The sequence below is a fragment of the Scyliorhinus torazame genome, chromosome 1 (genome assembly GCF_047496885.1).
Source record: "Scyliorhinus torazame isolate Kashiwa2021f chromosome 1, sScyTor2.1, whole genome shotgun sequence".
NCBI lineage: Eukaryota > Metazoa > Chordata > Chondrichthyes > Carcharhiniformes > Scyliorhinidae > Scyliorhinus > Scyliorhinus torazame.
Window position 1 is genome coordinate 197,888,281 of NC_092707.1, and position 288,358 is coordinate 198,176,638.

Here is a 288,358-nt window from a genome sequence, read left to right on the forward strand (position 1 = left end):
AACTGACTGCAATGTGTCTGTGTAACTGACTGCAATGGGGCTGTGTAACTGACTGCAATGTGTCTGTGTAACTGGCTGCAATGGGGCTGTGTAACTGACTGCAATGGGACTGTGTAACTGCAATGTGCCTGTGTGACTGACTGTAATGGAGCTGTGACTGACTACAATGGGGCTGTGTAACTGACTGCAATGGGGATGTGTAACTGCAATGGGGCTGTGTAACTGACTGCAACGGGGCTGTGTAACTGACTGCAATGGGCTGTGTAACTGACTGCAATGGGGTTGTGCAACTGTAATGGGGCTGTGTAACTGACTGTAATAGAGTTGTGTAACTGACTGCAATGGGGCTGAGTAAGTGACTGCAATGAGGCTGTGTAACTGACTGCAATGGGGTTGTGTAACTTGTCCGCTGAGGTCAAATGGGGCCTCTGTTTCTTTGTAAATTAAGTGAAAGATAGAAACTCACTTTGTGCACCAGGCAATCCTTCAATTCCATACTCAGATGGTTAATGACAGTATGCCTTGCAAAATTGCTTGCCTGCTTGCCATGTCTCAGATGGCTGGAAAGAGTTTAGATGAATTATATATTGAACTGAACATCATCCAATGTTCCTCCTGTAAGAGTCTTTCCTGTCTATTTCATTTGTTCCCATTTTTGTTTTGTTTCATTATTTTGGCCCATGGACCCATAATCGGGATGTGCCTTTAAGCAGAAGACTCAAAGTTGAAAAAGATTGCTTGCCAGGACATTGTGGGCGCGATTCTCCGAGCCCCGCGCCGGGCTGGAGAATCGCCGCAACCGCGCCACGACGCCCCGATGCTGGCGCACGATTCTCCGAGGTGCAGAGAATCACCGCCATTTGCGCCAGCGCGTTTGACGCGGCGCTGGCCGCGGGCCACTGGATTCGGCGGGGTCGTCGATTCTTCGGCCCGAATGGGCCGAACGGCCGCGCGGATACGACAGAGTCCCACCGGCGCCGTTCACCCCTGGTCACTGCCGGCGGGAGCTCTGCGCGAGCGGTCGGGGAGGGGGTGGCCTGTGGGGCGGGGAAAAGCGCTCTTTCACCGGGGGGGGGGGGTGGGGGGGGCCTCCGATGGGGTCTGGCCCGTGATCGGGGCCAACGATTGTCGGGCCGGCCTCCCCCCCCCGGGCCTATTTTATTACGCAGCCGGCCCCTGAACCTGGACGCCATGTTGAGTCGGGGACGGCGCGCTGAAGATGTCCCCTGCGCATGAGCAGATTGGCGCGACCCAACTGCGCATGCGCAGGTTGGCGCGGCGCCCATTTGGTGCCGGGAAGGGAGGCTGGAGCGGCATGAACTGCTCCAGCGCCATGCTGGCCCCCTGTGGGGGACAGAATCGGTCGTCCCTGTACCCGTTTCGCGCCATCGTGAAAAGCAACGGCGTTCACGATGGCACGAACACTGAGTCTCCATTTTGGAGAATCGCCCCCTGTGTTCCCAGGTTTTGTATTTTGCAAACGAGAAGCCGTACTCATCGGCACTGAGTGGATCTTCGGAACCAGGTTTTGAGGGAGTCAGTTCGATTGGTTAACTAGCAACCTGTGGGTTGGCTAGGGACAGTGTTCTACCTGATGGTCAGTGATTGGTTCCTGCATGATACTTTCTGAGAGAACTGGGCAAAATTGTTTAGACATGATACTGAATCTGCAGAGAAGGTAGACAACCTTGCATGAGAAAACCATTTCAAGCCTAAATGGAAGAAGTGCCAAATGAAAGCCTGAACTTCAGAAAGACACTGGGCTGGATTCTCCATTTCAGCCGACACTTCTCGGGCGTTTTATGATGCCAAAATCGGCATCGAACACTCAACAATTTCCGGATCGGTGAGGAGCTAGCAGTAGCACCGGGTAAAATTCCCGGCTCTCACGCCACAAATGGCTGGAGAATAACCAGGTCCATGGCCGTGCATCCGCACGCCGATGGCCTGCAGCGATTACGCCGTACAACATGATGTCAGCCATGCGTGGATCCAACCTGCCAAATAGGCCCCACAGGCCACCTACTGGTCACCCACTGGCTACCCCCACCAGATCCCCAACCCTCACAGAAGAACCCCTCCACCGGCCAGTGGCACGACTTCCGGCTGACTGTGGCGGCGCTGGACGCAGTCTTCGGCCATCACGCCGGGTTCTCGACCGCTCAGGGAAACTCAGCCCATCGGGGGTGGAGCATCAGGGGAGGGCCTTCTGATGACGCGCCAATACCGTTCTAATGGAATGCGGCACACGGCGTATGCCATTTCAGAAGGGGTGCAGACTCGAAAACCGGCATCAAACCTGCGGCACCCCCAATTTGGACGCCGGAAGGGATTCTCCGCCCAATCGCCAATTATGATATTGGCGTCGGCAATGGAGAATCCCGCCAATTGTGTGGGAGACATCCTGGTGCATAAGAGGTCCTTATCCTCTAATTTCTATTTACATTTTCTTTCCCTTTCCCCTCTGTGTTGTTTGTCTGTATGCATGTGCAGTGAGTGGCGAGTTAGGAAGGGGGGTTGAAAAAGGGGTAATTGGCATTTACAATTTTGATCCGTTTAATTATAATACTGTACATAATTGTTATAAAGTTACAAACCTGGTGACTGTAGTTTATTGAGGCTCAACCAAGGACCTTGGGTATTTTAAATAAAATCTAATTTTACCCGTGTTGCCACTCCGGCTCAGGTGGTGCTGGAATTGACTGCGCACTAGCCCAGGGTGTCGGGACACTCCATTTTCTAACTGCCACACTCTCTCCATCACAAGGGCCATCTGCTTCTGCCTTCATAACAAGTCCTGTTCCAGCCCTGCCTCAGCTAGCGAAATTTTTATCCATGCTTTTGTTTATGCTATACTTGGTCATTCCATGCTCCAGAAACTTTGGCTCAGGCAGAACTCTGCCAAACATTTGTCTGCAGTCATTTAAGTAGAGTAACTAAGGTAAATTAAAAAAATTATGGGAATATCGCACATGTTACACCCAAATCCATCAGATGCCAGATACCCAAACAAGGAGAACTTTATCACAAAGGATTGTAAAAGCCACTGAACTGATATGGTATCTAGAAACTAGACAATTCACATTACATGTCCCTGGATAAAATCGTAGAAGATGAACACTGTTGTTTAGACCTGACTGCCAATTCATTTCAGATTTCAAAGGCTATTACCTTTCATCTTTAATTAGACTTGGTACCAAACAAAGATTACAGCCCCAGAAGACAGTGACAGAAGCTATTTAAATTAAGAAATTGCGGTAGGACAGGGGAGATGAGCCTCTGCTGTTCCAATATACTGTGTATTAAAGGGAAGAAAAGTTCTAGTGAAAATGGAAGGCTTATTTCCCACTAAATGTGACCTTGTGGCCTGTATGTCTGAGGAACTAAATTCAGAGCAGCTGTTGATTGATGGAATCTCTGGAGTCCTTGTTCGTCAATGTCAGCTCTACACTATCTCTTGACTACCAATGAAGGTTGAGGTAATGAATACTGCAGTCGGTGTCACACAGGGGCACGTATATATATATTTTTTAAATCGGTGTTTAAAGGGGCAGGAGATAGCTTTATTTCTGTCAGTTAAAACTTTTTGCATTTTGCTTTGTCCGACAGATAGGAGGTCATTTTAACCTTACCCACGATGTGAGAAGCCCGGACGTTGGGGTGTTAAACAAAAACAACGTATATTTATAGCGAACCTTTAACACAATAAAACATCTGAAGGCAGTTCACAGGGTTTAAAGCAGAATTAGCTCATGGCAGGGTGGCGCAGTGGTTAGCACTGCGGCCTCATGGTGCTGAGGACCCGGGTGCGATCCCGGTTCCGGTTCACTGTTCGTGTGGAGTTTGCACATTCTCCCCGTGTTTTCGTGGGACTCACCCCACAAGCCAAAGATGTGCAGGGTAAGTGAATTGGCCACGCTAAGTTACCCCTTAATTGGAAAAAAGAAAGATATGGGTACTCTAAATTTATTTTTTAAAAATGAAGCAGAGTTAGACACTGAGGCAGGATTTTCCACACCCTATGGCGAGGGGGTCACTGGCAACAGGACAGGTCGTTCTCGCCAGTGGGAACAGCAGAACAATGTTGACTTGCGATGTTAGAACAGGTGGCACAGATGATTGGTTAAGGAGATAGGTTTACAGAGTGTCTGAAAGGAGGAAAGAGAAATGGAAAGTTGGAGAGCTTTTCGGGAGGGAGTCCAAGTTTAAGTCCTATGCCACAGAACCTTGGCCTCCCCAATGGTGCAGAATTTAAATCATGGATGAACAAGCGGATCAGAGGGTTCAGATATCTCGGCGGATAATGGCCCTGGAGAAAATGACAAAGTTAGGGAGGCCAGGGATGGATTTGTAAGCAAGGAGGAGAGTTTTAAGATAAAGATGTTTCTTGATCGGGTGCCAATACTGATCAGCAAGCTCAGGGATAAGTGTGAATAGGACTTGGTGTGAGTTAAGAGGCAACAGCAGAATTTGGAAAATCTGTAATTTAAGAGGGTAGAATGTACAAGGCTAGCCAGCAGTGCATTGGAATAGTCCAGTCTGGAGGTAACAAAGGCACAAATTAAATTGTAGAAGCAAATGAGCTGACAGAGAGTGAAGTCGGTCTATGGTCTGGATTCTCCGGTCCCCCAGCCACATGTTTCTCAATGGCGCGCCGATCGCTGGCGGCAGGAATCCATCTTCCCGCCGCTTGTCAATGGGATTTCCCATTGAAACCACCTCACGTGCCTAGAAACCCACGTGCGGGGTAGCAATGCCAGTGAGAAAGGAAAATCCCAACGGCTGGGGAATTCCGGCCTACATCACAGAGGTGCAAATATGTGATCAGAAGCTCATCAAAACTAGAGTTGCATCTGTCCCCAAAGGATGGATGAAGTTAAAATTGCTTCCAAATAATTCGTTCACCACAATATTGAGCAGGATTTTCCCTCCCTCCTCAACGTGTTTGCCCATTGGCCGCCAGTGGCATCTTCCAGCCCCGCCAATGTCGACAGTGTCTTGGGTGGTTCACTGGTCCCACCACTGAGGAACCCACCGCAGCACGTCGCCTTCAACGGGACTGGAAAATCCTGTCAGCGGGAAGGACTGGAAAACCCCGCCCATTTTCTTTCGTAATCCCACAATGCTTCTATGTCTGAGGAACTTGACTAGATAACAGTCACTGACACATTCAAAATATTAAACCATAATTCAAACATTAAGATCTTTTTGGTGTCAACCAAAACAAGTTAGTTTACAGATATGCAGGCTAAGAATCAATTATTCCCCAATTCTTAATATAAAAAGTCAGTTATCACTTAGAAATGTAATACATTTATTGCCAGTATTATTTTAAAAAATTACATTTGACAATTTAGCACTTTATAACTAATGAACCTTCCTATACCGCCTAACACTGATTGTGATTGTGCTTAATTATTAGGCAGACACTCATATTTAACGTGCAATACACATACACATTCATTGACAAATACGACTGCAAAACTCCACCAGTCCTGGACTTCAAGTAGTTTGAGCACCTGGATCTTGTAAAGATACCCAATCTGACTTGTATTCCACACAGCCCAAACCAGCTACAAACCCACCCATCACTTTAGGTGGGATTTTCCTTCGGCCTATGCTGGAATCGGGAAATGTGATATTGGTGGAAATCGCACATCAGCTGAAAATCGTGGCCAGTGCCGGGCACCGACTAAATGCCATGCTACAGTGCCTCCACAGCGGCGACTTTGCGTTCTACTCCGCAAGTACAGTAAACGGCATTGGCATACCATTAACGGGCCCGACCCAGTATTCTCCGGGGCTTCCGCAATGCTCCACTTCCGCCAGGAGGAATTACCGATGGCGAGGGTCAATTGTGCTTTTAAAAATCGGGAAACAGGCGCCATGGCTGCTGAGGAAGAGAGGAGGTAGGACATGTTCCCAGAGAAGTGACGGTAGGCTGCCTGTCCTGCCGCTGGCAGGGTTGATGGGGGGACGTCTGCCAAGGCCAAGGGAGAGTAGTGGGGTGCGTCCAGGGGATGGTTGTGGAGTTGGGGTCACGCCCTTGGGAATGGAGTGTCTAGGCACTGATCGCCATTGCCTTGACCTGCGAAGCAGCCATCTTGCTCCGCACCCCATTGACAACCCAATGTGGCCCGTGGTTACACAGAGTGACCATCGGCCATTTGGATGCCCCCACCCCAACCCCCACCCACACTCCATCACCCCCTCCACGCTACCAACTCCCCTAATCCTTCCCTGCCCCACAACTGGGTGCCACCCACTGGTGGGACATCATGCAGCCCACCCAAGTGGGACACCGGATGGGGACTGCAGAGCGTATCACTGGCATGGGGTACTGGAGCCAGAGCACCCCGCTGTGCTGAGCAGCGATGGAGCCAGGGGTGCGATGCGGAGGACACAGGGCCAGTGGAACAACAACACAGTGGGGCAGGGGGAGGGATATATGCAGGTGCAGGGTCTGCAGTGTAGGCTGGGGCCACCGTGTAGCCCGTTGGATCAGGTTGGACACAAGGTTATGCACCATGCTAACATGTCTGCCTTTCACCCACTGCAGATAATGGCCTTAGAATCCAACGAGGAATGGTGACTTTCATCCTAGTGTTCCCAGTCCTGGGGGGCGCACACTGTACGAGTAGAAACTGTTCAGGAAGGACCCTATAGCAGCAGAGTTTGCCCCAGAGAACAGGAGCCAGCCGATGAGGACGGAGAACCAGCCATGCAACAGGCTGAGTAGGAGGTAGGAAGGAGGTGCGGCATCAAGGCTTATGCGTACCGGCAGCCCTTATCATTCAAGCACCTGCCGGACCGGACATGCAGTTGAAGACTCCGGCTGAGCAGAGGGACCTTACGACATATCTGCAGGATTGTGGTGTACCTGGCACCGCGGACGTATGGGGAAGGACATCCTCTCCCGGTGGCCATCAAGGTGACAGTTGCCCTGAGCTTTTACGCCATGGGCTCCTTCCAGATGCTGAGTGGGGCCTTGCCCAGGATCCCACAGACCTCGGTGCACAGGTGCATCCGTACCGTCACGGAGGCCCTGTATGGCTGCTCACCACAATGCATCAAATTCAATGTGGACTGAGCCCACCAGGATGCCCAGGCAGCGGGGATTGCTACCATCGCCGGGATGTCCCAGGTCCAGGAGGGTGATCAATGGGATGCACCTATCAGCACCCGACCATGACGGGCCGGTCTTCACAAACCGAAAGGGGATCAACTCGATGAACGTGCAGCTGGTGTGTGACCATCAGCTGCACATCATGCACGTCGGCACCCAATACTCAGGCAATGTGCACGCCTTCATCCTGGCACGCTCGACGGTTCTTGAAACCTTGAGGTGCACCCCCAGGTGAGGGACTGGCTTTGGGGCGACAGGGGTTATCCACTACCATCGTGGCTGATGACGGCTCTCCAGAGGAGATCCGCTGCAACGACACCCATGCAGCAAACAGGGGCTTGAATGAGCGGTGCATCGGCGTCTTGAAGGTGAGGTTCAGGTGACTGGAGCGCTCCGGAAGGGCCCCCCAGTATAGCACTAGGAGAGTCTCCCACATCGTGGTGGCCTGCTACGTCTTCCACAACATCGCGCAGCAGAGGGGCAATGTGCTGGAGGATGGGTTTGAACGCCATCCCTCATCCGACACGAAGGATGCGGAGGAGAGTCAGGATGGGCATGACATGGGGCCCAAACAGACACAAGAGGCCGCACAACTCCACACAAACACTCACCCAAGGCCGGACTTGAACCCTGGTCCCTGGAGCTGTGAGACAGCAGCGCTAACCATGGTACCACCGTGCAGCCCTTCCTCTAGATTCTCTGGTTTCCTCCCACAGTCCAAAGGTGTGCAGGTTAGGTGATTGGCCATGCTAAATGACACCTTCCAAAGTCTAGTTTGGGTTACGGGGATAGGGCGTGGATATAGGCCGGGGTGTTGGCCTTGGTAGGGTGTTTTTTTGGATTGTCGGCACAGACTCGATGGGCCGAATGTCCTCCTTCTGCACTGTTGGGATTATATGGATATCACATTGCCGTTTATGGGATCTTACTGTGCTCAAAATGCCTCATGCATTTCCCACATTACAGAAGGGACTACAAATGAAAAAAATTTCAATGGATGCAAAGTGCTTTGGGACATCCTGAAGTCATGAAAGACAGCGTGAACAGAAGTCTTTTTTAACAATCACAGGTGGAATTAGACACCTCTGCATACTGGGTTTTGAACACAATCTAACACTCTTCAACCTCCTCTTCATATCGAAATTAAACAGAAATAAAGTTCATTATGTCGTTCCACCCCACCCCCCACTCTCCCAAGGATGACAGACAATCAGACACATTAAAACTTCTCCTAAGATTGGAGTATATACTTTGTTACACCTGTCCAGATGATTTTGTATGTTAGTGTCAATAACCATAAGTTTGAAAATTTGTTCCTGAGAAGCATTCGTATCTGATGAACTCATGCTCTTCTCAATTTTTCCAGTTTCAACATTTTGACCAGTGCCAGGCCTGATAAGTAAAATACTTGCCGAGAAATTAACCAAATATTAAGCGGCACGGTAGCAAAGTGGTTATCACTGTTGCTGCACAGCTTCAGGATCCCAGGTTCGATTCCCCGCTTGGGTCAATTTCTGTGCGGAGTCTGCACGTTCTCCCCGTGTCTGCGTTGGTTTCCTCCAGGTGATCCGGTTTCCTCCCACAGTCCAAAGATGTGCAGGTTAGGTGGATTGGCTGTGCTAAATTGCCCGTTGTGTCTAAAACGGTTAGCTGGGGTTACTGGGTTACGGCGATGACTTGGAGTTGTGGGCTTAGGTCGGGTGCTCTTTCCAAGAGCCGGTGCAGATTCGATGGGCCGAATGGCCTCCTTCTGCACTGTAAATTCTATGAGGTTGGCGTTTACATTTTTTCCACAGGACTGCTGCAAATTGTATATTAGCGTTAATTCCTCACCACCCAACATTCCAAAAGGTTGAAGTACATTTTAATTAGAGGCACATTGAAGGAGACAAAAGGATATGGGGGCGAAAAACAGGATTAGGCTACCGAGTTGGATGATCAGCCATGATCATAATGAATGATAGAGCAGGCTCAAATGGCCTCCTCCTCCTCCTGCTCCTATTTTCTATGTTTCAATGTTCTTGCTGTCAATAGCTCCGACAAACATCTTCCTTCAACCTCTCCGTGCTACCTCCAGTTGTTCGTTCTTGCAGCAGATTCTGTCAGACCAGAGATTCCAGTGAGTTCTTGCCTATTATCTTATAACCCATGTGGCAGCTGTTGGCAGGGCAAGAAGGAGGATATAAATATGTTCCAGTGACTCTCTTACCAACAGAACATCTTGCAACCTGACCAGAAAGCTGCCAATCACACCTTCTGTGAGGTGGAATGATAAACTTGCCATGCATAGTCTCATGGCTGCCAATCTCCTTCACAGCCAGCTACAGATCTAATTATCAGCAAAGCATTTCATGTCTTCAAGTCTCAACCCTTAGTTGCCTCAATGATACCTCAGTCTAAATATGAGTGTGCAAGCATCATAAACCAGTGCATGAGACTAACAATGCAACAAGGAACAGACGACAAACAACCCTGTTCTTCCACTCACTCAACCGGCCTGGCAGCTTCTGTGAAGAAAGAAACAGAGTTAACGGCCAGGATTATCTGGTTCTTTGCTGGCGGCCGGGTTCTCTGGTCCCACCAGCTGCATAATCCCGCTTACGGGTTTCCCGATGGCGTGCTGTGGCTTCAATGGGAAATCCCATTGACAGCGGCGGGAACAGAGAATCCCGCCACCAGTGAATGGCGCGCTGCCTCCCAAAGTCGAGCAACATACGGATGGGAGGTCGGAGAATCCCGCCCAACACTTCATGTCCAATGTGACTCTGGTTGGGAACAATTACTTCAAAAAATCTGGATGCCATCTTGTGAAGGTTTAATATAAGTCTGGAAACTAAAAGCAGTTACCAGACAGGTTTTTAAAAATGTTTTCCAGGCACATTAGTAGTGAAAACATGCATAGATTTCCAGGGGTGGATAGGTGTATTAGAAGGCTTAAGGCTCACCCACCAGTGTGGTCTAAGATACAAGAAACAAAATAAGATTTCAGATAATGCGGTTAGAAAGAGCACAAAAATTGTTACATGGTGGTTGGTCCTAACTCTCGGGTTGGCAAATTGGGTGGCTTTTGTTTCTTGCATCAGAATTCCATTGCATCACATTAAACATTCTGAGCCTGATTCTTCGTTTGGGAAGCTCTGGCCGGAAGTCTCTGGCTGTTGCAATTCTCTTTTCCAACCGCCGGTGCACCACCGCCCGTGAGTTTCCCGACGGTGTGGGTTAGCTTCAATTGGAAATCCCATTGACAAGCGGTGTACCAGAGAATTCCACCACCAGCGAATGGCACACTTCAGAGTAACATGCGGATTGGGGAATTCCGCCCTGTGTTCTGCCGCCTGAACTGAATCATCTCTGATTTGCGCTCACATGGGGAGCAGCGTCCAGAGGCAATTCGTTGTCCCTCGCCATGCAAATTGATGCATGGCGGGGGTTGCAAGGGATTCCATCGCATATCCTACTATAGGGCCGCCATTTTCAGTGGGTGGCCCGGTAACGAGCGTCCGGCGGATGGCCTCCCCCAGCAACACAGTTCTGCCCCTGCCCACCACGGGAATTGCTGGGTCACCCTCCACGACCATTTAAATGCCGGTGATGCATTTATTTTCTTTCTATCAAGTTACAGCTGCTTTCTCTGCTTGAGGCGGCAGCTGTAAGGGGAAGGTAAGTTTTAAAGCAATGATTTTTTCACTGTTTCTGTCTGGACTGCTCCTTAGCTTCCAGACAGGGGTGATTGATGGTGGTTGGGGGTGAGAGATCTCTGTTATGGGGGGGTTCTCTGAGGGGGTCTCTGTTGGGGGTCTCTGATTGGGGTCTCTGGTGGGATGTCTGGCGGAGGTCTCTAGTGGGGGATGTTGGGTGGTGGGATAGGAAGGATTTGCATTTTTCGGGGAGGGGGTCCTCCGATGGACTTGTGAGGCACCTACCTGAAATACTTACCCCCTTGGCCCACCGCGAGGTCCACCGCATCTGGGCCACACTGAGAAATACTTGTATCAATCTACGCCCGCGTAGAAAAGGTCCAGAGGGCCAGAGAATCATGAAAGTGGAGAATCCGATGCTCAGCCCATTAATAGGCTGCGAATGGGTCATTTTGCCCTATTTGCATCCTCCCGCTGGCGGGGGGCACGAATCTCAGCCATGGACCTCACAGTGTGCTCCAAGCATTGGACATCGTGACCCAGGCCTTCCACTGCAGACACCACCCATTCAGTGTTGGTTTGGGTTGCACGCATTATCGGCGCCATCTCCTGCACCTGAAGGTGGATGGACTCCTTTAGCTGTATCTGCAAGTCCTGGAACTTTGCTGATACTCTCTCCTGTAAATCCTGGCTCTGTGTCATTTTGTCCTATTTGCATCATTCTGCTGGCACAGGGAGCGAATCTTGATGCCGATGCTAGTGGGGGACCAGAGCATCGGAAACGGATTGGATATTTCCCCGATGCTGGATTATCCGCCGCATCGGGAACTCCGCTACTGGTGGTGGGCAGCGGAGAATCCAGCCCTCTTTCCTACATTACAACTGGCAGTGCACTTCAAGAGTACTAACTGGATGCAAAATACTTTGGGCATCCCACGCTCGTGAAAGATGCAAGTCTTTCTTTTTCTCTTTTCAGTTGCAACATTTCTGACTTAACTGAGAATAAAACTTTCAAAAAAGCTTGAAACATGCAAAGCCCAACCCTTTCATAGACTTCATTAGAAAAACAAAAGGTATTTGTTCATAAGTTAAAAGTATTTATTAATAAGTAAAGGTATTTGTTAGTAAGTTAAAGGTATTTGTTAGTAAGTTAAAGGTATTTGTTAATAAGTTAAAGATAGTTGTTAATTAGTTAATAAGCCACAGGGCTGCCCTTAGGTCTCTACATGTCTTTTACCTAAGAGAGGACTCCACCCCCTGGGGTGTTACTCAATCTGCCTCCCAATTGCCCCCCCCCCCCCACCCCCACCCCCACTCCCCCACCAAGCCAGATGACCCTTACTCTGCTGTGTTGTACTTAAAGGGACAATCACCACAAATCACCACACAAAGGCACTAAACTAAATATTGCATTTACGCACTCATATTAACATGAAAACTAGGAACAGGAGTCGGCAATTCAGCCCCTGGAGCCCACTCTGCCATTCAATACAATCATGCCTAATCTCTTTTCAGCCTCAACTCCACTTTCCTGCCCATTGTCAGTAACCCTTCAACCTATTCCTAATTAGAAATCTATCCATCTCCTCCTTAAATTGTCCTGGCATCCACCACACTCTGGGGTAGTCAATTCCACAGATTCACAACCCTTTCAGAGAAGTAATTTCTCCTCATCTGTGTTTTAAATCTGCTACACCTTATGCTAAAACTATGACCTCTCGTTCTAGATTGGCCCACAAGAGGAACCTCCTCTCTACGTCTACTTTATGAAGACCTTTTGTCATCTGCCGACATAACATTGAAAACGGGAAATATCAGGGTTCAGTTGGAAACCAGGCAAATTCAACCCGCTGGAAATTCATAGAAGTGAAATATTGAATGGTTACAGCTTCCTGTTAGGTTTCTGAATATTTGCTTGTGCATCAAAGATAAATTGCTGGCAAATGATATCGTAAATTGAAATAATATGGAAGTGTAAGGGTAGTTTGCTGCTAAATAGGCTAAAACCAATTCATTAACTGGGTAAACATATTTGAGCAGGTTAATGTTTCAGTATAAAATAACCAATTATAATCTGGCTGTGAAAGACATTTATAAAAGCCGCAACAGTCAGTCACAATGGAAAGAATGTCGAGGCGTTCAGCATGATGGCATTGGAAAGCAAGAGAGGGATCCTGTGCAATTTTATATCAGAAAAACAACAGGCAGTATATTGATTCACATTTGCAGGCAGTTCCTAAGGGGAGAAAAAATCATGAAACATTTTGGGAAAGGTTTCTCAGATCATGGGCGTCATTCTCCGACCCCCCGCCGGGTCGGAGAATGGCCGTTGGCCGCCGTGAATCCCGCCCCCGCCCCCGCCGAAGTCTCCGCTCCCGGAGATTGGGCGGGGGCGGGAATCCAGCCGCGCCGGTTGGCGGGACCCCCCGCTGGATTCTCCGGCCCGGATGGGCCGAAGTCCCGCCCAGGAATTGCCTGTCCCGCCGACGTAAATCAAACCTGGTATTTACCGGCGGGACCAGGCGGCGTGGGCGGGCTCCGGGGTCCTGGGGGGGGGCGCGGGGCGATCTGACCCCGGGGGGTGCCCCCACGGTGGCCTGGCCCGCGATCGGGGCCCACCGATCCGCGGGCGGGCCTGTGCCGTGGGGGCACTCTTTCCCTTCCGCCTCCGCTACGGCCTCCACCATGGCGGAGGCGGAAGAGACTCTCCCCACTGCGCATGCGCGGGAAACTTTCGGCGGCCGCTGACGCTCCCGCGCATGCGCGGGGAAACTGACAGCGGCCGCTGACGCTCCCGCGCATGCGCCGCATTTCCGCGCCAGCTGGCGGGGCAACAAACGCCATTTCCGCCAGCTGGCGGGGCGGAAATCCCTCCGGCGTCGGCCTAGCCCCTCAATGTTGGGGCTAGGCCGCCAAAGATGCGGAGACTTCCGCACCTTTTTGCCGGCGCGATGCCCGTCTGATTTGCGCCGGCTTTGGCGCCAGTCGGCGGGCATCCCGCCGTTGGGGGAGAATTTCGCCCCATATCGTTCAATTTAGTGAAATCTCTCACAAAAAGTGTGAATTGAACACACAAAATCTTTTTCATTGAATGAAAATTAATAATGAACACATGGGACCAGATTGTGTTGAAAAACAATGGCTCTTAAATGACTTGTGTGCTATAAATTGTTGGGCTGGATTCTCCGCTTCACAACGCCAGACAGAAGTGAGAGTCACGATCGGGTGGAGAACCACCCAAAATTGAAAAAATTTGGTTTGCGCCCAGCGCCAATTCTGCCGTCATGCTCCAGTCCCTTGCTGGTGGCGAAAATGATGTCCATGCAAAACCGTCATTTGCATGGATTTTAATATCGTTAGCACGTTTGACACTTCATGCTCCACCTCTCCACAATGCTCCGCCATTCTTAGGAGAAAGTCATGTGGGCGCGAATGGGTGCATGGATTTACAAGTGGGGCATGTGACCCATGGCTGTTGAGGTGGAGCAAAAAGGTAATAAAACTCTGAAACACTCTCCAAAGTTCTCGGGCTTGCTAGGGGATTGCTGCCTGGGCTGAGGGGAATAGCCGGGAATGACTTGCTGCCAGGTCCGTGGACTCGGGGTGTCCCCCTTGGGATCGGAGTGGCCTGGCTCAGACCGGCATTGCTGCCATATGTGTTTTCACTGCACCCCTTTTGTGCTACGTACAGGCCCCTGGTCGTCCACTCTGCTGACTACTCATCTGTAAATGTTCACAGAGCCTCTGGTCATTTGGGAGCCCACCCAAGCCACCCCTCTAGAAACCCTCAGACCCCAGCTAACCCATCATCGGGATGGGAGTGGGCAGCACTGTAGCACAATAGTTAGCACAGTCGCTTCACAGCGCCAGGGTCCCAGATTTGATTTGATTCCCGGCTGGGTCACTGTCTGTGCGGAGTCTGCACGTTCTCCCCGTGTCTGCGTGGGTTTCCTCCGAGTGCTCCGGTTTTCTCCCACAAGTCCCGAAACACATGCTGTTAGGTGAATTGGACATTCTGAATTCTGAAACTCAATCAGTGGCACACCTGGTGCTACCACTCCACACTGCACTCATCAGAAGCGCAGTCCCACTGCAGGGGAAGCAGGCAAATGCAGACCTTACCCCAATCAAAGAATACATGCACAGTGGCATTTGGTATCCTCCCTGGCACACAGCCGCTCTCAGAGCACGGGCCTCACAAGTGACACTATCCGCTAGCCCACCCCTTAGGACCACAAGCTGTTTCTCAGCCCTGCCTGTCCACCACGCTCCTGCTTCCATCTGCAAAGGCTTGAGACAATTCACACCTCTTTAACCTGTGATTATTCCTCTCTCCACTCGCACCGCCTGGACCTCTAAAGACTTAATTACCTGCAAAGACTTGCATTCAAAGTATCATCCTGCATCATTGACTTTGTCTATATGTGCTGTTTTTGTGTAATCTACCTCTTCACTCACCTGATGAAGGAGCTACGCTCTGAAAGCTTGTGATTCCAGATAAACCTGTTGAACTTTAACCAGATGATGTCAGATTTCTTACTGTCCTCTTTTACTGTGCTACCACCTTCTTCCTCATTTATCTGATCAGGTAAGCCACTTTTCAAGCCACTCTCCCAAGTCATGTGGATCCGATTGCTGCTCTTTCGGAGGCTGATATTCCACCGGGAGATCTAGTTGCTCATGCCTAAAGTCTCACCTCGCAAAATACCCACTCGTTCCAGAATGACATCGCTTTCAGTGTCATTGAGACTTAGGAAAGGGATTGTTACAGGCCCAGTTCCAGCCCCTGTGCATGTGCCCCTACTTCGTCCAGTTGACTGGGCCATGCCATTTCCGTACAAATTGATGACGGGCTTGGTCATGGAATTTACAAATTGCACCACTCCATTGTTAGTTTAGCAAAAGTGACATCTTGCACTCAACTTTCATGTGGTTTTCATGTTGTGGCTACATTTGTACATTAATTGTCCATTAAACTCGCCACTAGAAATGTAGTAATTAACAGTATAAATACCCTTCTAGCAACATGATGATCGTTAATTTCTGCCAGTCAGGCCTTTCTTGCCCAGAAGTTTTTTAAAGTTAAATTTAGAGTGCCCAATTTTTTTTTTCCAATTAAGGGGCAATTTAGCGTGGTCAATCCACCTACCCTGCACATCTTTGGCTTGTGGGCATGAGACCCACGCAGACACGAGGAGAATGTGCAAACTCCACATGGACAGTGACCCGGAGCCGGGATTGAACCCGGGTCCTCAGTGCTAACCACTACTCCACCATGCCGCCATTCTTGCCCAGAAGTTAAACGATTACAAGTGTGGAGTCTCATTCCTTCAGGTTTTGAACTGTTGCTGAAAGTTTTTAAAATGTCAGATTTGAAATTGTTTACATTTTTTTCCATGTCTTCTGTCTCGCTTTTAATGTATTATTTGCCTCCCTCTCTACTGCTCCTTTTTGTATCTGATTTGACATTAAATTCACTCCTTTAATTCACCCTCCTTGCTCTGTTTATTTCTCATTAATTTCATCTCATTGAGGAACACTGTTCAGTTGTTCATTCCAGTCAGAGATGCCTTGTTACCCTCTATCAAGTTTATGCTCCTGTTCTTCTGCAGATAGTGCGATGGAATCTTTTGAATCCACGTGCGAGGTCAGACGGACAGGGTCTTGTTTAACATTTGATCTCCCTGAGATTGCTGCCTCCTTATTTCCTGGATGTGCTGCTTTTAGAAATTTGCTGTTGTCCTTATCCTGCAATTGTTACCTAGTGCACAGGGTGAGAAGACTAGTAGACTGTTTTGTGAGCTTGGCAAAGTCTACCATCCACAGGCTCAGGGAATGTGGGAGCACAAGCCCTCTTTGCTTGCCTCTGTTTCGAGTTTTGCTTTTAGTTCAATCCTAGATGACTGCAAGGAGGGTGTTAGCAGTGGTTGTGTGGATAGGTTTGTCTTATTACCCTCCATTTTATGATCTTGTAGGGACAGCACGGTGCTGCAGTGGTTAGCACTGCTGCCATAAGATGCCAAGGGCCGAGGTTCGATGCCGGCCCCGGGTCACTGTCCGTGTGGAGTTTGCACATTCTTCCCGTGTCTGCGTGGGTCTCAGAAGGAAGAAAATAATTGGGTACTCTAAATTTATTTATTTTAAATTTGTGACCTTGTTTCAATTTCTGTTATTTTTTTAGTTATATCAAGGCAAAGCCTTATTTATAATAATAATAATCTTTATTAGTGTCATGAGTAGGCTTACATTAACACTGCAATGAAGTAACTGTGAAAATCCCCGAGTCGCCACATTCCGGCACCTGTTCGGGTACACGGAGGGAGAATTCAGAATATCCAATTCACCTAACAGCACGTCTTTCGGGACTTGTGGTAGGAAACTGGAGCACCTGGAGGAAACCCACGCAGACACGGGGAGAACGTACAGACTCCACACAGACGGTAACCCAAGCCGGGAATCAAACATGGGACTCTGGAGCTGTGAAGCAACTATGCTAACCACTGTGCTACTGTGCCGCCCATATTGGCACGCTGAGCCTTTCTGGTGACCATGAGAAGTGCTTTATAAATGCAGATCTTTCTTTTCTACTTTCATTTTAATCCAAATGGGATAACTGAAACTGTTTGTGATGCTTTTCATTATACTGTTTAATCTAAAGCAACGGTAAAATCATCCATAATATTACAAGAAGCAAGCTTGGATCTAAATTTAATGCGATTCTGTTGGATAAAGCTTTCTTTATGCATTTATCACAAGATATGGAATTGGAAAACACGGAGTGCTTGTAGAATGGTCACTTTGGCTGATAATGGAATAATTAGGTGAGCACAGGATTGTGACACATCTCCTGCTCAATGGCTTACCAAGAACTCAATGTTTAAACTCCTTGAGATGGATAGAAAACTGGTAGCAGACAGGAATCAAAAAGTAGGAATAAATGAGTCTTTTTCCAGATGGCAGGCAGTGAAGAGTGGCGTCCTGCAGAGATCCGAGCTAGGACCCCAGCCGGTCACGTTATATATTAATGATTTGGGCGTTGGGTGGGAGGGTGAACTGTAAGGAGGATGCAGAGATGCTTCAGTGGGATTTGGACAGGCTGAGTGAATGGGCATATATATGGCAGATGCAGTATAATGTAGATAAATGTGAGGTTTTCCACTTTGGTAGCAAAAATGGGAAGACAGATTATTATTTGAATGGATGTAAATTGAGAGAGGTGGATACTCAGTGAGACCTTGGTGTCCTCGTGCATCAGTCACTGAAAGTAAGTGTGCAGATACAGCAGGCAGTAAAGAAGGTAAATGGTATGTTGGCCTTCGTAGCGAGAGGATTTAAGTATAGGAATAAGGATGTTTTAGTGCAATTGGAAACGGCATTGGTGTGGCCACACTTGGAGTATTCTGTGCAGTTTTGACGTCCTTATCTGAGGAAGGATGTTCTTGCTATGGAGGGAGTGCAGTGAGGGTTTACCAGGCTGATTCCTGGGATGGCGGGACTGTTATGAGGAGAGATTAAATCGGTTATATTTATTGGAATTTAGAAGAGTGAGGGGGGATCTCATTGAAATTTATCAAATTCTAACAGGATTAGACAGGGTGTATTCAGAAAGAATGTTCCCGATGGTGGGTTTTGTGAGGGCCACGAAGAATCCAGCACGAGTTACAAGGATACAAAGAAATAACATTTATTTACAATAACATATATTTTCACACAACAGCAGCAACCTCAGTTGCTGCTTACTCCTTCCTGCTGGTTCCAAACTGGCCAGCTTTATTTATACAGAGAGTCTGCTAATGATTTCTCCGCCCCCCTCATTTGGGAAGCTCATACTCCCACAGGATTGTGGGATTGTCATTAGTCCCCAGTCAATGGCAAGCAGGCAGGTTATAACATCCCTCCCCCCCCCCAAAGTCCAAGGAATCCACCGAAGACCCTGGCGAAGGAGGGCGTCGGACTCGTTTTGCCGCAGGCCGGACACCATTTGCATGAGGCGCTGGATCGGGCGGCGTGTAGCGAGACGGAGACTGGCGCTTCCGTGATGAATGGCGTAACGGTTGTACATCCACGGCCCGTGGGCCAGAGGGGAATCCTCTGATGCCTCCTGTGACTCCATCTCGGAGTCATAGTCTGATGCCTCTGTCATCACGGCGTCTCTATCTCCGCGCGGTTCTGTAACGACCAGAGCAGGCTTTGAGTGAGGCACCAGAAGAAGATTGTGAGGACTACTTTCCATTGTCTCTGGTCTCTGCGGCTGTAGAAATGAGCTCCGGGGGCGGGGAATCTTTGGAAGGGATAGTCTTCTGGATCGAACGTGGTCTACATGTTTGCGCTGGAGACGACCCTGGGCTTGCACCTGGTATGATATAGGGCCCGTTTGGCGAAAGATTACGCCAGGGACCCACTGGGCACCAGCAGCAAAATTGCGAACAAACACTGGGTCACCGGGCGCAAACTGCCGAATCGGCCGATGCCGAGAAAAACCCTGTCCCTGCCGTTCTTGTGTGTGGCGTACTTTTGCGCCAATGTCCGGGAAAACCATACGAAGACGGGTGCGAAGTCTCCGGCCCATTAGGAGTTCTGCGAGAGCTACCCCAGTCACCGCATGGGGGGTGGTCCTATACAAAAACAAAAAGCGAGCCAGTCGTGTGTCCATTGACCCGGAAGACAGCTTCTTTAGGCCTCGTTTGGATGTCTGCACTGCGCGCTCCGCCAACCCATTTGAAGCCGGGTGGTAAGAGGCAGTGCGGATATGGCGTATGCCGTTCATCTTCATGAACCTCGCACACTCCTCACTGGTGAATGGAGTGCCGTTATCCGTGACCAGCACCTCGGGGAGGCCATGTGTACTAAAAGACAAACGCATCTTCTCAATTGTTGCGCAGGACGTTGTGCCGAGCATCTTATGCACCTCTAGCCATTTAGACTGGGCGTCGATTAATAAAAGGAACATGGATCCTTGAAAAGGGCCGGTCGAAATCCGCATGCAAAAGTGCCCAAGGCCGCCCTGGCCATTCCCAGTGATGTAGGGGCATGGCCGGCGGAAGCTTCTGATGCTCCTGACAAATGGAGCAGTTTTGGGCCACCTTCTCAATGTCGGCGCCGAGGCCTGGCCACCAAACATAACTCCGGGCCACCATTTTCATTTTGGACACACCTGGATGCCCATTGTGCAAGTCTCCTAGTATCAGCTCCTGTCCTTTTTCCGGGACAATCACACGCGTCCCCCACAAGAGGATGCCGTCTTCCACGCTGAATTCTGACAGCTTGGAGGAAAATGCCCACAGATGGATCTGTGATGCCGTGACAGGCAAGGTGTCCATAAAATTTAGGGTTGCAACCACCTCACCGGTCGTGGGGGTCGACATGGGGCCGGTCGATAAAGGCAATCGGCTCAGTGCGTCGGCATTCGCTATCTGCGTTCCTGGTTTGTGCTTCAGAGAATACTCGTATGCAGCGAGCAACAAAGCCCAGCGCTGGATCCGTGCAGAAGCAATGGGCGGTATTGGCTTATCCTCTCTGAAAAGTTCCAGCAGAGGCTTATGATCAGTCACAATAGTCAAGTGGCGGCCATACACTTACTGGTGGAAACGTTTCACCGCAAAGACCACTGCCAGGCCCTCCTTCTCAATCTGCGTGTACTTATTTTCCGCTGCAGTCAATGTGCGGGAGGCGAAAGCTATCGGCTGCTCGGCCCCGTCTCCATCTTGTGGGACAGGACGGCCCCAATACCATACGGGGATGCATCACATGTGATGAGCAAAGGCTTTCCAAGCTCATAGTGGGTTAGTAACCCAGACGACGACAATTGTTGTTTTACCCGCCGGAAAGCGGTTCCTTGCGGCTGACCCCAAACCCAGGTGTGATCTTTCTTTAGCAGAAGATGCAACAGGGCCAGCGTAGTTGCCAGATTGGGGAGGAACTTCCCGTAATAGTTTACGAGGCCGAGAAAAGAACGAAGATGCGAAGTGTCAGTCGGGGCGGGGGCCTGTTGAATCGCGCGCACCTTCTCTGCGATGGGGTGCAAACCTTCGCGGTCATCCCGTTAACCCAGGTAGACTACTTCCTTCGCCTGAAAGACGCACTTTGTGCGACGTAAATGGACTCCAGTCTCCGAAAAGCATCTAAGGACAGCCTCCAGATTTTCCAAATGTTCCTGCTCCGACATCCCTGTGATCAAAACGTCATCTAAGTAGACAGCGACACGCTGTAAACTTCTCAAAATGCCCTCCATAACGCGTTGAAAAATAGCGCAGGCAGAGGATACTCCAAAGGGCAAACGTGTATATTCATACTGGCCACGGTGTGTATTAATCGTTACATATGGTCGGGAGGCAGGGTCCAGCTCCAACGTAGGTAGGCGTGACTCATATCTAATTTTGTGAATGAGAGTCCACCTGCAAGCTTTGCGTAGAGACCCTCTATGCGAGGCATTGGATATCGGTCAAGTCGTGAAGCCGTATTCCCTGTAGGTTTAGTCGCCGCACAAGCGAACTGTGGCATCTGGCTTCATTACAGGTACAATTGGTGCTGCCCAGTCAGCAAAACGGACGGGCCTGATAATACCCAAACTCTCCAAACGAGTGAGCTCCCCTTCGACCTTCTCGAGCAAGGCGTAAGGCACCGGGCGCACCCGGAAATAGCGCGGCGTGGCTCCTGGTTCAACTTGGATACGGGCTACGGCACCTTTTATTTTCCCCAAATCGGGCTGGAATACATCTGGATATCGTCCTAGCACCTCAGTCAATCCTCCAGAAACTGTTTGGAGGATGTGCTGCCACTGCAAGCGCAAATGGCGCAACCAGTCCCAACCCAACAGGCTGGGCCCATGGCGGCGCACCACGATAAGTGGGAAACGCCCCTCCTGGCGTCCATAAACAACAGGGGTCATCGTAGTTCCTGCAATGTCCAATGGTTCCCCCGTGTAGGTGGCCAACCTGGCCTGTGTGTCGGTTAATGTAAGGGTCCGTATACCCTGCTTGATGCGGTCAAATGTCCTCTGGGCGATCACGGAGACCACTGCGCCAGTGTCCAACTCCATCTCAAGCGGGTGACCATTGACCCGTACTGTCACCTTAATGGGGGCCACACGGGGAGCTGCCACACAATGCAGCTGCTGGCAGTCGTCCTCCGTCTCCACGTCCTCAGGAGTAGTCGCCGCAGGTTCATCCACATGGAAGGTACGGCCCCAGGGCAGGTCCCAGTTTCGGTCGGAACGATGGCACCTCTGGCGCCCCCAGGACCGGCGTCCACGACGGGGTCAGCGCCTACAAGTCTGACACGGACATGGCTCCTCATCCATTGGTTTGGGAGAAGGCTCCCTTTGGGGAGGAATGTCCGACGGCCACTGGCGTCGATCCGGACGTCGTCTCGCCCAAGGTACCGCAGGAGTGCGGGAGGACGCTTTCGGACGGAAGGGGTTGCACCCCAAGGCATTCACTTCCATTCCCTGTATCTCCTGCACTCCTTATTTTGCGCTCTCTCGGGACAATACTATTTGAATGGCCTGTTGAAAAGTCAATGTTGGCTGAGCTAACAACTTTCTCTGGGTGGCCGCATTGTGAATACCGCAAACCAAACGGTCGCGTAACATTTCTGACAAGGTCTCACCATAGTCACAGTACTCCGCAATCCTGCGTAGCCTGGATGGAAAGTCAGCAAGGGATTCTCCTGGGGTCCTCTCAGCGGTATTAAACCGGTAATGTTGGACTATCGTGGATGGGGTTGGGTTCAAATGCTGCCCCACTAAATTCACCAGTTCATCAAACGTTTTGGTGTCCGGCGCAGCTGGGTACGTAAGGCTCCTAATCACCCCAAACGTATGCGGGCCGCAGGCGGTGAGCAATATGACCACCTGCCGCTCGTTTTCGGTGATATTGTTTGCCCGGAAATAGTAACACATCCGTTGTGCGTACTGGTTCCAGCTTTTCAGCGCAGCATCAAAAACATCCAAACGTCCGTACAGAGGCATGGTGTATAGAAAACAACTTCCAACCTGTATCCAACAAAAATCCAGGGAGGTGGCTTCAGCAGTGTAGACAGCTATTCACTTTAACCCTCGTCGCCAGTTTTGTGAGGGCCACGAAGAATCCAGCACGAGTTTCAAGGATACAAAGAAATAACATTTATTTACAATAACATCTATATACACAACAGCAGCAACCTCACTTGCTGCTTACTCCTTCCTGCTGGTTCCAAACTGGCCAGCGTTATTTATACAGAGAGTCTGCTAATGATTTCTCCGCCCCCCTCATTGGGGAAGCTCATACTGGCACAGGATTGTGGGATTGTCATTAGTCCCCTGCCAATGGTAAGCAGGCAGGTTATAACAGTGGAGGAGTCCAGAACTAGGGGTTATAGTTTGAGGATAAGGGGTAAACATTTTAGGACTGAGGTGAGGAGTAATGTCTTCACCCAGAGAGTGGTGAATCTGTGAAATTCACTACCATAGAAAGTAGTTGAGGCAAAATATTCGATAATTTCAAGAAGGAATTAGGTATAGCTCTTCGGGCTAAAAGAATCAAGGGATATGGTGGAAGGTGGGATCAGGGTATTGAACTTGATGATCAGCCATGAGCATAATGAATGGTTGAGCAGGCTCGAAGGGCCGAATGGCCTCCTCCTGCTTCTATTTTCTATGTATGTATGATTATTCAGTATTTCTATTCTTTTTTAAGTTTTATTCAAATTTTCAATATTTTAACTTTTTTACAACGAATAAACACAAACCCAACACAAACCCCGGCCCACTACTGCAACCCCCTCCCCCACCGCTTGAAGGCAACCAGATACCCAAAGTGTAAGATAAACAAAGCCCATCCCTTGTGGAACCCCACATCTGCCCCTCTCAGTGCAAATTTCACCCTCTCCAAGATAGGGGGAAGTCCATTAGATCCCCCAGCCACACCGAGGCACAGGGGGAAGAAGCTGACCCCTACCTCAACAGGACCAACCTGCGAGCGATCAATGAGGCGAAGGCTAAGACACCTCCGCCCCTGCACCCATCTGTAACTCCGGTAGGTCTGACACCCCGAACATGGCCTCCAGGGGACCAAATCTATGTGAAGGACCTCTGACATAGTGCTAAAAAAACGACCACCAAAATTTCTCCAACTTCGGGCAGGGCCAAAACATATGAACATGATTTGCTGGGCTCCTCCCGGACCGTTCTCAGCTATCCTCCACCCTCTAAAACAGCAAGCTCATCCTCGCCTTCGTTAAGTGCGACCTGTGAACCATTTTTATTGAAATCAACCCCAGTCTCGCATATGAGGCATTAACCCTCTGCAGCACCTCGCACCATAATCCCTCCTCCAACACCAACCCCAGCTCCTCCTCCTACTAAACCCTTCCAGGGACACCTCATCCTCCTCCATAATCGTACCGTTAAATGACCTCACCCTCCAGCCCCATCACCCACAGCACCTCCGCCAGCAATGAAGAGGACTGTGCCACCGGAACGTTCGCGAAGCCATTTCTTATGAAGTTCCGCACATGCATGTATCTGAAGCCCTCCTCATGCTGGAGACCAAACCACCCCAACCCCTCCAAGCTTGCGAACCGCCCCACCAAAAACAATTCCTTCATCTCCCTCACCCCTCTCTCTTTCCATCCCCGGAACCTCACATCCATATTCCCTGGCTCAAGCCCATACTTCCCTCTTATTCGGCAACGCCCTGGAGCCTGCCCTCAACTTAAATGGCTGCCAGAATTGCATTCGAATCTTCGGCACGGCTACCGCCACAGGACTTCCGAATATTTTCCTGGGGCAAACGGTAGCGGCGTCATTGGCAGCGCCCGCTACCCCCGACCCCTTACAGGAACCCGCTTCCATCCACACCCATAGGGCCTCCAGCTCCCTACTCCAGCCCCAAACCTGCCCTGCATTTGTCAACCAGTAATAATATAGCAAGTTCAGAAGGACAATCCCCCACCCCCCGCCGACTTTTGCCCTCTTTGGAGCACCGTTTCCTTATCCTAGCCACCCTTCTTGCTCACACAAATGACAAGACCAGCCCCTTAAAAAAGTTAAAAAGACCGGCAGACAGTGAAACAGAAACAAAAAAAGTGGCAGAACGTCCATCTTCACTGCCTGCACCTGGCCTGCCAACAACAAAGGGAGACAATTCCACAGCAACAAGTCCTCCTTCAGCTTCCCAACCAACCTCGTGAAATTGAGCTTACGAAGCCCAATCCCGCGCCACCTGAACCCCCAGATATTTAAAATGAGATGTTGCCACCTGGAATGGCAACCCTCCCACTCCTGCCCTGCGTCTGGAGAACACACCACAAAATACTCGCTTTCCCAAAATTCAATTTGTACCCTGAAAATTCCCCGAATCTCCTTAGCAACCCCATTATATCCCTCACCAGCAAGCTCAGGTCCGAGATGAACAATAGCAGATCGTCTGAGTACAGAGATACCCGATGCTCCACCCCCCAACTATCCCCTTCCATAAGCCTGAACCCCTCAGCACAAACCCCAAGGGCTCTATCATTAGCGCAAACAGAAAGGGGGACATGGGGCATCCCTGCCTAGTTCCTTAAAATAGCAGAAAGTACCAAAATTCATATCGTTCATTCGTACACACGCTGTCGGATCCTTGTACAGTAATTTCACCCATGCCACAAACGTAAGCCCAATCCCAAATTTCTCCAATGCTGCAAACAGATAGCTCCACTCCACCCTGTCAGACACCTTCTCCGCATCTAATGCCACCACCACCTCCAACACCCTTCCTTCTGCCGGAGAAAGCACCACATTCATCAGCCGCCGCACATTTGCCGAAAGGTTCTTGTTCCCACCACCTTCGGGAAGCACACCTCCAACCTCAATACCACCACCTTCACCAAATATCTTAGCATCAACATTCTGTAGAGAAATGAGAGTAGAGTAAGACCCACACTCCACCAGATCCTTATCCTTTTTAAGTAATAGTGACATGGATGCCTTCCCCATCATATCTGGCAATACTCCCCGAAACATCACATCCTCAAACATTTCTACCATCAGCGGTGCCAACGTATCCTTGCATTTTCTTCTAAAATTCCACCATGAACCCATCGGGCCCAGCGCATCTGCCCTATCGCTGCCTGCACTTCTTCCATCTCCATTGGTTCCGCCAATCCTGCCTTCTCCTCCTCCCCACCTCTGGACACTCCAGTTCAGTGATTTTTAAACTTTTTTTCTGGGGACCCATTTTTATCAACCGGCCAACCTTCGGGACCCAACCCGTCCGACCTTTGTGACCCACGCCAGCCGACCTGCACGACCCATGCCGGCCGACCTTTGCAACCCACGCCGGCTGAACTTCGTGACCCATGCCGGTCGACCTTCACGTCCCACCATTTTATCTTACCTTTAATGCGAGAGGTGAACCTGCTTGGTCCTCATGATCTCACTCCAATCAGGTTCACAGGAGGAGAGGGTGGATTTCTTACCTCAGTTTGTAGCTCCCCTGTTGATTGATCATAACAGTAACTCTTCAAACGAATGAAGTCCACCGTCATTGGGATTGACTGGTCACTGCTTCTATTCAATGCTTTAATGTAGTCTAAAAGGTCAGCAAAAAACCTATAGCTACCCTTCAGTACACAGAGGGCGACGATATGATGATTTCCCATGGCTTTCATTATATCCTTTGCCAAACATTCAATTCTGTCCATGATTAAACCATGAGGAATATATACTCTCTGCAGATCATTACAGTAATATTTAGGGATGCAAAACAGATCAAGATCATTACCTTGTTCATCATCAATGATCACCACGCAGTCAGCCGCCATGCCGCGATCGCACTTTGACCCCAGGTTCAGGTCCCAACACTCCTGGGCCGCACTGATGGGCGGACACACATGCACAGTGCGCCCGCATTATTTTAGCCTTTCAACACACCCATTAGTATCACATACCTGCCTCCCTGGTCCGCCGCTTCGTTGGCCCACCAGTATCCCCACCCCCGGGCCCTGCTGTTGAAGCCCGAATGAAACACCTGGCTCACCCAGCCCTTCCTCAGCCTCACCTGGTCCTTCACCCCCAGATGGGTCTCCTGTAAATAGCACCCCGCCTGCTTTCAGGCCCTTCAGTGCGAGAAAACTCATGCTCTCTTCACCCCCCCCCCCCCACCCCCCCAACCCTTGCACGTTCCACATCATCATTTTGACTGGGGGTCTCTCACCCACCACCCCCACCACGCTTCCTATCCATCATGACCAACTCCCCAGGCCCCGCATAGCTGGCGAGACCCAGCCCTAGCCCTAGTCACCGTGACGCACCTAAACCAACCCAACTTCAGTACTTCTATCCTGACACACAGGCAGTGCATTCTGGTGAGGAAGGGTGAAAATAGACAGGAAAATTAGCAAGTTTCCCCCCCCCTCCCCAAAACAAATCAAAGCGAATGATCTAGAAGGCTAGAGACCCAACTCAAAACTTGCAGCTCTGACTCCGGAGAAGAGAGTGGGTCAATAAGATATCTTCTTTTATTCAGTTCAGTGATGCAGCCTATTGGAAAAGCAGGGCTGGAACAACAAGGTTGGGTATCGGCCAAAGTTCCTTGCGATCACAAGCCTGCAAGATGCAGTGGGCCATCAGATAGGTTGGTGGATTGATGAACATGAATCAACAACATGGGAGATAGTTTGCATTTATCTTTACATCAGCTGTGGTTCCGTTTGCAGTCCTCTCACCACTATGTCGGGAGGCTGAGAGCTGATGTCCCACTCCAGAGACTCGAGACAAATCGACCAAAATCCTAATGAATCTCTTGAGAGCGGGCTGCAGTTTTGGAGATGCTGGCGTGAATTCCCCGTCAGCGGGATTCTCCGTTCCGCCGGCAGTGCACTCCCACCCATGGATTTTCCAATGGCGTGCGGTGGCTACGATAGCCAGCCGCTGGAAAGGTGAATCCCGCTGCCAGCGACGGCATGCTGCCGAGAAACCCAAGGCTGGGGAGGCAGAGAATTCACCCCGTTGTCTCTGAGCAGAAGTGCGGAAAACTGTCTGCTGTTGGAAAAAGAAAGGAAAGATGGTCATTCCCCATCACTTAAAACAGAATAGAACAGAATCCCGAAAGTGCAGAAAGAGTATATTCAGCTCATCGAGTCTGCACCTACCCTCCAAAAGAGTACCATGCCCAGGCCCACTCATCTGCCCTGTCCCCGTAATTCCGTAACCCCACCTAACTTTGGACATTAAGGGGCAATTGATCATGGCCAATCCACCTAACCTGCACGTCTTTGGACTGTGGGAGGAAACCCACGCAGACACGGGAGAAAAGTGCAAACTCCACACAGACAGTCAACCCGTGTCCCTGGCGCTGCGACGCAGCAGTGCTAACAATTGAGTTGCCCATTTATCTTGTCGCACTTTATGGGCTTTGTGCCCAATCTGACTTGCAGGTTTACAACACTGAAACCATTTCATTATTTTTAAGGCACTTTGCAATATCCTGGGGCCATTAAATGTGCTGTACAAATGCAAATTTTTTCTTTTGCCCACAAGGGCATTTGCCATTGTGACAAAGGCCTCTTGAGCAAAGACTTGCAGCAGACCATCACCATCCCGTTCAATGGCTCAGAAGCACCCAATTATGACGTAGGCAGTCAAGTCCTGGTTGATGGTCAGAAATGATCTTGTGATTTATAGGAGCATCTTCTGCCCACTTTTCAAGCCCATGGATTTTTTGATCAAGTATGCAATCATCTCTCCATCAATGTCATTACCTGTACTGATAACTAGTGTCACTGGCTACAGATAGGTTGGAGTCTATGGTCACAGCTATACTAACTGGTTGATAATTTTAAGGTTAAAGAAAGAGAATTAACTTTGCATTATTCTGGCCCAGTAATTAAAAAATCAAGAGTTTTTTTTCAAGCAAATTTAAAATCAAAGGAAACTATAAGACAATGTTCCTTTAAACTGCCTTCAGTGATGGTATCCTTATTCATGAAACAAGTGGGATTTTGTACAGTACCTATAATTCTGATTAAGATGACCAATTTTAGTCAAATGCCAAGCCTGGGTAGGGGCAGTACCATTTCCTGCCTTCTGATTTGTTGGGGCTGAAAATGTATTCCATAGAATTATAACTGGGTCTGCAACACAGAAAGAGGCCATTCACCCCAAATGCTCTATCTGAGCCTCCCCTCGCCATCTAACGCCTCCAGCATAAGCTTCTAATCCTTTCACCCACTGGGGTCTACTGGCATCTACCCAGCAATGTGGAAAATTGCCCAGATGTTTCCTGTAAACAAAAAACAGAACAAATCCAACCCAGCCAATAACCGCCCTATCAGTCTACTTCCCATCATCAGCAAAGTGATAGAAGGAGTCATTAACAGTGCTATCAAGCGGCACTTACTCAGCAATAACCTGCTCACTGATGCTCAGTTTGGGTTCCACCAGGTTCACTCAGCTCTCGACCTCATTACAGCCTTGGTTCAAACATGGTCAAAAGAGCTGAACACTAGAGGTGAGGGGAGAGTGACTGCCCTTGACATCGAGGCAGCATTTTACTGAGTATGGCATCAAGGAGACTTAGCTAAACTGGAGTCAATGGGAAAAACTCTCCGCTGATTGGAGTCAAAGCTGGCACAAAGGAAGATGGTTGTGGTGGTTGGACGCCAATCATCTCAGCTCCAGGACATCACTGCAGGAGTTCCTCAGGGTAGTGCCCTAGGCCCAACAACTCTCAGCTGCTTCATAAATGAACTTCCTTCCATCATAAGGTCAGATGTGGGGATGTCCACTGATGACAGCAAATGATTCAGCACTATTTGCGCCTCCTCAGATAATGAAGCAGTTCGTGTCCAAATGCAACAAGATCTGGACAATATCCAGGCTTAGGCTAACAAGTGGCAAGCTGCATTCGTGCCACACAAGGATCTAACCATCACCCCTTGACATTCAATGGCATTACCATTTCTGAAGCCACACAATCAACATCCTGACGATTATCATTGATCAGAAACTGAACTAGACTAGCCATATTAATACTGTGGTTACCAGAACAAGTCAAAGGCTAGGAATCCTATGGTGAGTAACTCACCTCCTGACACCCCCACCGCCTCACCACAATGCCTGTCCACTATCCAAAAGACACAGGTCAGGAATATAATGGAATACTCTCCACTTGCCTGGATGAGTGCATCTTAAACAACACTCAAGAAGCTCAACACCATCCAGGACAAAGCAGCCCACTTGATTGCTACCCCTTCTACAAACATTTGATCTCTCCTCCACTGATGAACACTGCTGCCATGTGTACCATCTACAAGATGTACTGCAGGAACTCATCAAGGTTCCTTAGCAACACCTTCCAAACCCATGACCACTACCACCTAGAAGGACAAGATCAGCAGATACATAGGAACACCACAAACTGAAGGTTCTCCTCCAAGACACCCACTATCCTGACTTGGAAATATATCATCATTCATTCACTGTCGCTGGGTCAACATCCTGGAACTCTCTCCCTTACTGCACAGTGAGTGAACCTACACTTCAGGGACTGCAGCAGTTCAAGAGGGCAACTCACCACCACCTTTGAAGGGCAAATAGGGGTGGGCAATAAATGCTGGCCTAACCAGCAACACCCACATCCCGTAAATGAATTAAAACAAATCCCTCATGTGCTTATCTAGATACACCCTATAAGCATCTGTTCTATTTGTTCTAAGATGTTGTGCATAGTTCGGTTTGTCTCTTGAAGAGGTTTTGAATCTTGTACAGTTTAACAGTTAGTATTGATTAATTACTTGTAAATATGGACATATACACAGTCAGGCCTAAGCTAGGAGTTGACTCCAGGCTTCTCACTTTAGAAATTTGCAGACTCCTGAATCAGAGGATAATTTGCTGAAACGAAAAGTGGACAGTTGGCAACTCTGTGGCAACTGCTGATGGGATTGACCTCTGTCTTCTACCTTATTTCATAACAGATTAGTGAGCTGACTTACAACACAAACATAGGTGGTGCAGTGGTTAGCACTGCTGCCTGACAGCGCCGAGGACCCGGTTCGATCCCAGCCCCGAGTCACTGTCCATGTGGAGTTTGCACATTCTCCCTGTGTCTGGGAGTCTCACCCCCACAACCCAAAGCCACGCTAAATTGCCCTTAGTTGGAATAAATTTTTAAAAAATATATATATATAGAGCACAAAATTCAATGTTCCACTTCTAGTGCTATGCAGAATAACAGATAATCTCACCTTGTGACGGGGAAAGGGGAAGCAGGAATAAGAAGCTGTGACTTGCATTTAGAGTTATACTGGGGTGGTGGAAGGTACAGAGAGGTGGTTGTCATCTGTGTAGCTGTACTTGCAGCACGAGGCAGTGTCGTCAAGGAAGCATAGGGTGTCACTGGTTTGAAAAACAAAGGGCGGGATTCTCCAGCCTCCTAGTCGCGAGTTTTTCCACTGGTGGCGGAATTCTCTGCTCCGACCACTGCCAATGGGAATTCCCATTGACACCACCGCACACCACTGGGAAACCATTGCTTGCATGACCATAGAATCCCGCCGGCAGCGAATGGCCAGAGAATTCCAGTCAAAATGTGTTAACATTACTAAAATTTCCCGACATAAAAACACAATGGGCGGGATTCTCTGAAAATGGGACTACGTCCCCACGCCAGCGGGAAAACCGGCACCAACAACTCCGGCGTCAACGGCCCCCCATGGTGAGTAAATGAGGAATTCTCACCTTTCTAGGGGGCTAGAGTCGTCCCCGCTGCTCCAGCCGGCGCCGAGTTTGCGCATATGCGGAACAGCCGGCGTGATCTCGCACACTCGCGGACCAGCCGGCATATTTCCGCGCATGCGCGGGGGTTCTCTTCTCCGCGCCGGCTCTCCGGGCAGTATGGAGGAGCCCTACGGGGACCCGGCGTGGAGGAAAGAAGGCACCCACGGAAAAGCCCCCCCCCCGTCACTGCCCCCCAGGACCGTCCCCGCACGCTTACCTGCCAAGTCCCGCCGTGCTTGAGGTGAGTTCACGCCGGCGGGACTGGACAAAACAGGACGGCCACTCGGCCCATCGGGACCCAGAGAATTACCAGGGGGGCCGCTGTCAACGACACCCAACTGGCGAGGCGGGAATCCCGCCGGCCCCCGAGAAACGGCGCTGGAGAATAGGGCAGCAGACAGCGGGGTGCGGGACGGGATTCGGGCCTCCCCCCAGGGGATTCTCCGACCCGGCACAGGGTCGGAGAATCCCGGCCAATGAACCTCATACAATCTGTTATTCTTCGAACCAGAGAATGGTGACTGCAGTCTGTACCATCTCTGCGAGTTACACTGTGCCAACTTGTTATGGTCTCTTCAAAGTATTTTCGAAGCTGGCAACCTCCACAATCTGAAAGGACAATGGCATCAAGTACATGGGCGGCACGGTAGCACTGTGGTTAGCACAGTTGCTTCACAGTTCAAAGGTCCAGGTACGATTCCCGGCTTGGGTTACTGTCTGTGCGGAGTCTGCACGTTCTCCCCGTGTCTGCGTGGGTTTCCTCCGGGTGCTCCGGTTTCCTCCCACAGTCCAAAGATGTGCAGGTTAGGTGGATTGATCATGATAAATTTAGAAGCTTTGGGTTGGGTTACTGGGTTACAGGGATAGGGTGGACCTATGGGCTTAGGTCGGGTGCTCTTTCCAATAGCCAGTGCAGACTTGATGGATGAATGGCTTCCTTCTGCACTGTAAATTCGATGATTCTCTGACTCTAAGTACATGGTACATTGCCTCCAATTTCTCCTGCAAGTCACAAGCCAAACCGACATGCACATATATTCCTTTGTCATTGCTGGGTCAAATCTTGGAACTCCCTCCCTGACAGCGCTGTTGGGTGTCTCTTCGCAATAAAGACTGTTTGAGAAGTGGGCTCATCATCACCTTGTCAAGGGCAAGTAGGGATTAGGAAATAAATGCTGACCATGCTAGCATGTCTACATCTTTGTACATCTCAGATCTATGCCCCGGTGACACTAGTTTCTATGTGGGTATCAGGTTTCATTCACAGTACTTTTAAATATCCATTCCATGATTCAGCTTTAGCTTCCAGTTCTTTCTACAGCTTTGTTTACTTTTCTTTGATTCCACACACAGGGTTAACTAATCAAGCGCAGTGAGCACAGATCAGTCAATGGATAGACATAATCAAACACAGAACAATTGAACACTACATACTGCTTGACAAATCATAATGAAGAAAAAACGCCTGTGACTCTGTGCCCCAAAACTCCACTTTTTAAAATTCTTTCATGGGGTGTGTACATCGCTGTCAAGGCCAGCCTTTGATGCCCACCCCAAAGTCCCCTTATGAAGGTGATGATGAGTCACCCTCTTGAACATCTGCAGTCCATCTGATATCGGTACACTTACAGTGAAGGAACAAAGGCAGAATTCCAAGCCTGGATTGTGTGTGACTCAACAAAGAACAAAGAACAAAGAAATGTACAGCACAGGAACAGGCCCTTCGGCCCTCCAAGCCCGTGCCGACCATACTGCCCGACTAAACTACAATCTTCTACACTTCCTGGGTCCGTATCCTTCTATTCCCATCCTATTCATATATTTGTCAAGATGCCCCTTAAATGTCCCTATCGTCCCTGCTTCCACTACCTCCTCCGGTAGTGAGTTCCAGGCACCCACTACCCTCTGCGTAAAAAACTTGCCTCGTACATCTACTCTAAACCTTGCCCCTCTCACCTTAAACCTATGCCAATATGTAGACTCGGAGGGGAACTTGAAGATGTTGATAATGTCAAGATGATACTGGTCCAACCATCCAACCCTAAAATGCTGATCTTGATTTGCTGCTTGTGAAATGAATGAAAGTCACCATAGTCCCAGAGGACCATAGGCTGTCTTCCCCTTTGAGAGAGAGCTGACTGGTGGTGATTTAACCTGAAGGTCTTCATACCTCAGGTGAAGGACAAAGTTGAGAAGGTTGGAATCCTCCGACGGTACGGAAATTGCTCCGCATCATGAACCAGCCGTCCAGTCAACTGAGCTAACCAACCTCCCTAATGTTACATCATAGCCAAAAACATGTATCACAAAATTGTGCAGACAGACAGTCCAATTTTCCATTCCATTGGAAGGAAAACTATGGGGGCGATTCTCCGAGCCCCACGCCAGGCCGGAGAATCGCCGCAACCGCGCCACGACTTCCCAACGCCGGCGCGTGATTCTCTGAGGTGCGGAGAATTGGCGTCATTTGCGCCGCCGCGTTTGGCGCGGCTGATTCTCCGGCCCGGATGGGCCGAGCGGCCGCGCCGGTACAACAGAGTCCTTCCGTCGCTGTGCACCCCTGGTTGCTGCCGATGGGAACTCTGCGGGAACGGTCGGGGTGCGGCCTGTGGGGGGGGGGGTTCCTTCACCGGGCAGGGGGGGCTCTGATGGGGTCTGGCCCGCGATCGGGGAATAACGATTGGTGGGACGGCCTCTCCCGCCCCCGGGCCTACTTTCTGGCGCGGCCGGCCCCTGAACACCGACTTCATGATGAGTCGGGGCCAGCGCACTAAAGAAGTCCCCCGCGCATGCGCAGGTTGGCGCGGCCCAACTGCGCATGCGCGGGTTGGCGCGGCACCCATTTGGCGCTGCGAAAGGAGGCTGGAGCGGCATGAACTGCTCCAGCGCCATGCTGGCCCCCTGTGGGGCCAGAATCAGTCGTACCTGGGACTGGTTCGCGCCGTCGTGAAACGCGACGGCATTCATGACGGCGCGAACACTTGGGCTGAATATTGGAGAATCGCCCCCTATGCGTTGTGTCCCTTATTTCTTGACATGCTGCTTTTGGATGAATTGCTGCATTAAGAGTGATTCAGCAGAAGACTAGCACCATGCGTGGCTCAATGGGGTAGATTATTTACTTTTCACAACCGTGTAATATGGATGATACTTATTTGGCAGACTGTTTTACCCCCCCTGATTTTTTATCGACTTCAAAAGGAAGTATCTGGAGTATATCATCTGTGCTTTCTAGGCAGTACCCACCAATGTAGCATGTAAATGTATTCAGATTCCAACTTTCACAATCGTATAAATAGGAGTTTCACAGCAATATGTTAATGTGAACATTATCAATTCATATGTGGCCCACAGTGCAGGTTGGGAGGGTTGGTATTGGTGTGGGATACAAATCACATTGAGCACTTGATGAGATTTTTCTAAAGCAATGTCAGAGCTGATCATGGGGAATAATGGCGGAATTGTTACTCGACAGGGCAGAGAGTCAGAAAATAAAGCATAAAAAACCTGTACTTTCAGTCCCAGCATCCCAGGCGATTTAAAAAAATTCTTTCCTGTGTGCAATGATATGTCGAATATCATTTGTGTATAATTTAATCACCAAACTGTAAGTAAAGATAGGTGCCGTATGCACAGACTGAGATTCTAGCATTCGACCACAGGTGGCGTGGCGACAGGGGTAGGTCACTGGAAGACAGGCCACATGGAGACAGGATGTAGTCTCCTGGACAGCACAGAGAGACAGAATCTGGACAGGAAGCACAGAGTATAGTCGCACAGAGAGTAGCTCCTGAGTCAACAGTAATTAATAAGAGTTAATCATAGTTATTTGTATTAAGCCATTGTATCCAACTGTAATCTTACATCATAGAAACCTTTTGGTGTTTTAGTTAATTAATAAACAGTTTTGCTCATTTACAAAGCCGAATGTTCTCTGATCACTTCAACTACAAAGACCTCGGCATCCCGTGCATACAGAGAACATGTGATGTGGGTGTCGCTAGCTGGGCCAGCATTTATTGCCCTACCCTCATTTGACTTTGAGGGAGAATTTAAGAGTCAACCACGTTGCAGTGGATCTGGAGTCACATGTAGGCCAGACTAGGTAAGGATGGCAGATTTCCTTCCATTAGTGAAACAGATGGGTTTTTACAATTATCGATAATGGTTTCATGGTCCTACAAAGAACAAAGAAAAGTACAGTACAGGAACAGGCCCTTCGGCCCTCCAAGCCTACGCCAACCATGTTGCCTGTCTAAACTAAAATCTTCTACACTTCCGGGGTCCATATCCCTTTATTCCCATCCTATTCATGTAGTCAAGATGCTCCTTAAACGTCACTATCGGCCCTGCTTCCACCATCTCCTCTGGCTGTGAGTTCCAGGCACCCACTACCCTCTGTGTAAAAAACTTGCCTCGTACATCTCCTCTAAACCTTGTCCCTCGCACCTTAAACCTATGCCCCCTACTAATTGACCCCTATACCCTGGGAAAAAGTATCTGACTATCCACTCTGTCCATGCCCCTCATAATTTTGCAGACCTCTATCACGTCGCCCCTCAACCTCCTTCGTTCCAGTGAGAACAAACCAAGTTTATTCAACCTCTCCTCATAGCTAATGCCTTCCATACCAGGCAACATCCTGGTAAATCTCTTCTGCACCCTCTCTAAAGCCTCCTCATCCTTCTGGTAGTGTGGCGACTAGACTTGAACACTTTCCTCCAAGTGTGGCCTAACTAAGGTTCTATACAGCTGCAACATGACTTGCCAATTGTTATACTTAATGCCCCAGCCATTGAAGGCAAGCATACCGTATGCCTTCTTGACCACCTTCTCCACCTGTGTTGCCCCTTTCAGTGACCTGTGGACCTGTACACCTAGATCTCCCTGACTGTCAATACTCTTGAGGGTTCTACCATTCACTGTATATTCCCTACCTCTATTAGACGTTCCAAAATGCATTACCTCATATTTGTCCGGATTAAACTCCATCTGCCATCTCTCCGCCCAAGTCTCTAAATGATCTAAATCCTGCCGTATCCTCTGACAGTCCTCATCGCTATCCGCAATTCCATCAACTTTTGTGTAGTCTGCAAACTTACTAATCAGACCAGTTACATTTTCCTCCAAATCATTTATAAATACTACGACCAGCAAGGGTCCCAGCACTGAACCCTGCGGAACACCACTAGTCACAGCCCTTCAATCAGAAAAGCACCCTTCCGTTGCTACTCTCTGCCTTCTATGACCTAGCCAGTTCTGTATCCATCTTGCCAGCTCACCTCTGATCCCGTGTAACTTCACAGTTTGTACCAGTCTGCCATGAGGGACCTTGCCAAAGACCTTACTGAAGTCCATATAAACTTCATTAGATATAGTCATCATTAGATCTTTAATTCCAGATTTTTATTCAATTCAAATTTCACCATCTGCCGTGATGGGATTTGAAGCTGGGTCCGCTCTCTGGAGCATTACTCTGGATTACTTGTCCAGTGGGAATACGATTACACCACTGTCCCCCCTCCCCCACCCCAAGCCAGGTTGTGTAACAGGGTTGGCAGGAGCGTTTACTCAGTCCTCACAGACACTATTTCAGGAAATGGCTGGTGGTGGGGTGAGGTGGGGGTGGTGGTATGGGGGTGTGGGGGTGGTGGGGGTGGGGGGTGTGGGGGTGGTGGGGGTGGGGGGTGTGGGTGTGTGTGTGGGGGGGGGGATGGGTGGGTGTGGGGGGGTGGGGTGGGGTGGGGGGGTGGTTCAATCCAGACTCTGGGTCACCTCCACAACCCAAAGATGTGAAGGGTAGGTGGATTGGCCACACTAAATTGTCCCTTAATTGGAAAAAGTGAATTGGGTACTCTAAAATAAAAAAAATAGTGCTTTTAGAGCAAGGTGGAGTGTGTTGCACACCTGCAGAAAAATCATTTTAGAAAGAAATAAAAGTGAGCATCATGCCAAGCCACAGGTTTGTAAACAGAGCGTTCTGCACCTGAATGGTTGAGCAATAAAATCCGTTCTCCACCATGCTCATTCCTCATTTTAATGAGCATACATAACAAGAATAAAATAAAATCAACTGTAAAGAAAGCAGTAAAATGAGCGTCAGTAGAACCACTTGCTGCCAATAAATAAAGACTACCCAGGGTACAATTTGGATTACCAGCGGGAGCATTTAAATTGAGAACAATTACCATGTCCTGGGGAAATACTGCTGTAAATAAATATGTTCTCGTGAAAGTCACTGTGGAGCCTTACTGTGCACAATCACAATGTAATGGCCCACTCTCGGCCTAGCTAGATAAATTACCGACAAAATAAAAAGGGCATCAAGTGCGTAGGTAGACCAGGGTGACTGATGCTAAATACCGGCCTTAATTACTGATTGTGTTGGAGGGGAAGGTTTCTGAGTAATCATTCGCTCCTTTTAAATGCTACTTCTCTCCACAGACAGTTGTCCATTTGTCACTCTCTATCTAGGTTGCTATTATATTAGGCTTCTTTACTAATCAAAATAACATCACAAACAAATAAAATTTACAGGAAGAGAGCAGTCGGAGCTGTCCTGTAATTAAGATTTGTTTTTCATTTACAATTTTTTGTCTAGAATCTATTCAAATGCTATGCTGGTGTACAGATAATCTCAGATGACAGATTATCTGTGGTGCCTCTCATGGATAGAATTCTAAAATTATTCTCCTCCATCACTATTCCTGGGTGAGTCCTGTCCCACCAGCAGGACAGATCCACCGGAGGTGCTGGCACAGTCATGTACAGTCGAGAGGGAGTTGCCCTGGTAGACTTTGACATGTGCTCTGTACCCCAAGAGGTTTCATGGCATCAGGTCAAACAGAGCCAAGGGAATTTCCCACTGATTACCACCTACCCCGTCGCTCTTCAAACTGAAGAATCAGTACTCCTTCACGCTGAACACTAATAGGAAGAAGCATTGAGGGTGACAATGATGCAGAATGTAGCTGGATGTGGGAACTTCAATGTCCATCAACAAGAGTAACTTAGTAGCACCATTACTGACCAAGCTGGTCGAGTCCTGAAGGACATATCTGACAGACTGGGTCTTCAGCCTATTATGAAGGAACCAACAAGAGGAGCAAACCTTCTTGACTTCCCCCTCACTAATTTACCTTTCACAGATGCGTCTGTCTTTGAGGGTATTGGTAAGAGTGACCACCACACAGTCTTTGTAGAGACAAAGTCCTGTCTTCACACTCGGTATATAATCCACTGTAATGTGTGGCACAACCACCGTGCCGAAAGGGACAGATTCAGAACAGGTTTAGCAATTCAAAACTGGGCATCCCATGAGGCCAGTGGGCCACCAGCCGTAGCAGAATTATATTCAGCCACAATTTTATATAGAATTGTTATAACACAAAAGGTGTCTTTTTGGCTTGCACGTCCATGCTGATCTCTATCAGAGCAACTCAGTTAGTTCCGCCTGTTCCACATGGCCCCACAAACATTTTGAACCAATCACAGAATTGTTACAGTGTCGACGGAGGCCATTCAACCTGTCAGGTTTGCACCTTCTTTCCCTGTTAGCATTTAACATATTGCCATTTCCCCCACCTTCGCCCCATAATTCTGCACATTTTGCCTTTTCAAGTAAGAGTCTGAATGATCCGATTGAATCCACCTCCATCACACTTTCAGGCAGAGCATTTCAGATCCTCACCGCTTGCTGTTTCTGATATCGCTTTTGCTCCTTTTGCCAATTACTTTAAGCCTGCCCCTCTCATTCTCCATCCTTTCACAAGTCAGAACAGCTACCCCCATCTAATCTGTCCAGGCCTCTCAATGATTTGAATATCGCCATCAAATCTCCTCTCAGTTTTCTCTTCTCCAAGGTAAACCGACCGAATGTCTCCAATCTATCCCATAGCTACAGTTGTTTATCGCTGGAATCATTCTTGTGAATCTCCTCTGCACTCTTTCCGATGCAACTGATTACTCTTTCCTCAAGTGTGGCACTCAGAATTGGACACAATAATAGAGCTGAGGCTGAACTGGTGTCTTTTACATGTCCAACATAACCTCCTTGCTCTTGCACTCCATGCCCCTATTATTAAGGCCGAGTATACTGTATGCTTTATTAACTGTGCTCTCAACCTGAACCACCACGTTCAATGACTTATGCAAGGATACATTCAGGTTCTTCTGTTCCTTCACTCCTTCTAGAGTAAAGAGTTTTACCTTTATTTTATATTTTTTCTCCAAGTTCTTCCGACACAAATGAATCACCCTATATTTCTCTGCATTGAACTTCATCTGTCACTTGTCCAACCATTCCACAAACTTGTCCATGTCCTTTTCAAATTTTCAAACACTCTGCTGCTCAATTTTGAGATAGTGCTCTGTACTCCAAGGTTAAGGTCATTAATATATATCAGGAAAAGCAAGGATTCCAACACTGACCCCAAGGCAACTCCAATACAAGCCGTCCTCCAACCTAAAAAACATACATTAACCACTACTTTCTGTTTCCTGTCACTCAGCCAGTCCCTTTTGAGCTGTAACTTTGTTTACAAGTCTTTTGTGTGGCATTGTATTGACTGTCTTTGGTAAGTCCAGACACTTCAGCAGCAATGCCCTCATCAACCCTCTCTGTTGCCTCTTCAAAAGAAGTTACTTTTCCCTCAACAAATCTGTGTTGGCTCTCCTTAATTAACTCACATTTGTCCATGTCGCTATTAATCTTAATTTGAAGTATGTCCTTTTCTCCTTTCACAGCAATGTAGCAGTGAATCCACAGACCAAGTCACATGACTCTCAGCGGCCATCTTTTGAGCATCTTATTGTCCATTTTTAAAAGACGTCAGTTCTAGAGAATTTAATTCTGGGTACAGTTTGTTTTTTACAAGATAGAGATATGATATGCCACTGCTGGGCATGACAACTACACTGGAATGTCATTTTGATTTATGTGCTCAAGGCCTTGAGTGGGTTTGGATCTGGAACCTTGTGACAGAGGCAAGAGCACTACTCAATGAGCTGTAGCTGACACTGTGCAGTGTGTGTCTATTATTAGGTTCTCACGTTGATGCAATTCAATTTTTAGCCCAATGAGGTTAATCTCTGCCTTTATTGAAACATTGTAAGACAAACCATGTTCCTCGAAATTGCTCCATGAGATCTTCCTCGGGTTTGGCGATGTTGCGAAAAGGGAGTGCTGTCACTATTGAGCTCCCTGGAGTCGAAGTACACGGTAGGGTAGCCGGTTTCAACAGAATATCTTGGGCAGGATCGTTGGTGGGATCCTCCTCTTTGCCGGCAGCGCACTCATACCTGCGGATTTCGTGATGGCGTGGGGGTGCCCACAATGGGAAATCTCATTGACCGGCTGCCGGAATGGAGGATGCTGCTGCCAGCGGGGGTGCGGCGCACCAGAAAATGGGTGGGGCGAGACAGAGGATCCCACCCCCTGGCTCCTGGGATCAACATCTTGGTAACTCACAAGCAGCATAAATCCAAAGGATTAAATGGAATGCTGCTCTTTACCTCAAAGAGCTTGGAAGGTAAAGGAGAGAAAGTGTTGCTTAAGTGGAAACAATCTACAAAAACCAGTGCCAGGGCTAAAGAACTTCAGTTATATGGATAGATTGGAGAAGTTGCTGTTGTTCTGCCTGGAGAACACAAGGTTGAGAGGAGATTTCATAGAGGTATTCAAAATCATATGGGTCAGTACAGAGTAGAAAGGGAGAAACTGTTTACATTGGCAGAAGGGTCAAAAGCCAGAGTGTACAGATTTGAAATGATTGCAAAAGAATCAATGGCAACATGAGGAAAAGCTTTTTTCACACAGCAACAGGTTAGGATCTGGAATGCACTGCCTGAGAGATTCAAACATCTCATTCAGAAAGGAATTGGATACCCATCTGAAGGATGGTGATCCGCAGGGCTACAGGGAGAGGGGCTGTCTTAAATGCTCTTGCGAGGAGTCAGGACAGGCTCAATGATCCAAAAAGCCTTCTCTCTACTGTGAACATTCTATGATTTGATAAATTGTACAGAGACTTGTTCAGACCTCACGTGGAGCACTGAGTTCAGTTTTGGCAATCATACCTCAGGAAGATGCCAGGAGGGTGTAATAAAGATTTAACACAATGATACAAGGGCTTAGAAGATTAAACCACCTGGAATAAACTTGGATCATAACAATTTGATTATGGGTGGTTGGAGCTGGGTGATCGATTTGACGGAGGTGTTTAAAATGTTCAAAAAACGATTTGACAGATTTTATATGGACAACTGATCTTCTGACAATGGAGTTAAGAATCAGGGAGCATAAATCCTCAATTTAAAGCTCGGCCCTTCAGGAGAGAATCCTGGAAGCACTTTCTCACACAAAAGTTGGTAGAAATTAGGTATTCTCTCCCGGAACGGTGGCACAGTGGTTCGCACTCCTGCCGCACTGCGCCAGGAACCTGGCCTCGATTCTGGCCTTGGGTGACGGTCTGTGTGGAGTTTGCACGTTCTCCCCGTGCCTGCATGGATTTCCTTTGGGTGCTCTGGTTTCCTCCCACAGTCCAAAGATGTGCAGGTTAGGTGGATTGGCCATGCTAAATTGCTCCTTAGAGTCCAAAGATGTGTAGGTTAGGTGGCTAGGCCATGATAAATTGCCCCTTAGAGTCCAAAGATGTGTAGGTTAGGCAGATTGGCCATGCTAAATTGCCCCTTAGAGTCCAAAGATGTGCAGGTTAAGTGGATTGGCTATGCTAAATTGCCCCTTAGAGTCCAAAGATGTGTAGGTTAGGTTACAGGGTTGCAGGAATAGGCGGGGAATGGGCGTAAGTAGGGTGCTCTTTCGGAGGGTTGGTGCAGACCCGATGGGCTGAATGGCCTCCTTTTGCTCTGTAGGTGTTCTATGATTAAAGGCAGCAGATTCTGGAGGAAAAGAACTTCCAACACTGGAATTGATCATGTTTTTTACTTAAGTAATGGTATTAACAGATAGCGAGTAAAGGTTGGAAATTGGAGTTGAGATGGAGATCAGCAATGACATAATTAAATGGTGGAGCAGGCCTGAGGGGCTGAATGGTCTCTTTAAAACTCATTCATGTGGGCTTCGCTGGCTTGGACAGCATTTATTGCCCATCCCTAATTTCCCTTGAGAAGGTGGTGGAGAGCTGGCTTTTTGAATCACTGCAGTTCCATGTGGTGTAGGTACATCCACAGTGCTGTTAGGGAGGGATTTCCAGGATTTTAACCCAGAGACAGTAAAGGAACGGCGACATATTTCCATGTCAGTATGGTAAGTGGTTTGGAAGGGAACTTGCAGGTCCTTCTAGATGACAGCTATCGTGGGTTTGGAGAGAACAGCCTACTGCTGCTCCTATGTACCTAGAACTGAGATAGCAGGTGTCATAATATGCACCCATGCACATCATGAGGTAAAAGCAGGCAGTGACAGACACCCAGGTGAGCCAATCAACATACAGGACAGAACACGACCAATCACCAGACAGCACGGTAGCATTGTGGATAGCACAATTGCTTCACAGCTCCAGGGTCCCAGGTTCGATTCCGGCTTGGGTCACTGTCTGTGCGGAGTCTGCACATCCTCCCCATGTGTGCTCCGGTTTCCTCCACAGTCCAAAGATGTGCAGGTTTGGTGGATTGGCCATGATAAATTGCCCTTAGTATCCAAAATTGCCTTTAGCATTGGGTGGGGTTACTGGGTTATGGGGATAGGGTGGAGGTGTTGACCTTGGGTAGGGTGCTCTTTCCAAGAGCTGGTGCAGATTCGATGGGCCGAATGGCCTCCTTCTGCACTGTAAATTCTATGATAATCTATGAGAACACCAGAGGGGGGCTTCCAACTATAAAACACACGAGGCATCAGCACTCTGCCTCTTTCCACTGGTGACATCTGTAGTGATAGTCCGGGTGTACAAATCATTCAACACCTTCTACAGGTGGATCAGAGCTAGCCTGGTCTAGATAGTTAATGTTAGTTTACTTAGAGTAGTAGAGAGTCAACCCACAGGCAGCTGTGTGCTTCGTTACTGAAGTTCAATAAATCTTATTGAACCAACGCCTACATTTGGTGTATGCTTGATCATTTCACTGCATCGTGTTGCAGTCCGTGTTACCCCAGGGTGAATAACACAACAGCAGGTTGGGACACGCTCAGTGAACCAGCTGCTATTTCCTAATCTTTCTGTATTGTTTGTTTGTGACAATTGCCTTTCGCAATGTGTGGGATTCTGTGTTAATTTTACGGGTACACTTTAAAAATCAACTACAGTTGATTCTGTCGTCAGAGTTTTTGCAGCAACTTAGTTGACTTCAAACAACCTCAGGTCCTTCCTCACATTTGCAGTTCCCTTCAGCATTTATCAATAATGAGTTGGCTTGGTGTGTAAATAGGGACCCATCTTTCTCCTCCGTCTGGAGTTAATTTAATGTGTGTCTGCCACCTCCCATTGGAGTGAAGATTTATCTAGTCAGTATATAGAGGATCTGTGAGGGTTTCTCCACTATTTCTTGTGAAACTATGAACAGTTTCTAAAACAATCTTGACACCAATGTTCTTTGTTAAATCTGCTCCTTTGCAATAGTCTTTTATTGAGATTTCGATGAATTCTTTGATAAGACCGATAAAGACATATATTGGGCGTCATTCTCCGACCCCCGCCGGGTTGGAGAATCGCTGGGGGCTGCCATGAATCCCGCCCCGCCGGTTGCCGAAATCTCCGGTACCGGATATTCGGCGGGGGCGGGAATCAGGCCGCGCCGGTTGGCGGGCCCCCCCGCTCGATTCTCCGGCCCGGATGGGCCGAAGTCCCGCCGATAAATTGCCTGTCCTGCTGGCGTAAATTAGAGTACCTATTTACCGGCGGGACAAGGCGGCGTGGGCAGGCTCTGGGGTCCTGGGGGGGGGCGCGGGGCGATCTGACCCCAGGGGGTGCCCCCACGGTGGCCTGGCCCGCGATTGGGGCCCACCGATCCGCGGGCGGGCCTGTGCCGTGGGGGCACTCTTTCCCTTCCACCTCCGCCACGGTCTCCACCATGGCGGAGGCGGAAGAGACTCTCTCCACTGCGCATGCGCGGGAAACTGTCAGCAGCCGCTGACGCTCCCGCGCATGCGCCGCCCCGACATGTCATTTCCGCACCAGCTGGCGGGGCAACAAAGGCCGTTTCCGCCAGCTGGCGGGGTGGAAATCCCTCCGGCGCCGGCCTAGCCCCTCAATGTTGGGGAGAATTTCGCCCAATATCAGCAAAGAACAAGTTTTATATAATTCTTTTATCATGACGCTGAAATCACGAAACGTGATTGGGCAGAGAATGGCCTCCGACGCCAAAATCGTGTTAGGTGCCGGTTTGACGCCAAATTGAGATCCTCCACCACCTCGAAAATGCCGTAAACGGGTCACCCTCCCTCCGCACGGCGTTTAAGTACTGTTGGCATATCATTAGGGGGCCTGACCCTCTATCCTCCAGGGCCTCCATGATTCACCGGTGCCTATGGGCCGAGTTCCCGATAGCGTTGTTCACTTGTGATCTCAGCAGTCAGGAACCCAGTGTGGCAGCTGCGGACTGTGTCCAGCACTGCCACAGTCGGCTGGGAGCTCTGCTGCTGGTCGTGGGGCTTCTGCGAGGGCTGGGGGGGACTGGTGGGGGGTGGCCAGGATGGCAGTATTTGACAGGTGGGCTTCATGCACAGCCGGCGCCATGTTTTGCAGCGCGAATTCTGCAGGTCGCGGCCACAGACCCGGCAATTCTCCATGCGTTTATATCGTGGGAGCCAGGTGTTTTACTCGGCTTGACTGCTTGCCCCTCACCGGTCGCAGGATTGGTGAGGGATCTTCGCCAATTTTCCTGTCGTAAAACGCCGCAGTTCCCACGCCGGCATCGGCACTTGGCCTCCAAAACGGTGATTCTTTCATGTGTTATCAGTCTCCAGGGAAGCAGGTTTCTGTGCCTGGTAATGATATTGACACCTCACTCTGAATTCTACTGAGCTTCAGCTTACATGCTGACCTCACAATACTTTTACAAGCAGGTTGAGATTTTGAATGGTCGATAAAAACATATCCAGGAGAAATAGAACATGTTAAGTGCACATTGAGACATTTGTGATGTGAACGTGAACGACTAGGTCAGCATTCATTGCCCACTCTTAATTGCCCTTGGGAAGGTTGTGGTGATGTCGTCTTTTAAAATCTTTCCTACTTCAAGACTGTGAAGAAAACAACTTTACAACTCTGTTTCGAAATAAATAACTTTGTCTTTATTGACCAAAGTCTGCATGCAGATGGCTACAGGTTAGAGAGAGAGAGAGCTGTTAAGGTAAACCTGCTCATTCTTTCTCAAGCTCGCAAAGACATGGAGAAAACGTTCAATATTTATACACAAGCTGTATCATTTTACAAAAACCGACCTTGTTCAAAAATGTCAATACAGTCATAACTTCTGATCAAACATGTTGTCATGGAAAGACCCTGACTCGGCTTATTTGCAGTAGTTTGTTTTTAGAAGAAATAAGACGTGGTCCTATTTTGTTTTTCACCTCTGCCCTCATGATGCCTTGACGCAGATGGACCTAGGTCATGAGGAAGTTGTGTTATTAGGACATTCCTAGATCGTGGCTTTGTTATCAGGTTTTAACAAGGTCAGGCACTATCTTCCCTCTTCTGGCCTTGTATGGTACAATTATGTGGATTCTTAGCTTTGTCTAGTTTGTCAGGGTCTGATCTTGGCACTAGCTGACACAGCTGTCCTACACTTGGTTACATAAGTTGGCTATTTTTCCCATCATGCTATTGCTGAGTTTGTACACTTTCACAGTGAGCTGCCTTCTTGAACCGCTGCAGGCCATTAGTGGAGGCACACCCACAGTGCTGTTATGGGGGGAGTTCCAGCGACAATAAAAAAATGGCGACATATTTCCAAGTCAGGATGGTGAGTGTCTTGGAAGGGAATTTCCAGGTAGTGGTGTTTTCATGGGCGAAATTCTCCCCCAACGGCGCGATGTCCGCCGACTGGCGCCCAAATCGGCGCCAATCAGACGGGCATCGCGCCGCCCCAAAGGTGCGGAATGCTCCGCATCTTTGGGGGCCGAGCCCCAATATTGAAGGGCTAGGCCGACGCCGGAGGGATTTCCGCCCCGCCAGCTGGCGGAAATGGCGTTTGTTGCCCCGCCAGCTGGCGCGGAAATGCGGCGCATGCGCGGGAGCGTCAGCGGCCGCCGACAGTTTCCCGCGCGTGCGCAGTGGGGAGAGTCACTTCCGCCTCCGCCATGGTGGAGGCCGTGGCGGAGGCAGAAGGGAAAGAGTGCCCCCACGGCACAGGCCCGCCCGCGGATCGGTGGGCCCCGATCGCGGGCCAGGCCATCTTGGGGGCACCCCCGGGGCCAGATCGCCCCGCGCCCCCCCAGGACCCCGGAGCCCGCCCACGCCGCCTGGTCCCACCGGTAAATACCAGGTTTAATTTACGCCGGCGGGACAGGCAATTTCTGGGCGGGACTTCGGCCCATCCGGGCCGCAGAATTGAGCGGGGGGGGTCCCGCCAACCGGCGCGGCCCGATTCCCGCCCCCGCCCAATCTCAGGTAACGGAGACTTCGGCGGGGGCGGGATTCACGGCGGCCAACGGCCATTCTCCGACCCGGCGGGGGGTCGGCGAATGACGCCCCATGTGTCTGCTGCCCTTGTCCTTCTAGATACTAGTGATTGTGGGTTTGCCTTATGAAGACTGTGGGCTTCACGTTCAATATGAAGATGGGTCTTTAGGAAATCCAATGAAGTCGGTCATTTTGAATGGATTCTGAATACAGTCCAACATTGCCAGCTGTCTGGGAGCATTCCACCAGTAATCATCAATTTGTGAAAACTGTGCTGTACAAGAACCAGCTCCACAGCTGTTTATCACTCAGATTGATGTTTAAATCAGGTCTTTTATGATTAGTTTTTTTTGATCACTCAGGAAAGTTTCTGTCTGGTTAATTATTTTTTCAGCTACGTTTGGCTGGGCTGGTGTGAGAATAGCCATCTATTATTGGATGGATGTCTCTTCTTTAAGGAGCAATCTACATTTAAATTCTGCCAAGCCTAAGTAAATCTGAATCAATGAAATTTGGATTGTTTCAGAAAAGTATGATATGATGAGCATAAGAATATATTATATGAATTTGTTGCAGTAATATTTTAAATGCATGAGTTAGGGTGTGTCTGTTTCTGCTGCAGTGATTTTTTTTAAAATCCTGGTTTAAATGACAGACAGGCTTTGTGGCTGCAAAAGGTACAATTAAAATGTTGTAAAAGTGAGATAATCTTTTTTTAAAGCCATATTTATGTTCACAAGGAGAGGACTAATGGGATTTTGTTATGATTTCTGGGGATCCCCTGGGAGGTAGATCCCAAGATCTACTTAGGGCAGCACGGTAGCATTGTGGATAGCACAATTGCTTCACAGCTCCAGGGTCCCAGGTTCGATCCCGGCTTGGGTCACTGTCTGTGCGGAGTCTGCACATCCTCCCCATGTGTGCGTGGGTTTCCTCCGGGTGCTCCGGTTTCCTCCCACAGTCCAAAGATGTGCAGGTTAGGTGGATTGGCCATGATAAATTGCCCTTAGTGTTGGGTGGGGTTACTGGGTTATGGGGATAGGGTGGAGCTGTTGACCTTGGGTAGGGTGCTCTTTCCAAGAGCCGGTTCAGGCTCGATGGGCCGAATGGCCTCCTTGTGCACCGTAAATTCTATGATAAGAGGCATTGTGCTGAGACTTGAGTAAGATGTTCATGGGATTTGAGTGGAATAAAGATGATGTAATCAATGGGTGGAGCCAGGGCTGTAGCAGGCAAAGTTTTGGTTTCGTTTCTGGAAGCTGTGACCTGAACTAAAGCTTTCGTAGAACTCTGTCAGATTCAGCATTAATCTGACAGACCGGGATCTGCAGGCTGTTCACTGGGAGGACCTCTTTCTCTCTTCAAGCAGTCTTTCAAAGAACTCTATCCAGAGAATAATAAGTATTCCTACGTTTGTTAACTTTATTTAAAAATGATTTTTGACCCGTAATGGGTTTTGCTTGATTGGAGATCGAAAAAGTATCAGCTAGAAGCAAAAGTGTTTCCGTTTATCGTTAAGCATTGTTTAACTGGTAACTGTAAGCTATAGTTCTGTGATGTTAAGGTAGTTTAATACTGTGTTAATAATAAGGTTTGTTTTAATACACCATTTCCCTGTTTGTGCGGAGAATCACTCCTGGGGTGAAGTATTATTTCCTCACAGTTTTACAAATTAAGAAAAGGTGATTCGGATTACTGTCCGGTATCTTAGCAAATGTTGGGTCCTGATCTGGGATTGTAATTAATAAGGTATTTCGCCCATCATTTGTTTTCACCTTCAGTGCCACAAAATTTTACTTATGTCATGTGTTTGTTGCATTGTAAAGCAAAGTGTAATCTTCATGATTTTAAAATGACCAGAGTATAACTGCAACAGGAATTTCAGCATTCTTTTCATACATTCATGGGTTGTGATTGTCACTGGAAAGGCCAGCATTTGTTGCCCTTCCCACATTTGCCCTTGAGAAGGAGGTGGTGAGCCATCTTCTTGTATCACTGCAGTCTGCTTGGTGTAGGTGTTTTATGGAGGGAGTTCCTAGCGATGATGAAGGATTGGTAACGTATTTCCAAATCTAGCTGGTGTATGACTTGGAGGGAAACTCGAAGTTGGGGGTATTCCTATTTGCATGGCCAAGCCACGCTCGCTAAAGTAGGTTTTAAACCTACTTAACCAAGCTCACCCAGTATCTACCAGCCTCCCGGGAATCTATCAGCCTTCAAGGGAGGCCTCAGCTGGGCGCATTCAATACTGGTCCACACAAACATGGCCCAGACAGAATGGTACGCGGCTTGGTCTCCCAGGCCATCGGAGACCCCTGGGTGGTCAGTGACAGTGCAGGGCATCCCCTTGGACCTCCCCCTGAAATGTGGGCACCTTGGCAATGCCAAAATGACACCTTGACATTGCCACCCTGGCACTGCCAAGATGCCCAGGTGGCACTGTGAAGCCGGCAGGAGCATTGCCAGGGTGGCAGTGCCAGGGTGCTCAGGTGCCAGGGTGGCACTGCCAAGGGGCAGGGCCTGAGGGGACCATGCCAATGAAGAGGAGGATGGACGGGTGTATTATGGGGTGGGGGGGTAGGACAGGTCAGAAGGGGCCTCTGGGAGGTGGGCGGGTTGAAGGAGGATCCTGGAAGGAGGAAGGAGGGACTTGTTTGGGATGGGATGGCCTGAAGGAGGTGAGCCCCAGAGACCCCATGATGGGTGCCATCACTTTTGGGGTCTGGGGTAATGTCTATATATGTGGCACCTTTGTATTGCCCATGGGTGGGCTGTGTGGGGGACCCACAAGCTGACTTAGAGATCGGGGCACTCTCAGGTAATGAAGCAGTTCATGTCCAAATGCAGCAAGACATGGAAAATATCCAGGCTTTGGCTGAAAAGTGGCAAGTTACATTCGCGCCACACAATTCTCAGGCAATGACCATCTCTTACAAGAGAGGATTTAACCACCGCCACTTTTCATTCAATGGCATTACCATCACTGAATCCTCCACAATCAATATCTGGGGGTTACCATTGATCAGAAACTGAACTGAACGAGCCACATTAATACTGTGGCTACCAGGGCATGTCAAAGGCTAGGAATCCTACGGCAAGTAACTCACCTCCTGGCCCCCCAAATCCTGTCCACCATTTACAAGGCACAAGTCAGGAGTATAATGGAATGCTCTCCACTTGACTGGATGGGTGCAGCTCCAACAACACTCAAGAAGCTCGACACTATCCAGGACAAAGCATCCTGCTTGATTGCTCCTCCTTCCACATTCAAACCCTTCACCACCGACGAACAGTGGCAGCCTTGTGTACCACGTACAAGATGCACTGCAGTAACTCACCAACGTACCTTAGATAGCACCTGCCAAACCCACGACCACTACCATCTAGAAGGACAAGAGCAGCAGATACGTAGGAACCCTACCACCTAGAGGTTGCCCTCCAAGTCACTCACCACCCTGATTTGGAAATATAATGCCATTCCTTCAACGTCGCTGGGACAAAATCCTCCCTAACAGTACAGTGGGTGTACCTACACCTGAAGGATTGCAGCGGTTCAAGTAGGCAATTTGCCACCACCTTCTGAAGGGCAACTAGGGATGGGCAATAAATGCTGGCCTAACCAGTGACGCCCACATCCCATAAATGAATTTTTAAAAAGATGGCATTCAATGCCAAGAAATGGTACGTGATGTGCATCACCAACAAAATAGATCTAGCAACTGATAACTTTCAGTCCTTTGATCAATTTTTCCAACAGGTAGCTCACAACCATACCTGGGGGTTAATCTTTTGGGGGTTTCACATTCAGCGGGTAACATTTATTAACAAACAGGCTTCTTAGATTCCTGAGGAAGATTCTTCTATATTGCAACAAAAATGTTTTTTTTTCTTTATTCGTTCATGGGATGTGAGCATTGCTAGCTCGACCAACATTTGTTGTTCATCTCTGAGTGCATTTAAGAGTCAACCAAGGGTCTGTAATCACATGTAGGCCAGACTAGGTAAGGGTGACAGATTTACTTCCCGAAAGGATATTTGGGAACCAGATGGGTTTTTACAATTATTTCATATAATTTTTATAACTTATTATATAACTTTTAATTCCAGATTTTTATTGAATTCAAATTCCACCATATGCCTTGGTGGGATTTGAACACATGTTCCCAGAGCATGACTCTGGGTCTCTGGATTACTAGTCCAGTGACGATACCACTGCGCCACTGCCTCCCCTATCAGAGTTGTTGCTTACCAAACATTTGTTTGTTCAGTCCTGGAGTGCACACGTTTTATGTTGAATCTTTATGTGGCGAGAGATATGAATATGATTGAAGCAATCCAACGATTATTTGGCATGAATAAGTATGGAAAAAGTACCAGTGTCACATCTTTGATCAAACGATTTGAAATGGAAATCACTGCAGCAAAGGAGGGAGAAAGATAGACTGAGCATGTTTTGTAAAGTATGGAATAGATTGGTGGGAATTGACAGAAGCAAGTATCTGGTGCCCTCTGGCAATGACAAACATGAGGGAGCCATCCACACAAACTACAAAACACCATTTGTTACCAAGACAGTGCATCAACAATCTTTCTTCTCAAGGCCAATCACACAGTTGAACAAGCTGCCAAAGGAAACAATCAGAGCCCCATCAATGGAAATTGTCAAGACCCATCTTTAGATTAGTTCCATTTAACAGTGTTCATCATCAGGACAACCATCTCAACAGGTCAGGCTGATTTTATCCAATGCTACCCGTATAAATGTTGGCGGAATACCGATATTAATCTGTGATGCCCATACAACTGAAGCAGAAGAGGTTCACAGATGCATAATGGCAATTGGGTCTGTGACCCATGATCAGCACCTTTGAGAAAGACAAAGGATGAACATTTTCGGCCTGTTCGCGATGGGGCTGGGGTTGTAAAATATGACGAGCCATTTGGAAGTCTATTGACTTCGATGGGCCTGGAAATTCCTGCCAGTGGGACAGGCCCTAAAATTCCACTCCATGAAAGAGAGGAAAAGTAAAAAATGATCCATTTCTTGGAATTAAATAGTAGAGCATAGCACTTTATATTAAATATGAAATGGTTCAAAGTTTAAGTTAAATTACGAATGTCAATCTTTTACTGTCTGAGTCAACCGTCTGTCGAATTTGGATGCTTTATCCTTCATTACATGCTGCTTCAGACAGAGTTATAGGTTTTGTCAAATTCCTAGTCGCAATACAGGTTAAATGGAAGGTGAAGAATGTAAATGTTCACTGAGAAGATAATTCAACAGGAAATCAGGTAGAAATGATCAGAGGAATCGAAGATCTTTTACATATGAGAAACAGGGTGGAAGAACATCCAAATAGCAAAGAATCATTCAGCCAAATACAAATAAACCAGCGAGGAGGAGGGTGCAATTTCATAAAAGTAAAGTAGAAATGACGAGCCTTTGAAAAAAACAACACTGTTAAGAGATTGAGATCAGTTATCTTGACCTGGGAGGTCTAGGTCCACTGAAGGAGAAAATAACATTGGAGAGATGAAGCATGAGGGAATAATCAAGTGAAACACTAGACAGGAAATGTAAATTGGTCCATCAATACAATTCATTGCAAGACCGTCATTTTTTTAACCACTTTTCTTTTGTGGCTTTGCCGTGTTAAGATATTCAGTTCATCTCAGATTCACTAACAGGAAAATATACTGCAGACACAGATAAGCATTAAACTTTTGCATGGTGCTAAACGAACAAGACACTCTTAAAAATGCCATAAACCTTTAATAACTGATGAACATGTATGTGCTTTTTGCTCCTGTAAATATAGCAACAACTAGGCAGCAACTATTGAATATATTCAGTTTAAAACAAACCAACCAAAGTCTTGTTTCAGAATCAGACTTTAAACCACCGTCACTGCTTTTGATGTTACTTTTATAAATCTAAATTTCTACATAAAATCTGAGTGTAAGACATGTTTTTTAATCAATTTCTGGGAACCGGGCATCACTAGCAAGGCCGACATTTCCTCCCCATCCCAATATAAGTGAGTGCCATTTCAGAGGGCAGTTAAGTCACATATAAACCAGACTAGGGTCTCAATGACATCACTTCCACTCTGCTAACACACACACACACACACACACACACACACGCACACGCACGCACGCACGCACACGCACACACACACACACACACACACACACTCCTAGTTGAGTTCTATTATCTCATCAAGACTTAAACCCATTAATAGAAATAAACAGGGTACTCCTGTTTAACCAAGGAGATTTAATTAGGATCCATTGTCCTCTGAAACAGTCTTGGCTGACCAGCTATTAGCCAATTATGGAGTACGATGGCTTCTATGTTTATCATTCATCCTGCCTCAAAATTGACCACTACCAGGGCAGCACGGTGGCGCAGTGGTAGCACTGGAGTCTCACGATGCCGAGGTCCCAGGTTCGATCCCGGCTCTGGGTCACTGTCCGTGTGGAGTTTGCACATTCTCCCCGTGTTTGCATGGGTTTTGCCCCCACAACCCAAAGATGTTCAGGGTAGGTCGATTGAACATGCTAAATTTCCCCTTAATTGAAAAAAATGAATTGGGTACACTACATTTTTTTTATTTTTTAAATTGACCACTACTGTCTCAGTATTCATGTGTAACCATGATAACTATAGTAAGTGGATAATCGTGAAGTTCCATGTAGCAATAATGAGTTTCTGTGTTGACTTGAGTGCTCTGCCATATGGCCAATGAAATTAAAAAAGCCAGGGCATTATTTTTTGTTCCTGTTTTTGGCCTGTATGTCTGATCCTTTCTGTCGAGTCTGCCCCCAGTACAGTCACAAGTACCACATTCCCCTCTTTGATCCCATAAGTGTAAACGCATGGGATCACTAGTTTGGGCAACCCTATTTCCCAAAGCGAGTCTGAGATACATAATTTTTTTACTGTATTCAAAGCTTAAGCGAGTCTGAGATACATAATTTTTTTACTGTATTCAAAGCTTACTCAGTTACATATTTGGATTCAAAACTCATTCAATTGCATATTCAGTAAATGTTTTTTCAAAGCTTTTTGAATTGTATATTCACATGGTCAGCAATGGATCCCTACGTCTAATTACCAATTCCACATTTAATCCATTTCTTTTTTTCATCTTTTAAACATAATCATTGTAAAGTTTGACATATTATGACAAGAAAAATTTCAATAACAAAATGATGCGATGCAATTCCTATCTGAGGGCTTATTTCTATGTTAGAGCCCCAATCCCAAGTATCATCCCACCACGTGGTTTCCTTCATCTGCTTGATATTATTAATTTCAATAATAATAATAATCTTTATTATCACAAGTAGGATTTAATTAACACTGCAATGAAGTTACTGTGAATTGCCCCGAGTCGCCACATTCTGGCGCCTGTTTGGGTACACGGGACATTCTGAGAATTCAGAATGTCCAAATTAGCAAACAAACACGTCTTTCGGGACTTGTGGGAGGAAAGCGGAGCACCCGTAGGAAACCCACGCAGACATGGGGAGAACGTGCAGACTCTGCACAGACAGTGATCCAAGCCGGGAATCGAACCTGGGACCATGGAGTTGTGAAGCAACAATACTAACCACTGTGCGACCGTGCTGCCCTCTATCTGAACAAATGTTTTGCGAACCCTTTTTAACTTCTCTCTAATTTCCTCAATTGCTCAGCCAACATGATTACTATAAGAAAACTCAATTATAGTCTTGTTGTTTCCCTTTAATCTTTCAGTGATGGTCAACTATGTGGGTAGCACTGTTGCTTCACAGCTCCAGGGTCCCAGGTTCGATTCCCGGCTTGGGTCACTGTCTGTGTGGAGTCTGCTCGTTCTCCCTGTGTCTGCGTGGGTTTCCTCCGGGTGCTCCGGTTTCCTCCCACAAGTCCCGAAATACGTGCTGTTAGGTGAATTGGACATTCTGAATTCTCCCTCTGTGTCTCCGAACAGGTGCTGTAATGTGGTGACTAGGGGCCTTTCACATTAACTTCATTGCAGTGTTAATGTAAGTCTACTTGTGACAATAAAGATTATTATTAACTTGACTTTTGCCCTTCTATGTAAGCTTATTAACTCGACTGTTCTAATTTGAGCTGCAACTCCAGGTGAGAAACAAAATGATAGTCTTTCGACAGGACAACACAAAATTTGCCATTTCCCAAATGTCCTGCTCTTTAACATGTTTTATTTGTTTATTTAACCTCTTTGTTACAGTTACCATGTGTTAGCGGGAAAGAATCCGAAAGAATCACTCGACACTCGGGTCTGCTTCAATCGTCAAACAGTTTATTGAAGTTATGCCAGCGGGGAGTGAGTCTCTGGGCGATCCAGATACTTCTCAACCGAACAAAGAATGTCATTGATCTTTGTACCATTTCAATCAGTTACTCAGATCCGGCTGGACACAATCCAATCATAGTGATTATAGATTACATTTTTTGACCTTTAGAACCGATGAAATTGGTTACTGGGCAGCATGGGACTGCATGATCATCTCAAGGTCAATTAGGGGGGTTACTCATGGCTTTATGACATCTTTCAGACCCCTTATCAACCGTCGTTGGGCCTTCATAAATACATAGTTCCCTTAACTTAGTCTTGTTACATACTGGTACCATTGTCAGCATCCCACAAGAGCCTCTGCCCGAGGGCTCCTGATTAGGAACATTCTTGCTGAGGGTGCTTGTTGTGGCTGCTTTTGGTGAAACAGCTCAGATAAGGAATGTAGTCAAGTTAGTTAGCTAAGTTCCCTGATGCCTTGCAAACATCTCATAGTTAGTTGTGAATATATAATAATAATAATAATCTTTATTTTCACAAGTAGGCTTAATTAACACTGCAATGAAGTTACCGTGAAAAGCCCCTAGTCATCACATTCCGCCGCCTGTTCGGGTACACAGAGGGAGAATTCAGAATGTTCAAATTACCTAACAGCACATTTTTCGGGACTTGTGGGAGGAAACCAGAGCACCCAGAGGAAACCCACGCAGACATGGGGAGAACATGCAGACTCCACACGGACAGTGAACCAAACTGGGAATCGAACCGGGGACCCTGGTGCTATTAAGCAACAGTTCTAACCACTGTGCTACTGTTATTTATGTAGACACACATGTGGGTTACATAATATTTATTGCGGGTGCCTTTGCCTGAGGAAACTTACTTCAACAATTGTAAACATAAATTCTTAATAGTCATAGCTCAAACCTTTTGGCTCCACTAGCGTACACAAACTATGGCCACGATTCAATCAAAAAAATTTGATGTACGGTTTCAGGAGATGATTTAGTGGGGTGTTCCGCGGCACTTCAGCACTGAGAAAGGCCCTGCTATTCATCGTCACTTTGCCATTTATTTTGGCTTCGGCGGGAAATCCGCATTGAGGTTACACTTTAGTCAAGAGTACTCACAGATCGGGGCGCCATTTTTAAAGGCAGCCCCGATCGTTTGAGCCTCCTCAGTGGTATGGGTCCGGGTTTAGAGAACCCCAAAGTGTTTAATGGAGTTCAACCGACCCACAACTTTTAATAGATTGTGGTCTGGGAAGCACACGGTGTACTCACCAGGTGTGATACAGCAGAAATGGACAAATGGTTTTTAAAACAAAACAATGTTTATTCTATGAACTCGTTAACCTTTTAAAAACAAGCATTGAATATCTGAACACCCATTACTTCAAAGATAACCCCAAAAGACTACAACACTAAATAATCCTTTAAACTGTTCCTTTAAACATACAAAAGACATCAAACCTTCAAAAATAAGAACACATTAGGTTACATTCAATATATTTATAGTCTTTGGATTGCAGCCATCAACAGACCAGCTCTGTGTTTCTTCCTGCAGCTCTCAGCAAAACACACAGACACTCCCAGCTGCCTTCTCAAACTCAAACTCAAAAAAACAAAGTGAGCTCAGCTCCCCCCACCCTCTGACATCACTTCAGTAATATGATCAGCTCCATTTCTTAAAGGTACATTGCTTAAATATCCATTTCTTAAAGGTAGTCTCACATGACATCAGTGACCTCACCACTTTACTCAAGTTACCTTTTCCGGGGTCCTCAAGCCTGCCTCACCCCAGCTCTTATGGGCAAAGCACCCCCGGGCCCATCGCCTGGCTTGGGTAACCTGGCATCTGGGTATATTGGCACTGCCAGCCTGGCATCCTGGAAGTGCCTCTTCCAGTATTAACTGGGCAGCCTGAAAGTGCTTGGGTGGCACTCCCAGGGCTCTGATAACCGGCCAAAGATGGTAGGCTGGCAGTGCCAAGGTGCCAGCTGGAGTACAAGGGTGCCATCCTGCACAATGCCCAACCACCCAGGGATCTCCACTGGCCTGAGAGAGCCCCCAAGGCGCTAATAGGTCTGGCCCACAATTGTGTGAGCCAGTACTACATGGCGACCTGCCGAAGTCTCCCAGGCATGACGATGAACCTTCAATGTCAGGTGAATCCACGAGCTCATATTTATATGGGCCTAATGGCTCAATTAAATATCCATATTTGGATCTCACCCAGCGAGAATGAGATTCAGATTGCGATGTCTCGTGAGATTCCATTGAACTGTGCGAGCCGTTTCAAGCATGATGAATCTCGCGAGAGACCTTACACGAGAGTCAATGACATCATCCCGACACTAAGTCAGGCGCGACGAGGCCACTGAATCGTGCCCTATGGCCCCTTAATGTTTAAATAACTTAATATAGGTAGAAAGTAACTGATGAATTTTATGCCCCTTAACAAATTGTAGAGGAAACTCTTCCATTATCAAATTGGTGTTCTTGACCATTCTTTCTTAGTTCCTGAACAGAGTGATCTGCACAAATTTGGCATTTTACTATTCTTCTAAGGTTTTATCTTCCATTGTATAACCCCAGATAACTAAATGATAGAAGGAATCCCATCATCTGTTGCAGCTTCATTGACACACCCCAGGCTGGATTCTCCGATTCTGGGGCTATGTCCCCACGCCGGAGTGGGAACGGTGGCATTTTACACCCAGGAAAATGGCTCAAAACGGCCACCGATTCCTTGTTTTGCTGGGGCTAGCAGGACAGCAGCATATAGTACCCAGCTCTAGCTGCCAATACGTCCCAGAGAATTGCCCGGTCTGTGGCCGTGCATGCGGTCCCCCCCTTCGGCAGCCTCGCATGCCCTGGACCGCACCCCACAGTGCCCCCAGCCCCGAATAATGTCCCTTCCTGCCCGCGGATTGGCCCTCCCACGACTGTAGTGCCACTGGACTGAGTCGGCAGCCGCTATGCCGAGTTCCTGACGGGTGAGACCACATGCGTTCCAAGCTGTCGTGAACTCAGCCGGTCGGGGGCGGAGCACCGGTGGGCGGGCCTCAGGCAATGTCCTGAGGTTGTCCACTCGTGGCGCGGTGTACTCTCCGAGTATGCTGCTTTGGAGAGGGCGGAGCATCGCTTGCCGCCCCCAATTTGGTTGGGAACTCGGATTCTCAGGCCATTTGCCAAACTCGATTTCGGTGTCGTCGACCGGAGAACCCCGCCCCCCATATTTAAGATTATTCCCCCACCTACAGATCAATTCACTCATAAACACAAAACAACCTTTATCCTTTTACAGAAAATCATTCATTTCTACCCTATTAGCATTCAGGTACATGGAATTAAAACAACAGATTTTATATGTTCACGTATGCATTACCTGATTTAGCATTTACTCAGTGTGGATGACACACACAAAACAAATATTACTTTTATTAAAATATCCCAGTTTCAAATCGTGACATCATAATCTGAGATTATGTTTAATTTATCTCTTTTCAAACAGCAAGAAGGGTTTGAAACTCAATACCCCATACAGACTGACTCCTATTACCCTTTATTTGGCAAAAATTAAAAATGTGTTATTATTCCCTTAAACTGGTAACTTCCCCTTTTATGAGTTGCTACTTTCGATACACTTAATTTATTTGATCAAGTAAATATCAAGGGCAATTGTATCCAGGCATGCTAGTTTTAAGAGAAGAGTCAAATTATCAGACCTACAATTGGTGTAGACATGTTTTCAAATAAATTTAGAGTACCCAATTATCTTTTTCCAATTGAGGGGCAATTGAGCGTGACCAAACCACCTACCCTGCACATCCTTTTGTGTTGTGGGGGTGAAACCCACACAGACACAGGGATAGTGTGCAAACTCCACACGGACAATGACCTAGGGCCAGATTCAAACCAGGGTTCTGCACAGCGCCAATTGGTGCAGCGGTTAAGTGTAACTATTCAAAAACACTTTAATTCAAAGGGCAACAGCTAAGTCTGAACATGTTAATCTTTTACTCGAAAGGCAAAGCTGTTAGGTCCCCAATTATCACCAAGCTGTGATTAACAATCATGAAGACTTGAGGCTGCTAGACCTGTTTGTGATTCATGATCCATCCATTTATTTTAAAAACAAAAGCACAGAAATACATTTGGCTGAGTTAATTTGGTCTGAATGTACCCGTCAATTTAAAAGAAAATTAAAATTCATAATCTCCGCTATATAAAGAATCTCAATCAGCAAATTGTGGGTGGAAGTTACCGGCTGTTCATGTCGGCGACATCTTCCAGTCCCACCGACGGCACACGGGTTTCCTGGCAATGAGGGGTGAAGTTAACGAGAAATCCCATTGACAAGGCCGGCACCAGAAAATCCCGCTGACGGGCCGCTGAAAAACACGCGGTGGGTTGGTCAGTAAATCCTACCCTAGATGTGTAATGAATTTGAACGCAAAATAAGGAAATCTCGACCAGCTGGAGAAAACAGCGCAAACGTTTTCAAATGTACCATTGCCCCTTAACAAAGAGGGAATACGTGGCCTCCTTAAACGAAGAACATTCTTCAAATTAGATCCCCTTTTTTCACAATTTGAGCGAAGAATACGCAGGATTAAATAAACTAAATATTTGCAAATTCCCATTTATATAGTTCGATATTTAATAATTTCCCGTTTACTTTCTGAGAATGGAGTTCCAAGTAACTTCAAATTGCACATTAAATTCAGCTCACAACTCCCACTTAATTTTAAACTCAGGATTGAAACTGTGGTGATATGCATCACTGTGGGTACACGGGGGGTTAATGTAAATACATGTAGGCTAGCTAGACACTAGAGGGAGCATCAGAGATCAGAGACATCACACACACACACTCAACCAATAGATCAGTTAGATAGAACACGACCAATGGACATTCACGATACACACAGAGGTGACATGACCTAAGGAGGGCATTACACCAATCCATATATAAAGGACACCACACACATGATCTGCCTCTTTCCAGTGGAGACAGTAAGTGAGTACAGACACAGGGTTGATTCAATATCACTCCCACCACGTGGATTGCAGCAACTGGTTAGTCAGTCTGGGTAGCTATAGTAGGATTAGCAGTAGTGTCGAACTCGAGTAATAGAAGTGTAAATAGTTTAATAAACGTGTTGAAGTTATCTCCACATCTGAACCTTCCTTTGTCAAGTGCACCATAAGGAAGCCGCTTATGCTACACCTTGAGCATAACAAATCAGAAACTAGTATTGTAAACTCATAATTTTGGGCAAAACAACACAAGAAATTAAAGCTATCAACACAACAGAGAAAGATCCATACAAATTCTTCACTTAGACACACACACACACATTCATGCATGGAAGCTTCCCATTCACACATCATTTCCCTTGCATTTACCTTTGCTTTCATTCACTCTGAATAATTTGAAACTGAAATTACAATAGAAAATTCATAGAAAACAGGGAAATAAGTTAAGACAGTCGTCTCCATCTTCTTTCTTCAAAATTCTAAAGAAAACGGAAAGAAAAAAGTCATTTCTCAAGAACTATATTTTAAAAATGTAACTGTATCACTTTTCCGCAGCCATAGAGGATTTTTGAACCAAAATGTAATAATAATAATCTTTATTATTGTCATATGTCGGCTTACATTAATACTGCAATTAAGTTATTGTGAAAATCCCCTAGTCGTCACACTCTGGCGCCTGTTTGGGTACACTGGGGGAATTCAGAATGTCCAATTTACTTAGCAAGGACGGGCGGGATTCTCCGACCCTCGCCTGGTCGGAGAATCGCCGGGGGGGCGGCGTGAATTCTACCCCTGCCTGTTGCCGAATTCTCTGGCGCCGGGGATTTGGCGGGGGCGGGAATCGCGCCGCGCCGGTCGGCGGCCGCTGGTAGCGGCCCCCCTGGCGATTCTCCGGCCCGCAATGGGCCGAGTGGCTGCCCGTTTTCGGCCGGCCCGCCGGCGTAAATTAGAGTAGGTACTTACCAACGGGACATGGCTGCGCAGGTGGCCTCCGGGATCCTCGGGGCGGGGGGATCTGGCCCCCTGGAGGTGCCGCCATGGAGGCCTGGCCCGCGATTGGGACCCACCCATCTGCGGGCGGGCCTGTGCCATGGGAGCACTCTATTCCTCCACGTCGGCTGCTGTGGTCCTCCGCGATGGCCAATGCGGAGATGATCCCCTCCTGCGCATGCACTGGGATACCGCCAGCACACACTGATGCTCCCGCGCATGCGCCAACTCGCGCTGGCCGACAGAGGCCCTTCTGCACCGGTTGGCGTGGTGCCAAGCCCTTTCGGCGCCGGAGTTGCCCGCCCCGCTGGTTCACGAAGAATCCCGCCCCACGTCTTTCGGGACTCGTGGGATGAAATCGGACTGCCCGGAGGAAACCCAAACACTGGGAGAATGTGCAGACTCGACACAGACAGTGACCAAAATCAGGAAATGAACCCAAGTCCTTGGCACTGTGAGGCAACAGTGCTAACCACTGTGCTCCATGCTGCCCATATAAAATATCATTCCATTGCCCCAGAATCACCACTTTCCTGCCAGAATAAAGCAAATGCTTTATCAACTCTTCCGTTATTTTATCACAGGTTATTCCTCTCCTCACCCAACCTAATTTAAATACAATTACATATGCACATTAAACAAGCAACTTTAAAACAAACAGAACCAGACCAGAGAAGATTAACCCTACAGACACTATACATAAACTCACGGACAAGGGAAAATCACACAGACACTGTAACACACAGACTGCATTTATTGAAGCACAAGTTTGCCTGTTCAACTCAGCTGCCAGCTGCTCTGTATGGGTTAATTAGAGTCTGCAAAATACCTTTCAACCTTGCAGGTGATTTAATCAAGATCCATTGTCCTCTGAAACACTCTTGTCTGACCAGCTATTAGGCAATTATGGAGTCTGATGGCCTCTATGTTTATCGGTCATCCTGCTGCAAAGTTGATCACTACTGTCTCGAAGTTATTTACATATTCATAGCATGATCCTTTGTCCCTTTTCTGTAAACATGATAATTACTGTACGTTGGTGATCATAAAGTTCTATACAGCAATAACGAGTTTCTGTGTTGACTTGAGTGCTTGACTTGGATTTGTTTATTGCCAAGTATACCGAGGTTCTGCTTAGAGTCCAGTCAGATCATTCCATGCATGAAAAAACATAGGGCAAACATAAGTACACAATGTAAATACATAGACACAGGCATCGGGTGAAGCCAACAGATGGCCAATATCGATTTCAGCCAGGGCCTTATTTGGTTGTTCCTGTTTTTGGCCGATATGTCTTTTCCCTTCTGTACCCAATATTGTTCCTAGTACCACAACACTTGAGACATGCTCCAGGGGCAGCACAGTGGAGAAGTGGTTAGCACTGCTGCCTCACGGCACCGAGGTCCCAGGTTCGATCCTGGCTCTGGGTCACTGTCCGTGTGGAGTTTTCACATTCTCCCCGCGTTTATGTGGGTTTCGCCCCCACAACCCAAAGATGTGCAGGCTAGGTGGATTGGCCATGCTAAATTGCGCCTTAATTGGAAAAAGTGAATTGGGCACATGCTCCAACCCCAAATCGTGGGTCAGTACTCTGCCACAGCCCATGGGTCAGTTTTACACTGCAGCCATGTTAATATGAACGAATGTAAGGTGGAGAGTTGAATGGGCTGCTGATATACCATTGCCCTTTTTGAAGAAATTTTCACCTCCAATATTCCCTAATAATTATCTATATCCGTATCAACCTGTAGTATGCATTCCAGGCATCAAACATCACTCGAAACAAGAAGTGTCGGAATACACACTGTCATTCAAAAGATATTCTTCTCATAGAATTCAACTTCAGCGGGGACACAAAATGGGTGGTAATGGCTCAGCAATGCAGTGTCAACACTGCTAGTTTTCGTTTGCATTGACTTACATTAAAGCAACACTTCCACCTGCATTAGGAATGTAACCTGCCTCAGTTTTAAACGTGCATGGACAATTCAAGAACACAACAGGACGTCTCATGAAGACTCTCTTGACCTTGATAAATGCTCCTGAGTGCCATTGTGGCCTATTTTGCAGCTACAATGGGTCTTGTGCATATTCTGGAATGTGATTTAGGCTGCGCCAAATCCGAATATTACCCTCCAGTACACTGGAATTGATGTCAATGTACAAGTGCGTCACACATCTGTATGAAATTCCTCTCCATTTAAAACAATTCATGCTTCTGTTAAGAAAGGGAGATAGTTAATGTTGCATCCATTTTAAATCTTTGTGCAATAGTATCGCTCACTATTAACTCCTGGCTCGTATTTTCATTATGTAGAATCGGTTATATATGTGGGTTATTTTAGTTATGTGCAAGTCTCGTTAAGAATGGAGTCACGTGACATCTGCTGCTTCGCAGGCTTTTGGACAGTCTAGTACCAAACCTTGCACAGTGAAGAGCTCTTAAATAAACCCATGTTGCTTTTGCGTAAAAACTCGCATGCTTGGGCAATCCATTTCCTTTTGTACTGTTAGTCTAAAGATACAATACAACCAGGTAAGGCAATGTGGAGATTTCTGTGCTCACCCTTTGGGCAATGATCTAATTAGTTGCCTCCCTTTATAAAACGTTCCTAATTTTTGTTCCATTGATGATAATTGGCAAGCAATCTGCTTCTTCAGAGTACTGCCCAAATTGTGGAGATGAAACCTAATGCTTCATAATGGAGGGCATCATTGAGGTTTAAAATGGGAAGTGAAGTTGAGTCCTGTGGGGGGTCACCTTGGCCACACTACCCATTCTCCCATCACCACCTCCCCAGCCCTGGCAGTGCCCCTCCACCCCAGACAGCCCGGCCGGTGTCCAGCCCAGGAGCCAATGTTCGCGCCTCTCCATGTCCTACCTCCTCTCTCTCCGTCATCGGCCACAATGACGGTTTCACGATTTTTAAAGCTTAAGTGAACATCGCCATTGGGAATTCGGTCCATCGGAGGCAGAGAATAGCGGAGGCCCCAGAGACTGCCGGGTAGGGCTGGCTAACCATATGCGAACGTGCAACAAGATGGCCACCTTGCAGGCCGCAGTATTGGCAGTCCATGCAACATCTTGTTGCGCGCACCACTGAGCACCCATCTTGGCCCCTGGTTCTGCAGACTGGCACCAGCCATATGGGTGCCCACACCCACCCACCCATGCACCCCACCCTCTGCCATACCCCCACCACCTAGCATTGCTGCCTCATGCCGCTGAGGACCCGGGTTCGACCCCAGCCCCGACAACTGTCCATGGGGAGTTTGAACATTCTCTCCGTATCTGCGTGAGTCTCACTCCCACAATCCCCAAAAGATGTCAGGGTAGGTGAATTGGCCGCGCTAAAATTGCCCCTTAATTGAAAAAAAAAGAATTGGTTCCTCTAAATTAAAAAAAAGACTTTTGTATTTATCGGCAAGAGTTCATGTCATCTCGAAAATAGCCTGCAGAATCATAGACCACTTCATCAGCAGATGTAGGAAAATGGGTACGTACTGTGATTTTTCAAATGCAGAGCCAGCAGACAGAGTTCAAAATTGTTTCCACACCTGTGGAAGCATTCCAGAAAGATCTGCTGGACAAACCCAAAGCATAAAGCATCAAAATGTTACTCAAGTAAGAATGTGACGTGCTGGGCCACACCTTTAAAAAGGGGTTTCTGGTTTCACTTGGATTTTGTTATTTAATTGGAACTGTTAAGGGGGAATTCATTAAGGGTTATACATAGATTACTGTAGCTGTGTGGGGTATTTATGTTTGTAGTTGATAAAAAATTCTTGCTGTGTGTGTTTATACAAATATTAACTCAATTCTTAGAATAAAGCTTGTATTTTTGATTAAAAGCGCCGAAGAAATCTGTTGACTAACACCTGAAAGGCAGGCTCTTGTGCTCGTCCTAGCCAAATTCAACGAAAAGTTATAGGTAAGGTGAACTTCATAATATGCTTTGGAGTTTTTTAAACGCTGGCCCATAACATGAGAGGGAGCAAAGAGATGGATTAAGGGCTTGCCCTGTCCACTCTACGCATTGGCTTTGTAACTCTGAGAAAGGAGTACATTTTAAAAAATACTGTGCAAATTGACAAGAATGCTTGAATGGGGGAACATTTGGGACAATTGAATCGCAGAAGGGTAAATATTCCAGTCTTAAACACAATCATCCTTCATCTAAGCAGCAAAAGTTTCTCATAATGACCAACTGGCAGGGGTGCAACAAGACTTGGTTAATGTCTGAAATTATAGTCACGTAATGATTTCCTTCAATGTTAATTTTGCAGATCACGTTCCAACTGTCAGGCAAGATGTGCTTCACAGTATTCTGCTGTTGGTTTCCCAGTTGTCAGCACTTCTGTACAAATCATTTATCATCACATCCAAAACTGTCCCTCTCCCAAGTTCAACTGAATTAGTTATCAGACTATCAAAATGCCAAAGTAAAGCTGGCTGCTGCTGGAGTTGAATCTCCACATTTTGTTAAGTGCCGCTACAGCAAAAATTAATGCCACAAAGACACAAATTCAAAATGCTTTGGATTCCAGTGGTGAAGAATAGATAAAAGCCAGGAAACCATGGGGGCGATTCTCCATGTCGGAGAATCACTGCAACCGCGCCATGACCCCCGACGCCGGTGGGCGATTCTCCGAGGTGCGGCGAATCGGCGCGTTTGGCGCGGCGCCGGCTAGGCCGATACAACAGAGTCCCACCGGCGCTGTTCACCCCTGGTCGCTGCCGGCGGGAACTCTGCAGGAACGGTCGGGGGGGGGGGGTGGGGGGCGGCCTGTGGGGGGGGGGGGCTCCTTCACCGGGTGGGCGGGCCTCCGATGGGGTCTGGCCCGCGATCGGGGCCCACCGATTGGAGGGCCGGCCTCTCCTCCCCTGGGCCTACTTTATGGCGTGGTCGGCCCCTGAACACTGACACCATGTTGGTCGGGTCCGGCGCGCAGAAGAAATCCCCCGCGTGTGTGCAGGTTGGCGCGGCCCAACTGCACATGCGCGGTTTGGCGCGGCGCCCATTTGGAACCGCTCCAGCACCTGTGGGGGCCAGAATCAGTCGCACCAGGGCCCGGTTCGCGCCATCGTGAAACGCGACAGCGTTCATGACGGCGCGAACACTTGGGCTCCATATCGGAGAATCAGCCCCCAGATATTTCTTCTGCTAACAAACATAAGACCATAAGACTTAGGAGCAGAATTAGGCCACTCGGCCCATCGAATCTGCTCCGCCATTCAATCACGGTTGATATTTTTCTCACCCCATTCTCCTGCCTTCTCCCCATAACCCCTGATCCCCTTATTGATCAATAACCTATCTATCTCTGTCTTAAAGACACTCAGTGATTTGGCCTCCACATTCTTCTGCGGCAAAGGATTCCATAGATTCACCTCCCTCTGGCTGAAGAAATCCTCCTCGTCTCTGTTTTAAAGGATCGTCCCTTTAGTCTGAGATTATGTCCTCTGCTTCTAGTTTTTCCTATTAGTAGAAACATCCTCCCCGTGCCCACTTTATCCAGGCCTCCTAGTATCCTGTAGGTTTCAATAAGATCCCCCCTCATCCTTTTAAACTCCAACAAGTACAGACCCAGAGTCCTCAACTGATCCTCATACCAAGCTCTTCATTCCAGGGATCATTCTTGTGAACCTCCTCTGAGCCCCTTCCAAGGCCAGCACATCTTTCCTTAGATAAGGGGCCCAAAACTGCTCACAATACTCCAAATGGGGTCTGACCAGAGCCTTGGGATGAATTTCTGTTGTGCCTCCCGAATAACCGCCAAAAACTCCTGCCATTGCTGTTCTACTGTCTTCCCTGCTAGGCTCCTTTTCCAATCAACTCTGGCCAGCTCCTCCTTCATGTCTTTGTAGCTTCCCTTATTTAATTGTAATTCCGTTACATCTGATTGCAGCGCCTCCGTCTCAAACTGCAGGGTAAATTCTATCATATTGTGGGCACTGCTCCCTAAGGGTTCCTTCACCTTAAGTTCCCTAATCAAGTCTGCCTCATTACACATCACCAAATTGCCTGTTCCCGAGTAGGCTCTGTCACAAGGTGCTCCAAAAAACCGTCTCTTAGACATGCCACAAATTCCTTTTCTTAGGATCCACTACCAACCTGATTTTCCCAGACCACCTGCATAGTGAAGACCCCCATGATTATTGTAATATTGCCTTTTTTACATGCCTTTTCTATCTCCTGATTTATTTCCTGCCCCACATCCTGACTGCTGCTAGGGTGCCTGTACATAACTCCCATCAGGGTATTTTTACCTTTGCGATTCCTCAACTCTACCAACAGAGATTCGCTGCCTTCTAATCCTATATCGTCCTTGCTATCCATTTAACTTCATTCCTTACTAACAATGCAACCCGCTCCCTTTGCCCATCTGCCTGTCCTTTCGATAGGACACATATCCTTGGATATTTAGATCCCAGCCCTGATCCCCTTGCAGCCACGTCTCTGTGATGCCCACAACATCGTACCGGCCAATTTCATTGTGAGCAACAAGCTCATTTTCCTTGTTCCCTATACTGCGTGCACTAAGGTACAACACCCTCACTCCTGCATTGACCACCTCCCTTCTCACACTTGTCACCTTTTTTGCTCTGCTGGAGGGTGATGTTGTTCTCTTATTTTGGTTCTCTATTTCCCCTTCAGTTATTACACCTTCTAAGCTCACATTCTGATTCCCCAGCCCCCTTCCATACTCATTTAAATCCTCCCGAGTGAATCAAACAAACCTCCCAGCCAGGATATGGGTGTCCTTCCAGTTTAGATGCAACCCATCCTTCTTGTACAGGACCCACATCCCCAAAAGTGATCCCAACGGTCCAGAAATCTGAAACCCTGCCTCCTACACCACCAGTATAGCCATGTGTCTAGCTGCACTATCCTATTTCTAGCCTCATTGGCACGTGGCACAGGGAGTAATCCTGAGATTACAACCCCAGAGGTCCTGCTTTTTAGCTTGCTGCCTGGCTCCCTGAACTCCTTCTGCAGGACCTCATCGCTCTTCCTGCCTATGTCGTTAGTACCTATGTGTACTACGACCCCTGGCTGTTCACCCTCCCCCTTCAGGATATCCTGTGATCATTCAGAGACACCCTTGACCTGATGAAAAGTAGAAAGTTAAATCATGCACTCACTCACATATACATACTCTAGGGTAGGATGCAGTAAAAGGTGTCTGATAGGCAACCCATATTTGATCTCTAGCCACCAATAACAATCTTGTGTTCCCATATTCTATCCATATTACTATAGTATTGCCTCTCTGAATTTCCTGCCTTGCTCCTTTTAAACTCCGAGCAAGTACTCGCCCTCCCCTTTTTTGGCACCATTGTTAAGTCTGAGCAGACCATCACTCACTAGAACGTATTGTTTCCCAGGGCACAAAACTACAGATTTCCTTGCCTTCTTTGTTTTGCCTTTCCACCTTGAACTATAATTTTGTTTTTTCCCAACTAAGGGGCAATTTAGCGAGGCCAATCCACCTAACCTGCACATCTTTGGGTTGTGGGGGTGAAATCCACGCAAACACGGGGTGAATGTGCAAACTCCACATGGACAGTGACCCCCGGTCGGGATCGAACCGGGGTCCCTCAGTGCCGTGAGGCAGCAGTGCTAACCACTGCGCCACCGTGCCACCCTTTGAACTATAAGTTTTCAGTACCCAGGTTTGACATTACTCTTTCAGAATTTGTCTGTTCTTCTCTCATGTTACGGTACCCGGATCAGACCTAAGTCTATCTTAGGAAACCGGATGAGAAACCCCAACAATTTTTATTTGTAAACTGTGAGTAAATTCTAATTATATCGCGGCCTCGGTCTTTAATTGCTCTCTGTGTGTTGGAGGCATCTAATTAGAATAGATACACTGGGATCTTTACTTGAAGTCGGTGGACTGCGCTTGTTAATTGAAGTGGGTGGGCAAATGGTTGCTGCTTCAGGAGTGATTTCACTGACAACCAAGGATTTTTTTATATTGAAACAAACTTTATTATTAACTCAGGATTAACCCCATGAACATCCGAGAAAAAAGAGCTTTCCAATTAACAGTAAAGCAGTTCTTACCAAAAAATAAAAAAAGGTCTTTGAGTTTACTTTCCACGCTGGCTTTGAAAGCAGACCAAGGCAGGCCAGCAGCACAGTTCAATTCCCGTACCAGCCTCCCCGAACAGGCGCCGAAATGTGGCAACTAGGGGCTTTTCACAGTAACTTCATTTGAAGCCTACTCGTGACAATAAGCGATTTTCATTTCATTCCATTTCATCTACTTCTCAACTTTCAATTAGGCAAAATCCATCCACATAGGTCAAATGCCGCTTATGAATGAAGTTAACCTTAGTGGCTTACAGAGTTATCCACAAACTCCTTGGGAGAGAAGCTTTCAGAAGTCAGTCTGAGAAACACAACTCTTTTCCTCAGAACCCAGAGCAGAACTCTAAAAGTGAAACTGAAAACAGCAAACAGGGAGCAAGGTCGAAAAACAAAAGGAAAACAGAGCCAGCCCTTCCCATGAGTGACATCACAACCTGCCTTAATCATACTTTTAGAAGGCACATAATCTCGATATCTTAAACTAAATTCTTTTTAATGACATTACAGCAACAGACACTTAAGACAATATATATAAACATGTTCTGCATTCATCACACTCAGCTTTCAGCTTTGGTATAGTTCTCGACAAATGAAGGAAAAGAAGTTACAATACACAAGACTGATTTCAATACAATGATCTCAACTGTGGAGCTGGTTGGTAATTGTTAATCACTTTTGCAGTTTATCGCATCATTCAAATCTTTAGATTACAGCTTGTGATCACTTCCAGGCATTCCATTATTTCACATGGAAACCATCTGAAAGTCTATTAGATCACAGCCTGCAAATTACTTCCAGACAAAGATTTATGCTGACTATAATTTCTACTTATATAGGCTCTCAGGAACATCATTGCACATATTAAAAGACAGTTGAAATGTTTCTGGAAGTGAGGTTTTTTTCCTCCACAAACCATAACAATAATTAATTCGAGATTTATTTTGTTCTCAAGGCGATGTATTGTTGAGCCCTGCACTTTAATTGGTTCCAATCTACATTGCATTGAAGCCTTTTTGATTTAGATCTTCCTCTTAGTCGTGAAGCTTGTTCCATTTGTGAATGATTTCATTGCTGATAACAGTGGTGACCAGACCCAAATTCTAACTGGTGCACTGCAAGAGCCAAAGTAGAGCATGCATCAATCTGTTATATCGAAGAATGCAATCCCCACTATTGTCCTGCCCCATAGAGTTATTCAGGAGTGGTGTGACATAATTCTGGGGAGACTGATGAGGTCACAGGCGTGTGGTCCGCTATTCTCCACACAGTGAGTTCCTGATTTCAGTCATGAAATGATGGGAAGCTGTCAAGCTGAAACCAAGCAACCTCTTCCCCACCCCCACCCCCAACAGGGAGAAGGAAGTAAACACTGTGGTGGTAATGGTGTGTTATCGATCATTCAAGGAAGCCAGGATGCAGTGGCAAAATGCACTTTTACATGAATGTGGTGGCCTGGAGCTATGCACAGTGATTGTAGAGACTCCAATTTATTCTACATAACATTTATGACCAGGAATCCCTCCCACATTTGCCACCTACCATTGGCATGCATTGGAAAAGTTTGCACATCCATAATTAATCTATTTGGTCACATCATGGATTTGTTCCTTGGCCATCTGATCCTGGGGTGGGAGATGAACCCTTCCCTCGATCCAATTCCGTCATTCAATAAATTCAGTGGATTATCTGCGCCGTCTCTGCATCTATCCACTTTGATCCTGTAACTCCTTGTCTCACAAAACGTAATCTCAGTTTTGACATTTTCGTAACGTAGCCAGTTCAGCTTTTTGGGGTGACAGTTTCAGATCTCCAATAGCTTTTGTGCTTTCTGACATCACTGCTGAACCTTCAGTTTTAAGGTTATGTTCTTTATTTTGTACTCTCATCCAGATGAAGTTGTTCCTCTCTATCTACCCTATCAAAACCAAAATCATATTAAACATCTTGGGTGGGATTCTCCGCTCCCGGCAGTGAATAGGAGATTTGACTAAGAACCAAAATCTCCGTCCTCACCAGCAGGGATAATGGGTTGGACTCGCCACGGAGAATCCCGGCCCTTAATTAAGTCGGCGGTCAATCTAAATTTAAAGATTTAAATCCCAGTCCAATCTGACCTCATAAGTGGCACAATGGTTAGTACTGCTGCATCACAGTGCCAGAGATCCGGGTTCAATTCCGACCTTGGGTCACTGTCTGTGCGGAGTCTGTGTGGTAGTATGTATTGGGGGTCATGTGGGACTGGAAGCCCTAATGTCATTGGCTGACAGATCCCGGGTCCTGGTTGGCCGTTGACCTCATACTCCGCCCTGAAGGCGAAGTATAAGAAGCCGGTGCCTTCCCCCGCATGCCAGTTTACTATCGGGCTGCTGGGGAACAGACACGCTTAATAAAACCTCATCGACTTCACTCTATTTGTCTCACGGAGTCTTTGTGCGCCACAATTTATTAAGCGTGCCTAAAAAGGACTATGGAGCTCAGGATCATTCCAGAATGCCTGAGGATCAGCCCCCACGCAGTGAATGCGGCAGCAGCCTTCAAACACTGGCAGACTTGCTTTGAGGCCTACATCACATCGACCACAGGCCGAGTCTCAGATGAACAAAAACTGCAGGTCCTGCACTCGAGGGTGAGCACGGAGATTTTTACCCTCATTGAAGACACCCGCGATTTCCAGACGGCCTTCACAGCACTGAGAAGTCTCTACGTTCGCCCAGTTAACCAAATCTACGCTCGCTACCAGCTCGCGACGAGACGGCAAGCTCCCGGAGAATCGATGGACGAGTTCTACGCCGCGCTGCTGATTTTGGGACGAGCCTGCAGGTGCCCGTCGGTGAACGCAAACGAACACACGGACATGTTAATGCGCGATGCTTTTGTTGCAGGTATACAATCCTCCCAAATCCGCCAAAGACTTCTAGAAAAAGAGTCACTAGGACTCTCAGAGGCACGGGCCCTGGCAGCCTCGCTGGACGTAGCCGCGCGTAATACCCGCGCCTACGGCCCCGACCGCGCGGCAGGCCAATGGGCCCCGTACGTACCCGCCGCGGCAAACCCCCTACCACCCCTCCCCCCCGGACACCCCACAGGCTTGCACAGTCCAAACGCCGAGTCGCACCGGGGGCGCCCGCTGTTATTTCTGCGGCCAGGCGAAGCACCCCCGACAACGCTGTCCGGCCCGCGCAGCCATCTGCAAAAGCTGCGGGAAAAAGGGCCACTATGCGGTGGTGTGCCGGTCCCGCGTGGTCGCCGCCGTCCCGGGAGAACAGGGAGCCCTACAGGCAGTCTATGCCTCCCAACCCCCCCAGCACGCCATGTGCGACCCCCAGGCGCCGCCATTTTGGGTCCCGACCACCGCGGCCCCGGGAGAACTGGGAGCCCTGCACGCCGCCTACGCCCCCCAACCCCCCTCCCCGCAGCCCATGTACGACCCGCCGCCGGCGCTCCCAATTTGGGTGCCGGCCAACACTCTCCACGGAGAGGAAGGGGTTTTTCGCATCCCGAACGCCACCCTCACCCCCGTCCCGCGCCCCACGCCTGACCCGCCGGCGCCACCTACCTTGACCCCGACCACCGCTGTCCCCGGCGAGGGAGCTGCGCGCGGTGCCAGCGCTCGCGGCCCCACGACTGACCCGCCGGAGCCGCCGACCTGGGCCCTCACCCCCGTCCCGCGCCCCACGCCTGACCCGCCAGCGCCGCCGACCTGGGCCCTCGCCCCCGTCCCGCGCCCCACGCCTGACCCGCCGACCTGGGCCCTCGCACCCGTCCCGCGCCCCACGCCTGACCCGCCGACCTGGGCCCTCGCCCCCGTCCCGCGCCCCACGCCTGACCCGCCGGAGCCGCCGACCTGGGCCCTCGCCCCCGTCCCGCGCCCCACGCCTGACCCGCCAGCGCCGCCGACCTGGGCCCTCACCCCCGTCCCGCGCCCCACGCCTGACCCGCCGGCAATACAGCTTACCTGGACCCCGATCTCCGTCCCCGGCGAGGGACCTCCTCACGGTCCCAGCGCTCGCAGTACTGACCCGCCGGCCTTGGCCCCGAACACCGCGGTCCCCAGCGAGGGAGCTCCGCGCGGTCCTAACGCCCGCGGCCCTGGCGCTCGCAGCCAAGGAACTCCGCGCGGTCCTAGCGCCCGCGGCCCGGGCGCTCGCAATGCAGGAACTCCGCGCGGTCCTAGTGCCCCCCAGACCCCCCAGCACTCAATGTGCGACCCGCAGACGCCGCCATTTTGGGTCCCGACCACCACGAGGGGAGGAGGGGCCCCGCCATCTTGGACCGCCCCCGACCTGTACGACGCTTGGGGGCGGCCATTTTGTCCACCCCCGACGCCATCTTGTGACCCCTCAGCTACGGGCGAGGTATGGGGGTGGCCATTTTATCCATCCCCGACGCCATCTTGGACGGCAACAACGGACCCCACCCCACTACTACAACCACGGCTCGCTTCGGTTACACTCGATCAGGCTCGGCCCCGGACTCTCCAGACGACGACGACAACGGTCCTAATTAACGGCCACGAGACGCCATGCCTAGTCGACTCCGGGAGCACGGAAAGTTTTATACATCCCGACACGGTAAGACGCTGTTCCTTAACTACCTACCCCAGCGCACAAAAGATTTGCCTAGCTGCAGGATCCCACTCCGTACAGATCCAGGGATTCTGCATAGTTACCCTAACGGTACAGGGGAGGGAATTCAAAAACTACAAACTTAACGTCCTTCCCCAACTCTGTGCCCCCACCTTGCTGGGCTTAGATTTTCAATGTAACCTACAGAGCCTTACGTTTAAATTCGGCGGCCCCATACCCCCACTCACTATCTGCGGCCTCGCCACCCTCAAGGTGCAACCCCCGTCCTTGTTTGCGAACCTCACCCCGGATTGCAAACCCGTCGCCACTAGGAGCAGACGGTACAGCGCCCAGGACCGGACCTTCATTCGCTCCGAAGTCCAGCGGCTACTAAAGGAGGGCATAATCCAGGCCAGCAATAGTCCCTGGAGAGCGCAGGTGGTAGTAGTGAAGACAGGGGAGAAACAAAGGATGGTCATTGACTATAGCCAGACCATCAACAGGTACACACAACTAGACGCGTACCCTCTCCCCCGCATATCCGACATGGTCAATCGGATTGCCCAGTATAAAGTCTTCTCCACCGTGGACCTCAAGTCCGCCTACCATCAGCTCCCCATCCGCCCAAGTGACCGCAAGTACACAGCCTTCGAGGCAGACGGGCGATTATACCACTTCCTAAGGGTCCCTTTTGGCGTCACAAACGGCGTCTCGGTCTTCCAACGGGAAATGGACCGAATGGTTGATCAACATGGGTTACGGGCCACGTTCCCGTACCTCGACAATGTAACCATCTGCGGCCACGATCAGCAGGACCACGACGCCAACCTCCAAAAATTCCTCCAGACTGCCAAAGCCTTGAACCTCACGTACAACGAGGACAAGTGCGTTTTTAGCACCGATCGGCTAGCCATTCTGGGCTACATAGTGCGCAATGGGATAATAGGCCCCGACCCCGAACGTATGCGCGCACTCATGGAATTTCCCCTCCCGCACTGCCCAAAAGCCCTGAAACGCTGCCTGGGGTTCTTTTCATACTACGCCCAGTGGGTCCCCCAGTACGCAGACAAGGCCCGCCCCCTAATACAGACCACGACTTTCCCGCTGTCGACAGAGGCTTGCCAGGCTTTCAGCCGCATCAAAGCGGACATTGCAAAGGCCACGATGCGCGCCATCGACGAGTCCCTCCCCTTACAGGTCGAGAGCGACGCCTCTGACGTAGCTCTAGCGGCTACCCTTAACCAAGCGGGCAGACCCGTGGCCTTCTTCTCCCGAACCCTCCACACCTCAGAAATCCGCCACTCCTCAGTGGAAAAGGAAGCCCAAGCCATAGTGGAAGCTGTGCGACATTGGAGGCATTACCTGGCCGGCAGGAGATTCACTCTCCTCACTGACCAACGGTCGGTAGCCTTCATGTTCGATAATGCACAGTGGGGCAAGATCAAGAACGACAAGATCTTGCGGTGGAGGATCGAACTCTCCACCTTCAACTATGAGATCTTGTACCGGCCCGGAAAGCTGAACAAGCCGTCTGATGCCCTATCCCGCGGGACATGTGCCAACGCACAAATTGACCGCCTCCAAGCCCTCCACGAGGACCTCTGCCACCCGGGGGTCACTCGGTTTTACCACTTCATCAAGTCCCGCAATCTCCCATACTCCTTAGAGGAGGTCCGTACAGTCACAAGAGACTGCCACATCTGCGCAGAATGCAAACCGCATTTTTTCAGGCCAGATGGAGCGCACCTGATTAAGGCTTCCCGTCCCTTTGAACGCCTCAGTCTCGATTTCAAAGGGCCCCTCCCCTCCACCGACCGCAACGCGTATTTCCTTAATGTAGTGGACGAATACTCCCGCTTCCCTTTTGCCATTCCCTGCTCCGACATGACCGCGGCCACAGTCATTAAAGCCCTGAACAGCATATTCACACTGTTCGGTTACCCCGCATACGTCCACAGTGACAGGGGGTCCTCTTTCATGAGTGACGAGCTGCGCCAGTTCCTGCTCAGCAAGGGTATAGCTTCAAGCAGGACGACCAGCTACAACCCCCGGGGGAACGGGCAAGTAGAAAGGGAGAACGGCACGGTCTGGAAGGCCGTCCTACTGGCCCTACGGTCCAGGGATCTCCCAGTTTCACGGTGGCAGGAGGTCCTCCCGGACGCTCTCCATTCCATCCGGTCATTATTATGTACGAGCACTAATCAAACGCCTCACGAGCGTCTCCTTGTCTTCCCTAGGAGGTCCTCCTCTGGAACGTCGCTGCCGACCTGGCTGGCGGCCCCAGGACCCATCCTGCTCCGAAAGCACGTGCGGGCACATAAGGCGGACCCGTTGGTCGAAAGGGTTCACCTCCTCCATGCAAACCCCCAGTACGCCTACGTGGAGTACCCCGACGGCCAACAGGACACGGTCTCCCTGCGGGATCTGGCGCCCGCCGGCACCACGCACACCCCCCCGGCACCATCAACCCAACCGCCCCCCTTCCTGCCACCGCCGCACCCCGCGACCGCCCCCTTCCCAGGAGGATCAGTCCCCCTCCCCTTTGCACCGACAGCTGAAACCGTGCGGCTCCCGGCGGCGACAACGCTGGTACAAGCACTACCACCACCGCCGGGGCCGAGGCGATCGACACGGACGACCAGACCGCCCGACCGACTCGTGGCGTCGATGTAAAACAAAGATGGACTGTCCAATGAACATTTTGTTTTTCCTATATCCTCTGTAAATAGTTGTAACAGGACGATACTGTCCAATACGGTACTACCATGTAACTGTTCTCTCCTCCCAGGACCAGTACTGTAAACCCTTACCACCATACGAAGCATCACCCCACCGGGTTCATTTTTGACAAGGGGTGAATGTGGTAGTATGTATTGGGGGTCATGTGGGACTGGAAGCCCTAATGTCATTGGCTGACAGATCCCGGGTCCTGGTTGGCCGTTGACCTCATACTCCGCCCTGAAGGCGAAGTATAAGAAGCCGGTGCCTTCCCCCGCATGCCAGTTTACTATCGGGCTGCTGGGGAACAGACACGCTTAATAAAGCCTCATTGACTTCACTCTATTTGTCTCACGGAGTCTTTGTGCGCCACAGTCTGCACATTCTCCAAGTGTCTGTGTGGATTTCCTCCGGGTGCTCCGGTTTCCTCTCACAGTCCAAAGAAATGCAGGTTAGGTGAATTGGCCTTGATAAATTGTTGTTTTGTGTCCAACGATGTGTAGAGTTGGTGGGGTTATGGGGTTACGGGGATAAGGTGGGGGAGTGGGCCTAAGTAGGGTGCTCTTTCAGAGGGTCAGTGCAGACTCAATGGGCCGAATGGCTCCCTTCTGCACAACAGGAATTATATGGTTCTAATTGCACCCTTTTCACCTGAGTATTGTGCTGGTGAATTTGAGTTGCAGTCTTTCCAACGCCAACATATCCTCCAGTATAGTGACCAGACTAAGCTCTAAATGAAGCCTAATGTAAGCTCTGTAAAGCTGTAAAATAACTTCTACCCCTTTGCATTCCAGACCATTTGACATAAACCCCAAATTTCATTTACTTTTTCGATTAATTTTTACATTTGTCTGCTAGTTTTTAGCAATCTGTATAGTTGGATCATTAAAGTGAAGGACTCCACATTTGCCCACATTGATCTCCAACTTCCACAGTTTTGCTCATTTATTTAATCTATCAGTGTTGCTTCGTAATTTGCTCTTCCCATCAATAGCGTTTAATATGCCACCTAACCTAAGCCCGAATGTTTCGTGGAGTGACAATCTGAGTTGGGTTGCCACTTTGCTCCTACTCAATTACTGTGGAAATGAACCCACTCCTTCCTGACTTGAACTTCCAACATGCAGCAGATTCCAGAGGCCCTATGTCGAGGGCAGGAGAGTCGGAGTTAAGGAAGAGATGCCGCCCCCCTTTTTCTATGGCACTAACTGCCGTAAAGCAGGTAAGTTTAAAGATCCAGCCACTTTGAGAAGCCAAGGAGAAGGTAGGTTTATAAGGTAAGTAGGATAGGCTTGGGGTATGGGGGATGTGGGGGGGGAGTGGTCTAGGGTGGTGGGTGTCGAGTGGACATTGGTTGGGTCTGGTGGTGAGCGGGGAGGGGTTGGAAGGTCAGTAGAAGGGTAGCCATTGAGTGATTGGTGGCAGGTGTCAAGGCCGTCAGTAGGGACGGTTGGGAGGTGAGGGGGTGATCAGCGGAGGTGTGGTGGTCATGTGGCTAGTGAAGGGGTCAGATAGTGAGGTGGGTTGTCAGTGTGGAAGTGGGGGGGGCAGTGGGGAGTCAGGTGGTCGGGGATGGTCAGAGGGGGGATGGGGACAATATTTAGGGGGACAATGTGCAGTCAGGGGGTCCAGGGATCATGAGATTGGGAGGACTCCCATGGAGGGAGGACTTAGGGGTTAGTGAGGGGTCATGGGAGTGGGGGAAGTCTCATGTGGTGACCAAGGGGTAGTCAGGGGGCTGGAATGTTAGCGGGGTTGTGGGGGTAGTTAGGATGTTTGTGGGGTGTCAGGGGTGGGGGAGTCCGGTGGGTTGAGCCAGCATATAGTTACCCAGTGCGGACGGTGGGGGAGGGGTGGTGGTTGGCAGTGCATCTTTGGGGTACTCACCACCAGTTCCAACACCCTGGAGCTCGAACGTTATGGGCCAGTATCTTCACGTTTCATAGCCTTCCTTGGTGTTTGATCTAACTTCCTGTTTTGGTGAAGTCAGTAAGTTTTGCATCTGTGCTGCAAGGTCCAAATTACCTTCATAAAATAACTATAAGAATTGACCCAACAACAATGACAACACAGAATCGGGCGAGAGATTAGCAGAGGCGACTGGAGGATTGGTTCAAAAAGGTGGGTTTTGGGAAGTTTTGAAAAAAAGTCAGAAGTAAAACAGTGAGGTGGGTTTAAGGAAAGTTTTCCACAGCTTATGATGGAGGTGTCTAAAGGCTGTGCTATGAGGGATGCAGTAGGTGCTCAAGTTAGGGTCAGAATGATGTCGCGGTTGAAGAAATGGTCCAGGTCTTGGCACCAGTTGAAGGGAATTAATGGTGAGGATCAAAAAAATAAGTTACATCGTCTGAGTGTTCGGCTAAAGATTGGCAGAAATATATAAACAAGAGCCAGCCATTCTGCCCCTTGAGCCTGTACCGCCAATCAGTGAAATCAAAGTTGATCTGTATCCTAATTCTACTTAACAGCCTTTACTCCATATCCTATAATCTCCTTGGACAGGAAAAGACCTATTGATCTCAGATTTAAAATGATCAATTGTGCTAGCATCTACTGCTTTCATGGGAGATAGTTCCACAGGTCTAACAAACCTTATTATGAAGGCTTTTTTCCCCCTAACTTCTTGCCTGAAGGACCTGACTCTGACGTTTTCTGTATTTTCCCGGTTCCACTTGCCTTTCCTAAATGATGGAGTTACATTTGCAATTTTTCAATTTACCCAGACAAATCTCAAATTGAGAATGGTTTGAAAGGTTGTGGCTCAAGTATCTGTTACCCATATCCTTAAAATAGCGGTGAAAACTATCTCATAGATTTGTTATCATTTAGTACCAATTATTTTTTCCAACAATGTTTGCTTGCTAATGTTATCTTTCGTGAATTCCAGTCCTTGGACCATTATTACTTTCATCGGAATGTCAGGCACATCTTTCACTACCTCTATTGAGAAGACTGATACACAGTGATGGTTTAACAAGTCTTCCATTTCCTTTTTTGCTTTTGTAGGGCGATTATGACTAACATTTTCCTTCTAATATAATTATATCTTTCTTGTCTCGATTTTCTGTTCTCTCTCCCTCTCTATCTCCTCTGGATCAAGATTTCTTTCTTTTCCCCCTTTTGTACGCTATGGCTTTTAACTTTATGCTATTCCTTACCTCTTCTGTCAACTGTGACTGTTTAACTTGGTAAGTTGAGCTTTAGATGCATAGATACATAGAAGATAGGAGCAGGAGGAGGCCTTTTGGCCCTTCGAGCCTGGCTCCGACATTTATCACGATCATGGCTGATCATCCAACTCAATAGCCTAATCCTGCTTTCTCCCCATAGCCTTTGATCCCATTCATCCCAAGTGCTATACCTAGCCGCCTCTTGAGCATATTCTCCTTAGAAATATAGACCGATCCTGTCATAAGCTAAGTCATTTCTTGAATACCATCTAATGTTGTAAGGTTTGGTACTGGCATATCCTACCGAAAAGGAGGGTTGAAGTCATAAGTAATTTTAAAGCAGTTTCCTCAGTTAATTTGGAAATGATCCATCAACTCAATCGGCAGAGAAGGCAAACAACCCATTACAACTGTGAATGGTTTACTGTTCCAGGATTAGATGTACAGATGGGGGAAGTGGGTGAAGTCAGGGGGAGATGCTGATATTCCTGTTTGTAGTGGCAATCTCCTCAGAATAGTTTAGTAGTCTTGGATTGGACAACCAGACAGATGAAGCTGATCTGTGCAGCTGGAAGTGGCAAACTCTTCTGCTCTCAGTCTTCTTGAGCAGGACAGTGTTAGGCCAAAGCCAATACATTGAAAAAGGCTGTCTGGTCCAAACTGATTTTTTTTTACCTGTCAAAAGCCCGTTTGCATACCTTATTTCTCCTGTTTTATTTTTAATGTAGACAGTGACCTGGGGCCAGGATCGAAACCAGGTCCTCAGCGCTGTGAGGTAGCAGTGCTAACCACTGCACCACCATCCTGCCGCTTATTTATCCTGTTTAACCTGTACTCAGGCTGTTGATTTACAAATGGGTTATGAGATCGGGCTTGATCGGGCTTTAGGAGTGCGTTAATTCAGAGCACATGCTGCAATCATGTCCTTGGCAGAGATAACAGGCCTACGTTATTGCATGTTTTCCCAGCTGGAAGCTTTCTTCATGAAGGACACAGAGAGAGCAATTTATATAATATTCACTAAATTTCTGAAGATTTTATAAAGTTATTATACAGCGATTTCAAACAATATTCAAATTCATCTGTAGTTTCCTGTGATAACAGTTTGAACAATTTTCCTGTCAGCAGTCTTTGGCCCATCAAGTTAACATCAGCCTTACCAAAATCTAGAATCTTTGTAACTGCTTTAAGTTTCTCCTTTTCAAATCCAGCATTGCAGTTGATCACTATTAAATAAATATTCTCTGACTGCTAGTTTGCTTACTAAGTCTGCCTCATTTCTCATTAGTTAATTTCGGAGGGTCTGCCCCATGATACAGTCGAGAATACATTCCTTCAGAAATCTATCTTGAATGCACACAAGAAATTCCCAATCTTTCTAACTTGAACTGTTCTGCTTTCCCCAGCCTGCATGAAAATTAAAATCTCCCATGAAGGCAACTCTAATTTTTCTAACCTCTGAACGAATACATGATGTCAGCTCTCATTACAGCTTAAAGCCTCGATTCAGCCTCAGTTCCATCCATGGAATCTCTGCTGATTGCTTCCTGTCTACATCTCCTATTACTAATGTTGTAATATAGGAAGCAAATTTATCAAGGTTTTCATGCAATGAATAATAATGGCGATCTGGATCGCACAGCCTGAAAGAGTGATGGAAACAGAATCATTAGTAGCTTCCAAAAGGCTTGTAAAGGAGAAATTTGCAGGGCTACATGGGGAACGAGCAGCGATGCAGGACCAATTAGCTAGATTTTTCTTTTCTTAAAAATATATTTTATTCCAAACATATTCAACATAATAACACAAACTTTACATCCAACAGAGTATACATTTTCTACATTTTTTCTCCATTTACTCCCTGTCATGATATTTAGATCAGCATATCATGGTGCAATCAAACACACACTGATGGACATGCAGTCGGACCAACCAACACACACACAACATCGCAGCCAATCACCAGTGAGAGCACACGCACTATAAAAACAGGGACTCTACAGTTCCCATTCATTCCAGCAGCAGCCAGCTCAGAGCACAGAGCTCAGAGCCTGCCACTCAGTCATTCACCATGTGCTGAGTGCCTCACCCAGATAGTAATGGGACAGGGTCCACAGATTAGCTGGTAATGCATGTACCCAAGTTAGCAATGTGCTGTTGTCGTTAAGTAGTAAATAAAATTGAGTTACACCATCTCCAGCCGTGTTGGATCATTTGTACACCAGAACACCCAACACGACACTCCCCTCCCGTGACAAACAGCTCCTCAATTTCGCCATGAACGGCCTCCACCGTACCTCAAAGCCCTCCTCCGATCCCTTTAGGACAAATTTGATTTTCTCCAATCTAAGAAACTCGTATAAGTTTCCCAAGCATGCCGCAGCCCCTGGTGGCGTGGCTGACCTCCAATTTAAATGTGTCCGGCCGGGAAATCAGAAAGGTGAAGGCTACGACATCGGCCTCCTTCTCTTCCAGCAGTGCCGGCACCTCCGACACCCCAAAGATCGCCATCATGGGGTTAAACTTAATCTCAACCCCTGCAATCCTCGATAAGTCCCTGAACACCATCTCCCAAAAGTTCTCCAACTCCTCACACCCCCAGAACATATGGGCATAGGGCGACATGGTGGTGCAGTGGTTAGCACTGCTGCCTCACGGTGCTAGATTTGAGCCTGGCCACAGGTCACTGTCCATATGGAGTTTGCTCATTCTTCCTGTGTCTGCATGGGTCTTACAATGTGCAGGGTAGGTAGACTGGCCATGCTAAATTGCCCCTAATTGGAAAAAAAGTTAATTGGGTATTCTAAATTAAATAATTTAAAACAATTTTAAAAAGTAAAAGAACATATAGGCATGGTTTACCAGCCCCCTCCCACACCTCGCACCCGTTCACCACCTCTGGAAAAAAACCATTCATCTGGGCCCGAGTCATGTGGACCCTGTGTACCACCTTAAATTTTATAAGACTCATCCTTGCACCAAGGTTGAGTTGAGTTCACTCGCCGCATTACTTTGCACCAAAGTCCCCATCCTATCTCCCTTCCCAAGCCTTCCTCCCAGTTCCGCTTGACTTTTTTCACTAAGGCCGTGCCCTGCTCCCCCAACCACCCATACATATCCCCAATCTTATGAACCCCCCTCATCCGGGAGCAATATTTTCTCCAAAAGCGAGGGGATGGATGGGATGTATAAGAGATGGAGGGAGGAAGATTTAGAGCTGGTCAGGGACATGGTTGCAGGGGGGAAGTTTGCTGGGCTAGAGGAGCTGTGGGAGACATTCGAGCTACCAAGGCGAGTGAGTTTAGATAATGGCACCTGAGGGTGCAAAGTCCCGCACCTGCCATTATCCAAACTCATTCCCCCATGTCCATCTCATCTATACCCCGGATTGCTTCTTTCCAGACCTCCTCCCCAGCCCTCCCGCCCCCCCCCCCAAGCCAACATGAGAAACATCACACCAAAATGGCCCCCATACAGAGCATTCTTAAGCCACCCCACCGCCCCCAACCCACATCAACCCCTCATGCAGTGCACAGAGCATAACCAACAGAGTGCAATACAATTAGACACTATACCCCCAACACAGAAGGCCCTCCCTCCGATAAAAGCAGCAACTTAACTTCAATACAAAAATAAAATAAAAAAATGCACAAAAAATACAAAACAGGGGATGCAACCATCCCCATAACAACCTTTCCCATTCGGCAAACTGAAGCATAACAAAATTCAACAGAGACTGAACTTCCACCCATGCTCCCCCTTCAGCCCCCCCCCCCCTCCCCTCCCCCCCCCGTGGCTTATGTTCATTAATAAAGTCATTCGCCTCCGCCGGTGTCCCAAAATAATATTCCCGGCCTTCGAAAGTGACCCATAGTCTGGCCATGTACAGCACCCCAACCGAATCTGCCGCCAGCACAACACTGCTTTGGCCTTGTTGAACCCGCCCATCTCTTGGCCAGCTCCGCAACAATGCCCTGATAAATCCGGATTCAGTTTCCTTCCCAATCGCAATCCTGCTGCACCCTGGCCCACCTCAGAATCTTTTCCTTGTCCTGGAATTTGTGCATATGCACAGTCACTGCCCACGGTGACTCCCCCACTCATGGCCTCTGCCTCAATGGCCAATGGACCCGATCCACCTCCGGGGCCTTATCCATCACCTTCTCTTCCACTAACCTCGGCAGCATCCTCTCAACATAGCCCGTTCCTCTCGTTCCCATCACTCCCTCCGAAAAGACCACGATTTCTGCCGCCTGGACCTATTTTCCTGGTCCTCCACCTTTGTTCGCAATGTCTCATACATGGCCAGAGGATCGCCACTCCACCTCCACTCCAACGACGTAATCCGATTGCTCTGATCTGACACCACCTTCCCTACCTCCTGGATTGTTGTCCCCTGCACCTCTTCGCTCTTCTCCACCCATTCCAAGGTCCCGCGAAGGGGCGCCACTGCCCCCTCAATCACCTTAGACCAGTCGTTCTGCATTTCCTCACGCTGCTGCCAAAATTCATCCTCAATGAAGCTCACCAAATGCTCCACTTGCAGCTTTCCAGTCGACAATGACACTTCTCCCTTTGTTATTTTTAAATTGATGTTGCGCCACGAGTCTCCTCCTACTCTTTAGCCAGGGTTCTCGTTGTCTTCTGTCGTGTTTGGTAACGGCAGGCATGCCCATCTGGAGGAGAACTAATCCCCCTCCACTTTCCGTACTTCGTTTCTGCTGAAATTCCCCATAGTTTGGTTAAAAGGGGCCAAAACCAGTAACTCAGGCAGGAGCTGCTCTGTGTGCGACCACTCCCTCCATGACTGCTACCGGAAGCCAGCCAGTTTTTTCAAAAACCTGACACACAAATGATGTGCTGTATTTTCTGTATTGTTCTATTCTTACACTGCTGCAGACCATGTGGTGTCAGTTGACCCGCAGTGCTCTGAGGGACGGAGTGCCAAGAATTTGACCCAGCGACAGTGAAAGAACGGCAATATGTTTCCAAGTCAGGATGGTGGTGGCCTGGAGGTGAACGTCCAGGTGGTGGTGTTCCCAGGTATCTGCAGCCCTGGTCCTTCTAGATGGCAGTGGTCGTGGGTTTGGAAGGTGCTGCCTAAGAAGCCTTGGTGAGTTGCTGCAGTGCATTGAGTAGATGGTATACACTGCTACCACTATGCATAGGTGGTGGAGGGAGTTAATTTTTGTACATGGGTTGTACATGGGCTGCTTTGTCTTGGATGGTGTCAAGCTTCTTGAGTTTTGATAGAGCTGCAATCATTCAGTCAAGTGGAGAGTATTCCATGACACTCCTGAACTTGTGTCATATAGGCAGTGGACAGGATTTGGGGAGTCAGGAGGTGAGTTACTCGCCGCAGGATTCCTAGTCCCTGTCCTGTTCTTTTGCTGCAGTATTTATATGACTAGTCCAGTTCAATTTCTAGTTAATGGTAACCCCCAGGATCTTGATAGTAGGGGATTCAGCAATGGTAATGCCACTGAATATCAAGAGGTGATGGTTAGCTTCTCTCTTGTTGGAGATAGTCATTTCCTGGCATTTGTGTGGCGTAAATGCTATTTGCCACATGTCAGCCCAAAACTGGCTATTGCTGCTTTTGGGCTTGGACTGTTTCAGTGTCCGAGGGGTCACAAATGGTGCTGAACATTATGCAATCATCAGCAAACATCCCCATTTCTGATGTTATGATAGAAGAAAGATCGTTGATGAAGATGGTTGGTCTGAGGACAGTATCCTGAGGAACGCCTGCAATAATGTCCTGGGACTGAAATAATTGATCCACAAGAGCTACAACAATTTTCCTGCCGGTTGTGGGGCAGGGGCGGTCGGGGTCATCTCGGGGTCTGGCCTGCAAAACGGGGCCCACCAATTGGCGGGCCGGCCTCTTCCCCCCCGGGCCCACTTTGTTGCGCGGCCGACCCCTGAACCTCTATGCCATATTGCTTATCGCACTGAAGAAGTCCCCCACGCATGCGCAGGTTGGCGCGGCCCAACTGCGCATGCATGGTTTGGCGTGGCGCCCATTTGGCACCGGGAAGGAAGGCTGGAGCGGCGTGAACCGCTCCAGCGCCGTGCTGGCCCCCTGTGGGGAACAGAATCGGTTGTCCCCGTGCTCATTTCGCACCGTCATGAAACGTGACGGCGTTCACGATGGTGCGAACACTTAGTCTCCATTTTGGAGAATCGCCCCCCACACGTCACCTGCACGGTTGGGAACTCAGCCTATCGGGAGTGGAGCATCGGGGGAGGAACTTCAGGTGATGCGCTCACGCTGTTCCAACGGCGTGCGCCGCGTGACGCAATGACACCATTTCGGAAGATACAAAACTGGCGTCAAACCGGCGCCGCCCCCGATTTCGGCGTCGGAAGGGATTCTCCTCCCGATCGCCGATTACGAAATCTGTGTCGGGGAACGGTGAATCCCGCCCATAGTCTCCCAAATGGAGAATCCAGTCCAAAGTGTTCAATCAGTAGGTCAGGCTGCATTAAGTCAGAATGAAAGCCTTGGACCTTAGAAGATTAAGGGATGATCTAATTGACATGTTTAAAATGATGAAGAGATTCCACAGGGCAGATGCAAAAAAAACAATTTCTTCGGATGTGGAATTTCAGTACAGAGGGACGGGGGGTTAAAATAAGAAGCCGCCTTTCACACTAAGAGTAGGGGGAAATCAGAAACTCACTTCCCACATTCCTGCCTCGGCAAGATCATTGAACTTGTAACCCATTTACAGTGTTGACTATTCCAGTCATGACTTTGTGGGGGAAGGAGAAATAGTGGGGCTAAGGACAATTGTTATTTTCTCCTTCAGTCCAGGAATCCTGCAGACAATCGTTGCACTTCCATGGTTCTCTGTACTGAGATATTCTTGTTCAGCACAGTCCAGGATTCTGGGAAGGTCAGCTAAATGGAATCACAACTACAGATGTACACAGACAGATGTGCAGTCTGCACTGGATGACTTCACAAGCCATAGACTGCAATGAATGCACTAATGAAAGTGGATCTGCACAGTAAATTGCACAAAATTTACATCTAAATGGGCCTGATTTCAACATTAGGCTGCTCGATTAAATTCCAATCAATTCTCAGCTTTTTTTTTTCAGAGAAAGAGCTTTGCTTCTCTGATGAGCTTTTCTGTTATAATTTGTGTATCCGGTTCCCTTTTCCCTGGAACCAATTGAGCATTTTTTCAAATGTATGGCAAAGTTTCACCATTTCCACCATCTGAATTCCTCTGACAAATGGTGGTTCCAACCACACAGAAATCCATTAACCTTTGGATCAAAGTGTGGACGCTTTAAAAATGAGCACGGCTATTGCGCCCCCAGTTTTCAGGAGGCAGATCAGCTGAGCGCCCCTAGCAAACCCATCACACCGCCCCCACCTCCACCCCTAACTCCCGCCCTGCTCCCCACAATTCATCCCGAGCTCCAAGCTCCCAAGGGGGACACAGAGGCCAAATATACCATCCAGTGCCTTGTGCCAACCACCCCACAATATGTCGTGCCAGCAGGAAACACATAAAGGACGGCATGGTAGCAAGTGGTTAGTACTGTTGCTTCAAAGCGCCAGGGACCCGGGTTTGATTCCTGTCTGTGTGGAGTCTGCGCGTTCTCACCATGTCTGCGAGGGTTTCCTCCAGGCACTACGGTTTCCTCCCACAAGTCCCGAAAGACATGCTATTAGGTAATTTGGACATTCTAAATTCTCCCTCCGTGTACCCGAACAGGTGCCGGAATGTGGCGACTAGGGGACTTTCACAGTAACCTCATTGCAGTGTTGATGTAAGCCTACTTGTGACACTAATAAAGATTATTATTAGATTATTAATATCAATTTAACTTGGTGCATTATTAAAACGGTGCAACCAGGGCTTCAGAGTCACATAAATAAATCAAGTGGTTTTATAACAGTTAATGTTGTATATGTTCATTTACGTCGCATTTGTTGATTTTCAACAAATCTGCGGCAGAAAGAATTTGTAAATATTGGCCTGAATTCTTCGCCCTTTGGGATGCACTAGGTGGGCCCGGAAGCGAATTCAATGCACTTTCCCGGCTGCGGTTGATCCTGGAATTTCATGCGCACTCTGTGAAAGACTGAGCACTGCCGGTGAGAGTGAGAGAGTGCGGCCTAACGTCCTCCCGCGGGGTGTGGGGCAGCCTCTGAGTGCTGTCTCAGGGAGCTGCTGACCGGTGGAAAAATAAATATCGATGTTAAAACTATGCCGCGAGTGTCCAGGCAGCATCATCATACACAGACCTCGGTCCTCAGACATAATTAAAAAATTTAATTTCAGCCCTGACAGTTCACCCCTCCCTGGATCGATGCTGCAGTTAAAACGGACAGGCTGCCTGGCCAATCAAACCTCCCGCCAAGTATAAAAGCAGACAGACCCACGTAAAATTGTGTTCAATCGGCCCCTCATGGACTAAATGGTCGGCGACTGAGTTTCCGACCGTCGCATGCACACGCTGACCAAAATATTGCACGAGTGGGCAACAGCATTGGGACACACGCTTGATGCCTTCTTACATGATTTTATGCGCTTCCGGGTCAGGTGCATGCACGCCCGGGCAATGTAAGATTCTGGCCGATGTATCTTAAATTGTTGCATTTAAATTAAAGCAGGTTCACAAAATATTGACTCATAATTTTCTGGTTCCCCAGCTCCGTATTTCGGGAGTACCCCAATGATGCGCTGGGGAATCCCTCCAGGATGTTCCCATGTAAGGGTTTAGCCGGCAATTGCCCAGTTCTTCTGTTGTCCTCTGGACAATTGCGCTGGGCTGGGAACCATCAAACAGAAGGCAATTTAAATCGCTAACTTAGGATGGTGCTTCCAGTTTTATCCTGATAGTTACTCTGAAAGAGTTAAAGGAAAAATAATCACTTCTAACTCCGAAGTAACTATTCAAAAACCCAGACGCAGCCTTGCATGGAACACCCCAATACACATGAGCCCTCAGGGGATCCACCACACCACCCCTCTGCCGGACCCAAGCCCCTCCACAACACCCACCCCTGACCCGACGCCAACAACTCCCCCCCCCCCCCCCATCCCGATCTCCCACCACTGGACTTGACCCCTCCCCCAATTGGACTGACCGTTCCTGACTGACTGACCCTTCCCTCCCGGACTGACCGCTCGTAACCCAGATTGAAAACCCCCGCCTCCGGGACTGCCCACCATCTCCCATCCGCAGCCCACGCCCCCCCACCTGCAATCCGCCCTGTCAGACTGACACCATCCCCTCCCCCACCGGACTAACCTCTCCCTCCCGAATGACCCCTCTGGCAGTTCCCCTCCAACACAGACTGAACCACCCCCTCGCCTGGAGCTGACCATCCTGTCCCACCTGTACTCCTCCCCCAACGTTGTCTGAACCACTTACTTTTAATTGTCCTCTAAACAACTCCTTTACTGTAAAAAGCGGTGTTTTGTACCTCTCTGAGCCCCAGTTACTCCACATTGATGCTGCTGGGATGCACTTCACTGCTCCTGTCTCACCCAGTCTGAGTGAAGAAGTTTGGGAGAGACAGTGGCTTTGGAATCCCAGAGGGGGTAAGTCCATCGAGAGTGGCAATCCGCCAGAGATTGCGACTCTGAGGTAGTTACGAGCCACTAAATCCCACGCTATAGCCACTGAGGCAGAGAGCGGTTGGCAAGTTAATAAGTTGTCACTAACACTGACACCTGTGTAAAACAGAAACAATAGGGAATAGATATGAGAGGTGCTGTCAGTAAATATTCATGCCTTGAGGGGTATGATGTAGAACTATAGAATTCCTACAGTGTAGAAAGAGGCCATTCGGCCCATCGATTCTGCACCAATCTTCTGAAAGAGTGCACTATCTAGACCCACTCCCCGCCCTATCCCCATAACCCCACCTAACCTGCACACCTTTTGACACTAAGGGGCAACTTAGCATGGCCAATCACCTAACCTGCATATCTTTGGACTATGGGAGGAAACTGGAGCACCCGGCGGAAACCCACGCAGACGAGGGGAGATTGTGCAAACTCCAAACAGACAGTCTCCCAAGGTCAGAATGGAACTGGGTCATGGCGCTGTGAGGGAGCAGCGCTAACCACTGTGCCACTGTGCCATCTCAAGTGGAGCTCACATGTAAAATGTGAATGTTGCCTGACCTGTTGGTTTTTACAGATGTTTCTGTTTTTATTTTGCATTTCCAGCATTCGTTTTGCTTTTTGTTGGCAATTTGGGGGCTTGGAGCCTGTTACTGTTTGCATGAAACAGGTTTCAAGGAGGTGGTTTGATAGAAAATGTGACTGGCAGTCTTTGTGGCCATCTCGTACACAGAGTGAGGGAGCAGACACATCCGAATTTGTGTGCGGCAGAGCGTGAGAGAATAAGGCGCCACAATTTGGAGGTCAGTTGGCCTAACTGAGAAGCCAAGTAAGGCTGAGGCAACCTACCTTAATGTTGAAGCTAGCCTGGTTGTACAGATTTGGTATTGATGCTGACTGTAAGTAAGTAACCAGGATAGGGCAGTGCACCTTATTACTTTTATGTATGTTAAGTTGAAGGAAGTGAGATTTGGTAGAACTGTTTTTCAGCACATTTGTTTTTTGATTGCAAAATTAATGATTAATAAATTGTGTCTGGTCGCTCCCATTGTTAATCTGCCTTCCTGTAATAACCCCCACAAGACCCACAGAGATACCCTGATTGAGCTCCCTGTGGGATTCATGGCTTCTCCGCCATTGGGTGGAGGCCGCCCAACTGGGGCTCATAACAACTCAGTATAAAGGTCATCTCGGACATGTGACATGTTGGTTGTCCCAATGGGACTCTACTCTGTAAATATATTCGCTGCCATCGGAGACCTTTTTGAGACCAGCGTTCACCTTGCCACCCACTCGGCTTCCTGGATCTTAATACTCCATTTCCGGCTTGAGGCAAGTGTCATTCATGGAAATGTGAAGGGCACAGAATCCAAATATTGATTATTATTATAACAAAGGTCACATCAGTGTGGGTGAACTCCCAAATCTAAGAGATGCAGGCTTCACTGTCAGCATGACTGAATTGGATCAATTGGGAGAGAATGTCAAAAGCTGATAACAATTCAGAACAATGTGCAAGTCCAGACATTTATTTTACTGTTGAAAGTTGAGGCTGACCCTATTATAGATGAGTTACAGTGATGGATAGTGTACTGTAATTCATTTGGAGCTCTCAGTTCTCTGCTCTCAACCATCAGGCAGATCTCCTCTTCTCCTCAGGTGATCAGTCTCATTTTGTCAATCTCAATTTCCCCTCTTAGGCCTTTGGTTTCTTCCTTCAAGTTCTCAATGCCCCATGTCGTTTTTAAGGGCAGAATTTCAATAGCCAAGGCTGGGCAAGATGGATGGATTTGGGTGCATGGCGGGTGGGGGCGCTGGGGGAGGCTGGTGGGGGTGGGGCACTGGGTTAAATCTCTGCAAAATAGCATCCGGTCAAGTACCAAACATGATTCCACCCCCCCATCACACACCATGGAATGCATCAGATGGGTATTTTCAATATGTAAGTCCCCAATTATCCTCGACTTTAAACTAGAGTCTGGTTTTAACAGTCTGTGCATGGGTTTTTTGAGCTATGTGGAGTTCAGCAGAGTCAATCATGTGAGAGCATACAGCAGAGTCAATGCAACTGAAAGGCTGGGCAAAGAGTGAACCTGATTAGCTGCAGCCCCACCTAAGTGAAAGATTACTCTTTGAGCACCTCTTCTGAGAGTATGCTCCGAGTGCTTGACAGCTGGGGCGAGATTCTCCGACCCCCCACCGGGTCGGAGAATCGCCATGGGCCGTCGTGAATTCTGCCCCCGCTGCCCGCCAAATTCTCCGAAGGGAGAAAAGCAGCGGCGCGTCAGTCGCGCCGCACGCCTCGGAGAATGGCATGGGTGGGCGCGAGGGCAATGGATTTTGGGGCTGCCGATATTCTCCTGTCTGGATGGGGCCGAAGTCCCGTGGTCACGTCGGCGTAAACCAAAACACCTTTCAATCGGCGTCAACCAGTGCTCAAGGTTGACGCCGACCAGTGTGGAGGTGGGTGACGGCCTGGGGGGTTGGCCGCTGGAGAGGTGATGGTGTGGCCGCAGTCTATGTGTGGGGGAGAGGTGTGTGTAGGGTTGTGTGTGTGTGTGCGGCGGGGGGGGGGGTTAGAGTGGGGTGGGCTCTGGGGAGTGCCGGGAGGGGGATAAGTGCCGGGGACGGGAGGATGACTGCCGGGGAGGGGCACGGGGGGGGGGGGGGGGGGGGGGGGGGTGGTCCGTGCCGGGGAGGTGGCCGGGGCCGGGTCCGTGCGGGGAGGGGGACGGGGAGGGTGCGTGCCGGGGATGGGGATGGTTGGACGGGTCCGTGCCGGGGAGGGGGACGGGGAGCTGCGTGCCGGGAGGGGGACGGGGTCCGTGCCGGGGAGGGGGGCGGGGTGGTGCGTGCCGGGGAAGTGGGCGGGGGTGGAGGGGGGTCCGTGCCGGGGAGGGGATGGGGGGTCCGTTGCCGGGGAGGGGGACGGGGAGGTGCGTGCCGGGGGGGGGGGGGGGTGTCCGTGCCGGGGAGGGGGAACGGGGAGGTGCGTGCCGCGAGGAGGACGGGGGATGGGGGTCCCGTGATGGGGAAGGGGACAGGGAGGTGCGTGCCGGGGAGAGGGACAGGGGGTGTGGGGTCCGTGCCGGGGAGGGGGATGGGGAGGTGCGTGCCGGGGAGGGGGACGGGGGGGGGTCCGTGCCGGGGAGGGGAATGGAGGGGGGGTCCGTGCCGGGGAGGGGTACGGGGGAGGTGCGTGCCGGGGAGGGGGGCGGGGAGGTGCGTGCCCGGGGAGGGGGGGGTCCGTGCCGGGGGAGGAGGACGGGGAGGTGTGTGCCGGGGGGGAAGGGGAGGTGCGTGCCGGGGAGGGGGATGGGGGGGGTGGTCCGTGCCGGGGAGGGGTATGGGGAGGTGCGTGCCGGGGAGGGGGGGCGGGGAGGGTGCGTGCCGGGGAGGGGGACGGGGGGACGGGGGGTGGTCCGTGCCGGGGAGGAGGACGGGGAGGTGCGTGCGTGCCGGGGAGGGGGGATGCGAGGGCAAGTGAGTTGGTCCACCTGGCCAGGTGCCAGCCTCTAACAGTCAGACCCATGTGGTCCATGCCACCTGGCTGGGGGGAGGAGGGGGGGTATAGGCAATGATGACATGTCGTCGTTCCCCCCTCCCCCGCCCCCCCCCCCCCCCCCCCACACCCCACCCCACAGGCCGTCATGTTTTCCGGTCAGCCAGCGATGTTGGCCGCCGTGGCGGCAGCCGCTAATATCCATGTTGCCCTGGTTGAGGAGGAGGAGGAGGATCGTGCCAGAGGGGCAGGCGGCCACCGACCAGGCTGGAGGGACACCCGCCCGACAGGAAGAGGATGGGGGAGGAGGACATCGCGGCCCCACGGCAACGGAGGGCACCCGAGGGCGCCCCGTGTGTACCGGCCCCGGCTGTCGTACCAGGACCTCACGGACCGGGAATGCAGGAGGAGACTCCGAATGAGCCGGGAGAACCGTGGCACACATCTGCCACCTGCTGGCACACCTGTCACTGCGTGCACTGCACTGGCGGGGGGACAACCTCTCCCCGTGTCCGTCAAGGTTACGGTTGGCCCTGAACTTTTATGCAACGGGGGTCGATTCCAGGCACCGAGTGGGGACCTGTCCGGCATATCGCAGACTTCGGTCGCATCGGTGCATCCGGGCAGTGGACAGATGCCCTATATGCCATGGCGCACCGCTGGCATCCGCTCCCTGTGGACTGGGCCAGCCAAGATGCCCGGCCGTGGGCTTCTCTGCCGTGGCCGGGTTCCCCATGGTCCAGGGGCGCGATTGATGGGATGCACGTCGCCGTGCGGCCACCTGCAGATAACAGGGCCGTGTTCACCAATAGGAAGAGGACCTATTCGATGAACATACAGGTGGTCTGCGACCAGCGCATGATGATCCTGCACGTCTATGCCCGTTACCCGGGCAGTTGTACACGACTCATACGTGTTGTCGCGGTCATACATCCCCGGCATGTACGAGGGACGCCATCCCCGGCTGAGGGGCTGGTTGCTGGGTGACAGGAGCTACCCATTGCGATCGTGGCTGATGACGGCTATACGGAGGCCACGCAATGAGGCGGAGAACCGCTACAATGATGCCCATGTCGCGACAAGGGGAGTGATAGAGAGGTGCTTTGGCATGCTGAAGATGCGTTTCAGGTGCTTGGACATCTCTGGGGGCGCCCTCCAGTATCGGTCAGATAGGGTCGGCCGCATCATTGCGGTGTGCTGCGTCCTGCAGAACATAGCCCAGCAGAGGGGTGATGTGCCGCAGGCAGAGGAGGGCGGAGTGGAGGAGCAGCAGGAAGAGGCACAGTCCTCCCAGATGAGGGGGATGGGGGCAATGGTCAGGGCAGACGGGGTAGACACAGGCGGGTGGCTGTCCACCGTTACCGGCTGGCCCAGCGGGCACGGGACAGACTGATAGCCGCCCGCTTCACTGACTAGATGGGCGTGGGAATCGGGTAGTATGGCCACAGACCACACACAATGGCAACACCCGACCACCCACACCCCCCACCCATCCACCCACCCAGCGCCCTCACCCCCCTCCCAACCCCACCCACCCCACCCGCATGCACACCACCCCCCCATTGCCGATCCACCTGCGGCTCAATGGCCGGGCTCACACAGTTGCCGGTGGACGCGTGTCTATTGCAGGCCATGGAGGATGATGACAACCCACTCTGCGATGAGCTCCTGGCTCCACATCGTTGGACGATGTCTGACCCATGACCACAGTTCCACCATCCACCCGGACCATCCCTGCATGCGGCTGTGACACTGCAGCGCACGGTCCCGTCCTCTGCCCGGGGGGATGTTGATGGCGGCCCAGGGGGAAGGGGGCAGACTCACCTGGGGCTGAGGTAAGACCACCCCTCACACACACATTTGCGCTCAACGTACATGACACCGCACGCTTTGAACAGAGCACAAAGGCAGCTTCTGTAGGTGTAACATTGACTTTAATAACGAAAGAAGTTCATGCACGTGCCCTAGCCCCTAAACCTCATCTGTGCCCTGCACCCGTGCCAACTTACTCAGTGTCTAATTGTTTGGCCTTACGGGCCCTTTGACTACGCCTAGGTAGTTCCCCAGACAGTACAGCAGAACTAGAGGTGGACTCCTGCGATTCCTGCCCTCTCACACGGGATCCCTTTGACGGCCGTTTCCTGTGGCGTCCTGGCCTAGATGGGCCAGGCTGCGGCCCGGGCGACTGGGATGGCGAGCTGCCAGCCTGTCCTGCCCGTTGCCTACCCGATGCACCTGGGACGGAAGGGGGGGAGCCCGAGGTGTTGAGGTGTTCCGGGACCTCCCCTACAATGGGACCCGGAACGGGCCCCAGCACCTCCTCCTCCCTCAGGGTGCCCGATAGCCCCCAGGCCTCTACATGGGTGAGGGATGCGAACGGACTGGCCATCCGACGCCCCCCCGACATCTGGTGCTGCCAGTCCTGGAGGCCCGTGCTGGTATCGACAGGGGTCTGCAGGTTTGCAGCCATGGAACTCAGGGGGTTGGCAAACACTGTCTGTGACTGTGCGATGCCGGCTCGCACATGGGCAATGGCGCCGATGCCCTCAGCGATGGCCTGCTGAGATTGGGCCATGGCCTGCTGAGACTGGGCTATGGCCTTCAGAAACTGGGCCATGGCCTGCTGAGACTGGGCTATGGTCTTCAGAGACTGGGCCATGGCCTGCTGAGACTGGGCCATGGCCTTCAGAGACTGTACCACGGGGTTGAGCCCCTCTGCCATCTGCCGCTGGCGTTGGCTCATGGCCTCTTGTGAGAGGGCAGCCATGTCCTGGGCCCCAGGAGCCGCCTGCACGGAAATCCCCAGGCCTCACAGACCACTCCCCATATCTGACACCGTCGCACCCATTGCCTCCACCGCGGACGCCACCCGTGCGGTGTCGGCCTGGGTGGCACGCATGACCGGCACCACTGCCAGCTCCTGGACACGGGTGGACTCCTCCACCTGCGACTGCAGCCGCCTCAAGCTGGCCGTCACCCTCTTCGCTCGTCCCAGTTTCGGTGGTTGTATCGGACCTATGGGTGGGTGTGGTAACTGCAGGAACCCGGGATCCATCTGGGCGGCAGATGTTCGCATGCGCCAGGCTGCCCTCCGACCGCCCGGCCCCTCTGCTGCTCCTACCTCCACCTGCTGTACCGGGACAGCTGTGTTGTGCACACCAGTGAGTGTACCAGATGCCTCATCACTAAGCTGCCCAACCGTGGTGAGTGTTTCTGCGATGCTGGAGGGTGTTGGTGACAGCAGTGGCGTTGTGTCGTGCGCATCGTCCGACTCTGAGTCCATGGCACTTTGGGGTGGCAGTTGGTCTCCACCCATCCAATCTGTGTCACTGTCCTGTATTTCAGTTTCCTGGGTAGGGGTGTCCTGGGTAGGGGTGTCCTGGGTAGGGGTGTCCTGGGTAGGGGTGTCCTGGGTTGTGGTTTCATGGCTCGGCTGTGACAGGGCCTGTGGCTGCCCCTCTCGTCGCTGAGTGGCACACGCCTGTGTTGCCGCACCCGCATGAGACGGGGGCGCCGTCTCCCTGTTGCTCCAGGTCTCTCCGTCTCCCGTGGTCTCCGAGGGGCATATGGGGAGGGGGGATATGGGGGAAGGAGGATATGGGGAGGGGGGATATGAAGGAGGGGGGATATGGGGGATGTGGGGAAGGGGGATATGGGGGAGGGGGGATATGGGGGATATAGGGGAGGGGGGATATGGGGGAGGGGGGATATGGGGGATATGGGTGAGGGGGGATATGGGGGAGGGGGATATGGGGGAAGGGCATTATGGGGAATATGGGGAGGGGGGGATATGGGGATATGGGGAGGGGGGATATGGGGGAGGGGGATCTGGGGGATATGGGGGAGGGGGGATATGGGGAGGGGGATATGGGGGAGGGGGGATATGGGGGAGGGGTGATATGGGGAAGGGGGGATATGGGGGAGGGGGGATATGGGGGATATGGCGGAGGGGGGATATGGGGGAGGGGGGATATGGGGGAGGGGCTCTCTGGGGGATATGGGGGAGGAGGGATATGGGGGAGGGGGGATATGAAAGATATGGATATCGGGCGGTGGGAGGGCTCACCCTGGCTGTCCTGACGAGGTTGTTCACCTTCTTGTGGCACTGGGTGCCTGTCCGTGGTGTCAGGGCCACAGCACTGACGGCCTCTGCCACCTCCCTCCACAGACGCCGGCTGTGGCGTGGGGCGACTCTGCGGCCGTGTCCGGGATACAGGGCCTCCCTCCTCTGCTCCATTGCGTCCAGGAGCACCTCAATGTCGCGGGACTGGAACCTCGGGGCTGAGCGGCGGGCGGCCATCCGGTCTGGTCTTCTGGTCGGGTGGGGGGAGCAGCGCATCTTATGAGCCGTCACGCCGTGCGGCGTGCATGACGCTGCATGGCGTGAACCACGTGAGCCAGCGCGGATAGCGTCACGTCGCTGTTAGCCTATTCCGGGCCGGAGACTTAGCGACGTTTGGGGCGGCGCGATGCAGGTGGGATTTGCGCCGTTTTGGGTGCCGGTCGGCGGACATCGCGCCGATATCGGAGAATCCCACCCCTGATTTCTTGGCAGTCAGTTGACAGCTCCCCTTGTCTTGTACTTTATTTGCCTTTAGCTGCACTTCCCTGCTCTCCGCCTTCACTTCAGCTTGGGAATGCACCAATTGCAGGAAATCACTTTTCTATTCATCTCATTCCTGCCTCTGGTTGCTGTAAATTCTGAGTCACAGTCTGTTAAATGGGAGGTTTTGTTGCACAGCGAGCAGCGTCCCTGCCTCTGAGCCCGAAGCTCAAGGATTGTGTCCCACCCCAGCACCTGATGGCCGAGGAAAGTGTATTCATTACACGGTGAAATAGGTTGGGGGCGATTCTCCGCGGCACGGACCATGTGCCTGCGCCGTCGTGAAACGCGACGTGAACAGCGCCTGGGCACAACCCACAGGGGGCCAGCACGGCACTGGAGCAGTTCACGCCACTCCAGTGTCCATACGTGGCACCAAATGGGCACATGCCAACCCGCACATGCGCAGTTGGGGCGCGCGCCATCCTGCGCATGCGCGGGGAACTTCATACGCGTGCCGGCCCCTCACCAACATGGTGCCGGTGTTCTGGGCCACGCGCAGAAGGAGGTAGGCCCGGGAAGGGAGAGGTCGGCCCGCCAATCCGTGGGCCCCGATCGCGGGCCAGACCCCATCGGAGGCCCCCCCACCGGTGAAGGAACCCCCCCCCCCCCCCCCACAGGCCACCCCCCCAGCGTTTCCGCAGGGTTCCCGCCGGCAGCGACCAGGGGTGGATGGCGCGTCAGGAGCCTGTCGTGTCGTAGCGGCCGCTCGGCCCATCCGGGTCGGAGAATCGCTGCTTGCCGTTTGCAGCGATTCTCCGAGCGGCCTGGCGCGAATCGCGCGGCGCTGTTTTCGGGGGGATGGGAGAATCGCATGCGGGGGTCGGGGTGGTGTGGCGCGATTTGCATGACCCCCCCCTGCAATTCTACCACCCGGCGTGGGGGGGGGGGGGGGGGGAGGGGGGGTTGTGCCCGTTGAGTACCAACCTACAAAATTCTTCCCACTCGCACTAATGGCAGTCGGTACCCCTGGTCAGCCAGGCTTGATGCAGAGTGGTGCCCCTCAAGTTAGAAGCCTCTGGTGACAGACAAGTGACCTGTTCCAGGAAATAGCTAATTCTGGGAACAGATGGAAGTTTGCCGTATGCACAATTTGGTGCGAATTATGATGCCGGACCAGACCCTGATATTTGCCAGGATAGCGGACAGGAACACCAAAGTTTTATTTAATTTGTAAAACTGTGAGGAAAAGATGCCTGGCTCCAGGAATGATTCTACTCATAACTAGGGATATTGGTTTATTAAAACAAACTTTATTACCAACACAGTATTAAACTACCTTGACATCACAGTGTGCAATTAACTGTTAAACAATGATTAATAATAAAATGAAATACTAATTTCTGGCTGATCCTTTTGTACCTCCAATCAAGCAAAACTATCATGGGTCAAAACCCACTTTTTAATAAAAGTTAGCAAACACAGGGTGACTTGCCAATCTCTGGATAGAGTTCTTTTAAAAGATTGCTTGAAGAGAGAGAGTGATCCTTTCAGTAAAATACCTGCATAACCCTATCTGTCAGATTAATGCTGAATCGTGGAACAGAGGGACCTTGCAGTTCAGGTGTATGGTTCTCTAAAGGTAGAGTCTCAGGTAGATGGGGCAGTGAAGAAAGCTTTTGGCAGGCTGGCCTTCATCAGTCCGGGCATTGAGTATAGAAGTTGGGAAGTTAGTTTGCAATTGTACAGGACGTTAGTGAGGCCGCACCTGGAGTATTGTGTTCAGTTTTGGTCGCCTTGCTATAGGAAAAATGTTATTAAACTGAAGAGAGTGCAGAAGAGATTTACAAGGATGTGGCCAGGACTCAAGGGACTGAGTTACAGAGAGAGATTGGACAGGCTAAGACTTTTTTCTTTGGAGCCGAGGAGACTGAGGGGTGATCTTCTAGAGGTGTATAAGATCATGAGAGGTATGGATAGGGTGAATGCACTCAGTCTTTTTCCCAGGGTTGGGGAATCGAGAACTAGAGGGCACAGGTTTAAGTTAATAGGGGAAATATGGGAAAGGAGGAGCAACGTTTTTACACAGAGGGTGGTACGTATTGTTGCAAATCAGCACTGGAGTCACCAATAATATTGCTCTTTTTAATGAGTGCACCAATCGGCACCAATAATGTTGCCAAATTAACTAGATATGGCAGATATTAATGATAATATTGCTTCTCAGAGTCGCCAGGTATCAATTGATACCACCACAAGGCTTTACCGGATATCGATCAAAGACCAGACAACCAGTTAGTCAGTTCAAGTTCAAAGATAGTTTATTTACACACAAGGATTACTTCGACATGCAACATAAAACACTACAAGTTAAACTACACCTAACAACTACAATAACCTATACTTAACTTCAGGGCAACCGGCTCTTTGCAGATGAACAAAGCCTTTGTTCAGATCTTGCTTGGCTGGGTAGAAAAAGTGGCTTTGTTTCTGCTGGGCCCATCCATCTGGTAGCGATCGTTGGTCTTGAACTTGTCTTCTGGTCGTAATGCTACTCTTGGTTTTAGGCGTAGGCCAGGGCCAAGAGAGACCGAACACATGGCTGTGCCTCTTTTTATCCCTCTGGGATTTCACGCTCTTTGGGGCGGTCCTTAGCTTTGGACCCACTAATTCGACAGGCTTTGATCACTGCCTTCGATTTTGGCCAATAAAGGGGCGGGTGCCTTGCTGGCTGGGCGTGTCCTGAGCCGTCATTGACCTTGGCTGTTTGGGCTTTCTTAGCAAAGGGAGTGGCGCCAGTTAGTCTGCATCTGTATCGGTTACCTGAGTACAGTCCTTTTGTTCTGGGGAAATGGGCCATTAGAATGCAAACGAGCAGGGGTTTCGATCGCATCTAGCTATCTATCAAATACACACACAAGCTCTGAGTGTGTCTGAGTCCTGGGTTGGCCATAATTCCCATTGTCCTTTGCAGGTGGCCATCTGAGATGGCTACAGTATGTATAATGAGCTGCAGAGGAAGTCTTTGAGGCAAGGACATTGACAACATTTAAAAGGCATTTGGACAGATACATGGATAGGAAAGGTTTAGAGGGATATGGGCCAAATGCAGGCAAATGAAGTTAGCTTAGATGGCTTTTTGGTTGGCATGGACTAGTTTGGGCCGAAGGGCCTGTCTCCATGCAGTAGATTCTATGATATATGCACACCCTGACCCGGGCTTTTAAACCATCACTGCACCAGATACATATAATACAATTTAATAATAATAAGTCTTTATTGTCACAAGTAGGCTTACATTGCAATGAAGTTACTGTGAAATGCCCCAGTCCAGCGCCTGTTCGGGTACACAGAGGGAGAATTCAGAATGTCCAAATTACCTAACAGCACGTCTTTCGGGACTTGCGGGAAGAAACCGGAGCACCCGGAGGAAACCCAAGCAGGCACGGGGAGAATGTGCAGTCTCCGCACAGACAGTGACCCAGCCGGGAATTGAACCTGGGACCCTGGAGCTGTGAAGCCACAGTGTCAACCACTTTGCTACCGTGCTGCCCAATTTTTATACCAATTTCTTACATTCATCACAGGATGGGAAGAGAAATAACAAAAATCTGATAAATAGATGCCCCCTGCAAATGTTTTAGACTTGTCTATAAAACAATCATTGAAACTCAGGCGGTGGCCTAGTGGTATTGCTACTGTCATAATATACACCAGTATATCATGGTGCAGACACACACTGATGGACACACAGTGGGACCAATCAACACACACAACACCGCAGCCAATCACCAGTGAGAGCACACGCACTATAAAGAGAGGGGGTATCAGAGTTCCCGCTCATTCGAGTTGCAGCTAGCTAGGAGGACAGAGCTCACAGCCTGCAACTCAGACATTCACCTTTTTCTGAGTGCATCGACTGGTTAGGCCAAGGCAAAGGTCTATAGTTAAAGCTAGTATTGTATTAACCCACAGTCTAAGTATGTTTAAACAGTTAATGATTCAATAAAATAGTGTTGCATTATTTCAAGTGTTGGTGACCTGTATGTGATCCAGAACACCCAACACATCAGTCACCGGACTAGAAATGCAGAGACCCAGGGTCATGCTGTGAGAACCCATGTTTGAATCCCACCATGGCAATGGGAAAATTTGAATTCAGTAACAACCTGGACTGGAAGGTCGAATGGATCAGCACCAGCTGTCTTCTCCTCTGCCGCATCCACAGGTGCAGGAGATGGGCACAGTGATCCAACACGAAATAGGTAAGACTCATAACACTAGATCTTCAAGCAGTGCATCAACTTTCTTCAGCCTATGCCCCAGGAGATCCTGGCTCTCATGGCAGGTCATTGCTGGAATCTTCAACCTCTTGGAACAAGACCTACTTCGCAATGGCCCAAATGGACATGCCTTACCTGAGCTTCATCTTCCTCAATCCCACATCAGGGTCTCTGTCTCTTTTCCTGCAAGGAGAGAAAGCTGTGAGTATGAACAATGGAGAGAACGAATGGTCAACACAAGTAGAGGGTGACTGTAAGGCTTGGGTTTGAGAAGGCACTATGATGAGGGTGAATGTGAGTGTTGTCTGTTGAGATGGGGTTGTGAGGGGCTGCCTGGAGAGTGGGGAAGGAGTAGAGCTGCGAGCTGTGTTGATCTAAGGCAGGGTTATCTAATCGTTTCATCTGGGGACCATATTTCAAAATGTTCTCACTCATGGGGCAAATATCAGAAACAGAGGCCGGGATTCTCCGACCCCCCCCGCCGGGTCGGAGAATCCCCGGGGGAAGGCGCGAATCCCGCCCCGACGCCGGCCGTATTTTGGGCGGCGGTGGGATTCCCACCACGCTAGTCGGGGGCCGTTGACAGCGCCCCCCCCCCGGCGATTCCCCGGGCCCCGATGGGCCGGGTGGCCGTTCATTTTTGGACAGTCCCACCGGCGTGAATTACTCACCTCACGCACGGCGGGACCTGGCAGGTGAGTATGCGATGGCGGTCCTTGGGGGGGCGCCGGGGTATCCGACCCCGGGAGGGGGCCGCCACGGTGGCCTGGTCCGCGATCGGGGCCCATCGATCTGCGGGCGGGCTTGTTCCGGGGGGGCACTTCTTTCCTCCGCACCGGCCCCTTGTCGGGCTCCACCATATTGCCTGGGGGCCGACACGGAGAAGAAAACCCCCGCACATGCGCGGAAATATGCCTGCCGGTCCACGCATGCGTGAGATCATGCCGGCTGTTCCACGTATGCGTGAACTCGTGCCGTCCCTTCGTCGCCGGCTGGAGCGGCGCCAACCCTTCTGGGGCCCACCTAGCCCCGAAAGTAAGGAGAATTCCTTACTTTCGGGGGCTGTTGACACCGGAGTGGTTGGCGCAGGTTTTCCCACCAGCGTGGGGACTTTGTCCCCAGAAGGGAGAATTCCAGCCATAAAGTTTGGAACAACATTACACATTCATTTAAAAAAAAAAGATATGGGGCGACATTCTCCAACCCTCCGCTGGGTCGGAGAATCGCCGGGGGCTGGCGTGAATCCCGCCCCCGCCGTTTGCCGAAGTCTCCGGCACCGGATATTCGGCGGGGGCGGGAATCGCGCCGCGCCGGTTGGCGGCCCCCCCCCCCGCTCGATTCTCCGGCCCGGATGGGCCGAAGTCCCGCCGATAAATTGCCTGTCCCGCCGGCGTAAATTAAATCACCTACCTCACCGGCGGGACAAGGCGGCGTGGGCGGGCTCCGGGGTCCTGGGGGGGGGCGTGGGGCGATCTGACCCTGGGGGGTGCCCCCACGGTGGCCTGGCCCGCGATCGGGGCCCACCGATCTGCGGGCGGGACTGTGCCGTGGGGGCACTCTTTCCCTTCCACCTCCGCCACGGTCTCCACCATGGCGGAGATGGAAGAAACTCCCTCCACTGCGCATGCGTGGGAAACTGTCAGCGGCCGCTGACGCTCCCGCGCATGCACCGCCCGGAGATGTCATTTCTGCGCCAGCTGGCGGGGAAACAAACGCCATTTCCGCCAGCTGGCGGGGCGGAAATTCCTCCGGCGTCGGCCTAGCCCCTCAATGTTGGGGCTCGGCCCCCAAAGATGCGGAGCATTCCGCACCTTTGGGGCGGCGTGATGCCCGTCTGATTGGCGCCGTTTTGGGCGCCAGTCGGCGGACATCGCGCCGTTTCCGGAGAATTTCGCCCATGAAAACAAAACAACTTGCTGGGCAAAAATTAACAATGCACAAGAAGTAAAGATGAGTATTAGAGTGTAATAGGGTGAGACTGTGTGTGTGTGAGAGTCAATGAGAACCCTGAGCCTGGGACTGAGCCAGGCTTAGGAGCACAATTTTCTCCGCAAACACATTCTCTCCCCCTCACACCCTCTCCCCCTCACACTCTGCCCTCACACACACTCTCTCTCTCCACCCTCACACCAAGGAAGATGATTGTTATTGTCTGAGGTCAAACATCCCAGTGTCAGGGCATCACTGCAGGAGTTATTCAGCGTAGTATCCAAATCCCAGCCACCTTCAGCTGCTTCATCAATGACTTCTTTCCATCATAAGGTCAGAAGTGTTCACTAATGATTGCACAATGTTCAGCGTCATTCACAATTCCTCAGATACTGAAACTGTCCCCATGCAAATGTAATCTTTATTATTGTCACAAGTAGGCTTACATTAACACTGCAATGAAGTTACTGTGAAAAGCCCCTAGTCGCCACACTCCGGAGCCTGTTCGGGTAGTCCGAGGGAGAATTCAGAATGTCCAAATTACCTACCAGCAAGTCATTCGGGACTTGTCAGAGGAAACCGGAGCACCCGGAGGAAACCCACGCAGACTCAGGGAGAACATGTGGACGCCGCACAGACAGTGACCCAAGCCAGGATTCGAACCTGGGACCTTGGCATTGTGAAGCAACAGTGCTAGCCACTGTGCTGCAGTGCCGCCTGTAGCAAGACCTGGACAATATCCATGTTTGGGCTGCAAAGGACAAGGGCAGCAGACACATGGGAACAGCACCACTTGAAGGTTCCCCTTCAAGCCACTCGCCATCCTGACTTGGAAATAGAGTGGCTATTCCTTCTGTGTCCCAAAGTTAAAATCCTGGAACTCCCTTCTCTACAGCATTGTGGGTGTACTAACACCACAGGGACTGCAGTGGTTCAAGAACGAAGCTCACCACCACCTTCTCAATTACAATCAGAATCCATAGAATTTCTACAGTGCTGAAGGAGGCCATTCGACCCGTCGAGTCTGCACCGACCCGCCGAAGGAGCACCCTACCCAGGCCCACTCTCCTACCAACCCTATCCCTGTGCATTAATCATGGTTAATCCACCTAAACTGCACATCTGAGGCGGTGTTCACTGCTCCTCCAATCACAGATTGATTATTTTCCATGTATGCTGCTGATGGGCTCACTGGTAAACCCATCAGCAGCAAAGGCGGACAGAAGCAATTTGTAATTGGATGAGCAGCTCCATACAGTTTCTCCCATTCAAACTTACCTGTTTATATGACAGAAGTGCCCTTATTGCTGGATGGGTCAACCATGGATCCAATGCATGCAGAGACAGAGGGCTTAACTCTCATTCAAAAACGTCAGCACAAGATAGCTGTTGACACTTTGTACAACACTGTGATCTTCCAGACCACTTGCCTGGATGAGTACAGCTTCAATAATGCTCAAGAAGCTTGACACCATCCAGGACAAAACAGCCCCCTTGATTAGTACCTCTTCCACAAACATTCGCTCCATGATATATAATGTGGACTGTTGGGGTCCTGGCACAGATCTCTGTGGTATCCCACATGTCACTGCCTGCCTATCAGAAAAAGACCCATTTATTCCAGTTTTTTGCTTCCTGTCTGCTAACCAGCTTTCTATCCATCTCATAGACTACCCATTATCCCACGCACTTTATCTTTACATATTCATCTGCCCTGTGAGATTTTGTCGAAAGCTTTCTGAAAGTCTATATATATCACATCCTCCTGTTCTCCCTGATCAACTCTACTAGGTACATCTTCAAAGAATTCTAGTAGATTTGTTTATAAACCAAGCTGACTTTGTCTGATTATACCACTTCTTTCGAAATACTGTGCTATGAACTCCTTGATAATAGACTCCAGCAACTTCCCTACTACCAACTTTAGGCTCACCAGTCGATAGTTTCCTGTTTTCTCTCTACGACCCTTTTTGAATAACGAGGTTACATTTGCTACTTTCTAATCTGTAGGAACCATTCTCGAGTTCAAAGAATTTTGGAGAATGACCACCAATCGATCTACTATTTCTAGGGCCACTTCTTGAAATAGTCTGGGATGAAGATTATTGCCCTGGAGATTGGTCCGCCTTCAAACACATTAATTTCCTCCAAACCATGGGCGGGGTTCTCTGGCTGCTGATGGTGAAATTGCATTCGGCAATTGGCCGGAGAATACCTGTTTCTGACCAGATCGGGGGCGTCGCTGCTTTCGCAATGCTCCGCCCACTCCCAAACGGCATACTCGGACAGTACGCTTCATGTCATACCGACGGCCTGAGGGCGTTGCCTGAAGCCCACACCCGATGCTCCGCCCCCGACCGGCCTAGGTCCCGACGGCATCGGTCACGTTTGCTATCATCCGTCGGAATTTCGACATGGCGGCTGCGGACTCAGTCCAGCACCGCCATAGTTGGGTGAGGGCCTATCCGCGAGCGGGTCTTTTTTGTCACGTGCTGGGGGTACTATCGGGGGTGGGGGGGGGTGGTCTGGGGCGCGCGAGCCGGCCAAAATAGGGGCACTGTTTTGGCACCCAGCGCCATGTTGCACGGCTCGGCCGCTGCAGACCGCCGTCGTGCGCATGTGCGGCCACGGACCCGTCAATTCTCCGGGGCGTATCGGAAGCTAGAGTGTGCAGCAAGACATCACGAGCTGGATACCTCCCACAAGGGGCGGGACCTGAATTTGTATATTAAAGTGTGCAGTAAGGTTCACTTTAATATGCCCTAGCCAGAGTTACCCAAGGTGTGGGATCTAACCCCCACGCCTCGGAGACCCTGAGCGAGCACCGGTTAGCACTGGTCTCCAGAAATATTGACCAGCACTTGGGGGGGTCTCCCAGGTGATTGGGGGCCACTGACTTTGGGCAGGACATTCCTGATGCCAGCTGGGCACCCTGGCACTGGCACCCTGGCAGAGCGATCCGGTCAGTCTGGCACTGTCAGCCTGGTGGGGGTGCCAGGCTGGCAGTGGCCAGGTAGCATTTTGCTCCTGCTGGGATTCATGCCCGGAGTGCCCTGCCCTTACGAGGGTGGTGTGAGGGCTTCAAGACCCCGTTGTAGGTAAGTTGGGGCATTGGGGGAGTTCCAGAGACTGCGGTGGGGGCCTAAAGATCGAGACACTATTTAAAAAGATCTGTTCATGCACTGGCGAGTGGAGCTCATTAATGCAGGAAATGGGGCGATGTGCGGTCTCAGCAGGGAGTTCCTCACCGAAGACCCAGAATGAAGCAGAATCTTGTTTGATAGCTGGGTTTGCCCGGGAAACACCCGGCTAATCTGCTCAACATGGGACTCTGATTAATTTCCGTTAAATTGCGTCCATTATGTCTGAATCAGAATAATTAGCATAGCATCCTGCAAGCCAGGCCCCAATGGATATCTATATTCACTATGCAATTTGGTGGCCAGTTTGTGTAATTTTCCTTCAAATGTGCCAATAGTGGTCATGATGCTGGTTTATTGCCCAGAGCAGCCTCGGAGTGAGGATTAATCTTGGTGAGGAGCCTCGCTGGAACAGACCATTTAATAGTGATTTTGCAGTTGAGTACAAGGATAATAATGGACACCAAGAATCAGGGACGTCATTCTCCGACCCCCCGCCGGGTCGGAGAATGGCCGTTGGCCACCGTGAATCCCGCCCCTGCCCCCGCCGAAGTCTCCGGTACCGGAGATTGGGCGGGGGCGGGAATCGGGCCGCGCCGGTTGGCGGGACCCCCGCCCCGCTCAATTCTCTGGCCCGGATTGGCTGAAGTCCCGCCCAGAAATTGCTAGTCCCGCCGGCATAAATCAAAGCTGGTATTTACCGGCGGGACCAGGCGGCGTGGGCGGGCTCCGGGGTCCCGGGGGGGGGCGCGGGGCGATCTGGCCCCGGGGGGTGCCCCCACGGTGGCCTGGCCCGCGATCGGGGCTCACCGATGCGCGGGCGGGCCTGTGCCGTGGGGGCACTCTTTCCCTTCCGCCTCCGCCACCGCCTCCACCATGGCGGAGGCGGAAGAGACTCTCCCCACTGCGCATGCGTGGGAAACTGTCAGTGGCCGCTGACGCTCCCGCGCATGCGCCGCATTTCCGCGCCAGCTGGCGGGGCAACAAACGCCATTTCCGCCAGCTGGCGGGGCAGAAATCCCTCCGGCGTTGGCCTAGCCCCTCGATGTTGGGGCTCGGCCCCCAAAGATGCGGAGCATTCCGCACCTTTGGGGCGGCGCGATGCCCGTCTGATTGGCGCCGATTTGGGCGCCAGTCGGCGGACATCGCGCCGTTGGGGGAGAATTTTGCCCCTGGTGTGCTGATCCCTGTGCCCCATTTGCCAATCCTCAGCGCCAGCAAAGAAACTTTGCATGGAGCCTTGGAAGATGTGTATAGGATTACATAGGCTATACAGCACAGAAACATGCTGTTCAACTGAATATGTTAATACCAGTGTTAAATTTCATGTCAAACTCCTCCTAACAATATTTGGCAACATTGCTTCCAAGAAAAAGAATCATGAATGGAGCATACAGACCTCTGATAGAACCATCACCGGAGTAGAACTAAACATGTAGCATCGTCATCCACCAATATCTTTTCCTCTCCTTAAGCTGCTAATCATTTGCTTACTTGACTTTGTTGATCGTATCTGAGTCAGACCATCGTGGGGTCAAGCCCCACTACCACTTTAGGCATTTATGTGCATGAAACCTCTGCAGTGTCAGGGGTGCCATTTTTTGAATGAGACATTAAACGAGAGATGGAGTTTTAAAAAAGAACCCTTTGAAAATCTGTGGAGCGAGGAATTCTCCAGGGGTCCACGTCAGCATTCTTCACTTAACCAACGTTCCTAAACACGATTTGATTGGCTATTCATTCATTTCCTATGCACGAATTATCTGCTGTACTTTTTTAAAAAATGATTCATAGGATGTGGGTGTCACTGGCTAGGCCAACATTTATTGCCCATCGCTAATTGCCCTTGAGAAGGTGGTGGTGAGCTGCCTTCTTCAATTGCTGTGGTGGAGATAGGGAGGGAGTTCCAGGATTTTGACCCAGCGACAGTGAATGAACAGAGACATATTTCCAAGTCAGGATGGTGAGTGACTTGGAGGGGAACTTCCAGTTGGTGGTGTTCCAAATTATCTGCTGCCCTTGTCCTTCTAGTTCAGTGTTTTTCAAACATTTTTGCACGAGACCCATTTTTACTAACCGGCCATCCTTCAGGAGTCACGCCAGCTCACCTTCGCGATCTATGACGGCCGAACTTCGTGACCCACCATTTTGTTATTCAACATTAAATTTCTGGTAATTACTTCAACTGAGTATTTAAGATCTCACTGCATCCGTTGAAAAAAATAGAGGTATGTTCTCGAACTCACCATGCTTAGTATTGTAATGTCTTTGAAGTTTTGAGGGATTTAAACCTTCATTTAACAGTGCTCCCCTGTATATAACACACATGAACTTTGCACCCTTATTTGTGGCAGCGCAATTAATAAACCCACACCTCAAGTAACCATCTTTATGCTGCTTTGTTCCTGTTTTCAGCTTCTTCTTCATGGGTTGTTCACCAGAGGCCCTGGAGTTCACACCAAGCACTGCTGGCAGCCTCAAAATGGAGGAATCGCTCTTGCACGCCCACAGTACATGACGTCAGCATAAGGGGCTCGTGACCTGCTCTTTGTCGTCGCTTTAGGCGGAAAGACTCAAATGATTAAATCTACTCCTGGGCCAGCACGCTGACATCAGGAGGAGGCGGTCTGCTCTGCTGGGCTCCGGAGCAGCGCACTGCTGAGGGAGCACGCATGCGCGGAATGACCAGCATTTTGAAAGCCGATCGCAGCTAGCATTTTTAAAAGCCAGTTGCGCCCTTGAGCTCTCCTTCCTGTGATCGGGAACGCAGCGACCCATGGCCCGTGACCCTCCCGACATCCACCCACGACTCGTTGACAAATGACTGTTCTAGACTGTTCTAGACTGTTCTGGAGATGGTAGTGGTCGTGGGCTTGGAAGGTGCTGTACAAGGAGCCAAGGTGAGATTGTAAATCGCGCACACCTCTGCCACTGTGCGTCAGTGATGGAGGGTGTGAATGTTTGTGGGAGGGGTTCCAATCAAGTGGGCTGCCTTCTGTATGGTGTCAAGCTTCTTTAAGAGTGTGAACAAGTTCTTTCTTTCATACTTAGTGTTCTTGTACAATATTCTGCTGCTCTTTGTGTTTCAACCAAGTGGACCTAAGCTCAGAATGGTTCTCTTGGCTGTTTAACTCTGGGAAGTCAAACAGCCAACAGCAGTAAACAGCTGGGCTGCTTAGTGATGGAGGAGCCCAGATGGGACAGCACGGTGGCACAGTGGCTAGCACAGTTGCTTCACAGCTCCAGGATCCCAGGTTCGATTCCTGGCTTGGATCACTGTCTGTGCAGAGTCTGCGTGTTCTCCCTGTGTCTGCGTGGGTTTCCTCTAGGTGTTCCGGTTTCCTCCCACAGTCCAAAGATGTGCAGGTTAGGTGGATTGGCTGCTAAAATTGCCCTTAGTGTCCAAAAAAGATGAGGTGAGGTCACGGGGATGGAGTGGAAGTGTGGGCTTGGGTGAGGCGCGCTTTCCAAGGGCCGGTGCGGACTTGATGGGCAGAATGGCCTCCTTCTGCATTGTAAATTCTATGATCTGATGATTCTATGATCTGTGCAAAAGACAAGGCTGAAGCATTCACAACAATCTTCAGCCGGAAGTCCCAGGTCGATGATCCACCTCGGTCTCCTCCGAGGTCCCCAGCATCACAGATGTCAGTTTTCAATCAATACAATTCATGCCACATGGTATCAAGAAATGGCTGAAGGCACTGGACACTGCAAAGGCTATGGGCTCTGACAATATTCCAGCAATAGTACTGAAGACTTTTGTACCAGAATTTGCTCCACCCCGAGCCAAGCTGTTCTACTACAGCTGCAACACTGGCATCAACACAGCAATGTGGAAATGTCCAGGCATGTCCTCTATACGAGAAACAGGAAAAATCCAACCCAGCCAATTACCGCCCCATCAGTCTACATTCCATCATCAGCAAAGCGATGGAAGGAGTCATCATGTACGGAATGATCTGTCTGGACTGTGCGCAGAACAATACTTTTCACTGTACCTAGGTACATGTGACAATAAACAAATCCATATCCAACTACCAGCAGAAGTCAATGCAAGTGAGAATCTGGCTGATCTCAGTCCCTGCATGTGCTTTCACCACTCCACTTCCCTTTTCTTAGCTCCATGGCACTGAAGCCAATTGTAATCACTCCAGCACAGTCCACCCTGGAATCAGCTAACCGAGCACAGACTGGTGACCAATACTGAACCCTTTCAAGAGCAGTTGGCTCAGAACCCTACTGGTTAGTGCTTAATGTGCTTCACTTTTAAAGACTGTAATGCATTGTGAATCAATCATAGCTTGACGCCTTTATATGGCTTCGACTCTTTATTAATAGTGAGCCCGCAGTGCATAAATTCAGCTGTGAAAGGCAGTGCCAGGCTAATTACCATAAGAGCCAAGTAAAATATCAGTCAAGGGATATATGAAAGGCAAAGCTGAATTAAAATGTCACCCACTATTCCAGACATTGCCATAAGCTCCACGTAACCTCAAATTCCTTGTAGCAAACATAACAGATGCCAACTCTCCAGGCTAATACTATACTTTGCAAGTTTCAGCAAGCAAACTGTAAATAAGAGGGACATAATTAGTGATCAGTGTTGGCACTTAATGTTGGAAAAGAAGCAACTGCCTCACTCCTTATGTGAGTTGTAATGTGCAGCCGTGCCTCAGACCAGTGGGGAAACAGAAGCACTGCACAGGAGCCAAAAGGCATCTGTGTCCCACAGATTGGCAGACACATCTGCCCAGTGTGTCAGCGGAAGTCACCCAGGCGCTGCACTGGAACTAAACTCATGCAATCAAACCAGCAAAAAGCATTTGCCGATGAGGGGTAATCTTGTGAATTCACACCTCAGCGCAATGCATCACCAGCCAGAAATGCACACTTCTCTCGAGTACAGAAGATTTAGTCAAAAGCAACAGTACTACAGATGCTGGACATCTGAAATTTAAAAAAAAACAGAATGCTGGAAATGCTCATCAGGTCAGGCAGACTCTGTGGACAGAGAAAGAGTCAATGACTGGCAAGTCTGCCCCACTACCGCTGCTAGCGACAAGGGAACATTTCGCGCTCAGCGCAATCTCTCATTCAATGCAGCGCAACCGGATAATCCCGCTGCCGTGAATGAAGCGAAAATCCTGCCCAATGTTTCAGATCAATGACCTTACGTCAGAACTGGGAAAAGTTAGAAATGTGATCGGTTTTGCAGAAGTGAGAGGGGAAAAGAACAAAAGGGAAACGCCTGTGTTTGGGGGGGAAGACAGGAGAGTTAAAATAGCAAAGAAGTTGGTTGTACAGGGCTAAAGGGAGTGATAATGGGACAAGTAGAGAAACAAAAGATGTGTTCAGAGGAGGTGTGAATGGCAGTATGAAGAACAGCCACTGTTCAAAAGCCAAAAACAAGATAAAAATCAAAGGTAAAATTGAACCCTGCAAAGAAAAGAAAAACAAGCTGAAATTGTCTCACTCAATGTTCAGCTCAGAAGTGTCACCCTGATCAATAGATGAAATGTTGCTCCTTGAGCTTATGTGGAGCTTGTCTGGAAGACTGCGGGATGGCAAGGATGGAAGAGTCAAAATGGGAACAAGATGCAGAATTAAAATGACAAGCGTTTGATCACTGCAATGTGGAGTAGACGACATAGTGAGCAATGGATACAGCGTACTAAACTGAAGGATGTACATGTAATTCACTGTTTTACCTGGAAGCAGTATTTAAGTTTTACCCAGTGAGGAGGTAAAAAAGCAGAAGATTGGGACAGATTCTTCCCCACAGCTACTAAACTCCTCAACGACTCTCCCTCGGACTGATCTGTCCCTGTAAGAACACTATTCACAATGCCCTATGCCGCTCTTGCTCATGTATTTGCTTTGTTTGGCCCCTTGTTCCACACTGCAACCAATTACTGTTTGTCAATGTACTATTTGTCAATGTACTCTGTCGATTATTCTTTTTTTGTCTACTATGTACATACTGTGTACGTTCCCTTGACTGCAGAAAATAATTTTTCACTGTACTTCGGTACATGTGACAATGAATCAAATCAAATCAAATCAAATTGCTCATCCTGCACTTGCATGGAAAGATTGAACGATTAAATGGCATTCTAATTGAGACGTTTAACTTGATTTGAAATATTTGATAGGGGCAGAGAGAAGCTATTTCCTCTGCTGGGACAGTCCGGAATAATGGGCATAGTTGTCAAATTAGAGCTGGACCATTCAGAAGTCATTTCAGTCAGCATAACTTTACACAAAAGCTTATTACGGAAAGCTATTAAGACTGGAGGTCAATTGAACACTTCAGTGTTGTGATTGTCATAATATCTACTCATGTATATAATGAGATGCAGACAGGCAGTGATTGACACACAGCATGACCAGTAAGCACACAACACAGTGCAGCCAATCACCAGACAGGACACCACCACTATAAAGCCAGAAGGCACTCGGTTTCCCGCTCTCTCGGGACCCAGCCACTGAGACAGTCAGAGTCCACGAGCTAGTAAGTGCAAACACCATGCGGTAGCTAGTAAGTCTGGTCAGGCTACTACAAGGTCTCCAGTCAGTTCAGTATAGTGTCGACCCACAGCTGAATATGTATATCAGTTCTATCGTTGAATAAAACAGTGTTGGATCTTCTCCAGTGTTAGACGTCTGTTTCTAGCTTCCCTGCATCGAGTGCCGTCCACATCGAACCTACCTGCCTAACACATCAGTGATGGATAGATTTTTATTAGGCAAGAAATTAAGAACATGATGTAGCTGAATGGCTCAAAGGGCTGAATGGCCTCTTCCTATCAGTAATTTAGAAGCTATTTTTTAAAATAAATGTTTTTTATTGGGTTTTTCGAACACAGTTCATTTACAGGTGTACACAAAGAAGAGAGAAAAAAATGTGAAGATAATACAAACAAGATAAAAACAACAGCGCTATATAATTAGCAAAATCACGTCGATAAAAAGTATAAAAAAACAAGGTGTGGAGAGGTAAAAACTGGGGAAGTGTATATACATCGAGGTACTGGAGAGACAATTGCAGTAAACCTGTACACATGTCTTGTGTATTCTTCCATTTTTTTTTCAACAAATGGAATACATACAACACCAGTAATATAAAATAGATCTGGGGGGGAGGTGGGGGGGGGGGGGGGGGTGGCGCGCCTGGATGGCATCTCTGATGTTGCTTGCTTCTCCTGGTCGGTTTTTGCTGTTGTTGTTATGCGTTTGCCTCTGCTTCGGCCGTTCGTCGTTCCTTCTTCCTATACTTTGTTACTCTCTGTTGCTGTGTTTGTCATGGTCGTTGTCATTTCCTGTGCTCTCCTTCCAGTTTGTGCTCCCTCGTCTTTCCTCCCCCTCTGTGTCCCCTCTATTGTTCTTTGCCCGCTGTTCTTCCTTCTTCCCCCACTCCCCCCCTCCCTACCACCCCCCCCCCCCCCCCACCCCCCCCCCCCCACCCTTTCCCCCCTACCCCCATAAGATTTTCCCGAGGCATGAACTGGCAGGTCAGAGAACAAACTTTTAAAATTACTCAACAACTCAGTAAAGCAGCCGAGGCTGGAATAATTTGTTTGGTTGCAATTAATGTGATAAAATAGTTGTTGAAAATTTATTCCAATGTGTTTTGGCCAAAAGCCAAATAACCCACTCGCTCCTTCCTAACTTTCACTGCAGCTGATGTTTGGACGCTTTGAAAGGTGTGGGATGGGGAGGGGTGGCGTGGTCTCTGTAAACCTATACCTGCACACCTGTGCAAAGTTCACCTTTGCGTGATGCAAGATGAGGAGCAAAACGTCACCAAATTGTCACTAAGCTGACATTTTGCTATCAGCACCAGACCGCCCAGCAGAGATGGTCTCACAGCTCTCATACTCTGTGCAAGTTGCAATGTGTGAGGCTTTAGTCAGTTGAACAGAATCCTGAATAATTTTGGAAGTTGTTAAAATAATTGGCAGGATGGAGGGGCGATGTGGATGATGGTGCTTTCATCTATGTCCTGTTGCTTAGCAATAGCTCTAAGTAGTTGGAAGTGGATAAGCAGACTTTAATTCAGGGCTAAGAGCTCTAATGATACTGATTTAAGAGGGGTCGGTTAGCTTAATTGACTGGATGAGTGACACCAACAGCACAGGTCCAATTTTCATAGGGACTGAGGGTATTCATAAAGGCTCCTCCTTCTCAGCCTTTTCCCTCACCTGAGGTGTGGTGACCCTCAGGTTAAATTGCTACCAGTCCCCTCTCAACGGGGGGAGCAGCAATTGGGACTTTGGCGGTGTTTGCATGATTTGGGAGCAGTGTAAGTGGGCACATGACTCCAAGTCTCCTGTTTGCACCACCTCAAATGCTAACTTTACCTTATATTTAGACCAGTAATTGTCAAACAATTTGACTTTCCAAACCATTTTAAGTCACTTGCCTGAGAAATTTCAGAAATGGGATACATTGTAATTCAATATCTTGAATTTTGTTTTGTAACATTAAAATGTTGTGATCGCTGCCTAATTCAATGCTGCTCATTGTATTTCGCAGCTTAAAGTGAATTGGAAACAGGTTTAAATGACAACCTGCCCACCTGGGAAGGAAAGTGGCATTTGGGAGATCGCTACATCTGAAAAGCATTCAGAGAAATGCGAGGTTCATTTTGAGAGACATAGGAACAATTTATAAGTATCTGGAAATGAATTACACACATCTCAAAATGTCATTTCTTCTTACCAGCTTGGCCAAGTTGCCATTTGCAGATGTCTCTGATTCATTTAGAGAGATTTTGATATGAGTTACAGATGGTGCTTAATTTAGACATCTGAAAGCTACAATCTGCCTAACCTTCAGTTACAAGTATAATTGTTGTGATATATGAGATCATTATGAAACATCCAGCACTGAATTCAGTGACAGCCTGGTGACATCTTTAGTTGTGTCTGATTAATTTTAAGCTATCCTAAATGTATTTGAGATACATGGAAATAAAATATATTTCCCACACTTGTCTAAGGTGATCTATGTTACATGTACAATATATATGCATACTTACATACAATGTGTGGATTTATCAGAAGACCATAAGAAAGCGGAACAGGAGTAAGACATTCAACTATTTAATACGATCACGGCTGATTTAACACTAACTAAGTCCATTTCCTGCCTTATATCTGAAACCCTTAATTCCCTAACTGATTAAAAACCTGTCGATCTCAGCCTTGAAAATATTCAAAGGCTCGACCTCCACAGCTTCCTGGGGTAAAGAATTCCAAGTTTCATCACTCTTTGAGAGAAGAAATTCCTCCTCAAATCTGTCTTAAGTGAGCACCCGCCTTATTCTGCGACTATGGTGGGTGAACTTGCGGCATGGGTTGGTACATGGGACTTCGATGTTGTGGCCATTTTGGAGACATGGATAGAGCAGGGACAGGAATGGTTGTTGCAGGTGCCGGGGTTTAGATATTTCAGTAAGCTCAGGGAAGGTGGTAAAAGAGGGGGAGGGGTGGCATTGTTAGTCAAGGACAGTATTACAGTGGCTGAAAGGACGTTTGATGAGGACTCGTCTACTGAGGTAGTATGGGCTGAGGTTAGAAACAGGAAAGGAGAGGTCACCCTGTTAGAGGTTTTCTATAGGCCTCCGAAAAGCTCCAGAGATGTAGAGGAAAGTGTCATGATATTCAGGTAAACATCATAGCACATACATACAGACAGACTGATGGGCAGATCAACGGACCAATCAACACACACACAACACGACAACCAATCACAGTCAAGAGCATACACAGTACAAAACAGGGAACACAACACTTCCTGGGCACTCGAGCAGGAGACAGATCAGGGCACAGAGCTCAAAGCAAGCCACTCAGACATCCACCATGTGCTGAGTGCCACTACAAGATAGAATTAGGAATAGGTCCACAGATCAAGGGTTATGATCGAACTCAGTAAACAGTTTACCACTGTAAATAGATGTTCAAAATAAAACTGAGTTGTACCATTCGCAACCGTGTTGGTTCGTCTGTGTAGCAGAGTATCCAACACTTCAGAAAGGATTGCAAAGATGCTTCTGGATAGGAGCAAAAGCAACAGGGTAGTTGTTATGGGGGACTTTAACTTTCCAAATATTGACTGGAAACGCTATAGTTCGAGTACTTTAGATGGGTCCGTTTTTGTCCAATGTGTGCAGGAGGGTTTCCTGACACAGTGTGTAGATGGGCCAACGAGAGGCGAGGCCATTTTGGATTTGGTACTGGGTAATGAACCAGGACAGATGTTAGATTTGGAGGTAGGTGAGCACTTTGGTGATAGTGACAACAATTCGATTACGTTTACTGTAGTGATGGAAAGGGATAGGTATATATCGCAGGGCAAGAGTTATATCTGGTGGAAAGGCAATTATGATGCGATGAGGCAAGACTTAGGATGCATCGGATGGAGAGGAAAACTGCAGGGGATGGGCACAATGGAAATGTGGAACTTGTTCAAGGAACAGCTATGGCGTGTCCTTGATAAGTATGTACCTGTCAGGCAGGGTGGAAGTGGTCAAGCAAGGGAACCGTGGTTTACTAAAGCAGTCGAAACACTTGTCAAGAGGAAGAAGGAGGCTTATGTAAAGATGAGACATGAAGGTTCAGTTAGGGCGCTCAAGAGTTACAAGTTAGCTAGGAAGGACCTAAAGAGAGAGCTGAGAAGAGCCAGGAGGGGACATGAGAAGTCTTTGGCAGGTAGGATCAAGGATAACCCTAAAGCTTTCTATAGATATGTCCGGAATAAAAGAATGACTAGGGTAAGAGTAGGGCCAGTCAAGGACAGTAGCGAGAAGTTGTGCATGGAGTCCGAGGAGATAGGAGAGGTGCTAAATGAATATTTTTCGTCAGTATTCACAAGGAAAAAGATAGTGTTGTCGAGGAGAATACTGAAATTCAGGCTACTAGACTAGAAGGGCTTGAGGTTCATAAGGAGGAGGTGTTAGCAATTCTGGAAAGTGTGAAAATAGATAAGTCCCCTGGGCCGGATGGGATTTAACCTAAGATTCTCTGGGAAGCTAGGGGGGAGATTGCTGAGCATTTGGCTTTGATCTTTAAGTCATCTTTGTCTACAGGAATAATGCCAGAAGCCTGGAGGATAGCAAATGTTGTCCCCTTGTTCAAGAAGGGAAGTAGAGACAACCCTGGTAACTATAGACCAGTGAGCCTTACTTCTGTTGTGGGCAAAATCTTGGAAAGATTTATAAGAGATAGAATGTATAATCATCTGGAAAGGAATAATTTGATTAGAGATAGTCAACACGGTTTTGTGAAGGGTAGGTCGTGCCTCACAAACCTTATTGAGTTCTTTGAGAAAGTGACCAAACAGGTGGATGAGGGTAAAGCAGTTGATGTGGTGTATATGGATTTCAGTAAAGCGTTTGATAAGGTTCCCCACGGTAGGCTACTGCAGAAAATACGGAGGCAGGGGATTCAGGGTGATTTAGCAGTTTAGATCCAAAATTGGCTAGCTGGAAGAAGACAAAGGGGTTGATGGGAAATGTTCAGACTGGAGTCCAGTTACTAGTGGTGTACCACAAGGATCTGTTTTGAGGCCACCGCTGTTTGTCATTTTTATAAATGACCTGGAGGAGGGCGTAGAAGGATGGATGAGTAAATTTGCAGATGACACTAAAGTCGGTGGAGTTGTGGACAGTGCGGAAGGATGTTACAAGTTACAGAGGGACATAGATAAGCTGCAGTGCTGGGCTGAGAGGTGACAAATGGAGTTTAATGCAGAAAAGTGTGAGGTGATTCATTTTGGAAGGAATAACAGGAAGACAGAGTACTGGGCTAATGGTAAGATTCTTGGCAGTGTAGATGAGCAGAGAGATCTCGGTGTCCATGTATATAGATCCTTGAAAGTTGCCACCCAGGTTGAGAGGGTTGTTAAGAAGGCGTGTTAGCTTTTATTGGTTGAGGGATTGAGTTTCGGAGCCATGAGGCCATGTTGTAGCTGTACAAAACTCTGGTGCGGCCGCATTTGGAGTATTACATGCAATTCTGGTTGCCGCATTATAGGAAGGATGTGGAAGCATTGGAAAGGGTGCAGAGGAGATTTACCAGAATGTTGCCTGGTATGGAGGGAAGATCTTATGAGGAAAGGCTGAGGGACTTGAGGCTGTTTTCGTTAGAGAGAAGAAGGTTAAGAGGTGACTTAATTGAGGCATACAAGATGATCAGAGGATTGGATAGGGTGGACAGTGAGAGCCTTTTTCCTCGGATGGTGATGTCTAGCACGAGGGGACATAGTTTTAAATTGAGGGGAGATAGATATAGGACAGATGTCAGAGGTAGGTTCTTTACTCAGAGAGTAGTAAGGGCGTGGAATGCCCTGCCTGCAACAGTAGTGGACTCGCCAACACTAAGGGCATTCAAATGGTCATTGAATAGACATATGGATGATAAGGGAATAGTGTAGTTGGGCTTTAGAGTAGTTTAACAGGTCGGCGCAACATCGAGGGCCGAAGGGCCTGTACTGCGCTGTAATGTTCTATGTTCTATGTCCTCTAGTCCTACACGCTCCCGTGAGTGGAAACATCCTCCCATCATTTACCCGGTCTCAATCCCAAAGAATTTTATGTGTTTCAATCATATCATCTCTCATTCTTCTAAATTCCAAGAAATACAAGCCCCACCTATTTAAAAGTAACGGACTTGACGTTTTAAAATTCATTCATTCACGTATTGTACAACAATGCATTGTGTTATAATATCATAGCATTCTTTCGCATTTCTATTAACTTTGTTTAGTTGAGAATATATTCACCCTTGAATCAGAAGGCCATGGATTCTCTCATTTAGACTCAGTGTATCATCCTCTTGGCTTGGTTCAGTTGGGGGTTGAGATCCCAAAACACTACTCAAGGGAGACCAGGACATATTCCTTGTGCCCTGAGAAACACTTCCTTCCAGCCAATATTAATTGTGAGATGATGCTGTGCACAATTGGCTGCTGCCTTTAACCACAATACGACAGCTCGCCTTCACAATGTAAATCTATGGATGTAATTTGTTGTATAATTGTTTATTTTGGGAGACACACTTAGGAGCTACGTCAAAGCAAGTTTCTTTTTTCACAATAACTTTGTCACAGCAGAGACACACTCTTGTATATTTTGTTATTTCTGCCTGAATGACACAGCAATTTCAGGCAATAGGCAAGTGTGTGGCTAGATGTGAACTTTCAATACTTGCTATCCAAATACCCAGAAACCAGGGCTCTACACATTGTCACAACAAAGTAAATTCAGAGAGGAGGTCTGCTGTCTTCCAATTGAATGTTAGAAATGTTGTCGTCACTGTGTGGCTTTTTTCAGGATTATTGGCAACACCAATTACATCAACAAATGTTCACAATTTTGACAGCCTTGCAGAATATAGTTTGGCTTCCTGAGTTGCAATAGCTTAAGTGGCCACAGCCTTAGCTGGTCATAGGTTGTTGCTGTTGGAGCTGTGAGTGTAATAATATGCCTTTCAGGGATATCAGCATGATAGTCCAAGAAGGGAAGTGTGTCATGTGATCCAGCCTTAGTTTCACTTTTGCTTTGAGTAGAGCACACACAAACGGCTCTGACTTCTTCAAGCTTTATACCTATGCGCAACTGTTCTCAAGTGCCCAGTCTTAGTAAATGAGCCCACAATATTTATCCAATCCCTAATGAGCAATTGGTGCCTTGAGTCTTATACAGTAAATAAGCCCAAGGTGTAATGTCGTTACAATAGTTACTAGATAGACTCTTCTTTCCCAGGCCAGTGTCTAAAGATTATTTTACTCCTACCGCCGACCTCGAGAAGGGATAGAAAGCTGCAGAAATAGATCCCTCCCTCTGTGGAATTCTGCTTAAATCTTGTCTCCTCAGAGTCAGCCATTTAATCTCTATTCCTGCACAAATTTATACTAGCTAAGCTCTCCTAAATTTGAGGACCCAATGCTTGCTGCGTGCAGCAGGGTGTGATAGTGTATGTAGGAATGTTACAGTGCTGCAGAATCACTTACACATGGTCAGTTAGTACCTGACAATTTTTTTACTTCTGCATCAGTTCTTCTACTGCACGTGAAAAAGTTGAGGCTTGCATACATTTCAGTCAAATCTTCAAATGCCACACTGTCACCATGTTACATTATTCTTTTTGACACAAATGGATCAATCATAGAACATAGAACGGTATAGCACAGTTAAGCATAGTACAGGCCTTTTGGCCCATGATGTTGTGCCGACCATTTATCCTAATCTAAAATCAACCTAACCTACACCCTGTCATGTGAGAGTACCTTTAAGAAATGGGTGTTTATCAAATAGCTGTAGTGGGTGTACCTTTAAGAAATGGGTGTTTGTCTAATGGCTGCAGTGATGTCAGAGTGTGGATGGAGCTGGGCTGTCTGTCTGCTTTTACTTTGGCTTTGAACAAAAGCTGGTGTGTGTCTGTGAGTTTTAGTTTAGTTTTGCGAGTGAAGAGCTGCAGTGAAAGCCAGCAGATGTGCATGGATATCTGTACAAGTCATTTGGGTAATTTCAAAGTGATAACTGCTCTCAGTAGAGAATTTAAACCTGATTTCTGTGTTAAAGAGGGTATTTGTCTTATGGATGTTGTGAGGAAAGATTAAGGGTTACTTATGGAGTACACCATTCTTTGGGGGGAGTGTTTTAGTTGATGGTTGTTAAGATGTTTACTGTGTGTGTTTAAAAATGTTAATGGGAATAAACATTGTTTCTGTTTAAATAGACTCTTACCTCTCTGTTGAGCCACACTTGTAAAGTGGGCCCTTGTGCTCCCCATAACCAAAATTGATTCAAAGGTATTTGGATTTGATTGAACATTTGTGCCAAATTTTTGCAGCGTGGTTGCTCCACTGATGGACTTGCTGAAGAAACATCAAAAGGTTCAGTGGACAGCGGAGTTTCAACAGGCATTTGACTGCCTGAAAGCTGTGATAATCAATGCTCCTGTGTTCGAGAATTACAAGGGGCTCTGTGATCAGATTTAACTAAAGTACCTGACTTTAAAGAGAAATGCCGATGTGTAGAGAAATGGATGGATTGTGCAGAGACCTTCTTGTTCAAAGAGACTGTCAATCAAGAAGGATTCCAGTTGGAGGAAGAAGAACTAAAATGGACTATGTTATTATAAATGTTTGCATGTTTTGTTTTGTTAATAAAAACGTATATTCACTGTCAATATTTCTTAAAGGAAAGTGAAAAGGTGAAAAATGAAACCACCTTGAAGTTGATGGGTTTTTTTTTCTTGGGGGGGGGGAGGTGTCATGTGAGAGCACCTTTAAGAAATGAGTGTTTATCAAATAGCTGTAGTCAATTTACTTTTACGAAATGGGTGGTTATCAAATAGCTGTAGTGGGTGTACCTTTAAGAAATGGGCATTTGTCAAATAACTGCAGTGGTGTCAGAGTGTGGGTGGAGCTGGGCTGTCTGTCTGCTTTTACTTTCGCTTTGAACAAAAGCTGGTGTATGTCTGTGAGTTTTAGTTTTGTTTTGAGCACACACAAACGGCTCTGACTTCTTCAAGCTTTATACCTATGCGCAACTGTTCTCAAGTGCCCAGTCTTAGTAAATGAGCCCACAATATTTATCCAATCCCTAATGAGCAATTGGTGCTTTGAGTCTTATACAGTAAATAAGCCCAAGGTGTAATGTCGTTACAATAGTTACTAGATAGACTCTTCTTTCCCAGGCCAGTGTCTAAAGATTATTTTACTCCTACCGCCGACCTCGAGAAGGGATAGAAAGCTGCAGAAATAGATCCCTCCCTCTGTGGAATTCTGCTTAAATCTTGTCTCCTCAGAGTCAGCCATTTAATCTCTATTCCTGCACAAATTTATACTAGCTAAGCTCTCCTAAATTTGAGGACCCAATGCTTGCTGCGTGCAGCAGGGTGTGATAGTGTATGTAGGAATGTTACAGTGCTGCAGAATCACTTACACATGGTCAGTTAGTACCTGACAATTTTTTTACTTCTGCATCAGTTCTTCTACTGCACGTGAAAAAGTTGAGGCTTGCATACATTTCAGTCAAATCTTCAAATGCCACACTGTCACCATGTTACATTATTCTTTTTGACACAAATGGATCAACCATAGAACATAGAATGGTATAGCACAGTTAAGCATAGTACAGGCCTTTCGGCCCATGATGTTGTGCCGACCATTTATCCTAATCTAAAATCAACCTAACCTACCCCCTGTCATGTGAGAGTACCTTTAAGAAATGGGTGTTTATCAAATAGCTGTAGTGGATGTACCTTTACGAAATGTGTGGTTATCAAATAGCTGTAGTGGGTGTACCTTTAAGAAATGGGTGTTTGTCTAATGGCTGCAGTGATGTCAGAGTGTGGATGGAGCTGGGCTGTCTGTCTGCTTTTACTTTCGCTTTGAACAAAAGCTGGTGTGTGTCTGTGAGTTTTAGTTTAGTTTTGTGAGTGAAGAGCTGCAGTGAAAGCCAGCAGATGTGCATGGATATCTGTACAAGTTAAAGAGTGTTCATTTGGGTGATTTCAAAGTGATAACTGCTCTCAGTAGAGAATTTAAACCTGATTTTTGTGTTAAAGAGGGTATTTGTCTTATGGATGTTGTAAGGAAAGATTAAGGGTTACTTTAGAGTACTGTATTCTTTGGGGGTGTATTTTAGTTGATGGTTGCTAAGATGTTTACTGTGTGTGTTTAAAAATGTTAATGGCATTCATAGAATAAACATTGTTTTTTGTTTAAAAACATTTTTAGCTCTCTGTTGCACCACACCTGTAAAGTGGGCCCTTGTGCTCCCCATAACCAAAATCTATTCAAAGTTATGGGTCAGGTGAACTCCATGATACACTTTGGGGTTCTCTAAACTCTGGCCCGTAATAACATGAAACAAGACATTATGGACTTTTGTCTCTCCCATGCCCTTAATCCCTGAAGCTTTGTGAAGTCAGACAATTGGTTGATTTACATGATGATGGCTGGTCACATATTGGTCATGTTTCAGGCATCCCAGGTTAATGCCGCAGAGACATCACACAGCAGCTCGGGGAATTAACAATGCAAGACTGTTCCGATGGAGTTTATTGTTACAGCCATTTCATTTAAAAATTATACATGTGGCAGGACGAGAAAACATGATAGCCGATGCCTTGTCACGAATGCGATGAAAAGAAGCAGATTCGGTGGAAGGAGAAGAACTAAAATGTTTTGTGAAAAAAAAACATATATTTCCCTGCTGGGTCACTGTCTGTGCGGAGTCTGCACGTCCTCCCCGTGTCTGCGTGGGTTTCCTCCGGGTGCTCTGCTTTCCTCCCACAGTCCAAAGACGTGCAATGTTAGTTGGATTGGCCATGCTAAATTGCCCTTAGTGTCCAAAAAAAGGTTAGGAGGGGTTAGTGGGTTATGGGGATAGGGTGGAAGTGAGGGCTTAAGTGGGTCGGTGCAGACTCGATGGGCTGAATGGCCTCTTTCTGCACTGTATGTTCTATGTATCTATGTATCACTGTCAATATTTCTTGAAGGAATGTGAAAAGGCAAAAAATGAAACCATCTTGAAGTTGATGGTTTTTTTTTTCTTGGGGGGAGGTGTCATGTGAGAGTACCTTTAAGAAATGTGTGTTTATCAAATAGCTGTAGTGGGTGTACCTTTAAGAAATGGGTGTTTGTCAAATGGCTGCAGTGATGTCAGAGAGTGGGTGGAGCTGGGCTGTCTGTCTGCTTTTACTTTCGCTTTGAACAAAAGCTGGTGTGTGTCTGTGAGTTTTAGTTTCGTTTTGAGAGTGAAGAGCTGCAGTGAAAGCCAGCAGATGTGCATGGGTATTTCTACAAGTTAAAGAGTGTTCCTTTTGGTGATTTCAAAGTGATAACTGCTCTCAGTAGAGAATCTAAACCTGATCTCTGTGTTAAAGAGGGTATTTGTCTTATGGATGTTGTAATGAAAGATTAAGAGTTATTTATAGAGCACTGTATTCTTTGGGGTGAGTATTTTAGTTGATAGTTGCTAAGATGTTTACTGTGTGTGTTTAAAAATATTAATGGGAATAAACCTTGTTTTGTTTAAATATACTCTTAGCTCTCTGTTGCACCACACCTGTAAAGTGGGCCCTTGTGCTCCCCATAACAAAAATCTATTCAAAGTTATGGGTCAGGTGAACTCCATGATGCACTTTGTGTTCTCTAAACCCTTGCCTGTAACAACCCCATCAATTTACTGCTGTCCATGTGCCTGTCCAAGAGTCACTTAAATGTCCCTAATGACTCTGACTCCACCACCTCTGCTGGCAGTGCATTCCAAGCATCCACCACTCTCTATGTAACAAACCTAACTCTGACATCTCCCCTATACCTTCCTCCAATCACCTTAAAATTATGTTCCCTCGTGACAACCATTTATGCCCTGGGGGAAAAGTCTCTGGCTATCCACTTTATCCATGTCTCTCATCACCTTGTACACCTCTATCAAGTCACTTCTCTTCCTTCTTCACTCCAGTGAGAAAAGCTGTAGCTCCCTCAATCTTTCTTCATAAGACATGACCTCCAATCCAGGCAGCATTCTGGTAAATCTCCTCCGCACCCTCTCCAAAGCATCCACATCCTTCCTATAATGAGGCAATCAGAACTGGACACAATATACCAAGTGTGGTTGAACCAGAGTTTTATAAAGCTGCAGCAAAACCTCGCGGCTCTTAAACTCAATCCCCCTGTTAATTAAAGCTAACACATCATTTGCCTTCTTAACATCCCTAGCAACCTGAGTGGCAACTTTGAGGGATCTATGTACATGGACCCCAAGATCCCTCTGTTCCTCCACACTTCCAAGAATCCTGCCTTTAATCCCGTATTCAGCATTCAAATTCGACCTTCCAAAATGAATCACTTCACATTTATCTAGGTTGAACATCATCTGCCATGTCTCAACGCAGCTCTGCATCCTGTCAATGACCTGTTACATAGATATATATACATAGAATTTACAGTGCAGAAGGAGGCCATTTGGCCCATCGAGTCTGCACCGGCTCTTGGAAAGAGCACCCTACCCAAGTCCACACCTCCACCCTATCCCCATAACCCAGTAACCCCACCCAGCACTATGGGCAATTTTGGACACTAAGGGCAATTTAGCTTGGCCAATCCACCTAACCTGCACATCTTTGGACTGTGGGAGGAAACCGGAGCACCCGGAGGAAACCCACGCAGACACGGGGAGAACGTGCAGACTCCACACAGACAGTGACCCAGCGGGGAATCGAACCTGGGACCCTGGAGCTGTGAAGCAATTGTGCTAACCACCATGCTACCGTGCTGCCCTGTTGTAACCTGCAACAGCCCTCGACACTGCCAACATCTCCACCAACCTTCGTGTCATCGGCAAACTTACTAACCCACCCTTCCACTTCCTCATCCAAGTAAGAAGTCTTACAACACCAGGTTAAAGCCCAACAGGTTTGTTTGGACTTTAACCTGGTGGACTTTAACCTGGTGTTGTAAGACTTCTTGCTGTGCTCAGCCCAGTCCAACGCCGGCATCTCCACATCATTCCTCATCCAAAACATTTATAAAAACTACAAAAAGCAGAGGTCCCAGAACAGATCCCTGCAGGACACCACTGGTCACTGACCTCCAGGCGGAATACTTTCCATCCACTACCACTTGCTGTCTTCTTTCAGCCAGCCAATTCTGTACCCAGACAGTCAAATTTCCCAGTATCCCATGCCCCCTAACATTCTGAATGAGCCTACCATGGGGAACCTTTCAAATGCCTTACTGAAATCCTTATACACCAAATCCAATGCCCACAATTCATCAACATGTCTCATTACATCCTCAAAGAATTCAATGAGGCTTGTGCGGCATGACCTGCCCCTCACAAAGCCATGCTGAATATCTTTAATCAAACTGTGTTTTTCTAAATAATCATAAATCCTATCTCTCAGAATCATTTCCAGCATTTTGCTCACCACAGATGTAAGACTGACTGGTCTATAATTCCCAGGGATTTCCCTATCCCCTTTCTTGAACAGGGGAACAACATTCACCTCCCTCCAATCATGTGGTACTACTCCAGTGGAGAGTGAGGACGCAAAGATCATCGCCATTGGCGCAGCAATCTCCTCCCTCGCTTTCCGTAGTAACCTTGGGTATATTCCATCTGGCCCAGGGGACTTATCTATCCTGATGATTTTTAAAATTTCCAGCACATCCTCCTTCTTACTATCAACCTGTTTGAGCCTATTAACCTGGTTCACGCTGTTCTCGCGAGCAACATATGACAAGGATTGGGAAAGCAATAACATAGGTACTTCAGTAGAAGATAAGACAATAGTCATACAGCATTATCCAGGAGGCTATATATAAATGTCTGACTTCTGCATCTGCTGCATTTTTCTGAGTTTAGAGTCACTGGACTGTACATCACAACCTGTCTCATAGAATCCTACAGTGCAGAAGGAGGCCATTCAGCCCATAGTGTCTGCAATATTCCACCCTATCCTATACCCGTAAACCCCTAACCTGACCTGCCCAATTCTTTTTTTTTCAATTAAGGGCAATTTAGCATGGCCAATCCACCTGCCTTGCACATCTTTGGGTTGTGGGGGTGAGACCCACGCAGACACGGAGAGAATGTGCAAACTCCACACAGACAGTGATCCGGGGCCGGGATTAAACCTGGGTCCTCGGCGCAATGAAGCAACAGTGCTAACCACTGCGGCAACGTGCCGCCCTGTCATAGTTCCTTTAATTAAAAATCTTTAATTTGACAAATCTGGTGCCTCATCCCACCACCCCCTCTCGGTAGAGATGATGAAGGATGTCGATGTTGTAGTCCAGTTTAACTTCCTGCTGTCTCGGCAGGGCCTTTCAGTTGAAAATTGTATCCTCTTGTTCTCTTTCTGTACATGCTTTGACATTGATTGCACTCAGTCAAATGCACCAGGCTTCGAAATTCATCCACTATTCATTTCCACAACTTCAATCTCAATGCATGAGGAGTTGTCTTGTTGATTGTCCTTTTCTTTCAATTTCCAGATACCCTATTTCCATCACTGGTAGACCCCTTATTCTGAAACTGTGCCCACTATTCTAGACCTCCAGAAGGTGGAACGTTCTCACAGCATTTCCCCTGTCAAACCCCCTCAAAATCATATATGCATCAATGAGATCGCCCCTCACTATTCTAAACTCCAATGAGTCTCAAGCCAACTTGCTCAGCCATTCCTCATAAGGCAACCCTTCCAACCAGGAGTCAACCTAGTGAAACGTCTCTGAACTGCTTCCAATACAAGTATATCCCTTGTTAAATAAGGACATCAAAACTATATACAGCTCCAATGCCCTGTGTAGTTGCAGCAAGACTTCCCTACTTTAATACTTCAACCCCTTACACTTTTTCCTAATACTTGCTGTATCTGCATGCTAACATTTTGTGTTTCATGTGTGATTACAATCAGGTACTTTGTACTGCAGTATTCGGTAGACTCTCTATTTAAATAATATTCTACTTTTCTATTTTCCCACCACAGTCATTAACTTCACATTATCCCACATTTTACGCCATCTGCCGATTTTATGCCCACTCACTGAACCTACATCTACCCCTTTTCTGATATTCTTTGCAATTCCTCACAGCTCATCTTCCAAACATTCTTTGGATGTGATTTAATGGCCTCACTACACCAGGCGCGGATCGGGGCAAGCCCGTTAGATCGCCTGACGGCGAACGGTTTGTGATCTAACCGGCTCGTTCCCATCGGCGGATTCAGGATCCCGCCTTGATGTGGTGAAAAATCAATAATCACCAATTAAGGTCAATCTCCATCTCATTAACGAGACGTGCCTCTTATCTAATGGCCTCCTGCGATCTAACTGGCTCCCTAGCAGGACATCACGCCAGCACCGATCAGTACACCTATTTCAAAATGGGAACCTAGTGCAATGGCCGCTGAGGAGATTGGAGGAGGTGGGTCATCATCCTTAGAACCAGGCATGCAGCTGTGGGGCTGCAGCTCTAGTGCTTGAGGGGGGGTGGGGGTGGGGGGATAGTTTAGAAGAATAGAACAAACACATCCATTATTTTGCAGCAACTTCTTTTAAGACACCAGACTCCTCGAAAGGATGAATGCCTATTTTAGCTTCTCTCTTTTTACATACTTGTAGACAATCTTACTGGCTGTTTTATATTTCTTGCTACTTTACTCTCATAATATATTTTCTCTCTTTTATAATTGGTTATCCTTTGCTGGTCTCTAAAATGTCCCAATCTTCTGGCCTACCACTCATCTTCAGCACATTTTGTGTGTTTTTTCTTTCAATTTGATGCCATCTTAACTTGTTTAGTTGACAACAAAGTGTGGAGTCTTACGTTTCTCAGTAGAATTTTTTTGAAGAGTTATGAAAAATATATTTAAATGTCTGCCACTGATAATCTGCCATTTTTCCGAATAATCTTCCCATTCCATTTTGCCAATTTTGTCTTCATACCTTTGTAAATGCTTTTATTTAAATTTACACCATTAGTTCGCACCCAAGTTTCTGACCTCCAAATTGAATGTGCAATTTATCATATTATGATTACTCTTGCCCAGATGAGCGTTTACTATGAGTCATTAATTAGTCCCATCTCATTATTTATTGCCAAGTCCAATATAGCATGTTTCTTGGTTAGTTCCAAAATGTATTGTTCTAAGAAACTGTTCCAATTACACTCTACAAACTGATCTTCCAGTCTACATTTGCCAATTTGATTTGTCTAATCTATATGTTGATTAAAATTACCCACAATTGTTGCAGTACATTTCTTACAAGGTCCCATTATTTCCTGATTTATACCCTGTCCTAATTTATAGACACAGTTTGGGGGCCTGTAGACTACTACAACAATAACTTATTTCTACAGTTATTTCTGATCACCCATCAAACCTATTCTATTTCTTCTGAATCATGATAATTTCTCTGCTGATCTCATACATTATTAATAAGGCTACTCTGCTTCCTATCCCTTCCTCCTGTCCTTCCAAAATGTCAAGTTCCCCAGAATATTCAGTTCCCAACCTTGTCCACCTTGCAGCCACATCTCTATAATGGCTGTCGGAACGTACTCTTTATTTCTATTTGCACCATTAATTCATCCATCTTGTCACAAATTATATGTACATTCAGATAAAGAGTTTTTAATATTGTATTTTTCTTGCATTTTTCTCTACAATGACCATAGCGCACTCTTAAATTAACATGCTCTGTCCATTCCTGTAACACACTGGTTATTACCACCTTGCCTTATACTTTCTTTTTAACCTTCTAAATTTCCTGTCATCTGTACTTTATTTAATTTCAATATGGTTGTAGTTTTCTGAAACTGCGGCAAGTTGGGACCAAAGAGGGCACTAGGTGGTGCTATGGGCCATCACACCTTAATAGATCAGACTTGAATGAAACACAAACTAATGGAATAAAATTCCCCTCTGTGTTGGCTGTAAAGGTTGGCAGCTACTCCTTGTGGTGCATGGGATTCCGATGGCGACAAGCAATGACTAACAATGCAGTCCTTGGTGCGTAACACACTTGCGAAGTGGATTTTATAGTTGTTTCCTGAACAGTTGATGGTTAATGTTGGCATTTTGATGAATTTGTGATTTATGTCATCAACCTCAACTCATCAGAACATAGAAACATAGAAAATAGGAGCAGGAGGAGGCCATTCTGCCCTTCAAGCCTGCTCCGCCATTCATTATGATCATGGTTGATCATCCAACTCAATAGCCTAGTCCCACTTTCCCCCCATATCCTTTGATCTCCTTCATCCTAAGCGCTATATCTAACTGCTTCTTAAACACATACATTGTTTTGGCCTCAACTACTTCCAGTGGTAACGAATGCCACAGGCCGACCACTCTTTGGGTGAAGAAATTTCTCCTCTTCACTGTCCTAAATGGTCTACCCTGTATCCTCAGACTGTGACCCCTGTTCTGGTCACACCCACCACTGGGAACATCCTTCCTGCATCTAACCTGTCCAGCCCTGTTGGAATTTTATAATGGACATAATTCTCAAGGTCCGTTCATCGTGCACGTAAATCCCATTACGGCTGCAAATTCTCGCAAGAGGCCAAAAACAGTATTTACGCTGCCGAGAATTCCGAACGCAATCCCTCCCCGCTGACAGAATCAGATTCACGCTCAGTAAGGGCGTGAACCTGATTGGAATGAAGTTGAATCCATTTTATTATAATTAGCGAGGTTAAAGTCAGATGTTTAGACCTCAGTGAATCCTCCCATCCACCTGCATGATGTCACGCGGGTGTGAATGACTATTCATTTTCAAAAATGGGAACCAGGCAATGGCCTCTGAGAGGGAGGAAAGTGGTGAGTACTCATCTACATTGTCCCAGGGTGTACAGGGAATCAGTATCCACTGGCTAGCTGCGGAGAGGGGGGGCGTAGTTCAAGGATGCTGATAGTGGCCTGGGAGTATGGGCAGTCTGAGGGAACAGGGCTCATGAGGTGGTGGGGAGGGAGTGATTCCACTGAAGAAGGCTACCCTAAGTGGCTGGCTAGCCAAAGAGAAGGCAGCATTAGCGGGGGTTGTAGAAGGCTGCTTCAATGGCTGCCCGTTCCTCATGTCAGCTGAACGCCTATGTCAACATAGGGGGCTTTTGCATCCTCTAAGTCAGTCATTGGGTGGTAGCTGCGCGGCTCAACACTTTCCCTCCAGATGCCCGCCACCCAACCTTTCATCCTTGATACGTGAGAGTCCATCCCTCGCCTTGACTTTGAGACTATGGGCAGTTGACTCAAGGTAAGGCTCAAATCATGGTGACCAATTAGTTGGACGAGCAGGACTATCAAGAATGTTAGAGGGCGTTAGCACTGCTGCATCACGGAGCTGAGGACCCGGGCTCGATCCCGGCCCTGGGTCACTGTCTGTGTGGAGTTTGAACATTCTCCCGTGTCTGCGTGGGTCTCACCCCACAACCCGAATATGAGCAGGTTAGGTGAATTGCCCCTTAATTGGAAAAAAAAGAATTGGGTGCTTAAATTTATTTTAAAAATTAAAACATTTTAAAAAAGAATGTTAGAGGGCGCAATTTTGTTTTGGGGTATAGACAGGTGACACACATAGGCTCCATTGATACTCAGGCATTGTCATTCCGTGATCTAATTCACCACCCCCATCCCGCCCCATTACCATCCTGCCTTCTCTTTGGCTAGCCAGCCACTTAGGGTAGCCTTCTTCAGTGGAATCACTCCCTCCCCACCACCTCATGAGCCCTGCTCCCTCAGACTGCCCATACTCCCAGGCCACTACCAGTTACGCCGGCTGGTCAATGGGGTTTCCCATTGTGGGGCAGCCCCACATCGTCAGGAAACCCCCGGGCTGCCGACAAAACGGAGCATCCCGCCGGCGCAGAATCCAGCCCCAGGTCTTTGTATCATCTGGAAACATAGCAACAGTGCCTTCAGTTCCTGCTTCCAGATCATTAATGTATATTGTGAAAAGTTGTGGTCCCAGCACGGACCCCTGAGGCACACCACCAGTCACCGGCTACCATCCTGAAAAAGACCCCTTTATCCCCACTCTCTGTCTTCTGCCAGTCAGCCAATCCTCTATCCATGCCAGGATCTTACCGTTAACACCATGGGCTCTTAACTTTTTGAACAGTCTCGTATGCTGCCCCTTGTCAAAGGCCTTCTGGAAATCTAAATCTCTAGCAGCTAAATCTCTAGCTTGTAAATCTCTAGCAGCTGACAGTGAGGAATGTGCCCAGAAGCACTGTACCTGGCTGGGGCTCAGCTCTGTCTTGGGATGCAAAAGGTCTCCTACTGCTCGATCCCTGGTACGTTCCTGCATTTACCTGATGTGCTTCAAAAGTGGTGCAGTGCTCACAAGAAAGTGTCCCAGAAACCTCTTTGCTAAGGTCACCCATCGAGGTGATAGCCTCTGCGATGGTGGATGATGCGGGTGATAATTTAGAGTGCCCATTTCTTTTTTTTCCAATTAAGGGACAATTTAGTGAGGTCAATCCACCTACATGGCACATCTTTGGGTTGTAGAGGTGAGATCCAGACAGGGGTAGAATGTGCAAACTCCACACAGGCAGTGACCCGGGGCCTGGATTGAACCCGGGTCCTCAGCTGCATGAGGTACCAGTGCTAACCACTGTGCCACTGTGCCATCCAACGGGTGATAGATGTGACGCATCTTCGGTATCCTTCTCGGAGATCTTCACCAAGGTGCTGTCAAGGATTGAAGGGGTGCTCTGTTGGTGGAAGGCCTGGGTTCATCTGTTGATGTTCATGCAAGACAAGGGGCATGTTTTCAGTAAATGGCAAGGTCCAGGGTTTGGGCACTTAAAGACTCACTTGAGGCAGGTCATCTGGATGAAGGTGCAATGACTCCTCACTTCTCTGCACAAGGCAACCTCACTGTCAGTGCAGGCCATTCCTGGCCCTCCCCTGCGAGCTCCATCACCCTTTCTTCGAATGGAGTTAAAATCCGCAACTCGATCACACCCCTACCCTTCTTGTCCCTCTCACACCTGTTATGTGATTTCATCTTCCGCAAGTACACAAGAGGGGATATTGTGAGCCTGGCGGGTCAGAAGTCAAGGTCATCTGGCAGTTGTGGGCACTGTGGCCAGGTAGCGAGGGCTCTGATGAGGAGTACCGGGGAATTTGCAGGTGCTGGGAAGTTGAGAGGTGCCAGCACGTGGGTTCAAGATGACATTCGGGGAGTGATGGAAAGTGGCAAGAGGACATAGCAACTGTCCCTTGGTTTTCACAATAGCTTGCAAGCTTGAGATTTCCTCATCTTGACTTTGTTATCTGGTTCCATTGTTTGGAGACAACTGCCTGTCGTAATCTCATCTAGCTGCTGAATGTGTCATTGTTTGTCTCTGTGTAAGCTGACCTGCTGCAAGAATGTGGCCATGTAAGCCCCATGATGCCTCTGCAACTTGTCATCCTCCATTTTGGCTAGGGTTTATACCGTAAGAAGTCTTACAACACCAGATTAGAGTCCAACAGGTGTGTTTCATATCACTAGCTTTCGGAGCACAGCTCCTTCCTCAGGTGAATGAAGAGGTGGGCTCCAGAAACATATATATAGACAAAGTCAAAGATGCAAGACGATGCTTTGAATGCAAGTCTTTGCAGGTAATTAAGTCGTTACAGATCCAGAGAGAGGGGTAATCCCAGGTTAAAGAGGTGTGAATTGTCTCAAATTGATAGGATTTTGCAAGTCCAGCACAGATGGTGGGGGGTGAATGTACTGCAACATGAATCCCAGGTCCCGGTTGAGGCCGTACTCATGTGTGCGGAATTTGGCTCTAAACTTCTGTCGGTGATTCTGCGTTGTCACACGCCCTGAAGGCCGCCTTGGAGAACGTTTACCCGGAGATCAGAGGCTGAATGTCCTTGACTGCTGAAGTGTTCCCCGACTGGAAAGGAACATTCCTGCCTGGCGATTGTCGCACGATGTCCGCTCATCCATTGTTGCAGAGTCTGCATGGTCTTGCCAATGTATCACACTTTGCAACATCATTTCCTGCAGCGTATGAGGTAGGCAATGTTGGCCAAGTCGCACGAGTATGTACCTCGTACCTGGTGGGTGGTGTTCTCATGTGTAATGGTGGTACCCATGTCGATGATCTGGCACGTCTTGCAGAGATTGCCATGGTAGGGTTGTGTGGTGTCATGGTCGCTGTTCTGAAGGCTGGGTAGTTTGCTGCAAGCACTGATTCGTTTGAGGTTGCACGGTTGTTTGAAGGCAAGTAGTGGGGGTGTGGGGATGACCTTGGCAAGATGTTCATCTTCATTGATGACGTGTTGAAGGCTGCGAAGAAGATGTTGTACTTTCTCCGCTCCAGGGAAGTACTGGACGGCGAAGGGTACTCTGTCGGTTGTGTCTCGTGTTTGTCTTCTGAGGAGGTTGGTTCGTTTTTTTGCTGTGGGGTGTTGGAACTGTCGATCGATGAGTTGAGCGCCATATCCCATTCATATGCAACCTCAAACAAACCATTGTTTGCAGCAAACTACCCAGCCTTCAGAACAGTGACCACAACACCACACAACCCTGCCATGGCAATCTCTGCAAGACGTGCCAGATCATCGACATGGGTACCACCATTACACATGAGAACACCACCCACCAGGTACGCGATACATCTCGTGCAACTCAGCCAACGCTGTCTACCTCATACGCTGCAGGAAAGGATGTCCCGAAGTGTGGTACATTGCGAGACCATGTAGACGCTGCGACAACGAATGAACGGACATCGCGCGACAATCGCCAGGCAGGAATGTTCCCTTCCAGTCGGGGAACACTTCAGCAGTCAAGGGCATTCAGCCTCTGATCTTCGGGTAAGCGTTCTCCAAGGTGGCCTTCAGGATGTGCGACAACGCAGAATCGTCGAACAGAAACTTATAGCAAAGTTCCGCACACATGAGTGCGGCCTCAACCGGGACCTTGGATTCATGTTGCCTTACATTCACCCCCCACCATCTGGCCTGGGCTTGCAAAATTCTACCAACTGTCCTGGCTTGAGACAATTCACACCTCTTTAACCTGGGATTACCCCTCTTTCTGAATCTGTAAAGACATAATCACCTGTAAATGCTCGCATTCAAAGCATCGTCTTACTTTTGACTTTGTCTATATATATAATTCTGGAACCTACTTCATTCATCTGAGGAAGGAGCAGTGCTCCGAAAGCTAGTGATTTGAAACACAGCTGTTGGACTTTAACTGGGTGTTGTAAGACTTCTTACTGTGCCCACCCCAGTCCAACGCCGGCATCTCCACATCAGGGTTTATACATTATTAGTGTAATAGCAAACAGTGTGTATTTAATATAAATATAACATACAATGCAGGTTCCTCTGCCCTGGGTACTCACCCAACACTGACCACTGTGGCCACTGCCTCCCATGTGGGATTTATTACATGGGTGGACGGGCTTCCTGCAGATCGCTGCCTGCTTCTGCTCCACCACATCCATAAGTCTTGCTAGGGCCCCCTTCAAAAACCTTGGGGCTAGTCTTCTAGCTGTCATGCTCCTGGCTTGAATGAGAGTGAATGATGTGGGTCTGTTTCTTTGCAGCGCCCCCTTGATTGAAGTACCCAGAAGACCCCCACGGTGTGTGAATCAGATGCTTTGCGCCACACCGTGCGCCCCCAAAAAAATTAAAGTGCCTAACGATCGTGGTCCACATCCCACCACCGGCGGCCATGGGATTTTCACCTCAGATTTGACACTTTGCCATTTTTTTTAGGAAAACTCCACCCGATGACAACAGGAAACAGCAACATTATTCACTCCCTTTTTATTATACATCTCAATTTCATCCAACATCTGGGCTGAAGGCTTTCATCAGATTGTTGGATGACTCATGTGCCGGCGATTCCTTGCAGGGTCAGATCACAATTTCAAATTTGTCAAGCGGAGACTTGGCATTGCCCAAAGGGCAGCAAAATGTACCTTGTAAGTCCAGAGGTTCCAGTAAGTGTTAGTATATTAATCAGCTCTTTCAGTGGCTCACTGAGGATGGATGAAATGACTTTGCTACTAGTAACAGTTTCAACTGATCCTATGAGGGAAGATTAAGGAGACAGGGCCTGTATCGTTTCGAGCTTCGGAAAATGAGAGGTGGTCTTGTTGGGGCAGAATCCTTACAGGGCTCAACAGATTAGATGGAGCAAGGATGTTTCCCTGATTGGGGGTCTAAAACCCGGGGATGCAGTGTCAGAATAAGAGGTTTATGACTGAGATGAGGAGGGATCTCTTCAGAATGTGGCAAATCTTTGGAATTCTCCTCCCCAGAGGGCTGTGGAAGCTACAACATTGAGTATGGTCAAAGCAGAGGGTTGATAGATTTATTGATATCAATGATATTAAAGGATTTGCAGATAGCACAGGAAATTGGTGTTGATGTAGAATGTCAGCCATGGTCTAGTTAAATAGCGGAGCAGGCTCAAGGGGCCTACTCCTGCTCCTATGTTTCTAAATCCTCTTCTGTTGATAGAGATTGTAAAAAGTACAAGAAACAGAGCTCAAATACAACAGTTAGGGCATAATTTTCCACAAAAACGTTAGGTGCTGAAGAGCCTCTGAATGGCCAAGGTAGGTACTTAAGCTGAAACTGGTTGAGCTCATGTTCAATGTTAACTCCCATTTTGCTAAAAAAATTTAAGATTGTGCGAGAACTGAACTGCTCCAAGAATTGCTAAGGATGTGAACAGGTGTTTGCCACTTTAAATCACCAACTTGCATTTACTGAAGAGTCTGCGGGACATTTTGGCATCTCATATCTTAATGAACACCATCTCTTCTCAGAGACTAGTTGAGTCAACTTACCATTGGAGAGAATTTTGAGTTCTGCTGAGAAATATATCGGGCAGGATTCTCCATCCAGCAATGCCTGAATTGCGATATCGGGCGGAGAGTCGAACGTCAGCCAAAAATCGTGGTCGATGATCCATTGTTTGAATAGCGGTGTGAATACGCTCCATGTCGCGCGCCAGTGTGGGCATACAAATTATACAGTAATGGCCATTAGCATATCATTAACACGCCCGGTATTCTCCTGCCTCCCGCGAATCGCCGTTCACAAGGCGAAAGTGTGATAGCATAGTTGACTTGCGGTATTTAAAATCGGGAAACAGGAGCTGTGGCTGATGAGGGAGAGAAACGAGGTAAGCCAGATTACTAAAGGCTCAATGGTAGGCTGACAGTTCTGCTGCTGGCCGGGGGCGGGTCTGTCAGGGTTGGGGGGAGGAGCGGCGGGGGAGATGAGGAGGTGAGCAGTGGGGTTGGGGTGTCCCCCCGGAACTGGGGTGTCCGCCATTGCCGCGGCCTACAAGGCAGCCATCTGGCTGCGCACCCCACTGACTGGCCACTGTGACCCTGAAATGTGCAGAGCATCACTGGCCATATGGGTGCTCCCACCCCTCGCCCAAGCCATCCCCCTAGGAGCCCACAGACCCAAGCTGACCCATCAATGGGATGGGCATGGCCCAGCGCAGCCCATGGTCCACCAGGTATTGGCACACCCAGTGCACCCATCCAAAATGTTGCCTCACTGCAGGGGCAGCAGGGGAGGTGCGGAGCACGCCTTTGGCACCATCCCTGGCGTACTGCCGCTCGCAGGGCAGCGACACCCTCAGCTAGCCCACCCCGCAGGACCACCGGCTGTCACCAAGCCCTGCCGCTCCAAGGCGCCCCTGCCCCCATCCATCCTGCCCCCCGACAAGTAGACACAGCCTGTACTCTGCACAAAGGACCCACAGCACACCACAGCTATGGTCCCAACAGATGCCGCCCCCCCCCCCCCCCCGCTCCGGCCAAGCACCAGCCATGGTGTCAGATCATGGTGCATCTGGAACCACGGGGCTCTGGGGGAGGACAGCTGCTCCCGATGGCGGTCAAGGTGACGGTTGACCTGTCCTTTGCAACGAGGTCCTTCCAGGCGTTGAGTGGGAACCTGTCTGGATTCTCCCAGTCCTCTGTGCACAGGTGCATCCGTGCCGTTACGGAGGCCCTTTATGCCTGCGTGGCACAATACATCCACCTGTATATGGACCGAACCCACCAGGGTGCCCTGGCAGCGGGATTCGTCGCCATCGCATGGATACCCCAGGTCCAGGGGTTGGTCGACGGGATGCATGTACCCCTACGAGCATTGCCGCATGAAGGTGTGCCCTTCACAAAATGAAAGGGATTCCACTCAGTCAATGTGCATTTGGTGTGTGACCACCGGCTGCACATCATGCACGTCAGCACCCGATAACCAGGCAGCCTTCATTCGAGCGCACCCGATGGTGCCCGTCACGTTCGAGGTATTTCCCCCAGGTGCAGGGTTGACTCTTGGGTGACAGAGGTTATCCCCTGCGGCTGTGGCAGTTGACACCTATCCGGTGGCCACAGATCAACGTGGACACCGCTAAAACTTCGCCCATGCTGTGACCAGGAGTATGATCGAACAGTGCATCAGCATGCTGAAGATGCGGTTCAGGTGCCTGGAACACTCTGGGGGGGCCTCCTGTGTAACCCTATGAGGGTCTCCCATATCTTGGTAGTCTGCTACCTCCTCCTCAATATCGCACAGCAGAGGGGCGAAATGCTTGAGGAGGAGAAGCAATGCCAGGCCTCGTCCGATCAGGAGGATGTGGAGGAGGGCCAGGGTGGGCAGGACATGGGACCCGGGCAGCCACAGGAGGCCGCACAACGTGTGCACCAGGGACGGCATGCACGAGACAAACTGATCGCCTCCATATTCGTTGACTAGTGGGCTGGCCACCAGCAGCTCGGAAGTCCTGTACCAACCCCCCCCCCCCCCCGCTCCCCCACTCTCTCACCTGCACCTGCACCTCCTGCATGCTTCCCACCTGTTTCCCCACAGGGTGCTAGCGTTGGGTTGGCAGTATCAGCGGGTCTGGTCCATGGGATGGACAATGATGACAACCTGCTCCACGATGGGTTCACCATTTGATGTCGTCTGAATCCTGCCCTTGGTAGCACATTCCATTGTCCACTCGGGTGATCCCTGCATGCCTGCTGGCCAGTCCATCTCATGGTCCCATTGTACCCCTGGGATGGTGGGGGTGGGGACGGGGTCCGGAGTGCAGGGGTGGATGGGATCCATGGGGGTGGGGGTTTGGGTACCGGGACGGTGTGCGGTGATGGGTTATTCAGCAGGTAGGCCCTACCACATGGCACCCCAAAAATCTGGCCCCGTCCCCTGCTGCCTCCATGGATGACCCGGTGGCGGTATCCAGCTGCCCAAGGGGCCCTGGCCCACCTCCAACACCTGCACCATGCACCACCGGCCTCCCCCCAACACCCTCTCCCCCAGCCGGCCCACCCTCTGCTCCGGGACCAGCCCATCCCTCACCCACTTCAGACAGAGGACCAAGGCAGTTCGGAACGTTGGTGAACAGGTGTTTATTTTGATATTTACAGGTATTGTGCTCTAGCCCTTATCGCTAACCCCATGTGCTTCACTCATGCCAATTTAACTGGTGTCTAACTTTCTAATCTTACACGTCCTAAAGCTCCTTCCAGTGGGCCCCCAGGTGTTACATCGGAAGTGGATGGATACCCTTTGGCGGCTGTCCTTTAGAACAGCTGGGCCTGGATGGGCTGGCCAGTCTTCCGGGTGTCACAGGTGGCATGATGCCACTCTGTTCTGCCCGCTGCTCATCGGATGCGCCAGGGACAGGTAGGGGAGATTCAGAGGTGCGGTGGTGTTCCAGCATCTTCACTGCGGGAGTCACCTGCACGGGCCACATCACCTCCTCCTCCTTCGGGGGCCTCATGACCACCAGGCTACTCCTTGAGATGGGGGTGAGGCCAGAGTCAGCTCTGGGGGCTCCCCCGCTACCTGCTGCTGGCAGTCCTGGAAGCCAGCTCTCGACTTGACCAGGCTTTCCATGTTCGCGGCCATGGAGCAGAGGACTGTGCCACCTCCCACTGGGACTGTGCCACATCCCTCTGGGACTGGCTCAGGTCAGCCAACACCAGACCAATGCCATCGATGCCCGCAGCCATGACCCATTGTGACTGGGTCAATCTCTGGAATGCTACTGAAATGTCCATGTTGCTCAGCAAGCGGCACTTCCTGCCCCTGCAGGCAGTTGGACTCCTCGAATTGTACGTGCAGGCGCTGGATGGTTGCTGACAATCACTCCTATAGTTCCTGGCTCTGCGACTGCATCTCCAGCATTAATGGGACCGCCTTTTCCAGACGTCCGAGACCCATGTGGATGGCAGCTAGTCCCTGGGGTCGGGCAGCCCTCCGACCATCCGCCCCGTTAGGGGTTCCTATCTCCACCTGAGTGGTGCGCATCAGATTGTGCCACAGGAGCCTCTTCACCAAAGTGCCCAACTGAGGAGAGTGTCTCTGGGAAGGTGGAGGGTGTTGGTGACAGCTGTCATGAAAAGTCGTCAGCGTCCTCGGACTGATGCTCCAGGTTGTCACAGGGTTGCAGCGGGGTCGCGGGTCATCAGCAGGTCCCGCCTCATCGCCAAGTGAGACGTTGGGTTGCAGTGGGTTGGTGAGGGACTCCAGGTAGACCCGCCTCATCGCCAGGTGATCCTGCAAGACATAAGACAAGACATGTGGTTAGATTGTGGGTAGGTGTGGTGTGGGGGAGATTGGTGCCACACATGCCATTGGGACATCGTAATTTGTTGGGAGTTAACTTGCATCTCCAATGCCAACTTCCATTCGGTGACTGCTGCTCTTCAACCTGCCGACCAGGTCCAACGCCGTCTGCTCTGCGACGGTGAGGGACCACAGGTCCAGCAGGCCCCCTTCGGTTTTCTCTTTCTCCCTGTGGTTTTGGGCCGCCTTGCCTGGGGGCACAGTGTGAGACACTCAGACGCGGGCAGCGCAGGGGGTCCATATTCAGTGGCCTGTTTTCTTTTCTCTATTTGTTAATGGGATGTGGGCATTGCTGGCTGGGCCAGCATTTATTGCCCATCCTGAGGGCATTTAAGAGTCAACCACACTGCTGTGGGTCCGGATTCACATGTCGGCCAGACAGGTAATTATGCATCTCATAATCTTGTAGACCTCTATCAGGTCGCCCCTCACCCTCAGTCATTCTAATAGATCATAGATCATAGAATTTACAGTGCAGAAAGAGGCTATTCGGCCCATTGAGTCGGCATCGGCCCTTACAAAGAGCACCCTACTCAAGCCTACATCTATACCCTATCCCCGTAACCCAATAACCCGCACTTAACCTTTTTGGACACTAAGGGCAATTTATCATGGCCAATCCACCTAACCCGCACATCTTTGGACTGTGGGAGGAAACCGGAGCACCCGAAGGAAACCCACGCAGACATGGGGAGAACGTGCAGACTCCACACAGACAGTGACCCAAGCTGGGAATCAAACCTGGGACCCTGGAGCTGTGAAGCAATTGTGCTAACCACTATGCTACTGTGCTGCCGTTAATGAAAACAGTCCGAGTCTATTCAACCTCTCTGCATAGCCAACACCCTCCAGACAAGGCAACATCATGGTAAACCTCCTTTGCACCCTCTCCAAAGTTTCCACATCCTTATGATAGTGTGGTGACCAGAATTGTGCACAATATTCCAAGTCTGGCCTTACCAAAGTTCTATACAACTGTCGCATGACTTGCCAGTTTTCATGCTCGATGCCCCATTCAATGAAGGCAAGCATTCCATATGCTTGCTTGACTACCTTGTCCCCTTGTGTTGCCACTTTCAAAGAGTGGGCCTGTACGGCCAGATCTCTCTGACTTTCTATATTCCTAAGAGTTTTGCCATTTACTGTATACTTCCCTACCGAACCTACCGAAATACATTCCTCAATCCAAACTAATATATTACTCCAAACCCCATGGGATCTTACCTTGTGTTTTAACCTTGTGTGAGATACCTTATCAAATGACTTCTGGAAGTCCAGGTACACTACATCTACAGAGACCCCGTTATCCACTTTGTTTTTTTACATCTAAAGATTGCGGATCGTAAACCCTTGAAAAGAAATTCCAGGATCCGGATTCACATCTTCGTCAAAAAGTTAATCACTTCTTTCTTAGATACATAGATACAGTGTAGAAGGAGGCCATTCGGCAAATCGGGTCTGCACCGACTCACTTAAGCCCTCACTTCCACCCTATCCCCATAACCCAATAACACCTCCTAACCTTTTTGGACACTAAGGGCAATTTATCATGGCCAATCCACCTAACCTGCACGTCTTTGGACTGTGGGAGAAAACAGGAGCACCCGGAGGAAATCCACGCAGACACGGGGAGAGTGTGCAGACTCCGCACAGGCAGTGACCCAGCGAGGAGTCGAACCTGGGGCCCTGGCGCTGTGAAGCCCCAGTGCTAGCCACGTGTGCTACCGTGCTGCCCCAAACCATTTCTTGGACCATTCCCTATTTTTAAACCAAGTTTTGTTGAAATTTGTCCATTAACTTTTGAGATATATTCTTTACTGACAAACAAACTGAACAGGAGAATAAGCATTGGGTGGGATTGTCCATCCCCGCTCACTGCTGGGATCATTTCACTCTGACGGAAGTTAATGGGCCCTTGGCTAGTCCGTCAAATCTCCTGCACGGGCCCCACCACAACGGTGCCGCAAAATTCCGATCATTGTCTCTGTCAACATTCAATGTGATGTATATTATTATTTCATGCTGAAAGCCTGTTGCCCGAACAAGAGTCCTCGGTGATCTCAAAAACTGGAATTTTCTTGCCTTTCCCGCCGACGGGATCTCCCGGTCTTGCCAATGATGACTCCCCATGGCAGGTTTCCTGGCGGCGGAGAGTGCGAGCAATGCCAAAACCCCATGGACATCGGCAGGACCTGGAGATCCTGCTGCAAGCCAGCCTCCATTGCCAGAAAACACACCTTGGGGTGGGAGGGGGAGGGAGGAAATGGGATGGAGCGGGAAATCCCACCCAAAAACTTGGAAAGAAACAAGCTGACGAAATAGCCCTGAATCAGTCACAATGTGGTGAATTCTCCGCCGATGGGATTCTCCATTCTGCCGGCAGCGCACCCCAGCCCACGGGCTGCACCGCCGAGAAACATGTGACTGGGGAGGTGGAGAATTCACCCCAATTAGTATTAATGAAACTGACTGTGAACCCCTCATGTACCATCACTGAAATGAAAGAATCTACACCAACCCTACAACGAAACAAAACTGCCACATTTTTTGTTGGTCATGGCCAGTCGGCCATGATAAGCCAATCGTGTAACAATGTTGTGATGTCCTAGCCAATCGTGAAGTAAGTCTATGATACTTCAACCGTTTACCATTGAAGGTCCTGCAATGCTACAACGGGCAGATTTTCTTTCTTTCTCTCATCAGGTTGTATACTATGTTGTTGTACTAACAATATCATAATGGAGCCTTTCAGACCTTCCCTTCACGAGCCTTTGGACCAGCTGGCTGACGACTGATACAAGTAAACATTTGGCTACCGCTTAAAATGATACAACCACGAGTTAAAATTCACCACAAAATGTGCATTTGACTCTTGCTGTTATTACTCTAACACCATCAAATATAATCAATAGGCTTACCACGATGACTGACTACATAATGAAGGTATAACAGACATTCTTCACACGCCCACATATGCAGATGGGCAGCAGCCTGAACTACTGCTGGCTTTGAAGTGTCCGCAATTATCGGGAAATATATTAAAATAATTGCGAAGGAGCAATTGTATGCTCAATAGGCTTTTCCAGATTTCACTGGCTTACAAATGAGTGAAAATGGATTGATGCTAAGTATTAAAATGGGATTAAAAGTCACACTTTCTTTAATCAACGCTATTTTATTAATCATTTGTAATGGCTTTCAATGGAGTACTGGGGATGTTTTGTTTCCAGCCAGATTCATGGCACAGAAGGAAACGATTTGACCAATGGATTCAGCTCACTTGAAGAGAAATCCAGTTAGAAGAATATCTCCACTTTTTCCTCATTCCCTTACTATATTTTCCCCTTCAAGAATTTATCCAATTCCCTTTTAAATGTTCCTGCATAATCTGCATGCAGATGCATTCCGTATCCTAACTACTCATTGCAAAGCAATTTCCCTCACGGCTCCTTCTTTCATTGGCAATCGCCTTAAATTTGTATCCTCTGCTTATTGACCTTTCACCTATTGGAAATAATGCAAATAAAAAGGAACCATTCAAATCCTTCAGGATTTTAATTATCTCAATAAATGTAATATTGACCTTAATACAAAATGAAAATATTACAGAAGACGAAGATCAGAAACAAAAACAGGAAATGCTGGGAGTCCTTAGCAGATCAGGCAGCATCTGAGGGAAACAGAGGGCGGGATTTTCTAGCTGTTCCTGCTAGTGGGATTGTCCCAACGAAAGTGAGCCCCCACCATAAGTTCCCCTGCAGCATTGTGCGGGATTCTCTGGCCTCCCCGCCGTGAGTTTCTTGGCACCATTCGTGGCAGTGGGTTCTTCTGGTCCTGCTGCTGCCAATGGGATTTCCCATTGAATCTATCCCACGTCACCCGGAAAACTCGTGGTGGGGGCACACGTCAGAGGGATGGGAGGATCCCACCGGCGTGACCAGCCAGAGAATTCCGGCCATTAACTCTCTCCCCCTCTGCACCAATGCCACCTGATCGGCTGAGCATTTCAAGAGTCTTTTGTTTTAACTCCTCTTAACCTTCTCTGCTCCAAGGAAAACAACCCCAGCCTCTCTAATCTATCCATATAGCTGTAATATTTCATCCCTGGAATGCATAACGTGGAGTCCGCTGTGGCCATTGGCAACTCTGAAAGCCTGAGTATAGAATTTATACCACGAAGGAAGCAACAAGTCCATGAAATGCAGATCGTGCAAACTTGCAGATAAAAAATTCAAGCAGCATTACAAATAAATTGGCTAGACCCCCTAGGCTGGATTGCCAGAGAGACAGACTGTCAGTTTGCTGTCTGCAAGCATTGAATGAAATACCTATTTGAATTAAATAGAAATGAATGATATTTGAAACAATATTGGCAGATGTGTCAGAAAATGAAGTGATTATTGTGATATTGCATGCAGGTCATTGTAATTTGAAGGTGTTCGGCAGAGTTAAATGTTAACATTGGACGGGAGCTCAGGGTATGATGCACAGTCACATGATAAGAGCCTCTGATGGAAGACTCTTGAAAAAAAACTCTGCAAGCAGCCTATATGCATTGAACAACTCCATGCATGAGCATACCTTGGATTTGCAAATAGATAAAGGTTAACAATAAAGGTATAATATCCTGACAGACTGGAGACCACTAGGTTGATAAAAGAATAACAGTTTATAAAAGTAATAACCACATACAGAGAGTGAGACAAAAGACTACCATGTTCCAAGACTCCAAACCCCTAACCAACCGGGAAAAGGGCGCTGCAGCCCTGGGTTCATGCGCTCTGACCCCAATCAGATCAAATGACACTCAAGGAACTCGCCCCCTGAAAGGGGTATGCTACGACATCCCTCTCCCTTTAAGTCTTGATTACATTCTTCAATTAACAAAGGATCTAATTGCAAAAAATACACAACAAGTGCCTCTTAAAACAGTCTATTTTATGATAAGTTGCTCAGGTGACTTCTTGACCCTTTGCAAGTGACCCACGACACTAACCGGTTGGTGCTTCAGCAGTAGATGTATCTTTGGTTTGAACCTCAATGGACTGACAGGTGTATTTGTAGGCTGCGAATGATAAAGCCCAGTGTTGAGCCCTTGCTGAAGCTATGGGGGGAATGGCCTTATCCTCTCTAAATAATCCCAATAGAGGTTTGTAGTCGGTAATGACTATGAAATGGTGGCCATAGGTGTATTGATGGAACTTGTTCACTCCAAATATTAGGGCTAGTCCCTCCTTTTCAATTTGCAAGTAAGCTTGTTCAGCGTTGGGCAATGTCCTCAAGGCATAGGCGATAGGCCTTTCTGCACCATCTTCCATTCTATGGGCCAAAACCGCTTAATTTCCGTAAGGGCATGCGTCGCAGGTAAGAATGATCTTTTTTGAAGGATCAAAATGGATCGAGATATTGGATGACTGTAAAGCTAGTTTAACTTGTACAAAGGCCTCTTTCCAATACCACTTCTTGTGCTTCCTGAGCAGTGTGTGTAAGGGTGTCAATATTGTAGAACGATTAGGAATAAATCTGCCATAATAGTTCACCATTCCTAAAAAAGGATTTCCATTCTGATGTATTTTTGGGGGGCTGGTGCTTGCTTATTTGCTTTGATTTTCTCCTCCATAGGGTACAGCCCTTTAGTGTCTACTCTGAATCCTAAATACGTCACTTCCTGAACTTTGGACATACATTTCTCTCTCTCCAGCATTACTCTGGCCTTCTTAACTCCTCTCAAAACTTCTTTGGATTTGCTAGGTACTCCTCTTCGGACACTTCTGTAATCAATACATCATCTATATAAACAACCAGCGTGGGTAGATCCTGTCGTACACTTTCCATTGTGCGTTTGAAAATCACACATACAGAAGAGATTCCATAAGATAGCTGGGTATACTGGTGTAAACCTTTGTTGGTGTTTATACTGATAAATTCCCTGGATGTTTTGTCCAGCTATAATTGTTGGTATGCATGACTCATATCAAGTTGAGAATAAATTAAGTCTTCTGTCAATTCAGCGTATAATTCTTCCATTTTTGGTATTGGGATATGATCCAATTTGGCTGCTCTGCTCAGTTAGTTTGTTGTCCCCGCATACTCTAATGGTTTCATCTGGCTTCACCACTGGCAAAATTGGAGCCACACACTCCAAAAACTTCACATGTTTGATAATATCTAATCCTTCTAGTCACTTGAGTTCAGACTCAACCTTCTCGTTTAAGGCATAGGAGGCAGGTTGGGCTCTGAAATACTTGGGCGTGGCCTCAGGATTCACGTAAATAGAAACAAAGAAACATAGAAAATAAGAGCAGGAGGAGGCCATTTCGCCCTTCAAGTCTGCTCCGCCATTCATTATGATTTTGGCTGATCATCCAACTCAATAACCTGTTCCTGTCTTCCCCCTATATCTTTGACCCCTTTTGCCCCAAGAGCTATGTCTAACTCCTTCTTGAAAATATGCAGTGTTTTAGCCACAACTACATTCTGTGGTAGCGCATTCCCCAGGCCGACCATTTTCTCCTCATCTCAGTCCTAAATGGTCTACCCCATATCCTCATACTGTGTGGTTCTGGACACCCCCACCAGTGGAACATCCTTCCTGCATCTACCCTGTCTAGTCCTGTTATAATTTTATTGTTTTCTATGAGGTCCCCTCTCATTCTTCTGAACTCGAGCGAATATGATCCGAACTGACTCAATCTCTCCTCATATGTCAGTCCCTCCATCCCAGGAATCTGCCTGGTAAACCTTCGCTGCACTCCCTCTACAGCAAGAATATCCTTTCTCAGATAAGGAGACACAAATTGTGATGATATGCATCACTGTAAATACACAAGGGGTTAATGTAAATACACTACGACTAAGTAAACGCTAGAGGGAGCACCAGAGACGTCATGACATGCAGACATACAGCTAATGAACACATAGAATAGGACACGACCAATGGGCAGTCAAGACACCCAGAGGTGACACTACCACAAGGGGGCATTACACAACCCATATATAAGGACAGGGCACACATGCTCTGTCTCTTTCCCCAGGCGACACTTAGAGAGTAGGACAGGGGCAGATCAGAAATATCACACCCACCACGTAGCTCAGAGCAGACTGGTTAGTTAGACTGAGTTACTATAGCAAGATTATCAGGAGAGTCAAACTCATAGAGAACTGTGCTAGTGGTTCAATAAATCACATTGAACTTACTTCAAAGTTTGGAGTATCTTTTGGTCAAAGCTGCATCGAGTTGCAGCGTGTGTTATCCCAGAGTATATAACACAACACAAACTGCACATAATATTCCAGGTGTGGCCTGACCAAGGCCCTGTATAATTGCAGCAAGCCATGCCTTCTCCTGTACTTGAATCCTCTCACTATGAAGGCGACTATACTATTTGCCTTCTTCATCACCTGCTGCGTCTGCATGCTTACTTTCAGTGGCTGGTATACAAGGACACCCAGGTCTCTTTGCTTTTAGGCCCTGTATCTTGCCTCACCCATCTTGGAAACGTCTTTACTTTCTTTAAGATGTCATAAAGACATCTCAAAAAATGCTCACTCCTGGAATGTGTGACCAAGAACAGATGGAAAGGAGGATGTTCTGCTGCTGCTGTGTACATGACAACAATCTAAAGATATCTACCGCATCCAGAGTCATGGAAATTCATTGAACAGGTTTAAAAAAGGTGGATTCTGATAATCCAATGGTTGGATCAGACAGCTCAACATTGGACATTGGACTTGTAGCCTAAGTTGGATTTTAAATGCACAGCAAGACCCTGTCAATAGAATATCCACGGCTGTTTTGAAAATAAAAGCACAGGATCTTTTTCTGGTCACCAGGATGATTGGTGCTGTAGTCGGAAGTTACTTGTCAGCAACATAGGCAGTTGCTGAGGAGAGTACGATCAGTGGGAAGTGAGTGTTCATGGGTGATTGTATGTATAACCTCTTGCAATGTATTTTATGCTATATTACATGAATTGAGGGTATAATTTATGGGGTTACTCGTGGGTTCCTGGGAGGGCAGAGTGGGGGCTTCCTTGTCCTAAGGCATTCAGAATTTGATCGAGGCACCTGGCATTTGGAGATGGGGGAGCCCCACTGAGATCTAAACCCATGCTCTGGCTGCTAAATCCCCTATTTCCTCAGCCCCGACCCCCATTCCGCAATCCCTACTCAGCCTTCACTTACCTATGGCTTCGTCCTTGGCTATACTAGGTGTGGTAGCGTGTCTGTTTAAGGGGCGAGTTCCCAAAGGATCATATGACCCATTCGGCCAATTAGGTCAGAGCACATGAATCCTGGGGGTCAGCGTGGGTTTTCCTTGCCAGTTTGGAGTCTTGAGATGTGGAGTATGATAGCCTTTATCTCACTCTCTGTAAATGGTTACTTACCTCAATAAACTTTCTCTTTGTTGATCTACTTGGTGGTCACCAGCCTTACAGGATACCACACTAGTCCTTTGATGGGTGCTTTGCTGGCAGCTGCCACTGCTCCCCCACTGGCTCTACCTGAAATGCACTGCTGCCGACCTCCAAATAGTCGGATATTGGGAACAGAATTTCCATCCCCGAGGCTCCTAATCCTGGGAAAGGCACACTGCTGGCCACTAACTGCGTGAGAGACACTTAATTTAGTGGGCTTTCCTCAAAGGTGGTAATGCACAGCTCTTGCCGTTGGGCGAGACCCCATCTCCTGCATTAAATGCACCCCCAATACTTCTGTTTATGTTCTCTTTCTCGACCAAACTGTAATCCATTTATGCAAGTTTTAGTTTTTTTGGAGCCAGTGGACATCAGTAGCTCCTGATCTGGACTACAGAGACAGACCAGCTATTGTAAGTGGCACTGTGCCTGTAGCATATGTACGTCCCTCTGTTTCCTATCCCCTGCTGTAAACCTGTTGAGCCGTTGTCCTGTTCACTCATTAAAAATTAGTCAGGCATCAGTCCCATCAAAAGAGGAATGGAGCTTCAGTGCTTGTGATAGCCTCCAGTTCATTCACAGATTGCACAAATGCAAAGTTCACCATCACCACAAATAGCTCGACCTCCAACCGTGACATCTTTAATGAGTCTACTGGCCCCTAATTTCAATTAAACCATGACATGCGAATGCACATTGGAGCTAAAATTAAGGAACTACGTTCATATTCTAAATTCCAACACATTTTGTGAAACATAACTTGGGCTGTGGCGATAAACGTATGTGGTTGTTGATAAGATCTTCATATTCTTGCTGTGCATTAAGTATCAAGGGGCCCACATCGCAGGTCCTAAAAACTTGTGAATTGCTGAGTACACCAGGGTGTGTGAGAATGCATTTGTGAATTGTTCATGGCATGGGTACATGCCTTGGGCTAGACTCTCGAAAAACTCAGTAATTAATGAAATTGGGGGACAACCTTTAAACTTTGGTAGGATTTTCAAAGAGGCTTAAATGAGGAGGGTGCAGTGGCGAGGCAGGGGGCTGTATTCTCCGCTCCCCGATGCCAAAATCGCGTTGGGCGACAGGGCGGAGAATCCGTTTTGGCACCAAAATCGGGAGCGGCGCCGGTTTTAAAATTCTACGCCTCCCGAAAATCGGCGTACTCAAGGAGTACGCAGTACCGGGTATCCACTGCCTCAGGACATTGCCTAAGGCCCGCCCTGCGATGCTCCATTGCCAACAGGCCGAATTTACGTGTGCTCACATCGTCCGGGATCCTCACTTGGCAGCTGCGGACTCAGTTCGTGGCCGCCACAGTCGGGGGAGGGCCAATCGGCAGGCAGACGGTGTAGTGATCTGTATAACAGTATTTGCTTTATTTGAAGACTTTGAGTGTTACTGAACATCACGCATATGACCATTCTGGCAGAAAAGAAATGAGTAACAAGAGGGGGGGGGGCTTCATTCGGAGCTGGGGGCATTGTGGGCGGGCGGTCCGGGGCACGCGAGCGGTCGATGCGGGGCACTACTTTGTCGATCCAGGTCCGCGGGCTGAGTCCGCCGTGGAGCATGGCGCAGCCGCTGCAGGCCACCGCCATGCGCATGCGCGGCCTCTGACATGGAAGTGCTGGAGGCCGTATCGGCAGGTAGAGCTACGAGTTCTACAACGGCACCCTGCTTACCCCCAGCAAAACGGGGAATCTGTGACCTCTGGATGCCAGTTTTCCTGGCGTAGAAGGCCACAGTTTTCACGACAGCGTGGGGACTTAGTCCCCAAAACGGAGAATCCAGCCCAGGGTGTTTTTCTCTATGGTAACAAAAAGTTATTTTATGTGCTGCATTCTCTCTCCTCTTCCTGTCTATGCTTTCACCTGATAAAATGTGTTTAGCTGCCTCTATGGTATCTTACTGCTTTGTGAAATAACAAACACAACACAGAAATATATAGGTAATTGAAACTTTACATCTCCACCATGCACTGAAAATCATGCATTAATTCCTGTTTGTCTTTCTTTCCGAGAAAGGTAGCCACATTACTTTCAATTTTCTATGCAAATATTTTGGTTTGATTTAATGTGGATAAATATGGAACTCGGGGAAACTGCTCCTCCAATGATATTGTGAGTACTGAAGCGAGAATACCCTAAAACAGAATGGGATCAGGAGATGTACCTGTATCAGGAGAGAACAAAACCCATCTACTTCATACCTCTTTTCTTGTTAGTTCATAGATTGAATCCTGTATGTTTAAATAGCTCCATATTCACAAAACTCAAGAACAGGAGGCTGGATTCTCCATTATTGGGACTATGTCCCCACACCGGCGTCAAAATGGTGGAGTTTCACGCCAGAAAAACTGGCATGAAAGGACCGCTAATTTCAAGCCCTGCAGGGGGCTAGCAGGGACCTAGAGTAAATCTCGCAGCTTTTGCTGCAGATACTGGCACCCGCACCTCCGAGTCAGAGACCACGCATGTGCACGGCGGCGGCCACACCGTGCTCCATGGCGGACTCAGACTGCGGTGCCAGACCCAAGAAAGAGACCCGCCCCCCCCCCCCCGATCGGCCGCGCACCCAACCCTCAACCCCCACACGATCATTCCCCGGCCGTCTATAAGGCCCCCTCATGGCCTCCGATCCGCCCTCCCTCGACCAGGGCAGCCGCGGACTGAGTCCGCAGCCGCCACGTGAGTATCCCGACTGGCTGGAGCACATTGGTTCCACGCCATCAGTACTTCGGCCGGTCGGGGGTGGAGAAATGCTGAGCGAGGCTCTGGCAATGGTCTCAGGAAGCGCGCCGTGCTCCCTGAGTACACCGCTTTTCGGGGCCGAAGAATCGGTGGACCGGCGCCGGTCCCGATTTCTTGCGGGAATGTCGATTCTCCACCCCCGCACCAGCCACGATTTCAGAGAAGCCAGCCCAGGATTTCTAGTTTACTCATGCGGGATGAATGTAAGATTTTGTTAAAATATAGATTGTATTTTATATAACTGTTGCAGTTATGTTATTAAAAGCCTGGGTTAAAAATCGTGGAATAACGTGCAGGCAGAGTCTGTATCTGCCAAAGGGACAATTAAGGTATTGTAAAGTTGAGATCATCATTCATTCCAATCATATTACCGTTTACCTATATCGGATTAATGGAATTTTGTATGTAAAAAGAAGGATGTGGTTTAGACGATTGAGGGGTTGTGTTAACCTTAGTAAGATGGACTCAAGCCAGTTAGTGGGATAATGATTATGTAATTAATGGAGAGGCCAGGTCTGGAGCAAGCAGTTTAGCTTTAGCCTGTTGAAGATAGAAGGACTTGCAACTTGAGTCCAAAAGGGTTTCTCTCTCTCTCGCCAAGCAGTCATTCAAAGAAAGGTCTATGCAAGGGTACCACATGCATCCCTGCATTTGCTCACTTCGTTTATAAGTGCAATGGACCTTGCCTGATTGGATATAGAGAAGGTATAAGTTAGTAGTAAAGTGCTTTATTTTATTTTAAGAATTAACAGTAATTGAAAAGCTATTTTCTGTGATGTTAATGGGTTTAAACCTGTGTTAAGAATAAAGTTTGTTTTAATACAAAAGACACCAATTGGCCAGTGGAATCACTTCTGGAGCAAAGTGTTTAGTGTTTTGTCTGGTATCCTAACAAGGGTTGGGGTCTGATCTTACTAAGGTGAACACATGAAGTTATTTTGAAACCTGAAGGCACTCATTCCTCAGAACAATACTGATAACCTGTGGAAATGCCATCTGCAAGTTTTAGGGCTTATTAATTTCCAGACATGGTATGGATGCTGGCCATGAGAGAGCAGAATGCTGATTTTGAAAGTGACATTGAAGGCCAGCCATAAAGATATCAGGGGCGATTCACCGGGAAAATTTCAAATTCCAGTTTCAGGTGCATCTAGTGGAGTGTTTTGCGATGGCTGCAGTGTTGGGATTGACACTGCTGTTCAAAGGCACTTAGTTATTTTATTGGGCCACGGGGAGTATCCCACCATTGAGACCACATTTTAAAAGTTTGCCGAAACTTGAGAGCTGAACTCACCAGCTGGGCCGGCTCTTCAGAAAGGCTGCCCTGATATCTACAATCTACAATCCCCCTTTCAGGTCCCACTACTTTCAGGACCCTCACTTCTCCCCCTTCCCTTTCAGTAGCCCCCTCAAAACCCCCCTCATGCCCCCCTTCTTTTGCATGGACGTGTCCCCCCCTTGATCCAGTCCCTCGGCAGTGAAAAGCTGGCACCCAAGCACCATGGCAAAGGTAGCCTGGCACCAGGGCAGTGCCAACCCAGCGGGGTCATGATCCAGATTGCACATGTGCCGTGAGTCGGGTGACATGCGCCATGTTTCATGCCTGGCGTGAAGCCCGATTTGGAGCTCTCGCATACCCACCATTTCACTGTGTGACAGAGGCTAAGGACTTGATTCGACGAATTGAGAACAAAGTCCCATAGCGAGTGCATTTAGCCATTGTCCAGCGGGTCTCAGCGGGGAACACGCGGCCGAGACCGCACATAGCCCCGTTTTGTACACTAGGGAACTCCACTTGCCAGAGCTCCCCAGTGTAGCAAGAGATCAGGTCGCCATTTGTAATGGTGTCCCAATCTCAGAGGCCCCCGAAGCAATCCCCGACTGCCCTCCCCAACCCAAACACAAGGTGTGAGGGTCCCCGCCACCCCCCCCCCCCCCCAACACCCACGCAGGGCATCCACGGCCAGATCACGTGTGCGCAAAAACTGCCAGCTTGGCAATGCTACCTGGCCACCTTGGTAGTGCCAGGCTTGCACCACCTTGCCCAAAGGGCATGCAATTGGGGACCTCCAATCTCCTGGGAGACTGCCACGATTGCCGTTCCTTCTGGTCCCTGTTTGTGGGACCAGTGCTGAACAGCATTCACCCGAGGTCTCAGAGGCGAACGGGATGAATCCCAATGCCTAAGGTACGTTGAGAACCTGCACATTACAGTGACACTAGCTATCTCAGTGGCATTGCAGTGACAATACCACTGCGGTTGTGTAGTGGTATCAATTGGCTAGTAAACTAGAGACCCAGAGGAATGCTCTGGTGATCCAGGTTCAAATCCCACCACTGCACATGGTGAAATTTGAATTCAATAAAAATCTGTGAATTAAAAGTCGAATGATCATAGAATCATAGAACATACAGTGCAGACGGAGGTCAATCAGCCCTTACATCCACACCTCCAAATTATCCCAGTAACCCTACTTAATGTTTTTGACAAGAAGGAGCAATTTAGCATGGCCAGTCCACCTAACCTGCACATCTTTGGACTGTGGGAGGAAACCGTGGCACCCGGAGGAAACCCACGCAGACACGGGGAAAACATACAAACTCCACACAGACAGTCACCCGAGGCAGGAATTGAACATGGGTCCATGGAGCTGTGAGGCAGCAGTGCTAACCATTGTGCCACCGTTGTGGCACCGTGACGAACGCATCATTAAAACTGTCGATTATGATAAAACCCCATCCGGTTTAGGTAAGGAAATCTGCCGTCCTTACCTGGTCTGCCCTACATGTGACTCCAGACACACAGCAATGTGGTTGACCCTTAACTGCCCCCTCAAGGGCAATTAGGGATGGGCAATAAATGCTGGCACAGTCTACGCTGCCCACGTCCCATGAACGAATAAAATAAAATTGCCAAAAAGTAATCCTGCTCACAATGGACAGGATTTACACCACAGGGTCTCGTAAGATCGCGATGGACCTGGCGAGGTGTAGCAGGGTCAGGGTCTCCCAGCTTTTCTCGGCCATGCTGCACCACAATGAGCTGCATTTGAGGCGCAGTGTGGCCGTTGAATCTCACCTGGAATGTCTTCCTTTCTCGTTAGGAATATTTAGAAAGTGATGTAATTGCAACCTTATCTTCTATACTTGTGTTGACGTATGGGGTTTTTCAAAAGCGAGTGACCAGCACTTTCCCTCTGCAGTGTGCGAACAGTCCAGACTGATGGAAATAACAATCTTGGGTGTGTTCCAGTGGCCGAGCTGTGCTCGAGCGAGAGTGCAACGCGGCCGGAAAATCCCGGGTGAAGCCTCCAGGCAGCCTCTGCGCCTCGCTGGACAAACCAAGTTCTCCGAGGCATTGGAATCGGAACTCCACCCTAAACACACTTAAGGCCTACCTACCCGGGATCTACCAACCTCTCTCGATTCATCAGCCTCCTCAGCTATCAGAGACCTCTGGGTAGTCAGGAATAGTGTAGGATGACTCCCTGGTCCTCCCCCTGGAACATGGGCACCTTGACACTGCCCAACCGGCATCTTGGCACTGCCATCCTGGCACTGACAAGGTGTCTGGCACTGCAGAGCTGGCAGGAGCACCTCCTGGGTGCCACGGTGGCAGTACAATGGTGCCCAGGTGCCAAGGTGGCACTGCTAAGGATCATGGCCCTCGGGAGGCCATGCCCATGAAAGGAGGATGAAGGGGGGTTTGAAGGGTGGGGATGTACAGGGCAGGTAAGTAGGGGCCTCTTGGAGGTTGGGAGTGACTGGTAGGGGTCTGGGAGGGGGTGCTGTATAGGGGCTTGGGGGGGCCTGAAAAGGGGGTCCCTCGGACCCCTGGTTTGTGATACAGAACAAGGCCAGCAGATCGGGTTCAATTCTCGTACCAGCTGAGAATTCTGAATTCTCCCTCTGTGTACCCGAACAGGCGCTGGAATGTGGCGACTAGGGACTTTTCACAGTAACTTAATTGCAGTGTTAATGTAAGCTTACTTGTGACAATAAAGGTTATTTGTTTTATTTATTTATAGTGGAGTGTCCTCACCTGGAGGGGTGTGGAGTAGTTGCCATGTGTGTGCGGGTTGACCTTTACCATGGGTGGGGGTTGTGCGGGACCCCCAAGCTCACTTAGAGATCGGACACCCTTTCAAAGTGGTAGCCCCATCTCTTGAGTTCAGCTCCCCAGTACTGAAAACAAATTCTAAGGACCCGATTATCCGGCCATGTTGCGCTGGAAAATCAGCTCGCCGCGGTGTAGCATGGCCGTTTAAAGCCGGGACACCTCGCTCCCAGGATCTACCTGGCTCATAGCGCCTTGTGAGATTCAACGCAACCTGGTGAGACGTTGCAAGGGGAATCCTGTCCACAATGGGCAAATTTGCCTTACTCTAATGTGTAGATTCCCGACATACCTGAGACTTCACGATTCAATCTCTTTGTCTTGGGGACCACGGGTGAACGCCATTTGGTACTGGTCCCCACACACGGGGACCAGATGGAACGGCATTCGTGGGAGTCTCCAAGGGGATCAGAGGACCCCCGCTGCATGACCTTTGGGCAGGGTGGTGCCCTGGCAGTGATGGTGCCACCTGGGTACCCTGGCAATGCCAGCCTGGCACCCTGGCAGTGTCACCTGGATGCCAGACTGGCACTGCCATGGTGCCCAGGTGGACTGCCAGCTGGAAGGGACACTGCCAAGCTGGCAATTTTTGCACACATGTGATCGGGCTGGGTTGCCTGGTGTGGATGCTGGGGAGAGTGGGGCCAAGGGGACCCTTCCATGTTGCGTTCGGGCTGGGCGGGCGTTCGGGGGTTCATTTTGGGGCCTCGGAGATCTCTCGCTAGAATGGGGAGTTCCGGTGAGCGGAGCTCCAATTGTAAAAAATGGGGCTGTGTGCAGCCTCGGCCGTGTGTTCCCCGTTCAGGCCCCTGACTCAAAGCGAGTCGCGTTGAATAGCCATGTGCTCCTTGGCACTGGGAGTGCCAGGAAACACGCGGCTCAATGCACTCGCACAGGGAATTTGTTCCCTATTAAGAAGATTGCACCCGAAGTGTAGGCTAAACCGGTGAGAAACTCCCCAGGGCCCAATAATGTGACATACAGTGGAGAAGTCACTGGCAGACCTGGGAGGAAGGTCCCTGAAAAGCCCACCACAAATGAATTTCACCCCTTGTCTACTTGGGTAGAGATCGAGTGCATGTAAAATGAGTTTTGGATGTTTTAATTCGGTTTCCAACAGACCATAGTTAAGACTCGGAACAGTTGCGATTTCTCACCTCCAGAGTGTTGATCAAATTAATTCAAGCATTTGGTCCGTAGGAAGATAAATGTTAATTTATAATCACTGACTTCTGCCCTACCCAAAACGAAACTTTCAGAGGCTTGCCATTAATTTATTTCCCAGGTTACTGCACAGAGATGTAAAATCAGTGGATTCGCAGCAGTAAATGGCTATTTACATAAATTTCAAGTAATGATGTAATAGGCTATTCAAATGGATGTGACAAAGCTGGTTGTTCCGCCAACCATGTCTTGCATATCAACAGAAATGTACTGTATACTAACTCAGCTCAGCCTGTCACCTGTATTTGTATCTCATTGTCTTTTTTTAGTATGTTATCCTTTTCTACTATCATTTTGAAGCATGTCAGTGTCGAAGACTGGATTATTGTTCCACTTCTCACACCGAGTAGCAATTATCCCCACATCAAGATTCTGTTAAAATTATTGAGGTGTTCTCAATCTCTTTGCTCCCAACAATCTCAACTTTGGCAAAGCACCCTTTTGTGCATTGTCCATTCTCCTGGTCATTCTTGTAGCTTCTCTGGCTGAGATTATCAAATTAGTGCTGAATTGTGGGTATTTCATGTGACCTTATAGTGATACAGCAAAGGAGGAGGCCATTCAGCCCATCTTTGTTGAGGCTACTCATCAACTCACCTAATCTTTTTCTATACCCCGTAACTATTTTCCTTTCAAGTATTGTCATGAGAATGTTGCTTTAAGAAATGGTTAGAACATAGAACATAGAAAATACAGCACAGAACAGGCCCTTTGGCCCACGATGTTGTGCCGAACCTTTGTCCTAGATTAATCATAGATTATCATTGAATTTACAGTGCAGAAGGAGGCCATTCGGCCCTTTGAGTCTGCACCGGCTCTTGGAAAGAGCACCATACCCAAACTCAACACCTCCACCCAACACCAAGGGCAATTTGGACATTAAGGGCAATTTATCATTGGCCAATTCACCTAACCCGCACATCTTTGGACTGTGGGAGGAAACCGGAGCACCCGGAGGAAACTCACGCAGACACGGGGAGGACGTGCAGACTCCGCACAGACAATGACCCAATCCGGAATCGAACCTGGGACCATGGAGCTGTGAAGCAATTGTGCTATCCACAATGCTACCGTGCTGCCCTTAAGAACAAATAAATCTACACTATATCATTGTATACCGTAATCCATGTACCTATCCAATAGCTGCTTGAAGGTCCCTAATGTTTCCGACTCAACTACTTCCACAGGCAGTGCATTCCATGCCCCCACTACTCTCTGGGTAAAGAACCTACCTCTGATATCCCTCCTATATCTTCCACCTTTCACCTTAAATTTATGTCCCCTTGTAATGGTGTGTTCCACCCGGGGAAAAAGTCTCTGACTGTCTACTCTATCTATTCCCCTGATCATCTTATAAACCTCTATCAAGTCGCCCCTCATCCTTCTCCGCTCTAATGAGAAAAGGCCTAGCACCCTCAACCTTTCCTCGTAAGACCTACTCTCCATTCCAGGCAACATCCTGGTAAATCTTCTTTGCACCTTTTCCAGAGCTTCCACATCCTTCCTAAAATGAGGCGACCAGAACTGTACACAGTACTCCAAATGTGGCCTTACCAAAGTTTTGTACAGCTGCATCATCACCTCACGGCTCTTAAATTCAATCCCTCTGTTAATGAACGCGAGCACACCATAGGCCTTCTTCACAGCTCTATCCACTTGAGTGGCAACTTTCAAAGATGTATGAACATAGACCCCAAGATCTCTCTGCTCCTCCACATTGCCAAGAACTCTACCGTTAGCCCTATATTCCGCATTCATATTTGTCCTTCCAAAATGGACAACCTCACACTTTTCAGGGTTAAACTCCATCTGCCACTTCTCAGCCCAGCTCTGCATCCTATCTATGTCTCTTTGCAGCCGACAACAGCCCTCCTTACTATCCACAACTCCACCAATCTTCGTATCGTCTGCAAATTTACTGACCCACCCTTCAACTCCCTCATCCAAGTCATTAATGAAAATCACAAACAGCAGAGGACCCAGAACTGATCCCTGCGGTACGCCACTGGTAACTGGGATCCAGGCTGAATATTTGCCATCCACCACCACTCTCTGACTTCTATCGGTTAGCCAGTTCGTTATCCAACTGGCCAAATTTCCCACTATCCCATGCCTCCTTACTTTCTGCATAAGCCTACCATGGGGAACTTTATCAAATGCCTTACTAAAATCCATGTACACTACATCCACTGCTTTACCTTCATCCACATGCTTGGCCACCTCCTCAAAGAATTCAATAAGATTTGTAAGGCAAGACCTACCCCTCACAAATCCGTGCTGACTATCCCTAATCAAGCAGTGCCTTTCCAGATGCTCAGAAATCCTATCCTTCAGTACCCTTTCCATTACTTTGCCTACCACCGAAGTAAGACTAACTGGCCTGTAATTCCCAGGGTTATCCCTAGTTCCTTTTTTGAACAGGGGCACGACATTCGCCACTCTCCAATCCCCTGGTACCACCCCTGTTGACAGTGAGGACGAAAAGATCATTGCCAACGGCTCTGCAATTTCATCTCTTGCTTCCCATAGAATCCTTGGATATATCCCGTCAGGCCCGGGGGACTTGTCTATCCTCAAGTTTTTCAAAATGCCCAACACATCTTCCTTCCTGACAAGTATTTCCTCGAGCTTACCAATCTGTTTCACACTGTCCTCTCCAACAATATCGCCCCTCTCATTTGTAAATACAGAAGAAAAATACTCATTCAAGACCTCTCCTATCTCTTCAGACTCAATACACAATCTCCCGCTACTGTCCTTGATCGGACCTACCCTCGCTCTAGTCATTCTCATATTTCTCACATATGTGTAAAAGGCCTTGGGGTTTTCCTTGATCCTACCCGCCAAAGATTGTTCATGCCCTCTCTTAGCTCTCCTAATCCCTTTCTTCAGTTCCCTCCTGGCTATCTTGTATCCCTCCAATGCCCTGTCTGAACCTTGTTTCCTCAGCCTTACATAAGTCACCTTTTTCCTCTTAACAAGACATTCAACCTCTCTTGTCAACCATGGTTCCCTCACTCGACCATGTCTTCCCTGCCTGACAGGGACATACATATCAAGGACACGTAGCACCTGTTCCTTGAACAAGTTCCACATTTCACTTGTGTCCTTCCCTGCCAGCCTATGTTCCCAACTTATGCACTTCAATTCTTGTCTGATAACATCGTATTTACCCTTCCCCCAATTGTAAACCTTGCCCTGTTGCACGTACCTATCCCTCTCCATTACTAAAGTGAAAGTCACAGAATTGTGGTCACTATCTCCAAAATGCTCCCCCACTAACAAATCTATCACTTGCCCTGGTTCATTACCCAGTACTAAATCCAATATTGCCCCTCCTCTGGTCGGACAATCTACATACTGTGTTAGAAAAGCTTCCTGGACACACTGCACAAACACCACCCCATCCAAACTATTTGATCTAAAGAGTTTCCACTCAATATTTGGGAAGTTAAAGTCGCCCCTGACTACTACCCTATGACTTCTGCACCTTTCCAAAATCTGTTTCCCAATCTGTTCCTCCACATCTCTGTTACTATTGGGGAGTTAGCTGCTCATGTTACTGCAGTGATGTCAGAGTGTGGGTGGAGCTGAGCTCTGGTTCTGCTTTTTAGAATCACTTTGAGAAAAAGCTTGGGTGTGCCTCTGTCTGTTTTCAGTGTGTTGCAGCTGAAGTCAGCCAAAGCAGCTGTACTGTTGATCTCTCTGCCATGAAGGATTATCTCTTGATCATTTGGTGAATTCAGAAATTTAAATGTTTTCAATATTAAATGTAAACCCCAATGTGCTTCTGTTTCAAGGTTGTTAAGTCTTTTGGATGTTAAAAGGACAGCTTAAAGGATTACTTAGTGCTGTATGCTTTGGGGTTATCTTTGAATTAATGGTTGCTAAGATATTCACTGTTTGTTTTAAAAAGGTTAACTTCAGTTCATAGAATAAACATTGTTTTGTTTTAAAAAATACTTTTCCATTTCTGCTGTACCACACCTGTAGAGTGAGCTGTGTTCTCTCCATACCACAATCTATTAAAAGTTGTGGGTCAGGTGAACTCCATGATACCCTTTGGGATTCTCTAAATCCTGACCCATAACAGTATGCATCCATTTCTAATTTCTATTAAATCTGTATCCACTCACTTATCAGGCAGGGGATTCCAAATCCTAATCACCTGCTGCATAGAAAAGATTTCCTCATGTTGCATCTGATGCTTTTCACCAATTATTGTGAACCTGTCTCCTCTGGCTTCCTATCTTTCTTTTTGTTCTTTCCCTCGATGTTGGCATTGCTGGTGAAGCCAGCATTTTAATTGCCCATTTGTAACTGTCCTTGAGAAGGTGCGGTTGAACCACCTCTTGAAATGCTCTTGCAGGTACACCCACAGGGCTGTTAGGGAGGGAGTTCCAGGATTTTAACCCAACGACAGTGAATGAACAGTGATATATTTCCAAGTCAGGACGGCCTGTGGCTTGGAGGGGGACCTCCAGGTGGTGGTGTTCTTATGTGTCTGCTGCCCTTGTCCTTCTAGTTGGCTTCTCAAAGGCGTCTTTTTTTTATAAATCTTTTTCTCAACATTTCCCATATTTATAAGCAGTTGTACATATACACATCACATTTTTCTCGCCCGTGCTAATTTCTCATGCAGAGAGGTTTAGTTTGTCCTTCGTTTAACTGACCCTATGTGCATTTCATTGCGCTCTGGACCTATCTATGGTTCCTCCCCCTTCCTTGTCGCCCCCCCTTTATACCTTAGCCCGAGGGGAGGAGACACAAGCGGAGCCAGCAGGGGCAAGCACCGGGCATGTTACGTACAGCAGGTATAATACAATACAGTGGTTTACCACATTCACCCCCTGTTAAAAAGGAGTCTGGCAGGTGTGAAGTGGACGGTTGAATTATATATCGAGTCTGTCGGGGGCTTTGACTTTCCACTGTGACCGCCGCTGTCCCAGCTATGGTGTGGATACTAGTGTCGTATGAAGTGTTGAGGCTTGCGTGTCATCTTCTGCGTCACCAAGTAGATGAGTGCCTGGCAACGGACCCTGAGACTCTGGCGTGCCATGCACTGGGACTAGCGGAGTGTGCCGTGGCTTTGGTGCACCATGGGTAGCAATGGAGGGAGAAGGTGTAGGGTCGGGGGTAGTGGTGATTGTCGCTGGGGAACCTGCGGGTGCCAAATCCCGAAGGGAGACTGTGTCCTCCCGCCCGTCATGGTGTGCCACGTTGGCATATTGGGGGTTAGCAAGGAGGAGACTGACCCTTTCGACCAGGGGATCCGACTTATGACTCCTCGCATGCTTCCGGAGGAGGACAGGCCATGGGACCATCATCCAGGATGGGAGCGAGACCCCTGAGGTGGACTTCCTGGGGAAGACAAACATTCTCTCGTGAGGTGTCACATTGGTGGTGGTACACAGGAGCGACCGGAAGGAGTGGATCGCATCGGGAAGGACCTCCTGCCAGCGGGAGACTTCTAGACCGTTGGGCAAGAAGGACGGCCTTCCAGACCGTCGCGTTCTCCCTCTCCACCTGTCCGTTCCCCCAGGGATTGCAGCTGGTAGTCCTGCTTGAGGTGATGCCCCTGGTAAGCAGGTACTGATGCAGCTCATCACTCATGAAGGAGGAATCTCGATCACTATGGATGGAGTTGGAGAAACCGTGCAGGGCCTTGATGACTGTGGCAGAGGTCATGTCAGGGCACGGGATGGCGAAAGGGAAACGTGAGTACTCATCAATGATGTTGAGGAAGTACACATTACGGTCAGTGGAGGGAGGGGCCCCTTGAAATCGACGCTGAGGCGCTCAAAGGGGCAGGAGGCCTTTACCAGGTGTGCCATGTCTGGCGATAGAAGTGCGGTTTGCACTCCGCGCAGACCTGGCAGTCCCTGGTCATGGTCCTCACCTCCTCGATGGAGTAAGGCAGATTGCGGGCCTTGATAAAGTGGAAAACCGGGTGACCCCTGGGTGACAGAGATCATTGTGATGGGCCCAAAGTCGGTCTACTTGTGTGCTGGCACATGTACCGTGGAATAGGGCATCTGGGGGCTCATTGAGCTTCCCAGGTCGACACAAGATATCATAATTATAGGTGGAGAGTTCTATCCTCCATCTTAGGATCTTGTCATTCTTGATCTTGCCTCGCTGTGTGTTATTGAACATGAAGGCCACCTTGGTCAGTGAGGAGAGTGAATCGCCTGCTGGCCAGGTAATGCCTCCAACGTCGCACAGCTTCCACAATGGCTTGGGCTTCCTTTTCGAATTTCGGAGCTCTGGAGGGTACGGGAGAAGAAAGCCATGGGCCTGACTGCCTAGTTGAGGGTAGCGGCCAGGGCAAAGTCGGACACATCGCTCTCCACCTGGAACTGGATGGACTCATCTACAGCGTGCATTACGGCCTTGGCAATATCCGCTTTGATGCGGTTGAAGGCCAGGCGGGCCTCAGCCATCAGGGGAAAAGGGTGGATTTAATAAGTGGACGGGCCTTGTCCGCATAATTGGGGACCCACTGGGCATAGTAGGAAAAAAAACCCAGGCATCTCTTCAGGGCCTTGAGGCAGTGGGGAAAGGGAAGTTCCAGAAGGGGGTTCATGCGGTCAGGGTCGGGCCCTAGGACTCAGTTTTCCACAACGTAGCCAAGGATGGCTAGGCGGGTTGTGCGGAAAACGCATTTCTCCTTATTGTATGTGAGGTTAAGGAGCTGAGCGGTGTGGAGGAATGTTTGGAGGTTAGCGTCATGGTCCTGCTGGTCATGGCTGCAGATGGGGACATGATCCAGATACGGGAACGTGGCCCGCAGCTCGTACTGGTCAACCATTCGGCCCATCTCCCGTTGGAAAACCGAGACCCCATTGGTGACGCCGAAGGGGACCCTGAGGAAGTGATAGAGGCGGCCATCTGCCTCAAAGGCAGTGTATTGGCGGTCCTCCGGGCGGATAGGGAGCTGGTGGTACGCGGACTTCAGATCAATGGTGGAGAAGACTCGTTACTGCGCAATCTGATTGGCCATGTCAGATATGCAGAGGAGGGTGTACGCATCGAGCTGCATGTACCGGTTGATAGTCTGACTGTAGTCGATGACCAACCGGTGCTTCTCCGGTCTGACAACCACCACTTGGGCTTCCCAGGGGCTAGTATTGGGCTCTATGAGCCCTTCCCGCAGGAGTCGCTGGACCTCCCAACTGATAAAGGTCTTGTCCCGAGCACTGTATCGTCTGCTCCTAGTGAGGTTAGCGAAGAGCGGGGGTGGAGCGACCTTAAGGGTCGAGAGGCTACAGACGGTGAGGGGTCCATTGAACTCCAAGGTAACACTTTTGAGATGGCACTGGAAATCGAGCCCCTGTAACACGGCAGCACAGAGCTGTGGGAGGACGTAGAGTTTGAAGTTTTTGTACTCAGCTCCCCGTACTGTAAAGGTTGCAACACAGTTCCCATGGACTTCCACGGTATGCGATTTCGAAGCCAGGGAGATTTTCTGGCTCGCGGGTAAGATTGGGAGGGAGCAGCACCATACCGTATCTGGATGAACAAAACTCTCTGTGCTCCCAGAGTCGAAAAGGCAGGTCGTCTCATGGCCGTTGATCCGGACGGCCATCATGGAGTTGGCGAGGGGATGCGGTCGAGACTGGTCGAGGGCGATGGAGGCGAGCTGCGGAAGGTGGGCGGGCTCATCGAGGGTAGCGGAGGCCAGTTTATGATCGGGTGAGCAGGGGTTCAAAGATGGTGGCCCCGAGGGGTCGCACGTGGCGAGTGGCGGTGAAGATGGCAGCCTGCACGGGCTACATGCAGCGCTGCTGGGTTTAAAAACAGGACGGGCCTGGCAGACTTTAGCGAAATGGCCCTTCTTTCCACACCCGTTGCTGGTCGCGCTCCTCGCTGGGCAGCATGTCTGGGGTGCTTACCCTGGCCACAGAAGCAGCACTTTGGGGGTCCGGAATTGGTGGGTTGCTGCGGGCACAGGCTTGCGGCGCCTCCGGGTCAGGTGATGGTGGCGCCCACGAAGTCCACAAGGGTGCCGCGTGGTCGGAGGTGTAGGCATCCATGTTGTGGAGGGCCACTTCTAACGAGTCCGAAAGCTGTACTGTCTCTTGGAGATCGTGTGTACCCCTTTCTAGTAGGTGCTGGCGGGTGTAATCTGACTTTATGCCTGCGACATAGGCGTCCCGGATCAACAACTCTGTGTGCTCGACAACCGTTCCGCCTTACAATTGCAGTTCCGGCCGAGTACCCGCAATGCATGCAGAAATTCATGTTGCGATTCTCAGGGGCGCTGTCACCTTGTGGCAAGGAGATGCTGAGCGTACACCTCGTTGGCTTTCCTGACATACTGTCCTTTCAACAGCGTTATCGCATCCACGTACGAGGCAGCATCCCTGATAATAAGGTATACTTGCGGGCTCACCCGGGAGTTGAGTAACATGACGGCGATGACAGAGGATTCGATGTAGGATTCGAAGCAGCGTAGCCAGTGTTCCAACGTGGTAGTGGCGTTGGCTGCTTGTCGGTCCTGCTCCAGGCGATCAGGTTTGAGTGATTGGTCCATCTTAAACCTTTAAGCTAATTAAATTGATGTACCATCAATAACGACAGAAGATAAGTTGAGAGTGAAACTGTGGCTTTAATTATCTTAAAGATACCTGCTGGCAGCCGGCCCCAGAGTGAAGGCAGGGCCGGAGGTTGGCCACCTTTATACCTGAGCCCGAGGGGAGGAGCCACAGGCAGAGCCAGCAGGTGCAAGTTTACAGGGCTGGTCCTGGGAGGATAGAACAGTTACATGGTAGTACAGTATTGGACAGTATCGTCCTGTTACAACTATTTACAGAGGATATAGGAAAAACAAAATGTTCATTGGACAGTCCATCTTTGTTTTACATCGACGCCACGAGTCGGTCGGGCGGTCTGGTCGTCCGTGTCGATCGTCTCGGCCCCGGCGGTGGTGGTGGTGCTTGTACCAGCGTTGTCGCCTCCGGGAGCCGCACGGTTTCAGCTGTCGGTGCAAAGGGGAGGGGGACTGATCCTCCTGGGAAGGGGGCGGTCGCGGGGTGCGGCGGTGGCAGGAAGGGGGGCGGTTGGGTTGATGGTGTCGGGGGGGTGTGCGTGGTGCCGGCGGGCGCCTGATCCCGCAGGGAGACCGTGTCCTGTCGGCCGTCGGGGTAGTCCACGTAGGCGTACTGGGGGTTTGCGTGGAGGAGGTGAACCCTTTCGACCAACGGGTCCGCCTTATGTGCCCGCACGTGCTTTCGGAGCAGGATGGGTCCTGGGGCCGCCAGCCAGGTCAGCAGCGACGTTCCAGAGGAGGACGTCCTAGGGAAGACAAGGAGACGCTCGTGAGGCGTTTGATTAGTGCTCGTACATAATAACGACCGGATGGAATGGAGAGGGTCCGGGAGGACCTCCTGCCACCGTGAAACTGGGAGATCCCTGGACCGTAGGGCCAGTAGGACGGCCTTCCAGACCGTGCCGTTCTCCCTTTCTACTTGCCCGTTCCCCCGGAGGTTGTAGCTGGTCGTCCTGCTTGAAGCTATGCCCTTGCTGAGCAGGAACTGGCGCAGCTCGTCACTCATGAAAGAGGACGCCCTGTCGCTGTGGACGTATGCGGGGTAACCGAACAGCGTGAAGATGCTGTTCAGGGCTTTAATGACTGTGGCCGCGGACATGTCGGAGCAGGGAATGGCAAAAGGGAAGCGGGAGTATTCGTCCACTACATTAAGGAAATACGCGTTGCGGTCGGTGGAGGGGAGGGGCCCTTTGAAATCGAGACTGAGGCGTTCAAAGGGGCGGGAAGCCTTAATCAGGTGCGCTCCATCTGGCCTGAAAAAATGCGGTTTGCATTCTGCGCAGATGTGGCAGTCTCTTGTGACTGTACGGACCTCCTCTAAGGAGTATGGGAGATTGCGGGACTTGATGAAGTGGTAAAACCGAGTGACCCCCGGGTGGCAGAGGTCCTCGTGGAGGGCTTGGAGGCGGTCAATTTGTGCGTTGGCACATGTCCCGCGGGATAGGGCATCGGACGGCTCGTTCAGCTTTCCGGGCCGGTACAAGATCTCATAGTTGAAGGTGGAGAGTACGATCCTCCACCGCAAGATCTTGTCGTTCTTGATCTTGCCCCGCTGTGCATTATCGAACATGAAGGCTACCGACCGTTGGTCAGTGAGGAGAGTGAATCTCCTGCCGGCTAGGTAATGCCTCCAATGTCGCACAGCTTCCACTATGGCTTGGGCTTCCTTTTCCACTGAGGAGTGGCAGATTTCTGAGGTGTGGAGGGTTCGGGAGAAGAAGGCCACGGGTCTGCCCGCTTGGTTAAGGGTAGCCGCTAGAGCTACGTCAGAGGCGTCGCTCTCGACCTGGAAGGGGAGGGACTCGTCGATGGCGCGCATCGTGGCCTTTGCGATGTCCGCTTTGATGCGGCTGAAAGCCTGGCAAGCCTCTGTCGACAGCGGGAAAGTCGTGGTCTGTATTAGGGGGCGGGCCTTGTCTGCGTACTGGGGGACCCACTGGGCGTAGTATGAAAAGAACCCCAGGCAGCGTTTCAGGGCTCTTGGGCAGTGCGGGAGGGGAAATTCCATGAGTGCGCGCATACGTTCGGGGTCGGGGCCTATTATCCCATTGCGCACTATGTAGCCCAGAATGGCTAGCCGATCGGTGCTAAAAACGCACTTGTCCTCGTTGTACGTGAGGTTCAAGGCTTTGGCAGTCTGGAGGAATTTTTGGAGGTTGGCGTCGTGGTCCTGCTGATCGTGGCCGCAGATGGTTACATTGTCGAGGTACGGGAACGTGGCCCGTAACCCATGTTGATCAACCATTCGGTCCATTTCCCGTTGGAAGACCGAGACGCCGTTTGTGACGCCAAAAGGGACCCGTAGGAAATGGTATAACCGCCCGTCTGCCTCGAAGGCTGTGTACTTGCGGTCACTTGGGCGAATGGGGAGCTGATGGTAGGCGGACTTGAGGTCCACGGTGGAGAAGACTTTATACTGGGCAATCCGATTGACCATGTCGGATATGCGGGGGAGAGGGTACGCGTCTAGTTGTGTGTACCTGTTGATGGTCTGGCTATAGTCAATGACCATCCTTTGTTTCTCCCCTGTCTTCACTACTACCACCTGCGCTCTCCAGGGACTATTGCTGGCCTGGATTATGCCCTCCTTTAGTAGCCGCTGGACTTCGGAGCGAATGAAGGTCCGGTCCTGGGCGCTGTACCGTCTGCTCCTAGTGGCGACGGGTTTGCAATCCGGGGTGAGGTTCGCAAACAAGGACGGGGGTTGCACCTTGAGGGTGGCGAGGCCGCAGATAGTGAGTGGGGGTATGGGGCCGCCGAATTTAAACGTAAGGCTCTGTAGGTTACATTGAAAATCTAAGCCCAGCAAGGTGGGGGCACAGAGTTGGGGAAGGATGTTAAGTTTGTAGTTTTTGAATTCCCTCCCCTGTACCATTAGGGTAACTATGCAGAATCCCTGGATCTGTACGGAGTGGGATCCTGCAGCTAGGCAAATCTTTTGTGCGCTGGGGAAGGTAGTTAAGGAACAGCGTCTTACCGTGTCGGGATGTATAAAACTTTCCGTGCTCCCGGAGTCGACTAGGCATGGCGTCTCGTGGCCGTTAATTAGGACCGTTGTCGTCGTCGTCTGGAGAGTCCGGGGCCGAGCCTGATCGAGTGTAACCGAAGCGAGCCGTGGTTGTAGTAGTGGGGTGGGGTCCGTTGTTGCCGTCCAAGATGGCGTCGGGGATGGACAAAATGGCCACCCCCATACATCGCCCATGGCTGAGGGGTCACAAGATGGCGTCGGGGGTGGACAAAATGGCCGCCCCCATGCGTCGTACAGGTCGGGGGCGGTCCAAGATGGCGGGGCCCTTCCTCCCCTCGTGGTGGTCGGGACCCAAAATGGCGGCGTCTGCGGGTCGCACATGGTGTGCTGGGGGGTCTGGGGGGCGCTAGGACCGCGCGGAGTTCCTTGACTGCGAGCGCCAGGGCCGCGGGCGCTAGGACCGCGCGGAGCTCCCTCGCCGGGGACAGCGGTGGTCGGGGCCCAGGCCGGCGGGTCAGTACCGCGAGCGCTGGGACCGTGAGGAGCTCCCTCGCCGGGGACAGCGGTGATCGGGGTCCAGGTAAGTTGCGCCGGCGGGTCAGGCGTGGGGCGCGGGACGGGGGTGAGGGCCCAGGTCGGCGGCGCCGGCGGGTCAGGCGTGGGGCGCGGGACGGGGGTGAGGGCCCAGGTCGGCGGCGCCGGCGGGTCAGGCGTGGGGCGTGGGACGGGGGTGAGGGCCCAGGTCGGCGGCGCCGGCGGGTCAGTCGTGGGGCCGCGAGCGCTGGGACCGCGTGGAGCTCCCTCGGCGGGGACAGCGGTGGTCGGGGCCCAGGCCGGCGGGTCAGGCGTGGGGCGCGGGACGGGGGTGAGGGCCCAGGTCGGCGGCGCCGGCGGGTCAGTCGTGGGGCCGCGAGCGCTGGGACCGTGCGGAGCTCCCTCGCCGGGGACAGCGGTGGTCCGGGTCAAGGTAGGTGGCGCCGGCGGGTCAGGCGTGGGGCGCGGGACGGGGGTGAGGGTGGCGTTCGGGATGCGGAAAACCCCCTCCTCTCCGTGGAGAGTGTTGGCCGGCACCCAAATCGGGAGCGCCGGCGGCGGGTCGTACATGGACTGCAGGGAGGGTGGTTGGGGAGCGTAGGCGGCGTGCAGGGCTCCCAGTTCTCCCGGGACCGCGGTGGTCGGGACCCAAAATGGCGGCGCCTGCGGGTCGCACATGGCGTGCTGGGGGGGTTGGGAGGCATAGACTGCCTGTAGGGCTCCCTGTTCTCCCGGGACGGCGGCGACCACGCGGGACCGGCACACCACCGCATAGTGGCCCTTTTTCCCGCAGCTTTTGCAGATGGCTGCGCGGGCCGGACAGCGTTGTTGGGGGTGCTTCGCCTGGCCGCAGAAATAACAGCGGGCGCCCCCGGTGCGACTCGGCGTTTGGACTGCGCAAGCCTGTGGGGTGTCCGGGGGGGGGGTAGGGGGTTTGCCGCGGCGGGTACGTACGGGGCCCAATGGCCTGCCGCGCGGTCGGGGCCGTAGGCGCGGGTATTACGCGCGGCTACGTCCAGCGAGGCTGCCAGGGCCCGTGCCTCTGAGAGTCCTAGCGACTCTTTTTCTAGAAGTCTTTGGCGGATTTGGGAGGATTGCATACCTGCCACAAAAGCATCGCGCATTAACATGTCCGTATGTTCATTTGCATTCACCGACGGGCAGCTGCAGGCTCGTCCCAAAATCAGCAGCGCGGCGTAGAACTCGTCCATCGATTCTCCGGGAGCTTGCCGTCTTGTCGCGAGCTGGTAGCGAGCGTAGATTTGGTTAACTGGGCGAACGTAGAGACTTCTCAGTGCTGTGAACGCCGTCTGGAAATCGTGGGTGTCTTCAATGAGGGTGAAAATCTCCGTGCTCTCCCTCGAGTGCAGGACCTGCAGTTTTTGTTCGCCTGAGACTCGGCCTGTGGTCGATGTGATGTAGGCCTCAAAGCAAGTCTGCCAGTGTTTGAAGGCTGCTGCCGCATTCACTGCGTGGGGGCTGATCCTCAGGCATTCTGGAATGATCCTGAGCTCCATAGTCCTTTGTAGGCACGCTTAATAAATTGTGGCGCACAAAGACTCCGTGAGACGAATAGAGTGAAGTCGATGAGGCTTTATTAAGCGTGTCTGTTCCCCAGCAGCCCGATAGTAAACTGGCCTGCGGGGGAAAGCACCGGCTTCTTATACTTTGCCTTCAGGGCGGAGTATGAGGTCAACGGCCAACCAGGACCCGGGATCTGTCAGCCAATGACATTAGGGCTTCCAGTCCCACATGACCTCCAATACATACTACCACACGGACACGTTACATACAGCAGGTATAATACAATACAGTGGTTTACCCCACCCACCCGGGTTGCGCAGTCTTTTGGTACCTCAAAGACGTCTTGGTGAGTTGCTGCTGTGATCTTGTAGAAAGTACACTCTACTCCTAATGTGTGTCAGTGGTGGAGGCAGTGAATGTTTGTGGAAGGGATGCTAATCAAGTGGGCTGCTTTATCCTGGATGGTGTTGAGCTTCTTGAGTGTTATTGGAGCTGCACTCATCCAGGTAAGTGGGGAGTATTACATCACACTCTTGACTTGTTTTTGTAGATGCTGGATAGATTCCTTCAGTCACTGGAAACAGATTCTCCTTATTTACTCTATCAAATCTCCCCTTACCTTTCTCTGCTCTAAGGAGAACCAAGCAGACTGATTTATAAGAGCTGGGTTGAGGGTAACTATCACCGTTACTTCACTCCGCACAGAGGAGGGAATTTTTGTGCACTTACTCCAGTCTAGATTCCAACACAAATCACAGAGGCAAACAGAGGATATAATGGATAATAAGGATAAACCTCCGTGGTGAGTTGCGGAAATATTTGCAATGACAACAGGCAATGAAACAATTGTAGTACGAATGCAATTTTCCTATCTTGTACAGGGACAGTCTCTCAAATCCAGCAGCATTGGGAGAGAGACCAGGCCAGAATTGGGATTTTGCCACATTTTGGAATTGGTGTTTTGGGCAGAGGGTGGTTCATGCCAATCTGGTTGATTGCGGTCCAGGGTCGCTTGGAGTACCGGAATAGACTGGTGCGCAAGCAGTGACGGGCAGAACATGTCCAGCGCCATGCAGTGACTAGCCGAATTGTCCAGGTAAGTTCATTTTATGAGTAAAATATTTTTAAAAGATGCATGTCACATTCTCGAAAACATCTGGGGCGGATTCTCCGTTAGCCGACGGCGAAATCGAGAAAGGTGATTGGGTGGAGAATCGGTTCCGATGCCAAAATTGTGGCCGGCGTCGAATTGACACCAAATCGCAATGCTCCAGCACCTCAACAGCGGCAGCAATGCGTTCCGGAACGCACGTACAGTAGACATCGTTTGCATATCATTAGCGGGCCCGACCCGGTATTCTCCGGGGCCTCCACCATTCTCCGCCTTCAATGGGGCGAGTTCCCGATGGCGTGGTTCACTTGTGCGCAGAAACCGGTGTGGCGGCTGCTCAGGGAGAGAGAGGGGGTACGGAAAGTGTCCAACATAGCCACACTTTTCTGACAGTTGTGCCACTGACTGGGGGGGGATTCTGCCAGGGCCGGTAGGGAGTGGTCAGGAGTTGGGCTGTGGGGTTGCAGTGGACAGACAGGGAACACCATTGCCGCTGCCGGCTAGGCAGCCTTGCAGCTGCGCACGCTGCTAACAGCCCACTTTGAACATAGTGCAACATGTCATATAGGTGTCCGCCAGGGCACCCCATGGATGCCCTCTGGTCCCAGCCGACCCATGAGCTGTATGGGCACGCTCCAGCGCACCCAGTGTCACTTTGATGGCTGGGATTAGTGTGTGTGGGGATTGTAACGATTGCAGCTTGTCAGCCTCCCAAGACTCTCAATCACGGATTTGGCGAATCCCACACCGTTCTTCATTGGAATCGATTGTGTTCCACGTGGCACTGTGCTAGCCCCTCAATGGTAGCAGAATGGGTCCAGGTGCGGCGCGGTTTTTTCTGTTGTGAATGTCCATGGATTCTGCGTTAGCGTCAACATTTAGTCTCAGAAACGGAGAATCCCGCCCCCGGTTTTTGGACATATCTGCTTTTCACACAGCTGTACTTGTACTGTACTCAGGCCACACAGTGGATATCACATTTAGTTCCAGTCATCAAAATATGGGGGGGGGAAAAAAATCAAAAAACCAGGTAATTGTAGGTTTTTGGAACCACAGCAAGAAAACTAGAACGCAAGGAAATGTTGGGAATCCTTGGATTCTTTAGCCTTGCACAGAAGTGATTGAGAAAGGGACCTTTAGAACTGTATGATTAGGGGCAGCACGGTGGTGCAGTGGGTTAGCCCTGCGGCCTCACGGCGCCGAGGTCCCAGGTTTGATCCCGGCTCTGTGTCACTGCCCGTGTGGAGTTTGCACATTCTCCCCGTGTTTGCGTGGATTTCGCCCCAGAGCCCAAAGATATGCATGCGATGTGGATTGGCCATTCTAAATTGCCCCTTAATTGGAAAAAATGAAATGGGTACTCAAAATTTATTATTTTTAAAAAATGTACGATTAACTCTGTGAAATAGAAAAGATGAATCCAGCGAATTATTTCAAATTATACCATGACTGCAGGATGGGAGTAGATTTCAATGTTATGGATCCAACTTGAGTCAGGTGTCACCGAGGGAGAAAATATTCCCCGGAATGATGTTTGGATATTCAAGGCTCTGGAATGATTTAACAGACAGGACCTGAAATCCTTTTCTGCTCGCTCTTTCTTACTTTCTACCTTTAAGTAACTTCTTATAATAATAATAATCTTGATTGTCACAAGCAGGTTTACATTAACATTGCAAAGAAGTTACTGTGAAAATTCCCTTGTCGCCACATTCCGGCGGCTGTTCAGGTACATGAGGGAGAATTCAGATGTCCAAATTACCAAACAGCACGTCTTTCGGTGCTTCTGGGAGGAGACCGGAGCACCCGGAGGAAACCCACGCAGACACGGGGAGAACATGCAAACGCCGCACAATGACCCAAGCTGGGAATCGAACCTGGGACCCTGCATCTTTGATCAAGCTTTTGGTCATCTTTGGCTCAGCGTAAATTTTTGACTGATTATGCTCCTCTGCATTTCTTGGGGCATTTTATGACACTAAGGCACTGTGTAAACGCAGGTTTCTGTTGTCTAGACGGAAAAATTGTAGCTTCTTGTGAAAGTGTGAAAGATGTATCCTTGGTTCCCTTCGATTGCACATCTCCCTGTTACCCTTGAGTGACAACATCTGAAAACAGATCAGGTTCCAAATGTACGCTGATAGCAGTCTGTCTTATCTGAGCTACCATCTTTCTTGACCTTTTAATAGTCTCTGTTTTATCACACTGCCTGCCTGATACCCAGTACTGGGTGAGCAGGAATTTACTTCAACTGAATATTGGGAAGACTGAATTGACTGCCTATGGTTCACATTGCAAAGTCCTGTTTCCTGCCCACCATTTCCAATCTGTCCGCTGGCTGAAGCTGGGCCAGACAGTTCATGATTTTGGTGCCGTGTTTGACTCCATGATGAGTTTCTGTCCACATAGCCACCCCATCACTACGTCTGCAGATTTCGACTCTCTGCAGCATGGGCTAACTCTGACCCGGCCTTTGCATATCTGCAGCTGAAGCCCTCATCTGTGCCTTTGTCACCTCTAGACGTGACTATTCCAATGTTCTCCTGTCTGGCTTCTCATCTTCCACCCGAAATAAATTTGTGCTCACCAAACCTCTGCTGCCCATACCTTAATTCACACCAAGTCCCCTTCATCCGTTCCCTCTGTGCTCACTGATCCACACTTCCTCCTGGTCCAGCCATACCTCCATTTTAAAATTCTCATTCTTGTTTTCAAATCCACCCTTGGCTATCTCCACCACATCTGTGTATCCCCTTTAGTCTGTACCCTCCTCCGTTCCTATAAGCCTTTGAGATCTTTGTGTTCCTCCAATTCTGGCATCTTGTGCACCCCTGATTTTAGTTGCTTCATCATTGTTTATCATGCCTCCAATTGCCTTGGCTCTAAATTCTAGAATTTCTTCCTTCTCCATTCTTCTCCATTCTGTTGCTCTCTCCTCCTTTAAGAAATTCCTTAAAATCTACCTCGTTGACGAAGCTCATAGTCAACTGTCCCGATATCCCCTTCTGTAGATTGGTGTTAACACGTTAATCGATACTGCACATGTTTATCCTTTGCGCACCATTTGACTGTTTGGAATCCCTGAACTGACTGGCCATATTAATACTGTAGCTACCAGAGCAGGTCAAAAGCTAGGAATCCTACGTCGAGTAATTCACCTCCTGACACCTCAAAAGCCTGTCCACCATTTACAAGGCACAAACCAGAAGTGTAATGGAATACTCTCCACTTGCCTAGATGAGTGCAGCTCCAACAACACTCAAGAAACTCAACAACATCCCGCTTGATTGTTACCCATCCACAAACATTCCTTTTTGGCTGGTTTAGCCAGGTTCACTGGCTAGCTGGTTTAGCTGGTTACTGGGGGCTGGTTTAGCACAGGGCTAAATAGCTGGCTTTTAAAGCAGACCATGGCAGGCCAGCAGCGCGGGTTCAATTCGCATACCAGCCTCCCCGAACAGGCACCGGAATGTGGCGAATAGGGGCTTTTCACAGTAACTTCATTTGAAGCCTACTTGTGACAATAAGCAATTTGCATTTCATTTTTCACTTTCACGTGTTAAGTGCTGTGGGGTGTTTTATGTTAACGGGTGGTGCAAGATGCAAGTTATTGTTGAGATTGGCTGAGTGACGTTCCTCATTCACAACGATCTCTCTGTCAGTCATGTAGATACCAGTCCAAAGTGACCATTTGTAAAAAGTTGACAAACTCCTGTCATGTGAGAGTGCCTTTAAGAAATGTATGTTTATAAATGGGTGTGTATATAAGTACCTGTAGTGAGAGTACCTTTAAGAAATGCGTGTTTATTACTGCAGTGATGTCAGAGAGTAGGTGGAGCTGAGCTGTCTGTCAGCTTTTTACTTTCGTTTTAGGCTGTTTGCTGCAGGGTGTGTTTTCGTTTCGTTTTCAGTGTTGGAGCTGAAGCCAGACAAAGCAGGTGTACTGTTGGTCTCTCTGCCATGAAAAGACTATCTCTTGATCATTTGGTGAATTCGGAATTATAAATGTTTTCAGTAGTGAATGTAAACCTGGTGTGCTTCTGTTAAAGGTGTTTATTTTGTCTTCAGGATGTTGTTTGGAAGTTATTAAGGATGACTTAGTGTTGTATTCTTTGGGGGTTGTATTTGAATTGATGGTTGCTACATGTTCACTGTTTGTTTTAAAAATGTTAACTTGAGTTCATAGAATAAACATTGTTTTGCTTTAAAAAGTACATTTCCATTTCTGCTGTACCACACCTGTAGAGTGGGCCATGTGCCCCCCATACCTCAATCTATTAAAAGTTGTGGGTCAGGTGGACTCCATGATATACTTTGGGGTTCTCTAAAGCCTGGTCCATAACACTCCAGCAGAAATGCTGTTGATGTTAGTTTTCTTAAAACTCATTTATGGGATGGGGGTGTCGCTGGTTAGGCCTGCATTTATTGCCCATCCCTAGCTGCCCTTCAGGTGATGGTGGTGAATTGCCTTCTTGAACCGCTGCAGTCTCTAAGGTTTGGTACCCCCACAGTGCTGGTAGGCAGGGAATTCCAGGACGTTGCCCCAGCAACAGTAAAGGAAAGGTGATATATTTCCCAGTCAGTGTGGTGAGTGACTTGGAGGGGAACCTCCAGGTGGTGGGGTTCCCAAGTATCTGCTGCCCTTGTCCTTCTAGATTGTTTAAGTCGTGGGTTTGGAAGGTGCTATCTAAAAACCTAGGCAAGTTACATCAGTGCATCTTGTAGATGGTACACACTGCTGCCACTGTTTGGTGGTGGAGGGTTTGAATGTTTGTGGAAGGGTTAGCAATCAGGCGGGATGGTGTCGAGCTTCTTGAATGTTGTTGGAGCTGCACTCATCTAGGCAAGTGGAGAGTATTCCATTACACTCCTGACTTGTGCCTTGTAAATGGTGGATAGGCTTTTGAGGTGTCAGAAGGTGAATTACTCACCGTAGGATTCCGAGCCTTTGACATGCCCTGGTAGCTACAGTATTAACATGGCCAGTCCAGTTCAGGGATACCAAACAGTCAAACGGTGTGCAAAGGACAAACGAGAACAGATCACACTGTGTATGTATTGTGAAGGGAGAGGTGAGAATTCATCTGATTTATCCTGGTATATTTCTTTTCCTTGCATTTTAATTTGATGTCTTTTTCTTAAACTACAATCTTCCTAAGTTTGCAAAACCGTCAAACTCCCATGAGCTGAACTTAAAGTTCAGACTGACTCCAAAAGATTGCAAACAGAATTTATTTTCCTGTAAGTTGCTGCTGGCAAGCTCATCCAAAATTTATGACAATGGCAGTTGTTATCTTATTCTTTAAACTCTTCTTCATCTTTTATTCTCTTTGCCGCAAAATTATTATTTCTCCTCAGACCCAAAAATCCTATGAAATATTCAACGATCTGTTCTAGGTTTGTGGAACCATTTGAGAGATACACCGAGGCGTTTTGGCAATAAGTTTTATAATTGAAAGTGCTCACATCTTAAGACTTCTCTTTCATGGCTGTTTTCAAGTTTCAGTTCTTACAGATGTGTTGATTGGGTTTAATACAAACTCACCAAGGATCTAAAGTCAGCCAAAGATCATGTGGGGCACCCACAGCTGGTTATGAGTTAAAGTCTCAGTCAGGTCAGGGGAGCACCAGGGGAGGCGAGGTAAACCTCTTCATAAAAATAGATAAGAATCGTTTCCCCAATCATTTCAGACATCAAAAAACACATCGCCAGTGGCAGAACCCTGTCTCAAAACACCATTTATCTTGCACCTCGATATAAACACACTAACAGAGCACAGATAACAACACACCTCGAGAGGTAGTATTACAGAATTGTGGAATGTTCTGCACAGGAACAGACCATTCAGCCCATCAGGTTCATTCTTCCATACAAGCCATCTCCCTCCAACATCAGAAATCACATCAAGTTCCATGTGTACACAGATGATGCTCTGATCTATTTCACCAACCTTCTTTTTTGACCCCTCTATTGTCTCTGATTCATCACACTGCTAGTACGATTGCTATAGCTGGATGAGCAGAAATTTCCTTCAACTAAATATTGGGAAGGCTGAAGTGATTGGGTGGGATTTTCCGCCCCCCCACCGACGGGGTATTCTGTGGTGGTGGAGAAGGCCCACCATTGGCTGGGGACAGGAGCTTCCAGTCCTGCCTGCCACTATCAATGGGCTTCCTGTTGTTTGCATCCTCCAGCACTGGAGAACCCGCAGCGCCATCACTGAGACCAGAAGGGCCCACAGGCAAGAACGGATGGAAAATCCTACTCATTGTCTTTGGTCCACGCTGCCAACTCTTTTTTCCTGCCCGCCATTCCCCCCCCCCCCCCCCCCCCCGCCCCATTTCCAGTCTGTCCCCTGGCTGAAACTGGACCAGACTGTTGACCACTTTGGTGCATTTATTGACTCCATGATGAGCTTCTGTCTGCATGGTCACACCAACACCAAGTCTGCTGATTTCGGCCCTCTGCAGCATTGGCTGACTCTGACCCAGCCTTTGCTCATCTGCTCCTGAAACCGGCATCTGTGCCTTTGTTACCTCGAGGCTTTACCTGGAAGTGCTAAACTTTGGCAGGGCCTCTGTTTGGGAAAGGGAATCTACGAGGGAGATGCTCTGCCCACCCTTTCCTGTCTGAGGCCTGAGAATGCTTACCTGCCTGAATGTCTGCCAATTCCATTAGGCTACCTGACCTCTTTCCACTGGCCTCAAAGTTAAAGCAAAGTGGAAAGCAGCTCTTAAGTGATGGGAAGGATAGCTGGAGAATATTAAAGTGACCCTGCTTTCAAACCCACAGGTGAGGCCCACAAATAGACATAGCCATGAGGACAACTAAATAATTTTTAAAAATAATCGTTTAATCTAACCCAGAATCTTAAAAAATGTGCAACACTTACCTGAGATTGGTTGACAGTGACTCACCTGTTGGCAACTAATGCCCAAGGTTAATGATGTACACATTCTAACAATGGTGTGACATTGTACAAATGCATTCAATCTTCAGCTGTGGAGCGAGCTGACAAAACAATTGTCTCTGCAAGCTGGAGCTAAAAAACAATCACTGGGTGGAATTGCCCCGTGGCAAGATTGGTGGCGGCGGAAGAGGGGAGGGAGCATTTAATGGGGCAGGATGGTGGCAAACCATGTCACATTGGCAGCTCTGATTAAATATATGACGGAAAGGTATGTGGACTTCCTTGCTGCCCCACTGCCAATTTTGGCACCTGTGTACGAAAATATTGCCCACTTCAGAGCCTCAATCCACCACTGCTGGTATTAACCCAGCGGCAGGCAGGAGACTCACCATATGGGGAGCATGACCTGGACGATTTGTTTGCATGCTTCCAGAGTTTTCCTTCATTCTAAGGAACTCAGTGCCTGATCGAGGGATTTGGCATTGGGAAGTTGGGCATGGTAGGCGGGGGTGGGGGCAGGGTCAGGGGAGGGGTGCTGCTGAGAGCCACCCCGCTGCCCTTCCTGCTGATCTGCCTCAATCCCCCATCCCCTGCGGCACCCACCCCACCATCCCCTTCCCACCATTACTCACCCATGCTTGGGTCCCTCCTCGATCTGAGGGCTCAGGTGGGGTGCAAGGCTGGCAGCAGCCACCTCATTCCACTCCATCACCTCTGGTGCCACTGCTGAGCACAGAAGATCCGAGGGATGGCTCCCTTTTCATGGAATGAAAGCACACCCCCGCCCGGGTAAATGCCTGATTGGCACATGATGCTGCGGACCTTTTCAAAAGGGGACTTCGCTGGGGTCTCATCAGTTCTCCAGCCAATAGCTGAGAGTCCCTTCACCTCCACAAAATTCTGCCCATTGAATCGGGTGACAAGAGTCACCAGTTTTGATGGATGATTTTAGACAGTGACTATGGCAGGTTATCCGACCGCGGGAGTTACTAGGTTGAGCCTCGCCTATCTTCACTCAATGTATGAAAATAACAGGCAGGAAAAGACCACTTGGCCCCTGAGCTTGCCCCTCGTGACATCATCCCACACCTGCTTCCAACCCCCTATTCCCCACCCCCTCAGATACCCAGCAACCATCCACACACAGTGTCTTGTGAGAGGAATTAATAACTCTGGCTGACTTTTCCCTTCTGTAGCTTCTCTACATTCCATCAGAGACTCAAAACTTTACCCGTGCTGAGATCAGCTCTCACTGTTCCCAGGGAATTAAGACTTGCCTGCATGGATCAGTGCTACATCACGAGGCACACAGATGTGCTGAGCCACCAGGCAGCATACGCCAGGTTCTTTGATGGGTCTTAAACTCCTGAAAGAACAACTGCTAAACACCTGTTCTGTTCTTCATCAGTGCCAAAGGAGTTGATAAAGCAAAACGTCCAGTGGGAGAAATATTTGTAACCAATAATCGCATTTGCATTCTTTGGAATGAATTGTTCATTTAATTGCTCTCTGGTTTCTGGCTTAATTAAGGATTTCTGGCTTCCCATGTGAAGGAAGCATCGTCAAACGTCAGAACTCAACATTTCGGAACTAATTTGACAAGACAGCAATCAATCTAGTGAGACATTTAAGTGGGAACAAACACCTCACAGCAGACAGGTAACTCCAGTCAACATAGGCTGTGGCACAGGCCGAGCAAGTGTGGGTGAGATCATCGGTGAAAGTAATTTGAAGGTGTTAGCAAATCCAATGTGTGAATCGGCCTCAGCGAATACAAGCACTGACCCACATTGTTAACAGCTATCTGTCCCATAAATCTGGGCTTGTCAAACTGCGGGTTGTGACCCGCAGGTGGGTCACGGGCGGATGTAGGGAGCATCGTGGAATAATCAGTCACGCCGTTCCCAATTGCAGGAGAACCGCCCAACAACGGCGACCGTCTTTTAAATTGAGGATGCTGGCTGCGAACAGCTTTCAAACGGAAGAATGCAGTCTTCCACCCAGAAGTGAGAGCAGGTCATGGGCCCGCATGTACACTGACATGACGTGTCCTGTTGGTCCGTACTTTTGACACAATATCACGGAGGAGAGATTCCTCCAGTTTCTAGCTGCAAGCAAAGCAACAGGACCGTGAATAACTGAAGATGAATCATTTTGTTATAAGGAAGAGAGGGCCAGAGACACAAGCAGGCCAGGATCTCACAACTGAATCTGCTGGAGAGAGCTGCACAGGAGAGTCCGTAGCAGGACAAAGCAATGCTGGTGTTAGCTCTGTACAGAGTTCTAGTGCTTCTAGTGAATACCCAACAAAGGAAAAACTGAAATTCGGAACAAAGCAGTATAAAAATGATTTCTTGAGGTATGGCTTTGTTAATTGTGCAAATGCAAATCAGGATGCAAAGCCCATGGGCTGGATTCTCTGGTCGCCTGCGCTGAAATCGTGTTTGGTGATGGGGCGGAGAATCCACATTCCTGACAAAATCGGGGACGACGCCCCTTTCGCGATACTCCGCCCCTTCCAAAGCGGCGTACTCACAGAAAACGTCATGCCACGTATCCATGGCCTCATGCCATTGCCTGAGGCCCACCCCCAGATGCTCCGCCCCTGATCGGCCGAGTTCCCGATGGCGTGGGTCGCGTGTGGTCTCACCCATCGGGAACTCGGCATGGAGGCAGCGGACTCAGTCCAGCACCGCCACAGTCGGGGGAGGGCCAATCCGCGGGTAGGGGGGGACATTATTCGGGGCTGGGGCACTGTGGTGGGGTGGTCTGTGGCGCGAGAGCCGGCCAAAGGGGGGCACTATTTCGCCGGCCGGTTTCGCGGGCGGCATCCGCCATGAAGCACGGCGTGGTCGCCGCCGTGCGCATGCACGGCCACGGACCGGCAATTCTCCAGGCTGTATCAGCAGCTAGAGCCGGGTGCTCTACGCTGCCTTCCTGCTAGCCCCCAGCAAAATGGGGAATCGGCGGCCATTTGTGCCAGTTTTCCTGGCGTAAAATACCACCGTTCCCACGCCGGCGTGTGGACATAGTCTCCAAATCAGAGAATCCAGTCCCATGTGTATTATATGCAGGGAAGTACTAGTAAATGAAAGTTTAAAATTCTCAAGACTTCAAAGGCATTTGAAGACTAAGCATGGCGATTTTCAGGACAAACCTCTTGATTTTTTTTCAAAGGTGCAGCTGAAGACCACAGCATGAATGTCAAATTGAATGACAAAGCAAGTGAGATTGTAAGGACCAGGCAGGCTCACCTGTTGCATTAAAGGTAAACCAAAGTGGTGTGTCGCGAAGGTTGGCCAGCGTGCGTTGCGAAGGTCAGCTGGCATGGGTTCTGAAGGTCGGCTGGTTGGTAAAAGTGGTTCCAAGGAAATAAAGTTTGAAAAACACTGCCCTAAATCACACCATTAAATGAAGAAATTGGTGAAACAAATTCCCAAATGAGGTCACTAGCACTGATAAGGAGAAATGAAAATGTGCCTGAGGAGATAAGGCTCCAGGATATGCTACAAATGGTATGTTGGAATTTCATAGCGAGATGAAAAATGTTGGAAAGGAGAACATTCTACCACAGCAATGTCCTTCAACTCTTGGGTTGCATGAGTCAGGGCCTTGTCTCACTCAGACAAAGCAAATTCCAGGTTAACACTTCAGTACTGCGGGAATGCCACCTTTCAGATAAAGTGTTAAACCAAAGTGCTGTCTCCTCTCACAGAAGGCCGTAGAAGGTCCAATAGCAACCTTCTGAAGTGCAGCAGGAATATTCTCCCTGATGTCCCAACCAGAATTTATCCCCCAACCATGATCACAAAAAACATAGGCCAGGATTTTGCATTAATCGGCAGTGGGATGGGACCAGAAGCAAGTGGAGCTGATGCTCCCCAGCTGTTCCCCATTCTCCCCCTGTTAGGGTGGTCAACTATTTAGCAGTTGGAAGTGGATCTGACCGGGTGGCCGCGACGTCAGCTAACACCAGTAGATGTGCCGGCACCATCTTTATAGTCTGCCAGTGCCGATATGCCGCTGAAGGCCTCCTTCAGATTTGCTTCAGCCTCTCTCTCAAAACCTTCAGTCAGCACTGCCATGGGGAGAAAGCCAAGGGGTCAGTGAGTGACTGAATAGTTAAGGCCAGTGGGAAGAGTACTTGGCAGCATGGCAAAAGGAGGCTCCTCGGTGGCTCAATGGTTCAGTAATGACTACATAGAAACACATAGGAGGTTCTCTACTTTATTGACCTGATGAGGAGACCACACTGCCCAACCAAGTAAGCCTGGAGAGAGCAGAGGAGGTCAGAAACTATGGGGTCATCTAGAGAACAAGGATACAATGCCACAAGCAGGTCAATGATCTTCCCTGCTCCGAATATGTGACTATCCCATGCCACAGTTCTTTTAGGGGATACAAGTGAATACGTGCAGGTGCTGGGAAGGAGAGCCCATTATGCCAGTGAGAAATGAAAATCACTTATTGTGACAAGTAGGCTTCAAATTAAGTTACTGTGAAAAGCCCCAAGTCGCCACATTCCGGCGCCTGTTCGGGGAGGCTGATATGGGAATTGAACCCGCGCTGCTGGCCTGCCTTGGTCTGCTTTAAAAGCCAGTTATTCAGCCCACTGTGCTAAATCAGCCCCTGTGCAAAGTGGCAAAGGTGTGAGATTGCAACTTCTTCTGCCAAAGGACTGGATGGGGCTTGGTCAAGAGCCTGGCAGTGACAAACCTTGCAAGGTTTGCTTCAGATTGATCCAATGTCACACACATGCCAATGGCCCCAAAGTCAGCAGCTAGTGTCATGTGAGAGTACCTTTAAGAAATGGGTGTTTCAGAAATGTACCTTTAAGAAATGGGTGTTTATCAGTGATGTCAGAGTGTGGGTGGAGCTGGGCTGCCTGTCAGCTTTTTACTTTCATTTTAGGCTGTTTGCTGCAGGGTGTGTTTTAGTTTTGTTTTCAGTGTTGGAGCTGAAGCCAGACAAAGCAGGTGTACTGCTGTTCTCTCTGCCATGAAAAGACCATCTCTTGATCATTTGATGAATTCAGAATTATAAATGTTCTCAGTAGTGAATGTAAACCTGGTGTGCTTCTGTTAAAAGGTGTTTCTTTTGTCTTCTGGATGTTGTTTGGGAAGTTATTAAGGATTACTTAGTGTTGTATTATTTGGGGGTTGTATTTAAATTGATGGTTGCTAAGATGTTCACTATGTTTTAAAAAGGTTAATTTCAGTTCACAGAATAAACATTGTTTTGCTTTAAAAAAAATACTTTTCCATTTCTGCTGTACCACACCTGAGAGTGGGTGGTGTGCTCCCCATGCCACAATCTATTAAAAGTTGTGGGTCAGGTGAACGCCATGATACACTTTGGGGTTCTCTAAACCCTGGCCCATGACAGATTGGGGGCTTGAGGGGGATAAAAGTCTATCTATTGGATTGGCTTTGTGAACTTAAAGACAGAGGGGTGAGCATATTGTGGTTGCTTTTCAGGTTTGGTACTCTAGTTTAAGTTGGGAGTGTGTTGTGGACAATGGCTCTTTCAGAGGCTCTGAAGTTTTTGGGGGTGGTGGCGGTCATAGCAGTACCTTATGGACAGAGACTAAAAGCAGACTGTTAGATTTGGCAAAAACATTGCAGTTAACATTGCCGGACAAAATGCGAAAAGATGAGGTAATTATGGCGGTGGCTAAGCACTTGAAGTTGCCTGAGATACAGTTTGTCTCATTGGAAATGGCAAAAATACAGTTACAAATGAAACAAATGGAACATGAGAAAGAATTAAAGCAGCTTGAATCGGAAAAAGAGGAAAAAGAAAGTGAGAGAGCAGCAAAATAAAGAGAAAGAGATAAAGAGGAAAAAGAAAGAGAGAGGAAGGAAAAAGAAAAGGAGAGAGAAGAAAGAAGAAAAGAAAGAATAGCCCTAGCAGAACAAAAAGAAAGAGAAAGGGAGATACAGATCAGGGAAAAAGATAAAGACAGAGAGTTTGAACTTCAGAAAATGGCCATGAAACATGACAGTCAGTTAAAATTGGCAGACGTGAAGGAAAACGTACAGTTGGAAGATAGTGATGAGGAGAGTGAGAAAGAGTGTCAAAGTCGAAGGCTCGGTGGGATCTATTTAAATATGTCCACGCATTGCCAAGGTTTGACGAGAAGGAGGTGGAAGCCTTTATCATTTCATTTGAGAAGGTAGCTAAACAAATGAAATGGCCACAGGACATGTGGGTATTATTGATTCAAACAAAGCTGATAGGTAGGGCTAGTGAAGTGTTTGCATCACTACCGTAGGATGTATCTGGGACGTATGAGGAGGTGAAAAAATCCATCTTAGGTGCATATGAACTGGTGCCTGAAGTCTACAGACAAAGGTTTAGAAATTTAAGGAAAGAATTTGGTCAAACATACATGGAGTTTGAAAGGATCAAAGGCAGAGTAATTTTGATAGGTGGATAAGGGCATTGAAAATAGACCAAACGTTTGGAGCTCTCAGAGAAATTATACTTTTGGAGGAGTTTAAAAATTCAATTCCTGATGTAGTGAGAACTCATGTGGAAGAGCAGAGGGGTAAAACTGCGAGGTTAGCAGCCAAAATGGCAGATGATTATGAATTAGTTCATAAATCAAAGCTTGGACCAGTTTCAGCCTGTGAGGGATAGAAACTGGGGACATGAGAAAGACTCAAGTGGTAAAGGTAAAGGTGATCTGATGAGAGAAAATGAGAGTGTACCTCAGACTAAAAAAGAAATCCATGACGGTGGAAAAGAAATGAAAAATGTCAAATGTTTTCACTGTAATAAACTGGGCCATGTAAAGTGACAGTGTTGGTGGTTGAAGAAAAGCACTGGGAAGGCTGATGTGGTAAAACAGGATAAGACAGTGGGGTTTGTTAAAGTGGTAAAGGAAAGCCCAAGTGAAGCGAAGGAGGTGAAAAAGATTGTACAGCCTGTTCAAGAGGTGATTGATAAGAAGGTGCCAGATCTCTTTAAAGAATTTACTTGTGTGGGTAAAGTTTACTCATGTGTATCAGGAGGAGCAGGTAAAGAAGTCACGACTTTAAGAGATACGGAAGCTAGTCAATCTTTAATGGGAAGAGATGAGGAGTTATGTAGTCTGGGAAGAATATTGCCAGGAAAGGTGGTAATATGTGGAATACAGGGTGAGAGGAGTAGTGTTCCATTATATAAGGTACGGTTGGAAAGTCCAGTGAAGAGTGGTGAAGTGGTAGTAGGAGTAATAGAGAAACTATCTTGTCGAGGAATACAGTTTATCTTGGGTAATGATATAGCTGGATCACAGGTGGGAGTTATGCCTACTGTGGTTGATAAGCCAGTGGAAAATCACACAATTAAAGTGTTGAAGGATGTATATCTAGGGATTTTTCCGGATTGTGTAGTAACTAGGTCGCAAAGTCACAGGTTAAGACAAGAGGAGAAATGAAAGAGTGAAGATGAAGTTGAACTGCAATTCAGAAACGATTTTTGATCAGATGGTTGGAAAAGAACAGGTAGAGGATCGGGCGGATATTTTTAGTTCAGGAAAATTGGCGGTGTTACAACAGAAAGATGTAGAAATAAAAAGGATGTATCAGAAAGCATACACGGAAGAGGAATCTGAGTGTATACCAGAGTGTTATTACCGTAAAAGTGATGTCTTGATGAGAAAATGGAGATCTTTACATTTGCAGGCGGAGGAAAAGTGAGCAGAAGTTCATCAAGTAGTATTGCTGGTAGGGTATAGAAAGGAGGTGTTGCAAGTTGCACATGAATTGACCTCCAGTTGGTGGTCATTTTGAAATAAGGAAAACTCAAGATAAAATACAAAATCATTTTTATTGGCCTGGACTACTTAAAGATGTAGTTACATTTTGTCAATCATGTCCCACATGTCAAGTGATAGGGAAAACTCAAGCAGTGGTAAAACCAGCGCCATTAATACCCATTCCAGCATTTGAGGAACCTTTTACAAGGGTCCTAATTGATTGCGTAGGACCGCTTCCTAAAACAAAAAGTGGGAATCAATATCTTTTGACTATAATGGATGTGTCTACTCGGTTTCCAGAGGCCATTCCAGTACGTAATATTTCAGCTTAAAAGATTGTGGAGGAGTTACTTAAATTCTTTACTAGATATGGACTACCCACAGAAATTCAATCGGATCAAGGATCAAGTTTTACCTCAAAGTTATTCAAAACGTTATGGATAGTTTAGGAATAAAACAATTTAAATCAACTGCGTATCATCCAGAATCGCAGGGAGCGTTAGAAAGGTGACATCAGACATTAAAGACAATGTTGAGGCCTTATTGTCAAGATTATCCAGAGGATTGGGATAAAGGAATTCAATTCGTATTGTTTGCAATTAGGGATGCACCTAATGAGTCAACCAAATTTAGTCCTTTTGAACTAATTTTTGGTCATGAGGTAAGAGGACTTAAATTGATTAAGGGAAAATTGGTGAGTGAGAAATCAAAACTTATATTATTGGATTACGTGTCAAATTTTAGGGAGCGATTAAATAGAGCAAGTGATTTGGCTAGACAACATTTAAAGGTTGCACGAAATATGATGAAACGGGTCGCGGACAAGAAGTCTAAAGTTCGTAGTTTTGCCTGTGGAGATAAAGTTTTAGTATTGTTACCAGTGGTAGGTGGAACTTTAAAAGCTAGGTTTTGTGGACCTTATCAGATTGAAAGGCAATTAAGGTGAATTATGTGAATTATGTGAGGTGAATTATGTGGTAACAACGCCGGATAGAAGGAGAACTCAACGAGTGTGTCATGTGAATATGCTTAAAAGGTACTTTGAAAGCGAAGGAGAGAAAAAAAGGAGGTTTTAATGATTCTAACTCAAAGTGCCGAACCATATCCAGATGACTTGGAACTTGACATACCTCAAATTAAATTGGAAAACGAGGATGTTCTTAAAAATTGGGATAACTTGTTGAGTTACCTTCCAGTGGAAAAGCGAACTGACCTGAAAGAGTTATTGATATCACGTGGGCAAGTTTGTGGAGATAAATTGGGAAGTACTAAAATGGCTATACATGATGTAGATGTGAGAAATGCTGTTCCAATCAAACAACATCCATATAGACTTAACCCTTTAAAATTAGCACAGGTTTACATAGAGATTGAGAGTATGATTAAAAATGGCATAATTGAAGTGGGTTGCAGCCAATGGAGCTCATCCATAGTGATGGTACCTAAACCAGACAGTACCCAATGGTTGTGTGTGGATGACAGAAAGGTTAATGCAGTTACAAGAACGCACTCTTATCCTATCCCACGTTTGGAGGATTGCATTGAGAAAGTGGGACAATCAGCTTTTATTTCCAAACTGGATTTACATAAAGGTTACTGGCAGGTACCTTTATCCGAAAGGGAGAAGGAGATTTCAGCTTTTGTGACTCCAGATGGTATATACCAATTCAAAGTTATGCCATTTGGCATGAAAAACGCCCCAGCCACATTTCAACGGTTAACTAACAAAGTTGTTTCAGGATTACCCAATTGTGCGGTATACATCGACCATCTGGTAATTTTCAGCCAGACATGGAAAGAACATTTAAAACATCTGATGGAGTTATTCAATCGACGTCAGGAGACGGTCATAAACCGAGCCAAAAGTGAATTTGGAAAAGCGCAAGTCACTTTCCTTGGCCATACAAATGGACAGGGTTGAATGGTCACACGGGATGTGAAGGCAATAGTTATTGAGGAGTTTCCAGTACCCTCAGGACGACGCGAAATAATGCGATTTCTTGGCATGAGTGGATTTGATCGAACATTTGTGCAAAGTTTTGTAGCGTGATTGCTCCACTGATGGACTTGCTGAAGAAACGTCAAAAATTTCAATGGATAGCGGAGTTTCAACAGGCATTTGACTGCCTGAAAGCTGTGATAACCAATGCTCATGTGTTGGAGAATTACAAGCGACTCTGTGATCAGATTGAACTAAAGTATCTGACTTTAAAGAGAAATGTGGAGGCATAGAGGAATGGATGGATTGTGCAGAGACCTTCTTGTTCAAAGAGACTGTCAATCGAGAAGGATTTCAGTTAGAGGAAGACAAACAAAATAAAAATGGACTATATTATTACACCTGTTTGCAGGTGTTGTTTTTTGAAATGACAAAGTATATTTACTGTGTGCATTTCGTAAAGGATAGTGAAAAGGTGAAAAATGAAACCAGCTTGAAGTTGATGGTTTGTTTTCTTTTTTGGGGGGAGGTGTCATTTAAGAAATGGGTGTTTAAGAAATGTACCTTTAAGAAATGGGTGTTTATCAGTGATGTCAGAGTGTGGGTGGAGCTGGGCTGTCTGTCAGCTTTTTACTTTTGTTTTAGGCCGTTTGCTGCAGATTGTGTTTTAGTTTTGTTTTCAGTGTTGGAGCTGATGCCAGACAAAGCATGTGTACTGCTGTTCCCTCTGCCATGAAAAGGCTATCTCTTGATCATTTGGTGAATTCAGAATTATAAATGTTCTCAGTCGTGAATGTAAACCTAATGTGCTTCTGTTAAAAGGTGTTTATTTTGTCTTCTGGATGTTGTTTGGGAAGTTATTAAGGATTACTTAGTGTTGTATTCTTTGGGGGTTGTATTTGAATTGATGGTTGCTAAGATGTTTACTGTATGTTTTAAAAAGGTTAACTTGAGTTCATAAGAATAAACATTGTTTTGTTTTTTAAAAATACTTTTCCATTTCTACTGTACCACACCTGCAGAGTGGACCGTGTGCTCCCCATACCACAATCTATTTAAAGTTGTGGGTCAGGTGAACTCCATGTTACACTTTGGGATTCTTTAAACCCTGGCCCATGACACTAGACTGCCAACCACTGAGACACTGCCCATGTGGGGCAACTGACATTCCTCTCCTTTCTTCTCAAAGGCGGGGGCTCACAATGTTGATCTCCAAATTTCTTTCTCTGTCAGTCTGGCCTCAATAAAAGTTGAGACGGATTCGCACGTAAACAGAAGTTATTTATTTAGCTTGCAAGCTTGAATCATCTTACAGAAATGTAACAGGACATCCAGCCTCTTACACTCCAGAAAACGACTGAACTAACAGACAAAGGGATCTCTGCAAAATCAGTTCAAATGGTATCAAGTTTCACATACTCGACGGACATAGGTCAGCCTATGTCCCTCCTGACCTGTTTAATCTATTCTGATTGGCTCACTTCCAATCCCTTTCTCTGGCCCCTATCAATGAAGCATCACCCTCATAGACACACCTCTTCCTGCTTTTTCCATGCGGTCTCAAATTCCTTTGTCCCTAACTGCAAAAATCAAAGTGGCTTATTTCTACATTACATTAACTAGTATCTCTAAAGTAACTATTTTATATCACATTCGTCATTCCCTCCTTTTATCATTCCATGATAACCGAACTATCCAATCTATAGCTACGGTTCCTCATCTAAAAAGATCCGTCGCTGCATTTCCAATTCCTGTCTTAGCCCCCCTTCATCTGCCTCACCCTCATGGATTTTAACAGTTAAATTTTTTTCTCGGTGATTGGGGCGGTGATCTGATCTAGTGCACCCCGCATTCTACCCATCACACATTTAAGGATGGCCAGGCCCACAAAGATGCAGCCGATAGCTACCACTAGATACATGGCCATATTTATCAACCAGTCCTTCCATCCTCCAGATCCCCAGTTACCCCAAGAGTCAGGATCCTGCATCCCGTCCAAGTGATCCCGTATGCGATCCATAAATTTAGTAATGTTAGCGGTCAAGTCCTGAACACCCATGATCCACTTGCCCTGTACTATGGCGCATACCCCACCCTCACGGGCCAGAAGATAGTCAAGAGCATACCGGTTCTGCATTGCAAACAACCGTAGCTGAGACAACTCCTTGGTTATTGCCCCGAGGGCTCCCAAGGTTTCATTTCCCAAGATGGTAAGGCCGCAAATAAAATAATTCCGATCACTAACAGCCAAGGAACCCCCCACACCTCCCAGTGTCAATACGCTCAGAATGCCCCACCCGGCTGAGTGGCCCCGGTTGGGTGCAAGAACCTGAGGTTTTTTCCAGTTCTCGCAAAATTCAGCAGAGACTGCCCGGCGTGCTAACTGATCCTTGTTCCGTGTGGAGACTAGCATCACAATCAGCATATCGGTTGCGTAAGGACCTCCCAGTAGCCCAGTTTATCCAATTTTGAAATGCCCATTCGGGCCGCCCAGCAATGCAGAAAGCCCTATTCCCAACAGTGATATGAGAGACATTCGCCCAGCCACAAAGGAGCTGGAGGCCAGCGTTCAATGGAACGCAAGTGATGTTGTAACAAACGCATTGGCCAGACGCCTGGGTGATATGGCACCTCCTGTCCGTACAGGTGGGAAACAGACATGTTATATTTGTGTCCACCTCTACCAGCAAACAGCCGTACCCTTCACTGCTGAAGCAATTCTCGTACGACCGGGAATCCCTATTGGGAGTGAAGTGGCTAGGTATGTACGCCCTCCACCGTCGCAGCCTATCGTACTGTGAATGGGGATTACCCCGAGGAAGGGGAAGGCAAATAGCCGGTGGTGCTGAATCCGGATCGTAAGGAAGAGTGACGTGCTCGGGCAATGGCTCGGAACGCTGACAATGAACCACCGTTTGGGGAGTGCCCCAAAGCGGTGAAACAGAAAATAACCTAGACACCGCTGCGGGGTTTGGGTAGCAGACAACCCGTCCCTGGCCATACAGACGGTGGTAAATCTGGTAGAAGAGATTCATACTACCCGGGTTTTCCTCAGTTTGGCCTTTAATTAACTTAAGTGCATCTCCCGGTAACCTACGTTCTAGCTGTACTTCCCTTCTCACACGCCCCGTCCTCTCTCTAGTCCCTTTCTCTTTCTCATGGTCTCTTCCTACACTCTTCTGACAGCCTGATGTTACCTTTATTGTACCACTTTTAACACATCCAAAATCAAATTTACATGTATTCCAAAAACAAGGCAATGTCCATATAATGTTCCCTTCCCATCGCCGGGACCGGTGCAGCTGCTTCATGACTCCCGCATTCTCCTTAACTTTGATGACCTTCCATGAGTCGATACCATGTCCTCGTATATGGGGGCAGTGAAGAACATCACCTTTGCATAGGTGATGTATCCTTGTAGATTGGTTGGGGCTACACAGATACATAATATTCCCCTTTTCCATGTCCATCGCCAATAACACGCCAAGCGAAGTGAGGCCAAATATCAGACAGACGATGCGTAGCCACTCCATCATGCTCCACACCTGTAAAATAGCACTGGAGAAGGGAGGCAGGTTAGTATCCGACCTTTTACAGTAGTGGAGATGGACTCAATTTTTTTAGTTTTGAGGGTCTGATTGTGTCTCTCAACCACCCCGGCTGCCTGCGGTCTGTAAGCACAGTGTAACTGCTGGCGTATGCCCAACTGGGAGCAAAACTCCTTGTTAATTTGTCCAATAAAATGAGGCCCATTATCAGAACTTAACTGAGCTGGTATACCGTACCGGGGAATGATTTCCCTCATCAAGACTTTAACCACAGTAGCAGCTTTACTATAGATAGTCGGATACGCCTCGACTCATCTGCTGAACACATCCACAATGACAAAAACATATTTGTAACATTGACACCTTTCCAACTCAATGTAATCCATTTGGAGCGTCTCAAAGGGACCACTGGGCAACGGGGTTTGCCCCTTCCCACAAGGGATACCTTTTCCGGTGTTATATTGCTGACAAATCAAACACCGATTACTGATACTTTGGGCCAACCCCTGCATTTTAGGGTGCCACCAAGTGTCCAGCAACAAATCACTAGTCCCTCGAGCCCCACAATGAGTTGCAAAGTGTACACATTCGATGACCCATAAAGCCAGTACATCAGACATACAAGTCTGATGTGCAGGCGTGGTCCATAAAGAGGAAACAGAATCATATGTACAACCTAACCGTTTCCACATTTGCTTATCACTCTCAGGAGCGTCCTCCTGTAACCTTATGACGTCTGGCATTGGCTTGTCAGAAGCAGACACATTCATAGTAGATCGTTTAGTCTGACTTAACATTTTAGGCACCATCACTTGCTGAATTTGTGCGGCTGTGCGCGCTGCACAATCTGCTCGTTCATTACCAACGTCAACTGGGGTTGTACCATTCGTGTGGGCAGCGCATTTAATAACGGAAATCTGCGCTGGCAGAAGGAGGGCCTGCAGTAGGTCATTAACTAAACCCCGGTGGGATATTTGACCACACATAATCATGTCAGGTTGTTCTGACGAAATGTCACTCAAATCGCCCCTTATTGTGGTAGTTTCCTGAATCAAGGCTAAACAGTCGTGGCCAGGTGCGTCTTCATGGACAGGGGGACCACTAAGAAAACAGGCTGGATTGATAGTGGTACAGTATTTAAATGTCAGACGTGGATTGTTCAAAAGGTATATCTCATACCTATTCTGACGAGCTGCGGTAAGATGCTGACCATTCTCCCCATATCCCTGGCATGGTACTGGTCATGGACCTGACGTGTAATATGAGGGCTTACCGAAGCTGACTGTGGCCATAAATGTGGTGATATTGTAACAAAATCGGCTGTACCTTCTTTTCCCGTGACTGTGGCTGTAACCTTGACTGGCCATTCGGTCTCAAGTAATGGCCGGTATTTGTCCTCCAACTCCCTGTTTCGTCCAGTTCTGTCATAGGCCAGGGTAACGTGATGCAGTGATAGTGGCTGTTCAATGTCTAACGTCCACCACTGGGGGGTGATAGAAATATAGCACTGTTGTCTCATCCTCCTCTTCGCTGATCCACCCACCCAAAGTCACTATATTGGAGCTCCTGCTGGTAAACTACCATTTCTGCCGCTTGTTGGGATCGCAGATCATCCTTTTTCATTACATACTCAGTCTTAACCTTTGTAACTGAGCCTCCTTCTTGGCCTACACCCTCCTTCCAGTAAAATCTGACTGCCCTTGCCATCTGGGAAGGGTCGTTCTCTGTCCAATTCATGTTATTACATTTCACAGCAGTAACCACAGAAGGTGGTAGGCAATGCATTAACATAGCACAGTATTGAGGGGAATTCTGACCAGTTTGATACAGCAAATCGCCTGACTGCCCCCGGTAGATTTCATTAAAACGCCCCAGACATTCCTATGGCTCGTCAATCTTCCTAGGTTTTAGGTCTAAGATAACAGAAAGATTTATGGGCCTTTGAAATGTGCTATTCAACGCATTCAAGATCTGTGTCCTTCTTTTCTCTATTTGCTCTCTTTTTTTAAAACTTAAAAATGTTTGAAAATTCAAATTGAATTACTGCAACTTGCAAGCTTAGCTCTGATCTCAACTCAGAACTAAATTTACAATTTGCTTAACACAAACTTGTATAACATTTACAACTTAATTATTTCTTTATCTTAACAATTTTTTCTTTTAACAAGTTTTTTTTCTGTTACATACACATAAGTATTAGCAAAATCAACTATCATAAGTATTAGCAAAATCAATTATCATCTCCAGATTGACACTTTTTAAAATGGTGTCCATGATCTTCTTTAAGTTTCTATTAATCTCCAGATAAAATGAGATAAACCTTATTTCAAGTAAGTAAAATTTAAGATTCTGGCAATTTCAATCAATTGCTTTCGAAAATAATAACTTTTATCAAAGAGGTGGAGAAACCCACTGGTTTCCTTTAATTAATTCAAAACGTAACTTTGCTGGTGTTCACTGACTCAAAGGAAAGGTATCCGATTACACTGCAGACTGGTGCTGTTATCTCAAGGCCTGAGTGAGAAGCACTGTCTGTTTTCAACTCCGCCTGCTGCTGTTAACCCTTTGAGAGACTTCTGCTTCAACCTCACAATCTCAACTAGACCTCGGAACTTTACAGTCCAAGGAGACAATTTTAGCTTAATCAACTATATATTTAAAACACTCACACATAGAGTTGAACCATCTTCAGATTTAAAAACAGTTATACTGGACTGAACCCCCATCTATTGAAGTCCCATCAGCCCCTGAACCCATATAATAGACTGAACCTTTATTATTTAAAGTCCCATCAGCCTCTGAACCCTGATAATAGACTAAACCTTTATTATTTAAGTCACATCAGCCTCTGAACCCCGATAATAGACTGAACCTTTATTATTTAAGTCACATCAGCCTCTGAACCCTAATAATAGACTGAACCTTTATTATTTAAGTCACATCAGCCTCTGAACCCTAATAATAGACTGAACCTTTATTATTTAAAGTCCCATCAGCCCAAAACCCTAACCCAAGCCGAAACAACAATATGAAATCCCATCAATTAAAGTGCTAATCCCCAGACTGACCTGTGATTTCGTCGAGGCGGTCTTTCTGTGCCAACCGCGAGTGACCAGACTAATCAGACGATAAGAAGAGGGGAACAATCAATGCTGGTCGTTTTCCATTTCTACATTGAGGGCCCTTTGTTCCCGTCCTCCTGTTCATAATCAGTCTAATTCTGATTTCGCAGTTGGATCAGGATCGCCCAGAGAAATCCCGGGTTTCGGCACCAAATGTTGATCTCCAAATTTCTTTCTCTGTCAGTCTGGCCTCAATAAAAGTTGAGACGGATTCGCACGTAAACAGAAGTTATTTATTTAGCTTGCAAGCTTGAATCATCTTACAGAAATGTAACAGGACATCCAGCCTCTTACACTCCAGAAAACGACTGAACTAACAGACAAAGGGATCTCTGCAAAATCAGTTCAAATGGTATCAAGTTTCACATACTCGACGGACATAGGTCAGCCTATGTCCCTCCTGACCTGTTTAATCTATTTTGATTGGCTCACTTCCAATCCCTTTCTCTGGCCCCTATCAATGAAGCATCACCCTCATAGACACACCTCTTCCTGCTTTTTCCATGCGGTCTCAAATTCCTTTGTCCCTAACTGCAAAAATCAAAGTGGCTTATTTCTACATTACATTAACTAGTATCTCTAAAGTAACTATTTTATATCACATTCGTCAACAAGAGGAAGGAAAGGGCCCAGATTAGTGGTAGGATTCCACTTAATGCCATCCTAATACCAGTGAAAGAATTTTAGTCTCCTTATCTAAGGAAAGATACACCGGCGTTGGAGGCAGCCCAGAGAAGGCTCATGAAGTTGACCTCGGGTATGCAGGGAGTTTCTTATGGGGAGAGGTTGAGTAGGTTGGACCTGTCCCCATTGCAGTATAGAAGAATGAAAGCAAACCTTATTGAGACATATAGGATTCTCAGGGAGCTTGTGTCACAACACCCTGGGCTAGAGCACGGTCAATTCCAGCCCCACTTGACCCGGAATCGTAACACAAGCAAAATTCAAAGTTATTTTTAAATATCTGAGGTCTGTGGCTGAGCCCAATAAACCACAGTCACCAGGGTTGTAGCTTTAATACAAATAATCTTCCATTATGTACAGTATTATAATTAAATCGGCAAAAGAAATACAACTATCTACTATCCAGTTTCCAACACCCTCTCCCCAACCACTATCTAACTATCCACACTCTACACACACAGACAAATAACAGAGGGGAAATGATGCTTGTGAGGCAAAGAAAATATTAATAAACATACAAGGATAAAGGTGGCGGGATTGCCTGTTGGCTGATGTGAAACCAGAATCGTGATGGGGGCCAAGCACCCGCCAGAATGCCATGCTCCGGTGCCTTGGCAGCAGCGTCAATGCGTTCTACTCCACACGTACAGTAAACGCCATTCTTATATCATTAGCGAGCCAGACTCGGGACCTCCGCGATGCTCCACTTCTGCCGGGAGGAATTACCGAAGCCGAGTTTCGCTTGTGGTTTTAAAAATCGGGAAACAGGTGCCATGGATGAGGAGGAAAAGAGAGGAGGTAAGACATGCAGAGTGACGATCGTGGGCTCGCAGGACTGGCTGGTGGTTGTGGGAGGAGGGGGTGGCTTCTGCCAGGACTGGGGGACGGGGGTGGCAACGGGGGGTCCCCAGGGGATGGGCCGTGGGGTCGGGGTGACCCTCCATGGGACCGGGGCGTCTAGGCAAGGACCACCAATGCTGTGGCCTGCAAGACAGCAACCTTGCTGCGCACCCGACTGCCCGCCCATCCCGGCCCGTGATGCGCAGAGTGACGCACCCCAGCCCCCACCCTACTAACTCGCCACCCCAGAACCGGCTGTCAGCTGCTGGCGGGGCAGCGCATGGCATACATAAGGGCAATGCCCACAACAGGCCCTGTAGGAGAGCGCAGAATGGGGGCCACGGACCATACCACTCGCATGGGTAGCTCCAGCCAATGGTACCCCTGACGGCACGGACGGGTGCCAGGGCCAGATGCACCATGGTGCCAGGGGGAACAGCAGGGGGCGAGTGTGGGAATGGGTGAGGGAGAGGGACGTGCGGGGCAGGGTCTGCAGTGTAGACCGGAGCTATCGTGCAGCCCTGTGGACCTGGGGGTATGCACCATGCTAACATGTCTGATTTTCACCCACTGCAGACAACGGACTTCGGAATCCAACCAGGATTGTTGGCCTCATCTTAGTAGCCACAGCTCTTGGGGATGCGCTGAGGATGTGCGAGCTGGAACTCCTCGAGGGGGACACTGCAGCAGCGGAGCCTGCCCCAGAAGAGCAGGAGACAGCTGATGAGGACGGAGAGCTGGCTGCCCAACAGGCCAAGGAGAAGTGGAAAGAAGGCATTGCATGAGGCAATGTGTACCTGCAACACCTGTCATTAGAGGACCAGCCGGATTGGGCGTGTTGTTGAAGACTCTGGCTGAGCAGGGGGACTTTGTGAAAAATCTGCCAGATCAGCAGATTTCAGGGGTAGAAAAGTGTAAAAGATGTGCCAGGCAATCAGTATATTGGCCAGGCGTCAATAAAGATATTGACAACTACATTCAAGATTGTAGTGTCTGTCAAACACATCAACCATCCCAGTGCACAGAAACATTTGCATCGAGTGAGATTGTCACAAACCCATGGTCAAAGGTTGGGGTGGACTTGTTCTATTTCAGGGCAAATGATTATCTGAAAATCATAGATTACTATTTCAATACCCTAAAGTCATAACGTTGACAGATTTGGCTGCTAGTTCAGTCGTAAAAGCTGCAAAGTCTGTATTTGATTGACATGGAACGATAGCACATGGGAAGGAAGACACGTATCCCGTTACCAGCCATAACCATTCGAGATCTGGATAAATATCTGATACATGACAAAATTAAAGAAGAGAAATACAAATAAATATCATATTATGATAGGCATGCAAAGCAACAACCTCCATTGAAAGAAGGAGATGTCGTAAGGATACAAAATGGTGGATGGTTGGTGATGCTTGATCAATAACTCCAGAAGCGAGATTGGAGACAATTGAAGGCTTTATTACACTAGATGTTTCCCCCACTAGCGCTTGTACAGAAGGCAGCTGATGGGGAGACACGGGCTCTTATACTCCGCCTTACTGGGCGGAACCAGCAAGCAGGCTTAACCAATGAAAACGTACCTCCTACACCAATGGTCTTACAGCATTACAGGGTACCGTAATACCTCTAATACCGACTACCGCGTTCACCCCCTGTTAAAAAAAGAGTCCGGTGAGAGTGGTGGCCTCGCATTACACAGTGGTAGAGGTTAAGGTTATGGAGGTACCCAGTATACATCAGTACAGTGGTTTTGCCTCGTTACATCGCAACTATTTACAAAATTTATTTACAGTTCAGAATGAAGCAATTTGTCGATCGGGGAGCCTGGTCGTCCTCTGCGATCATCGTAGCTTTGGTGGTGATGCAGGCGCCGGCTCGGGCGTCTGTGCCTCTGGGAGCGTGGCTTTGGCTTCTTCAGCAGCTTCATCACCCCTAGGCGGGACCGGTGGGAGGACCGATCCACCTGGGAAGGGGGCGGCTGTGAGCTGCGTCGGTGGGAGGGAGGGTGGGATTAGTGGTGGGGGTGTGTGTGGGGATCCAGCGAGTGCCAGGTCCCGTATCCTGGCGGCCGTCGGGGTACGCCACGTAGGCGTACTGAGGGTTAGCATGGAGGAGATGAACCCTCTCGACCAATGGGTCCGACTTGTGCGCCCGCACGTGTTTGTGGAGCAGGCTGGGTCCAGCCAGGTTGGGAGCGAGGTCCCGGAGGAGGACTTCCTAGTGAAGACAAGGAGACGTTCGTGAGGTGTTTGGTTGGTCGTGGTACACAGCAGTGACCGGGTGGAGTGGAGGGCATCCAGGAGGACCTCCTGCCAGCGGGAGACTGGGAGATTCCTGGACCATAGCGCCAGTAGGACGGTCTTCCAGACCGTTCCGTTCTCCCTCTCTACCTGTCCGTTTCCCCGGGGGTTGTAACTGGTCGTCGTGCTCGAGGCAATGCCCTTGCTGAGCAGGAATTGATGCAGTTCATTGCTCATAAAGGAGGACCCCCTATCGCTGTGTATGTAGGTGGGGAAACCGAACAGCGTAAAGATACTGTGGAGGGCTTTTATGACGGTGGCTGCGGTTATGTCGGGGCAGGGAATGGCGAATGGGAACCGGGAGTACTCGTCAATCACGTTCAGGAAGTACGTGTTGCGGTCAGTGGAGGGGAGGGACTTTGAAGTCCATACTGAGGCGCAGGTGCGCTTTCTCTGGCCTGTAGAGGTGCGACTTGCACTCCGCGCAGATTTGGCAGTTCCTGGTGGCTGTCCTGACCTCCTCGATGGAATAGGACAGGTTGCGGGTTTTAATGAAATGGACGAATCGAGTGACCGCCGGGTGGCAGAGGTCCTCGTGGAGGGCTCAGAGGTGGTCCACTTGTGCGTTGGCATATGTGCCGTGGGATAGGGCATCAGGAGGCTCGTTTAGCCTCCCGGGACGATATAAGATCTCATAGTTGTAGGCCGAGTGTTCGATCCTCCACCGTAAGACCTTGTCATTCTTTATCTTGCCCCGCTGTCACATTATCGAACATGAAGGCCACCGACCATTGGTCAGTGAGGAGAGTGAATCTCCTGCCGGCCAGGTAATGCCTCCAATGCCACACAGCTACTACTATGGCCTCGGCCTCCTTTTCAACTGAGGAATGGCGGATTTCTGAAGCGTGGAGGGTGCGAGAGAAGAAGGCCACGGGTCTGCCCGCTTGGTTGAGGGTGGCCACCAGAGCTACGTCGGACGCGTCGCTCATGACTTGAAAGGGGAGGGACTCGTTGATGGCGTGCACCGTGGCCTTTGCGATGTCCGCTTTGATGCGGCTGAAGGCTGTTGACAGGGCAAAAAACATGGATTGGATTAGCGGGTGTGCCTTGTCCGCATAGTTGGGGACCCACTGGGCATAATAAGAGAAAAATCCCAGGCTGCGTTTCAGGGCCTTTGAGCAGTGAGGGAGGGGAAACTCCATGAGGGGGCGCATGCATTCTGGGTCTGGGCCTATAACTCCATCATGCACTACATAGCCAAGGATGGCTAGACGGTCGGTGCTGAACACGCATTTATCCTTGTTAGATGTGAGATTAACACACAGCACTGGGGCAGCACGGTAGCATTGTGGATAGCACAATTGCTTCACAGCTCCAGGGTCCCAGATTCGATTCCGGCTTGGGTCGCTGTCTGTGCGGAGTCTGCACGTTCTCCCCATGTGTGCGTGGGTTTCCTCCCACAGTCCAAAGATGTGCAGGTTAGGTGGATTGGCCATGATAAATTGCCCTTAGTGTCCAAAATTGCCCATAGTGTTGGGTGGGGTTACTGCATTATGGGAATAGGGTGGAGGTGTTGACCTTGGGTAGGGTGCTCTTTCCAAGAGCTGGTGCAGACTCGATGCGCCGAATGGCCTCCTTCTGCACTGCACTATGATAATCTATGATTATTAAGGATTTTTGCGGTATGGAGGAATTTTCAGAGGTTGGTGTCGTGTTCCTGCTGGTCGTGGCCGCAGATGGTGATATTATCGAGGTACGGAAACGTGGCCCGCAAACCGTACCGGTCAACCATTCGGTCCATCTCTCGTTGGAAGACCGAGACTCCATTAGTGACACCGAAGGGAACCCTTAGGAAGTGGTAGAGCCGCCCATCTTCTTCGAATGCAGTGTATTTGCGGTCGCTAGGGCGGATGGGGAGCTGGGGATAGGCGGACTTTAGATCCACCGTGAAAAAGACCTTGTATTGTGCGATCCTGTTGACCAGATCGGATCGGATATGCGGGGGAGAGGGTACCCGTCAAGCTGCATATACCTGTTGATGTCTGGCTATAATCGATGACCATCCTATGCTTCTCCCCAGTCTTTACAACCACTACTTGAGCTCTTCAGGGACTGTTGCTCGCCTCAATGACACCTTCCCTCAGTAATCACTGGACCTCCGACCTAATAAAGGTCCAGTCCTGGGCACTGTACCGGCTGCACCTGGTGGCGACGGGCTTGCAATCCGGGGTGCGGTTCGCAAACAGGGAAAGCGGATCGACCTTGAGGGTCGCGAAGCTGCAGACAGTGAGGGGGGGTTATAGGGCCGCCGAATTTAAAGGTTAAGCTTTGGAGGTTGCATTGAAAATCTAACCCTAGGAGTGTGGCAGCGCAGAGGTGGGGAATGACGTAGAGCTGGTAATTTTTAAACTCCCTTCCTTGGACCGTGAGACTAGCTATGCAGAACTCCTTGATCTCCACTGAATGAGACCCGGAGGCCAGGGAGATTTTTTGGTTAACTGGGTGAACGGGGAGAGAACAGCACCTTACCGTGTTGGGGTGTATGAAGCTCTCCGTGCTCCCAGAGACAATCAGACAGGACGTTTCATGCCCATTGATGAGCACGGTCGTCATTGCAATCGAGAGTGTTCAGGGCCGAGACTGGTCCAGCGTCACCAAGGCTAGTCGTGGCAGAAGTTGGATGTTCTCCTCGGGCGGTGCGTGGTCATCCGAGTCGGGGTCCTGAGAGTCCAGCCAAGATAGTGGCACCCACTAGTCGCACATGGCTGGGGGTGCACAAGATGGCGACGCCCGGAGGCCACACGTGACCCTGAAGGAGGACAATGGCGGCGCCCGCTGGCCGCATGTGGCCCATGGAGAGGGTTGTGGTGGCGGTCCCGATTCGCCTCCGGAGACTGCAGCGACCACCCGGGCCTGGCATACAGCCACAAAGTGGCCTGTTTTGCCGCATCCTCTGCAGAGAGATGAGCGGGCCGGACAGCGCTGTCGGAGGTGCTTGGCTTGCCCGCAAAAATAGCAGCGGGGCCCCCCGGTGTTGCCTGGCAGTCTCGCAGCACAAACTTGTGGGGGGATGGGGGATGCATCGGAGTCAGTCGCGGGGGGTTCCACGCTGCCCAAGGGGCTGTCGCGCAGTCGGGGATGTAAGCGCGGGCGTTTCGGGAGGCCATGTCCAGGGAGCTAGCAAGGGCCCATGCCTCCTTGAGGCTTAGTGTCTCTTTCTTCAGCAATCGCTGGTGGATTTGAGAGGACAGCAGACCTGCAACAAATGCGTCCCGGATCAAAAGTTCTGTGTGGTCGCTGGCCGAAACATACGGGCAGTTACAGTTCCTCCCCAACATCAGGGGCGCACGGTCGAACTCCTCCAGCGATTCCCCAGGGATTTGTTGCCTCGTCGCTATTAGATGTCGGGCATAGACCTGGTTTACAGGCTGAGTTTGCCGCGTGGGGGCTGTGTTGCAGACACTCAGGCTTGATTCGGAGCACCACTCTTTAAAATCTAGTGTAATAAATTGATGCTCAAACAATAACTCCAGAAGCGAGATTGGAGACAATTGAAGGCTTTATTACACTATGTTTCCCTCAGCAGCGCAGGTACAGAAGGCAGCTGCTGGGGAGACATGGGCTCTTATACTCCGCCTTACTGGGCAGAACGAGCAGGCAGGTTGAACCAATGAAAACAGTACCTCCTACACCAATGGTCTTACAGCATTACAGGGTACCGTAATACCTCTAATACCGACTACCACAGTCGAAAAATGCAAATGTGTTGAATGAGGTTGCACCACGCTTGTATGTGACACAAACTGCATCTGGACTGAGGTTTCATAGGAATTGAAGAGTTTTGTTAAAAGTCATGAATCCAGTGCATTTTCCAAAACCAGCTATCACACAACTGGACACAATGTTTTGCAATGTTGACTTCCTGACATCTTTGTTGTCAAGTAGAACTAATGAACAGACAAGGGACTATTCTAATGACACTTCAAGTGTATTAAGAAGGTCCAAAAGGACAAGGAAACTACCTAATCATCTGAACTTGTAAACAATGATACCTGCCACTTTGTAATTGTGATTATGATATTTAATATGACATTGTGCAGGTTATGTTTAAAGAACATTCCCGTATATGTATGTATAAAATGTTTGAAAGTATTTCAAACATTTTTTTCAAAGAAAGAAGGATGTGACATTATGTAGAATGTATAGAATGTAATGATGTGGAGATGCCGGCATTGGACTGGGGTGAGAACAGTAAGAAGTCGTACAACACCAGGTTAAAGTCCAACAGGTTTGTTGCAAATCACTAGCTTTCGGAGCACTGCTCCTTCCTCAAGTTCACTTGAGGAAGGAGTACTGCTCCGAAAGCTAGTGATTCAAAGCAAACCTGTTTGATTTTAACCTGGGGCGCGATTCTCCACACCCACGCCAGTTGGGAGAATCGCCTCGGCCGCCAAAATTTCCGGGGACGCCGGTCCGACGCCCTCCCGCGATTCTCCCAAGCGGCGGGAACGGGCCAGTCGAGTTTCGCGGGCCGCAGGCCGGAGAATCGCCGGAGATACCCAAAATGGCGATTCTCCGGCACCCCCGCGATTCTGAGGCCCGAATGGGCCGAGCGGCCAGGCCAAAACGGCGGGTTCCCCCCCGGCACCATCCACACCTGGTCGCTGCAGTCGTGGGTGGTGCATGAACGCTGGGGGGGGCGGCCTGTGGGGGGGCGAGGGGGGATCCTGCACCGGGCTTCACCTTGAATGTGGGGTGGCCCGCGATCGGTGCCCACCGATCGTCGGGCCGTCCTCTCTGAAGGAGGACCTCCTTCCTTCCGCGGCCCCGCAAGATCCGTCCCCCATCTTCTTGTGGGGCGGATTTGGACAGGACGCGGATGATGTCCGTTATGCGGCGCCGGCCGCGTCATCTATGCGCCGCCGCTTTTACGCGGGCGACAAGGCCTGGCGCGGGTAAATGATGCGGCCCCGATGCTGGCCCATTGTCAGGGCCTGAATCGGTCGGGACCTGGGCCGTTCCGCGCCGTCGTGAACCTCGACGGCGTTCACGACGGCGCGGCCACTTCGGCGTGGGGGTGGAGAATCCCACCCATGATGTTGTAAGACTTCTTAATGTATAGAATATAAAGCCTGAATGTAATATCATTATTGATCACCAGATGGAGCTAGATGCAGAACTATACAATGCTTTGACTCTCAGGCTTCTAGGAGAAGGCTGGAGAAAGTGCTGAGGAGAGGTCTAGGGAGTGCAGAATACAGTTAGAGATAGAATGTAGAGTCCAGTGTTAGTAGAGTGTAGATTACTAGATTACTAGATTATTACTTGCTATAGGTGTAAGTGGTCGAGCTTTAATAAGTAGTGTAAATAAAAGTTAGCTTTGTTATTGAACTTCGCTTCTGTGGTCTTTGTGAACACTACATCATCCTGATAATAAGAATCACAAAGAACACCACAAGCACAATAATGGATCCAGTATCTGGCCACCCTGAAGAGGGCATTGTTCATCATTTTGATGCAACGATCTGTCACTGATTGGGAGATGTCGTACCATGTCTCCAGTGGGCCTTAGAATTAATGGGAGGGGTAGAAATTAAGCGCCACAATGACCTTCACCAGCATTGGCTTTGGGTGACCACCAATACCAATGGGGCTCAGCACATCCATCATCATGACACAAAGATTTGTGATGGTCTCTTGGGAGAGATGCAGATGTCAGCAACACTGCTGCTTTGACACCTGGAGGTAGCTCCTCTTCTGTCTGGTACCTGCTTCTATGTGCTGGCGTCATTTCTTTGCAGCCTTCCCCTTCCCAAGGCTGCTCCAGCAGGTGACCATGAGGTTGCTGCTGTAAGAACCCCTGTGGTGACAACTGCGTCCCTCTCAGATGCTGCTCCTCACTGGAGAACCCTTCTACTGCGTGCACCATGTTCATGGTAGGTGGACAATGCTGGAGTGAAGAGTCACTCTGCCTGACGATGTCTCCAACCAACCCATCTCCCCTCAGCTCCCTTTCCATGCACCCAAGTGGCAGCAGCAAGATGGCACATTTGGGACTCATTCCCCAAATTTCCAGTGCCCAAATCCTCGCTCCTCACTGCAAAATGCTCCCGCCTCGCTGCACCAGCCTTTCTGGGATCCTGAAGGGACTTGATAGACCTGATATCAACGTGGGAGAGACTAGAACTTGGAGACACAGTTTACGATTGAGAGGTTTCTCTTTTAATTCTGAGATGAGGATTTTTATTTTCTCTCAGAGGGGAATTAGTATGTGCAATGGTCTTTCACAGAGAGCAGTGCAGGCTGGGTCATTGGTAGACAAGAGAGTCAAGGGTTACAGGGGAGAGACAGGAAAGTGGAATTGAAACCACAACCAGATCAGCCATGATCTTATTGAATGGAGGGGCAAGCTTGAATGTCCTTCTCCTAAGTCCTATGTTCCTATGTTTCTCTGAAGACACACTGCCTCACCCAATAGCTTGTTGAATGCAGCACAGAACTGTGCTGCCACCTCATTGTCACCCTGATTTATCGGCTGCCACTCTGACAGCCTGTGGTCACCTGTGCACTTGCTGCAAAATTCAAACGGGCCAATAAAGCCCTTCTCAGTTACCACTTTAGTATCTTTGACAAACCCCCAGTTGCTGTTTTGCCAAAACCAATACCGTCCAGACTTGACTAGCCCGCTGCTGTTGGGAAAATTGGGATTCAGTGAGAGGGTATCAGAGGTCCATGCTGTGCCATCCCACACAACGGTTCGGTCCCCCTTGCCACCAAGGCCATGCTCAAAGGGGCCAGGAAATCCTGGCCATGTTACCAGCTCATGTTACCTGAGGGGCCTTGTTGTCCACACAGTAGTCACTGCATTCCCTACATAAAAACAGTCACTCCACCTGAGAAAAGTAAGTACTTGTCTATCAAGCACGTATGGGACCATACACGGTAAAAGCACAATAACAATTGTAGGAGATGGTGGCGGTAACTCACTGGGCTAGTAGTTCAGACATTCAGTGTGTCACTGTGGGGACCGGGGTTAGAATCTTTCATTAGTAGATGTGACATTTAAATTCAATAAAAATCTGGAATTAAAAGTCTAATGATCATCATGAATCGATTGTTGTAAAAACCCATCAGGTTCAACGATGTCCTTCAGGGAAGGAATTCTGCCATCATTACCTGAAATAAACGGCCGGAGAATTGCCGGGTCTGTGGCCGCGCATACGTACGGCGACGACCTGCAGCGTTCACACCGTACAACATGGCGCCGGCCATGCGCGGACCCGACCTGCCAGATAGTGTTCCCCTGGTCACCCCCTTGCCACCCCCAACCACCCTCCACCAGCTCCCTCAGCCCTTGCGGATGCCCCCCCCTCCCGCCAGCAGCACAGCTCCTGACAGACTGTGGCGGTGCTGGACACAGTCTGCAGCCGCCACGCCAGATTTCCGCAAGGCTGGGACCACATGTTCCCCACGTCATCGTGAACTCGCCACATCAAGGGCGGAGCATCTGGGGAGGGTCTTCAGGTGATGTCCTGATGCTGTTCCAATGGCATGCGCCCGACGCCGCGATAACGCCGTTTCAGAGGGGGTGGAACATGCAAAATCTGCTTGAAACAGGCGCTGCCCCTGATTCCATCGTAAGACTGGATTCTCCGCCCGAATGCCGATTATGAAATCGGCGTCGGGAAACAGAGAATCTCGCCCCAAGTATTTCTTATCTTTCTTTGTTCTTTGCTGTTGAGATCACCGAAGGAGCCACATGTGAAGTGTAGGGAACAAAGGGTTTATTTACTGAAGTACATTTACACAGCTCGCACTCAGGTTGGGTTCTTATATTCTGTTTTCCTCTCCAGATGATAAGGGGGCTTCGCACCTTAGCGGAGATGTTCGTACTCCATGAAACTCACAGGTAGCCTAATCGGCCCGGCCCCTTGGGTCTTGGGCAGGTTACAACATTCCTCTCCCTCAAAGTCCGAAAACGTGTCCAACAAAGATCGGGGAGGAGCTCTGCAACTCTTAGCCCACGGATGTCTCTCTGGCGTTGTCAGGACAGGGACAGCTGGCGACCAGTGCTTCCTCGTCGAATGTCGCGGCAAAACCACTGTCGGCAGGAGACTCTCCGTTGGAAACGTCTGGTGACTGAACCTCCACGACGGAGTTGGAATCCTTGTCATTTTGCATCTCAGCATTAAGCCCCCTGTGGGACGAAACCTGAGGAATCGCCGGCACAGGGGGCAGTCACGGGGCTCCTACTGCAGAGCTAATCAATGTGCCTATTCAATTCCCGGTCCTGCACCCGAACCCGGTATGACACTGGCCCGGTCTGCCGAATGATCGTGCCAGGAACCCACTTGGCGCCATCTCCGAAGTTGCACACGCGGACTGTATTGCTCAATATGAATCGTCTAGGTGGAGCGTGCTTGACAGGGCTACATCCCAGCGGCTCCTGCCAATGGCTTACCTTCCCGCTGAAAGTCAGGCAACACCCAGCTGAGGCAAGTGCGAAGCTAACATCCCATGAGACGTTCCGCCGGTGCCATGCCAGTGGCGGCACGTGGTGTAAGTGTGGTTTTGAATTCCATCGTCATGGTCACTGTTGAGTTCACAGAAGGAGCCACACAGGAGGCGTAGGGAGCGAAAGGTTTACTTACCGAGGTACAAAAATACTATACACACAAGGCCCAAAAGGGACGACCAGCGCCCGGCTCACCCTCGGGCCGGGTTTTTATATTCTGGTTTCCTCTCCGGCTGCCAAGGGGGCTCTGCCCCTTGGCATGGAAGCTCGTACTCCACAAGACTCACGGGGAGCTGAATCTGCCCAACCCCATGGGTCTCGTGCAGGATACACTTGCTCTACGAAGCGGACATAAATTCTGTTGGATCGTTAGAAGGGTGGGGTGCGGGAAAAAGGGGGCGATGGGTGCCTGACAAAACTTCTTGGAATAGCCAAGGTACTAATCCAGCCATGGCCTTGGCATGGGCATGGGACCTACCCATGCCAATCCACCAGCAGAACTTGAAGGCCCAATACAAGTAGGATAGGAAATCAGCTTGACCAGATTCTCCTCCAAGGCAATGGGAGGTAATTTTGTGTGATGGACTGGGCAGTGCTCACATCTCTGTAGTTTCTTACGGTCTTGGGCTGAGAATTCCTCCTGTTCTCTCAGTGGAATTCAAGCTCGCCACCCCCTCTAACTCCCAGAATATCACGGCCCATAGGTTACGATGGTGATACAAGAACAGTTCACTTTCCTTGGCTACACAAACACAAAAAATGCCTAAAACAATTCAAACCATAGATGTTGGCACTGAGGAGAGGCGGCATGGTGATTCCGTTATTTTCTGAACCAAAATAATGATACTGCAGACAAGCTGGTTGAGTTCAAATCAATGATATATATTTGACTAGGGGAGAATAGCATAGGGATGGGATTCATTGGATAGCTCTTTCCTCAAACTGCATCAGAACGACGGGCTGAATGGACTGCCTTCTGTTCTGTAAGATTCAGTGAAGATGATCTTAAATAATACCACATTTTTTGTTTTTTTCCACATTACTTCACTGCTTCTCCCCAATGGCTGAAGGAGGTCATTACTTTTTCTATTCTGTTTTAGATTACATTTTGGAAGAAAAATCTATTGTGCCATCCTAGCAGCCCCCCCACCATCAATCTTCGGTGTCAATCGGAGAATTCTCCCTCCTTCATTGACTTGAATCAAGTAAGCATAACAAGATATTACCGAATTCTACTATTATTCAAGTCACAGATCTACAGTCCAATATAAATAAATTCTTGGCAATCAATGAGAAAACGTTGAGTCTCAGTATTAAACTACAATGTCACAATCAGTCTGTTTGAGCCATTTTGTTCTGAAGCTCCGAACTGATTCCATTGTAGATAAAGGCGGATGCCAAGACCTTCCCCATAATGCTGCCAGACTGCTGATCAGTGTTTCCTACATTTTCTGCTTTTATTTCTGATCCCATTCCAACTCCTGGTAACTGTCTGAGGGTGAACCAGGCTGTTTGCAAACTTGGTGCCAAGTTTGATCTCATGATGAGCTTCCAATGACATATCTGTGCCACCGTTAAGACCATTTATTTCCACCTTGATAACGTTGTGCAACTCTGCCGCCTTCTTAGCTTTCATTTGCTGCTCATTTTCATTTGTGCCATTGTTGCCTCTCGCCTTGACGCTGCCTTGGCCATCTTCCCATGTTCTACCCTTTGTGAACTTGAGGCCATCCACAAGTTTGTTGCCTGGGTCCTAATAAGCCCCATTCAACTATCACTCCTGTGCTAATGATGTGCATTGGCTCCCAGTTAAACACCGCCTTGATTTCACATCCTTCTGTGTCTTTGACTCTCCCAGGAAGCTTGATATTGTTTGCCCTGATGGTGGGATTGATTTGATTTTCTTTATTGCCACGTGTATCGAGGTACATTGAAAAGTATTGTTCTGCATACAATCCAGACAGATCGCTCCATACATGATAAAAACATAGGACATACATAAATACACAATGTAAATAGATAGATACAGGCATTGGGTGTAGCATACAGGAATGTAGTAATACTCAGTGGAGAAGATGTGTGGAGAGATCAGTTCAGTTCATAAGAGGGAGTCTGGTAACAGCGAGGAAGAAGCTGTTCTTGAACCTGTTAATGCGTGTTCTCAGACTTTTGTATCTTCTGCCCGAGGGAAGTGGTTGGAAGAGAGAATAAACAGGGTGGGAGGGGTCTTTGATTATGCTGCCTGCTTTCCAAAGGCAATGGGAGGTAATTTTGTGTGATGGACTGGGCAGTGCTCACATCTCTGTAGTTTCTTACAGTCTTGGGCTGAGCAGTTGCCATACCAGGCTGTGATGCAGTCAGATGGAATGCTTTCTATGGTGCATCTGTGAAAATTGTGATAGTCAACGTGGACATGCTGAATTTCCTTAGTTTCCTGAGGAAGTATAGGCGTTGTTGTGATTTCTTGGTCTGAGCATCGATGTAGGTGGACCAGGACAGATTGTTAGTGATGTGCCACACCTAGGAATTTGAAGCTGCCAACCATCTTCACCTCGGCATCATTGATGCAAAGAGGTGTGTAAACGACACTTTGCTTCCTGAAGTCAATCACCAGCTCCTTAGTTTTGTTGACATTGAGGAAGAGATTGTTGTTGTTACACCACACCACTAGATTCTCTATCTCACTCCTGTACTCTGACTCAGCATTGTTCGAGATCCAAACCACTACGATCGTGTCATCAGCAAACTTGCAGATGGAGTTGGAGCCAGGCTTTGCCACACAGTTATCTGTATAGGGAGTATAGTAGGGAGCTAAGTATGCAGCCTAGTGGGGCCCCGGCATTGAGGACTATCGTAGATGTGTTGTTGCTTTATCCTCATTGACTGTCGTTTATGGGTTTGGAAATCGAGGATCCAGTTGCAGAGGGAGGATTCAAGTCTTTGTTTTGGAGTTTTGATATGAGCTTGGCTGGGATTCTGTTGTTGGAGGTGGAGCTGTAGTCAATGAATAGGAGTCTGACGTAGGAGTCCTTGTTGTCAAAATCCTCCAGGGAGGAGTGTAGGGAGATGGTGTCTGCTGTGGACCGTTTGTGGTGGTATGCAAATTGCAGTAGATCAACGCATTCTAGGGGTATGGTCATGTGCCTCATGACCAACCTCTCGAAGGACTTCATAATGATAGATGTCAGGGCCATCGGTCAGCAGTCGTTGAGGCACATTGCCTGGTTCTTCTTTGAAACTGGTATGATGGTGGTCTTCTTGAAGCAGGTAGAAACCTTGGAATGGAGTAGGGAGAGGTTGAAGATGTCCGTGAACACACCCGCCAGTTGGTTGGTGTGCGCAGGATCTGAGTGCATGACCAGGGACTCCATCAGGACCCGTTGCTTTCCGAGGGTTCACTTTCAAGAAGGCCGATCTGACTTCGGAAGCTGTGACGGTAGGTAAGGGTGTGTCCGAAACTGCTGGGGTAGTTGACAATGGTTGTTGGTTTCCTGCTCAAAACGAGCATAGAATGCATTGAGTTTATCGGGGAGGGGTGCGCTGTTGCTAGAGATTCTACTCATCTTTGCTTTGTAGCTCATTATGTTGGTTAAGTCTTGCCACAACTGATGAGAATCCATGCTGTTAGTCTGTATTTGTGGTGTTCTTTGTGATTCTTATTGTCAGGATGGATGTCGTAATGTTCACAAAGACCACAGAAAATAAGTTCATAGAACATAGAACATAGAAAATACAGCACAGAACAGGCCCTTCGGCCCACGATGTTGGCCGAATTCAATAAGTTCAATACTTATTAAACCTTGACCACTTACTCCTATAGCAAGTAATAATCTAGTAATCTACAATCTACACTCTACTAACACTAGTCTCTACACTTTATCTATAACTGAATTCTGCACTCTCTAGCCCTCTCCCAGAAGCCCGAGTGTCAGTGCTTTATATAGTTCTGCATCTAGCTCCATCTAGTGGTCAATTATGATAGTACATTAACTCTTTATATTGTAGACATTCAACATAATGTCACAGTACTATCTCTTGGCATCCCTGATGGCTTTGCGGAAGTAGTACTTGGATTTCTTATATCGGTCAGGGTCGCCTGTCTTGAACGTCTCAGACCTGACCTTCAATAGGAAATTAATCTCCCAATTAAACCATTGTTTCCGGTTGGGAAACGTACGTACTTCCTTCTTTGGCACGCAATCGTCTCCACGCTTGCTGATGAAGTCTGTGACGGTGGTGGCATACACGTTTAGGCTGGCTGCCGAGTTCTTGAATATGGACCAGACCAGTGACTTCAAGCAGGAGCGTCGGAGCTCTTCTGTTCCCTCGACCCAGCATTTCACAACCTTCTTAAGTGGATTCTCCCGCTTAAGTTTCTGCTCGTATGCGGGGAGAAGGAGCACCATCTTATGGTCCGATTTTCTGAAGTGCAGTCGGGGGGGGGGGGAATGGATCGGTAGGTGCTCTTGATGTTTGTGTAGCAGTGGTCAAGAATGTTGGTGTTCTTGGTGGGACAGGAGATGTGTTGGTGGAATTTTGGCAGTACACTCTTGAGGTTAGCCTGGTTGAAGTCCCCAGCCACAATGAACAAGGCCTCCGGGTGTTCTGTTTCAATGTTATTTATAACTGTGTACAATTCATAAAGCACCTTCTTCACTTCCGCATGGGGTCAGATGTGGACCGCCGGGATGATGGCAGAAGTGAACTCTCATGGAAGGCAGTATGGGTGACACTTCGCGGTCAGGTATTTCAGGTCGGGAAAGCAGTAGTTCACCAGGGTTGCCACATCTGAGCAGCAGGAGGAGTTGATGAGGAGGCAAACGCCTCCACTCTTCGCTTTGCCCAATGGTGCTGTGCGGTACATCAGGAGTATTGAGAAACCGCCAGGTTGTATGACGCAGTTCGGTAAGGCAGACGTGAGCCATGTCTCCCTGAAACAGAGCACACAGCAGTCTCTCACTTCCCTCTGAGAGGTAAGTCTCGCTTTAAGCTCATCCAGCTTGTTTTCGATCGCTTGGACATTTGCCAGGAGTATGCTGGGGAGAGGAGACTTGAATTCGCATTGTTTCAGTCTCACCTGCAGACTGCCGCATTGCCCACACTTCCTCAGTTGGCGGCTGCTTCTGTCTGGTCTAGGGATCTAATGGGAGAAGTCTGATCTGGTGGAAGATAAGTCTGGCGGGGTCCTGGGTGCTGGTTGTGATTTTGGGGTCGCCGGGGAGCATGTTCACGATCTGGTCGGGCCCGGGTTCTGTGAGGAAGCATCTACTGTTCAGCGAGTTCGGGTTCTCACGTGGGGTCTTTGTCATTTTGAGGTGTTTAATCTGGGTTTGGTTCGTAGGCAGGGACTTCCTGGGTCAGGTTGGACCATGTCCCTGTTCGGTTGCAGCGTTGGTTGTCTGGTCGGGTGTTCCTAGAATCGGGCCTTGAAGCAAGCCTGATCGGGCCTCCACGTGGATTCTCGTCCTTTCCTCCATCTGCTGGTAAGTCAGAGCACTGGACGGCCCTCTCCATGTCGAGTCGCTGGGCGGGTCTCGTGGCCGGAGTCTGGGTTGGGCGTATCAGGATATGGATTGGGTGTTCCGGGGGCCGTGGTTGCTTCGCAGACCGGGTTGGGGACTCCAAGAGCCGGGTCGGGTCCTATGCGAGGTTGGGGTCGGACTTCTGGGTCGGGCCTCATCCACTTGCAGGTCGAGGCCAGGGTTGGGTCATTGGAGGAGTCCTGCCGGGTCGAGTCGAGTCATGTGGGTCGACCCAAGGACATCGGAGCATCTCTAGACCTGTAAGTGAACATAAAAGAGAAAGGTTAGAGACAGTGTCAGTGTTAGAATTAAGATTTAAAAGGTTAGTATGATTATAAGAGATGTAGGAAGTGTCGCCACGCTCCAGCGCCACCTTGATTGGAAGTGTGCAGGGCTTCCACTTGGAAGCAGAACGGCTGGCCATGCCAATTAGTCGAGCGGCTCAGGTAATAATGCAGCTGGGGAGTGGGCAAGCAATTGACGACCCTACTGTTACTTCACAAGCCTGGGTGCCATCGTTAAAAGGCACTCGGACAGGCACACACTCCCTGCAATCCAGCAGCACCAGTCTGGCTATGCGACTGGACTTTTTGGAAGTTCAACAACTGCTGCGAACTGCTGATCTGATCCCCTCCCCCCCCCCTCCCCCCCCACCCGCCGATCCCCTCCCCCCGATCCCCTCCCCCCCACCCACCGATCCCCGCTGGAAAGTTGTAACTGCTGCTGCATCAATAACCTGCTCATCTGACACTGTTACTCATTGGAAAGCGGCAAGCAATGTTGCAAACACCTGCTGTCTTTGCATAATGTCTCAACTCTGAGAATGAGGAGCCCTCCCCACAACTGTTTAGCAACACCTCCTTGAAGGTTTTCCTCCAGGCCATCCAGGAATCGCAGAAGGTCCTGTTTCCCTGCGATGGCAGCAGGAGACCCTCCCATCTGACCATGGCGGCCTGGACAGTGATCGCTGCAAAGGTTAGCAGCCATGGGATCCACAAACAAAGCGGTGTCTAGTGCTGCAAAAGGATCAACGACCTCCTCCTACGCAAGAGTGAGTGGCACAGTGCAGTTACTGCAAAGTGGCACTCATGATGCAATCGAACAAGGTAAATCTGTGAGGGAGAGATACGCCAGGCAAGAGTGTGGGTTCTTGGCATCAGCGCCAGTTGGAACATGTGAGCTGAATGCGTGGGTGCCAATTCGTGCTGTGAGAGTTGTACAGTCGCAGCGAGTGCATGTGTGAGCAGATGAGGAAGATGACATCAGCTGCAATAGACCTGCAATGCTCTGAAAGGGATTCACCCTCCATCGAGATGATACTTAGTTTGCCTGCAGGACTGAAGAATTGCATAATGTCAGAAAGTGGTGGCAGTCTCCATGACCTCCGCAACTGACCCCTTTAGAGGAGAAGGTGCTCGAACTGGCAGGGGAGCAGGTCGGATGTTCAGTTGTGAACAGTGTGGCCAAAGTGTCAACCCAACAAAGTGGGGATGTCTCCAACCTCGTACTGAAACTGGACAGGCATAACACTCAGCAAGATACCTACATCTCAGATGCAAATGTTATAGCGGCACAGCGATAGAAAACATAAGTGCAAAATCTTTGAATGGCACAAAGGTAGCACAGGTGTGCAATCCTTCTATGACATTATGAGTTTATGCATCAGTATGTAGTTTTGAGCACCTTGGAAGGGATTCTCCAAAACGGCAGCTTAGTGTTGACGCCGGCGTAATCACGGAGCATTTCACACCGGCGTCAACGGGCCCCAAAGTCCAGCGATTCTGCGGCCCAGAAGGGGCCAGCACGGGCGCCATGGGAAGAGCGGGGGCACGGCCCCAGACCGACATCAGAGACGCGCGCCACGTAATTGACGCAGCGCCGCAGCGCACTCAAACAAACGCAAACTCCCACAACCTTTCGACGCTTCAAGATGGCCGCCCGCCGCGCAGCGCCAAGATTCAGGGACCGCGATCTCGACACGCTCCTGGATGCCGTCGAGCAGAGGGGGGGGGTCTCTGTACCCCGGACCCGGCTGCAGGACCGCAGGCAACATCGTCCGGTGTATGTGCAGGGAGGTGGGCGATGCCGTCAGCACCATCGGGATGGCACCAGGACAGGCGAGCAGTGTCGCAAGATGCTTAACGACCTACTCAAGGCAGCCAGGGTGAGTACCCAGCACTGTGCCCATGCCACCAACCCCCCTACCCCCCACACATGTGACACTGCCTGCCCCTCCCCAGGGGGACGGTACAGCCCCAGTTATGACCCACATGACTGCACCCACCCATGCCAGCCACATTGGCCAAATGCCCTGTGCACATATGCCAACATAGACCAAACTGCTGGCTGCATGCGTCGGACGGCCTAACACTGCTGATGTTTGTGTGCCCCTCCCCCAGGAGAAGAACGCCCATAACTGTAGAGAACAGGAGAAAACCGGAGGAGGTGCACCAGATTTGCACCCCGTCACTGTGCATGAACAAAGGACACTGGATGTCACTGGCGGTCCCGAGGACTGGGAAGTTGCCCATGCTGAGATCGAGGGCGTGCCACCAAGTGAGACCCCCCTGCCTTGCCCCACCCCTCACCCCACCCCTCACCCCACCCCTCACCCCACCCCTCACCCCACCCCTCACCCCTCATCCCACCCCTCACCCCACCGCTCACCCCACTCCTCACCCCGCCCCACAATCCACCCCCTCACCCCGTCCACCTGTCTAACCATACATGCTGTATTGTGTCTTGCAGCACCACCCGGCGATCGATCTGGCCCATCAGGTGGACCCTGCCCCCAGCCAGCGCCAGGACGGCCTCCCCCCATGGATCGACCCAGCCCATCAGGCGGACCTCGCCCCCAGTAAGTGCCAGGGCGGCCACCCCAAAGGGACTCAAGCAGCGAAGGGGAGGACAGCTGCAACAGCAGCCCTCTGGCCCAGTCAAGCCAGGACACCATGACCCAGGGGACAGAAACACAGGGGACAGACATGACACCACAGACCAGGGGACCAGCACACAGGGGACAGACAGATATGACACCACAACCCAGGAGACCCCGGACTTCAGATCTGATGATGGCATTGAATTTCCGTCATTGCTATCTCCTCCAACCTCCGCCATCGCAGAGACTATCACCTCGATTGGGCTCTTTAGAGAGGAGGCTCCTGGGACACTCACTGGCGAGCACCACACAGCCGCTCTGGTGCAGCAGGTGGAGGTAGGACCAGCCGAGGGGTCGGACGGTCGGTGGGCAGACCGGCCCCGGCAACCAGCTGCCGTCCAGACGGGTCCCGGGTTCCTGAAATTTCCACACCCACCCAGTAGCCTGATGCAGTCAAGGACCCAGGGACAGGAGAAGGGGATGATGGCGGGTTTCCAGCACCTGCAGACGCAGGTGGAGGAGTGCATCCACGCGCAGCAGCGGGGAGGGTGCTGGTCATGCATGCCACCCAGTCCGACACCGCATGGGTGGCTTCCTCGGTGGAGGCAATGGGGGCGACAGTGTCAGACATGGGTCGGGGTATGCAAGGCCTGGGGCTTTCTGGGCTTCCGTGGCCCAGGACAGGGCTGCCAATCACAAGCAGCCATGAGCCAGAGCCAGCTGCACATCGCAGCGGCGCTCAGCACCCTGGCCCAGTCTCTGCAGGCCATGGCTCAGTCTCAGCAGGCCTTGGCCCAGTCTCAGCAGGCCTGAGAGCATTGGCACCATTGCACAGGTGCTGGCTGGCGTTGCCCAGACACAGACAGAGATGGCCAACTCCCTGAGCTCCATGGCTGCAAACGTTTAGGCCCTGGTCGATGCCAGAACAGGCCTCCAGGACTGGCAGTGCCAGGTGCCGGGGGTGCCTCGGGTGTTGGATCTGCTCGCACCCCCATCCCATGGAGAAGCCCGGGGGCCATCGAGCACCCTGAGGGAGGAGGGGTGCTGGGGTCCGTTCCGGTTCCTCCTGCAGAGGAGGTCCCGGAACACCGCAGCACCTCGGCCTCCCCCCCTTACCGTCCCTGGTGCAACTGGTGGGCAGCGGGCAGAACAGGGTGGCAGCCCGCCATCCCGGTCGCGCGAGGCGCAGCCTGGCCCATCCAGGCCGGGCCGCCCATGGAAACAACCGCCAAAGGGGACCCTAGTCACAGGGTAGGAGTCATTGTAGTCCGCCTCCACCTTTGCTGTACCATCTGGGCAAGCACCTAGACGTAGTCATAGGGCCCATAAGGCCAGACAGGTAGACATTTAGTAAGTTGGCACGGGTGCAGGGCACAGATTAGCTATAGGGATTAGTGCACGTATACAGATTTTCTTTTATTAAACACACAGTTACACCTATGAAAGCTGTCTCTGTGCTCTGTCCGATGCGTGTGTGGTTGTGGCGGGAACTAAGTGCCAGTGTGGGTTGAGGAGTGATGGAATGTTGAGCTCCGGTGAATGTGACGTGTGCCCCCCCCCCGTCGCACCCACCACCCAGCCCCAAGTGAGATGACAGGGCCATGTAATGCAGTGTCCAGCCTGCATACAGGGACCATCGAGGTGGAGGGTGTTACTGTGGCCATGAGTCAGACATTGTCTAACGATGTGGAGCTCAGAGTTCATCGCAGAGCGGGCTGTTATCATCCTCCATGCCATGGAACAGACCCGCCTCTACACGCAACCATGTGAGCCCAGCTCGTTGTGCCGCTGGTGGATGTGTAATAGAGGGTGGTGTGCATGCGGGTGATGTGGTGGTGAGGTGGTGCCGTACTGTGCTGTCCGTGCCAATGCTCAGCAATACCTCCCACCCCCAGTTGGTGAAACGTGCGACTATCAACGCCTCCCGTGCTCGCTGGCCCTTCCGGTGGTGTTGGGCAGCCTCCCGTCCCTATCCAATCCCCATGTCCCTTACATTGCCTCCCCCCCCTCCCTGTCCCCCTCATCTGGAGAGGCATGCCCTTCATCGTGATGCTCCCCCTCCCCCTCCTCCTCCTTCTCCAGCACATCGCTCCTCTGCTGGGCTGTATTGTGGAGCAAGCAGCAGACCACAACGATGCGGCCGACCCATTCCGACGGGTACTTGAGGGCCCCACCAGAGCGGTCCAGGCGTCTGAAGCGCTTCTTCATCAGCCCAAAGCACCTCTCGACCACACCGCTGGTCGCACAGTAGGCATCATTGTAGCGGTGCTCCGCATACACTGTGGCCTCCGTATAGGTGCCATCAGCCTACTGGAACGGGTAACCCCTGTCACCCAGCAACCAACCCTGCAGCCAGGTTGGGGGGGTGGGGGTGTCCCTCGAACATGACCGGGATGAACGATTGGGCCACTATGAACGAATCATGTACACTGCCCGGGTACCAGGCGCATACGTGTAGTATCCTCATCTGGTGGTCACAGGCCACCTGCACATTCATGGAGTAGGACCCCTCTCCTATTCATGAACATCGCCATGTAATCCGATGGTGGCTGCATGGCAACGTGCATCCCATCGATCGCTCCCTGGAACATGGGTATTATGGTGACCGCAGCGAACCCTGCTTCCCGGGCATCGTGCTGGGCGCAGTCCACAGGGAACTGAATGTAGCGGTCCGCGATGTCATACAGGGCATCCGTCACAGCACGGATGCACCGGTGCACCGATGCCTCGGAGATGTCGGACAGGTCCCCACTCGGCGACTGGAACGACCCCGTCGCGTAGAAGTTCAAGGCGACCGTCACCTTGACGGCCACCAGGAGAGGATGTGCACCCCCAGTCCCACGTTGTGCCAGCTGTGCCATCAGGTGGCAGATATGGGCGACGGTTTCCCGGCTCATCCGGAGTCTCCTCCTGTAAGCCCTGTCTGGGAGGTCCTGGAAGGACATGCCGCGCCGGTACACAAGAGGCCTCATCGGGCGCCTCCATGGCCGCGGCACCACCTCCTCCTCCCCCCTCTCCTCCCCCCCTCCACCTCGGAATCCTCGCCCTGTGGCTCCCCCTTGTCGTGGTCTTCCACCTCCTCCTGCGCCTGTCGGGCGGATGGCCCTCCAGCCTGAACGGCTGCCAGCTGCCCCACTGCGGCACGCTCCTCTGCTGCAGCCTCCACTGCCTCCCTGTCACGCCCCTACTCCAGCTCCCACCTTGAATTCACCTCCTTCCCTCAAACAGCCATGCTCCCTAGACAGCCATCACCTGAGCTCAATGCAGTAACTCAGCCTCGTCTGCCCCCATCCCATAGTTTCCTATACAGGAATAGCAGTTTCTACTCACTGCAAATCCATCAGGAAGACAACCTTGCCTGCTATGTGTCACCTCTGACCAGGCATGAATCTGAATATCTGTGTTTCTCATTTGCTGCTGTCTTAATCACAAAGGTATGATTTAATCTGGTAACCATGTGTTTTGATGAGTATGCATGACATACTAATGCGTGAAAGACAGGTCCCGTCAGGTTGCCATCGGGAACCACGATCCGCCTTTAGTCCACTGCCAACTTCCCAACTTTCAACCCAAACATCGGGAATCTGACATTTCACTTCCCACGTGATTCATTCCCCCCACTCGCCTTGTTTTCCATTCCTGGGAGCTTCACTAAATTCCATACCCTATCTCTGTAATCTCTCTCAGCCCTAAAACCTTCCTGATATTTGTGTTGCTTCAAACTTGTCCTTTTAAGCAATACCAATGTTAATCACTTGGCCATTGGCACCTGTGCCTTCACCTGTCTCAGTCCTAAGCTCTGGAATTCCCTCCCATTTTCACACCTCTATCTCCTTTCCTCTCTTATGATGCTCATTAAGCCTTATTCCTTACAGCTTTTTGGTTGTTTGCCCTTATCCATTCTTATGTGGCTGGGTATCAAATTTTATTTGCTGAAGCTCGCGAGAAGTGCCTTCAGATGATTTTCTATATAAATGCAAGTTGACTGGTTCCAAAGAGCCCTGTGTTGCTGCAGTTGCTGGATTGGACCTCTAGGTGGTATTGTGGCTCCACTCTATTCTTCTGACACTCCATGAGCAATGCCACAAGAGGTCTCTTAATGGCCATTATATTTGCTCCAATTGAGGACAACTCAATGTGGGAAGGATTGCTGTGTGAAGGAAAGTACCATTGACAAATTCCCTTACATCCAATAGGACACCAATTGTTTTTAGTAAGCATGTCAATAGAACAAAGAAATGTCCCTGAATCTTCCTGTAATAATAAACAAATAAGTAAATTTGAGAAGTCACCTACCTGGTATCGAACATTTAATGTAAAATAACAAGAGCCCAAACCTTTGACTGGTTGACCGTATGGCTGTCCATAGATCTGTGGGTTGCAATGGGTTAACATTAAGTCCTTGTGAGCAATTTTAGCTGGGCTTAATTCAGACTGATCTAACCCTCCAATTTATAGATGGTTCAACCATTCCTGGGTCCTAACTATTCGAAAGAGATGTTAACGTCGATTGGCCAAGCCACTTCAAAATGTATTCTTTAATTTAATTACAATGGTTGTTTATAATTCTCCTGGTCACAACACTCACGTTGTTATGCAAACCTGCGTATAATAATGGCTTCTCCTTTATTTAACCCCCCTGAATTTCCTGCATCAGTTCGACTACTTAAGTGATAACTGGCCAAGAAGTTCCTCGGTGTTGCTCCCTCCTCACCTTACGTTACTTCACCAAAACCGCAGCAGAAGTCTCGGTCACACCCGACTCCAGACAAAGCAATGATGTCCAAGCAGGTGCTGCAAGGAAGGGTTTCTTGGCCAATGGATTATTAAGAACTGCGGGCCCACTGTCCTGCCATTTTGTCGTAATTAGGGAGGCAGTGTGTAGTGGTGTTGTCACTGGACTAGTAATCCAGAGACTCAGGGTAATGTTCTGGGGACCCGAGTTCGAACCCCACTATGGCAGATGGTGAAATTTGAATTCAATAAAAATCTGGAATTAAAAGGCGAATGATGACCATGAAACCACTGTTGATTATCGTAAAAACCCATCTGGTTCAATAATGTCCTTTAGGGAAAGAAATCTGCTGTCCTTACCCGGTCTGGCCTACATGCGACTCCAGATCTGCAAGACCCATAAATGTCCTCTGGAATGACCTAACAAGCCATTCAGTTCAAGGGCAATTAGGGATGGGCAATAAATGCTGACACAACCAACGGCGCCCATGCTCGATGAATGAATTTTAAAAAAGAAGTAGGAAAGACATTACCATCGCAACTATGTGCTTAAATGAACAAACATATACCAATGACCTCACAGACAAGGAGCTCTCAAAGAAACTAAATGCAAAGGAACAGTATCGCAACATTAATGATGCAGGCTTTGAACTGGTGGGAGAGTCTAGCAAAGAAGACGGGTAGAAGATGGCTATTCGATGGTAGTAGCTTTCTCTGGTCCCAGTGGCAGCATACCCCCGCCCATGGGTTTCACGGCAGCATGGGGTGCTTTCAATGGGAAATCCCATTGACAAGCAGCAGAAGTAGAGAACCCTGCTGACAGCAAACGACATATCACATTCTGCATCCTCACTCGCGGTGGTGGCAGGGCGGACTTGCAAAGGAGAATCTCATTCTACAATGGGCTCACCTGCAATCACATCTGTCCTGAATTCCAAGTTTTCCTAACCCTCAAATAGAGCGATTAATGAATAGATAGACAATCAGGTTTGCATACGGTTAATTGCTGTTCCAGTAACATAAACTCTGAATGAAAACTCACTGCAAACCACCCAACAGACTACCATTTGATGGATTATTGTAGAATTGTGAGCATTTTCTGTCACCAAAAGCAGTCTTGTTTTAGAATTGTGATAGAAATATTGATTTTTTTTTCATGGGGATGGATAAAAATTCGAAATGTGGAAGTCAAGTTTAAACTTAATTTGTAAACTGCAGAGCTCGAACAGACAGCAATCATGCAGTCTGTTCACACCTGGAGTTGCCTGGCCAGGTGCTAATGGCCACATTATTTCAGAATGAACCATTGTTTACACCTCCAGCGAGGAGGCAGAATGTGGTGTGCCTTTCGCTGGTGGCAGGATTCTCAACTCCCGCCGCTCATCAATTAGATTTCCCATTGCTTTGTTAGAAGAATGCTATGCAGACTTGGTGGAACCCAGCTCAGTAGGAGGCCAGAGGCATAGCTTGACAAGGAAAGCACTTGACAATTGAAGACTCAAAACCATGTTCCGCAACCTCCAAATATGGAAAGTAGTCACCTCATTGGATCCTTCTGCCACCACCCTTCTGCCACCGCCATGCTAGTATTGGTCACAGACACAGAATCTTCAAAATGGGCATGAAGAGGGGGATAAAAAGGGGTACCCAGGAGCCCCAGCTCTCTGCTTTTTGCACCTTCTTCAACAGCTCCAAAGAGCACCTTCTAGTGGCAGCCGAGCAGCACAGCATCTCCTGCTCCTTGAATCTCGTGGTGAGCATCATCAGACTGGCTAGACCCAGAAGACCATCCCGGTGAGACGACCTGAAGACCAGGACCAGCTCTAGATGAATCAGAAAGCCCAAATCAACGACTCAAGAAGGCATACGGCATGCTTGCCTTCATTGGGCGGGGCATTGAGTATAAGAATTGGCAAGTCATGTTGCAGCTGTATAGAACCTTAGTTTGGCCACACTTGGAGTATAGTGTTCAATTCTGGTCGCCACACTACCAGAAGGATGTGGAGGCTTTAGAGAGGGTGCAGAAGAGATTTACCAGAATGTTGCCTGGTATGGAGGGCATTAGCTATGAGGAGCGGTTGAATAAACTCGGTTTGTTCTCACTGGAATGACGGAGGTTGAGGGGAGACCTGATCGAGGTATACAAAATTATAAGGGGCATAGACAGAGTGGATAGTCAGAGGCTTTTCCCCAGGGTAGAGGGATCAATTACTGGGGAGCAGAGGTTTAAGGTGAGAGGGGCAAGGTTTAGAGTAGATGTACGAGGCAAGTTTTTTACGCAGAGGGTAGTGGGTGCCTGGAACTCGCTACCGGAGGAGGTGTTGGAAGCAGGGACGGTAGTGACATTTAAGGGGCATCTTGACAAATACATGAATAGGATGGGAATAGAGGGATACGGACCCAGGAAGTGTAAAAGATTGTAGTTTAGTCGGGCAGCATGGTCGGCACGGGCTTGGAGGGCCGAAGGGCCTGTTCCTGTGCTGTACATTTCTTTGTTCTTTGTTTGTTCTTTGACTGCAAATCCTGAAACATCAGCCAACCCTCAGAGTCTGAAAAATACAGCCTTCCCAGCTTTGCTGAATGGGATTACCAGCCTTTTTCAGCCAAACAGTTCAAATACAATGATAGGGACCTGTGGATAGGGTGTAGCGAATCCATGGAAGCACGTGTCAGAAGTAGATAGCTGTTTACTGTTTTCGACTAATTGCTCAGAGATTTAAAACTGTTTACTGAAGTCCTGTGAAGAAACTGCTATAATTTGATAGAGTTTAATTAAAGTGCAATGGTGGAGTCTGATAAATATTGTTTGTCCTCTATAAAGTGTTCAATAAAGTTGTGTTGGACCTTCACCTGCCTCTTGTCCGCTTTGTCTGTCTCACTGCGTCACATACCTGAAGTGAAAAGGGTCAATGCAAACCGGTTGAGGTTAGTCGGGGTACATTTACCCATCTTTCACTTGAAAACAACTAGTTATCAAAGGTGTAAATAGATCATTATAACCATCCTATGCTTCGCAGATGTTCACCATTACTTTAGCTTGACACCTCTCTGTAGTTTATGCCCTCCAATGGCTTCCAGAGAACCGATGATGGAAAATCAGCGCAAGGCAGGTAGGTGGAGGATTCATTACTAACAAATGTTTGCATCAATTTCTAATAAGTCATTAAATTTTAAAAAACTGTCAAGAACTCGTCAACGTAACTATTAAATGAATATTCTGTCATTTTATTTAATGAAGTGTCAAAATGGTCTTGTCCAACAAAAGCACTCAGTGTCTTTTCGTGCCAGAGTTCCTTCACAAATCACCAGCATTATGTCAACAATTTTAACGGGTGTTATTGTATAATAGGGCACACATGCTGAGGTTTCTTTTAGATTAAGATATTTTACAAGTTTTGTGAGTGTGTGTGCACTTGTGTGCAAGAATAGAATTAGCTACCACACTTCCAGCCTGGGGACTTGTCTGTGGAGGTTGCACTTCTCCCTGTGTCTGCATGGGTTTCCTCAGGGTGCTCCTGTTTCCTCCCAGTTAGGTGGATTGGCCATGCTAAATTGCCCCTTATTGTCAAAGGATGTGTCGGTTAGGTGGGGTTATGGGGATAGGACAGAGGAGTGGTCATCAGTAGGGTGCTCTTTCAGAGGGTTGGTGCAGACTCGATGGGCTGAATGGCCTCCTTCTACACTGTAGGGTTCTGAAGATTCTATGGACACTCAGAGCGCTGCACACACCAATTAACATTGCTCTTTGAGTGAGATAGAAGAGGGTTAACAGTGGAACACTGGTAACTCGCTAGGTTATGACAGAGGTTTAAGTGGCTGCTGTGCATTACTCATGTTGAGCTAGTAATTTGGCTAAATGATTTCCAGTTATGAATCGTTCTCTGATTTAGTTATTAAGCATTTGCCTTCAAAGTTGCTCTGTGAGAGACTGTGTTGAAGTTGATACTGAGGTTTGATTTTTTGTGCGATTTGGAATCTCAACACTCTTATCAGTCAAGCTGTTTGAGGAACAGCTCCTAACCTTTAAACACGCCCACCAGATAACAAACACTGCTGTTACAAGGGTGCACAGTTGCCTTTTGACATACATACCACACAAAATCATCTCTGCCATCGTAACTACCCTGTTAAATATGGTGCCCATTCCTTTGTAAAGTCATGTTTGTGTCATTCTTCAGCAAAATCTATTCTGCTTAAGTTTGGATCCAATTAAATACTTTTCTTATGCCAACAAGGCTATCGCTAGATTAAACACAACAGTCCCTGACCGTTGGTCAAGGTGCCAACGGTCTCCAATTCCCCAAAGGAATTCATAAGCTGACACGGCAAATCACCAGGATCTTACACTCAATTAGTGACAAATTTTCATTGTTCCTGTGCCACAGGTCACCTGAGAGGTGCTTGACATTGAACATCATACCAGCTCAAACAGAATTCATCAGAATGAACACCAGAGGAATAGTTTGGAAAATTAAGAGTTGGAAAACGAGGCAAGAAAATTAACAAAGGAAAGAAAGTTCTTTGTTTGCTTCTATTGTTGTTTTAGAACCCTTAAGGAGAGACATAGATTTAAGTGGGATTTACAGAACAGAAGCAGGCCATTCAGCCCAACTGGTGTCTACATTCCTGGTGAGCCTCCTCTCAACCTACTTCATCTAACCAAGACAGAAGGGCCGATTTTAAAAATGCAGAAACAGTAGACCTTTCAAGCGACATGATCAGACAGTTGCTTAAAACATTCATTCATCCATTATTTTAGGACAGTCATTACACCACTTAATTGAGGTAGAGAAGGACACTTTATCAATGAGTGCACAAAGGTCTTATGAACACATTTTAAATGTATGCCCACCAATATTATTAGGAATGTTAACTAGGCTTGGACTTTGGCCGTACGGAATCTTACTGTAATGAAATGAAATGAAAATCACTTATTGTCACAAGTAGACTTCAAATGAAGTTACTGTGAAAAGCCCCTAGTCGCCATTTCCGGCGCCTGTTCGGGGAGGCTGGTACGGGAATTGAACCATGCTGCTGGCCTGCCTTGGTCTGTTTTGCAAAGCCAGTGATTTAGCCCGGTGCTAAATCAGCCCCTAACGTAGAAAGCTCCAGTTCCGGACTGAAAGCTTGGATGGATGGCAGGACCTTGTGCAGGATTTTAAGTGAAGGCGATGGCCCACCTATCACAGCTGTCAGCCCAAAAAGAGGGCTGGAAGCTTGGCAGCCTCATTAGTGCCACCAGTAGAGGTAGTCACAGCTGAGGATTCCAGGGAGAGAATGAAGGCGCCTTCATGTTGAGCTGCCCTCAAATGCCAGTTTTGTTTACTGTGCTAGGGCCAGACAGGCAGGGCCCTGACACTGGAGGGTGAACAGTCCAGCGGCAGTGTTGGAGCAGGGGAGGATAGATTTCCCCCTCCGCCAGCCATGGATCAGCCATTATAAAAGCCTCCTCTTGCCCCCAACTATAAGAAATATAGAAAAAAATAGGCAGCTATTGATTACCTGGCAGCCTCCCCTACACAATAGGTGTCCATCCTATGTTCGTAAAATGCCAACAGGGGTGGGACGCGGCCAATAATAAGCCATTGAAAACATAGAAAATAGGAACAGGAGTAGGCCATTTGGACCTTCGAGCCTCCTCCACTATTTAATATGATCATGGCTGATCCTCTATCTCAGCATCATACTTCCACGCTCCCATGACACCCTTAGCATCCAGAAATCTATTTCCTTCTTGAATATATCCAGTGATTTGGTCTCCACAGCTTTCTGCGGTAGAGAATTCCCTCAGGTTCACCACCCTCTGAGTGAAGAAGTTTCTCCTCATCTCAGTCCTAAATGGTCTATCCCGGATCATGAGTCTGTGACCCCTTGTTCTAGACCCCCGCAGCCAGGGGAAACAACATCCCTGCATCCACTCTGTCCAGCCTGTCAGAATTTTATCCATTTGAATTAGCTACCCCCTCATTCTTCTAAATTCCAGTGAATACAGGCCCAGTTGATCCAATCTGTCTTCATAAGATAATCCTCCCACCTCCAGTTGCTGCTCGTAATGCATTCCACCACCATTTTAGGCGGCCTCCTGCTTCCTAGCCCACCTCCAGGGCGGTGGTAAAACTCAGCCCTATGGAAGGTATATGCTTTATCATGGCAGAATCTAATAGAGCTTTGTGAAATTGTAGCATTGGAGCAGGACACCTGATGGATATTCCTCTCCCTTGTCCCAGGGAAGTTGGGGCCATTGATAATGTGTGCAGTAATTCATCACAGGATGGAACCAAAGATGTTTCTCATATATATGCCTCAGAACTAACAGCAGCGTAAATAACTTTCCTTTAATGCAATAAGATACCCTAAGGTACTTTACAGGAGCACAATAAGAATAAAGTTGGCACCATATAAGCCACATAAAGACCTATCAGGACAGGTGACCAAATCTTTGGTCAGAGAGTTGGTTTTAGGGACTGGCTTAAAGGTGAGAGAAATGGAGAGGAGGACAAGTTTAGGAAGTGAATAGCTTAGTTTATGGCTCAGACAGCTGAGGACATGGCCGTCAACGGTCAAGCGATGGAAGTCAGGAATGTGCAAGGTGTATGTATATCGAGCGACACATATATTCAATGAAGTAATAGAGAGACAAATGGGGGCCTTAGTTCAAGTTGGCTGGATAACTGGTTCAAGATTCAGAGCGAGGTCAACAGCGTGGATTCAATTCCCGTACCAGCTGAGGTTATTCATGAAGACACCGCCTTCTCAATCTTGCCACTTGCCTGAGGTGTGGCGATCCTCGGGTTAAATCACCACCAGTCAGCTCTCCCTGTCAAAGGGAAAAACAACCTATGATCACCTGGGACTATGGCGACTTTAATTTTACTTACTAGAGTGATAATTAAACAGGTTATGTAAATGAAAATTAAATTAGGTACACAATGGTCATATGTTTCCGTTTGTCATCCTGCCATGGGCCAGGGTTTAGAGAACCCCAAAGTGTAGCATGGAGTTCACCTGACCCACAACGTGTAATAGATTGTGGTATCGGGAGCACACATCCCACTCTACAGGTGTGGTACAGCAGAAATGGAAAAGTATTTTTTAAAGCAAAACAATGTTTATTCTATGAACTCAAGTTAACAATTTTAAAACATACAATGAACATCTTAGCAACCATTAATTCAAATACAACCCCCAAAGAATACAACACTAAGTAATCCTTTAAGCTTTCCTTTTAACATCCATAAGCACCAGAAGCACATCAGGTTAAAGTAACGACTGTTATTAGTTTTAAATCACCAGGATCGATTTACAGTCTTTAGATTACAGAGAGAGACTCTCATACACCTTCTGGCTGTGACTGGAGCTATCCAGCTCTGAAAACGAAACTAAAACACACCCTGCAGCAAACAGCATAAAACAAAAGTAAAAAGCTGACAGACAGCCCAGCTCCACCCACTCTCTGACATCACTGCAGTAGCAAACACCCATTTCTTTAAGGTACTCTGACTACAGATATTTATATATACACCCATTTATAAACACCCATTTCTTAAATGTACTCTCACATGACACCTCCCCCCCCCCAAGAAAAATAATTAAATCATCAACTTCAAGATGGTTTCATTTTTCACCATTTCACTATCCTTTAAGAAATGCACACAGTAAATATACTTTTTCGTTTAAAAAAACAACACACGCAAATAGTTGTAATAATATAGTCCATTTTTTTTCATTGTTCTTCCTCCAACTGAAATCCTTCTCGATTGACAGTCTCTTTGAACAAGAAGGTCTCTCCCCGATCCGTCCATTTCTCTACGCCTCGGCATTTCTCTTTGAAGTCAGATACTTTAGTTCACAGAGTGCTTTGAAATTCTCCAACACATGAGAATTGGTTATCACAGCTTTCAAGCAGTCAAATGCCAGTTGAAACTCCGCTGTCCATTGAAATTCTGGTCACCTCACTATCGGAAGGATGTGGAAGCATTGGAAAGAGTAGAAAGGAGATTTACCAGGATTCTGCCTGGTTTGCAGGATAGGCCTTATGAGGTAAGGTTGAGGGAGCTAGGGGGCGTGATTCTCCACTCCGACGCCGGTTGGGAGAATCGCCTGGGCCGCCAAAATTTCCGGGGACGCCGGTCCGATGCCCTCCCGCGATTCTCCCAAGCGGCGGGAACGCCCCGGCCGAGTTTCGCGGGCCGCAGGCCGGCGAATCGCCGGAGACACCCAAAATGGCGATTCTCCGGCACCCCCACTATTCTGAGGCCCGGATGGGCCGAGCGGCCAGGCCAAAACGGCGGGTTCCCCCCGGCGCCGTCCACACCTGGTCGCTGCAGTCGTGGGCGGTTCGTGAACGCTGGGGGGGGGGAGGCCTGTGGGGGGGGCGAGGGGGGATCCTGCACCGGGCTTTACCTGGAATGTGGGGTGGCCCGCGATCGGTGCCCACCGATCGTCGGGCCGTCCTCTCTGAAGGAGGACCTCCTTCCTTCCGCGGCCCCGCAAGATCCGTCCCCCATCTTCTTGCAGGGCGGACCTAGAGAGGACGGCAACCACGCATGCGTGGGTTGGCGCCGGCCAACCCGCGCATGCGCGGATGACGCCCGTTATGCGGCGCTGGCCGCGCCATCTATGCGGCGCCGCTTTTACGCGGGCGACAAGGTCTGGCGCGTGTAGATGACGCGGCCCCGATCCTGGCCCATTGTCAGGGCCTGAATCGGTCGGGACCGGGGCCGTTCCGCGCCATCGTGAACCTCGACGGCGTTCACGACGGAGAGGCCACTTCGGCGTGGGAGTGGAGAATCCCACCCAGGGCTTTTCTCTTTGGAGTGGAGGAGGATGACAGGTGACTTAATAGAGGTTTAGAAGATGATGAGGAGGATAGATAGAGTGGAAGTTCAGAGACTATTTCCTCGGGCGGATGTAGCTGTTACAAGGGGGCATAACTATAAGGTTCAGGGTGGGAGATATAGGAGGGATGTCCGAGGTAGGTTCTTTACTCAGAGAGTGGTTAGCGTGTGGAATGGACTGCCTGCTATGATCGTGGAGTCGGACACTTTAGGAACTTTCTAGCGGTTATTGGATAGGCACATGGAGCACACCAGGATGACAGGGAGTGGGATACCTTGATCTTGGTTTTGGACAATGCTGGGCACAACATCGAGGACCAAAGGGCCTGTTCTGTGCTGTACTGTTCTACGTTCTATGAAATGTTCGACGTTTCTTCAGCAAGTCCATCAGTGGAGCAACCCACTACAAATCTTTTGCACAAATGTTCGGTCAAATCCACTCATGCCAAGAAATCACATTATTTCCCTTCATCTGGAGGGTATCGAAAACTCCACAATAACTATTGGTTTCACATCCCGTGTGACCATTCGACCCTGTCCGATTGTATGGCCAAGCAAAGTGACTTGGGCATTTCCATATTCACTTTTGGCGAGTTTTATCACCAAACACGCCTCCTGAAGTCGATCGAATAACTCCATCAGATGTTTTAAATGTTCTTTCCATGTCTGACTGAAAATTACCAGATCGTCGATGTATACCGCACAATTGGGTACTCGTGAAACAACTTTGTTAGTTAACCGTTGAAATGTGGCTGGGGCATTTTTCATGTCAAATGGCATAACTTTGAATTGGTATATACCATCTGGAGTCACAAAAGCTGAAATCTCCTTCGCCCTTTCGGATAAAGGTACCTGCCAGTAACCTTTATGTAAATCCAGTTTAGAAATAAAAGCTGATTTTCCCACTTTCTCAATGCAATCCTCCAAACGTGGGATAGGATAAGAGTCCATTCTTGTAACTGCATTAACCATTCTATAGTCCACACACAACCATTGGGTGCCGTCTGGTTTAGATACCATCACTATGGGTGAGCTCCATTGGCTGCAACGCACTTCATTTATGCCATTTTTAAGCATACTCTCAATCTCTTTGTTAACCTGTGCCAATTTTAAAGGGTTAAGTCTATATGGATGTTGTTTGATTGGAACAGTCTTTCCCACATCTACATCATGTATAACCATTTTAGTACTTCCCAATTTATCTCCACAAACTTGCCCATGTGATATCAATAATTATTTCAGGTCAGTTCGTTTTTCCTCTGGAAGGTAACTCAACAATTTATCCCAATTTTTAAGAACATCCTAATTTTCCAATTTAATTTTAGGCATGTCAAATTCACAGTCATCTGGATTTGGTTCGTCACTTTAAGTTAGAATCATTAAAACCTCCTCCTTTTTCTCACCTTCCCTTACAAAGTACCTTTTAAGCATATTCACATGACACACTCGGTGAATCTTCCTTCTATCTGGTGTTTTTACCACATAATTCGCCTCACTTAATTTCCTTTCAATCTGATAAGGTCCACAAAACCAACTTTTAAAGGTTCACCTACCACTGGTAACAATACTAAAACTTTATCTCCAATGGCAAAACTGCAAACTTTGGATTCCTTGCCACTACCCGTTTCATCACATTTTGTGCAACTTTCAAATGTTGTCTAGCCAATTCACCTGCTCTATTTAATTGACACGTAATCCAATAATGTAATTTCCAATTTCTCACTCACCAATTTTTCCATAATCAATTTAAGTGGTCCTCTTACCTCATGACCAAAAATTAGTTCAAAAGGACTAAATTTGGTTGATTCATTGGTGCATCCCTAATTGCAAACAGTACGAATGGAATTCCTTTATCCCAATCCTCTGAATAATCGTGACAATAAGCCCTCAATCAACATTGCCTTTAATGTCTGATGCCACCTTTCTAACGCTCCCTGTGATTCTGGATGATACGCAGTTGATTTAAATTGTTTTATTCCTAAACTATCCATAACTTCTTTGAATAACCTTGAGGTAAAATTTGATCCTTGATCCGATTGTATTTCTGTGGGTTGTCCAGATCTAGTAACGAATTTAAGTAACTCCTCCACAATCTTATTAGCTGTAATATTACCTATTGGAATGGCCTCTGGAAACCTAGTAGACACATCCATTATAGTCAAAAGATATTGATTCCCACTTTTCGTTTTAGGATGCGGTCCTACACAATCAATTAAGACCCTTGTAAAAGTTCCCGCAAATGCTGGAATGGGTATTAAGGGCGCTGGTTTTATCATTGCTTGAGGTTTCCCTATCATTTGACATGTGTAAAATGATTGATAAAATTTAACTACATCTTTATGTAGTCCAGGCCAATAAAAATGTTTCTGGATTTTAGCTTGAGTTTTCCTTATTCCCAAATGACCTCCCACTGGTACCTCATGTGCAACTTGCAACAACTCCTTTCTATACCCTACTGGCAATACTACTTGATGAACTTCTGCCCACTTTTCATCCGCCTGCATATGTAAAGGTCTCCATTTTCTCATCAAGACATTACTTTTATGGTAATAACACTCTGGTATACACTCAGATTCCTCTTCCGTGTATGCTTTCTGATACATCCGTTTTATTTCTACATCTTGCTGTTGTAACTCCGCCAATTTTCCTCAACTAAAAATATCCGCCTCATACTCCACCCGTTCATTTCCAACCATCTGATCAAAAGTCGTTTCTGATAATTGCACTTCATCTTTTTCTTCACTCTCTGATTTCTCCTCTTGTCTTAACCTGTGGCTTTGCGACCTTGGTACTACACAATCCGGAAAAATCCCAGGACATTCGCCCCTTCAACACTTCAGTTGCCTGATTTTCCACTGGCCTATCAACCACAGTAGGCATCACTCCCACCTGCGATCCAGCTATATCATTACCCAAGATAAACTGTATTCCTGGACAAGATAGTTTCTCTATTACTCCTACTATCACTTCACCACTCTTCACTGGACTTTCCAACCTTACCTTATATAATGGAACACTACTCCTCTCACCCTAAATTCCACATATTACCACCTTTTCTGGCAACTTTCTTCCCAAACTACACAACTCCCCATCTCTTATCATTAAAGATTGACTAGCTCCCCTATCTCTTATAATTGTGACTTCTTTACCTGCTCCTCCTGATACACATGAGTAAACTTCACCCACACAAGTAAATTATTGAAAGAGATCTGGCACCTTCTTATCAATCCCCTCTTGATCAGGCTGTACAATCTTTTCCACCTCCTTCGCTTCACTTGGGCTTTCCTTTACCACTTTAACAAACCCCACTGTCTTATCCTGTTTTACCACATCAGCCTTCCCAGGGCTTTTCTTCAATCACCAACACTGTCACTTTACATGGCCTAGTTTATTACAGTGAAAACATTTGAAACTTTTCATGTCTCTTCCATCCTCCTGGATTTCTTTTTTAATCTGAGGTACACTCTCCTTATTATCCCCCATCAGATCACCTTTACTTTTACCACTTGAGTATTTCTCATGTCCCCAGTTTCTATCCCTCTCAGGCTGAAACTGATGTCGGAAGCCAAACTTTGATTTATGAACTCATTAATATTCATCTGCCGTTTCTGCTAATCTTGCAGTTTTAACCCTCTGCTCTTATACATGAGTTCTCACTACATCAGGAATTGAATTTTTAAACTCCTCTAAAAGTATAATTTCTCTGAGAGCTTCATACGTTTGGTCTATTTTCAAAGCCCTTATACACCTATCAAAATTACTCTGTTTGATCCATGTATGTTTGGCCAAATTCTTTCCTTAAATGTCTAAACCTTTGTCTGTAGACTTCAGGCCCCAGTTCATATGCACCTAAGATGGATTTTTTCACCTCCTCATACGTCCCATAAATCTCCTCCGGTAGTGATGCAAACACTTTACTAGCCCTACCTATCAGCTTTGTTTGAATCAGTAATACCCACATGTCCTGTGGCCATTTCATTTCTTTAGCTATCTTCTCAAATGAAATGAAAAAGGCTTCTACCTCCTTCTCATCAAACCTTGGCAATGCTTGGACATATTTAAATAGATTCCCACCAAGCCTTCGACTTTGACGCTCTTTCTCACTCTCCTCATCACTATCATCCAACTGTACGTTTCCCTTTACGTCTGCCAATTCTAACTGACTGTCATGTTTCATGGCCATTTTCTAAAGTTCAAACTCTCTCTCTTTATCTTTTTCCCTTTCTCCTTTTTATTCTGCTCGGGCTATTCTTTCTTTTCTTCTCTCTCCTTTTCTTTTTCTCTCTCTCTCTTTCGTATTCAAGTGCTTTAATTCTTTTTCATGTTCCATTTGATTAAGTTCTAACTGAATTTTGGCCATTTCCAATGAGTCAAACTGTATCTCAGGCAACTTTAAATGCTTAGCCACCGCCATAATTACCCCATCTTTTCGCATTTTGTCAGGTAATGTTACCTGCAATGTTTTTGCCAAATCTAACAGTCTGCTTTTACTCTCTGTCCGTAAGGTACTGCGTGTGACCGTCTCCACCCCCAAAAACTTCAGAGCCTCTGAAAGAGCCATTATCCACAACACACTCCCTACTTAAACTAAAATACCACATCTGAAAAGCACCCACAGTATGCTCACCCCTCTGTCTTTAAGTTCACAAAGCCAATCCAATAGATAGACTTTTATCCCCCTCAAGCCCCCAATTTGTTATAGGCCAGGGTTTAGAGAACCCCAAAGTGTAGCATGGAGTTCACCTGACCCACAACGTGTAATAGATTGTGGTATCGGGAGCACACATCCCACTCTACATGTGTGGTACAGCAGAAATGGAAAAGTATTTTTGAAAGCAAAACAATGTTTATTCTATGAACTCAAGTTAATCTTTTTAAAACATACAGTGAACATCTTAGCAACCATTAATTCAAATACAACCTCCAAAGACTACAACACTAACTAATCCTTTAAGCTTTCCTTTTAACATCCATCAGACTTAAAACACATTTTACCAGAAGCACATCAGGTTAAAGTCACTACTGTTATTAGTTTGAAATCACCAGGATCGATTTACAGTCTTTAGATTACAGAGAGAGACTCTAATACACCTTCTGGCTGTGACTGCAGCTATCCAGCTCTGAAAACGAAACTAAAACACACCTTGCAGCAAACAGCCTAAAACAAAAGTAAAAAGCTGACAGACAGCCCAGCTCCACCCCCTCTCTGACATCACTGCAGTAATAAACACCCATTTCTTAAAGGTACTCTCACTACAGGTATTTATATACACACCCATTTATAAACACCCATTTCTTAAAGGTACTCTCACATGACAATCCAAAATAAAATATCTCATGGCGCAGAATGCCTTCCATTACTGACAAATAAATTACATAAAATACCTACTTAAAATTCAGTTGGAAACTTATCTGATAACTATTCAGTCTTCCCATTTCTTCCTTCTGTTTGAGAGAATGGGTGCAAATGAAATGGGTCTGTAATTAAGTGTGTCTAAGCACATACGTCCCTGTGCACCAGCATGACTGACTCACACCGCTATCCCACACGGATGTGTCCTAATTGGAACAAGAGGCTGAAGATATGCATCAGCCACGGAAACAGCTTAGTGACTTACATCTTCGGAAGACACACACGCACCCCATCTGCTCGACTGACTCTGTTGACACCGAGGATAGCGAGCAGTTGTGAGACTTCGCACAACATGCATATTGATGCAAGGCTCTCTATGGCATAAATATAGAACTGCCTCATCTACCACCAATAGCAAATATGCCTGAACGTTCACAAGGCTAACCTGAAATGTAGAAGGACAGATGGTTTCCAGTCAGAATTTAAAGCTTGAATTTGTTCTGTTTACAAAATGACGATGGGCAATTAAAAAGAGCTCTGAGTGTCGGAAGCAAGGGAACCCTGCGATTGTCACCGACAGGTATTAGAATGGAAAGGTGCACCTTGTTCAATGGATCCTCCTGTATTCCATTACCTTTGACTCTCAAAGGCTATTCAATTGTGTTACATTGATTCTTTCAGCTGCTAACTCAGTCAGTCGATGCATCTTACTGAAGTGCCTGCTATCACTTTAGCATTTCTGTTTAAAAGATAATTACTCTACATTAGTTATAATGAATTTACTGAAGTGATCTTTCTACCTGTTATAGTTTCGACCACATCTTCCTTTTACAACTGGCTTAAAGAATGAAAACAACCCTTTGATAAAGTCTTTATCAAGTGTCGGTGAACATTCTACGAATAGTGAGTGACACAGGACGGTTTCATGACACCTACAGGCAGATTGACATTCACTTCAGAAGAAAATAGTTGGATTGAGTGTGAAACCCTGTTGCCTTTGTTGTTTTCGTAGCTTGGAACCCTCCTACCCACCAAAAACTGGAAAACAAAAATGTGATTTCTTACAAAATATTCAATGGATATAAATGTACAGATCCAATATGACTCTTTATTTTCTTGCCTCTCACCTGAGTCATAATATTGTATGTTTTTAAGTTCCACTTCAGTTTCTTGAGCGTAAAATCTAAGCTGACACTGAGGGCTGTGGCAGTGATGTATTGTCAGAATATGGATATGACGTTAAACTGAGTTCTGTTTCCCTCCTCAGATGGAAAGCAAAGATCACATGGCACTATTCTAAGAAAAGCATAGGCCTTCTCCCCAATGTCCAGGCCAATATTTACCCCTCAACCATCAGAGGTTCCCAAAGCAAATCATCATCTCATTATCTCATTGCTGCTTATAGGATCTTGCTTTGAGCTAATACAAGTGACATTTCCTACATTACAACAGTGACTCCACTTCAAGACTATCATTTGGCTGTAAAACAATGTCAGGATAAACTCAGCAACTACGGGACCATCAGTTTAATCTCGGTGGTGGGAAAGAATTTCAAAACAGTCAGCTGGGTCAAAATTAACAGTCATTTGGACAAGCGCAGATTAATTAAGGAAAGTCAACGTGTATTTGCTCAAGGCAAATTAAGTTCTGAAGGGCTGACGTTGTTCTAGATGGTTGTAACAATCCAGTAAAATGCAATAGAATGACCAACAAACTGCCAACACTCAATTGGAAGGCAGTGGACCTCCTCCTACCTGAGTTTACTTTGTTTCGACATTACATTGGAGCAGTTTTCTGGACCACACTATTTCTGAACCAGATACCCAAAGCCATTAACTTCAGGTCTGCCAGACAATGACTGTAAAAAGATAAAATATGGCCAACACTTGAGGATAAATTATGGATGAAGTTTAACTTCAAAATATCCCAACTGGAATTCATGTGTATTCGGCAATAACCAACAGAGACCATTGACAAACTTGTAGTAGATACAGAGATAAGGAATGTGATTGCAACTCCATAGCAGCAGAGCTAACCAACAGAATAACTGAGCTTGTGAGAACATCAACCCTGATGAAAGGGGTCCAAACAGACCTCTAGGACCAACACAAACATTACAGCATGGAAGCACCACTGCAAAGCGAATGCAAGTCCAAAACCATATTAATGAGTGGACAGCATCTACATGCTATGTAATCCATCCACCATTGGCACTATAGCCAAAACAGGCAAGACTAGTAAGCAATGCAGGTGATGTGGCCTCAGACATGGAACCAGAAAATGACACCTTTTATTGATAAACACAAGGCATGTGGCACCAGCGGATATCGGAAGTGCCAATGCAGAAAGAACAAGCAGATGATGTCATGAGAAGACACAATCAGAGGCCAGACAGGCACAGCATTCTAAATGAGTAAGAGTGCATACTAGACAGTGTCTGGATAAGACCAAGAAAGTGTCTAGCCAGGTGATACAGTCAGATAATGTGCCATGGAGTCATATAATATGAGGAGGCCCTTTGGCACATTGAGGTTGCACCGACAAAATTAAACTAAATCTACAACGGTCCTACTATCCAGCTCTTGGCCCATAGCCATGAATGCCTGACTTTTCAAAGTTTGTGAGCTTTCCCACCTCTACTACCCTCCCAAGCAGTGCCTTCCAGACTGCCACCGCTCTCTAGGTGAAAATATTTTTCCTCAGATCTAAACCTCCTGCCCCTCACCTCTGTTCTAAAGAAATCAACCCGAGCTTATCCAGCCTCTCTTCATAACCCAAATGCTCCAACCTAGGCAACATCCTGGTGAATCTCCTCTGCACCCTCTCCAGAGCAATCACATCCTTCCTATAGCGAGGTGACCAAATAGGCTGCATGCTCCAGATGTAGCCTAAATAAAGTTTTGTACAACTTTAACATAACCTCCCTGCTCTTATAATCTATGCTACAACTGATAAGTGTCCCGTATGCCTTCTTAACTACCCTATCAACCTGTCTTGCCACCTTCCGGAATCTGTGGACAAGCACCCCAAGATCTCTCTGGTCCTCTGAACTGCCTAGTGTCCTGCCATTATTTGAGTGCTCCCTTGTCTTGTTACTTCTTCCAAACTGCATCACCTCGCACTTTTCAGGGTTAAATGCCATCTGCTACTGATCTGCCCACCTGACCAACCCGTCTACATCTTCCCGCAACATAAGACCTTCTTCCTCACTATTAACTACCCTGCTAATCGTTCTGTCATCTGCAAACTTACTGACCATCCCACCCACATTCTTAGCTATATCATTGATATATATCACGAACAATAAGGAACCTAGCACTATCCCTGTGGTAAGCCACTGGACATGGCCTCCAATCACATAAACAGCTTTCTGTCACCAGCCTCTGTCTCTGACCATTAAGCCAGTTTTGCGTCCAACATGCCAAGTTCCACTGGATCCTATGCGCTTTTACCTTCTTTATCAATCTCCCATGTGTGAACTTGTCAAAGTCTTTGCTGAAATCCATATAAACGACATCAACTATCCTCATCCGCACACCTGATCACCTCCTCAGAAAATTCAATCAAACCCGTTAGACATGACCTCTCTCTGAAAAAACTATGCTGACTATCCCTGATCAAATCTTGTCTCTCCAAGTGTTTTTCTCCAGAATATTCTCCAATAGTTTCCCTACCACTCATGTGCGACCCATTGGTCTGTAATTCCCTGGTTTATCTCTACCACCCTTCTTGAAAAGTGGAACGACATTAGGTGTCCTCTCATCCAGTGTTTTTCAAACTTTTTTTCCGGGGACCCATTTTTACCAACCGGCCAAACTTCGGGACACAACCCAGCCGACCTTCGCGACCCACGCCGGCCGACCTTCACGACCCACGCTGGCCGACCTTCGCGTCCCACGCCGGCCAACCTTCGCGACCTACGCCGGCTGACCTTTGAGGCCCGCGCCAGTGATCTTCGCGGCCCATGCCAACTGACCTACGCGACCCACCATTTTCTCTTACCTTGTTTGTTGCTGACAAAAATGGAGGAAATGGTTTTGGGTCCCTTTGGCCCCCCAAACTTGAAAAAAAAAAGGCTGCGATCATATTAAAAAAATGCGGCCGCACTGCGCTTGTGTGCCCGATCATCGGTGCGCATGCGCATAGTTTTGCGCATGCGCACCAATGATCGGGCACGCATGCGCAGTGTGGCCGAATTTTTAAAAATCTGTTCCTGGCCATTTTGAAGGCTGCTCGCAGCTAGCAATATTAAAAGCCGGCTGCTACTGCAGTTGTGCGCGGATTTGCGTGATCGGGGGTCAACAGACGGCTCCGTGACCCTCCCGACACCCGCCCGTGACCCACCCCTCGGGTCGTGCCCCCATGTTTGACAATGCTTGCTCTCATCTTCTGACACCCCACCCCTGTGGCCAGAGAGGAATTAAAAGTTTGGATCAGAGCCCCTGTAATTTCCTCAGCAGCCTGGGATCCAACTCATCTGGACCTGGGGGATTTGTCCACTTATGAGCCCGCTATAACCTAAACTTAAAAAAATGAGGATGAGTCAAATAACAATACAAAAAGTGAGCAAACGTTCAGCACGGTGAACATCAAGGAACATATTGGCACAATGGTACCAATAGAAGCCTTTAACATCATCCAGGTTATGGCCCAGATTCTCGGTGCCCAGTCCTCCCTGCTACAGATGCTAGCGAGGACAGAGAATTTGGCACTTAGTCAAAACTCCCAATCACTGCAGCGGGGCCAGAGAATCTCACTGCCGTGAACGGATGGAGAATCCCACCCTATATGTCCATAGATGCAGGGCCATCACAAATTACATGCAAAACTGGAAACCGGTGAAAGTGCAAACATTCTTTCACTCTGCTCACTGAAAAGTATGTACGTACAGATGTGGCGAATGATGGTTCAAACAAACACTGCCAAACACAGCCCATACTGGGTCTCAGAGATTCCATCCCCATTACATTCTAATGTCACAACAAAACTGATCATCCCAGATATTTTATATTGTACGCACAATAGGTCCAGCAATCGCCAGCCAATTGCACTGCAAGGACCTTTGGTTACCATCAACGATAGTGTTGCAATCAAGACGAGGACCACAGACCAGAAGGCAGAGGGTAGCAATGGAGGGATGCTTTTCTAATTGGAGGGCTGTGACCAGTGGTGTTCCACAGGGATCAGTGCTGGGACCTTTGCTCTTTGTAGTATATATAAATGATTTGGAGGAAAATGTAACTGGTCTGATTAGTAAGTTTGCAGACGACACAAAGGTTGGTGGAATTGCGGATAGCGATGAGGACTGTCTGAGGATACAGCAGGATTTAGATTGTCTGGAGACTTGGGCGGAGAGATGGCAGATGGAGTTTAACCTGGACAAATGTGAGGTAATGCATTTTGGAAGGGCTAATGCAGGTAGGGAATATACAGTGAATGGTAGAACCCTCAAGAGTATTGAAAGTCAAAGAGATCTAGGAGTACAGGTCCACAGATCACTGAAAGGGGCTACACAGGTGGAGAAGGTAGTCAAGAAGGCATACGGCATGCTTGCCTTCATTGGCCGGGGCATTGAGTATAAGAATTGGCAAGTCATGTTGCAGCTGTATAGAACCTTAGTTAGGCCACACTTGGAGTATAGTGTTCAATTCTGGTCGCCACACTACCAGAAGGATGTGGAGGCCTTAGAGAGGGTGCAGAAGAGATTTACCAGAATGTTGCCTGGTATGGAGGGCATAAGCTATGAGGAGCGATTGAATAAACTCGGTTTGTTCTCACTGGAACGAAGGAGGTTGAGGGGCGACCTGATAGAGGTATACAAAATTATGAGGGGCATAGACAGAGTGGATAGTCAGAGGCTTTTCCCCAGGGTAGAGGGGTCAATTACTAGGGGGCATAGGTTTAAGGTGAGAGGGGCAAAGTTTAGAGTAGATGTACGAGGCAAGTTTTTTACGCAGAGGGTAGTGGGTGCCTGGAACTCACTACCGGAGGAGGTAGTGGAGGCAGGGACGATAGGGACATTTAAGGGGCATCTTGACAAATATATGAATAGGATGGGAATAGAAGGATACGGACCCAGGAAGTGTAGAAGATTGTAGTTTAGTCGGGCAGTATGGTCGGCACGGGCTTGGAGGGCCGAAGGGCCTGTTCCTGTGCTGTACATTTCTTTGTTCTTTGTTCTTTGTTCTTAAGGAGCACCAATGGAAACCATGTGCTTACACTGGGAGAAGATCATCTAACCATGCAACATCGATCATTAGCCAACAGGCTGTGAAGCAAAGCCTGAGCCAAACGTGCATACCTATTCTGAACTTCCCACCTTCAACAATGCAGACTTACTACTGAGCGGACAAATGCAGAGAAACCACTTGTTGCCCAGGAATACATAAATTGAGAGACAAAAATACATTGTTCGTCTGCAAAAATTTCATTACACTATTCTCGTGGGATTTTGGTCCTGTACCATTGATTATGCCGATGGCTAATGCAAGCTCAAATTCCGCCCAATCTGTTTTACTGATATTGGCTGAGGGACAAAATGCTGGGCAGGACATTTGAGCACCCCAATGGCTGAAAAAGTTAACAACACGTCATATGGTCAATGGAATGACTATGTAAATTAGAGGGGTAGATTAGTTTGAGAGAATAGGGCCCAGATTCTGATCCAGCCAAGGTGTCCTGATTTTTGAATATATTATCCCATATAGCTTTTAAAAGAATAGTTGGCAGAGGATCAACACTCAGCTATAAACGCAATGCTTAACCTAAGTTCGGGTGGACTTTGGACAAATTAAGCTGTGCAGCAAACTAAAGTGTCTTGTGAGCTTCTTGCCATCTGGTTGATTCAACACTTTTCTCAAACATTCCTCACTTTGCCTAACACGAAATTTCACTTCCACATGAATTAAGGAGGACAGAAACAACTTTTTCAGTTTTCACCATCTGGGATGCAGTTTTTTTTCATCCTAGAAGCAACACACTCTGCTGAGGAAATGGAGAAACAGAGAAACTGTGGAGTTCAATGCACAAATCTCTCAAGCTGGCGTAACTTGTGGATGGGACTGTAATAAAAAAAGCATATGGGATCCTTGGCTTTATAAATTAAGGCAAAGTAAAGAAATATAGAAACAGGAGGAGGCCATTCAACCTCTCAAGCCTATTTCACCATTCAGTTAGTTCACTGATGATCTGTACCTTTATTTCATTTATCTGTCCTGGTCCCATAAGTTGTTAAACAAAAGCCTATCTAACTCGATATAAAAAATATCAATTGCCATGAGACTCAGTAGCTTTGGGGAGAGAGTTCATGGAATCATAGAATCACTGCAGTGCAGAAGGAGGCCATTCGGCCCATCAAATCTGCACCAGCCCCTGAAAGTGCACCATACAGAAGCTCACACCACCACTCTATCCCCGTAACCCAGTAACCCCACCTAACCTTTGGACATTAAGGGATATTTCAGCACGGCCAATCCACCTGTTTAGCACAGGGCTAAATTGCTGGCTTTGAAAGCAGGCCAGCAGCACGGTTCAATTCCCGTACCGGACTCCCTGAACAGGCATCGGAATGTGGCGACTAGGGGCTTTTCACAGTTACTTTCCTTGAAGCCTACTTGTGACAATAAGCAATTTCCATTTCATTTTTCACCTAACCTGCATATCTTTGAACTGTAGGAGGAAACCGGAGCACCCGGAGAAAACCCACGCAGACACGGGGAGAAAGTGCAAACTCCACCCAGACAGTCACCCAAGGCCGGAATTGAACCCGGGTCCCTGGAGCTGTTAGGCAGCAGTGCTAACCACTGTGCCACCATGCCGCACATGTTCCTAGTCGATGCACATTCTAATTGGCTTGAAGTAGTTATTATAAAATCCATGAAGACAGAACAAACTATTGAGAAGTTGGATGAAATATTGCAAGATTTTGTAGATTGGAGCAGGTCGTAAGTGACAATTAACTCGATTCACTTCTAAGGAGCTCAAGGCCTATTTAAAAGGAAATGGTACACAGCACATAAAGTCAGCTCCGTGCCTTCCTGCAACAAATGGATTAGCCGTACGGGTTGTGTAACCACTTAAACATTCCATCAAGGCATCAAAGGACCAAGGTACATTGTCAAGAAGAGTGAACAGGTTTTTGATGTCATACTAAAACACTGCACACGCAACGGCACAGAGCTCACCAGTGATGCTGCTTTTCAAAAGGAAGCTAAGAGCAAAGTTTGACGTTTTGATACCACCTGATCCTTCAGAGATTGTCAAACGACAACAACAAGCACAGATTGCTTGGAGGCTCAAAACTCTAAAAATCAATTATTCACTCAAGCAAGAAGCTACACGACAAATGAGAAATGGGTAACTACTGTTATCCTGGCAGGTCCAATATCAGACACCATATAGATGGATGATGAAAATTCGGTGATGTCATACTGACCACTTCTAGCTTCACAAAGTGAAATCTCTGAAACACCTCAAGAAGTAGTTCCATCGGAAAATCTAAACAGTGATCCTTCTGAACAGACGCCAAACTCAGAGACAAAATCAGACTTTATTTCTGAGAACTGTTCAATACCTATGGAGATGGACGCGAAAGTAGCATCACAGGAAGCACCACCTACTGAAGGAAAAGAGGACATTTCAAAGGTCTCGAGTAGCCAGGTTCCAGAATGTCAAGTACAACCCATAAAGGAATAGACGCCACCTGAGAGACTGTCTTGTTATGTTGTACATATGTTGCAAGTAATGCACCTTGGGCTGGGTTCTCTGGTTCCTCAGCCACGTGTTTCTTATCAGCACGCCGTTCTCTGGTGGCGGGACTCTGTCTTCCCCCTGCTTGTCAATGAGATTTCCCATTGAAGCCTCTCTACTCCTCTGGGAAACCCATGGGCAGGGGTAGTGCTGTCAGCGGGAAATGTGAATGGCAATGGCCAGAGATCTCCAGCCCTTATGTATATTTTGGTCTGTTATTAACGTTAAGAAAATTGTTATTTGCTTTAAAAAAACTAGAGGGGGAGGGGTATTATGTATCAAGGAATGCACCTCCACTGGTGGAACGTCACGTGATCTGTAGTGACATCCACAGATTGTTTCCCGTGGGCTTGAGTTCTCCATCTTAGTTTGTATGAGCAACATCTCCTCAAAAACCTTGCATCGCGTGTGTAAGAAATAGGGCAGCACGGTGGCGCAGTGGGTTAGCCCTGCGGCCTCATGGCGCCGAGGTCCCAGGTTCGATCCCGGCTCTGGGTCACTGTCCGCGTGGAGTCTGCACATTCTCCCCGTGTTTGCGGGGGTTTCGCCCCCCACAACCCAAAAGATGTGAAGGCTAGGTGGATTGGCCATGCTAAATTGCCCCTTAATTGGAAAAAATGAATTGGGTACTCTAAAAAAATTTTAAAAGTGTGTAAGAACTCCAGTGTGTGCCATCTCCACACCTTTTCTCTTTGTAGCACATTGGGAATGTAACAAAAGTCATAAAGAGTTTTGATAAAGTAGATAAGGAAAAACTGCTGTCTGTGGCAGGAGGGTCAATACCAGAGGGCAAGGTTATTGGTAAAAGAACCAGAGAGAAGGCAAGAAGTCTTCTAAGGAGTGAACTGTTATGATCTCTGTTTTGATGAGGTTTCACTTCCTCTATGAGTGATTTGGAGATTGTCAGCATTTTGTTTTTCTTGAAATGATTTATTTAGAACTACTAACATCCAAGACCTAATTGTAATGTACATTGTTGCCTTGACACAGGCTGTTCTGCGTCTTGCTCCCTTGGAGTCTCTTGGTCACCTGTCCCTGATGTCATGCTTATATTATCATTTACATAATTGTCTGATTAACATAACCATGAACAATTTACCCCACAATCTGGAAGGCACTGTCTGAAAAGGAAATACATGCAGCCTCAGTAATAATTTTCAAAAGAGAACTGGGTAGACACTTGAAAATGAATGATATTCAGGGGAATGAGACGAATTGAATTGCCCTTTCAAAGACCTGGCACCGACATGGTGGGCTCAATTACTTGCTTCTATGGTGTTAGATCCCATGGAGGGAATTTTAACCCCCAGGAAATAGGTGGGTTTGGGTCAGGTTGGATGTAAAGTTTCAAAATCTGAAACCTGACCCCGCCCCCCCAAGAAGATCACTTCCAATTTTAATGGAGACAACTGACAAGACAGACGACCAACCTGCTTCCCCAAAACAAGTTGGTCATTCAAATGTTACACCGGTGCTTCTGCCTCAGTCGTCAGTCACTATTTTACATTTGAAACGGCCTATCAAATTTTGGCAGGCCTGCAGCAAACCCAACGTTTAAAGGGAGTCAAGGACTGCTGAATCCAACAGCTAAGTCCCTTTCCATTGCTAAGTTGAGCTTCTTTGCTTTTCCAAACACCTCCCTTGATTAAATACACTCCCCCAACCTCCCGATCTCCCCGCCAAAAGTTTAAATCTCTCCGTCAAACCTTCTGATCCTCCTCTGAAGCTCCTAATCTCACCCGAACCATTCCGGCTCCTTTTAAACTGTCTTATCTCTGCCACTTAAATCTTCCAGTTGCCTTGCTGAATCCTTCCGCCCGATTCTTCTAATCTCTCCCCTGAATCTTACAGTCTCTCCCCACCAGATCTTCCTGTGGTGTTCTTTGTGGTTCAGATCCTAGGATGGTTGGCGTAGTGGGCAGCACGGTAGCACAATGGCTGGAACAGTTGCTTCACAGCCCCAGGGTCCCAGGTTTGATTCCCGGCTTGGGTCAGTATCTGTGCGGAGTCTGCACATTCTCCTCGTGTCTGCATGGATTCCCTTCGGGTGCTCCAGTTTCCTCCCACAATCGAAAGATGTGCAGGTTAGGTGGATTGGCCATGCTAAATTGCCCTTAGTGTCCAAAAAGGTTAGGTTGGGTTATGGGGATAGGGTGGAGGCGTGGGCTTAAGTAGGCTGCTCTTTCCAACGGCTGGTGCAGAGTCGATGGGCCAAATGGCCTCCTTCACCAAACAGAGAGTTTAGCTCAGTTTGCTGGATAGCTGGTTTGTGATGCAGAGCGAGGCCAAAAGAGCGGGTTCAATTCCCGTATCGGCAGAGGTTATTCATAAATGCCCACCTTCTTAATCTTGTGGGCAACACGGTAACACAGTGGTTTGCACAGTTGCTTCACAGCTCCAGGGACCTGGGTTCGATTCCCGGCTTGGGTCACTGTCTGTGCGGAGTCTGCACATGCTCTCCGTGTCTGCGCAGGTTTCTTCCGGGTGCTCCGGTTTCCTCCCACACTCCAAAGATGTGAAGGTTAGGTGGATGAGCATGCTAAAATGCCCCTTAGTGTCCAAAGGTTAGGAGGGGTTACTGGGTTACAGGGATAGGGTGGAGGTGTGGGCTTAGGTGGGTTGGTCTTTCCGGTGTGAACTCGATGGGCCTCCTTCTGCACTGTAAATTCTATGTCTATGTCTATGGCTATACAAAGAGCACAACTAGCTTTTATATTAAACAATACTAGTAATTTATTTATACTACTTAATTGAATTCGACTCTTTCTTCTATATAATACAATAACTATGATCTGCTCTCACTCACACTATATTTCCTACAGTCTGTCTTCTAGTCTTCGCCTCAACTCTCTCCCAGAAGGCTTAGCATCAATGCTTTATATAGTTCTGCATCTAGCTCCCTCTAGTGGTTGATTCGGACATAACATTAACCCTTACAGTTCTGTACATTTCTCATAATGTCACACTTTCCGTCTGCCCCGCTCCCCTGAACCTTCTAGTTTTACCCTGTGGCCATTCTGATCTCCGTCTCCACTCCCCTCCAAACTTGAAACAACTACACCAGACTCTCGAATATAATTTCATAGTAAGTGAACAAATGAGATGAGCAGGCTAAATCTCGACAGATTGCCTGCTGAATGTTGATGGCGCACAGCAGTGGCGAAGGTTGGAAACCAGGATTGAAAAGAACCCTTTGGGAATTCAGACAACTGTCAGTGTTGCTGCTTATGGTTTGAGGAACCGAGTATGATCATTTATTATTATTCTCAATCTTGGATTCCAGTTTCTACACAGTCGAGCACAACTTCATTAGTGAAGGAGCATCATGTTTACCTGGAGAAAAGGGTTTATAGCAAAAAAGATGGTCCTGTTTATCTGATTTGTTTCACTCTGTTGCCTATACTGTGCAAAAAAAATTAGTTTTGACCCAATGGTTTGAATCCCAGACTCTGAGAATGTATAATTATGAAACAGAATATTGATTGCAGGGTATATTTTAAGCAGATCATTTGTTTTCATTAGGACCACGTAGACTTCTTAATATCACTGTGCCCCCATAACACCACCCCCGTCCCTGCCACCATTTATCAGAATGACATCTGCCCTCAGGAATGTTTTAATTCCATTCTCTTCACTTAGTACAATTGTTTGTGAATGCATACTGCCTTCTTTAGATTAGATCTTTATTATTCTAGAGCTCTTGTGATATTTGAAAATAGCTTCAATCACAGATAAATAGGCCATGACTACTTGCACAGATAAAAAACTGGAAACCTCCTTTGCCCCATTAAGCAATGATGGAGTATTTTACCCACCAGATACTCAATCGAATGTGATTATTAATTGACCACACAAAATAACAACTATTGTATTCATGCTTCAGAACCAGTTTGTCTCCAAACTTACATCTTTTACTCCCTCCAAAAACATAATTGAAATGGAAATATGAATATTACGCTTGTCGTGTTGGGTGTTCCGATATACAAACGAACCAACACGGCTGTAGATGGTACAACTCTGTTTTATTATTCTGTATAATAACAACTGTTAACTTCTGGCTGTGGTTCGTACTTCACCAGTTAACCTGTGGACCCAGCCCTAGCACTATCTTAGAGAGGCACTCAGCACATGGTGTATGTCTGAGTGGCACGCTGTGAGCTCTGTGCTCTGAGCTATCTCCTGGTGGAATGAGCAGGAACTGTGGTGTTCCCTGTTTTATAGTGCGTGTGCTCTCACTGGTGATTGGCTGTGATGTTGCGTGTGTGTTGATTGGTCCGTCGACCTGTCCATCAGTGAGTGTGTGTGATTGCTCCATGATATGTTAATTTGGATATCATGACAGCCCCCCTTTTCACAAGAATATGTGCCTACATGGTAATAAATATTGGTGTGTACTGAGTGAGGCTGAGTATATGTGTGCAATATTTACAACATGTACATGAGGCTAAACTATATACATAGGAAGGTGTCAGGTGCAATATAGCAACGAGGTTGTACCACAAACAAAACAAGTGCAATCATCAAATATCGAAAGAGAACTCCTGGAACGACAAAAAGAGAAACACGTTAACATTGTTGCACAACAATTCAGTGAGTCCAATGTGCAAACAGGCTCATAAGTCCAGCCTAGTAGGTGGGCGACGAATTCGGGTTGACCGCCTCAAGGGTGGGTCAGGATCCACCGGCTGAGGAATGGGCCTGGCCACGGGCGATAGTGGCAGGAATCTCCATGAAGTCGACATCAGGGACAACAGGAGGGCGTGGCACCGGTGCATGATCATGTAGCGAGCGTGGAAGCAGCCGAAGGGGCTGCCGATTACGCCGGCGAATGGAGCCATCAGGCATGCGAACCAGGAACGAGCGGGGAGCCACATGGCGGAGAACCTCGGCAGTTGCCGACCAGCCACCCTCTGGTAGGTGTATGCGGATGTTGTCTCCAGGCGCCAGGAGAGGAAGATCAGTTGCCCGAGTGTCATGTGCCACCTTCTGCCGAGCAGTACTGGAGCACGGTCGGGTTTAGGAACATGAATGGACGGCACAGTGGTCCTGAGGGCGCGACACATCAACAGCTGGGCTTGTGAGAGGCCTGTTGACAGTGGGGCCGAGCGATAGGCCAGCAGGGCTAAACAGAAGTCAGATCCGGCATCAGCAGCCTTGCAGAGGAGCCGCTTCATGATATGGACATCCTTTTCCGCCTTGCCGTTTGACTGGGGATGCAGAGGGCTAGACGTCACATGTGTGAAACCATATGAAGCGGCAAAAGAAGACCATTCTTGGTTCGCAAAACAAGGCCCATTGTCCGACATGATGGTAAGCGGAATGCCATGGCGAGCGAAGGTTTCTTTACATGCTCTGATTACAGCTGATGATGTCAAGTTGTGCAGGCGTATGACCTCCGGATAATTGGAAAAATAGTCAATTATGATGACGTAGTCCCTGCCGAGCGCATGAAAAAGGTCCACACCCACCTTTGCCCAGGGGGACGTTACCAACTCATGGGGCTGAAGCGTCTCAGGGGGTTGCGCCGGCTGAAACCTTTGGCAGGTGGGGCAATTGCGCACCATGTTGGTGATGGCATCGCTGATGCCCGGCCAGTACACAGCTTCTCGGGCCCTCCGCCTGCACATTTCAACCCCGAGATGGTCTTCGTGCAATTGTTCGAGGACAAGCCTGTGCATGCTGTGTGGGATCGCAATCCGGTCCAACTTTAGGAGGACACCATCAATGACGGCCAAGTCGTCCCGGACATTGTAGAATTGTGGGCACTGCCCCTTGAGCCACCCTTCCGTCATGTGGCGCATCACACGTTGTAGAAGTGGGTCAGCCGCAGTCTCCCGGCGAATATGGGCCAGACTTGCATCAGTAGCTGGCAGATTGGCCGATGTGAAGGCTACATGTGCGTCGACCTGACAGACGAACCCCCCCCCCCCCGATTCGGGCGGTGTGCTCACTGCTCTGGACAGGGCATCCGCGATGCTGAGGTCCTTTCCCGGGGTGTAGACCAGTTGGAAGTCGTACCTCCGGAGCTTGAGCAGAATGCGCTGGAGGCGAGGGGTCATCACATTGAGGTCCTTTAGTATGATGCCGACCAGGGGGTGATGGAATTTATCTATGCCGGTTAACAAACCCAGGCACTCCTTCTCAATCTGCGCATTGCGCTGTTCTGTGGGGATCATGGCCCGCGAGGCATAGGCGAAATGGGCCCATGATGCAGTATCGTCCTGTTGCAGGAGTACTGCCCCAATGCCGGACTGGCTGGCATCAGTCGAGATCTTTGTATCTCGAGTAGCGTCAAAGAACGCCAATACCGGGGCGGTGGTGAGCTTGATCTTGATCTCCTCCCATTCCTTCTGGTGTGCGGGCAGCCACTGGAACTCCGTAGTCTTCTTCACCAGGTGGCGAAGAGCCGTTGTGTGGGAGGCAAGGTTGGGAATAAACTTCCCCAGGAAGTTGACCATCCCGAGAAAGCGTAGCACTGCCTTCTTGTCTGCCGGCTGCGGCATGGCTGCAATAGCTGTCACTTTGTCAGCATCCGGACGCACCCCCGACCAGGATATGTGGTTCCACAGAAACTTTAGCTCAGTTTGGCCAAAAGAACACTTGGCTCGGTTGAGGCGCAGGCCGTGTTCTCGTATCCGAGCAAAGACGCGTGGGGACGACAGATGTGCTCCTGTGGTGTGGTGGACCAGATGATGACGTCGTCAACATAGATGCCCTCCATCATCTGTTCCATGATTCGATGAAACACCTCGGATGCCGAGATGATGCCAAACGACATCCTATTGTAGCAGTACCTGCCAAAGGGAGTGTTGAAAGTGCACATCTTCCTGCTGGACTGATCCAGCTGAATCTGCCAAAAACCCTTTGAGGCATCAAGCTTGATAAAAATTTTAGCCCGGGCCATTTCACTCATGATCTCTTCCCGTTTGGGTATGGGGTAGTGTTCCCTCATGATGTTATTGTTCAGTTCTTTCAGGTCGATGCAGATCCGGAGCTCGCCAGAGGGCTTTTTTACGCACACCATGGAGCTGACCCATGGCGTAGGCTCCGTGACTCGGGAAAGCAGTCCTTGGTCCTGCAGATGCTGCAGCTGCTGCTTGAGGCGGTCCTTGAGTGGTGCTGGGACTCTACGAGGTGCGTGAATGACCGGGGTGGCGTCCGGTTTGAGCCGTATTCTGTAAGTGTAGGGCAGTATGCCCATGCCCTCGAAAACCTCCTGGTTGTGGGCAAGGAGCGAGTGGAGCTGTGCCCTAAATTCTGCATCCGGGAAATCGGACGTGCCTTCTGGAGACAGAGTGTGTACCAGCTGAACGAGGTGGAAGATCTTGCACGCCTGTGCACCTAACAGAGAGTCCTTCGAGGATCCAACTATCTCAAAAGACAGTGTGGCTGTGTATGAATTGTGTGCAACCTCGAGCTGGCAAGACCCCATGGCCGGGATAACATTACCGTTGTAATCGACCAACTGACAGCGGGATGGCCGAATCGGTGGTTCGACCTTCAAGGTGTAGAAGGCTGACCATGCAATGAGATTGGCGGAGGCACCAGTGTCTAAACGGAATGTTGACCGAGTGATCGGTTGACCGTTAGGGTGGCACACCATTCATCGCCCGGATTAACGCTGTGCACTGGCATCGGCTGGTGGGTCCTTCTTGGGGACATCCGATTTCTGTCTATTACCTCAACGCGGAAGGCTTCCCGGTCATCGGTATCACCGGTCTGTACGTCGTTAGGGTATGACTCGGTGTATGGAGGCTGAATGGCCCGCACGTCCCTGCGAGGCTGGCGGAATTGGGGAGCGCTGGCAGGTTGAGCCGCTCGACAGCAGGCAGCGTAGTGGCCCATCTTGCCACAGCGGAGGCATTGTCGCGTTTTGGCTGGACATTGCCGCTTTAAGTGTGCGGATCCACAGTTGCCGCACGTCGTGACGTCATGGCGTCGTTGCGCCACCGCGCATGTGCAGTTCGGTCCTGCGTAGAGCACGCCTGCGCATCACGTCCCTTTGCGTCAACGTCCCCTCTTTTGGCGCGTACAAGCGCGGGAGGCCTCGGAAAGCCCGTGAAATGGCCGCCCTCGTCCGGGCCGCGGGACGGGAGGAACTCGATCAACTGGACCCGCTCGGCCTCGTAGGATCCCTGCCGTGCCGATTTAGCCGTCTGGAATTGGGAGTAGCGGCTGGTCGCGTTTTCATGGATAACGCAGGTTTTGATGGTGGTGGCAAGGGTGAGGCTCTTTATTTTGAGGAGCTGCTGGCGTAGGGTGCCCAAGGTGACCCCAAAAACTATCTGGTCCCGAATCATGGAATCGGAGGTGGCCTCATAGCTGCAGGACTGCGCGAGGATATGGAGGTGTGTCAAAAAAGATTGAAAAGGCTCATCCTTACCCTGCAGGTGCTGCTGGAAGAGATACCTCTCGAAGCTCTCATTCACTTCGATGCTGAAGTGTTGCTCAAGTTTTAGCAGGACCGTCTTGTACTTCGTCTTGTCCTCGCCTTCCGCGAATGTCAGGGAGTTGTAGATGTGGATGGCGTGTCGCCCTGCCGTGGGGAGGAGGAGGGTGATCTTCCTGCTGTCCGATGCATTCTCCCTGTCTGTGGCTTCTAGGAAGAGCTGGAAGCGCTGTTTAAATAGCTTCTAGTTGACGCCGAGATTTCCAGCGATTTGGAGCGGATGCGGCGGGCTGATGGTGTCCATGGCGCAGGATGGCGGATCTCTGAAGATGTGCAGGTAGGTCTCACAGTTGCTGGGGAGTTTCCAATCCTGGTATCATGTCGTGTTGGGTGTTCCGATATACGAACAAACCAACACGGTTATAGATGGTACAACTCTGTTTTATTATTCTGTATAATAACAACTGTTAACTTCTGGCTGTGGTTCGTACTTCACCAGTTAACCTGTGGACCCAGCCCTAGCACTATCTTAGAGAGGCACTCAGCACATGGTGTATGTCTGAGTGGCACGCTGTGAGCTCTGTGCTCTGAGCTATCTCCTGCTGGAATGAGCGGGAACTGTGGTGTTCCCTGTTTTATAGTGCGTGTGCTCTCACTGGTGATTGGCTGTGATGTTGCGTGTGTGTTGATTGGTCCGTCGACCTGTCCATCAGTGTGTGTGTGTGATTGCACCATGATATGTAAATATGGATATCATGACAACGCTTAGCTGGATAACTTGGTTTCCCCAAATGACAGATGAGAGCAGAAAATAATGAATTGACCGATGTCAATTAAATGAGAAGGAAAGCCAAATTCTGTAGCTGCTGGAAATCTGAAATAAAAACAGCAAATGCCGTAAATGCTCAGCAGGTCTATACAAATTACTAAACTATGTTCGAATGAAATTGGGATACAATTCCTTTGTCAGTTCCTTCGTGAATTTGAAAAAAAAACTTTCAATCAAAATATTTAAAATCGGACCTATTAGTGTTATTGTGCCCAAAAGATCCAGCATCATTTTTCAGTTCCCTCTGAGGTCATCAATAAGCACAGTTAATGGAAACTCTGAATGGTGGTCAATTCAACCTTACGGAGTGTGAGTGGGGTGGGTGAGGGGCAGAGGGTCATGCTCAGGCCAGTTTTATGGGGTCTGCTTGATTTTGGAACGACATTTTTAAAACTAGTGCAAAAGATCATAAAATCACAAGTTGTGCTCAGAGCGAATTGCATTTAAAATGATCGTTCGTGCCATCACCTCAGCATCAGATGAACTGCACCAAAAGATAAATAGTTAAATTAAACCCAAAACTTCAGGTCCTCAGTGTTTTGCCTATAATTTTATATGTTTTACAATTATATCTCCTAACAGTTCTTCTAATTAACCTCTGACCTGGAAGTTTTATTTTGCAGTAATAGGTTGTCTTCACAGAGTACTTTGATGCGTAAAGTTAACAAGGACTGATTATTTTAATAATATAAATGGGCTAAATTTAGACTTGTGATATGCTATCACACTCACTTCATTAATCACAGTTAATACATTTAAATACACACTGTGGTAACTAACAAATCAATTAGCGAGCTAGTTTAAACTCCTCCCAACAGCACGAGCAAACCCACGCCGCAAGGATGTTGGTCCCATTCTGGTTCAGGTGCAGAGCATCCCACATGTATGTGTCTCACCTTCCCCAGAAACGGTCCCGGTGATCCAGGAACTCGAAACCCTCCCTCCTGCACCAACTCTTGAGCTATGCATTCACCTGCCCTCTTCTCCTACTTTTGTACTCGCTAGCATGTGGCACCGGGGATAATCCAGAGATTACAACCTTTGAGATCTTGCTTTTTAATCTGTAGTCTAGCTCCTGGAATTCTTGACATAGATGAGAATGTGGGCGGGGGGGGGGGGGGTGATAATTAAATTTGCGGAAAACATGAAGATTGGCAGTAAGATAAAAGCAAATTTCCACGGATGCTGGAATCTGAAACAAAGAGAGAAAGTGCTGGGCAATCTCAGCAGATCTGACAGCATCTGTGGAATTACTGTGCATGAAGAGTCATCCAGGCTCAAAAGGTTAGCTCCGTTCTCTCCACAGATGCTGTCAGACCTGCTGAGATTGTCCAGCATTTTCTCTTTTTGTGTCGAAGGTTGACAGGGTGCTTAATAATGAGGAAGGTCTTAGGGTGCAGGAAGATATAGATGGGTTGGTCAGATGGGCAGATCAGTGGCAGATGTAATCTATCCCTCAAAAGTGTGAGGTGGAAGGAGTATAAATCAAGGGAGCACTAAATGATTAGCAGGACACTAGGAAGCTCAGATGAATAGAGGGCTCTTGGAGTGCTTGTCCATAGATCCCTGAAGATGACAGGACAGGTTAAAGGGTGGTTAACAAGGCATTCAGATAATTGTCTTTATCAGTCGTGACATAGATTATAAGAGCAGGGAGATTATGTTGGAGTTGTACAAAACTTTGGTTAGGCCACAGTTGGAGTACTGAGTGCAATTGTTGCCACCTCACTATGGGAAGGATGTGATTGTACTGGAGAATGTGCAGATGAGATTCACTGGGATGTTGCATGGGATGGAGCATTTGAGCTATGAAGAGTGGCTGGATATGCTTGGGTTGTTTCCTTTATACACACACTAACGCCGGTCTTTAATCCTTACTGCATCAACTACATATAGTACAATATATCTAAAATTCCTACATTCATCACACTATCCTTTGACAGAAAAAGCATTTTCCTCTTCTCAAGCTTAAATGGACCACTCCTTATTTTAAAACAGTGACCGCTAGTTCTTGATTCTCCCACAAGCGGAAACATCCTTTCCGCATCCATCCTGTCAACACCCTTCAGTATCTTTTTTATCTTATATATTTAAACACATTACCTCTTACTTTTCTAAACTCCATCGGATAAAAGCTGAGCCTGTCCAGCCTTTCCTCATAAGACAAACCCTCAATGTCATGTATTAGTCTGACAAACCTTCTCTGAACTGCTTCCAAGGCACTTATACATCCTTCCTTAAATAAGGAGTCCATACTGTACACAATACTCCAGATGTGGTCTCATCAGTGCCCTGTATAACTAAAGCTTAACCTCTCTACTTAGTAATCAGTCCCTCTCCCAATAAACAATAATGCTCTATTAGCTTTCCTAATCACTTGCTGTACTTTCATATTAACCTTTGTGATTCATGCACTAGGATACCAAGATCTCTCTATATCTCAGAGCCCTGCAGTCACTCACTACTTAGACCATATGCATTTTTATTCTTCCTGCCAAAATGGACAGTTTTACATTTTCCCAAATTATACTTCATTTGCCAGGGGTAGGATTCTCCGACCCCCCACCGGGTCGGAGAATCACCGGGGGCCGGCGTGAATCCCGCCTCCGCCGTGTCCCAAATTCTCCGCCACCGGAGATTCGGCGGGGGCGGGAATCGCGCTGCGCCGGTCGGTGGAATCGCACCGGTCGGCGGGCCCAACCCCGGAAATTTTTCATTCCGCGATAGGCCTAAGTCCCGCCGCTGTCAACCCACGCCAGCCAGCGTGGATTGAATCACCTTTCGAACGGCGGGACAAGGCGGCGCGGGTGGGCTCCGGGGTCCTGGGGGGGGGGTGCGTGGGGCGATCTGGCCCCGGGGGGTGCCCCCACGGTAGCCTGGTTCGCGATCGGGGCCCACCGATCCGCGGGCGGGCCTGTGCCGTGGGGGCACTCTTTTCCTTCCGCATTCGCCACGGTCTTCACTATGGCGGAGGCGGAAGAGACCCCCTCCATTGCGCATGCGCGGGGATGCCGTGAGCGGCCGCTGACGCTCACGCGCATGCGTCGCCCGGCGAAGTCATTTCCGCGCCAGCTGGCGGCGCGGAAATCACTCTGGCGCGGGCCTAGCCCCTCAAGGTGAGGGCTCGGCCCCTCAAGATGCGGAGAATTTCACACCTTTGGGGCGGCGCGATGCCGGACTGATTCGCGCCGTTTTTGGCGCCGGTCGGCGGACATCGCGCCGATTGCGGAGAATCCCGCCCCTGATCTTTCCCCACTCACTTAACCGATCTAAATTACTTTGTAGCTTTCCTATGTCCTCTTCACAACTTACTTTCCTACCTATCTTTGTAATGACAGCAAACAGGAATCATGCCTTCTGTCCCTTCATCCAAAGCATTTGTATAAATTGTAAAAGATTGAGGCCCCAACACTGATCTCTGCGACACACCACTTGTAATATCATGCCAATCAAAATTGGCCCATTTAAATCCACTCTCTGTTTTCTGTTAGCTAGCCAACCTTCTTCAATGCCAATAAGTTAACCCCTACACCTTCAGCATTTCTCTCCACAATAAGCATTGATATGTACCTTATTAAATGTTGTCCGGATATCTAAGTACCGTACATCCACCAGTTTCCCTTCATCCACAGCATGTTGCTTCTTCAGAGAACTCTTTTAAATTTGTTCAGCATGATTTCTCTCTCACAAAACCATGTTGACTCTGTGATTACCTTGAATGTATCTAAATGCCCTACTATAACAATTTTAATAATAGATTCGAACATTTTACCTCCAACATATGTTAGGTTAACTGACCTGTAGTTTCCTGCTTTCTGCCTCCCTCCCTTTTTGAATAAAGGAGTTACTTTAGTTTTACTTTTTTCTAACCTAATGGAACCTTCCCAGAACGTAGGCAATTTTGGAAAATTAAAACAAACGCATCAACTATCTCATTAGCCACTCCTTTCAAGAACTTTGAAGTTTTGAGAGTTTGTCAGCCCTTAGAGCCAACGATTTGCTCAGTACCACTTCCCCCATTGATTGTAATTATTGTGAGTTCCTCTCTTTCTTCCATTTCCTGATTTACAGCTAATTCTGGGATGTTATTTGTGAGTGAAGATGGATTCAAAATATCTGTTCAATTCATCAGCCGTCTCGTGAATCTCTTACTCCGAATTGTGTTTTTGTAGCAAGCTTTACTTATACTTTCATTGTTTCCTCCTTATTAATCTTTTAGTCATTCTTTGCTGTTTTTATATTCTGCCCACCTTCTGACCAACCACCTCAACTTATTTATTTTTATTTGCGCTATCAGTTCATCTGTTTTGTTTACAACACCATGTGCATTCAGAGACAGCAAGTCGAATTTTCCGATTTATTTTCCCAAAGTGTTGTCTGAGGAAAAGCGAAGGGCAGCTTGTCGGCTATCTTGTTGGCTTCTCCCGCCTTAATTTTAACGTGGGGGCTGCAAGCAGGTGTAAATGTCTGATTTGTATAGTCAATTAGTTGTAAATGGGGATCCCAACTTTGAAAGTCAGGATCCCCGTTCTGTCATTGGCAGGAAGCGGAAACAATTAAGCAGGGAAATCCCACCGGAGGGATGGAAGCTGTTTTGGGTCCGTTCGTCCATTTCCCCCCCCGCCCCCCTTCCGCCCGCCGCCCCGCTCCCAAACTTTTAGTTTTGTCCTTTTATAAAATTTGTAATCTTTAGCCTTGTATGCTGATTTACTCAGATTTGTACTCGCTGTCCTTTCCTGTCAAGGTCTGTTTGTCATTTCCCTTATTAGTATCTTTCTATCTTGGCTTGTCTCTGCTCTTTGATTTACTGCATCTTTCCAAATTCAATCCCCTAACCCCCATTATTTAGTTTTTAATCCTCTCACTTCCCTAATTATGCGGCTCACAGGAACACTGTTTCCAGCAGGTTTTAGTGTAGATGGTCTCAGTCGTATAGCCCCCTCTTTCCCAGTCCAATGGCCCACAATCCAAACCCACTTCTACCACACCAATCTTTGAGCCAGGCGTTCCAGAGATTATTACCTTTGAGGTTCTGCTTCTTAATTTGGTGTCTAGATACTCATAGTGTCTGTGCAGAACCTCATTCATTGTCCTGCCTATGTTGTTGGTATCGAGAGGGACCACATTGACTGGATCCTCCACTTCCCATGCCAGTCCTGAGCAATGTCCTGAACCCTGGCACTGGACAGGCAGCACAACCTTCTGTATTCTTTCCCTTTTCTGTTGAGAACAGTGTCAATTCCCCTCACTGTACTGTTCCCTGCTACCATTACCTTCCTTTCTGCTCAGCTCATTAGAATAGCTTCCTGTACCATTGTACAATGGCCAGTCACCTTATCCACTGTTTTTCAAACTTTTTTGCCTGGGACCCATTTTTACCAACTGGCCATGCAAAGTGACCCGCACTGGCTGACCTTCATGATCCGCCCTGGCCGGGTTTCGCGACCCATGCCGGCGAATCTTCACGACCCACACCAGCCGACCTTCGCGACCGACACGGCCCAAACTTTGCGATCCACCAATTTTGCTTATCTTGAATGTGACAGGTGAGCCTGCTTGCTCCTCACTACCTCACTTGCTTTGCCATTCAATGTTACATTTCTGCTAAGGACTTCAGCTGATGATTTAAGATCTCACTGCATCCGTTGAAAAGAATCAAGAGGTTTGTCCGCAAACTCACATGATTAATCTTATAGTGCTTTTGAGGTTTTGAGGGTTTTAATCTTTCATTTGCCAGTGCTTCCCTGCATATAACACACATCATCTTTGAATCCTGATTTGCAGTAGCACAATTAATAACCCACACCTCAAGTAATCATCTTTACACTGCTTTGTTCCTGTTTTCAGCTTCTTCTTCATGGCTTGTTCACCAGAGGCCCTAGAGCTCACACCAGCACTGCTGGCAGCTGCAAAATGGAGGAATCTCTTTCGCCCCCTCAGCACACGATGTCAGCGTACAGGCGAGTGAGCTGCTGTCTGCCACCTCTCCAGGCAGGAAGACTCCAGCAATTTAAAAAAGAATCAGCTCCTGGGTCAGTGCGCTGAGGTCAGGAGAAAACGTTCTGCCCCGCTGGGATCCAGGCTTGCGCATAGCTGAGGGGGCACGCATGCGCGGAACGGCCGGCATTCTGAAAGGCAGTCGTGGTCGGGATTTTTAAAAGCCTGTCATGCCGTTGGGCACTACTTTCCGCAATCGGGAACGTCACGACGCATGGCCCCGCGATCAGGGATGACACGATCCTGGGTTTGAAACTGACAGATCTAATCTATCCTGCAGCTTCCACCCTTATGCAAACAAATTGAGAGAACTTCAAACTTGTCGGACAATTGCAAAGGCACTCCTGCCCCTTACATACCTCACTCACAGTCACACTCTCCTGTCCCTGACCACTGACCAGAGCTGAAGACCCTATTCGAAAAGGTGTGATCACCACGAGGTAGGAAATGTCCAGATATGAGATAAAATTTGGCAATGGCTGCAAAAAAAGATATCAAGCCAGATTATCGAATAGTAGAAACCTTAGCCGGGAATTTGGGACCCGTTGTGCATGAGATGGATAATTCAGAGCGGAGCCAGACATTTGACTTTGATGGGAAAATCCCGGTCATACTTTCTGTTTTGATGTCTGATTTCCAGAATCCGCAGTATTATGCTTTTTGATTGCCAAACATTATGCGGCACAGTAGCACAGTGGTTAACACTGTTGCTTCACAGTGCCAGGGATCTGGGTTAGATTCCTGGCTTGGGTCACTGTTTGTGCGGAGTCTGCAAGTTCTCCCCGTATCTTCATGGGCTTCCTCTTGGTGCACCGGTTTCCTCCCACAAGTCCCGAAAGATGTGCTTGGAAGGTGAATTGGACATTCTGAATTCTCCCTCAGTGTAAACGAACAGGCACCGGAGTATGGCGACTAGATGCTTTTCACAGTAACTTCATTGCAGTGTTAATGTAAGCCTACTTGTGACACTAATAAAGATTATTATTATTTATTCAACTTTCCAGCCAATGGTCAGGTCAGTTCGTCAATTCTGTTGTTGAGAGTTTAATGAAATATCAACTTTCGGAAGCTCCTGCATATTCCTTTAAGTTGTAGTTTAGTCGGGCAGTATGGTCGGCACGGGCTTGGAGGGCCGAAGGGCCTGTTCCTGTGCTGTACATTTCTTTGTTCTTTGTTCTTTGTTTATGCTATTATAACCATTTCATTTAAAGAAGCAAAATAAAAAAGACTGAAAATCACAATAAGAATATAAAAACTTCATTTAATCGTATGAACATTTGTAAATGTAAGGTTGTTGTTAGAAAAGCAAGTCTAGTTTCTCCTTGGAGCTTCATTCCAATTGCTGATTTTTCAGACATTCCTAATGGCTCCTACAATTGCCCAAGTAGTCATTAGCAATGTTAGTCAGTGGACAACTCACCTTGGATCTAAGATTCCTTTGATCTCTCAAACAGCAGCCACTGTTTGAATGTATGGAAACTTAATACAATTGCAACATGGCAATAGTACATGGGTTGGTGCATGTAGCAGTTTGTGAGCATTTTAACCCAACCCACCCCCCTCCTCAAATGCATCGTATAATGATGCACAACACATAATTCAATTAAGTCACCATAGTTCCAGATGGCTAAAGGCCGCTTTCGCCTTTGAGAGGGAGAGCTGACTGGTGGTGATTTAACTGGAGGATCGCCACACCTCAGGTGAGATGCAGGGTTGAGAAGGCAGGGCCCTCATGAATAACCTCAGCCGGTAGAGGAATTGGACCCGCGCTGTTGGACTCGCTCTGCATCACTAAACATAATACAATATACAGTCAAGGTGAAATGAAAACACATTTTTCACTGTACTTTGCTTTTGGTCATTATTCAGCAAACTATCAGTGATAACTATATCACCTTTATATCATTGTATTTTAAAATAATGCATTGCCTGTATTTCTGAGACACTAGATAAGCTACCATCTGTCTGTCTACCTCATGCAATATATTCTATTATATATGGCTGGGGAAGCATTTAAAGGTTAATGTTGGGTTTTCCAAGCCATTCAATGGCTTTGACTGACTCAGCGTGACTGGTTGTGATGCCACCAGGAATGGATCTGTCAGGGCAAGAGTTCATTATGTGGATGATGGTCTGACTTGGATGATCACAGCCACATCTGAGCTGTTCCTCATGTTCCACTTATGGAACAAGTGGCCACTTCTTCCCTGGCCATCCTCAAATGGTTGAGGCTTGCCCAGATTTTTGTGGAAGATTGAAACATCCTGGGGGTCACCATTAACCAGAAACTGAACTGGACCAGCCATTATAAATACTGTGGCTACAAAGACAGGTCAGAGGCTTGGAATTCTGCAGAGTGGAACTCACCTCCTGACTTCCCAAAGCTTGTACAAGGCACAAGTCAGGATTGTGATGGAATACAAGGCACAAGTCAGGATTGTGATGGAATACTCTCCACTTGCTCGGATGAGTGCAGCTCCAACGACACTCAAGAAGCTCAACAACATTCAAACCTAAGCAGCCCAACTGCTCTGGATCCATTACCTTCAACAGCCACTCCTTCCACCACCGACGCACAGTGGTGGCAGTGTCTACTATCTACAAGATGCACTGCAGGAGCTCACCAAGACTCCTTTGAAAGAACTTTCCAAACTTTCCAGGTCTAGAAGGACAAGGGCAGCAGATGCATGGGAACACCACCACCTTCATGTTCCCGTCCAAGCCACAAACCATCTTGACTTGGAACAATATCATCGTTCCTTCTTTGTCACAGCGTCAAAATCCTAGACCCCCCCTCCATAACAGCACTGTGGGTGTACCTACACCACATGGACAGCAGCGGTTCAAGAAGGAAGCTCACCACGACCTTCTCAAGGGCAGTTTGGGTTGGACAACAATGCTGACCTAGCTAGTGATACCGACATCCTATTAAAGAATGAAAAAAACTTGAGTCAGGTACCAGGGGCGGGATTCTCCGAGCCTGTGCCGGGTTGGAGAATCGGCGGGAGGGGCGTGCGAATCCTGCCACGCTGCTCCGACGGCGGACTGACGGCGGTCGCGCCGGCACGGTCACCGCGGCGCCGGTTGGGGGCCGTTGAAATCGGTCCCCACGGCGACTTTGCGCTCAACGGGCCGAGTGCCTGCCGGTGTTGTTCGCAAATTGTCCTACCCGGCGGGACCTCGGCGTTATGGCTTCGGGGGCCGTCCTGGTGGGGGGGGGGGAAGCGACTCTGGGCGGGACTTCTCGGTGGCCAAGCCCGCGATCGGGGGCAACCGATCAGCGGGCACGCTCATTCCGGGGGGAGCCGATGTTCCTCCACGCCGGGCCCCTGTAGGGCTCCGCCATGTTGCCCAAGGGCCGGCGCGGAGATGGCCATGGTGCACATGCGCGGACCCGCAGCAACATTGGTGCGCACATGCGAGGACCTGCGCCGGCCGTGTAGGGTCGGCCTTCGGCATCGGAGCAGCGCACAGCACTCCGGCACCGTTCTAGCCCCCGAGGAAGGGAGAATGACTGGGTCTGAAGGCTCGTTGATGCCGGCGTAACTCGCACCAGTTTTGACGCCGGCGCCAACTCTTGGCCAGGATTTCGGAGAATCCTGGCCCAGGTTATTGTTGGTGATGTTTCAAGCCATCTAGGCGGTGTGGCAGTTATCAGTTTATAGAGTTTGGAGTGTGTTCCAGTTCGGGAAACGGGATTTTAGATGGATGTGTGAGATCTTTTTTGAGGTTGTTAACTGTCAGTCAATGGTGCTTTTTGAAAAGGATGCTTTCCCTGCGGACATCAGGTAGTTCAAGTGTACCTACGCAGGATATCACTCGGGCTGTGTTGTTCCAGAAATAATTCTCATGATTTCCGGAGATGGATATCTACCACATTCTTGCTGTGGTTCCTCAACCAGGTTGAATAGAGGGAGAGAGAGGGAGAGAGGGAGCAGTAACCTTACAGGACCCTTGTGTTAAAGCACATTTTCTAATTTGAAGACCTGCAAAGCTAATGTTGTCTAGAAGGCAACCAAATTCAGTCATTGGGCTCGAAGTCCAAGCAGTAGAAACGCACTGGAAAAACTCTCATGCATTAATTTAATTCTTTGATCTAAGTTGCAGTACAATTCTTTGAATGTGAAAGAATTATTTTTGGTCAAAAATAGACAAGCTACATGTTAATACCTTCCCAGAAAGTCATCATTACCTTCATATTACCCAATACTTAAGCATCGATAAGTAGTCTGGTTCTTCTAGATTTAATGCAAAAGTGGTTAAGAGCAAAAATTTTAAAACGCTGACAGTTGTGAAATGTGATGCTTTATCAGGCTTAGGGCTGGATTTTGACTACCGAGGTAAATAGCTAGAGTTGGGAAATCTCTCTGGCTCCAATTCTGCGTCTCTAAACCAAAGTCAGTAAAAAGGATTATCTGGCCTTTGTCACTGTCATGATATCCACATCAGCATATCATGGTGCAATCACACACACACTGATGGACAGGCAGTTGGACCAACCAGCACACACATAACATCGCAGCCAATCACCAGTGAGAGCACACGCACTATAAAACAGGGAACACCACAGTTCCCGCTCATTCTACCAGGAGATAGCTCAGAGCACAGAGCGCACAGCGTGCCACTCAGACATAGACCATGTGCTGAGTGCCTCACAAAGATAGTGATAGGGCTATGTCCACAGGTTAGCTGGTGAAGCACATGCCCAAGCCAGTAGTTAGTTGTGACAGTTGTTAAGACAATAAAACTGAGTTGTACCATCTACAGCCGTGTTGGATCATTTGTGCATCAGAACACCCAACACGACATGATACCAGTAGTGGATGCTAACCAGCGACTGTGAGACCTACCTGCACCCTTTCAGAAATCTGCCATCCTGCTCCATGGAAAACATCAGCCCGCCGCAGCCGCTCCGAATCGCTGGTAATCTCGGCGTAAACTGGAAGCTGTTTAAACAGCGCTTCCAGCTCTTCCTAGAAGCCACAGACAGGGAGAATGCATCGGACACCAGGAAGATTGCCCTCCTCCTCTCCACGGTGGAGCAACACCCATCCACATCTATAAATCCCTGGCATTCACGGAAGGCGAGGACAAAACAAAATATAAGACAGTGCTTCTGAAGTTCGAGGAACACTTCAGCGTGGAAGTCAATGAGAGCTTCGGGAGGTACCTATTTCAGCAGCGCCTGCAGGGTAAGGATGAGCCTTTCCAACTTTACTTGACACACCTCCATATTCTCGCGCAGTCCTGCAGCTATGAGGCCACCTCCGACTCCATGATACGGGATCAGATAGTTTTTGGGGTCATCTCGGACACCCTACGCCAGCAGCTCCTTAAAATGAAGCACCTCACCCTAGCGACTGCCATCAAGACCTGCGTCCTCCATGAGAACGCGACCAGCCGGTACTCCCAAATCCAGGCAGCCGAAACGGCACGGCTCGGGTCCTACGAGGCGGAGCGGGTCCAGTCGATCGAGTTCCTCCCGGCCCGCGGCCCATACGAGGGCGGCCATTTTGCGCGCTTTCCGAGGCCCCCCCGCGCTTGTACGCGCCAAAAGAGGGGACGTTGACGCAGAGGGACGTGATGCGCAGGCGCGCTCTATGCAGGACCACACCGCGCATGCGCGGTGGCGCAACGAACGCCATGACGTCACGACGTACGGCAACTGTGGATCCGCCCACGTAAAGTGGCAATGTTCGGCCAAAGCGCGACAATGCCTCCGCTGTGACAGGATGGGCCACTATGATGCCTGCTATCGAGCAGCTCAATCTGCCAACTACCAACAATTCCGCCAGCCTCGCAGGGACATGCGGGCAATTCAGCCCCCCTACACTGAGTCATATCCAAATCGTATGCAGACCAGCGATACCGAAGACAGGGAGCCCTTCAGCATTGCGGTAATCCAGAAGAACCGGATGTCCCCAAGTCAGAACCACCAGCTTTTATACTTGATATAGGGGCTGGTTTAGCTCACTGTGCTAAATCGCTGGCTATTAAAGCAGACCAAGGCAGGCCAGCAGCACGGTTCAATTCCCATACCAGCCTCCCCGAACAGGCGCCGGAATGTGGCAACTAGGGGCTTTTCACAGTAACTTCATTGAAGCCTACTCGTGACAATAAGCGATTTTCATTTCATTTAATTTACAGTGGTAAACTGGTTACTGAGGTTCGATCATAACCCTTGAATCTGTGGACGTATTCCTAACACTATCTCGGAGTGGCACTCAGCACATGGCAGATGTCTGAGTGGCTTACTGTGAGCTCTGTGCCCTGAGCTGTCTCCTGCTGGACTTCCACGGGAAGTGTCGTGTTCCCTGTTTTGTAGTATGCATGCTCTTGCCTGTGATTGGCTGTGGTGTTGTGTGTGTGTTGATTGGTCTGTTGATCTGTCCATCAGTATGTATGTATGTTTGCACCATGATATCATGACAGTCATCAGCTGTCATCCGGGCATGCAAAGAAACCTTTGCTCACCATGGAACTCCGCTCACCGTCATGTCTGACAACGGGCCTTGCTTTGCGAGTCATGAATGGTCTTCCTTTGCCACTTCATACAACGTCATACACGTAACGTCCAGTCCTTTGCATCCTCAGTCGAATGGCAAGGCGGAAAAGGGCGTCCACATTGTGAAGCGGCTCCTCTGCAAGGCTGCTGATGCTGGATCTGACTTCTGTTTAGCCCTGCTGGCCTATCGCTCAGCCCCACTGTCCACGGGCCTCTCGCCAGCCCAGCTGTTGATGGGTCGCACCCTCAGTACCACTGTGCCGTCCATTCATGTTCCTGATTTCGACCATGCTCCATGGTCGTATTGCGAAGGATGCAGCAACAGTGTGCTCAGCAGAAGGTGGCACATGACGCTCGGGTGACTGATCTTCCTGCCCTGGCGCCTGGAGACAACGTCCGCATACACCTACCGGAGGATGGCTGGTCGGCAACCGCCGAGGTTCTCCGCCACGTGGCTCCCTGCTCGTTCCTGGTTCGTATGCCTGATGGCTCCATTCGCCGCCATAATCAGCGGGCCCTTTGTCTGGTTCCTGCTCGCTACGAGATCATGCACTGGTGCCACGCCCTCCTGTTGTCCCTGATGTCGACTTTGTTGAGCTTCCTGACACATATCCTTTGTGAAAGGGGGGGATATCATGATATCCACATCAGCATATCATGGTGCACTCACACACACACTGATGAACAGGCAGTTGGACCAACCAGCACCCCACATAATATCGCAGTCAATCACCAGTGAGAGCACACGCACTATAAAACAGGGAACACCACACTTCCGCTCATTCTACCAGGAGATAGCTCAGGGCACAGAGCTCACAGCGCGCCACTCAGACATAGACCATGTGCTGAGTGCCTCACTAAGATAGTGAAAGGGCTGGGTCCACAGGTTAGCTGGTGAAGCACGTACCCAAGTCAGTAGTTAGTTGTGATAGTTGTTCAGACAATAAAACAGAGTTGTACCATCTACAGCCGTGTTGGATCATTTGTGCATCAGAACACCCAACACGACAGTCATATTGCTATTTGTGGGAGCTTGTGTGGACAGTTTGGCTGCCACATCCCTTACATTAGTCCATACAGTGGCTACACCACAAATCTACCTCACTGGCTGAGGAGCACGTTGGGAAATCTAGAGATTGTGAAGGACACTAGAAATGCACATTCTCTCTTTATTAATTCGGCCTTTTAGTTGTCAACATCACCGCACTCAATCCATAAACCTCTGGTCTGTGCGCACCCATTTTCACAGCATCCCTCCAGTGCAAAAGGAGGCTATTTTGCCCATCGAGTTTGCACATACCCTCCAACAGAGCACCCTACCTAAGCCCATGCCCCCACCCTATCGCCATAAACCCATCTAACCTTTTGGACACGAAGGGCCAATTTAGCATGCCCAATCCACCTAACTTGCACATCTTTGGACTGTGGAATGAAACCAGAGCACCCAGAGGAATCCCACGCAGACACAGGGAGAACGTGCAAACTCCACACAGTTACCCAAGCGAGAATCAAACCCAGGTCCCCATCGCTGTGAGGCAGCAGTGCTAACCATTGTGCCACCGTGCTGCCCATTTTGAAGAGAATCTGTCAGCATCAGCATTACTGTAGGTGAAACAATTGTCAGCTCCTTTGTGTGTGTCTGCACACCTCAGTGAGGATATAACGTAGAAAAGGAGCACCGCTAGCTTATGAGAATCTCTGCTGGACCCTGCACGGAGATTATGTATAATATAAAATTCCAAAACTGTAACAGAGCTTTTGCCCCAGCAAGCATAATCTCCTGCGCAGTCAAGGCAATTGTTTGTTTTAAGCCTCAGGGTTGAATCACCGCTGACCTGAAAAAGCGAATATAATTGTTACTTATTAAAAAATCCTGCTATGTAGACTTGAATTTTGCTTTTGTGGATTTACTGAATCAAGGTCACAATGACAAAGTATATTACTTGGTTGATCGCAATAGGATGCTGTAATACCCAATACATTAGATAGAAATTGTTGGAAATACAAGTAGGCTTGCAGGCTGTATCCATCCCAAATAAGCTATTAGCTGTGGCTTTGTTTTAACTTCACTGTCCATAGTGAGATAATGTTTTTAAAAATTATATGAAAAATATCCGCAGTGCTCTCATTATAGCAAATCTAATCCAAGAGCCAAGAATTCAAACCTCCATTCAGGTATTAACTGTGCAAATAGTAATGAGTTTTGCATCTCATTCCGAGAACACAATGGGAGAATCATCATCCGTCTATGATTACAACACTATTCAAATCTCGATGCTGGAACCCCATGGAGTTTACTGTTGACACAGTCTTTCCCCTTGCGTGCAAAAATTCAAGTGAGGATTAACAGTTATCTTCAAGGATTTTAGTTGAATGTGTAAGCAGGGGCTGCATATAAGGTTTCAGACAAACAAGGCATGCCTCTTCAAAGTTTGCACTGAAAATTAACTCAAGTAAAAAGCAATATGCAGCTGGAGGTCTGAAATGAAAGCCGAATTTGCTCGAAAAGCTCAGGTCTTGTGGTAGCCTCTGTGGAGAAAGAAACAGAGTAAACATTGTGTGCCAAATATGACTCCTTCAGAGCAGCGGTGTTTCATCTGGACTTGAAAAGTTAACTCTCTTTTTCTCTCTTCACAGATGTTGACCTGCTTTTTCTGGCAGTGCTTTCCGTTTTATTAGCACAAAAATACTTGTCGTCTATTGGTTGATCTGTCTTTCGGAGCTGGGGCTGGATTCTCCACAGCCCCACCCGAAATCACATTTGGCGTGGGGGCGGAGAATCGATGTTTACGTGGGAATCATGCCCGGCCGCAGAGCAGCTGGGGGGGGCCATTGACAGAGGGCGGGGCAATCGAACACCGGGGGGGGGGGGGTGCCTCATGGGCGGCCGGGGTAGCGATCGGGCAGCTCGGATCCGTGGGCACGCGCCATCTCGGTGGGGGGGGGGGGGGGGGGGCGGCTACATTGTCGATGTTGGTCCGCCATGGTGCACGGCGTGGCTGCTGCCTTGCGCATGCGCGGACTCCCGACCAGAGGTGCGGGGGCCCGTCTCCGCAGCCAGAGCTGCGAGAGTCACTCCGGGGCCCTGCTCACCCCCTGCAGGTCGGAGAACACTGCCAGCTTCCTGGTTTTCTCAAATGACAATAAAATGGTGGGAAAGAATGGACAGAACTATAACTCACACAAGGTAACAGCTATGGCTCGGTATTCTTAACTTTGAGTCAGGAGGTTGTCGATTCAATCCTCGCTCCAGCATCCGATCATACAACTTAGGCTGACAATCCGCTGCCGTGCTGAGGCAGTGCTGCACCATCAGAGGTGCTGCCTTTCAAAATAAGCTGTCAAACCATGGATTTGTTTGGGCTTTCGCCGAAGAGAGAAAAGATCCATAGTACTATTTGGAAGAGCAGCAGGGGAAGCCCTGCCCAATAGTTATCCACCAAACCGAGTTATTAAGAAAAGATGGTCATCGCTGCTCATGGGATCTTGCTTTGTGCAATTTGGCTGCTGTGTTTCCTACATTACAACTGTGACTATAGTTCAAAAGCATTTCATTGGCTGGGGACTGCTATGGGACAGCCTGAGGATGTGAAAGATACTGGGTAAATGCAGGTCTTTCTGAATATGAATAGATTATTTAAAAAAATCTTTGCCATGTAAATTCATCCCACAACCAAGTACTGTACAATGTAATGTTTACTCACTGTATCTCCGAGAGAATTGTTAAAGGATACCCTTCCAGTTACCATTCATAATTGAAGCACCTGATTCATAGTCTTCAATAAAAACCACAGTAAACAAAGATTTACATGAATTTTCAAATAGTGCATTCCATAACATTGGTGATCTGCACAGCTGAAAATTCTGTAGACTCTCATGAATATTATGATGAACGCAATAACATCTCATAAAAAAAAGTCAGAACACTAACAGCGTGTGTGAATAGTACAGGCTTAGAGAAAAATGCTGTCAAAAGCTGTCTTGAAATTCAGCCATGAAATTCCAACAGTGGCGGAAAGAAATGTACCACAATATTGATGTATGCCACACACAATCATCCATTTAATAGCAGCACTGGAAATATAACTTCTCTCCAACATTAGAATTAAATTAACTCCGAAACAACCTCAAGCAGACTTGTGGTTTATTGGTTTTCCCAATCCTTTCGTATCTTGCTGAGCGTGATCTTCTGCCATTAAGACCAGAAGGTTAGGCAATGACTGAAGACATTTGAAACCCAAATTTGAACTCACCTGTTATATCGTTATACTATTCCAAAAATAATTCAGGAACTATATTGTCAGATTTAGCTATACATCTGCAGTCAGAATGCCACATCTCTCACCACTGCATTAGAATCGGTGCACCAGAGCAACAATAGACGTGATTCTCCGTCTCCCCAGCTCTGGGCGGGATTCTCCACCCCCACGCCGAAGTGGCCGCGCCGTCGTGAACGCCGTCGAGGTTCACGACGGCGCGGAACGGCCCCGGTCCCGACCGATTCAGGCCCTGACAATGGGCCAGTATCGGGGCCGCGTCATCTACCCGCGCCAGGCCTTGTCGCCCGCGTAAAAGCAGCGCCGAATAGATGACGCGGCCGGTGCCGCATAACGGATGTCATCCACGCATGCGCGGGTTGGCCGGCGCCAACCCGCGCATGCGTGGTTTCCGTCCTGTCCAAATCCACCCCGCAAGAAGATGGGGGACGGATCTTGCGGGGCCACGGAAGGAAAGAGGTCCTCCTTCAGAGAGGACGGCCCGATGATCGGTGGGCACCGATCGCGGGCCACCCCACATTCCAGGTGAAGCCTGGTGCAGGATCCCCCCTCGCCCCCCCCACAGGCCGCCCCCCCAGCGTTCACGCACCGCCCACGACTGCAGCGACCAGGTGTGGACGGCGCCGGGGGGAACCCGCCGTTTTGGCCTGGCTGCTCGGCCCATCCGGGCCTCAGAATCGCGGGGGTGCCGGAGAATCACCATGTTGGGTGTCTCCGGCAATTCTCCGGCCTACGGCCCGCGAAACTCGACCGGCCCGTTCCCGCCACTTGGGAGAATCGCGGGAGGGCGTCGGACCGGCGTCCCCGGAAATTTCGGCGGCCCAGGCTATTCTCCCAACCGGCGTGGGAGTGGAGAATCGCGCCCCCTGTTTTCTGGTGCAGCGCACCCCAGCCGGCAGCGGGATCCTCCGCCCTGGCAGCCGGCCAATGGGGTTTCCAATTGTGGCCACCCCCACGTCGTCGGGAAATCCGCGGGCGTGAGTGCGCTGCCGGCGAAGCAGAGGATCCCAACGACGGAGAATCCTGCCCAATTTATTTTTCCTCAGGACATGGGGAGATCTGTGGATCACACTCATCTTGCCCACATTATTCACCAGCTGGAAATCGTCTGTCACAACCTCTCTCATCGCCATGTCAGCTTGCCAATTGAAGAGTTGGCATCTTCTTTACCTTTATTTGTTTTGTTTATTTGTCTGGTGTGATGGGCACTGTCCACATACGAGTACAGGGCTGCCCGTCTTGAGGTGGGAGGTGGCTGATCAATGGGGCACAGTGGTCCCTCCCACCATCGGAGACAGTCCGTAGCATTCGTTCTTTATGCCAATTGAGATGGCTGTGGTTCATAGCTGCTTGTGTTGAGGGGGAGACGGGATATTGGAGTTGGCTAGTTGTAAAAAAGGGAGTTCAAAAATGTAAATAAAGAGTTGAAGATATGGGGCGCAATCTCCCCAAGAATTGAAAGAGGGCTGGATCAGATGAGAAAACTGCGTGAGCTTCGCAGGCTGCACAGCCAGCTTTGGTCGCCAAATTTAGGGCGGCACGGTAGCACAGTGGTTAGCACAGTTGCTTCACAGCTCCACGTTCCCAGCTTAGGTCGCTGTCTGCGGAGTCTGCACGTTCTCCCCGTGTCAGCATGGGTTTCCTCCGGGTGCTCCGGTTTCTGTCCACCGTCAAAAGATGTGACAGGTTAGGTGGATTGGCCATGATAAATTGCCCTTAGTGTCCAAAAAGGTTAGATGGGGTTATTGGGATAGGGTGGAGACATGGGCTTGGGTAGGGTGATCTTTCCATGGGCCGGAGCAGACTCAATGAGCCGAATAGCCTCCCTCTGCACTATAAATTCTGTGCTCTATGTTCTATTTAACAGCTCCTTGTTCAATTTCAAAGGGCTGGCGAGGTTCATGCATCCAGCTAGAGGGGCAGAGCATAAAAATCCGACAGTGCTGGCAATCGTGGATCCTTTATAAAGGGCGACTTGATCTCAAAGTTTAATTAAAGGACTCTTACCCCCTCACCCCCACATGGACACTGGGATTCCCGTTCCCTCCCCCCCTCGAATAAGGAGAACATCCTCTCCCTCCACATGCAGAAGGGAAACTTATCTCCATGTTTACGCTTCCCCCCCCCAAAGGATAAGGGGAACCACCCTCCATATGCAGGAGGGGAACCCCAACCCAAAGGAGCCAACTGCCATTGCCTCCTGGGATTGTCCCCTGGTTGTGCCCCTGTTATGTATCAATTATACATTCTTGCTGGTGAAGTATCAAGTGACGTGTGATGATGTCAGCAGAGTGTTTTGGCGGATTGTGGCGCACAAAGACTCCGTGAGACAAACAGAGTGAAGTCGATGAGGCTTTATTAAGCGTGTCTGTTCCCCAGCAGCCCGATAGTAAACTGGCATGCGGGGGAAGGCACCGGCTTCTTATACTTCGCCTTCAGGGCGGAGTATGAGGTCAACGGCCAACCAGGACCCGGGATCTGTCAGCCAATGACATTAGGGCTTCCAGTCCCACATGACCCCCAATACATACTACCACATTCACCCCTTGTCAAAAATGAACCCGGCGGGGTGATGCTTCGTATGGTGGTAAGGGTTTACAGTACTGGTCCTGGGAGGAGAGAACAGTTACATGGTAGGACCGTATTGGACAGTATCGTCCTGTTACAACTATTTACAGAGGATATAGGAAAACAAAATGTTCATTGGACAGTCCATCTTTGTTTTACATCGACGCCACGAGTCGGTCGGGCGGTCTGGTCGTCCGTGTCGATCGCCTCGGCCCCGGCGGTGGTGGTAGTGCTTGTACCAGCGTTGTCGCCTCCGGGAACCGCACGGTTTTAGCTGTCGGTGCAAAGGGGAGGGGGACTGATCCTCCTGGGAAGGGGGCGGTCGCGGGGTGCGGCGGTGGCAGGAAGGGGGGCGGTTGGGTTGATGGTGCCGGGGGTGTGTGCGTGGTGCCGGCGGGCACCAGATCCCGCAGGGAGACCGTGTCCTGTCGGCCGTCGGGGTACTCCACGTAGGCGTACTGGGGGTTTGCGTGGAGGAGGTGAACCCTTTCGACCAACGGGTCCGCCTTATGTGCCCGCACGTGCTTTCGGAGCAGGATGGGTCCTGGGGCCGCCAGCCAGGTCGGCAGCGACGTTCCAGAGGAGGACCTCCTAGGGAAGACAAGGAGACGCTCGTGAGGCGTTTGATTAGTGCTCGTACATAATAACGACCGGATGGAATGGAGAGCGTCCGGGAGGACCTCAGTTTACTATCGGGCTGCTGGGGAACAGACACGCTTAATAAATTGTGGCGCACAAAGACTCCGTGAGACAAACAGAGTGAAGTCGATGAGGCTTTATTAAGCGTGTCTGTTCCCCAGCAGCCCGATAGTAAACTGGCATGCGGGGGAAGGCACCGGCTTCTTATACTTCGCCTTCAGGGCGGAGTATGAGGTCAACGGCCAACCAGGACCCGGGATCTGTCAGCCAATGACATTAGGGCTTCCAGTCCCACATGACCCCCAATACATACTACCACACGGACTTTCAGTTCTCCATCTTAGATTGTATGACCAACACCTCATAATAAAGTTTCCCATCGTGCTTAAAAGAATCCAGAGTGTGGGCATCTCCATGCCTTTTCTCCTTGTAACTAACATAGAGGTATAAATAACAAAAGAGGAAGCTGGCGACGAGGATTGAGGCAAGAAATAAATTGCCGTAGAAGAAAATCCGTGACAAAAATAGCAGAGACAGCGTTGCAAGCAGTGGAGGATTCTCTGGACCGGATTCACTCACACACACACACACACGTGTTGGCCGAATCAAGCACGATGCTGAAAGTTTTTTTTTAAATCGACTACAACTGTGAGTGAAGAAAAGCGACAGTTTCAAAACTTGCTTGTCATTGAAGTGGGCTAAAGCTATCGCACACATGGTGAAGCTAAACAGGCTGCGAGGAATGGGGATTCAGAAATCTTCTGGCTCTGCACAGGCTACAACTCGGGAAAAAGTCAAGCCACAGTCGGAAGGAGAAAAATCATTCTGAATTGCTTTGTGGATAAGGGGATCATTGGGCCATACATCAAAAGAATAGAAGGGAAGAAGCTGGATGAAGTATGGACCCGAGGAGCCGGTATCCGGAATGTTGGGAAAAATGAGTGCCATGGATGAATTTCTTTTTGAAAAATATTTTATTCAAGGCACTTTGACATATATACACAAAAAATCAGACGAACAACAAAATAACTCAATGAACAACCAAACCCCACCTGCCCCCCTGACACCCACCCCACATCACATCCCGCCTTCCCCATTTTAACTCCCTCACCCGCCCCCCCAACCCAGCCCCTACCCCCCTTGCTGACCCCACAATTCTCCTGAAAGAAATCAATAAACGGCTTCCACCTCCGGTAAACCCCTCTGCCGACCCCCTCAAAGCGAACTTGACCTTCTCCAGCCTCAGGAATTCTGACAGATCACTCACCCACACACCCGCTTTCGGCAGCTCCGAAACTCATCACCCTAGCAAAATCCGTGTCCAAGCTATCGGGGAGGCAAAGGCCAAAACGTCAGCCTCTCTCACCCCCTGGACTCCCAGGTCTTCTTGACACCCTAAATATCACCACTTCTGGACTCGGAACCACCTTCTCATCCAGCACCTCGGACATCACGTCCAAGAACTCCCTCAGTCTCAGACACGCTCAGAACATGCGGACATGATCCGTGGGCCCCGCACGCGCACCGCCCACACCTATCCTCCACTCCCGCAAAGAACCTACTCATTCTCTCCATATGAGCACCACTTTAAACTGAATGAGGCTTAACCTTGCACATGACGAGGTCGCGTTCACTCTCCACAAGGTCTCCACTTACATCTTGGACCCCACCTCCGCTCCCATCTCCTCCTCCCATTTACAGTTAATATCCCCCACCAGGGCTCCCTCCCACTCCATCAACTCCTTATAGATATCCAACACCTTCCCCTCTCCTATTTCGTCCTTCAGCAGCTCCTTGTCCTGCAACCCCAGGGATGGCAGCCCAGGAAAGGACGACATCTCTCTCCTTACGAAGTCCCAAACCTGCAGGTACCTGAAGTCATTCCCTCTGGGCAACTCATGCACTTCCTCCAGGTCCTCCAACCCCGCAAATGTTCCCCCTATAAACAAGTGGCCTAAGTGCTCAATCCCTGCCTGCTGCCACCCCCTAAACCTTGCAGCAGCCCCGCCGGTGCAAACCAATGCTATTACAGATCGGTGCCCACACTGAGGTGCTCTCCCACCCCAAATACTGCCACCACTGCTCCCACACCCTTAGAACCGACAGCACAACTGGGCTCGCGGAGTACCTGGCCCGCGAGAACGGTAACAGCACCAACAACAAAGAGCTCAACCACATACCCCTACATGATGCCGCCTCCACCCACCCGCACACCCCAGGCTTTTCCCCAGGGTAGAGGGGTCAATTACTAGGGGGCATAGGTTTAAGGTGAGAGGGGCAAGGTTTAGAGTAGATGTACGAGGCAAGTTTTTTACGCAGAGGGTAGTGGGTGCCTGGAACTCACTACCAGAGGAGGTGGTGGAAGCAGGGACGATAGTGACATTTAAGGGGCATCTTGACAAATACATGAATAGGATGGGAATAGAGGGATACGGACCCAGGAAGTGTAGAAGATTGTAGTTTAGTCGGGCAGCATGGTCGGCACGGGCTTGGAGGGCCAAAGGGCCTGTTCCTGTGCTGTATATTTCTTTGTTCTTTGTTCTTTGTTCACACCGATCCCTCCCCCACAGCCCACTTCCTTATCATAGCAATGTTTGCCGCCCAATAATCGTCATCATGTTCGGCAGTGCCAGCAATCCCTCCCCCCTCCCCCGCCTCCGCTCCAAGAAAGCCCGTCGGACCCACAGGGTCGTCCCCGCCCACACAAACCTGGAGATCAGCCCATTGACCTTCCTGAAGAATGACTTCGGCACAGAAATTGGGAGCTTCTGAAATGCAAACAGAAACATCGGCAGCATCGGCATTTTCACTGTCTGCACCCACCTTGCCAGTGCCAGCAGCAGCTCAACCAACCTCTTAAAGTCCACCTTCATCTGCTCCACCAGCCAAGCCAAATTCAGTTTATGCAACTGCCCCCAACTCCACGCCACCTGGATGCCCAGATACCTGAACCTCACCCCCACCACCCTAAACGGCAACTCCCCTAGTCTCCTTTCCTGCCTTCTGGCCTTAATCGGGAACACCTCATTCTTTCCCATATTCAATTTGTATTCTGAAAACCAGCCATATTCCCCCAGGATCTCCATGATGCCACTGATGCTGCCCAGTGGGTCCGAAATATATAATAACAGGTCATCCACTGGAATGAGAAGCTGTGTTTCGACCTCCCCCACCCCCCTCGCCCTCCACCCCCAGCTCAATCCCTCTCCAGTCTCTTGACATCCTAAGTGCTATTGCCAGTGGCTCTATCCCCAAGGCAAAAAGCACCAGGGAGAACGGGAACCCCTGCGTCATCCCACGATGCAGCCCGAATTACCCCAAAATCACTCGGTTTGTCCTCTCGTTCGCGACCCAAGCCCTAAACAACAACCGGACCCAATCCACAAACCCCTGCCTGAACCCGAACCACCCCAACACCTCCAACAATACGCCCACTCCACCCGATCGAAAGCCTTCTCCTTGTTCATCGTCGCTACTACCTTCACCTCCTGCCACTCCGAAGACATCATGATTACATTGAGTAGCCTCCTCACATTCGCCGACAACTGCTTCCCCTTCACAGAACCCGTCTGATCCTCTCCTTTCACCCTCAGCACACAGTCCTCAATTTGCGATGCTAGCACCTTCGCCAGTAATTTGGCATCCACATTCAATAGTGATATCGGGCGATACGACCCACACTGCTCCGGGTCCTTGTCCTTCTTTAAAATCGGGAAGATAGAAGCCTGCGACAATGTAGGCTCTCCATCACTTCATTATGTGCCCTCATCAGCAGTAGCCCCAGATCCGCCCCAAATAATTTATAAAACTCCACCGGGAACCCATCTGGCCCTGGGGCCTTCACTGCCTGCATCGTCCACATTCCATCCCTCACTTCCATCAGCCCAAATGGAGCCCCAGTCCCTGAACCAGCCCCTCCTCCACTTTGAAACTCCAACTCATCCAGGAACCGCTGCATCCCCTCCTCCCCAGTTGGGGGCTCCGACTCGTAGTCTCCTATAAAAGGCCTTGAGCACCTCATCACGACCTTACCCTTATCGTCCAGAACTCTGCCGATCGCCCTCACGCCTTCCACTTTCTCAACTGGTGGGCCAACATCTTACTCACCTTTCCTCCATGCTCATCCAATACCCCTCTGACTGTCCACAGCTGCCCCACCGCTTTCCCCATAGAAACTAGCCTAAACTCCATCTGGAGCCTCTGCCTCTCCTTCAACAACCCTGCCTCCAGTGCCTCCGAATACCTCCTATCCACCCTCAAAATCTCAACCACCGCCTTGCCCTCTCCTCCTGCTCCGTTTTCTCCCCATGCACCCAAATTGATATGAACTCCCCCTGACCACAGGCTTGAGCGCCTCCCACAGCGTAGCGGCTGTGGCCTTCCCCGTGCCGTTCAGTTCCATGTAGCCCAGAAAGGCAGCACTCACCTGCTCATCCGCCAGCAACTCCAAAGCCAGCCCTCACTTTGGCCATTAAGCCCACCCTCTGAGCCACCCACAAATTCACCCAATGCGGCGTGTGGTCGGAAACCACAATCGCCGAATACTCCGTGTCGGTCACCCCACCCGCAAAGTCTTGTCCAACACAAAAAATCAATCCGGGGGTACACCCAATGCACAAGACAGAAGTATGAAAACACCTTTGCCCTCGGCCTCCCAAACCCATGGGTCCACCCCCCCCATGTACTTCATAAACCCCCTTTGCTCCTTTGCCACTGCCAACACCCTCGACGACTTGGGGCTCGGCCAGTCCAAGCTCGGATCAATGACCTATAATCAATCAATGCGAGTTCAAGTTCGGGATCTTCACTAACACCCACCTCATAAAATCCACTCATCGCAATTCTGGACATAAACGTTTACCAGAACCACCGGCATCCCTTCCAACTTCCCACTAACCATCACACATCTCCCCCGGATTGGCCACAATTCTCACTACCTCAAACATAACCCGCTTATCAACCAACTCCGCCACCCCCTCATCTTCATATCCAGCCCAAAATGGAACACCTGCTCTACCCATCCCTTTCTCAGCCTCGTCTGGTCCCCCAACTTCAGGTGCGTCTCCTGATAAAATGCCACGTCCACCTTCAGACTCCTCAACTGTGTGAACACACTCGAACACTAAACCGGCCCATTCAACCCTCTCATATTCCACATGACCAGCCTGGTCAGAGGGCTCCCCGCCCCAATCCCCTGCCGATCAACCATACCTCTTTTTGAGCCGGGCCCCGGCCTGCATCACGCGACCCTCCAGGCCCGCTCCCGGTTTTCCAATATCCACCGCCATTGATCCCTTCCCAAATGTGCTACACAAACCAACCCCTACATCTGCCTTTAAAACCATTACATTTGATCCTAAGGGTGTACACTAAACAGGTTGTGCCATTAAATGGATGCCTATGGTGAAAGGCGAAGCAAATGGACAGAGGTGAATTTGCCTCTTCACATTGTCCATGACTATTCTTGCTTTATTTGGTAGAGCATGGTTGGCAAAGATTAAACTCAACTGGGGAGTAATAAATCAACTCGTCGATTCAAACTTGCAACAACTTCTGGTGAAGTATGAGAAAATGTATGAAGATTCACTAGGCTCAATGATTGTAGTTGAAGTGCAGCTAAAAATTAAGCCAAAAAGTGGACCAAAATGTCTCAAAGCTAGAACTGTATCATACTCCATAAGCCAAAAGTCGAAGAGGAATTCGATGATAGGCTGGATTCTCCGCCGCGCTCCATCTGTAGTAGAGTTCCCCATTCATCGGAGTATCCAGCATCGGAGAAAAAACAGGATCGGCCCCCTCACAGATGTCAGGATCGAGGTTCACACCCCACGCCAGCGGGAGGATGCACATAGATCATTAAGACCCATTTGCATCCTATTAAAGGGCCAGGAACCACATTTTCTGGGCCAGGAACTGCGTTGAGAATTGGTGTTGGTCCCAAGAAGCTTGTATTTGAAATGCTGCACATTGTGGTGGGCCGAAGGGGGGTAGCTCTTTAAGGGAGTTGCCCCCAAAGTCTATTGGAGATCCACCCTGTCCCCCACAATGCAAGTCTTGTCCACCCCACCCCTCCTAGTTCCCAACAGATATCCCCTAATTAAAGCGATCCCCCCTCAGAGATCCCTTAAATAAAGAGACCCTCCCCACAGAGACATTCTAAATAAAGAGACCCCCCCCCCTCCCCCACAGAGCCCCCCCTAGATAGTCTGTCTCTGTGGGTGCCTTTTTATTTAGGGGGTCTCTTTGGGGGATCTCTTTATTTAGGGTCTCGCACATAATACCTTTAGCAGTGGAACAACTGGTAGCATTTACTTCACCCACTCTTACTTAGGGCAGCATGGTAGCCTTGTGGATAGCACAATTGCTTCACAGCTCCAGGATCCCAGGTTCGATTCCGGCTTGGGTCACTGTCTGTGCGGAGTCTGCACATCCTCCCCGTGTGTGCGTGGGTTTCCTCTGGGTGCTCCGGTTTCCTCCCAAAGTCCAAAGATGTGCAGGTTAGGTGGATTGGCCATGATAAATTGCCCTTAGTGTCCAAAATTGTCCTTAGTGGGGTTACTGGGTTATGGGGATAGGGTGGAGGTGTTGACCTTGGGTAGGGTGCTCTTTCCAAGAGCCGGTGCGGACTCGATGGGCCGAATGGCCTCCTTCTGCACTGTAAATTCTATGATAATCTACTAGCACAGAAATGAATTACGCAGGGCAGCACGGTGGTGCAGTGGTTAGCACTGATGCCTCACAGCGCCGAGGCCCCAGGTTCGATCCTGGCTCTGGGTCACTGTCCGTGTGGAGTTTGCACATTCTCCCTGTCTTTGTATGGGTTTCGCCCCCACATGTCAAAGATGTGCAGGCTAGGTGGATTGGCCATGCTAAATTGCCCCTTAATTGGAAAAAATGAATTGGGTAAAAGAAAAATAAATGAATTTTGCTCAGCTAGTAAAAGGCTTTGAGGATCATTTTTGGGGTAAGCAGATTCCACCATTACCTTGATGGACATCATTTTACTCTTTTAATGGATCTTCAACTCTTGACAACAATCGCTGGGCCACATAAAGGTACATCTTCTTTCGCAGCTTGTAGTTTACAAAGATGGTCTTTGATAGTGTCGGTGCACAATATCCAATATCACAAGTCAGAGCAGCATGCAAATGCTGATGCTTTGTCTGGATTGCTACAAGTCAAGCATGAACCTGAAGAACTTTTTTCAACATCCTGTATTTCTCACACGTGTATAGTGTACCTCTGACTTCATGTCAATTTCAGATTTACACAAGAACCAATCCAGTGATGGGAAAGGTGATGGATCTGGTCCTAAAAGGAACGTTGTCAGACGTTCACTGGAATGATTCAGACCTCAAGCCCTACATTAAACAAATGTCTTGAGTTGACAGTTCAGAATGGAGTTTTAGTATGGGAAATGGGCGGCACGATGGCTCAGTGGTTAGCACTGCTGCCTCACAGCTCCAGGGACCCGGGTTCAATTCTGGCCTCGGGTGACTGTCTATGTGGAGTTTGCACTTTCTTCCCATGTCTGCGTGGGTTTCCTACGGGTGCTCCGGTTTCCTCCCACAGTGCAAATATGTGCAGGTTAGGTGGATTGGCCATGCTAAATTTTCCCTTCGTGTCCAAAAATGTTAGGTGGGGTTATTGGGTTACGGGGATAGGGTGAAGGCATGGGCTTAAGTAGGGTGCTGTCTCAAGGGCCAATGGAAGCTCGATGAGCCGAATTCTGTGAAATCCAAGTAATTATTCCTCCGTGCTTGCCGAGTAGAGTCTGTCGCCATCTGGGATGGCCACTTTCAGCATCTAAAATGGACACTCGCAGAGCATACAGGGAAAATGGACAATGCAAAGTAACAAGCAGGCACAGAGCCTGAATGTGTATTTAGAAGACAGATTGCAGACGGAACCGAAACTCTTGGCCGATTTGCACATTGATGGCCCATCTCCGATAAACAAAGAACTAGTGCTCAGGTAGCCGATACCGTCCCAGACATTCCGGCGCCACTACCTCAGCAAGAAGACACAAACAAAGCAAGGGCAACGGCCACTTAGGACACGCCCAGCCATCAAGTCACCCGCCCCTTTATTGGCTCAGATCGATGGCAGTGATCGAGAAGCTGCCCAATTAATTGGGACCAAGTTTAAGGCCCGCCTAAAAGCACGCGAAGCCCCCCCAAGTATAAGAAGGAACCCTCGCCATGTGTTCCCTCTCTTGGAATCGGCTCTCAACCGGAGAGACCCTTCCACCTGCACCACCAGAAGCAAGTAAGTTCAAGTTCAACGCTCGCTACCAAACGGACGACCACAGCTATACTCCTGTTACCTAATCGAACCCAACAGCCTCAGATCCGAACAACGGCCATTGTTCCTCTGACCTAAGTGGGCACCCGAAGTTAAGTATAGGTGTTAGTGATAGACATAGATTAGCCTGTAGTGTTATTGTGCATGAGTAAATCATACTGTGTGTAAATAAAGTAGTATTGACTTTGAACTAACTAACTGGTGTACTGGTTCTTTGATCGGTATTCGGTTGAACCTTGTGGCGATATCGAGAGATACCTGGCGACTCTGAAAGCATATTCATAATTAAGATTAAGAAAGGCGACCTTATTAATCACCATTTTTAGAGCCATTAAAAGATAGCAACATTGCTGGCGACATCTGACGGGACTCGACCTAGAAGTGACTTGGTCACTCCGAGAGAACCCAACTTTGAATTAGAAACCCAATTGGAAAAAGTAAAAACCACAAGGGTAAAACCAGTATTGATCAAACCTCCAAGATTCGGAAGTGTGTAATTTGCATGCGTACTAACAAGGGATATAAGGTAACCTCGATATATTTTGTTGCGTAAAACTGTTGGGAGTTTTGTAGACCGGAAATTAGCTTGAGCCGTACCCGTGTTTGCATCACCGCTTTATTCCCCCCTGTTCCAAATTTACGGTAGAAACCCAGAGATTACAGTAGGAATGGCAATGAAGGCAATGGAACGCCTTCTGAACCCCCAGGAATTCCGAGGTCGCAGCGACCAATAGAACAGAGCAGTGTCCCGTATGGGAAGAGGAAATTCGGAAGTATCTAAAAGGGAAAGGATGGCCCCTTTGGAGCAAATGAGGAAACAGGTTCCAGAAGTATAGGACAGACCTGGTGGGATAACCTGACCGAGATTCATAAGAAAAGCTTAGGAAAAGTTCGTAAGCCGATGGCAATTGTGTCCTGCTTGGCACAAGTGCGAGGCACAGAGGAGGTCCTGAAGACGCTCCGGAGAGAGATTCGAGACAGAGAGAAGAATAGTGAGGGAGACGTTAGCGAGTGTGAGAAAGTTAATAAGCAACTCAGTTAGCAGCGAAGGACAAGGAGATGGCGGATGTCAAACGGGCACACCAATCTTGTCTCGCTCACCTAAGCAGCTTTCAGTCCCAGTACGATAAGGCCTACCAAGACACGCAACGCGCGGTGTTGGTACGAAAAGAGACAGAACTTCAAGTCGAGCAATTAAAGAAGCATTGTCAGGATTTAAAAGCAGCCCTACGAGCACTCCACAGTTCCACGATGGAACAAAGGCAGAGTTCGGTGGACCACGCCAAATGCCGAAAGCAAATTGTAGACCTGCAATTCCTGCTCTCAGTACAAAATGGTTTCCAAGATACATTCGGACCCCAGCTAGATCAGGAAAATGGCCCCGATTGGCAGGAGTTAAATGAAACTGCCCACCGCGATGTGCATGGAGCATGTACCCAAGGTAAAACCCAGAAAAGGAAAGCATCCCCAACCCCGACTGCACAGGTAGTGCACAATCCCATGAACCCTGTCACCACACAGCGCAGTGCCACAACAAACGGAGACCCTGATTTTCTGTACACTACCCCATCAACCGTCACCCAATTAAGGGATGTGTGTGACAAAATCAAACCGTTCTAACCCACATCGGACCAGCAACATTATTTTGCGAAAGTTAAGCAACAGGCGACCATGTACGGCCTGGACGAAAAAGAGCAAGTTATGCTCACAGTTTTGAGCCTCGACCTTCAGTCATGGCAGCCCTTCCCGACCCACAAAATGTAGGAGGAGGCACCGTCCAAAAAATGCATGCAGCGATCCTAGATGCGATTGGCTACAATAAGGGAGATCCCGTAGAAGGACTCAATAAATGCAGACAGAAAAAGACCGAGCACCCAACAGCGTTTGCTGGACGCCTTTAGACGTACTTTACAGCAGTATTTGGAGGGTTAGTCCGCGCCCATTTGACACCAGAAAATATGGCCAAATGGACTCATATCCTAGTCTCCCACGCGACCGAAGCAGGACAGAGAACTTGCGCCAATTATGACCCCTCAGACGATACACATAATGAGAAATGGGTATTAAAGAGATTATCCCGAGCTTGGGAACAGTCCATTCAGGGAAGGTCAGAACAAGGAAAAATAGATGAAGAGCAGGCAGATGCTACATGCATCCAGGCAGGACACATCAAAACCCCGCATGGTTAAACGAGGGAAGAAACAGCCCACTGCAGCCTAAACCCCAAGAATGCTACAATTGTGGACAGTTAGGACATTACGCCCGAGAGTGCAATGCCCCCCAGAAACAGCAGCAAAACCAGCAGGCAAATACCCCAAATAAGAACAGGACCAAACCCGTTCACAGTGTTAGCGCCCATTCCGAGAACGCAGACATGAACGGCACCGATTGACGGTGTTCGGACTCCCCAACTTGGGTCTGCGACACCCTTTGGGACAAGTCCGGAAGACCGGTAGTAGCAGGCACAGTCCGGGGACACCCCGTAGAATTTATTTGGGACACAGGAGGGTCTCGTACCACGCTAAATTCCTCCACAATGTTCCAACAGGATACATGGCCCACCACCAACACCATTACCCTCAACGGCTTCACAGGACACTTTCAGCAGGGACACATTACGGCCCCTGTGGCTATTCAGATAGCAACATTAAGACGAAACACCCCGTTGTTCTAGTAGATCTACCCCAGACAGCCGAACACATTTTGGGAATAGATTTGATGAGCTTCCACAATCTTTCGTTCGATCCCGTCAATATATGTGTGTGGAGATTGGCAAAGGCAGCACCAGACACCGCCACGCTCACAGTTGGCGACTACGCACACAGGATTAACGCAGTAGGAGACTCCTGGTTCGATCCACAAACCATTAGTAAGGACAAAGACGTTAGAGACGTTTTACAGAAACACAAAGCATCTTTTGCCCAGCACAAGCACGACTGCGGCAGAATCGCAGGTTTAGTTAACATCGCAGGACCCGATCCCAAACCCCAAAGGCAGTACGGTTTCTCCCAACAAGCAGAGGGAGAAATTGCAAAAGTCATCCAAAGTTTACTTGACCAAGGCGTACTTCGTTCAGTAGCCTCAACTAACAATGCCCCGATTTGGCCCGTCAGGAAACCCGATGGCTCATGGCGACTGACCATCGATTATAGGGAATTAAATAAAGTCACCCCATTAGCAGCCCCCACCATAGCCACGAGTCCCGAGACAATGTTAAAACAGGAACCTCAGTCAAAATTTTCACAGTTTTGGACATCAGCAATGGCTTTTGGTTCATTCCATTGGATAAAGCGTGCCAAAAAAATTTGATTTCACCTTCCAGACACAGCAATACACGTGGACATGCCTACCACAAGGCTTCCACAACTCCCCCTCCATTTTCCACCGACAGCTGGCAAATGGATTAGCTCAATTTTCCCGACCCGATTGCCTCAATATGTAGACGACTTACTTCTACAAACGGACACTAAGGGAGAGCACATTTCACTTCTCACCAAATTATTAGGACTCCTTCACAAAATCGGATGTAAAGTTAACCCCAAAAAGGCACAGATTCTGCAGGAAAAGGTCATTTATTTAGGCACAGTGATCACCCATGGCAAACGCGAGATCGAGCAGAAACGCATTGACTCCATTGTTAAATTACTCTTGCCCCATAATGTTACAGCCCTACGGTCATTTCTAGGACTGGTTGACTACTGCAGGAACCACATAGACGGTTTTGCCACAAAGGCAGCCCCCTCTTTCCGAACTCCTGAAAAAGCAAGCCCCATGGAAATGGCTTCCACATCACACGGATTCCGTGGATGCATTAAAACGTGCCCTGAGCACAGCTCCTGCATTACAGGTACCAGGCGCACTCACCCCATACGTAATAGAGGTAGCATCCACCGACCGAACCCTTTCGGCCGTGCTCCTCCAGGAAAGACACGAGCGTTTAGGCCCCGTAGCCTACGCCTCACGAGTTCTCGATCCGGTAGAGCAAGGATTTTCTGCCTGCGAAAGGCACTTGCTCGCAGTTTTTTTGGCTGTTCAGTACTTCGCGTACATAACAGGACTCAACCCCGTTACCATTTTAACAGAACACACCCTGACCCAACTTCTACTAGACGGTAGACTAAAGGACGGCACAGTCAGCCAAATTCGCGCAGCACGATGGACCCTACTCTAAATTTGTAACCTTCTCTGAAACTTTAATGACAACCTGTATGTAAATAGTTTTCCACCAACCCCGCTGGACTCATTTTTAACAATGTGGGGTGAATGTGGGAGTCACCACTGTTATATTATCTTGTGTATACTGCACTGCATACGAGGATATTACGGTAAGGCCCCTGAACTACAGGTCCGGGGGTAGATCCCTGCCTGCTGGCTCCGCCCAGTAGGCGGAGTATAAATGTGTGGGCTCTCCAAACTGCAGCCATTTCGGCAGCAGCTTTAGGAGGGCACACATCTCTGTGTAATAAAGCTTCGATTACTCTCTACTCTCGTCTCGTCGTAATTGATAGCGCATCAATAGGTCCCCTACCCCCTGCAAAAATGGTTTTAAATATGTGTTGGTCATGATAGACACCTTCACGAAATGGGTGGAAGCTTTTCCATCTAGGACTAACATGGCTAAAACGACAGCCAAGATTCTAACACAGCGCATCTTCACAAGATGGGGCCTTCCCCATAGTATCGAGTCAGACTAAGGCTCACATTTCACACGACGCATCATGAAAAATGTCCTCACAATTTTCGGCATACAAAATAAATGTCATATTGCCTATCACCCCCAATCAAGTGGAATCGTAGAACGCAACCCGTAGGAAAATGGTGCAGCAGCACAATACAACATGGGACAAAGTTCTCCCATTTGCGCTCATGTTCATTAGGAACACGGTATCAACTTCGACAGGATACACCCCCCACACCCTCATGACCGGACGACCCATGAAGGGGACAGAATACTTGTTAGGGCTTGATTTGACCAGCCCCACAGTCACTGTCCTCACCCAGAGAAAGCAGCACAGCAGATCCTGGAAAACGTTAAAGCAGCCCTGCTCGCCGCAGCTGTTAGGCTTGGCACATGGAAGAAACAGAGTAAAGCATGTTTTGATAAGATGGTACACCCGCCGGAATTTTCAGTAGGACAGCAAGTCATGCTCTCCCTTACAACCCCAGTTCATTTCTTTCCCCCAAATTCGCAGGACCCTACTCAATTTCAGATAAAGTCAGCCACTCCGTTTATAAGATCACTTATCCTAATGGTAAGTCAGGATGGTTTCACATAAACCAGCTTAAGGCTTATGGCACACAGAGCAACCACTCCCACCACATCTCACTCGCAGCAGCAGACGAACATGCCCTACCCATGGACGACCTATTCCTACCCTTCCCCAACCAGTCCAGCCCATCCTCAGACACCACTCCCACTCCTCCCCCAGAGACACGACTCCGCCTCTCCCTTCATTCGACCAGCACAGACAGCGACAGCACTGATATGTTAGACCCCATGGAACCGCCACACAATTTCAATTCTGCACCAGGCCCCACTCCCAGCGGCTCCGAACATGATATGTTTGACCCCTTCAAGACCACCAATATAAAAGCGCCTGAACCAGACCCACCGCCCGATAACGATGGATTGCCCCATAATGCCTCCAACCTAGACACTAAGCATTGGCACCGCGACAATTCCTACAGGCGCATCCGTAACGATGAGATGGACCCCACATCAGCCCAAGCAGCCTTGGCACACCTACTCCAATCACAAGTTTGGCAAACGGGAGAAGACGATGACTCAGAGTCTGACTCCCACCAGGCCAGCCCCTTTGCGACTCTTTTCGCAGTAGAACAATGAGGTGTCCAGATGATGGAAAAAAGGAACCGATGGAGATTTACGGTGTCCTTCTTTCTGATGGAGCCTGCCCGTTTTTGTTATTTTAGTTTGCTATTTTAAATGTTGAATGTTTGTATTGTGTACGACCCTTTGATACAGTTTATTCATGGGCCCATGCCAAATTTTGATGCAGTCATGACCACTCTTTTAATGCTACATGGCAGTTAAATGAACAAGTTTGTCGGCAGACACCAATTGATACAGTCATAACTACTCTTCTGATTCGACGGCAATCATAAGAGGCAGTTTATCCACGGTGAACACAAATTCTTTCCGTTCTTGTTTGGTCATCCAGGCAGTGGAGTAACGGCACTAGTCCCCACCCTGCCTGAGGACCCCATCTGATCAGCTAAGCTTGGGTAGTGCACCTACGGCACTGGTCACCGCCCTACCCGTGTATTCCACCCATTCTTGCCCCGCCGCGGCCCACACGCACCCCATTCAGAGCTTTTATTTCGAAACTCTTACTGTTTTTTTTTAGTCTGTGGCTTAAAGAATGCTCTTTGCCACATGTTTTTTGTTTGCTTTCCGGTGACCTTTAGGTCGCTACCCCACATGCTATTTGCATCCTCAAACACTTGGATGAAACGCTTTGCTGCTAGACGGAGAAATTGTCCGCCCACTCAGCGCGCATCGACCACACAGGCTGCAAGACCGCTCGCACTGTGACAGTATTTCTTTTTTGGATGTCTTGTCCCCAAAAATATTTGGTTTAAAAATGTTTTTTAAATGAGGGAGTCACATATGGTGACAATTCTAATGGGCAATTGATATCAAAAGGAGAGACAGACAGGCATACTAGATCTTAAACAAGGTAATAACAGATATTATGCTTGTGCCCACAGGAAATCCAAAACACCAGAAGACAGAGGAAAACCAAGAGAAAAATGAAGACGGACATCATGACCTACATTTGGATCATCATGGGATCATTACAGTTGCGCACAGAAGCGACCCCCCTGACCCCTACCCCACAGGCCGTGAATGTTTCCCATCACTGCCATACACCACACCCAGAGAC

General features: G+C 48.7%; 1 long non-coding RNA gene across 1 annotated transcript; it reads left to right on the plus strand.

The window, feature by feature from the left end:
- Positions 1-65,277: 65,277 nt before the first annotated feature.
- On the plus strand, positions 65,278-198,044 carry LOC140418348 (uncharacterized). The gene is made up of 3 exons (XR_011944957.1): positions 65,278-65,358; positions 196,950-197,073; positions 197,692-198,044. It is a non-coding gene; the product is annotated as an uncharacterized lncRNA (long non-coding RNA).
- Positions 198,045-288,358: the final 90,314 nt, after the last annotated feature.